The following is a 214,302-nucleotide window of genomic DNA, read 5'->3' as shown; positions in this document are numbered from 1 at the left end:
GCTTTGATCGTGACACCTGCTCAAAAAATTTTAGTGGCTTTTGCCAAAGTAATAAAATAATGTCTAAAACTTGTGGCATGGTAGCCACAAGGTGACCACCTTGCTTGCTCCTCACTCATATCTTATCTTCAACCAAGTTAGTCAACTAAGCTGTCCAAGCATGTCTTGCATTTTCCTGCCTCAAACTTTCAACACAATATTTACTGCAAATAGAAATTATTCCCCCTTATTTTGTCCCCATTGTTTTACCCATCTTCAAGATTCAAATGTGACTTTCCCTAGCAGTTTTTCCCTGATAATGTTTTTGGGTCAGAAATATCCTCTAAATCCTCTATATTCCCATATAGCCTTACTATCTTCATGTCACTTATCACATACTGTCTAGTTTTATACTTACTGGTGTGCATGTCTCCTTTATTAGACAAGGTCTTTGAAAACATCGGTCAAGTCTTAATCAGCATTTATATATACCACACAGTGTGCAGCCTAATTTCTTGGCATGAGAGCATTTACTGTTGAACTGATTTGTTGAACTGTCACGTTTTCCACTATGGAGGAAACTCACTTAGAGCTTTAGATCACATTTTATACTCCTTTGTCCTAAAGTTTATAGTACAGTGACATAGATAGATAGATGATAGATAGATAGATAGATAGATAGATAGATAGATAGATAGATAGATAGATAGATAGATGCATACATGCCTCCTAACTTAATTGCTTTACAGTGGAAGTTCAGAGGAAGGATACATTATTCATTCCCTACTTGGGGGATGGGGAAGGTGGGAGAGTCCAAGAAGGTTTTTGAAGGAAATGGTTTGAAGCAAGTTTTAGGGAATGGATACAACTTGTTAAGTGCGTTGAGAGGGACAACATCATGAGAAAGACACAGAGGTGGGAAATGGAAGCTCTCCTAGGACGCTGGTGTCAAAGTGGGTCCACAGTCTAGGAACAGTTCATAAATATCTCTAGGGCTCTCCTGCATACCCTTCGCCCAGCTTCCCTCAATGGTGACATCTCAAATTGTTGCATAATATCAAAACCAGGAAATTGACACGTTAACTATACTACAGATCTTACTTGGTTTTGACCATGTTTTTTTAACCTGCATTAATTTGCACATGTGCACATGTGTGTGTTTGTAGTTCTGTGCAGTTTCATTTCATGTATAGACTTATATACCATCACCACAGTCAAGATACAGAACTATTCCATCACCAGTCTCACTATTTTTTATCCTTCCTATATAGCAGTGTTTCTCAACCTTGACACTATTGACAGTTGAAGCCAGATAATTTTATTTGGGGGAGGGAGGAGGAGCCTCTCCTGTGCATTATAGGATGTTTAGCAGAATATCTGCCTCTACTCATTAGAAGCCAGTAGCAATCCCACTCTACCCCTGTCATGACAATCAAAAATGTCCCTTGACACTGTCCAATGTCCTGTGGGAGGCAAAATTGTTCCTGTTTTAGAACCAGTAGTGTACAGAGCACTGGTGGGATCATCCCTACCACCTGCACCTTTCCTCTTATTTCTTCTCACACAAAGAGAGGTAGCAAATGTTATCAAGTGTCAAATATTTCACTACAAAGTCTCTTTAATTCTGAGTCTGTTATATAATACTCAAGATAAACTTCACTGTGGGCCGGGTGCGGTGGCTCACGCCTGTAATCCTAGCACTCTGGGAGGCTGAGGCGGGCGGATTGCTCAAGGTCAGGAGTTCAAAACCAGCCTGAGCGAGACCCCGTCTCTACCATAAAAATAGAAAGAAATTAATTGGCCAACTAATATATATATATATATATCTCAGCCGGGCATGGTGGCTCGTGCCTGTAGTCCCAGCTACTCGGGAGGCTGAGGCAGGAGGATTGCTTGAGCCCAGGAGTTTGAGGTTGCTGTGAGCTAGGCTGACGCCATGGCACTCACTCTAGCCTAGGCAAGAAAGCGAGACTCTGTCTCAAAAAAAAAAACCACAAAAACAAACAAAAAAAAAAACTTCACTGTGGATTTTCCTCAGTGGATGGTAAGTATTACTATGATTCCATTATAAACTTGGGTTTAATCTCAGTTGTTGCATTTCACTTACTCATCTCTTGTCAAGAATCTGGAATTTACTAAGGCCTTATGAAAATGCCAGAAAATATTCAAAGACTATTCTCTTTGGACCTTTCTTACAAATGGCATACTGCTGATAACCTTAGACACAGTCCCTAAGACAAGCATTGAATATCTTGCAGAAGTAGTAAAACTGGTTCTCCTGAAAACATATGATTACAAGGGTAAATATTTTGATAAGTAGACTCAGGCTTGGTCTTACTTTGCGTAAAATCCCAAACCTAATGATTTCAGTGGACAAATTTATTAAAAACAGACACATTTGGAATGTGTTTTCTGGCCTTAGGAGGTTTCCTTATGTGAAAGAAGAGCCTGCCATCACGTTGTAAGAACTAAGCAAATGAGCAGTGGGGAAATTTTAGGTGCTCTCTGAGGGCAGCGAGAAGTAGGTTACAGATTTTCAAAATCTATGCATGAAGCAAATCATCTAGGAGTTCCAGAGGATAATAATGCTTCTAGGGAAAAAAATAAGGCTTTTGTATCATTTTGGGGGTATTGAAGAGTTTTATAACACTCAAGAAAGCAACTTATTGAGGTATTTTACATGAGAAGCTGAGGAGTGTTTTACAGAAATATATTGTCTTCCCATCATTGTATTTCATCCAAATAATTCTTACAATCTTGGCTCCCAAAATGAGTTGAAAGGTCAGGGAGAACAACACTGTGGGTTATCTGAGTTGTTCTACAATCTGTCAAGAACTGTGAAGGATCTGAGATTTTTCCCTACTTACAAGCTAATGATTTCATTAATGCTAGCAGAGAACTAGCATAGAGCCTAACCCTAACCCTAACCCTAATTAGAGACTCCTACATCGGGAACAAAGGACTTTGTTATAGCAACATCAGTGGCAAGTGTATCAGCATTTTCTTGTATCATTTACCGAAGCCCTGATTTCTACAGGGTGATGCAGATAGGGCTAGGTGTACACGGGTTGCATTATAGGAGGGGAAACCCAAACATGGGGAACCCAAATCTTTTACAGTGGGCAATAAGCATGCCTTCCCTTTGTTCTGTAGGGAGATAACTGTATCTTCTAAGACTATTCACTATACAAATGTCCTTGAAAAAATAGTCTAGAACAAAGGCAGTATGTTAGTTTCCTATTGATGCTGTAACAAATTACCACAAATTTAGCAGCTTAAAACAACGCAGATTTATCATCTTACAGTTCTGGAGGTCAGAAGTCCAAAATGTATTTAAAGTGCTAAACTGTGCTCCTTCTGGAAGCTGTAAGGCAGAATATTTTTCTTGCTTTTTGCAGTTTCTAGAGACTGCCACATTGCTTGGCTTGTGGCCACATCACTCCGCCTCTACTTCCATTGTCACAACTCCTCTGACTCTCTCCCTCCCTCTTTCCTTTTTTTTTTTTTGAGACAGAGTCTCGCTTTGTCGCCCAGGCTAGAGTGAGTGCCGTGGTGTCAGCCTCGCTCACAGCAACCTCAAACTCCTGGGCTCAAGCAATCCTTCTGCCTCAGCCTCCCAAGTAGCTGGGACTACAGGCGTGCGCCACCATGCCTGGCTAATTTTTTCCATATATATTAGTTGGCCAATTAATTTCTTTCTATTTATAGTAGAGACGGGGTCTCGCTCTTGCTCAGGCTGGTTTCGAACTCCTGACCTGGAGCAATCCTCCCGCCTCGGCCTCCCAGAGAGCTAGGATTACAGGCGTGAGCCACCGTGCCCGGCCTCTCCCTCTTTCCTTTATAAAGACCCTTATGACGATGTTGGGTCTACCCAGGTAATCCAGAATAGTCTCCCTATGTCAAGATCCTTAACTTAATCACATCCTACAGAGTCACTTGTGCATGTTAGGTTCTATGAATTGAAATGTGGACATCTTTGAAGGTCCATTGTTCTGCCCTCTACAGGCAGTCAGTGCCTGTGTTCACAAGAGGTGAGAGAGCCATAAAGAATTGTCTTCCAGTAATATCCACCCCTTGTTTCTATACTCTTGACTGCTGGAAAACTTTCCCAGGAGTATGCCACTCTGTTGGTCGCTGATTAATCTGACTACCTGAAGCTGGGACCAAATCCATTCAATTTGTTGCATACAGCACTAATAAGGATACTGTAAACAAGACTCCAAGGAGCAGGATAAGGCCAACCTACAGCATTAATAACCGTGCTTCCCAGGGTTCCAGACCCAATCAGCTGAAGAAATCCCACGAACAATCAGGATCTACTTCGGCTGCCTCCCGGATATTATTTCTGTATTGATTTTTCTAGTTGGCCCAAGGTATTAATGCAAGTACAGCAAGATGCATTAGTATTTGCACATACTTTGCCATGGTCTGCAAGGAAGAAATCTGGGACAATTACATCAATCATAACAACCCTAAGCAGTGAGTTGAGGCTGATTTGAATGCCTTCCAGAGACAATGTGATGCCAGTGATCATTTCAGCTAAGTTTTGTTTCACTTCTTCAGATTGGATGGTTTGCATTGTAAGAACTAACACAGGGTACACACAAATAGCAAATCACTTATCCCTCTGAGAAACTCCTCCAACTAATCTAGAGTGGCCTTGTTTTTTTTTTTTTTTTTGAGACAGAGTCTCGCTTTGTTGTCCAGGCTAGAGTGAGTGCTGTGGCGTCAGCCTAGCTCACAACAACCTCAAACTCCTGGGCTCAAGCGATCCTTCTGCCTCAGCCTCCCGAGTAGCTGGGACTACAGGCATGTGCCACTATGCCCGGCTAATTTTTTATATATATATATATCAGTTGGCCAATTAATTTCTTTCTATTTATAGTAGAGACGGGGTCTTGCTCTTGCTCAGGCTGGTTTTGAACTCCTGACCTTGAGCAATCCGCCCGCCTCGGCCTCCCAAGAGCTAGGATTACAGGCGTGAGCCACCGCGCCCGGCCTAGAGTGGCCTTGTTTTGAAGAGTTCTCCCAGCTATCTGAAGACTATGTGATCTACTGATGGTGTTTCCTTAAACACTGGAAGCTCTCTTATGACCACCTCTAAGGTGTAAGTCACCCTACCATGTTTTTAAGAGAAGGTAAGTTACTGCCTGACTTCCACATAAGAAATTCAGTCCTTGGAATGTACATGGTACACCTGGAAAGAAAATGTTTATAATTATTGGAGCCCCTGAAATGTAGTGTGTGTCAGTCAGGAAGCACAGATAGACAGTGCCTCCATTGTGGCCTTCCAGATGGTTGGTAGGCCTTAGAGTTCCTAGTTCATTTTGAATAATTGAGTGCAGTTTTTATTTATGGAGGGACTTCCTGAGGACAGTCACTCCAGACTGTTCATGCCACCAGCCAAGTGGCATTCATCTGCCCTACAGAACGGCTAGCAAAGCTTACAGGCATGGGAGTGGGAAAGATATCCTGAGGTGTTGACATGTTTTGCATGAGAGGTGCAGGAGCTGGGCCATCTCCTGCTGTCTTCAATAGGCTTCTTATTACGGTTAAAGAGAATGGCGTTTTGTGGTCAGAGCTTTCTGGCAGGGTACGGCAGACCCGGCAGGAGAGCCTCACCAGAGTATTTTCCTTCAGGAGGAAAGATATAGGGATACAGGAATAGCTCTGAAAGATAGAAGATCCCTTTCCTGTGCCTCCCAAGGTCTAAGATGTTCCTTCTCCTAGCGCTGGAGTGGTTTAATCTACCTCCACCACCACCAAAAAAAAAAACTGTGTGTCTCAGTCCTATAACTTCACCTTTTTTGCAATCGTCTCCTACTTACACCCAGACCTTTTGTCCAGAAGGATAAGGTGCAAAAAAGACAAGGGCATTTTTCTAAAATTTATAGAAATCCATTATGTCCCCCATTTTGGTCCACATGGGCCACTACTGGGGGACCCAGGAGCAATGTTCCCCACCAGGTGGTCATTATCCTTATGATCTGGGACCATGTTAACCCACAAAAGCCATGTATATGAACCAGAATTAAGCTTAAATCCCTTCGGTCCCCTTTTGGCTGGGCTGCCACCCAGAGGGTGTACAAATCAAGCCAGCCTGCTATTGCCATTAGGGAAAAGAAAGAAACATCATGCCCAGGAGTTCCCAGGGTAGAAGTCTGAGTTCTCAAAATAGGTTTATATAAGCCCTTCATCTCAACCCTTTTGTCCTTATTATCTAGGAAGTGGCCAAGAAGAGATGATCCCTGGGGACAGCCGTATTCAGTGACCAAAATACCTAGTTACCACCTCAGTGTTTGGACTAGGAAGAGATGAGGGAGATAAAGTGAGAGATCTTTTTCTGTTGATTTTTCATTATTCCAGTGCTTTACAATACTGGGTGCCTGTGGATATTAGGGAGCATGGAAGGTCCTTGATCACTATTGAGTGGCTTTTGAAATAAAAGGTACACAATTATCAGACTGCAGATGGTCAAGAAAGTCAAAAGCGTGACACATTAGTTTCAAGGGCCACAATGGTGTGGCTGGGGTCTGCTCATTGGAGTAGACCAATAATATCACAGGGCGAAAAGTGTCAACAGCAATCAGGTACCACCAACTGAGAGGGGGTCAAAAGTACAGTGTAATCAATATGCCAGGAGTGTGGTCTCAGTCACTGGGAGACGAGGTGTCAGCTTTTGTCAGGAGTCACAAGTTTGCTATGCAATGGTAGCCTTAACATCAGATACATAAATTGCCCTGCCCTGTCTATGATGATGGGTGCGTACCGTGTCTAGTACAATGATTTACATGGGCAGCAAAGGTGTCAGTCGGGGCAGCACAAGCTTGATCAGCAGCTTAATTCCAATCAGCCTCATCAGAGAATGGGCCCTTACCATGGACATCTACTGGAGAGACCCACGAGGTTGGATCAGCAGCTGTGGTTTGTTTCCACGGTTCACAGCCCCAAAGAGGAGTGTTTTCAATCTGCCAGTCTTAAGGTTTCCAAGTGCAGATCAAAAAGTTAAGCCAGTGGCAGCAGCCCAAGAGTCAGTACAAATATAACAAGGTTCATCAGGAGAACTATGGTCAGAGATAAGAGATTGGCCTTGAATTCTGCCTACTGAGTGTAGCAGCTACATCCATTTTTGGTTCTGCATAGTTAACACTAAGGCCAAACAGCCACAGCAGCTCAGAGAACGCCCATCAGGTTTCAGCTTAGCCAAACCACCAGTGAATCAGGCCAGGCATTTAGGGGAAATTGTGGATTCAGGGTCTCATTGAGTCAGTGGCTTTGCTTTAGGCAGAAAAGGCAGAAGGAAGGAAGGGAAAGGGGAGTATAAAGTTTATCCCAGCAGGAGAGCTGCCACTTTTTCATAGAAAGACAAGATCCTTCTAGGACCAAAACAATGGCATTCTGGAATATACCATTTCCATTTGACAAGCAAAGTTTATCAAGCTCTTTCCACTTTGTTAGTAATTCTGTCTAAGTTCATGCACCCCAAAATGGGAATTTCAGGCTGAGAGTCATAAGGCGTTTATAGGTCAAACACTCTGTTTCAACAAGAGCCCAGTACCAAGCAAACAGCTGCTTGTCAAAATGTGTGTATATGGTAGCCATGACAGGGAGGTATGAACCCAAAACTCTGGGTAGGGGGGTGCCTCTAGCTGGAGGCTACCTCTGCTTGTCAGAGACTTCAATCAGCAAAATCATCAGTCTGGTACACTTTGTAGCTCAGAGGGGTCGTTAGGACCATGGAGCCTTCCTCAAAGGCACTATTCCATGCAGCTTTTGTCAGTCAGGAGACTCTCCTATGGCACTTACAGGATGAGGAAACACAAGTATAGAACACATCAATTCCTGCTATACATTCAGATATAAAAGCAACAATACACTCATTGGTCCAGAAAACCCCACCCACAAGGTCATGTTAGTGCTTCTTGCCCAGGTGAACCTACCCAAACTCCATTAGCTGAGTCCAGGCGCTACTGCCTTCCACGGGGCTGGGTAAAACAGTGACTTGGGCATCTGTATGCCGCAGAGCCAGATTTGAGTTCCTCCTCTCCCCAAATTCCCCAGCAAACTTGACAGGTGTGTAGGCCTTTGGTCCTTCTTGATGACTAGGAAGCCCCTAATCATCTATTCCTTCAAACAGGTTGGAATAGAGAAGGCAGGAGGGACCAAGAGGCCTGGGAGAGAGTGACCACATGCAGGGACCAAGGTGCATTTGCTTTGTTTTAAGCAGTGCAGTGGCTGACCACAGAGTGACCAAACAAACTTCCAATGATTTCAGTCCACCCAGAGCCCTATGAGGTTGCAATGTCATAATTTGCTCAGACTATTTCAGCCTTAACAACTGTGGCCCATTAGCAAAATAATATCTCCTAAGTTCAACATAAGTGCTAGAGGGAGTTTTTCATGATGGCAGGGATGATTGCAAGAAGTTATCTAGATTTCTTTGAGTCTGTTTCTCATTCTTCAGTGGATTATCTCATCAGCATTGTAAACTTAATTTGGTACAGTAAGAGCCTTAAAACTAATATAAATGCTGCACTTATTGTTTTCCACAGGAGTTGGCCTGTGTCAGGAAAATCTCTCCAATAGGGCCAAAGCTCCTTATCGCAGTCTGGTGTCTACAAAAAAAACAACCAAAAAACTCTAAGATCTTTTACTGTCATCTTCTGATGGATCTAAGTTTAGCATAATAGACTAAAGGAAGGACTAAGCCACAGAAGAGCCTAGCTGATGCCATTCTTAACAAGCATTACACCACCACTTCCTATGTCCCAACTAAACCAGCCAAAGTTCTGAAAATTTGCCTGCTTTATTCCCGTAGTGGTTGCATATTTCCCTTTCATGTTCAGTGTAGGTGCATGTCTCTTCATTGTCTGAAAGAAGGCAAAACTTAGCCCTGGTTACAATGGAGTGAACCTGAAGCTGACTACCCGATTGACAAAGAAGTTCTCCCACCCAGAGGACAGTCAGCAATAATCAGGACACCGGTTGGGTATTTGTCATTGAACTCATTTCCTAGTAATTGGCCTGCAACCAGCTTTCCAATTCTTCCCCATTAACGGGCAAGAAAATGGAGAACTATGTGTAGTCTGATTGAACATACAATTTAATCAACAGGTTCTCTTGGACTTCCCAATGATTCCCATGGATTTCCCTAAAATCCTATTAACCAGGCTACAAGACCCTTATCCTTCCTCTTCCAAAAAGACATTTCTCTTTCAGCAACCCATCCTTGGCTTCAAAACTGTCAAGAACTGAGAAGGGTCTGAGATTTTACCCTACATGAAAGCTAACAAGCTAGTCTGCTGCAGTTTTATGGATGTGGATAGAAGACACAAGAATCCTACATCAGTGACTTATAGTCACAGAAATAGTAGGAGGCAGAGTATCAGCATTTTCACATACCAGTTCCTGAAGGCCTAGTTCCCAGAGTGCAATGCAAAGAGGTGTGTTGTACAGGTATCATCTGTAATGCACTGAGTTGCATTACAATAGAGGAACTCTGAGCTTACGGAACCCAAATCTTTTATAATAAGCAGTAACCAACCTGAGCGAGAGTGAGACCCTGTCTCTACTAAAAGAAATAGAAAGAAACTAGCTGGACAACTAAAAACATATAGAAAAAATTAGCCGGGCATGGTGGCGCATGCCTGTAGTCCCAGCTACTTGGGAGGCTGAGGCAGAAGGATTGCTTGAGCCCAGGAGTTTGAGCTTGCCGTGAGCTAGGCTAATGCCATGACACTCAAGTCAGGGTAACAGAGTAAAACTCTGTCTCAAAAAAAAAAAAAAAAAGAAAAGAAAAGCAGTAAATCTGCATGCCCTTTGCTCCTAAGAGAAACTATCTAGTGAAATAATATAATAGTAATAACGGTAAATATTTTAAGCTTTGCATGCCATACAATCTCTGTTGCAGTCACTCTGCTGTTGTAGCACTAAAGCAGCCATAGACAATATGTAATGAATCCATGTGGCAATGAGTGTTACAATAAAGCTTCACTTATGGATACTGAAATTTCAGTTTCATATACTTTTCATGTGTCGTGAAATATTCTTCTCTTGTTTTTCAACCATTTTTAACTCAACCTTTAAAAATGTAAAAACTGTTACTAAAACACATTAGGAAAATAGGCAGCAGTCCAGATTTAACCCATGCTTCCCTAAGGAATAAGATTCTCATAAATTAGCATGAATTCAATTAAGAGATAGCAAAACATTTATTTTTACCTATTTATGTATTTATTTTGTTTCAGAATATCATAGGTACACAAAAGTTTTGGTTACATAAAGTGTTTTGTACCATTTGAGTCAAAGTTATAAGTGTGCCCATCCCCCAGATAGTGTGCACTGTACTTGTTAGGTGTGAATTTGCCCATCCACACCTACCCTCTCCCACCTGCTTGGTTTCCAATGAATGTTATTTCCATATGTGCACATAAGTGTGGATCGATTAGTACCAATTTAATGGTGAGTATATCTGGTGTTTGTTTTTCCATTCTTGTGATACTTCCCTTAGAAGAATGTTTCCAGCTCCTTCCAGGTTAAACAAGAGGTTTGCCCTTTTTATGGCTGAGTAGTTACTTCATGGTATACAGATGACACATTTTATTAATCCACTCATGTATTGATGGGCACTTGGGTTGCTTCCACATATTTATTTTTTGTAAGTACCTGTTCCCCATGTTGGGAGAACTCATGGTTATAGAAAGAAGAAATAAGTACTAAGGTTTACAAAAATGCTAATTGTAGAATCTTCCTAATAGTCTTCAATTAAATTTAGAAGGAAATGTGCAACCATTTACAAAATAACCTCTTAGCTTTTGTAGAAAATTAAACACCATAATTCAATTGTGTATAACCTAGGTATAATCCCTGAAGAGTATGGTGTATTAATACACATATTGAATGTCTTAATCCATTTTGTGTTGCTATAACAATACCTGAGGTTGGGTAATTTTTTTTATCTTATTTTTTAATTTTTATTTATTTATTTATTTTTGAGACAGAGTCTCACTCTGTTGCCTGGGCTAGAGTGCCATGGCATCAGCTTACCTTAAACTCAGCAACCTTAAACTCCTAGGGCTCAAGCGATCCTTCTGCCTCAGCCTCCCAAGTAGCTGGGACTACAGGCATGCACCACCATGCCCGGCTAATGTTTTTCTATGTATTTTTAGTTGGCCAATTAATTTCTTTCTATCTTTTTATTAGAGGCGGTGTCTCGCCCTTGCTTAGGCTGGTCTCGAACTCCTGACCTCAAGCGATCCTCCCACCTCGGCCTCCCAGAGTGCTAGGATTACAGACGTGAGCCACCACACCCGGCCCTGCGTAATTTTTAAAGCAAAAAGGTTTATTTAGCTCACAGTTCTTCAGGCTGGGAAGTTTTTGGACATGCATAGAGTGGCAAAAAACTTGAGTCACTGGATGCATGTATTCCCAGCTAAGGTCAAACAGGGTGATTGTTTTGCCTTCTTGTTTCAGCTCTGATACTGTAAACATCTGCAGTCTACTTAGTGCTATGTTTTAAAAAAAACATTTTTCACTTTTTGTGGAGATGTCATTGTTTAAAATAGCCCCCAAGCATAATGCTGAGGTGCTTTCTAGTGTTCTTAAGCACAAGAAGGCTGTGGTGTGCATTATGGAGAAATTACATGTGTTAGATAAGCTTTGCTAACTGCTGTTGGCCATGAGTTCAATGTTAATGAATCAACAATGTATATTAAATAAGGTGTCCTTAAACAGAAGCATACATAAAAGAAGGTTATGTATTGATTAGTTGATTAAAAATGTTGTGACCAGAGACTTGCTGGACCCTAACCCTGTGTTTCCTTTCTGAATGATGGTTTAGAATTTGCTAATCCGGTGTTCATAGAGACATTATATAGAGAATAACTACCGCGAATAACAAGATTCTACTGTATGTATGTGTGTTAAGGGTCATGGGAGCCAAGTTTCTTACTGTCTGAAAAGGAATTTAGAAATACTGTAAGGGAGAAAATTAGCATGACCTTTATAATACTGGATTGGAATCAGTTGAACTCATGGTTTTCAATAGATAGATATAGCTATAGATGGAAATGTGTGTATCTGTGATTGTGTGTGTGTGTGTGTGTGTGTGTGTGTGTGTGTGTTCTTAGCTCTGTCCACTGAAAGGTCTGGGAGCAGCAGTATCCCAATAGCAATAAGCATACCTAGCACATGGATCTGGGCTTTTAAATACCTTTCTCTTGTAATAAGAACCAGGGCTCCCTGGAATATGCCCAATTCATAGAGCTGCAGTAGGAAAAGTACATCTTTTGTTTTGTGCCAGAAAGCAAAAAAATGCTAAAGAATGATGGGACTTGTCAAAAGGATACCAAAGACATTTTAAAGAGGCTCCCAATAACCAAACTGAGGACAATTTGAACAATAGAATAATAGATTACAACCAACTGAGTAAAATGGGAAACTGTGAGTCCATAAAGATATAAATGAATGAATAAATTGAAAATTTGGTAAAGAATGGTATTTTACATAGTTTTAAAGCACCTCCCGACAAAAAAAAGTTATTAATTACGAAGGAAGAAAAGAATATGCTGGGCAAGCCTGGCAGATACCACCTTAATCAAGCCATCAAAGTCAACATCACCATGAATGGGACAAATCTGCATCATGCATCACCTAATGGGATGCAATGAAAGGAACACAGCACCACTATTGTGATTTTCTAGCCTAAAATGCATAATTTCAATGTAATCATGAGGAAACATTGGACAAACACCAATTGAGAGACATTTTATTAACTAAATGGCCTATGTTTTCCAAAAATGTCAAATTATGAAAGTCAAGGAAAACTGAGAAACTGTTCCAGATAGAAAACAACAAAGGAGACATGACGACCAACAGTAACATCTGATTCCGAGGTGGATGCTTTTGCTAAGAAGGACATTATTGGGTCAATTTGAGAAACCAGAATGGGGACTAAGGCTTAGCTGGTAGTAATGTAACAATGCTAATTTCCTGATTTTGATGACTGTATTGTGCTTATGTAAGAGGATGGCTTTGTTTGTATGGCATACACATAAAGTATATCAGGTTGACGACTTTTAAATTAAACTTTTAAATTATCTTGGGGGGGGAAACTTGTATTTATAAATTTTCTGTAAGTTTGCAATTGTTTCACATTTAAAAAAAAAAATCATGAAAACTTAACAATAGGAAGTAGTGACCACTAGATGATGAGTGAGTTTGGTGACAATACTGTGCCAGAGTAACTTTATTTACAACTTTTTTTTTTTTTTTTTTGTACAACAATATCCCATGGCATATTTACAACTTTTAATAGAATTATTGGGCTGATAATTGGGCACTTGGAGTAAACACAGGAACTCTGATTTCAACAAGATATTTGAAAAAAAAAAACTTCAAACAATATCTTTCTAAATAAAATGGAAAAATATGCACTGAAAAATAGAAAAGTTAGGTAGATTCAAAGCTGGTTGAATATTTGTACCAAATAAGCTGATTTTTTTTGGTAATGTCAGCTTGGGAGAAAGTCTCGAGCAGCTCATCACAGGACTTTGAACTTGCACTTTGTCTTCTGTCCACTATTTTTGTCAACATGAAAGACATGAGTCATCTTGATCAAATGTATAGAGATACGTACAACTACTGTGTATCCATAAAAATTAAAAACTATACAAAGGATAACACTTAGAAGACTAGCTAATATAGTGATGAAAGAACCAAAAATTCTGTAATGATAGGCCAAAGTGAATTCAGAAATATTGAATACAAATATGTACAAAACGTTTCGCTTAGGTATACAAACTAAACAGATATATTTTCAAAACCTGGTTTAGTAGTAGTTCAAGTGCAAAAAAGATCTGTAGGTTTCAGTAGACTACAAACTTAAGAGACCCAGCTGCTGAAAACTAATTTAAGCTTAGGCTGCATTAAAATAAGGCAGTTGTCCAAGAGAGTTTTTTGTACTATGAACTATTCAGGCCAAATTAAAAGGACTAAATTCTGGAAGCCACTTATTAAGAGGAATAATGACAAACCAGAGTGTACCCAGAGGAAAGTGGTTTCAATGAAAGATCTATAAACCACATGAAAGACATCTAAATATAAATTGTTATTTTTTCAGTGCTTACTATCTTCTAGGTCCTATGCTAAATATTTTGCTTCCATTATCTGATTTTATCTCCTTACAAGGGCCCTGTGAGGGCTTAGTTTACATGCCTAATTTACAGATAAGAACACTGAGGCTTAGAGAAGTTAGGTGTCTTTTGCCAACTTATAGGACTAGTAAATAGTGCACCTAGGCTGTAAGCCCAGATCTGTTCTGATTTTAAAGCCTATGTTCTTCCCAGATGTAAAACCATCCTCATATAGCCATCTAATCTTTGACAAAGAAGACAAAAACATAAACTGGGGAAAAGAATCCTTATTCAATAAATGGTGCTGGGAAAACTAGATAGCCACATGTAGAAGACTGAAGCAGGATCCACACCTCTCACAAAAATCAACTCACGCTGGGTAACAGACTTAAACCTAAGGTATGAAATTATTAGAATTCTAGAGGAAAACGTTGGAAATACTCTTCTGGACATTGGCCTAGGCAAAGAATTTATGAAGAAGACCCCCAAAGCAATCACAGCAACAACAAAAATACATAAGTGGGACCTGATCAAATTAAAAAGCTTCTGCACAGCCAAAGAAACTGTCAAGAGAGCAAACAGACAACCTACAGAATGGGAGAAAATTTTTGCATTCTACACATCCGATAAAGGGCTGATAACTAGAATCTATTCAGAACTCAGGAAAATCAGCAAGAAAAAATCCAACAACTGTATCAAAAAGTGGGCAAAGGACATGAACAGAAACTTTTCAAAAGAAGACTAATGGCCAACAAACGTATGAAAAAATGCTCAACATCTCTAATCATCAGGGAAATGCAAATCAAAACTGCAATAAAATATCACCTATCTCCAGTGAGAATGGCCTTTATCAAAAAATCTCAAAATGGCCGGGCATGGTGGCTCACGCCTATAATCCTAGCACTCTAGGAGGCTGAGGAGGGTGTATCACTCAAGGTCAGGAGTTGGAAACCAGCCTGAGCAAGAGCGAGACCCTGTCCCTACTAAAAATAGAAAGAAATTAATTGGCCAACTAAAAATATATATGGAAAAAATTAGCCAGGCATGGGGGCACATGTCTGTAGTCCCAGCTACTTAGGAGGCTGAGGCAGAAGGATGCTTGAGCCCAGGAATTTGAGGTTGCTACAAGCTAGGCTGATGCCATGGTACTCTAGCCTAGGCAACAGAGTGAGACTCTGTCTCAAAAAAAAAAAAAAAAAAAAAATCCCAAAACAATAAATGTTGGCATGAATGTGGAGAGAGAGGAACACTCCTACATTGCTGGTGGGACTGCAAACTAGTGCAACCTCTCTGTTGAAAGCAATATGGAGATACCTTAAAGCAATACAAGTAGGCCGGGCATGGTGGCTCACGCCTGTAATCCTAGCACTTTGGGAGGCCGAGGCGGGCGGATTGCTCAAGGTCAGGAGTTCGAAACCAGCCTGAGCGAGACCCCGTCTCTACCAAAAATAGAAATAAATTAATTGACCAACTAAAAATATATATACAAAAAATTAGCCGGGCATGGTGGTGCATGCCTGTAGTCCCAGCTACTCGGGAGGCTGAGGCAGTAGGATCGCTGAGCCCCGGAGACTGAGGTTGCTGTGAGCCAGGCTGAGGCCACGGCACTCACTCTAGCCTGGGCAACAAAGTGAGACTCTGTCTCAAAACAAAAAAAAAAAGCAATACAAGTAGATTTACCATTTGATCCAGCAATCCCATTACTGGGCATTTACCTAAAAGAACAAATGACACTCTATAAAGAAGACACCTGCACTCGAATGTTTATAGCAGCACAATTCACAATTGCAAAGTTGTGGAAACAACCCAAGTGCCCATCAATATATGAGTGGATTAATAAAATGTGGTATATGTTTACCATGGAGTACTATTCAGCTATAAGAAACAATGATGATATAGCACCTCTTGTATTTTCCTAGATAGAGCTAGAACCCATTCTACTAAGTGAAGTATCTCAAGAATGGAAAAATAAGCACCACATGCACTCACCACCAAATTGGTATTAACTGATCAACACCTAAGTGGACATATAGGAATAACATTTATCGGGTGTTGGGAAGATGGGAGGGGGCGGGTATATACATACATAATGAGTGAGATGCACACCATCTGGGGGATGGTCACACTTGAAGCTCTGACTCAAGGGGTGGGAGTGGGGGCATGGGCAATATACGTAACCTTAACATTTCTACCCCCATAATATGCTGGAAAAAAAGAACACAGAAGATGGGTGGGTTGATGAAGACTTGTAATAGGTAGACTCATTATACAGTTGTACAAAGTGATGTTTTTAGTTTTAAAAAATGATGTTTTTTATAAAGATGGCTTTATCAATAAATGTTTAAACAAAGAAATAAATAAATAAAGCCTGTGTTCTTAACAACCCTACTACACTGCCTTGAAAAAGCAGGGAAACTTCAGTTTGGACCAAAAAATGTCTCAGTGTGAACATGAAAGTTATTTTCAAATTTATTATAAGCAATTATATGATTCCTGAGCACAGAATTAAGACCACTGCATGGAAATTAAAAGGAGCCAGATTCAGTACATCCTAAAGGAAGAGTCTTTAATAATTAGAGGGGTGAGCATGGTGCTGCTCGCATCTGTAATCCCAGTACTTTGGGAAGCCCAAACAGGAGGATTGTTTGAGGCCAGGAGTTCATCACCAGCCTGGGCAACATAGTGAGATCCCATCTCTACAAAAAAAATGTTTTTAAAAATTAGCCAGACATGGTGGCACATGCCTGTAGCCATTAGAAAGGCTGAGGTGGGAGGATCAATTAAAGCCAGGAATTTGAGGTTGCACTGATTTCATGCCACTGCAATCCAGCCTGGGAGACAGAATGAGACTCTGTGTCTAAAACATAATAATAATCATCATCATGATAATAATTAGAAGTACTCAACAATTGACTAAATTGACTTGTGAATGTTTATGTGAAAGCCAAATGAAAATCTGGTATTACAGATGTTACATACAGAAGGATTCTTGCATTGGCTGAGCCTAGTAATCTTCAATATATTTCCCATTTTAAAATTTTGTGGAGGAAAAAACAGCCAAAATTTTTCAGCACAAATATTGTTTTCAACTTCCAAAGAGGCTGAGTTATGCCCTATGGAACTATGAATTTTTTTAAAAAACAGTATAAAAATGCATCTAAGGGAACAATGTAATTAGAACACTATTCTATAATAAATATAGGCTGAATTTGGTAATTAAATGAAAACTTTGCAGGATAGGTATATTGGGTCTAGTCCTATTTTTGTAGGACATTAGGCTCTATGAACTATCTTACACAAAAACTAGCCTTTTTTTTTTTTGAGAATGTTGTATCTTTACGTTTGCTGCCATTCAAGCCAATACAATAGGAGAAAGGGAGAGAGACAGAGAGGGAGGGGAGGAGAGGAAGGCGAGAGAGACAGAGAGCACATGCAAAACCACCAGCTTGCAAAAGGAGTTGCTTTTCTTCAGGGTAGAAATTGAATCTATTAGGTTCAGTGTACTAATCACACATAAGACAAGAAATAGATCATATCACACAAAAGTAAAAGATAATGAATATAGCTTTCACTTAAATGCAGAAGTTATTTTTGTCTTGTTTGAAGTTGGACCATTAAATCTACTTTACCACTTTACACTTCAACACTATGTTTATCCCAAGTGTTCCAAAGGGCCAGGTGTGGTGGCTCACACCTGTAATCCTAGCACTCTGGGAGGCCGAGGTGGGCGGATTGCTCAAGGTCAGGAGTTCGAAACCAAGTGCTCCAAAGGACAAATGACAATCTTTATGAATCATAAAATCAGTATTTTGAACCTAAGTCTTAGAATGGAGAGTCTGAGGCAAAAGACAACTGAATGACTATCATCAGGTAAACGGTCAACTCGGCTAAAACACATAGTTTACTGAATTTCCATAAAGTTTGCCTTCTGATTAGATATCCACTTCCTAAAGCCTGCTGTATCTCACAGCTGTCTACCCCACACTTCAGAAGAGCTATTATGGAGATTTCCATCTAGTGGAAAGACCAGATAAATAATACTTCTCTCTCCCTGATTAATACAAGAGCAATAAAACTAGAGGCTTTTATAATATTAAATGGGTTGCAGGAGCCAGAACAAAGAGAAAATACATCGAATAGTGGAGACATTAGCCCCCAGATTTACGTTATTCCAAATAGGGAAACTGCTGCCTCCATGTTTTTACCTCCAAAGCACAGAGGACATTTTTATTTTTTTCCTGAATGGAGCACTTGGAAACAGAACTCAACTGCTAAGCAAACTACCTAAAAAGGAGCAGAGTATTTCAATAATTTTTCTTTTTCCTACCAGCAGCAGCATCACAAAATGGAAGCGGCTTGGCCTAAGGCATGCTGAGTTGCGTTTTTTCTTCCATTTTTTCCCCTCCTCTTCAATTTATTATTTTCTGAGTTTTACATCGGTTCTCAAACAAGAGCTGCTTTAAGTCCTAAGAAGCGCCTGTCTTGACAGAGTTGTTTGTCAAGCAGGTTAAGCTTCTCCAAAGATATGAAAACCTATGGAAAAAAGTTTAAACTTATATTCAGAACTCTTAGTCCTTAAGCAGCGGTGTTCTGAGAAATGTTTAACAGCTGGGGTGAGGATGGGGATGCTGATTTGTAGCATTTATCATTTGCCAACTTCCATGGTGTAAATACTCCACCACGGCTAATTTCAGGCTGTTAGTGTGACAGGACATTAACTGAGTTGGGAAAAGACGTATACAATCCACCCTCAGGAGCAAGTAAGAGCCATTGCTGTGGTCTTAAATTACTACCTAACATATGTAGTCATTTATATTTTTTAAAGTACATTTTTAAAACTTAAATAATGTTCAAATATTTTCTCTTTTGCTTTAGTTACTTATCAAAAGGGCAAAATTGATAATATTTTTAAAATCACAAAAATGGAAAATGGACTTTTGGTGTCTTCCAGGGCCTCAGACATATACCCATAAGTCCTTCAGAGGGGGGAAAAGTCTAATTGTTTATTCCTACAAGGATTTAAATTGTTTTTTATTTAAGGCGCTAAGATCTAGGATTCTTTTTGTTTTCTAACACAATGAAGAACTGCCTGTGGAGAGTATTAAAATGAAAGATACTTGAAAACATCCTCCTTTTTTACTAATTTTGTGACAAATAAAATATGGTACATAGAAAAAGTATATTTTATATAATTAATTTAGATATTTATATTTAGAGATAATTATATTCAAGGTCAAGAAATAGAATATTATCCGTACCCCAGAAGACTACCTGGTGTGTCTCTTCCCATCATAATCCTCTCTCAATCTCTAGAGATAACAATAAAATGACTGTCATGACAATCAGCTATTTGATTTTGTATGTTATCACCCATAAAATATCAATATGCAATTAATTTTGCCTATTTTTAAATTCTATATGTCCAAATACTATTTATATTCTTTTCTGTCATTCTTCTTTCACTTAGTATTGTTTAGGAGATCCATCCATATTGCTCTGTAACAATATAAGGTTCTGTAACAACATGAGGTTCTCCAAGGTATATATACTTATGGATGGATTGCTGGGTTATAGGGTCCATGAATCTACAGCTTTGCAAGATAATGCCAAAATATGTTCCAAAATGATTGTAGCAATGTAAGAGAATTTCCACTGACCCAAAACCTCACCAAACCCTTACTATTATCAGACTTTTAAATTTTTGCCATTTTTGTAGAAGAAATGGTTCCTCACTGTGGTTTGAATTTAAATGAAGCTAGATACATTTTCATATTTTTTTTTTTTTTTGAGACAGAGTCTCGCTTTGTTGCCTAGGCTAGAGTGAGTGCCATGGCATCAGCCTAGCTCACAGCAACCTCAAACTCCTGGGCTCAAGCAATCCTTCTGCCTCAGCCTCCTGAGTAGCTGGGACTACAGGCATGCGCCACCATGCCCGGCTAGTTTTTTCTATACATATTAGTTGGCCAATTAATTTCTTTCTATTTATAGTAGAGACGGGGTCTCGCTGTTGCTCAGGCTGGTTTTGAACTCCTGACCTCGAGCAATCCGCCTGCCTCAGCCTCCCAGAGTGCTAGGATTATAGGCGTGGCCACCGCGCCCGGCCACATTTTCATATTTTTATTGGCCATTTGGATTTCTCTTTATGTAAAGAGCATAATATTCTATTTTTTTCCATTTTTTATTCTGGTAAAATACACATAACAAAATTTACTGTTTTAATGATTTTTAAGTGTACAGTTCAGTGGCATTAAGTGTATTTATATTGTTGTACAACCATCACCACTATCACACTCCAAAACTCTTTTCATCTTGCAAAACTGAAACCCTGTACCCATTAAACAATAACTCCCTTATTCCCCCCAGCCCCAGCCCCTGGAAACAGCTATTCTATTTTCTGTCTCTATTATTTTGAGTACTCTAAGTACCTCATATAAGTGGAATCATACAGTATTTGTCTTTGTGACTGGCTTATCTCACTTAGCATAATGCCCTCACGGTTCATCATGCTCTGGCCTATGTCAGAATTTCCTTCCTTTAAGGCTGAATAATATTCCATTGCATGTATGTACTACATTTTGTTACCCATGTATCCCTTTGTGGACATTTGGGTTGCTTCCACATTTTAGCTATTGTGAATACTGCTGCTATGAACATGGTTGTACAAATCTCTTTGAGACTCTGATGTCTTTTCTTTTGAGTATATATGCAGAGGTGGAATTGCTGGATAATACAATTAATTCTATTTTTAATTTTTTGAGGCACTATAATACTGCTTTCCACAGTGGCTGTACCATTTTACATTCCCACCAGTGGTGCACAACTGTTGCAATTTCTCCACATTGTCACTAACACTTGATTGGTGTTTCCCGAATGATTAGTGATGTTGAGCATTTTTTCGTGGGCTGATTAGCCATTTGTACATCTTCTTTAGAGAAATGTCTGTTCAAGTCCTTGGCTCATTTTTGATTCAGGTTGTTTGTTTTGTTGTTGTTGAGTTCTACAGTTTTCTATATATTCTGGATATTAATCCTGTATCAGATATGTGATTTGCAAATATTTTCTCCCATTTTGTGGTTTGCCTTTTTATTCTCTTGTGCCTTGGATACACAAAATTTTTAAATTTTCAGGAAATCAAATTTGTATACATATTTTCTTTTGTTACATGTATGTACCTTTAGTGTTATATCCAAGAAATCGTTGCCAAACCCAATTTTGTGAATTTGCTCTATGTTATGTTTAGGTCAGGGATCCGTTTTGAGTTAATTTTTGTATATTGGATTTAGGTAAGAGTCCAACTTCACTCTTTTGCATGTGGATATCCAGTTTTTAAAGCACCATTTGTTGAAAAGAGTGTCTTCCTATTGAGTGGTCTTAGCACCCTAGTTGAAAATTATTTGATCATATGTATGAAGGTCGATCACTGCGATCTCTGTTGCATTCCATTGGTCTGTATGTCCATCTTTATGCCATCACCACACTGTTTTGGTTAGTATAATTTTGTATTCGTTTTTTGAATTAGGAAATATGAGTTCTCGAGTTTTTTGTTTTTTTTTTTTTTTTTGAGACAGAGTCTCGCTTTGTTGCCCAGGCTAGAGTGAGTGCCGTGGCGTCAGCCTAGCTCACAGCAACCTCAAGCTCCTGGGCTCGAGTGATCCTTCTGCCTCAGCCTCCCAGGTAGCTGGGACTACAGGCATGCGCCACCATGCCCGGCTAATTTTTTATATATATATCAGTTGGCCAATTAATTTCTTTCTATTTATAGTAGAGACGGGGTCTCGCTCTTGCTCAGGCTGGTTTTGAACTCCTGACCTTGAGCAATCCGCCCGCCTCGGCCTCCCAGAGAGCTAGGATTACAGGCGTGAGCCACAGCGCCCGGCCAGTTCTCGAGTTTTGATCTCTTGTATTTTCAGGATTTTTGTGGTTATTCTGGGTTCCTTGAGATTCCACATAAATTTTTGGATGGATTTTTTTTGATTTCTATAAAAAATTGATAGAAATCTGTAAATTTCTTTGGGTAATAGTGACATCTTCACAATATTAAGTCTTCCAATCCATGAACAAGCTATGTCTTTTCATTTATTTATGTCTTCTTTAACTTCTTACAGAAATGTTTTGTAGTTTTCATTGTACATGTCTTTCACTTCCTTGGTTAATTCCTGAGTATTTTATTATTTTGATGCTATTTTAAGTAAAATTCTTTTCTTTTTTAATTTTTAAATTTTTTAATTTCAGCATATTACGGGGGTACAAATGTTTAGATTATATATATTGCCTTTGCCCCACCCAAGTCAGAGCTTCAAACGTGTCCATCCCCCAGATGGTGAAAACCACACCCATTAGGTGTGAATATATCCCTCTTTCCCCCTCTTACCTGCCCGACACCCGATGAATGTTACTACTATATGTGCACTTAGGTGTTGCTCAGTTAAGTCCGTTAATACCAACTTGATGGTGAGTACATGTGGTGCTTGTTTTTCCATTCTTGTGTTACTTCATTTAGTAGAATGGGCTCCAGCTCTATCCAGGATAATGCAAAAGATGCTAGATCCCCATTATATTTTGTGGCTGAGTAGAACTTCATGGTATACATATACTACATTTTATTAATCCTCTCATGTATCGATGGACACTTGGGTTGTTTCCACATCTTTGTAATTATGAATTGTGCTGCCATAAACATTCTAGTGCAGATGTCTTTTTTATAGAATGTCTTTTGTTCCTTTGGGTAGATGCCCAGTAATGGAATTGCTAGATCAAATGGTAGTTCTGCTTTTAACTCTTTGAGGTATCTCCATATTGCTTTCCACAGAGGTTGTACTAGTTTGCAGTCCCAACAATAGTGTCTGAGTGTTCTCCACATCCACACCAACATTTATTGTTTTAGAACTTTTTGATAAAGGCCATTCTCACTGGAGTTAAGTGATATCTCATTGTGGTTTTGATTTGCATTTCCTTAATGATTAGAGATGTTGAGCATTTTTTCATATGTTTTTCCCTACCAGAAGCTATTAAGCAGTTTTAGCAATTTGATTATGTCTTGGTTTGATTTTTTTATATGTGCTATTTTTTTTTTTTTTTTTTTTTTTGAGACAGAGTCTTGCTTGTTGCCCAGGCTAGAGTGAGTGCCGTGGCGTCAGCCTAGCTCACAGCAACCTCAAACTCCTGGGCTCAAGCAATCCTGCTGCCTCAGCCTCCCGAGTAGCTGGGACTACAGGCATGCGCCACCATGCCCGGCTAATTTTATATATATATTAGTTGGCCAATTAATTTCTTTCTATTTATAGTAGAGACGGGGTCTCGCTCTTGCTCAGGCTGGTTTCGAACTCCTGACCTCGAGCAATCCGCCCGCCTCAGCCTCCCAGAGTGCTAGGATTACAGGCGTGAGCCACCGCGCCCGGCTTATATGTGCTATTTTTCTTAGAGTTTGTTGAAGTTCTTGGATGTGTAGATTTACAATTTTCATCAGCCATTTCTTCAATTTTTTTTTTCCATCTGTACCCTCTCATCCTCTTGGGACCCAAATTATATGTATGTTAGATTACTTGATATTGTCCCACAAATTACCCAGACTCTGTTAATTTTGTTCAGTCTTTTTCTTCTGTGCTTCACTTTGGATAGTTTCTATTTCTATGGCTTCAGTTTTAATAATCTTTTCCTCAACAGTGTCTAATCCCATTTGATATTATACTTTTCATGTCTAGAAACTCTATTTGGTTCTTTAAAAAGTATTTTTAATTTGACTCATGTTCATCTTTTCCTTTGAATACACATAGTTATCAAAGCTGTTTTAACATCTTTATTGCTAGTCCTATCATCTCTGACATTTGTTTCTAATGACTGATTTTCTTTTTAATTATACATTATTATATTTTTCCACTTTCTAAGCAAGGCCAGTAATTTTTTATGGGATGTTGGATATTGTTAACAGTGATTGTACAGATTAGTTTTGAATGTCAATTATTACATAGAAGTGAGGAGAAAACTTTTTTCATAGTCTTTTGTCCTAATATATATTTCTCATTAAACAGACTGTCAGATTTGTAGGAAATTTAAGTGACCCAATAGATGATACTAATTTTGTTCTCCTTGCTGCATGATGTTAATATTTGAAAATTAACATAATTGCTCCTGCACTTGGAATTCATTTTGCTCTTTTGATCTAGATCAACCACACCGTTCTGCTTTGAGTTGTCTTGTCTACAGCAAATTCATCACCTAATGTTCTCTCAGATAAATCTTGGCTACATTAGTAAAATGCTTCACTTTTAGGTAATAAATATCGCTTTTAAAAAGTCAGACTTGAGCTAATTGACTTTTTTTTTTTTACAAGGTACAATAGGTCTATTGCTAAAAGCAAAAAATTGGCAGTTATGAGAAGGTATTTATGACATTTAAAAATTTTTAAGTATACTTTCAAATCCATTTTTCCTTTGTATTTTAGGAATGTGGTTCTTTAGAATGAGTTCATTTTAGTCACAATGCCCCATATGAAACCAGTTCTGGCTCAAAGAAAACTCTTTAAAGTAGGCTTCCACATATAGCTGTTTACTTACAAATGTTGTAATGAATGATACTGTCTAGGAGGCTTGTTTTCTTTATCCAAAGGAAGGCTATATGAAGTTGATGCACTTGTGAGATAGTTGGCAATTTTTGTAAATAACTTATTCTTTGAATTTATTTTTTTAAAGTTTTTAAGTTTATTAATCTTCCTGTGAAAAATCCAAACGATGGCTGCAGGTAAGGTCACTGCAGAATCTTTACTCCTTCGGCTGCTATCCAATCTCCAGCTCACTTTTTGCCAGCACCAACATTGGCCTTTGCAGTCCCCCTGACTTTCTTCATTCTGTTCTTGCGTTCCTTTCACTGCTTTCTTGATGTCTTTTTCTTCTCATACAGGCCATGCCTTGCAAGTCTATGTTTGGGTTCATTTTTCTTTGCGTAATCCAAGGAATCGTAAACCATGCCAAAGCCAGTTGTTTTGCCACAACCAAAGTGAGTTCTGAATCGAAATACAGAGATGACATCTGGTGTGGTCTTGTACATTTTGGCTAGTTTTCCCCTAATTTCTGCCTTTGGTACTGTTGCCTTCCCAGGGTGAAGCTACATCGATGACCATTTGTTTCCTCTGAAGTAGTTGGTTGGTCATGAACTTCCTGGTCCGGATAGTTACTGTGTCGTTCATGATGGCGGTAGACCCTCAAGCAGCCAGGGAGGAAAAGAGCTATTCTTTAAATTTTGAAATGGTTTTCTACTACTTAGTAATGGTAATTTTCAATCACTTGCATCACTATGATATCTTAGATATTCACTGTTTGAAAATTAAATGTGCATTTTATAGTTTCAAGAGTTGTGTGAAGAATTTTTGCCTTTAGACCTTAAAAGGATTTTAGGGATTATCTAAGAAAATTTTACTGTACAGATAAAAAGGTAAAGTTTACATGTGAAATAGAACTTTTGTGGACTTAATGATACTGAAAAGTATTTTTTTCCTTCTTAAAAAATTTTTAATAGATTTAGGGGTATAAGTTGAATTCCATTACATGTACATATACTTTGTGTAGTGGTGAAGCCTAGGCTTTTAATGCACCCAGCAGCCAAATAGTGTACATACCCCACTGGCAATTTTTCATCCAACATCCCCTCCTACTCTCCCCCCTTTTGAGTCTCCAGTGATACCACTATGTGTGTCCTTGGCTTCTCACTTATAAGTGAGAATATTTGGCATTTATTTTTCTGTTTCTGTGTAACTTCACTTAGGGTAATGGTCTCCAGTTCCATCCAAATTGCTGCAAAAGACATTATTTCATCCTTTCTTATTGCTGAGTAGTACTTCATGGTATTAATATATACATACTACATTGTCTTCATCCACTCATTGGTTGATGGGCAATTAGGTTGATTTCATATCTGTGATTGTGAATTGCACTGCAATAAACATATAAATGCAGATATCTTTTTATATAAATCAGTTCTTTTCCTTTGGGTAGATACTCAGTAATGGTATTGCAGAATTGAATGCTAGATCTACTTTTGATTCTTTGAGAAATCTCCACACTGACCTCTATAGAGGTTGTACTAATGTACATTACCACCAACAGCATATAAATGTTCTCTTTTCACTACATCCATGCCAACATCTCTTGTTTTTTGACTTTTTAATAATGGTCATTCTAATTGGAGTAAGATGGTATCTAATTGTGGTTTTAATTTGCATTTTTCTGATGATTAGTGATGTTAAGCATTTCTTTATATATTTGTTGGCCTTTTGTATATCTTCTTTTAAAACATGCCTGTTTGTGTCATTTGCCCACTTTTTAATGGGATTGGTTTGGGTTTTTTCTTGCTGAATTGTTTGAGTTCCCTGTAGATTCTGGATATTAGTCCTCTTTTGGACATCATTTGTGAATATTTTCTCCCATTGTACAGGTTGTCTATTCACTTTTTTGATTATTTCTTTTGCTGTGTAGAAGCTTTTTAGTTTAATCAAGTCCCATTTATCTATTTTTGTTTTTGTTGCATTTGCTTTTGGGGTCTCAATCATAAATTCTTTGCTTAGGCCAATGTCCACGAGTTTTTCCTAGGTTTTCTTCTAGGATATATATGGTTTCAGGTCCTACATTTAAGTCTTTACTCCATCTTGACTTAATTTTTTGCATATGGTGAAAGATACGGATCCAGTTTCATTCTTGTGCATATGGCTATCCACTTTTCCCAACACCATTTATTGAATTTTGTCCTTTTCCCAGTGTATGTTTTGTCTGTTATGTCAAAGATCAGTCAGTTGTAGGTATGTGGCTTTATTTCTGGGTTCTCTATTCTATCCCATTGATTTAAGTGTCTACTTTTATGGTAGTACCATGCTGTTTTGGTTACCATATCCTTACAGTATAATTTGAAGTCAGGTAATGTGACGATTCCAGTTTTGTTCTCTTTGCTTAGGATTGCTTTGGCTATTTGGGCTCTTTTTTTGGTTACACATAAATTTTAAAATTATTCCTTCTAATTCTATGAAAAATGATGTAGGCATTTTGATAGGAATTTCATTGAACCTGTAGATTTCTACGTGCACTGTGGTCATTTTAACAATGTTGATTCTTCTGATCCATGAACATAGAATGTTTTTCCATTTGTTTGTGTCATCTGTGACTTCATTCATCAGTGATTTGCAGTAGTTATTATAGAGGTCACTCAACTTGGTTAAATATATTCCTAGGCATGTAAATTTTTTGTATTTTATTATAAATAGTATTACATTCTTGAGCTGGTGTATAGAAATGCTACTGATTTCTGTATGTGGATTTTGTTTTTTTGGTTTTTTTTTCATTTTTTTTTAATTTCAGCATATTATGGGGGTACAAATGTTAAGGTTACGTATATTGCCCATGCCCCCCCTTGCCCCTCAAGTCAGAGCTTCAAGTGTGACCATCGCCCAGACATTGCATATCTCACTCATTATGTTTGTATATACCTCCTACCATCTGCCCAACACCTGATAAATGTTATTCCTATATGTCCACTTAGGTGTTGATGAGTTATTACCAATTTGCTGGTGAGTACATGTGGTGCTTGTTTTTCCATTCTTGAGATACTTCACTTAGTAGAATGGGTTCCAGCTCTATCTAGGAAAATACAAGAGGTGCTATATCACCATTGTTTCTTAAAGCTAAATAGTACTCCATGGTAAACATATGCCACATTTTATTAATCCACTCATGTATTAATGGGCACCTGGGTTGTTTCTACACCTTTGCAATTATGAACTGTGCTGCTATAAACACTCGAGTGAAGGCATCCCATTTGTAAAGTGTCATTTGATCTTTTAGGTAGATGACCAGTAGTGGAATTGCTGGATCAAATGGCAGATCTACTTGTATTGCTTTAAGGTATCTCCATATTGCTTTCTACAGAGGCTGAACCAGTTTGCAGTCCCACCAGGAGTGTAGGAGTGTTCCTCTCTCTCTGCATCTATGGCAACATTTATTGTTTGGGGACTTTCTGATAAAAGCCATTCTTACTGGAGATAAGTGATATTTCATTGCAGTTTTGATTTGCATTTCCCTGATTATTAGAGATGTTGAGCATTTTTTCATGTGTTTGTTGGCCTTTATTCTGTCTTCTTTTGAGAAGTTTCTGTTCATGTCCTTTGCCCATTTTTTCATAGGGTTGTTTGTTTTTTCCTGGCTGATTTTCCTGAGTTCTAAATAAATTCTAGTTATCAGCCCTTTATCGGATGTGTAGCTTACGAAAAATTTCTCCCATTCTGTGGGTTGTCTGTTTGCTCTTGTGACAGTTTCTTTGGATGTGCAGAAGCTTTTTAATTTGATCAGGTCCCACTTATTTATTTTTGTTGCTGTTGTGATTGCCTCTGGGGTCTTCTTCATAAATTCTTTGCCTAGGCCAATGTCTATAAGAGTATTTCCAACATTTTCCTCTTGAATTCTAATAGTTTCACACCTAAGGTATAAGTCTGTTACTCAGCGTGAGTTGATTTTTGTGAGAGGTGAAAGGTGTAGGTCCTGTTTCAGTCTTCTGTATGTGGCTATCCAGTTTTCCCACCACCATTTATTGAATAAGGATTCTTTTCCCCAGTGTATGTTTTTGTCTGCTTTGTCAAACATTAGTTGGCTATATGAGGATGGTTTTATATCTGGGTTCTCTGTTCTGTTCTACTGGTCAATGTCCTTGTTCTTGTGCTAGTCACAAACTGTTTTAATTACTATAGCCTTGTAGTATAGTTTGAAGTCTGGTAAATTGATACCTCTTATTTTGTTTTAATTGCCTAGGATTGATTTTGCTATATGGGGTCTTCTCTGTTTCCATACAAAGCGTAAAATTATTTTTTCTATATCTGCGAAAAATGGTGATGGTATTTTAATAGGGATTGCATTGACTCTGTAGGTCACTTGGTAGTATATGGGTAGTATAGACATTTTAACAGTGTTGATTCTGCCGACCCATGAGCATGGTATATTCTTCCATCTGTTTACATCCTCTGCTATTTCTTTCTACAGTGTTAATAGTTCACCCTGTAGAGGTCTTTTACCTCCTTACTTAAATATATTCCTAGGTACTTTATTTTCTTTGTTGCCATTTTTAAGGGAATTGAGTCTTTGATTTGGTTCTCACTTGTACTGTTGTTGGTGTACATAAATGCCTCTGGTTTCTGTGTATTGATTTTGTATCCTGAGACTTTACCAAATTGGTTTACCAATTCAAGGAGTCTTACAGTTGAATCCTTGGGGTTTTCTAGGTATAATATCATGTCACCAGCAAAGATTGAGAGTTTGATATCTTCTGCTCCCATTAGGACGCCCTTAATTCCACTCTCTTGTCTGATTGCTGTAGCAAGGACTTCCAGCACTATGTTGAATAGAAGTGGAGATAGTGGGCAACCTTGTCTTGTTCCAGTTCTAAGTGGGAATGCTTTCAATTTTTCCCCATTCAGTATGATATTGGCTGTGGGTTTGTCATATATGGCTTGTATCATTTTTAGGTAAGCCACGTCTATGCCTATTTTGTTGAGTGTTCTTATCATAAAAGGGTGTTGGATTTTGGCAAATGCTTTTTCTTTGTCTATTGAGAGGATCATATGGTCTTTGTTTTTGCTTCTGTTTATATGGTGAATTACATTTATAGATATGCGTATGTTGTACCATCCCTGCATCCCTGGGATAAAGCCCACTTGGTTGTGATCGATTATTTTCTTGACAAGCACCTGGATTCGATTGGCTAGAATCTTGTTGAGAATTTTTGCTTCTATATTCATAAGGGATATTGGTCTACAGTTTTCTTTTTTTTTTTTTGTATCCTTTGCTGGTTTTGGTATCGGGGTTATTTTCACTTCATAAAATGTGTTGGGGAGGATTGCATCCTTCTCAATGTTGTGGAATAATTCCTGCAGGATAGGCACCAGTTCTTCTTTGTAGGTGTGGTAAAATTCAGGTGTGAAACCATCTGGTCCAGGACTTTTCTTTTTAGGATGGTTTTTTTAATTGCTGTTTCAATTTCAGTACTTGATATTGGTCTGTTCAGGAATTCTATTTCTTCCTGGTTGAGCCTAAGGAGGCTGTGTGTTTCTAAAAAATTGTCCATTTTCTCCACATTTTCCAGTTTGTGTGCATAGAGGTTTTTGTAGTATTCATGAATTATATCTTGTATCTCCGTGGCATCTGTTGTAATTTCTCCTTTATTGTTCCTGATGGAGTTTATTAGAGATTTTTCTTTTCTGCTTTTCATTAGTCTAGCCAATGGTGTGTCAATTTTGTTAATTTTTTCAAAGAACCAACTTTTTGTTTTATTAATCTTTCGTATAGTTTTCCTGTTGTCAATTTCATTTAGTTGTGATTTGATCTTAATGATTTCACTTCTTCTGCTGGGTTTGGGGCTAGTCTGTTCTTCTTTTTCCAGCTCTTTGAGATGATTCATTAGGTTGTCTATTTGTGATCTTTTTGACTTTGGATATAGGCATTTATGGAAATAAACTTTCCTCTCAGGGCTGCTTTAGCTGTGTCCCACAGGTTTTGGTAACTTGTGTCACCTTTGTCATTTAGTTCAAAGAATCTTTTGCTTTCTATCCTGATTTCCTCATTTATGAAGTGATCATTCAGCAGAAGGTTGTTTAGTTTCCATGACCTTGTGTAGAAATGAGAACTCCTGTTAGGATTGATTTCTACATTTATTCCATTGTGGTCTGAAAAGATATATAGTATAATTTCTATTTTTTAAAATTGTTTGAGACATGCTTTGTGTCTTAGGATATGGCCAATCTTACAGAATGACCCATGAGCTGATGAGAAGAACGTATATTCAGTGGTTTTGGGGTAGAATGTCCTGTAGATGTCAGCCAGGCCCATTTGTTCTAGAGTTCTGTTTAAGACCATTATTTCTTTGTTGATTTTCTGTTTGGAGGATCTGTCCTGTGCTGTCAGTTGGGTGTTAAAGGCTCTGACTATTATGGTGTTGTTGTTTATCCATTTGTTTAGATCCAGTAGAGTTTGCTTTATGAATCTGGGTGCACCATGGTTGGGTGCATATATATTTAGAATTGTTATGTCTTCTTGTTGAACTGTACCCTTCACCATTATATAGTGACCTTCTTTGTCTTTTGTTACTTTTGTTGATTTAAAAACTAAGTTATCTGTAATGAGAACTGCCACACTGGCTTTCTTTTGGCTTCCATTTGCTTGAAATATTGTTCTCCACCCCTTTACCTTAAGTCAAACTGGATCCTTGCAGGTTAGATGTGTTTCCTGAAGGCAACAGATACTTGGAAGGTATTTTTTTTATCCATTCTGCCAGCCTATGTCTCTTGATTGGGGAGTTCAAGCCATTCACATTTATTGAGATAACTGATAGGTGGGGCAGATTTCTGTTTATTATGTTGGGTTGAACTTTGTTTTCTCTCTTGAGCCATTGTGGTTTCTGGGCTTTGATTTTTAGCTTTGAGTAGATTCACATCCATGAGTGTTTATTGTGTTGATGCATGCGTAACACTGTTTTGAATACTTCTTGAGGGGCTGGTCTTGTCTTGGTGAATTCCCTCAGTCTTTGCTTAGCTGAGAATGTCTGATTTCTTCTTCATATACAAAACTTAGTTTTGCAGAGAATAAGATTCTAGGCTGCACATTATTCTGTTTCAGAAGAGTGAGAATTGGTCCCCAGTCTCTCCTTGTTTGTAAAGTTTCAATAGAGAAGTCTGGCGTCATTTGGATTGTCTTTCCTTTGTATATTACTTTCTTCTTTCATCTTACAGCTCGTAGAAGGGCCTCTTTAGTTGATATTTTGGTCAGTCTGATGGCTGCATGTCATGACGTCTTCCTATTTGCATTAAGTCTCCCAGGGGTCCTCTGAGCTTCTTGAACTTATAACTGGAGATTTTTACCAAGGCTTGGGAAAGTTTCCTCTATTATATCTTCAAATAGCTTGTGCAACCCATGAATGTTTTCTTATTCCCCTTCTGTTAACCCTATGACTCTCACACTAGGTTTCTTCACATAATCCCACATCTCTTACAGGCTTTGCTCTTTTCTCTTGTTTTTCTGCTCTATCTCTATAACTGATTTATTTAATTGGAAGGTGTTATCTTCAATCTGTGAGATTCTTTCTTCTGTTTGATCTACCCTGTTCTTGAGACTTTACAGTGTGTTTTGTAGTTTCCTGAATTGATTCTTCATTTCCAGGAGTTTGGTTAAACTTTTCTTCATTGTTTCAATTTCTTTAGTGAATTTTTGTTCAGGTCCTGGAATCTTTTTGTGTTTTCTTTGTGTGGGTTATCCAGTTGTTCTTGCAAGTCATTGAATTTTCTTAGGATCCATGTTTGAAATTCCTCTTCTGTCATTTTAGTGGTCTGATTTTGGTTGGCATCCATTTCTAAGGGGCTGGTGTTCCTCTTTGGGGGTGTGCTTTCTGTTTGGTTCTTCATATTTCCAGAGTTCCTTCACTGATTTCTTCCCATCTGGATCAGTTGTTGCTTCTTGCCTTTAGGTTTTCCTTTGGACATTGACACACCCTGTATAATCTGAGCCAGTAGGTGGTGTTTGTGAGTGAGATTCAACGACACCCCATATGATGAGTCAGGAGGTGCCATGAAAAGGGTATGCAGAATGTCCTCCCTTCAGTAAGTGGTGCTTGCTGGTAGGAGCAGGCTACACTGTTGTTTTTGGGTCTTATATCTAGTTCTTGTTCCACTGGAGAGGCACTCTAGTGCCTCAGGTGGTCGGTGGGGCCCTGGGACTTCTAGGTGTGTCCTTATTCTCCACCTCAGTGAGGTCTGGTCTAGGAGTGAGTCTGGGTGGAGGTGGATTGGGTAAGCCTGCCCTCAGCCACCACAAATGCTGTTAGCAGGGATCAAAGGTCTGTTCTCTACTTCTAGGAAAAACTGTTGGAGGGGCTGCAATGGCTCCACACAGTCCAAAAGTCTGCGTGTGGGGGTTGGGCCATTGGAGACCCACAGTCTGGAGCAGTTCTCACTTCTTTCCACCCTCCCCAACTCCGTGGCTACTCCTGGGCCTCTGCCAGTAGGCCAGACCTCACGCCACTGGGCCTTCCCTGGCTGTGATGCCAGCTGGGAGATTCCCTGTGCAGGATTGCTGCCTGGGCTGTGCACACAGTTCCCATTTGGGAGGTCTGAGGGTCACCCTCAAGTATGCAGATCTGCCCCTGCAGGCACACACACCTCAGTAGGCTGTTCACATATATCCCTTCTGTGCCCCAGGCAATGTGAGAACTGGGTGCATGGGATCTGGTCTGCAGGTCTGATCTCTGGGCCCTGGAGTTCAATCCCTAACCCCACTAGGGAGAGGAGTGCCAGTCCCAATTCACCCACGGGGAGCCCAAGCTGGGTTGATGTCTCTCAGGCTCAGGGTCTGCTACATTATTTGGCAATCACCGGGCCCGCAGCACCTGGGAGGGGTGGTGGATAGGGAGCTCACCCTCTGAGTTCCCCTTAGTCAGCTGTAGGGCTCCAATACGGAAGGTCCTGTTCCCTGGAGGTGCCTCCAGCTGGTGACTATATTGTCTCTCTTGGCAGCCGTACATAGGGACGGGGGAGGGGTGAATGAGGCAATATGGTGCCTGCCGCACAGCTCGGGTGTCTTGAGGTGTCTTGAGGGAGTCGGGAGCCTGGTGCCAAGTCCGCCACAGGCTTACCGCTCACTGGCAGTGGCCTTCTCTGGACTAGTGTCCACAGGTCTCTCCACCCGCTGGGGAGCCCACCAGCAGTCCGAGATGCAAGGGAGAGGAGAGTTCTGCTGGTCTCCAGGCTACTCAGGAGGTCTCTGTTTCCAGTTCTCCTCCGCAACCTCCTCCCATGGAGTCTCCCGTGGTCTCAGGTAACCCTCCTTCCAACCCTCATCTGATGTATGCTCATCTGCTTGATTTCTTTCTTCTAATTTCTCCTAGAATCTGTCTTTTGTGCAGAGACACTCTGTCTGGCAGTGTTTCTCATCCACCATCTTGCTCCACTCTCCTGTATGTGGATTTTGTATCCTGAAAGTTTACTGAATTCATTTATCAAATCTCAAGAGTTTTTTGGTGGGTCTTTAGCATTTTCTAGACACAAGATCATATCATCAGTGAACTTCCTCTTTTCCAATTCGAATGCCATGGGCCTAGTGTGGGGGTGGGTTTCAGGCTCTTGGGCAGCTGGTGTCATGTGGGTGGTGGCCGTAGCAGTGGTGGAGCCTACCTACTGGAGCCCAAGCCATCCATGTTGGTCTTACTGGTAGCTGTGATGGGTTGTGTGTGCTTGCCCCCAGTTCCACAGGGAAGGGCACTGGGTATTGTCCTAAGTGTGCTTAAGAGAGTTTGGTCTCCCCTTCACCCACCCTCTCCAGGTGGTGGCTGCAGCTGTGTCACCTAGAACTTGGCCTAAAGGTGCAGGCCAGTGTTGCACTCTCAAAATGGTGCCAGCTGTGGGCCTGGTATCAGAGAGGATGGGGAACTTTCAGGCACATGGGAAGGACAAGAAACTGTAGGGAGTATGTTTCACACAAGTCTCCGTCTCCCGGGAGCCTGTTAGGAGGGTGGTGTGTATTGTAGGTGTGTACATAGGAGAGCGTGGCTCCCCTATCCCTGCTTAAATGGGCAGAGGCTGTAGCTGTTAGCCTCAATGCAGCCTGAGGGAAAGGCACAGCTCAGCATTAAACTCTCAAAATGGCCTGCCATCAGGGAGTGTGGGGCCCTTCCCAGGCAGGAGGAGGCTGTGGGGATTGCAGTCCTCTCACATCTCAGCCTCACAGCATTCCAATTTGTGCAGGGTGGTGGGTATTGTCCTAGATATGCATCTGAAAGCCTGGTTTCCCTGTCTTTCCTCAGCTACAGCTGCAGGTGCTGCAGCTGCATCAGCCTGAACTCCAAAAAGGGGTTTTATGAAAAGGAATGACATGGTCTGATTTCCATTTTTGAAAAATTGATCTGACTGTATACAAATGGTGTGGGTGCAAGAGGACCAATTAGCAGTTCAACACAGAGATGATAGTGACTTGGATCACAAGGTTGGCAATACAGCTGGTAAGATATGAGTGAATTATAGATAATTTTGGGAAGAAAACTTGACTGGACTTGCTAAGAAATAGAATGATGGACAGGGAATGATCAATGACAGTAGATTTTTGGATTGAGCACCTGGATGGATATTAGTATCATTTATTGAGGGAGGAAAAGTTGGGAGATAAAATAAGCTTGATACATCTCTTATGTATTCACGTGAAGATGAGTAGCTGTGTATGTATCGTAGCCATATGTTTACAACTACCTGTCTTCAAGGGAGAAGCCAGGTATGAAAATATCAATTTGAGCTATATCAACATATTGGTAGTATTTAAAGCACGGTAATGGATGAACCCACCCAGGATGATGGTGTAGCGTGAGAAGAGTAGACAACCTAGACCAAAGTTATGGAGCACCATAATATTTAGTAGTCAGCGGAGGAGGATCCTGCAAGGGAATCTATAATGTAGCAAGTAGGAGGAAAATGAGGAGAGTCTAATGATGTAGAAGCTGTGATATATTAATTTCCTAGACTACCAGAACAAATTATCACAAACTTGATTACTTAAAATAACAGACATAGTTCTGGAGGTTAGAAGTCTGAAATCAAGGTGTCAGGAGGGTCATGTTCCCTCTGCAGGCTCAAGAATGTTTGTCTACTTCCTACTTTTGGTTGCTCCTGGCAATCCTTGGCTTATACCTGCATCAATCCAATCACTGCCTCTGTTGTCACATGCCCTTCTTGCCTATGTTTATATGTCCAAATCTCCCTCACCTTTCCCTTATGAAAACATCAGTCATTGGATTTAGGGCCCATCCTAATCTGGTATGACCTCACCTTAGCTTGATTACATCTCAAAGACCTTCATTCCAAATATGGCCACCACATTCACAGATATTCGGGGACTAGGACTTGAACTTATCTTTTGGAGGTGGGGGACACAATTCAACCCATTACACATAAATATTAATTTGTGATCAGCACCTATTATCACTTCTTTCTGTGCTCAAATCTGTTATTCAGGGGACACAAGCTAGGGATCACCTTCTCTAGACTCTTTCCATAAGGGTTCTGGATATAATGTAGGTTCTTCCAATGAGAGACTCAGAAGACTTGTGTGGAGACTTGGAAGGTAGAGGCTGTTTCCTCCAGTGGTGGTGGTGAATGTATGAGCTCTAGCAGATGTGAGTTTTTGTGGTGGCTGGACACTACTTTCCACTGTCTGGTCACTTTGGTGCTATGAGATAGCTATAACTTTAGCAGGGATTCCCTATAGTTTTATGGGACCTGGGGGCAGCAACATCCTGAACTGAAGGCTTAGTGGTAATCCCTTGGAATCCATTCTGATCACTGCAATGATTTTGTAAGCACTTAATGACTGCATTGTATCTCTGTTTGAAATACTAGAATGGTTTCTGTATTCTCTATTGATCTGACTGATAAGAATAGAATGATGTTTCAATAAGAAATATTATCTGTGCCAAAAGCTTCTAAGCTGCTAATAAAACCAGAAATGCCCTTGGGGTTTGTATTCTTTAATTTCAATTTCCAGCTGCTCATTGCTAGTGTGTAAAAATACAATTCCTTTTGTATCTTTATATTTATTTATTTTTATAGGCAGCATCCAATAAGATCTTGCTTTTTAAAGAATCAAATCTGACAATCTCTATCTTTTCATTGGGGTATTAAGACCATTTGCATGTAATGTGATTTCTGACATGGTTAGATTTAAATCTATAACCTTTTTCATTTTCAATTTGTCCCATCTGTTCTTTGTTCCTATTTTCTCTACCTTCTTTTAGATGAACTAAATGTTTTTATCATTCCACTTTATCACTTTTGTTGACTTTATTAGCCACATGCCTTGTTTGATTATTTTAGTGGTTGCTCTGGGGTTTATAGTATAGATCTTTCACTTATCACAGTCTACCTTCACATGACTTTGTATCAGTTCATGTATAGTACAAGAATCTTGTAACAGCATAGTTCCGCTTCTCTTCTGCTGAACTTTGTGCTGTAATCATATACTTTGCTTTCACAAATGTTATAAACCTCACATTACATTGTTCTTATTTGTAATAATTATCTTTTATAAAGATTTACTTAATAAGAAAAAAATCAAATATATTTCCCCATGCAATTTATTATCCTGTTTTTCATTCCTTCTGTAGATACATATTTCCATCTGCTATCATATTCTTTCTGTATGAAAGAATTAACATTTCTTGTGGTATATATCTTCTAGCAATGAATTCTTTTGTCTTTTGCCTATCTGAAAAATCCTTATTTTGCCTTCATTTTTAGAGAAATTTTCACTGAACATACAATGCATACAATGCTCAGTCTAAGACTATTCCCTCTCTGGGCTCCTCCCCATGACTGAGGCAAGATTTTGTGTGTAGTCTACCCAATGCCCTGTGTATTGTGTGATTTTTCAATCTGGCTTCTGGGAAGAGACACTATTCCTAATTTTGTGTACAGAGTTCCTAGATACTGTTACCTCTAATCCTGTAGGTTGATTCTTTCCTTCCCTGGCCTTATGTAGTTTCCTCATATGTATGGATTGCTGGATAATCAAGATAGAGTCCCTGCAAATATATGGAGATCTTTCTCTGCGTTCCTCTCTTTTCAGATACTCTGTCCCATGGACTTGAGATGCTTTGTTCTCTGTGGACTCTCAGATTCATCTCCTTAACAGAGAGAGTGGTAGGCTCTGCCTGGGTTTCTCCTCTCTGCAGTGTGGCCTGGAACTCCTTTCAAGGCAGTAGGCTGGGGCAAGAGTACAGCTCATCTCATTTGTCTCCTGTCTCTCAGGGATCAATGTCATTTGTTTCCTGATGTCCAGTGTTTTGAAACTGTTGTTTCATACATTTTCTCCCATTATTTGATTGTTTGGGGTGAGCAGAATTGTGTCCCTTGTGGCCTTAGAGTGCAGTTTTAATGAAGCAGTGAGCACATCGTGGTTGAGTGAATGAGAAGTGAGAACATATACATACCTTTTGAGAAGTTCTGCTAGCAAGAAGAGGAGAAATAGAGTTGCAGCTAGAGGGGAATATAGTTTAAAGAGGTTTTTGTTTTTCTTTAAATGAGAAATGCTAAAGCATGTTGATGCTTGTGAGAATGTTCTAGTTGAAAGGACCCAACTGATTGTGATGTAAGCAAAAAATAATACTTTCACATTATTTCTGAAACTTTAAAAATCAAACATATTCGTGTAAGAGTAAATTAATTTTATTGACTGATGAAAAACTAAAGTGATAAGAAGTATGGATAGTAAACAATAATCACTGAGTTCTGCTGAAATTCTATATTTCTTTTCACTTTAAGCCAAAAGAACATAAAATTATAGACTATTAGTGAGCTAGTTGCTTTTAGTTTCTTCAACAAAAACTGCATAGTTTAGCAGTTGCACAGCATTAAATATATACATTTTTGCAAAATCCTGAAAGTTTTAATTTTTGTGTTGACTTCAAAGGCTAATGTAATCACCTACACTGGTCAGATTCAGAGTTTCTTTTCCCTTTTCTGCCACCCTGTAAAGAAAAATAGAGCAAATTATTCAAGAAAAACCATTTGGGGGCTATTTTCATTTGAGGGCTAGACACTGTTATTTCTAATCCTGTAGGTTGATTCTTTTTAAGAATATATGGGACCTAAGGCATTTTTGGGTATGAGAAGGAAGCAACCTCTTTTTTGAATTTGTTATAAATTTGAGTCTACATACCACTAAATTATTTTATGTGCTTATTTCTATCAATGGTTAAAGCAGGTTCTAGAAAACAGTTATTTCTCTTTGATTTAGTCTTGGCTTAGTAAGATCACCCATATTTTATTTTCAGAGCTCATTTTGACCACCTCAGAATTAAAACAAAAACAAAGTTTTTGATCAGTACTAAAATAAATCACACACTTAACTTGCTCCATCTGATCAGCAAATTTGGTAATTCAGTTCATTACCTCTCAGATAATTCAATTTATAATTCAAGTTTTGTCTAGTGTTGTTCACAGTAGCATTAGAAATTTGATTTTGTTCATCTGTAGATTGAAAGTAGGCAGTGGCACATATAAATTTGTATTTAATTTGTTCTATATGAAAAACTATTTATGGTATTTGACTTGAGCCAAGGAAAAAGAAAGGCAGCTTAAAAGACTAGAAGAATTTTACACAAATTACTTTTAACATAATATTTTCTACTTTAAAATAATAGTTTTATAGTTCACCCCACTTTTATAGACTATGGCAATGATACCCAAACTTAGTTGATCATTAGAATCAACTAAGTAGTAACATTAAAAAAAAATTCTAACATCTAGGCTTTGTCCACACCTATTTAATTGGCTAACAATCTGTAATTCAAAAGTGTTCAAGTGATCCTGGAGATCAGCCAAGTCTGGGGACTACCTGTAGAAGTGAATTTCTTAAAGTGGTGGTTGTACCAGGGGCATATGCAGCCCCAACTCATTGATAATGAAGGTAGCTTCTCTTCATTTCTTTCATCCTTTTTCTGATTATAGTTTCCCTCTTAGGGTCAAAAACATTTCTACATCACCCTTCTAAAACAAAACAAAACAATACTCCAGTGTAAGATGCTATCATTTATTCCTGACCACTGTAATTTATTTTCCCCATTTATTAATTACAAATAGGAAAAGACAGCTTTAAATGGAGATACCTAGGAGATATCACTGTACCCAATTGATTAGATTTATGATATAATAGGACAGTTATCATTTTGTACCTTTCCCCAATATGATTCAATGGTATGTATGCCATATCATCTATGTAGTACCAAGGATTTTCCTAATTACTTTAATTATGGTACATAAAAATATCTAGAATAACCTTAACATCTAAATTGTAAATTATATGACCAATAACAAAATTATCAATATATTTGGTGAATAAATTTTTGCCTAAGAATAAAATAGTACATTTATTCTCACAATTATCTATTCCAAATGTATTTTTTTGTGATGAAAACACTTTAAAATTATAAAAGCATACCTGGTATTTGGCTAATTCTGCTTGTAATACTTTTACTTTAGATCTTTCTTGTTCTAATGCAGCATGAAGTGAAGTCACCTATAACCAAATAATCAATAAGGAAAATAGTTTGTCTTTTTGGCAAATACTTTTTTTTTTGGAGACAGGGTCTCGCTCTGTTACTTTATCTACAGTGCAGTGGCATCATCAAAGCTCACTGCAACCTCAAACTCCTGGGCTCAAGCAATTCTCTTCCCTCATCCTCCCTCACACATCACCATGCCCCACTAATTTCTCTGTTGTTTGTAGAGACAGGGTCTCTCTTTTGCTCAGGTTGGTCTCCTGGCCTCAAGCAATCCTTCTGCCTCAGCCTCCTCAAGTACTATGATTATAGGCATAAGCCATCATGCCTGGCCACAAAACTTCTAATTCTTAAGACTTACAATGATGATTTTTGACAAGTAGGTAGATGAGGAGTAGAGGAGAAACTCATAATTTCCATTAGGCATTGTACAAAGCTGTATGTTAAAGATATATAGGACAGGCTTACTGTCCTAAGAGAAAACAGAATAAAGACGCAAAGGGGACAAAATCAAGTCCAGGTACAGGATAAGTTCTATCTGTCCTTTCTGCCTCTATATTTATAGTCCATTAAAATATAACCTTATTTTCCCTTATTTTTCAGAACATATCTACTTCCCTTAGTGCAGTAAACAGAATCTTCATTTATTTGCTATTACACAGTAATGATAATAAAGTATAACTTATATCACTTTCTTGCAGTATTGATGGGCTTTATTTCTGTTTAATCATGTTTAATAATTCAAGACTAAAGAATAATTTAAGAAAACCAGTCATGTATGCTCCACAATTCCTTACCTGTATAGTTAGCTCATTCTTGATACTTTGTGATTCATCAACTTGTAGAAGTATTTCTGCTTTATCTTTCACTAATAAAAAAGGAAAAACAGCAGTATGGTCTTTATAGTTACTCAAATACTTTAACAATACTTTAGTGAACCAAGACAGCAGTACAGTGAGAACAATGATTTCCAGTCTTGGTACTTTATGAATATACTTCTTGATGTTATATAACTCTTATTTTTCACTGGTAAATTTCTTTTTAAGAGACAGAGTCTTGCCCAAGGTTGCAGTGCAGTGGTACAGTCATAGCTCACTGTAACCTCAAACTCCTGGGGGTTCAAGCAATCCTCATGCCTCTGCCTCCCAAGTAGCTAGGACTACAGGTGTGCACCACTACACCAGCTAATTTTTACAAATTTTTTGTAGAGATGGAATCTTGCTATATTGTCCAGGCTGGTCTCAAACTCCTGGCCTCAAGCAATACTCCCACCTTGGCTTCCCAAAGTGCTGGGATTACAGACATGAGCTAACATACTTGGCCTTTTTCTTTCTTTTTTTCTTCTTTTTTTTTTGGTTTTCACTGGTAAATTCCCATCATTATTATCAACATGGCAATTTTTCTTGAAAAATTTACATTTTCTATGGTGTTAAAATATTAATTGCACTGATATTATAAAAGATTAATTTTTACATCTATAGTAAATAGAACAAGGATACAAGAAAATAAAAATTTTCACATAGAAAAAAACCTTTAAAAACTTTGACTAGTCCTAAAACAAGATTTTAAAAACAATGTAGAGTGGTTTTTTTGAAAACAATTGTTTGGGTGAGCATACTATAAGTCCAAGAAATTATTATTCTCTGACTTTTCATACCAATAAAGCACTGTCAAATAAATGTAGCTTATATGATCCTAATTGATTATATAGTATCTATGGTCTCTCTGAAATATTCATTTGTCTAGTGGTTTTTCCATTCTTGGGGGAAGCAAGACACCTGTATTTTGGCCCCTATGTTTGCTAGGCTTTGGAAATCTTTGCTTAGGTGAGAACCTCCTTAACCCACAATAATGATTAATGTGTGAAAAACTAACTCTTTACTTTGAAAATAAGCTGGGAGAGACTGAAGAGTTAAAATAATATTAGCAAAGGAGGCATGTTCAAATACATGAGTACTGATATCACCACAACTCTGCCAATGTGAAAAAGTCAATTTTTTTTCATAGATTAATATGATGCTCAGTAAGATGAGACACTGTGTCAAGAATCAACTCACGGTATCCTAAGAATCAATGTGAGAACTCTCACAAATTGTATTTTCTACTCCTTCATTCCTAGGATTATATACACTCACTAAAAACTAGTAATTTTTAATATTTATGTAATACTTCAATTATAGTCAGTTCTCCTATAATGCCTTTTTTGAAAACACAAATTTAATTCAATGAGGTTGTTATATTAGGTAACAACTTGAATATTATAAAAATTTCAGTCCACTGAAGCACAATTTCATGAACAAAGAAAGCTATACCCAGGTATACATCTCAGATATCTACCAGCTACCTCAGTTCACCATGTGTTAAGAAGTACACCCATCTAGTGTTACAATTTTCCATCTTTCCACCATATAACAGTAACACACAAGCTGTAACCCTTCTGAAGCCTACCTCCCCATAAGCAACTTTAAGGTTTTCTTCAACGTAAAGTGCCATATATATGTGGTATTTATGCATTTAACCATTTTAACGTGTAAAACTGTTACTGTTTTTATTAAGTTCCCATCTTTTTTAATGTGTCACTGATAAAAGTTTTGAGTGTTATGCTCCTAACCCCATTTTCATAAGTTATGTTTAACTGTGATTTTGCAGAGGCTGGTGATTTTTAGGAATACATGTTGCATTATAACAGAGCTGACTGTACTTATATTTACATTATAAATGCTAGAATGTTACAAGTATTTTCATGTAATGATCCTATATAAAATTCTTCTGCGTGGATTACTTATAGTGTGGAGTATGAACATCGATGTTAATTCTGATAGTCATTTTTTTTTTTTTTTGAGACAGAGTCTCACTTTGTTGTCCAGGCTAGAGTGAGTGCCGTGGCGTCAGCCTAGCTCACAGCAACCTCAAACTCCTGGGCTCGAGTGATCCTTCTGCCTCAGCCTCCCGAGTAGCTGGGACTACAGGCATGTGCCACTATGCCCGGCTAATTTTTTATATATATATATCAGTTGGCCAATTAATTTCTTTCTGTTTATAGTAGAGACGGGGTCTCGCTCTTGCTCAGGCTGGTTTTGAACTCCTGACCTTGAGCAATCCGCCCGCCTCGGCCTCCCAAGAGCTAGGATTACAGGCGTGAGCCACAGCGCCCGGCCTGATAGTCATTTTTAACCTATTTTCAAGAGCAAGCTTTTATCAGTTAACTTTCTCACTTTCTACAATGGTTTGTTATAGGGAATATTATTTATGTATTTAGAATTGATACATTTAATTTCTAATGATACTCTTCACTTCTTTAATTAGAAATATATCCTCTAAAACCTTTTTTTATTGTCACAGTTTTGTTTACTAAAGGACCCACATGGAGATCAGTAAAATGTACAGGTCTAAATTAATCTCATGATGTTGACATCCAAATGTCCAAATGATGCCTTTCCCCATTATTCTTTTTTTTTTTGTTTTTTTTTTTGATACAGAGTCTCACTTTGTTGCCCAGGCTAGAGTGAGTGCCGTGGCATCAGCCTAGCTCACAACAACCTCAAACTCCTGGGCTCAAGCAATCCTTCTGCCTCAGCCTCCAGAGTAGCTGGGACTACAGGCATGTGCCACCATGCCTGGCTAATTTTTTCTATATATATTAGTTGGCCAATTAATTTCTTTCTCTTTATAGTAGAGATGGGGTCTCGCTCTTGCTCAGGCTGGTTTCAAACTCCTGATCTAGAGCAATCCGCCCACCTCGGCCTCCCAGAGTGCTAGGATTACAGGAGTGAGCCACCGTGCCAGGCCCTCATTATTCTTTAATCTCTATTTCATCATAGTTAAGTTATATAACAGTTAACTTACAAAAAATGTAAATCTGACTCTATTTCAAGACTATCCACTCTGTTCAACCAGATATGATTTTTGGTTTTTATTCATATCATTTCAATAACTGTTGTTTTGTAACATAGTTGAAATTTTGGTTGAGACAGTTCTACTGCCAGTACAGTAGATTGGTTCCATGGGGGATTGGTTCTAGGACCTCCCTAGAGGTATCCATGGGGGTATCCATGGGGGGTTGGTTCTAGAACCTCCCAAGGATATAAAAATTTGAGGTATAAAATGGCATAGTATTTGCATATAACCTATGTATGTCATATTGTATACTTTAAATTATCTCTAGATTATTTATAATACCTAATACAGGGTAAATGCTATGTAAATAGTTGTTATACTATATTATGTAGGGAATAATTCCAATAAAAATATCTGTACGTATTCATTACAGGTACAATTTTTTTTTTTTTTTTGAGACAGAGTCTTGCTTTGTTGTCCAGGCTAGAGTGAGTGCCGTGGCATCAGCCTCGCTCACAGCAACCTCAAACTCCTGGGCTCGAGCGATCCTTCTGCCTCAGCCTTCCAAGTAGCTGGGACTACAGGCATGCGCCACCATGCCCGGCTAATTTTTTTTTATATACATATCAGTTGGCCAATTAATTTCTTTCTATTTATAGTAGAGACGGGGTCTGGCTCTTGCTCAGGCTGGTTTTGAACTCCTGACCTTGAGCAATCCGCCCGCCTCGGCCTCCCAGAGAGCTAGGATTACAGGCGTGAGCCACCGCGCCCGGCCGTTTTACAGGTACAATTTTTTTTTTTTTTTTTTTTTTTTTTGAGACAGAGTCTCGCTTTCTTGCCTAGGCAAGAGTGAGTGCCGTGGCGTCAGCCTAGCTCACAGCAACCTCAAACTCCTGGGCTCAAGTGATCCTCCTGCCTCAGCCTCCCGAGTAGCTGGGACTACAGGCACAAGCCACCATGCCCGGCTGATTTTTTTTTATATATATATATATTAGTTGGCCAATTAATTTCTTTCTATTTTTATGGTAGAGACGGGGTCTCGCTCAGGTTGGTTTTGAACTCCTGACCTTGAGCAATCCGCCCGCCTCGGCCTCCCAGAGTGCTAGGATTACAGGCGTGAGCCACCGCGCCCGGCTACAGGTACAATTTTTAAAAAAATATTTTCAATCCACAATTGGTTGAATCTACAGATGCAAAACCACAGAGATGGTTGGCTGACTGTACACTCAGATCTGAAAACAACTTTTGGTATCTTGTTTTCCTATTCTTCAATGTGAGTTTTACAATTTAAGTTCTATACAGTACTCAGAAGAGCTACATTTGGGATTTCATTAGCATTTATTAATTAATAGGAAAATTGTTTCTTACATTAATTTTGTGTATTCAGAAAATTTTTTCATTTATTTATGTCTATGTTTCTTTTGTGGCCTGTAACTTTATTTCCATAAATCTCATATTAAAAATACAAATTTCCTTTTCTGTTACGAATGGAAAATTTTCATAGAACTTTCAAGGTAAGTGTTATTAAGAACACAAGTGATTTTGGGGGCTTTCATATAACATCAACTTTACTAATCTTATTATCTCTAATGATTTTTTTGGATTGATTTCCTTGGCTTCCTGCTGGTGATCTCTTGTCAAAAGTTTACAGTAGCAGCAAAAGTATAAAGAGTTCTGGGGTGGGGGAAAAAGAAAGAAGGAAAATCTAAAATGATGACAGGCTATATAATATATACATGTGTGTATATGTATATGCATATATATAAACAACTATATATATATGAATATATATAACTAAAAAGACTCCTAAGCAAATGTTATGCTTTTTTCCCCTCTAAATATAGTCCAGTAATTTATAAGAATTGAAAATTTAAGTGTTTCTCTTACCTGAATAGTCATAAACTAAGGTATAAAACTTGTAAAAATAACATTATCGGCTTATAATGATATCAATATATCTATTTATATCCATTTACATCACTTTGAATAAACCTTTTTATTTTGTTGGGTTTTTTCCCAATTATTATTTTATTGATAGATAATAATTATACATATTTATGGGGTATATGTGATATTCTGATACATGCATTACAATGTGTAATGATCAAATCAGGGTATTTAGGATAACCATCATCTTAAACATTTATCATTTCTTTGTGTTGGATATATTTCAAATGTTCTCTTATTTTGAAATATACAAATTATTGTTAACTATAGTCACCTTACTGTGCCATCAAACACTATTTTTGTTGAGTTGATAAATCATATATTTGAAAAATTATCTTCAGATATTATGAATGATAAACTTTTAATTCTAAAAACAAACAAATCACTTACTTTCCCCTTCCTGAAGCATTTTCAATAACTGTGCATTTCTTGCCTTTACTTCTTTGTACTTTGCCTAATAGTCAAAGAAGAAAAGATTTAATTTTTTAAAAAGTAAATGATGTAATTAATGATTTGCTATCAATTTATGGAGCTGTGAATTCTAGGCTCACTCAAAGACATGAACTACTTTTCAAAGAAATACAATGGAAAAAATGTAGTAAAAAACTATCTACTAAATAAATTAAATCCCGGGTACAATAACAGATATTAATATTAGAAGTGATTAAAAATTAAGAGACGGATAAAAGTACAGAAAACTCAGGATAATACTAAATTTTCCTGAAGAGTCTTCCTCTTTTTGTTCTCAAAGAAGATCCTTAAACAATTCAAAATAATTTAGATGAAAACCAAAAGAAAAATGATTCATAGTGCTAAAACCAGTACTGTCCAGCAATATACTATAACTTTCTATATCTGCCACTATCTAATATGTAGCAACGGAATACTAGAAACATGGCTAGTGTGACTGAGAAAATAAATTTTTAATTTTATTTGACCCTAATTTAAATTATGATAGACCTATAGTGGTTACTGAATTTTACAGTGCAGTTCTATACCTCCTCAGTTATGGTTTAACCAATCTCGTTATTCCACTGACTAAATAATTATTGTTATAGTAATTTTTGGCTGATGTGAATAAGCCATTTACTGAAATATCTTTCAACTCCTTTTCAATATCTTTTTCTAAATGGCTTAGCTCCTTCTCACGCTACATAAATGATACAATTATACATTTATGAACAAGAGAGATTATTTTCCCACATTAATATCCACATTCAAGCAATTTTTTGCCCACACTAGGATTCAACATGTCTTGTAACACTATCTGAATTAGAGATTTAATACATTAATACATTAGAGAAAACAATACATTTAATATATTATAGAAAATGAAAGCCTAAAGAAAACAGATCAGTATAAGAAACTTGTCAATTTTTCTCTCAACATGTACACAGACATATATAGAAGTTACCAGATTACAAACTTTTTGTAAAATAAATTTAAATACATTTTAAGTCCAATGAAGATGGCTTTTACTAAATAGTACTTTGTCCATTAAATTGATGATAAATCAACAATGTTTACTAATACTGCAGTCAATACAGTAAACTGAGGTAAGCACAATAGTGAATATAAAGGAACTGTGACTGCTGAGAAGCTTAGAAATGTACAAGGGAGACAAGTCAGATGGAAACATAAAAACATAAGGAGGAAAAATATATACACTTAACTACAATATTCACTATGAATATAGAAATATTCACTATGAATATGGAACTATACTCACTATGAAATCCCCAATCTCAGGGCTTAAATCTATGCTAATATTTCACACCAAACTCTATCTCTAGTTCAAGCCTTTTGTCCAAGGTCCATACCAGTATACACGGAGGCACCTATCAGTCAAACCTTAGGGTCTAAATTCAGCTCATAATGCAAAAATTGCAAATGAGCAAGATTACATGTGAAAATTCCTTATATTGCATATAAAAATAACATATATAGCTTTATATATATAATCTTGAATAGTAAATGGATCTACAAAAACATAAATGTATAGGATACCAGCATAACATGTAGTTTACCTAAAAAAGCACATATAAAATATACAATGTCCTTATTTTTAATTTCATGAAAAAAAGAGCATATAGAGTTGATAAAGTTAAATGCACATATGTTGTGACTCCACTGTGTCCAACTGCATCCTGAGCATATATGCCTGCATGTACCACAGCTACTTCAATCTCAACATGTCCAAAATGGCAATCTATTTGTTCCCATTCCCCAAACAAGTTACAAAATGTGCTCCTCCTTTTACATTCAATACCTATGCACTGTTTTAGCAGACTATCTTCACTCCAGGCCTCAGCTACCAAGTTTCCCTGAAAATAAGACAGGGTCTTATGTTTATTTTTCCTCAAGAAGACACCCTAGAGCTTATTTTCAGGGGATGTGTTATTTTCCCCTCAAAGCCTCAGCTTGCAGCACGCACAGGATGGCTGGGACCTGACAGGAGGAGCCGACCATGTTAGTGGGGCTGCCCACACCTTTCCAGTCACCTCTGGGATAGTAGCTGTCATGATGGGGCAGATGAGAAGGGCTGCTTGTCTTCTTTACTGCTCCGGGCCGAAATGCATGGGTTGTGCAGACACGCTGCGTAGCCACACCCATCACTAGGTTTTATTTTCGGGGTAGGGCTTATATTGCGCAAATGCTTAGAAATCCTGCTAGGGCTTATTTTATAGGTAGGTCTTATTTTCAGGGAAACACAGTACATGCGTTATCCCACAAAACAATTATCATGCCATTTTCCTTCTAAAGACCTTTACTGCCCTCTCTGTCTAAAATCCAAATGCCTTCAAATTCTAACCCCACCTAACTTCTCCAATCTTACCTTCTATGGCTTCCTGTTTCTCTAAAATGTCAGCTATAATGTACTTCCACCATTCCCATGCCTTGGTACACACTGAACTCTTTACCTGGAAAAGTCACCTTTTCTAAGGCAACTCATTCATTCCTTTTTCTGTGCTTCTGGAGCACTCTGTCAAATCTCATTTATAAATCCTACACTGTATTAAAGTTATTTACATGTTTATCTTCCCCATTAGACCATGAGTTTCTTGCTAACTTATCTTTGTATTCTCTGTGCCTAGTACAACAAAATCAAAGGAAAATATAAATGAAAAGCTAAGGGAGATTGGTGGGTGCAGTCAGAAAAGGTTTTAGTAGATATTTCTTAAAGGCATGAGTTGATGAAGGTAAGTACAAGAACTATCAGGGCTGGAACTTGATTTATATTTTTTCACTATTACATATGCACGGTCAGAAAAGTACCTGGTACATTACAGGCTCTCAATGAATAACAGTTATTATTGACTAATAATAACAATGTTATTATTAATAATAACTATTAATAATATTAATATTAGTCAAAAAAGAATGATACGTAAGATGAATAACAGATTAAAAATAGATTTTTAAAACAAAATGGGAGGTATCAATTTACCAGACTTCAAACTATACTACAAGGCTATAGTAATTAAAACTGCTTGGAACTGCCACAAGAACAGGGACATTGACCAGTGGAACAGAACAGAGAACCCAGATATAAAACCATCCTCATATAGCCAACCAATGTTCGACAAAGCAGACAAAAACATACACTGGGGAAAAGAATCCTTATTCAATAAATGGTGCTGGAAAAACTGGATAGCCACATGTAGAAGACTGAAGCAGGATTCACACCTCTCACAAAAATCAACTTATGCTGGGTAACAGACTTAAACCTACGGTATGAAACTATTAGAATTCTAGAGGAAAACGTTGGAAATATTCTTCTAGATATTAGCCCAGGCAAAGAATTTATGAAGAGGACCCCAAGGGCAAGCACAGCAACAACAAAAACAAATAAATGGGACCTGATCAAATTAAAAAGCTTCTGCACAGCCAAAGAAACTGTCACGAGAGCACACAGACAACCTACAGAATGGGAAAAATTTTTCGAAAGCTATACATATGATAAAGGGCTGATAACTAGAATCTATTTAGAACTCAGGAAAATTAGCCAGGAAAAAACAAACAACCCTATCAAAAAGTGGGCAAAGAACATGAACAGAAACTTTCCAATAGAAGACAGAATAATGGCCAACAAACACATGAAAAAATGCTCAACATCTCTAATCATCAGGGAAATACAAATCAAAACCATAATGAGATATCACCTATCTCCAGTGAGAATGGCCTTCATCCAAAGTCCTAAAATAATAAATGTTGGTGTGGATGCAGAGAGATAGGAACACTCCTACACTGTTGGTAGGGCTGCAAACTAGTGCAACCTCTGTGGAAAGCAATATGGAGATATCTCAAAGTGATACAAGTAGACCTACCATTTGATCCAGCAATCCCATTATTGGGCATCTACCCAAAAGAACAAAAGACACTCTATAAAAAAGACATCTGCACGCAAATGTTTTTGGCAGCACAATTCACAATTGCAAAGTTGTGGAAACAACCCAAGTGCCCATCAATACATGAGTGGATTAATAAAATGTGGTTATATGTTTACCATGGAGTACTATTCAGCTATAAGAAACAATGGTGATCTAGCACCTTTTGCATTATCCTGGATAGAGCTGGAACCCATTCTACTAAGTGAAGTATCTCAAGAATGGAAAAATAAGCACCACATGTACTCACCAGCAAACTGGTATTAACTAATTAATACCTAAGTGGACATACAGGAATAACATTTATTGGGCATCAGGCAGATGAGAAGGGGGAGGAGGGTATACACATATATGATGAGTGCGATGTGCACCATCTAGAAGATGGACACACTTGGAGCTCTGACTCTGAGGGGTAAGGGGGGGAAGGCAACACAGGTAACCTAAACATTTGTACCCCCATAATATGCTGAAATAAAAAAAATAGATTTTTTAAAAAAGCCTAAAGGAGGAAGAGAGTAATAAACAGACTGTGGTTAAAAATAGTTGTATACAAAATGAGCGCTGGTGAAGATGTGAAGCAAGTGGAACCCTTATTCATTGCTGGGAGGAATGTAAAATGGTGCAGCTGCTATGGAAAACAGTTTGGTAATACCTCGAAAAGTTAAACATAGAATTATCATATGATCTAGCAATTCCACTCTTTGGTATATATCCAAAAGAACTGAAAACAAGGACTCAGATACTTGTGTACCAGTGAACAAAAAATATAGTGTGTACATACAATGAAATATTATTCAGCTACAAAAAGGCATGAAATTCTGAAACATGTTACAACATGGATGAACCTTGAAAACATTACGTTAAGTGAAGGAAGCCAGGCACAAAAGGATGAATATTGTATGATTCCACCTATGTGAGGTACCTAGAAGAGGCAAATTCACAGAGATTAGAGCAGGCATGCTCAAACTACAGCTCGCTGGCCACATGCCGCCTGCGGAGGACATTTATCTGGCCCTCTGGGTGTTTTTGCCGCCGCTGCCTATCCTGCTTAGCAGCCGACTCGTCCCGGGCCCACAGTGCGCACTCTCCAATGCTCTGGGGGACAGTGAACTGGCCCCCTGTTTAAAAAGTTTGAGGACCCTTGGATTAGAGGTTATAAGGGACCAGGGAGAATGAGAATGGAAAGTTGTTCAATGTATACAGAGTTTTTGCTTGAGATAGTGAAAAAGTTTTAGAAATAGTGGTGATGGTTACACAATATTGTGAAGGTACTTAATGCCACTGAAGTGTACACTTAAAATGGTTATATTACATATATTTTATAACAAAAAATAAATTATATACTGTATGAAAACTGTATCTCAATAAAGTTGATTTTTTAAAAACAAATAAATAATCATTCAAATTGGAAATCATTACTCAAAGGATTTAAAAACCTAAACAGTAGAATGACTATTTATATCAACTGAATATTAAACACATTTACATATGAGAAAAACAGAAAATGGGCAAATTTATTGAATTATTTTCTTGTGTAAGTGGACACAAACCTCCCATTGAGTGATCACATTTTTCAGCTTCTGGATTTCAGCATCTTTCCTTTCAAGTTCCAACTTTAGCCTTTCAATTCTTCCATCCTTCAGAACCACTTCCTGAAAAGTGAAAAACGCTATTTATTTTAGGACTAAGATTTTTCTGCCGAGCTTTGTTTACAATATTCCCTTGTGAAAAGTTTAAGAGGGAAATCCTGATTTTAATTTCTCAGGCAAACTTAAGAATACATTTCCACTTTGTCTCAGTTATATAATCCTAATTATGTATAGTGCAAGCCAAAAAATATTTATAATTAATCTCAAACTACAAACATACCCTAAAACAATATCGGGGCTTTGAAAGGATATTTCATTCCTGGTAATAAACACATTAAAAGTTGTCTGTCTTGAAAATCCAAAAGAATTGAAAAATAACTTAAAAATATAAAATAATAAGTATAAAAATATAAAAACAAAAAATAGATAGTTCTCTATATTAGCAATTAAAAGCTAGGAAACATAACTAGAAAAATAATTTAATCTTAACAGCCATAAAAAATACCCAGAAGAATAAAATGAAGAAATCTTTAGAACCTATACTAAGAAAATTACAAAATTTTGAAAATGACATAGAACAAAGTATGTTTGTAGATGGGAAGGCTAAATGTTACTTTGTAAGTTCAATACAATTTCAACTGAAATTCATTGGGATTTTGTTCTTTGGAAATGAGACAGTAAAGATTTCATCTGGGAGAATACAGGATGGAGACAAATAATTTGATGAATAGGGATTTGCCTATCAAATAATTATATAGCAAAAATAATTAAAATAGTGTGGTTATGGCACTTAGGTTAACAGAGCAATGTACCAAAAAATAAAGTTCAGAAAGAGACTTGAGATATAAGAATTTACTGTAATGTAAAGGTACTGTTTTTAAAAAGTGAGAAAAGGCTGAATTATAGAATTAATAGGTTACAGGACAAATGGATAACTGGGAAAAAATCAAGTTAAGTATTTGTCATCTTGTACCATACACCAAAATAAATAAATTCAAGTTTAAAAAATTATCCCAAAGTCATATTTTAATAAGAATATACATTGGTTCTATTTATCTAAGGAATAATGTGGCAACAATAACATATTCCACAAATACTGAGCATCTAACTGTTAGGTGCTGGGCATACAATGGTTAATAGAACTGAAAAGACTCTTGCCTTCATAAGACTTGTCTGGTACAGGAGACAGATATTACATAAACAAATGCTGCAATTAGAAACCAAAGTTTAAGCTATGAAGGAAAGAAACACAATGCTATAAAGGAAAAAATGTGGATTATTTCCTTGCGGATCAGAGAAGCTCTAAGATAGTGACACTTAAGATGAACTTTGAGTGATAGGTAAGAATTGGCTAAGTAAAAAGTAGAGGTAAGAGCTTTATAGGTAGAAAGAACAGTATGTTTAAAGGCCCTGAGGCAGAAAGGGCCTGGGTAATTTAAAGAAAAAAAGAGGCCAGTGTGGTTGGACCACAGTAAGGGAGAAGATAGCACAAGATGACTTTGGAAAAACTGGTAGAGACCTAATCTCAGAGGGCTTTGTAGGCTATCAGGACAGCCTGCATATTATTCTGAGTAAAATGGAAAGCAGTGAAGGATTCTGTGCAGGACTGTTGGAATTATGTCTATGTTAGATGTATGTTTGTGAAGGAACCCTTTGCATGCTGAGGTAAGACAGATAAAAAGATCCCTTTCATTGCTACTACAAACCCAGATCAGATGAGATTATGCATTGTATTGGGATAGAAGCAAGTATAAATGAAGATAAGTGTATCTCAGAAATATCTGGAGGCAGAATCACCAGCATTTAATGAGGGTGAATGTGGCAGGTGAAGAAGATGGACACTGCAATCCAAGTTTCTAGTTCAAGGAATATGGTGGCTGAATCAAAATTAGAAATACTACAAATTAAAAGATCTCACTTCTAGGAATTAATCTCAAATAGACACATGAGAAAGGGAAGTATCTATCAGAGTTTTCACTGTAGATTTATCACAACAAAAAACTGGACATTAATTTAAATGCCAAACAATAGAATATAGGCTAAACATACTGAAAACTCTTAAGTCACCAAAAATGATGACTTAGAACTATAAAATATATTTGCATGATATCAAAATTATAATGATATGTACAAAGAAAAAATTCTGGATATGTACAAAGAATGATATGTACAAAGAAAAAATACACCAAAGTCTTAATAATAACTATCTTTGCACATGGAATTATGAAAGATTTCACTTTATTGTTTAAAACTTCTTTTTATCAAAATTATATTATATTGAGTATATTATCATGGAATAAATACTATTTTACTTTTGAAAATAAATGGAACTATACAAGTATTTTTTAAAATATAGATGAGTATGACTATCATCTTTGAACAGAAAAGACCTTCTGAAATTGACACCAAAGAGAGAAAACTGATTAAAAGATTTAATTTGATGAAAAATCTCATAAAATACTATAACAAAATCAAGAGGTAAATGAAAAACTGGGAAAACTAGTTGCAACCAATATGATAGACATATGACTAATAAACATGATAAAATGTAATTTCACTAGTAAGCAAAGTGATATTTTATCAAATTGGTACATTTTAAAAAATTTTTCTTAGTGTGGATAATTGAAGGCAATTTACTTATAAACTGAATTATTTAATGTGTAAGAATTACTTAATGCCTGGAAATGCTAACCATCTGTATTTAACTGAATAAGTGGTCCATATAACAGTTTCTTCATTACTGTTTCCATAAACCCATAGAAAAGTAGAATCATGCCAAAATACCACTACTGTAGTAGTTTTTTTCTAGGTGAATGAGATTAAGGTAATTGTTTTCCCACTACATATGCAAATTGGGGATAATGGTACCCTCAAACTTCATAGTTAATTGTTGAAAATCAAATGAGAGCATGCTTTTTAAATACTTAATACAGTGCCTAACATATATATACAAGCACTTAAATATTTATTTTTGCCATTACATTTCTTCATTTTACTTATCAGTAGTTTCCAAAATTTCTACAATAAACAGATATTACTTTTGAAAACAGAAAGTCATATTGTTGTAATGTATACTCATTTTTAATGAAGTCTTATATTTCAATAAATACATTTTTAAAATTATCTTCTAAACAGAAGATACTATACTAAAATGGGGATAAAGGATGCATAAAGATAAAGTCTATGCCCACAACGGACTTGCAACCTATTAAGTATGGTAAGAAAGATGTGCTATGTGAAATGTGCTATAAGAGAAACAAAATACTATGGGGTATCAAAAATGAAAAGATCCTATCCAGGTTTTCTGTTTCTGTGTTTGGGGCGGGGTTAGGGCAGTGAGAGAGGGCACCTTCAGGGAGAAGGTGACATCTGAAATGAATCTTGAGCAAGGCTGGAAAGGGCTCAGCATTCTGTGATAAGAGTGGTCTGCTCCAGCTAGAAAAATATTTGGAAGCATACATATAGCTAAACTTAACCTGTAGAACAATGCTTTGAAACTTATTTGACAAAGACCCATGATAGGAATGCTTTATATCATGACTTAAAATGCACGCACACATAAACGTATGTATGTACATATGTATATATGTTGTGCATGTATACACAGAAAAAAATGTCATAAAATATAAATAAGTGTCACATACTCTGATGTTTTCTCCTGTGTCATTTTTTTTTTTTTTTAGTAATCTACTAAAGTTGATTTTTTTTTTTTTTTGAGACAGAGTCTCACTTTGTTGCCCAGGCTACAGTGAGTGCCGTGGCATCAGCCCAGCTCACAGCAACCTCAATCTCCTGGGCTCAAGCGATCCTACTGCCTCAGCCTCCCGAGTAGCTGGGACTATAGGCATGCACCACCATGCCTGGCTAATTTTTTGTATATATATTTTTAGGTGGTCGATTCATTTCTTTCTATTTTTAGTAGAGACGGGGTCTTGCTCAGGCTGGTTTTGAACTCCTGACCCCGAGCAATCCACCCGCCTCGGCCTCCCAGAGTGCTAGGATTACAGACGTGAGCTACCACGCCCAGCTACTAAAGTTGATTTTAGGACCTATTAAATGGGTTAGGAAACTCAATTTGGAAAGCACAGCCAAGGAATTTAAATGACCAGGTCAGGTCAAGGACATTGTACTTAATCCAACAGACACTAAAGTGTAAGCGCACAACATGCATGGGGGAAATCATGCTTTATAAAAAGGCATCTGTTAGCAGTGTGTAAGGTAAATTAGCTGGCATTAAAGGCAAGAGGCAGAAAGATTGGTTAGATTACTGAAATAACAACAGTAAGAGAAAATGAGGTCCCAAATTAGAGAAATGTTAGTGAAAATGGAAGAGAACATAGATTTAAGAAATATTTCTCCTTCCATCTTGTGCCCTCAAAAAAAAAAAAAAAAAAAAGAAATATTTCAGGCTGGTGTGGTGGCTCACGCCTGTAATCCTAACACTCTGGGAAGCCGAGGAGGGTGGATTGCTTGAGGTCAGGAGTTCAAAACCAGCCTGAGCAAGACCCCGTCTCTACTAAAAATAGAAAGAAATTAATTGGCCAACTAAAAATATATATACAAAAAATTAGCCGGGCATGGTGGCGAATGCCTGTAGTCCCAGCTACTCGGGAGGCTAAGGCAGTAGGATCGCTTGAGCCCGGGAGATTGAGCTTGCTGTGAGCTAGGCTGATGCCACGGCATTCACTCTAGCCTGGGCAACAAAGTGAGACTCTGTATCAAAAAAAAAAAAAAAAAAGAAAGAAAGAAAGAAATATTTCAAAGATTTAAAACTCTAAAATCTTAAAAAACAGAAAAGTGAAACGGGAGGTTTAGAATCTGTGTATCTGGATAAAATGATGAAGCAAAAAACAGAGATGACAGAACTCCAACTAAATGGTTGGTCTGGAGAGTCAGATGATAAGCTTGGGTTTGGACACAGTGAGTATAAGGTATCCATTGAACAAAAGGGTGGAATATGCCACAAGGGCAATTAATAAAACTGAGCCCGGAAGGCCACAAGAGGGGATAGGATCAGGTAGTGGTTGATCTACACAATGCTAGTGAAGTTGTAGAGATATTAGTGAGCACATATCCTGCTGCTTAATGACAATATGTTGATATACATCAAGAATAACACTTATATATCTTTTGATTCAATTACTACTTAAGAACTTATTCCAAGTGATTCACCAAAAAAATTAAATACATGAAGATATTTCAATGAATATCAAACAATCAATTCTAAACAATGTTTAATAATAGGGCAATGGCCAAGCAAATTACAGCATGTTAATATGATGGAATATAATATATGGTTTACAAAAATAAATATAAAACTATACTCATAGTTACCATTATTTTAAAATACCTATATATGTGACATTTTCCTAGAAACAGACTATTCAAAAATGAAACCAAATGTAGTGCTAAGAATAGTAGACTTTAGATTGATTTATTTTTCACCTTTAAATAATTCCTGGTATATTAGTGTATGTATAATTAAAAATGATCTTAACCTTGGCAAAAAGAATGAGCTTTCTTTCTCTAAGAAAGGAACGCAATGGGGAGAGGAAAGAGGTAGATACAGAGAGAGAAGTAGAGAATTCTTAAATGGCTTTAATCTTCTTTTTCCCCCCTCTACACTCAATAACATAATAGACAAAACAATTTTATTTATGAAAAACGTCACACACACCAAAGAATTATATGTACACATATATATAGGACACACTGTGGAAAAAGAAAAATAGTCCAATATGCAGATTAAGAATTTGTGAACATTATCAACACTTTGGCAGCCCCCATATGCCTCTCCCTAATCCCTTTCCTTCCCCTCTAGAGGGTATCCACTATTACAAATTTTGTGATTCTCTCTCTGTTAAGTCTTTTACTACATGTATATGAATCTATGAATATATTAAATTTTCTATGTTTTGAAATTTATATAAATGGTATCAAACTATTATTATTTGATGACTTTTCATTAAACTTTACATTCTTGCTAGTCATCCATGTTGCTATGTGTAACTATAGCTCATTTATTTCTCCTATTGATTTGTTATTACAAACAATTTAGTTTTGAACATTTTTCTTTTTTTTTTTTTATTTATTTATTTATTTTTAGACTAGTCAAGTGCAGTAGTGAGGAGGGGGGAAAGTAGTAGAACAAGGAGTTCAATCTGTAACTGACTGTGAACAATCACGTGAGATAACTCACTACTTTCGGACCAGCCTGAACATTTTTCTTGAACATGTCTCTAGGGGTTAATTTGGGGGTAGAATTTCTAGAACATAGGCCATGCACATCATCTTCAACTTTAAAAGTTGATACCAAATTATTTTCTAAAATGGTTATTTAATCATATTCCCACTACTAGTGTTACTGCTGTTCTATACCCTTATTTAGTATAATCTTTACCATCCTTCAGTTTTTCCCAGGCACTGCAGTGAAATTAATATTACTATATAAAACTGTTCTTTGCTCAAAACCCTTCAAAAATTCTTTACTGTCTACTGACTAAATTATAAACCATACTTTAGATTTTCCACAATCTTTTCCAACCTATCTTACCAAACTTACATTCTTCTGGGAACCCTGTATTTTAATTAAACTGATTTATACTTCACTGCCTCCCTACTTTTACTTAAGGCATTCCAGTTTTTTCTTCCTTACCTCTGCATGTTCAAATCCTATTTCTTTAAATTTCCAATTCAAGTGCTATTTTCTCCTTACAAAGCCATCTCTGAACCCTATTCCTGTCAATTACTACAGCACTTTATCAGTATTTCATTTTTTTGGACTTAGTGGTTTTTGCCTGTACAAAAATAATTTTCTATTAGATGCATTCTGCGTGCAATATGCTCTCCTAAGCATTTTAACTCATAATTGCTAACTTTCCTAATAATGGTGGCAAGAAAGCCAACATAACACAGCTGATTAGCTGCAGAACTGTATTTTGTTATTAGGTTTGTTTGATTTCAAAATCTGTTCTCTTTCCACTATACCACACTAACGCTTTGGTTTTATTATATCATTAATACTAATCATTTAATTAAACATACATACTCAACTTTGCTCTACAAAGGGCTTGAGGGATCTAAGTATTAATATTTGCTGAAATATATTAATATCATTCCTTCTATCCAAAAATGATCTGAAATGGCTTAAAAAAGACTGTATAAAGGAGAAAACCATAATCAATGAAAAAGGAGGAAGTGAATATGCTAACCATAAATGTTAACAGGGATACATGGACTGTACATAAAATTTGGCAGTCAAACCAAGACAGGAAAACACTAAATTTAATTCAATACCAGAAAGGAAGAAGCTCACAAATACCTCAGGGTAGGCAAGGATTTCCCACTAATAAGTTGAAAATGGATTCATTTTCATTCATTCATATGGAATAGTGTTCCTTATAAACCAATCTTATTGCTGCATTAAGTAAAAGGTCCTTACAGCCTCTCCTGTGCCCCATATAACAAAAACAACATGGAAGGTATTTAATTTGTTGAAGGACTAAATGTATCAGTTTTCTTAGTCAACAAAAAGATAACATCCATCAAAGAGAATAAAACGATGGGAACCAGGTTCTAGAATTTGAAATAGGTATTGTAGGAATTTGTCAATGTCAGAAAGAGATAAATCAAAGGACTGTTAAGGAGAAGTGAGAATATGACAAAAGTTACATAGCACCAGTTTCCAGATAAGAACATTAACACTGTTTTAAGAAATAATTTCCAGCAATATCTGGTGACCCAGGAATTAAATTAGAATAGAGAAAGTAGACAATACTGTGAGAGCCAATCTGCATACTGGCAAGAAGAAAATAACAGAAAATTAAGGAAGTAAGGGGAGGCTGGGGACAGTGGCTCACGCCTGTAATCCTAGCACTGGGAGGCCGAGGCGGGCGGATTGCTCAAGGTCAGGAGTTCGAAACCAGCCTGAGCGAGACCCTGTCTCTACCAAAAATAGAAATAAATTGATTGACCAATTAAAAATATATATACAAAAATTAGCCGGGCATGGTGGCGCATGCCTGTAGTCCCAGCTACTCGGGAGGCTGAGGCAGTAGGATTGCTGAGCCCGGGAGATTGAGGTTGCTGTGAGCGAGGCTGACACCACGGCACTCACTCTAGCCTGGGCAACAAAGTGAGACTCTGTCTCAAAAAAAAAAAAAAAAAAAAAAAATAGAAAGAAATTAACTGGCCAACTAAAAGAAAAAATAAGCCGGGCATGGTGGCGCATGCCTGTAGTGCCAGGTACTCAGGAGGCTGACACAGAAGGATTGCTTGAGCCCAGGAGTTTAAGGTTGCTGTGAGATAGGCTGACGCCACGGCACTCTAACCGGGGCAACAAAGTGAGACTCTGCCTTAAAAAAAAAAAAAAAGAAGGGGAAAGTATTCATGGGGTCATGACTGAGATTATTTATTTACTACAAGTTTTGGGCTGGGAGAATCAATGGACTGGAGGCCAACCTAAAGTAAGGTATAGGTTCACAGTTAAGAGGAAGACAGACAGAGTAGGGATTATGGTGACAAAAATAAATGCAGACTGAGAGGTAACACACTTTCTCTATATGATGAGAATTAAGATGCGGCAGTGGGGATCTTGGGAGTAGGTCACACCTCTTCCTGCAACTAGGAGTGGAGTATAAGAAGAGAAAGCATTTTTCCCTCAAATAATATATTTTGGGTAATGCTGGTCTGTAGCAGAGGTTAGCCAATTTTTCTTCTGTGAAGGGACCAACAGTAAATATTTTAGGCTTTGTGGGTTATAGATAGTCTCTGTCACATATTCTCTTTTCTTTTTTTTAAACAGTATTTTGAAAATGTAAGTACCATTATTAGTTCATGGCCCTCACAAAAAACAGACCACCAACCAGATCTGATTTACAGGCTATAGCTTGCTCTGCTGCATAGGATAAATTCTAACTTCTTAATTTCACAGAAAAGACCTTTATAACATAAACCCAATCTATTTCTCCAGTCATGTCATCCCACACTCAACCCCAAACTTATTGCAGAATTTTTCAGTTTCCTGAATACTCCATCTAAGTCCTTTTATAACCTGGGACCCTTTTGAATTGCAGTCTTTCTCCATTTCTCCACTTATACAGTTATTCATCACTCAAAATCCAGCCCAAATGTCACTTTTCTTATATACCCATCACAATTTACCCAAGTAGCGATCTATTATCTTTACTATTCAAAACTTTTTTATTGTTCATGTCTCCCTTAAAATCTTCATTGTGCTGAATCACAATCACTTTACAGGTCTACCTCTGAGTGTCTAAAGAAAGAAAGGTCTTATCCATCTTGGTATTGTCACTCCCTCATACCAGCATAGCATACAGCATATGCTCAATAAATAGTCATCAATAACTGAACTGTTTCATACAGTATGAGTATACTTCATACGTTTTAATATAAATATCTGTTGATAATGACTAAGATGATATCCTAAAACTGTTACATATAATCATAATTGGAGTCTACTGCTTGCTTTTTCAAAAAAAAAAAGAAAAATTGCATTTAATTTCACTGTGATTTTAAAAGAATTTTCTACTTTACATGCCTGGTTGTGTTCATGAGCTGTACAATTATCTGTTCCATTATATTCTGTAAGTTGTTCTCTTCTTTTTTCTCTAATAAGAATTTTATGAACATCATCTTCCAGTCTATTGAAGAATCCTCCATCATGTGACAAAGTCTGAGAAGAACTCAATTCCTGTCAAAAATGAATTATAATTTACTATCATTCAACACAAAAGTGTATGCATTTAATAAACCTAGTCAGCCACGAGAATGATTAAAAAAATGAAAGAAAAATGATAGCTAAGACACAATCAACCACTCGACCCTTCTCTTACCTCTAGAAGATAAACAGTACAGATACATTTGCAAATATTCTTTTCTTACTTCTTTGTATTTTTTAAATTAGGTATGGCTTGATTTAAAATTTTTTATTATTGATATACTATACAATTCAGCCAAACAAGTCAATCATTTTTTAATATACTCAGAGTTGTACAACCATCACTACAATCAATCTTTTTTTTTTTTTTTTTTTTTTTTGAGACAGAGTCTCGCTTTTGTTGCCCAGGCTAGAGTGAGTGCCGTGGCGTCAGCCTAGCTCACAGCAACCTCAAACTCCTGGGCTCGAGCGATCCTTCTGCCTCAGCCTCCCTGGTAGCTGGGACTACAGGCATGTGCCACCATGCCTGGCTAATTTTTTATATATATATCAGTTGGCCAATTGATTTCTTTCTATTTATAGAAGAGACGGGGTCTCGCTCTTGCTCAGGCTGGTTTTGAACTCCTGACCTTGAGCAATCCGCCCGCCTCGGCCTCCCAAGAGCTAGGATTACAGGCGTGAGCCACAGCACCCGGCCACTACAATCAATCTTATAACATTTCCATCGCCCCAAAAAGAAACTTTATACCCATTAGCAGTCACTCTTCATTTCCTCCTAATACTTCTCCTAGCCGCAGGCAACAATAATCTATTTTCTGTCTCTATAGATTTTCCTATTTTGGACATTTCACATACATGGAATCATTCAATGTAGACTTTCATTTGGCTTCTCTGACTTAGCAAAGTATTTTCAAGGTTCATCCATGTTCTCGCATATATCAGTACTTTATTTCCTTTTATTGCCAAATAATATCCTGTTCTACATTTTCTGTCTCCATTCACTGGTTGACGGACATTGGAGTTGTTGTTACTTTCTGGCTAATATGAATAATGCTGCTGTGAACATTCATGCACAATATTTTGGATAGACATGTTTTCAATTCTCTTGTGTATATACTTAAGATTAGAACTGCTAGTAACTCTATGTTTAACCTTTTGAGGTATTGCTGGATAGTTTTCTAAAGCAGTCCATCATTTTACAATCCCATCAGCAGTGCAAGAGGGTTCCAGTTTCTCCATATTATCACCAACACTTATTATCATCTCTTTGATTATGCTACCCTAACAAGTATGAAGTGGTATTTCATTGTGGTTTTGAGTTACATTTTCCTGACAGCTAATGGTGCTGAGTATCCTTTTACATGCTTATTCGAGATTTGTTTATCTTTTTGGAGAAATGTCTACACATATCCTTTGCCATTTTTAAATTGGGTTACTTGTCTTCTTATTTTTGAGTTGTAAGAGTTCTTTATAATTCTAGGTATCTACACCTTATCTAATATCTTAGACTTGCAAATATTTTCTCTCATTCTGTGGGATATCTTTGCACATTGTTTACATTCTTTTATCACAAAAGTTTTTAATTTTGATCAATGAAGTCCAATTTATCCAAGAAACCATTGCCTACCTCAAGGTCACAGAAATTTACTCCTACATTTCCTTCTAAGAGTTTCACAGATTTAGTGTCTATATTTAGTTCTGTGATGCATTTTGAGTTAATTTTTGTGTATGATGTGAAGAAGGGATCCAAGTTCATTCTTTTACATGAGGATATCCAGCATTATTTGTAAAAAGACTATTCTTTCCCCCATTCAACTGTGGTGGAACTTTTGTTCAAAATCAGTCAACATAAATGCCATGGTTTGGTTTTAGATTCTTAATTCTATCAATCTATATGTCTTCTCTTTAAATAAACTTAATTTTTGAATAGTCTTAGATTTAGAGAAAAGTTGCAAAGACAGTACTTGGAGTTCACACATACCTCTCACTCTGTCTCCTTTGTCCTGAACATCTTACATGATTATGTATATTAGTTACAACTAAGGAATCAACACTGTTACATTACTATAACTAGACTCCATAGCTTATTCAATAGATGTCACTAATTCTTCCCTGTTCTTTCTCTGTTTCAGGATCCAATCCAGGATACCATATTAAATCTAGTTGTCATGTCTCCTTAGTTTTCTCAGTCCATTACAGTTTCTCAAATTTTGTTTTTGATGATCTTAACAATTTTGAGGAATTCTGGTCACATTAGTCAGGTATTTTATATAATGCCCCTTGCTTTGGGTTTATCTGTTATTTTCCCATGGTTAGGCGGAGGTTTTTGGTTTCATGGAGGAGGAGCACAGGAGTGTAGTCCCCATCTCATCACATCATATCAGTGGTATGTGCAATCAACGTGACTAATCCTTGATAACATCTACATTGATCACCTGGTCAGTGCTGTGTTTGCCAGCTTTCTCTATGTAAAGTTACTTTCCCTCTCTTTCCATACTTATCCATCAGAAGCAAGTCACTAAGCATAGCGCATACCCAAGAGTAGGGAGAAGAATTAAACTCCATCTCCTGGAGGGGAAATATCTACATAATTTATTTGGAATTCTTGTGTATGGGAAATTTGTCTCTTCTCTCCCACTGACTTATTCAATTGCTTATTTATATTAGTATTGACTCATAGATATGCACTTTATACTTTGGGTACCAATATTATATTAATTACTTTGTTTCTCAAATTGTGCCCACTCTGGCCATTGGGAGCTATTTCAGATTGGTTCCTATGTCCCTTTGATACATCCCCATCCTTTTGTTTTTTGAGTACTTCTTTAATTTCTGGTACGAGATGCTCCAGGCTCATCTTATATATCCTCTGTCACAACCCTAGAAGCAGCCATTTCTCTAAGGAGTCTGAGTTCCTTTTATTGGAGAATCCCAATTAGAATCACCGATCAATTTTAACATCATAAAAATAACCAGACATTCTATGATCCCCTGATGTGACATGACAGGAAATATATCACACTACCTGGAAGTACTCTTGCCTCCCTCATCTCAAGAAATTGCCTCCTTCATCTCAAGAAAATAACCTGAATCTATCAAGCTTCAAGAAAAAATTAACAGTTTATAAGAAATCCTGTAAAGCTATAACTGTGAGATCTCCAAGTAATTATGTGATCTCTCCTGAGGTGAAGCAACAGATAGCCACTGACAGTAGGGAGTAAAATGGAGAGTCCTAAAGCTGTCTAAATGCCTGGACCTGGTTAACCATAAGGCCAGCTCTTCCTCATCTTTCATGGTTTGTGTATATGAGCCAAAGAAGCATCTCTTTTTCACATATGCTGGATTGAGTTGGGCTTCTGTTATAACCAAAGAGAGCTAACAAATATAATACATATAAAGAAAGGCATGGGAACAAGAATGAGGTCAGCACATTGAGAAGAGTAGGAAACAGCCTGAATTACTTAGGTAAAACCAGACTTCAGGTGAGATTTTTAAAAGCTAGGTTGAATTTATTTGCTCTAAAATTTAACAGTCTAACTTTATTATTGCTACTCTCCTATGTTTTGGCAGTATTAACTATAAGGTTCATTTTAAAGCATATGTTTCTTTATTTTTTAAATCACACATTTATCATAATTTTAGAAATCAACAGATCCAAAATTACTTTTCGTAATATAACTAGGGCCCTAAAGTGAATAAATTATTTGTCCACGTCCATAACTAGATAAAGGTAGACATGGTGGAAGCATAGTATGATAAAAGGGAAATAGGTGACTGTGGAGGTAGACAAAACTGGGTTTGTTTCCTGGCTCCTTCCCTCACCCAGTCCTTTTTATTTTTAATAGAATTTTTTTAATAGGCAGTATATAGACATGATAGAAAATTCAAACATTTATATTGTGAAAAGTAAGCCTTTTCTCCTATCCTTGTCCTAGTATCACCCCCACCCCGCCTCTGGCAATCACTATTACAGGTTCTTGGGTACTCTTCCCAGAGAAAGTCTATTCAAGCATATTGAAGAACTGATTTTTTATACTTCAAGACATATGACTATCACTAAAATTTTTAAAACTATAAAATCATACTATTATATAAGGACTAGAATCAGGAAGGCCAGGTAAAAGTGGGACTGGAGAGAAAGGAACAGTCATACTCCTCCTAACAGTACTGGCATTTAAAAAGGCAATATATTAAAATTAAAAAACAAAACTTTACAATTAAAAAGTGGGCAAAAGGACATGAACAGAAACTTTACAAAAGACAGACTAATGGCCAACAAAAATGAAAAAATGCTCAACATCTCTAATCATCGGGGAAATACAAATGAAAACCACAATGAGACATCACTTAACTCCTATGAGAACAGCTTCTATCAAAAAATCCCAAAACAACAAATGTTGATGTGGCTGCAGAGAGACAGGAACAGTCATACACTGTTGGTGGGACTGCAAACTAGTACAGCCTCTGTGGAAAGCAATATGGAGATACCGCAAAGAGCAAAAAGCAGAACTACCATTTGATCCAGCAATCCCATTACTAGGCATCTACCCAAAAGAGCATAAGATATTCTATTATAAAGACATCTGCACTTGAATGTTTATAGCAGCACAATTCACTATTGCAAGGACATGGAAACAACCCAAGTGCCCGTCAATTCATGAGTGGATTATTAAAATTTGGTATATGTTCACAATGGAATATTACTCAATTCTAAGAAATGACAGTGAGCTAGCACCGCTTATACTATCCTGGATTAAGCTTAAGCCCATTATCCAAAGTGAGGCGACACAAGATCACAAAAATGGGCTCCACATATACTCGCCATCAAATTGGTACCTACTAACACTATGGTGCTCAAAGGGTGGTGGTGTTCACCAGAGATTCATGGGTTGGGAGGTAGACGCACATCTTAGGGATGTGGTGAGTATCGTGGAGGGGAAGGGCATACCTCTATCCCTTGCTAGAGAGAGGCAAAGATATAAAATGTAACCAAAATGTTAAAAAAAAAACATTTATCGGGTGTCATTTATCTGGTGGGAGGGGGGAGGAGGGGTGGGTACATACATACATGAGTGTGATGCGCAGTCTGGGGAATGGCCTCGCTTGAAGCTCTGACTTGAGGGGGGAGGGGGGCAAGGGCAATATACATAACCTTAACATTTGTACCCCCATAATATGCTGAAATTAAAAAAAATTGGGTTGTACAGTGATAAATGCTGAACTTATTATTTTGCTGTATTACAAATAATTCAGCATTTTGAATGTAATCAAATATTTCCAAATTTAAAAAGGGATGGAAAGCGAAAAATAAAGCCCGATCAAGAGAAGTTAAATCACTTCCCCAGGGTCAGACACTTAGTTAATATTCAAACTAAAACCAGAACCTAGGTCTCCTAACTCCTAGTTTAACAGATACTGTGGCCGGGCATGGTGGCTCACGCCTGTAATCCTAGCACTCTGGGAGGCCGAGGCGGGTGGATCGCTCAAGGTCAGGAGTTCGAAACCAGCCTGAGTGAGACCTCGCCTCTACTAACAATAAAAAGAAATTAATTGGCCAACTAAAAATATATATACAAAAAATTAGCCAGGCATGGTGGCACATGCCTGTAGTCCCAGGTAGTCGGGAGGCTGAGGCAGTAGGATCGCTTGAGCCCAGGAGATTGAGGTTGCTGTGAGCTAGGCTGACGCCATGGCACTCACTCTAGCCTGGGCACAAAGTGAGACTCTGTCTCAAAAAAAAAAAAAAAACAAAAACAAAAAACCAGACACTGTGGTTTGGGTATTATAATCTAGGTTTCTTGACCCCTCTTTTCCTCAACCATGATATTGCTTATAATCTTCTTTTGAGTAACTGGAAAAAAAAAAAAAAAAAAAGAAAATTATCATGGCTATTTCTTATACATGTGACAGATTCCCAGATTTTCACAGTCCAGAGAGGCCTAATACTGTAATGACAGAATTGGTAGTTATGCAGAAAGCTTTATCATTTTACTTTGTTAACTCCTGTCTCATTCTTCTCTGGTTGAAACATAGGACTATTCTAATCTACATGAGATATTTAAGACTATGATGCCATCAATATGCTTATAAAATTCATCTTTTCGGCCGGCCGTGGTGGCTCACGCCTGTAATCCTAGCACTCTGAGAGGCCGAGGTGGGCGGATTGCTCGAGGACAGGAGTTCAAAACCAGCCTGAGCAAGAGCGAGACTCCGTCTCTACTATAAATAGAAATAAATTAATTGGCCAACTAATACATATAGAAAAAAAATAGCTGGGCATGGTGGCACATGCCTGTAGTCCCAGCTACTCAGGAGGCTGAGGCAGCAGGATCGCTTGAGCCCAGGAGTTTGAGGTTGCTGTGAGCTAGGCTGATGCCACGGCACTCACTCTAGCCTGGGCAACAAAGCGAGACTCTGTCTGGAAAAAAAAAAAAATTCATCTTTTCATCTCATTTTAATACATTTTTAGCTAATTCAGATAGTGTTAGTGCCCAATTTGTCCAGTAAAATTTGAAGCTCAAATAAAAAGACAAAGAAAGAAGCTTACCATACCCAGAGAAGAATGAATATTACTATAATTTCCTCTTATTATAAATGTCCTGTTATTATTCTATCAGAGTGAGGCCCTAAAAGAAGAAACCAGGATCCTTTGCTCCACTGAGGAATTATGTTAATATTTGTCTCTTTGATTAAAACAAAAAAAAAGTTGGCTGGTCTGATGGTAGTAGATTTTCAGAACTTACTAACATTAGCATCACTAAAGTTATATATAATCCCTTACTGCTAAATCTTGCTGGCTAAAAATATAAATAAAAATAATAAAAAATTAAGAAAAAAAGACAGACTAATAACCAACAAACATGAAAAAATGCTCAACATCTCTAATCATCGGGGAAATAACAAATGAAAACCACAATGAGACATCACTTAACTCCAATGAGAACAGCTTCTATCAAAAAATCTCAAAACAACAAACGCTGATGTGGCTGCAGAGAGACAGGAACACTCCTACACTGTTGGTGGGACTGCAAACTAGTACAACCTCTGTGGAAAGCAATATAGAGATACCGCAAAGAGCAAAAAGCAGAACTACCATTTGATCCAGCAATCCCATTACTGGACATCTACCCAAAGGAACAAAAGACATTGTATAAAAAAGACATTTGCACTCAAATGTTTATAGCAGCACAATTCACAATTGCAAAGATGTGGAAACAACCACATCTGTGTCCATCGATACATGAGTGGATTAATAAAATGTAGTATATGTATACCATGGAGTTCTACTCAGCCACAAAACACAATGGTGATCTAGCACCTTTTGCATTATTAGCCTGGATAGAGCTGGAGCCCATTCTACTAAGTGAAATATCACAAGAATGGAAAAACAAGCACCATATGTACTCACCATCAAATTGGTATTAACTGATCAACACTTATGTATATATTTAGTAATAACATTCACTGGGTGTTGGGCAGGTAAGAGAGAGGAAGAGGGGATGGGAATATTCACACCTAATGGGTGCAGTGCGCACTGTCTGGGGGATGAACATGCTTAAAGCTCTGACTCAGGTGGAGCAAAGGCAATATACATAACCTAAACATTTGTATCCCCATAATATGCTTTAATTAATTAATTAATTAATAAGAATTAAAAAAAACTTTAGAATCAAATAATATTTCTTAAAAGGCATGCTGGAGGTTTTATAAAAGTATGCACAGGCACCTACTGTTATTAATTCTGCTTGTCTAGCATTCCCTTCATATCATCTTGACTATACTGTGGTGAAGAACACATAGGGGACTGAGGTAGCAGTGGCAGTCAACATCTCCTGGACATTTAACGAAGAAAAGCTAATTGTGTCCCATTCCCTACTCCTACAAGTGTCATTTTTACTCTAACAGTTCTAGTGTGATAGAGATTACCAAGAATTAGAACTGGGAAGAAAGCACTGAGATTAATAACACATAATCAAGATGGAAAGGAAAAGAAAAAAGGGAATGATAAAATTAACCTGAGAACAAGTTTAGCCAGCAGTTAGAGGAACGCACATGCAGTTCAGGGATCCCTCATCACCCATCAATAAAGTAAAATATCTTTGGCAAGTGAGAAGAATATTGTTCTCAACAAAGGTCAGGAACTTCAGGGTAGCCATGAAAAAAATCTCTTGGCATAAGTATTGTATTAAAGATAGAAAGAATTAAGTCAGTCATTCAGCATACAATTTAACAAGGACTACTACATTTTCAGGAGCAGAAAAGATATTTAATTTTAGAGCTCAAATAGAAAAATTTTTTTAGACTTTGTTTTTGGATTCTCTGAAAAAAATTTCTTCTAAATTCCTAGAGGCGTGGTATAGCCATTGCAACATTTAAATATTTAAGTCCCAGAAAGTGAGCGATACCTCTAATGAAAATGGAACATAACTTTGGTACTTTTAACAAGTATCAAAGGATTATGTGAATTACATATTCTTTGGGCCAATTTCTTAAAACTGGTATGTGGGAAATAAATTATAATTAGACTGCATTTACAAATATAGAACTTGTCTTAATCATTATTTTATTACATACCAAATTATTTAATAATAGGAGACAATAAGAACACAGCTCTAAAATAACAAGGAAAGACAAAACATATTATTCCACACACAAAGTTTGTTTAAATACAAATCATCTTTAATATACTAAAATAGGTAAGATCCTGTCAGTCTATATTGTTTGTTGTTCTTTTAAATCAGGAAAAAAGAAAAGCAAACATGGAACAGTTTACAGAATTATTTTTTTATTCCACTAACAGTTGTTGGTAATCTCTTAGAAATAGGGTATACCATTTGTACCTGCCTTTTCATCTGCATAAAACTAACTCCCAGATAAATCAATGTAAATTAGAATCAGCCCAAAAGTACATTTTCACTTTCAAATATGGAATTGATATTCAATCTATTTATGTGGTCATTTAAATTTTAATCTAAGAAATAGTGATAGTGGTTTGTAAATAACTTAAAAAGAATTTCAACCATCTATTTTAACAACAAATCAATTTAATGTTTGCAGGCATAGTAAAGGACTAAATTATTAATATAGTCATAGTTATTAAAATATGTTTTTTTTAAAGAAATGAACTTCACTTTCCTAACCTGGCAAGCAAATGCCAAAAACCAATAAATAAATAAATAAAAGAGGTCAGAAACCATATATATATTTTCTAAAGTGAGATCAGGAGCTGTATGACTAGGAAAAAAAATAATGGAATTACAAATAAGAATATATAATGGAAGAATAATGAAACCTTGAAATTATTATCTAAAGAAATGAAAAAATTATAACATTTATTAGTATCTTCTTCAATGTTAGAGGATTTTTTATAATACTATTGTCTTCCAATTCTAAAAGATTTGTAGAGGCTGTACTAGAGTCTTAAAAGAACACAAAAAAAGCCCTAACACCAGAAAGGCATGTAGATGCACTATCTTCTAATGGTGAATGGTAAGAGAAGTATATAGGTTACTCTTCCCGGTGGGTATATCTGTAGAATCACAGCTCACCTCAAATTTCCATAATTCCAAAATACCTTGACACATGGTCTCAGAATAGGTTTTTAATAAAGATTAAAATATAGACTTGGAGATTAAACCAATTTTCACCAAAATTTTAAGCTTGGCACACATGTGGTAACTTTTTGGCTCACACACAGAGATATACAAATTAGGATGATAAAACCAAATGATTTCATGCAAATAATTGTATTTTTATTCTAATATATTTTATATCTCTATAATTCCAGAAACACAAGTGGGTTCACTCAAGACAAACCTATGGGTTGTTCTTTAAATGACTATGACTCAAAACACACTTACTGCTAAATACTGAAGTATTATTTGTAAATCATCAGTGTTTTCTACAATACAAGATGATTATAATAAGACTTACCTCAGTCTTTTTACTAATGTGATCTGTAAATGAAAAAAAAAAAAGGTGAGACTTCCTTGAAGGGAATTAACATACAAAAAATATTTTAACATGTAAAAAAATAATTGAAAGAATTTCTAAATTAAGTTATAGAAATCATTTAAGGATTTTCTAGGACTCACACCTGATTTGCTTTTCTAGGCATAAGATGTTAAAATTCAGTACATAATTACTAATTTGATCAGCTTAGGGTCCAGGTCTTCTATCCCAGCAAATGCCACACATACCAATGATATTATGAAATTTTAAGCATATGCATTCCATATAATTTAGTTTTTCTGGTTTCACATAATTTGGGGGGTAGGGGAAGCAAATGGGGAACACAAATAGTCCAAAATCAAACCACAGGTTATTATAACTGCAAAAACTGTTCAGATTACTGCCTTTGTGTAATGATATAAAAGTAGAATAGTAATTTTTGTCCTTAAAATCTATTAGCTATTTTATTTTAAAAATATACATGACAGTAATTTGATAATACTATGGAAAAAATCCTAAAAACTGATGTATATTTATAGAATATAAAAAAGAACTCATTACAAATATATCTAGATGAAACAAATCACTGATTAAAAGCAACACAGTATTTCTGGAAAAGTATTATTGAGAGTAGAATGAGGAATGGAAGACATAAGGGAATCTATACACATACAAGGTTGAATCTAAATACAAATAGCAAGCAAGTACTCTTATTTAAAATGGAGATGATCAGGATCTCTAATATTTAACAATGCTTCTTGTGTACCACAGAAATTTTCCATTCTCAAGGACTAACAACAATAGAATAGCTTTCTTATGACAAAGAATCTAAAAGTTGGTCCAGTTCTCTAAACATCTCTTGATCAGAACATAGTAAATTCCAAAATCACCAGGTGAAGATCAAACTACCAAATCCTGGTAGGTTACAGTCATTCTTCTAGCATGTTCTACTTGGCATACAATGTGATGCCAGAGCCCAAGAAAGAACCACAACTGTGTTAATCATTACTTGCAAAAGCTGTATAGCTTCCCTTGAATGGTATCATATTGATGTGTCTTTCAATGCATCTAATAAACTTACATACTACTGAAGAAATAAAACAGATGGAAATAAATTAGGAGTTTTAAAAAGCATTCTTTTCATACTTCTGCCTATTTTTAATGAAATATATTTCTTATATGAAATATTTCTTACTAAACTTGGGAATTTTATTTTAACATGAGTGTGTTCTTTTAACTCCAAAGGTAAGTAGATTAATTACTGGCAGACTGTAGAAAAAACTTTCTTGATCCTCAAAAGAAAACAATATGCTCCTCTATACTTATTACTAATTTCGCAGACAGGTTTGTTTCTAAAAACAGTATTTAGCTTTTTTATTTTTATTTTTTGAAATTATTGCTAAGGTATCATTTATCCTCACAGAAAAATGCCCAATGTGCTAAGGCTAAAATCACATGAATCAAATAAATTGCTCTGTCAATGAACAAATAGCTGTTCATACAGTCAGCGACCACTCTGACTGGTATAGACACAGTGCTATTCAATACAAATTTCTGTGATGATCGTAAAGTTCCATAGCTCCATTAAAATGGAAGCTACTGGTCACATGTGGCTGCTGAGCATCTGAAATAAAGGAACTAGATTTTAAAATTTTAATTAATTTAGATTTAAATTGCCACACATGAACAGGGCTACCATACTGCACAGCACAGGTTAAAGATTTTTACCATTTCCTACATTAAAAATAATGTCCTTTTTGGTCTGTCTTCAAAAGTCTAGTGCAGGCATCCTCAAACTATGGCCCATGGGCCATATGTGGGTGCTTTTTGCCCATTTGTTTTTTTACTTCAAAATAAGGTATGTGCAGTGTGCATAGGAATTTGTTCATAGTTTTTTTTAAACTATAGTCTGGCCCTCCAATGGTCTGAAGGACAGTGAACTGGCCCCCTGTTTAAAAAGCTTGAGGACCCCCAGTCTAGTGGATGGTAACATTTCTTTTGTCTTCTCTGTTCGATAATAAATACAAACAGGGCCAGGCGTGGTGACTCATGCCTGTAATCTCAGCACTTTGGGAGGCCGAGGAGGGAGGATCAACTGAGGCCAGCAGTTTGAGACCAGCCTGGGCAATTCAGCAAGACCCCGTCTCTCCAAAAAATTTAAAAATTAGCCAGGCATGGTCACACACGCCTATAATCTTAGCTACTCTGGATGCTGAGGCAGGAGGATTGCTTGAGCCCAGAAGTTTGAAGCTGCAGTGAGCTATCATTGCACCACTGTGCTCTAATCTGGGCAATAGAGTGAGAATCTGTCTCTAAAAAAAAAAATAATAATAATTAATTAAATACAAATGACATTATAAAACAGTTTTCTGGCATTAAGTATTGTTTTAAAATTTTTATTTTAATTTTCTAAGATGCAATTCTAGATAACTTGAAAAGGGTGACCAATAATGGCTAAAATCTAAAGATATTATTCCTGGCCTACTTTAAGCCAAACCACTTCATGTATAAGGACAATAATATGTTTCAAGATGACTCAGAAACTACAAATGTCAATTTTTATTTTCAGTAAGTTAAAAAGGACAAACTCAGAAATACAAAGAGATAAATTCTTACTTAAGTTTTACTTAAGGAGTTTTAATGAGTGGGTTTAAATTACTTTAAAACCCCAAATGGTTTCAGGTTATTTCCAAATAGGTTGCTACAGTCTGAGTTTGTCCCCTCTAAAACTCATACTGAAATTTAACTGCCATTGTAATAGTATTAAGAAGTGGGACGTTTAAGAGGTGATTAGGCTTGAGGGCTCCACCCTCACAGGTGGGACTGGTTATAAAAGGGTGAGTTCAACTGCTCTTGCCTTCATTCTCGCCCTCTTGCCTTCACTCTCGCCATGTGATGACATATCAAGAAAAACCTCATCCAAAGCTGGCATCTTGATACTGGCCTTCCCAGCCTCCAGAACTATGAGCCAATAAATGTCTGTTCATTATAAATCATCCAGTCTCAGCTTGGTGCAGTGGCTCACACCTGTAATCCCAGAATTTTGGGAGGCCGAAGTGGAAGGGTCACTTGAGGTTAGGAGTTTAAGACCAGCTTGGACATCAACAACAAAAAATCAGCTGGGGGCGGTGGTGCATGGATAGTCCCAGGGAGGCAAAGGCATGAGGATTGCTTGAGCCCAGGAGTTTTGAGGTTGCAGTGAGCTATGATCACACCACTGCATCCCAGCCTGGGTGAAAAAGAGATCCTGTCTCAAAGGAAAAACAGAAAAGAGCCTCGTATATTATCCAGTCTCAGATATTCTGTTATAGCAGTACAAAACAGACTAAGACACAGTTTTATGCTTTTTATATTCTAAATGACACAATAACAAAACAATCTTTACTTATTTTAAAGATCAGGTATTACAACTTAAAGATAAGACTTCGAATAGTTCTTTTAGCATAACAGATATTGTACATACATTACCTTCAGATTGAAAATCTTTTAGTGATACTGTGAGAGGTTTGTCTTTTCCCTGATGATTCTTTCTTTTATCTTTTTTGTTTATAACTTTTGACTGAGTTGAAGCATTTTCAGCATTTTCATACTCCTAAAAAGAATTATCAACAACAGTTAAGTTCAGTTTACACACTGTAAAATCAATTCACCAATAAGTAACATGTTCCTTAGGGTTTTATTTTTCAAAGATAAAAGGTAAAATAAATAAAAATAATATATAAATATTATATAAATAAAATAAAATATTTATATAAATAATTTATATTATTATAATTATATAATTATATAATATAAATATATAATTTATATATTTATATGATATAAATATATAATTTATATATAATATAAATATATGTAAATATAAATAAAAATATTATATAAATAAAATTATATAAATAAAATAAAAAGTCAAAAGTTAGGCTAGCAAAATTATATAAAAGGATACCTGTTTGTTTATATACTCAATCACTTGCATCTTAAACATTAAAATAAAAACAAAAAATTACGCCTTAGTGTATATAACCCCCTCCTCCTTGCCACCTGCTTCTTCTTCCTTTTAAGAAAAAGTCAATTTCCTTTCTTACCCCACTGAAATCTGGCTTCTGCTGTTCTCTGACACTAAAAATTAAGGTCAACTTCTTATTTACCAAATCCAAAAGACATTATTTTTTCAAGTACATCTTGATTTTCTTAATACATTTCTGACTACTCCTGAGTTTCCTTTGCTGGCTTCTTTTCTCAATCTTCTTTTTAAAAATGTAGTTTCTGTTCACCATTATTCCATTCTTATCCTATTCTTATGCTTCATGCCCATTATTCTTTAATCTCAAAAGTTTAAAGTTCTACCTACACACTGATTTCCATATGTACAGACAATTCAACTGAAATGTTCAATAAGCATCTCCACACTCAATGTGTTATATCTTTCCATCCCACCACCTTGCCTTCCCCACTTAATCCTCCACCTTGTTATGCCACCACCATCTACACAACTTAGCTAGAAACCTCAGAGTACCCTTGCCTACTCTCCTACATCCTTTAATCCAAATTAATTACTAGATCTTATTGAATTTATCTCCTAAATATCTCTTAATTCTATTCTCTTTTCTCTCTGTACATTCTGTCATTCCCCCTATCTTCTTTTGCTTGGACACTGCACCAGTCTCTAATTTTAGCCCTTCAATTCATCTTCTACACTGCTTCAGCATGAGTTTCTAAAATGAAAACCCAAAATCAGTCTAAAACTTAAAAATATTCAATAGATTTTTCCCAACAGATATATAAGACCCAATCTCCTGGGGCCAGTACATAAGGTTCTTTATATCCTATCCTCTGGCCACATCTCCAGTAGTTCTAGGTCTCTAAAACACAGTTTTTCAAATATGCTGTACTCTTTCACACATACACATATACCTGCCACTCCTTCCCTGATAATGCCTACTTTCCTCTTGTCTACCATGTGAACTTCTAATACATCTAATAAGACTCTTCTTTAAGAATTCTTTCCTAAAGCACATCCCCACCAAAAGCACTGAAAAGTCTCCTATTTTATGAATTTCCGCTGCACTGAGAACGTATATCTCTCAACAATATCACTATAATTATATATGTATTTCCCTCCTCTAAACTCAAGGGCTGGGACCATGTCCTTATCTTTGTATTGTGTGCCTAACACATTTTGTCCAATCAATAAATATTCAGTGAATAAGTGATAGAACAGAATGTAAAATGCCATCTCAAACTTTAGTTATCTATTATAAAGGTCCTTAGGCTAAAGGAATTATACTTGTTTTATTTGAATATTGACTTAAAACTCAATGACTACATCAATGTAATCACATCAAACAAAAGAAGTTCCTCCATTCTCTTAGAGTCACTACTGTCTGATAAAACCAATGCGTTTGGGTAACCAGGCCTATGACGGTGTCAAGAAAACTGGCTAGGGGTATGATATTTTATCAATGCCATTTGCTCTATTCCTCCTATAAGGATACAGCTAATCCTCTAGCTTTAGACATAGATCTAACAACAATGACTATTGTATGATAATATTCTATTTGATAAATTTTATCTCCTAATTAAAGAAGACAGGAAGACCTTTTCAGTATAATCTGAAAGCCCATTTAAATTATGAAATCACAGCTACATCCATTTTTGTAATTGCCTGCTTTTGTGTCTAAGTGGACATGTAACAAATGATGATAGTCATTCTTGATTATTTGGGATAACAGGAATAGGAATATGGAAATAAAACAAGCATATATTGTGTACAATGTCCACTTTACTGGCAACTTTTATCCTTTTCCCTTGAACTGTGAAACTACAAATAAACAGCAAAATCATCTGCTGTGAATTTTCATTCCTCTCTTCCTTTCATCTTGGATGAAGGCACTACTATAAAATGGCATGGCCAAAAAGCCTTAAACATGACCACAGGCTATTTATGATCAATCACTGAGTAATCACAAGTTGAATAAATTTTATGAACCAAAAAAGAATCCCAATAAATGTTAAAAACTAAAATGTTAAATCATATGAAGATAATCAATGCTCAATTTAAATATTGAAACTAGAAACCAATACTACATTTTACTTAAATGTTCCTACAGTCATAAGCTATAGAATGCATTTCAAAACACAACCTAATATCAAAGCTGAGTGATAAATGCTGAGTTTATGAGGCCAAAATATAAGAATGGCTTTGCATTTACTTTACTTACTTATAGTGTATCTCTGGCAGAGGGTCTCTTAATGAATGCCCGTGTACTGTAGTACCCATGTTAAATTTTTTAATCTATTTACTTTCTATGTTCACTTAAAATTAAAATAAATAATCTTTTATGAATTTCATTCCCTCTCTTCCCTTCATATCTTGGGTGGAGAAACTAAACATGCCTAGCCACCAGACAAAGCTTAGTCCACATGTTTCTGCTGTCTCTCAAAACTTGAGAAGAAATCCCATATGAAAACTTCTTGAAAATATTTTGTTACAATGATAAATTTTTAGGACAAACTTTAAAAAAGAACTTGTATGTGAAGTTCATGGAGGATAGTCCTAACGTTTGATCCCTTAAACTTCTAAAATATCTAAATAAATAAATGTGTAAATACCTTTTTGTGCTCTTCATATTCTAACTTACTTAGCAACAATGCCTTCTCAAGATCTGCTTCAAACATTTCAGATGTCAGCTAAAAAAAAAAGTTTCATAATAAACAGATGGTAACATTATACCATACTAGCAAAATAACCATGACACATGACAATATGTAGAGGAAAAGAATACAAATATGTTAAAAAATACAGGTTCTCGAAAGTTACCTAAACATGTCAAACTAGAGACACCTGTATTTTGTAGAAGATAACAAAGCACAATTTCCAATTTTGAGATTTCTATTTCCGCCTTCATTGTTAATTGTCTGTTGTACATGATATAACCTTACTTTTTATTTTAAAATCTCACAAATAGACAAATATATTAGATGTAAAAGACGCCATCCACTTTAGGAAACTGGAAAATTATAATAGTGATTATTACTCAAAAATATAAGAATACTGAAAAATAACTCAATAGGTATTATTAAACATAACATACCATTTCCTGAATATAGAAAAATCCATCAGTACAGAACCTTTAAATAAGGTGATCAAATGTCCTGGTATGCTGGGTGTTACAGAATATTTATAGTACATCATTTTACTCTCAAAATGATAAACTATATGGTCGCCTTACCTTTAAGTCATCTAATAATATAAAATAGTTCTTTAATTTGTGATCTATATCTATCAGTTCCTCTTTCCACCACTCCATTTTACCTTAACTTCTTATAATCTAGCTTTCACCACCCTCCAATTGAATTACTCTCTGTAAGACTTTCTTTTCCTAATTGCCAGACAGAAGTGCTGCAGTAGTTGCACGGGACTTTGGGTTGTCTGTTACTAGGTATACGGTGAGTGTATCTGCAGCTGTATGTAAGACAGATGCAACATGATAGGAATAAACATCCTGGATTTGTACACATGCATGTGTGTCTATGTGTACTGGATAACAAAGTATAAATTTAGTAGACATTTCTTGTTTTTTGTCAGTCTGGAATCCCTTCCTTTATTCCTTTGAATAACTACACTTCATTCCAACATCCTCGGATTCCAGCAAGACAGCCAATCACATAATCCTGCATACTACCCACCACCATACTTCAAAATTCTTTAGTTTCCATTTTCCCAAGATCTTACTGTTTAGTTTTTAATTCAAATTTGTGAATCATTCAGTACCCTTCCAATAAATTATTTTTTGCCCATGTTAGTCAGAATTGTTTCGCTTAATGATAAAAAAGTCTGAACTAAACCAGAAACTAGCCCCCCCCAAAGCAGTCAGTGATCTATTTCCAATGGATACCTTAAAAACTAGAAAAAAAATGTTAATACTGGACACCAATGTCATTCCTAACCAATGTCATCCCTTTGAAGGCTTCTCATCTAATGCTATCTTGAGACAATAAAAAGGGAGGGAAAAGATTTACACAGAAAACATTAACTTGGAAAAACACAATTAGAATTTATATGGTAAATATGGGTATATAAGACTAGAAAATCTGATTAAGCCCAGAGTAAATTGTACATAATTTTTCAATGGAATAACTAAAAAGAAAAATTAAATCAATCTTCACAGAAGGAAAAAGTAACAAATTAATCTTTTAGGTTTATTATATACACTTACATAAATGGGTATTCAAAGATAACAGTAATAAGGTTAAAAAAAAAAAAGAACTGGATTTATGTTAGTGTTACAAAAAAAGGAAGTTTACATCAATTTCTCCACCTAGATTCAAAGCAACCTGAGTACAAAATGTTTCACTATAATTAAGGGATAGTATTCATCCCAGCATAGAAAAATTAACACTGAGTTTATTCCGAATAAAGGTGGTTCAATTTGCTACTAAACTTTTAATCCTTATTGCTGATATTTAATTATGGAAAAAGCATTTAAGATTTTTCCAGTATGTCACATATTCTGATATTGCAAAAATAAGTTAGTAGGCATGAGCCTAGGTTAGAAAGTTGGGAGTCTTGAAAGATATCATTATTTTCGATATTAACTCGTAGAATTTAAACATTAAGGTAGCTGATTCTAATAGCATGATAAAAACTGAATACAACAGAACTTTTAAAGTGAAAAACATAGCTCTTTCAGTATTTGATTCTAACTATAGCAGTTTAGAGCTTAAATTTACATTTTAATCATTAACACAAACTAGTATAAAAGAAAATGCAAGTAGACAAAAATAAATTTAAGGCCGGGTCCGGTGGCTCACGCCTGTAATCCTAGCACTCTGGGAGGCTGAGGCAGGCGGACTGCTAGAGGTCAGGAGTTCGAAACCAGCCTGACCAAGAGTGAGACTCCGTCTCTACTATAAATAGAAATAAATGAATTGGCTGACTAATATATAGAGAAAAAATTAGCCGGGCACCATGCCTGTAGTCCCAGCTATTCGGGAGGCTGAGGCAGGAGGATCACTTGAGCCCAGGAGTTTGAGGTTGCTGTAAGCTAAGCTGACACCAATGACACTCACTCTAGCCTGGGCAACAAAGCGAGACTCTGTCTCAAAAAAATATATAAATAAATAAATAAATTTAAGTTTTTGAAAACTAGAACAAATCAAAAATGTCACTATATGATCAACTGGCCAATAATTGAGAATCTTCTAAGGGCTGCACCCTGCCTGTGGGGCTATAAAGAAGCAGCATAAACCTGGCTTTTTCCCTCTCAAAGAATTTTACTCTGTTGAGGACATAACGCTAACACATGTGAATTACACGTAATAGAATAAGACATTAAAAGAGCTACAAAAGGTGAGAAAAAAAGATCTACAACAAATGCAATTCAGAGAAGCACACAGTAAAAAAAAAAATGAATTTAAGTTGGTACTTAAAGGACAGATATAATTTGGATAGGTAGAAAGAGAAATAAAGAATAACGGGAAGAAACAGCCATGTGAACAATGTTATGATATTAATAATAAATATATTATGGGACAACAAGGAAAGCCATCCTGACAAAAAGTGAATTTTAAATACTACAAGAGGAAGATGTTTAAAAAAATAGGCTTTGAGTGATTACAGAGATGGATAATTTAAATTCCTATTCTACCCATGCTAGCTATGACTTTGGACAAGTTATATAACTTCTGGGAATCTCAGAATATACATAAAGGAAATGGAATATCAACTTTACAAGGTAGTTTTAAGGATTTAAAATTGTAATACATGTGAAGTACCTAGCACAGAGCCTGCCTAGCACAACAGCAGTACAAAGTAAATTCAAATCCTCCCCCCCCCCCCCCCCCCCGTGTTACAGTAGGAAATAGGATTACTTTAGGTAGGGTAGAATGAGGTTCCAGACACTCCCTAAAAATTAGGGATTTAGGGTAGATAATAACAGAGGAATGCTGATAAAATATTTTTAAGACATAAACTGCAATATTATAAGAATGAGAATCTAGAATTAATGTGTCTGACTAAACCACTATAATCTCAGACAGCATACAGGCACTTGGACCAAAAAGTAGCAGTACTTAAAATAAAGAAGAGACTGAACAAGTTTTGGAACACTAACTGAATAATTAAGTATGAAAGACAAATTAATCAAAGATAAATTTTTGACCCTAGCTAACAGAGAGAATGGTAGCTCAAGACTAACACATCAAGAAAGAGAAAGAAAATATGATTGAAATTTCTCTAAACATATCTTAATTCTCCACAATAAGATTGCCATAAATATAGTGATCAATCTAATTAATCAGTACACAGGTAAAACTAGAACAGAATATGAGACAGAGAGAGAGAGAGAGAGAGAGATACTGGGTCTACAAGATAGGCTCCAGGCAATAACATGTAAATAAAACCATAATTAAAAAAAAAAAAACCTTATATTTAGGGTTGCAAATTGAAAGTTCCTTGTCATTTTCTTTGTATTTATGGGAAGAGGAAGAAAGGAAGAAAAAGAGGAAATAGTAGGCACTAAAATGCCTACAGAATTGAAAAAGATACTTACATGTGCCCAAGATGAAGTACTTCAGATCCCCTTCCTCTTGGCCTCCTTCATTGCCTCCTATTCCCCATCTAGTAGTAAAACATTTTTTTTCTATTTAAACCTATAGCTCAACGGTTTATGACCAAAGAGTATGAAGAACCAATGAAAACCTGGAGGATAGTAAATATTTTGGTACTAAGATTTTTAAAAATTAATTTGTAAGTCTAAGTACTATAACAATTTTACCCATTTAAATCCAAACAAGACAAATTCCAAAATGAAGAGTTACCCTTCACTTCTCATAGGCAACATGGGAACGAAATTATTATAAAACATAGAATATCATTCCAAACATCTAACACTCGAAGCCAACTGATCAGCCATAACAGCAGTAGTGCATTGTGGTCCTTTAACTCAGTGATTTTCAAAGTGTAGACCACATATCTTTTACTAATTCGGAAGGCAGAATTATTTTCCTGGAAATTTTATAATAGTCTTAATGAACATTATGATTTTAAAGGTTGTCAGCATTCTACAAAAACTACATATATCTGTTCATGCTAATTATTACATTCAGTTCTTCTCAACTAATGTATTTTTAAGTCTTTTGGGTGCTATTCATACTTATTAAGTTTGTATTTTTATCATATACTTTATCATATCCCAAGTAATAAAAATCATTCAACGATTCACTAAAGGATTAAAAGTAGTAATAAAAGTAGAACAGCAGCCGGGCCCGGTGGCTCACGCCTGTAATCCTAGCACTCTGGGAGGCTGAGGCGGGTGGATTGCTCAAGGTCAGGAGTTCGAAACCAGCCTGAGCGAGACCCCATCTCTACCAAAAATAGAAAGAAATTAATTGACCAACTAAAAATATATATACAAAAAATTAGCCAGGCATGGTGGCACATGCCTGTAGTCCCAGCTACTCGGGAGGCTGAGGCAGTAGGATTGCTGAGCCCAGGAGTTTGAGGTTGCTGTGAGCGAGGCTGATGCCATGGCACTCACTCTAGCCTGGGCAACAAAGTGAGACTCTGTCTCAAAAAAAAAAAAAAAAAAAAAGTAGAACAGCAAATAATGCAATGTATAAAAACACCATAAATTCTAAAATTAACAGAACTCCAATAAAATGAATATGAAATATATTAATAAACCTGTATATATGTTATGACAAAAGTGATGCCACATAAGCAGAAAAGGAAAATCATAAACAGAAAATAAAGACAATGAATATTTAAAATTTTCATTTATTGAGTCATCAACCTATTTGCTCCTCGCCACCTGCTATGAAACCTGGTTGTACCAGAGACCTGAAGACATCACAATTTTTGTTTCAAACAAAGCCCAGTGACCTGTATGACTCTTTCCAGAACAAGTACTAAAGTAATGCTTTCCAGAACAAAAGTGATGAATTTTGTTGCTAAAGAGTCAAAAACCCGGAGAACTTATTTGAATTTGTACTCCTTAATAGGAAACCAGTACAAGTCAAACTATTGCCAAGGGACTTATATATCAGCCACAAAGTTAATAACAAATATCACATTCACAAACAAAAGAAACCAGAACAAGCTATTGGCAAAACACTTTTACCAAATGAACTGGAAGATACCATGTGAGAGAGCAATTGCTATTGTGCATGTGCTAACAGATATATTTCACTTTAGAGTTGGAAACAAATGGTGATATGTGGAAGCTGAATCACTATAATAATAAGAAGAAATACACAATAAAATTTGGTCTATTTATCACTGAAAACTCATAAGAAGAGATTTTCCTATTCAGTTAATTATTTTTGAGCCATGAGGTAGACTTATTAAAAAGGTACACTAGAATCAATAATATCAGTGCATCATGAATAAGACAGATTATACCTGAATAATATCTACACAGAGATTTAATCACAGGCAACAGCTGTTAGTGAACAATATGTCTCCTGATCTTGATTCAGTATTAAACGAAAAAGCAAAAATTATGAATACAATCATATCAAAACCTTGGCCTATACATCTTCTTAAAAACAGCTTTACTGAGATATGATAGGACAGCCTTGCTAATAAACTATATAACGGAAAAAATAAACAGAAAAAAATACTACCTAACAGAAAAAAAAGACAAAACTCAGCACATAATTGCCCCTTTGAAGGGAGTAATTATAGAACAGCTCCTTGTTTGATTAACCACCTGTGGCCTGTAAGCATTTGTTTTCACAGCACTTGAAAAGAACAGAGAAGACAGAAGGAGTGTGATGCTTCCCCAGTTCCCACCAGACCACATTCCAAGGACCCTGCTAAGCCAGCCTCCCAGAGAAGAGAAAAATCAAGGAAAAACAGATGCAGCCATTTCACATCTGTTTTCTGCTATCAGCTGGCAACAATCACTTTTTTCCCCTTTATCCCCTAATAAAAATCCCAAACCCCTTATCCTCCCTGCCAGCACTTCTCCTTTCTTTCTCATGTGCTGAGTCCTTCCCTCCCTTTGGAAAGTTAAACTCTTTCTTTAAAACCATTCTAATCTTTGTGTCGAGAATTCTTTCTCCTCCTGCCTCAACCTCCTAGGGTAGCTGGGAGGTAGCTGGTACAGGTACATGCTACTGTGCTTGGCTAATTTTCTCCATTTCTAGTAGAGACAGAGTCTTGCTTTTGCTGGTCTAGAACTCCTGGGCTCAAATGATTCTCCTGCCTCGGCCTTACAGAGTGCTAGGATTACAGGTGTGAGCCACTGTGCTCAGCCCACATATCGTTTTTTAAATCCCATAACACATTAAAACCAACCCATTTCAAATGTGAAACATATATATCTTTGATATATATATCTTTTGATATATATATCCATGCAAAGAAATAGGTAGGCAATATAAGACTACTCTTCCACAATGAAGTATGCTGGGATCTATAAAAGTTTTTGAAACGAAAAATGAGATAAAAACACTTCTTTAAACACAATAATAATGTAGGGAAGTTATTTGTTACGATTTCCGGTAGCTTTGGCAACGTATCTCAGCAAAATACATAGCATCTTGAATAGCTTGAATCAATCTTTGCAGAGTCAATATATCATAATTTTTAATGTTAAAGAAAATATTAGAATTAAGATCAAACTATGGTTCAAACAATTTGTCCCAACTGGTCTTTGTCTTTTGCTAAATCCGACTATTAATATGTATATTTATTCATAGAACAACGTATTTTTTATACCTTATTTCGCTTTCCTTTCTATCTTTTGTTATATGGACCAATTCTTTGGGTTTTTTCTTCAACTGATTCAAACTTCATAGAATGAAAAGTGCTATGTATAAGTGGTTCTCTTTAAATTTTAAAAATCACACTGGGAACCATGTATTTTGTTATCAATACAAAAAATCTGAAATGTCTATTGATTTCTTTACCTATTTCTTTCCTATTTTTTTGTATTCATAAGCAGGGGTTTCATTTCACACAAATACTCTAAATAGACTATGTTATTTTTAACCACTTTGGTACCAGCGTCAACTATAATTGACAGCCACAGATGAACGCGCACAGCGACTTTAGCCGACAGTCATGATACGACTTTTCTAATTTTTCATTTATCAAAATAAAATTGTGAACATTTAAAAATAACATAATGAAAACATATATGTATATGTTACCTATTCTGATTTACATTACAAGTAAAGCTGCCTGTAAAGTAAAACAAGCTTTCAGTGCTTTAAAGCTTTCCTCGTCACACAAGAGCAAAACGGATTCATCATCAATGCACAGCACAAACCATCAGGTGGACTATGAGTGCCAGCTGTGGGCAAGGTTACCCGGCAGGTGAGCGTGGTACCGAAGTGGTTAATAACCACATTTACAACCACTTCTTAGAGTTAATTCTTTTATTGAGCTAGATTAAACATTCACCACTGGTGCTTTCCAATTGTTGAGTTCTTTATTTAGATTAACTTAACTGTCAGGAGCACAACTCATAAAAATTACAGAAAGGGTAATGGTGGTATACTTTCTCAGTTACTGTAGGTCTGAGAGTATATATCTTGTGCATTCACACAAATGACATCTTGGCTAGAGGCAGAATTCTTGGTCCTAACATTTCAGTTCTGGCATTAAAATAGCCTTATTTGTCATCCTTTGTAGGCAATCTGTTTACTTCTATGCATACATTTATGGCATTATTTCTTTATTCTGAATTCTTAACATTAAAAACTAATTTTTAAAAGACTTAAAGCTCATTTCAGTTCTTTCAACCTTAGATTCAAGTGTTAAGCCTAGAGAAATTTTTATCAACATAATCTTTAAAAAAAATTTTAATAGACAATAATTGTACATATTTATGGGATACATAGTGATACTGTAATACATATAATGTACAGTGATCAGATCAGGGTAATTAGCATAACCATTACCTCAAATATTTATCATTTCTTCAAGTTGGGAACATTCGATAATCTCCTTCTAGCTACTTGAAACTAGATATTAGGTCATTAAATATGAAATGTCCGATTTTGAATCAAAAGTGTCGTTTGTTTGTTTGTTTAGTTTTTGAGACAGAGTCTCACTCTGTTGCCCTGGCTAGAATTAGAGTGCCATAGCGTCAGCCTATCTCACAGCAACCTCAAACTCCTGGCTCAAGCAATCCTACTGCCTAAGCTCCCAAGTAGCTGAGACTACAGACCTGCGCCACCATGCCCAGCTAATTTTTTCTATATATTTTTAGTTGTACAGCTAATTTCTTTCTATTTTTAGTAGAGATGGGGCCATCTTAACAGTAACTTACTTATGTCTGCAGTGAAGAAGCCTGGACAGTGAGTGTTAATGAAATCATGAAAGGTGTTTTCCACAGCTGTTGAGAACTGAATATTTTTTCTTGGAAGAAGTGGTCCAACACCTGGTAGAAGTGGTAGTCAGTTGGTGCAAGGTGTAGTGAAGAGTGGATGCTAGAAAGTTTCCCAAGTCCAGTTTCTGTAGTTTGAACAGAGTTGTTTTTTGCAACATGTGGTCTTGCAAAAGGTCTTGCAATCCTGTGGTAGAGACAGGATTGGCCTGTCTCTACCAACCAATCTTGGCTACTTAATTGCAAGCATCCTCATCATTTCGTCCAGTTGGTTGCAGTAGGCATCTGCTGTAATCAAGTGACCAGGTTTCATGAAGCTGTAGTGGACCACCAGACAGATACCATTAGCTTTTTTTGAGGAATATTAAGTTTTGGATTGTTTCAGCACTTCATCTTTATCCAACCATGTACCAAACACTTGTGATTGTCACAAAGAATCCATTTTTCATCACACATTAACAATATAGTATAGAAATGGTTTACCTTTATGTCGTGACAGCAAAGAAAGGCAAGCTTTGAGATGATTTATCTTCTGATGCTCATTTAATTCATGTGGTACCCATCTTTCTTCTTTACCTTGCCCATTTGTTTCAAATGGTCCAATATTGTTTGAATAGTAATGCCAAACCTTGCTGCTAATTCATGCATGAGTTGAAATAGATTCACTCCCACTATAGCTTTCAGCTCATCATTATCCACCTTGGTATCAGGTCACCCACATGGCACATTTTCATTTGCAAGATTAAAATCACCAGAATGGAACTTCGTAAACCATCAACATACTGTTCATTAGCCACATACATCCCAAACGCTTCATTGATATTTCAAGCTGTGTTGCATTCATTCCACAACGGAACTCATATTCAAAAATATCACAAATTTTTGACCTATTCATGGTTGCACAAAATTACCTTAAAAAAAAATGTGAAAGACAATCACAAGCCAAAACAGCATTTGAAAGAATGTGGACGTACCTTCACAATAAGAAAAAAAAACAAACAAACAAGAAGTGTCAAAGTGAAATGTCAGAGATATCAACTGTCAAACTTAGTACTTGAGGAAATTGGACATTCCATACTTAATAACCTAATATTATCATTAACTATAGTCATCCTACATTGCTACAGAACAGCAGTCCCCAACCTTTTTGGCACAAGGGACAAGTTTCAGAAAATTTTTCCATGGACTGGGGCAGGAGGGGATGGTTTCAGGATGATTCCAACAAATTACATTTATTGTGTACTTTATTTCTATTATTATTACCCTGGAATATATAATGAAATAATTATACAATTCACCATAATGCAGAATCAGTGGGAGCCCTGAGCTTGTTTTCCTGAAACCAGATGGTCCCATCTGGGGTTGATGAGAGACAGTGACACCTGAAGTGTGTTGATTATATCCATTCTACTCCATAATCTCGTTTTAGTTGCTGTCACTGCAGAAAACCCTGCTTCACAAAGATAAAATGTTGGAAATAGAAGCAGGCTTTTTAGTACTTTTGTGGCAATCTCAGGATATTCTGCTTTGACTTTAATCCAGAACATAGAGAGATCTGAAGTTGTCTTAAACATACTTTTAAGGCCACCATCATTTGTGATCTCAAGGAGTTGATCCTCTTCTAGCACAAAGTCAATTCACCTGGCTTCTTCACGAATGGGTTGAAGATCCATTCCTTTCCAGTTTGGGTGTCTTTTGTGGCTGGCAAGTAATGCTCAAACTCTTCTGAAAGCTGAGATAGGTGATCATGAACCAGCTAGGAGAAAGAAGGCCCTGGCTCAGTCTCTTTCAAAATCTCTGCTAATGTTTGAAATATGTCAAAAATCCCAATGTTCACTCATCACCCCCATAATTCCAGTTTGGCTTTGAGTGCAGTCACTATATCTGCAGATTGAACACAGTTGTCATTCTCCCCTGAAGTGACAGATTAAGTTAGTCGAGCAGGCTGAATATGTCACACAAGTAAGTTTTGCGACTCATTCCGTGTCATTGAAATGTGCTGCCAGTGGTGACTGTTTTTCTAAAAGAAATCTCTGGAGTGGCTCTTGTAACTCAAAAACTCTGGCCAGTGATCTACCTTTAGAGAGCCATTTCACTTCTGTGTACGAGAAGACATCTGTGCTATGTGTCCATCTCCTCACAGTGCTGTGAAACAGACGTGAGTATGGACTTTAATGTGGTTGATAATTATTTTTTTTTGAGACACAGTCTTGCTTTGTTGCCCAGGTTAGAGTGAGTGCTGTGGCGTCAGCCTCACTCACAGCAACCTCAATCTCCTGGGCTCAAGCAATCCTACTGCCTCAGCCTCCCGAGTAGCTGGGATTACAGGCATGTGCCACCATGCCCGGCTAATTTTTTCTATATATATTAGTTGGCCAATTAATTGCTTTCTATTTATAGTAGAGACGGGGTCTCGCTCTTGCTCAGGCTGGTTTCGAACTCCTGACCTCGAGCAATCCGCCCGCCTTGGCCTCCCAGAGTGCTAGGATTACAGGCGTGGGCCAGTGGTTGATAATTTTAATCACATTCAACAAACTGCTGTTTAATTCAGGTGACATCTTTTGGCTATCTAGCATTTCTCTATGGATGACACAGTGTGGAGACTCACTTTGAGAAGCATCCTCTTTGACCCAAGTAGTAAAACCAGAAAGCTGTCCAGTCACTGACAGCCACTCCATCTGTGCATATACTGACACAAAAGGACCAATTCAGTTTTCCTGATATGTAAGCATTCAAAGATTTTAGTAGTTCTGCAACTGTGCTATTGGTTGGCAACAAAAGTGCACATAACATCCTCATGCACATCCTCCTGAAAAATGTATTGTGCAAAAACAAGCATTGTTGCCTTGTTGTCAACATCAGTAGATTCATCAACCTAGATTATATACCATGGTGACTCATTAATCCTCTCTAACAATTGTGCCTCAATATTCTCAATTTCATCAATTCATCTAGTTATGGTGCTAGCTGAAAGAGGAATGAACACCTTTTGAACTGCAGCCTCCATAAAAGTTCACAGCAAATGTCCTTAGCAGCAGGTAGGATCGACTCTTCACCAATAGTAATGGGCTTCTTAGCTTTAGCAATTCAGTTAGCCACTAAGAATGATACTCTGAGTGCAGACACGTTTGATGACGTGGTGGCCTTCAATAACTGCTTCTGTTCTTTGTGTTCACGTTTTTAGTTTTGAAAAACTCCAAAGGCTTGCCTTTTTTTTTTTTTTTTTTTGAGACAGAGTCTCACTTTGTTGCCCAGGCTAGAGTGAGTGCCATGGCATCAGCCTAGCTTACAGCAACCTCAAACTCCTGGGCTCAAGCAATCCTACTGCCTCAGCCTCCCAAGTAGCTGGGACTACCAGCATGCACCACCATGTCCAGCTAATTTTTTCTATATACATTCGTTGGCCAATTAATTTCTTTCTATTTATAATAGAGACGGGGTCTTGTTCTTGCTCAGGCTGGTTTCGAACTCCTCACCTCGAGCAATCTGCCCGCCTCGTCCTCCCAGAGTGCTAGGATTACAGGCAAGAGCCACCACGCCTGGCCTCAAAGGCTTGTCTTTTAATGCAGGGTGCTTGATCTCCATGTGGTGAAGCAGTCTTTACCGTTTCATGGCTTTGTTGGTTAGCTGGTCACCACACATTATTCAAAGTGGGCTTGGAGAATGTGAATCACCTGTTGCAAAGAATCCATAATTTAAGTAGGACTTGGTATTTTCTTTTAAATGCAACTTTCATTTTGTTGGCAGTCTTAGGGTCTCATGTTCTCTCATCGCTGGGTCTTTCCACCTTTTCATAGAAGCTCTCCAGTAATGTTTGTTTTTTTACTCATTTTTGCTTGGGGTTAGCGTGTAGGCTTACCAAAACCATGACAGAAACAGTGCACAGTGTGAGAAAGAGGTGGATGGAAGTGGTAACAAAATAATGGGCAGGCCATGTATGGACTAAAATAAATGTTGGATTCTGATTTAAAGCCTGCCACCAGATGCAGCGTATCACTTGCCACTCTCTGATAGGGTTTTGATATGAGTCTGCAAGCAATTGATTTATTATGGTCTCTGTGCAGTCAAACCTCTCTGCTAATGATAATCTGTAGATGCCGCCAGTCCCCAGCACTACCAGCACCTCTTCAGTTCCAGCTCAGATCATCAGGCATTAGATTCTCATAAGGAGCACGCAACCTAGATCCCTTGTATGTGTAGTTTACAGTAGGGTTCGTGCTCCTATGAGAATCTAATGCCACTGCTGATCCGTCAGGAGGTGGAGCTTACGCACTGATGTGAGTGATGGGGAGCAGCTGTAAATACAGATAAAGTGCTTGCTAGCTTACCCAGTGCTCACCTCCTGCTGTGCAGCCCAGTTCCTAACGGCTACGGACCAGTACCGGTCCGCAGCCTGGGGGCTGGGGACTGTAGCTTTAGAACACTAAAACTTATTCCTCCTACCTAGCTATAATTTTGTATCCCTTAACACAATCTTTAATACCTCCTTCTGTTCTATGCGTTTCAGGGACACTACTTATGTCTCTACTGGATTTCAGTTCAGTGTTCCAATCTATCATGTCAATTTTATCAGCAAAATTTATCAAAGTTTCCTTCACACAACTGACCCATTTTCCTCAGTATATACTCTATTATTTGGTCCTTCTAATGAAGTTTTTATTCTGCTTTAATCTTATTTTCTAAATTTTGTAATTTACCCATCTCCCTTCCAATTTCTCTCAGCCACTTTTTCATTTCAGTCCATTAACTTTTCTCACCTTATTATATAACACTACTATCATCCCCTTGACTTTTACAAAATGATCTAGCACCTTGACTTTTATTAAAGCAAAAAATAAGTGCTATCTAAAATTAACTTCTGTTCCCTATAACAAATCTTTTTCAAAGTGCTTTTACTCTGGATACTAAGTACAATGTTATTTTCCTTTTAGCTTTTCTTCAGCTGACATGAGATCCACAGTTTGCTCATAAGTGGGTGGAATGGCTGCTTCTCTACTGTCCATCTGGTTGCTGTTTAATTCCAGCTTCAGATTTTATGCTGAGGCCTCACCAATATAAATTTACATTATCATTATGGTGATTTAGGAGTAGGAAACTTTACCTTAGCATAATTTCTTTTGAAATTATTTGAATAATGTGGGTGCTTATTTAAAATAAGCACCCACATAACAGGTAAGATTTCCATGCCCAGCTTTCAGTCTGGCTCAGTCCTCCATACCTGCACTTTCTCATAGTGCTGTTTCCCTAGTAGGACAGAGAGAGCAACCCTATACTATATGCTTTCTGCCTAGTACAGTCATTGTCCCTCAAAATGTGTCTACTTTTCAAACCTATTACTCTTCAAAGTAAAATGGATTTCCAGTGGTATACTGTCCATTGGTTCCAAGACTTGACCTTAACTCCTCATCATCTCACAGTATAATTATCTCAGATCTACTTTACTTCCATGCCCTTGATTATCTTCTTCCAAGTGAGACTTTCAAATAAGGGACCAAGTCTTCCTAAGCGACCTATCAATAGTATACCCAGCAGAAATTCCTCAAAGTTCCTGGGCCTTGAATGGCACCCTTAAATAGGGTCAGGGCCAAGTCAACTATTTCTTTCTCATAATTACCTGGTTTTGATAGCAATTAATAGGAGCAGAAAGAAAGGCAATCAGATTCCTGTGTCCAAGTCTTCATATTGCATGAAATTTGCTTTGGTGCAAATTCGAGTTTTCCTTCATTTGTTTCCCAGTGCCCTTTGGGCCACTGGGAGAAATTCTCTTTGGTGAAGACACTGGTAATTATTGTCTAATAAATAGATCACATTTATACTTGTAAACAAGAATCTGTGATAAGGAATATTGTACAAGGAAGAAAAGAATCAAATAACCCCTACAAGTAGTACAAGATGATTTATCCAGCACACCAAAGCCTAGAAATGTCTTTGAACAGCATTATTGCATGGCTCCAGAGTAATAATTGACACCCATAATGATAAGCCTAAGGCACTACAGAATCCTAAAGAAAATATTATAATTAACATAGTTTATGTGAAGAGCATAGGTTAGTACAGTCTACTTCTTTTAAAACTGGTAATCCAAGAATGACAGGAACAGCTACTCTAATAGACCTAACATCTGCTAGAATGATACTCATTCTCAATAGATTAAATGACAATAGATAAGCAAATAAATAACTCTTCGTTCGTTTCCTACACATACAGCATCTTCTATAGTATATTCCAGCCTTAGTATGTTATTTTCCTGGACACCACATAAAAAAGAAATTTATTGGTCTTAAAAAGTTGTCTATTTGACTATTATTGATATTTAATACAGGCACAGAAAAACAAATTATGTAAATAGGTTAAAGAAACAAATAAATGCCATAAATTATTTTATATCAAAGTTTAAAAGGAAAAGTTTCCCCTCAAAATCTACCTTTTTAAAGCCAAACTGTCACTGGGTAGTTTTAAAAAGAGAACTCTGGCCCTACAAATGTGATTTTTTTTTCCTACTTGAAATAATTTAATAAGATTCCTCTACCTTCCCTATCTCTCTTTCATCTGTAAAAAGGCACATGATTTTAAAAACCACAAAATAAGTGCTCTAAATTGCCAATACTAACAAACAATAAATGTACCAATTCTGTTTTTCTGTAGATCAAAGACAGAACTTTTTCTTAAAAACAGCAAACACATGTGAATTAATGCAATCAAATTTGCTCCTCAGAACAGTGGTGACATGGATTCAGATGCACTGCCATCTGAAAAATCCATAAATTCACTGAAAAACAAAGCAAAATAATTTTATTTACTTAGCTGTACCTGCTCATCTCTTTGTCTCCACTCTTGCCAATTTTCTTCTCGTGAATCCTTCTGTACTGGGTTTGACAATGAAAGCTCATGTTGAGCGTTACAAATGGCATGGGAGGATTTCTGGGGAATTTTCTTAAAAGCGAGATTCCTGAGCTATAAAACAAACAAAAAATATATTAAATGTATTTCAACAATAAAAAAAAAATCAATGATATTTTTATACTTATACTCCAAACACTTACCATGCTAACTCACACAACTTAAAGTCACTATTTGTGTTTTTGTATGTAATCATTGTAGAATGTTAATTTTGCCAGCATTTGAGATGATGCTGATAGATCTACAGATGAAATGATTAAGTGAAAATGTGTTGTACTCTAGTATACCACCATTTTAATGATTCCTCTTTACTAAAGAGAAGTTTATAGGAGTAGAGTAGAAAAGTGACATAAGTATGCTCTTAAAATATAAAACTGTACAATTCAAAAAACTTGAATGACTTCCTTATTTTAAATTTTTTGAAATAAACACACAAGATTCCACAGCCAGAAAAAAAGTATTTTAAAAATGTTCATTATATTTGACTTTAAATACATACAAACTTACATCCATTCATCCAAGTAATATTTGCTGAGTACCTGTGAACCAAGTACTGTGGATACATGGGTAAACAAAATAATACCTGTCCTCACGATGCTTATAGGTTATTGGGAAAGCAGACAACACAAATATGATTGTCACCTCATTTGCTTCACTCTGCTGCTGTTCCTTCTTTTTTCTTCTTTTCTCTCTTTTTTTCTCATTTGTAGTTGATTTGCTTCCCAAAGTTTGAGACTTTCCAGTATTCCGACCTTTGCCTTTTCCAGGCTCAGAATCAGAACCACTGCCACTATCCACTTGTAACAGGGCAAAACGAGAAGCAGTAGTGGGAACAGAACTAAGTACTGCTGAAGCCATTGTAAAATTTTTTTCTTTTAAAATATTTCTGTCAAGAATAATTCCTGTGGAAAGGGAGAAAACAAAGCAGACAGGTAAATGTACTTAGTAAAATTTGTTCTAGATTCCAGAACAATCATATATATATACATTTCTCCTGAGACCAAATTTAGTAAATCATAACCAGTCCTACTGGCAATACTTTTTGACTTAAGTAAAAAACATAAAATTGTACAATAGAAAAATTATATATTGAAATTTCACAGGTAACTATTATAAGAATACCACCAATACAATGTATGTGTTCATCTTCCCAAAAATGGTTTTCAAAACTTCATAATTTTCCTCTCTCCTTTCAATACTTCTGTAATATACACAGATTTATGGAGAACATTTTGTTTTTTGAGACAGAGTCTCACTCTGTTGCCTGGGCTAGAGTGCCATGGTGTCAGCCTAGCTCACAGTAACCTTAAACTCCTGTACTCATGCAATCCTCCTGCCTCAGCCTCCCGAGTAGCTGGGACTACAGGCATGTGCCACCATTCCCGGCTAATTTTATTTTATATTTATTTATTTAGAAATATAATTTATTTCTATTTCTATTTATTTCTGTTTTTTAGTAGAGACCGGGTCTCACTCTTGCTCAGGCTGGTCTTGAACTCCTGAGCTCAAACGATTCTCCCGATCCTCCGGCCTCCCAGAGTGCTAGGATTACAGGTGTGAGCTATCACATCCCACCTATGGAGAACTTCTTAAATCAATATGGTTTACAGTGGAAAAGCAGGAATATCATTTTTCACTGTAGACCAAAAGAGACCCTTAATCCAATCACGGTTACACCAAACTTCTAATACAAGAAAAAAAGCATATTCTTATTAGAATATTCTTAAAGAATATTCTTATTATATGCTACCTTAAGCTTGATTCTAGAGATATGATTTAGAACTGACAGCAAAATAAAGAGCTTAAATTCCCTCAACCAAAAGAAACTTTTTCAAAATCACCTTCCATATTATCTCTTTTTTAATTTTTTTTTTTTTTTTTTTTTTGAGACAGAGTCTCACTTTGTTGCCCAGGCTAGAGTGAATGCTGTGGCAGCAGCCTAGCTCATAGCAACTTCAAACTCCTGGACTCAAGCAATGCTGCTGCCTCAGCCTCCTGAATAGCTGGGACTATAGGCATGCGCCACCATGCCCAGCTAGTTTTTTCTATATATATTAGTTGGCCAATTAATTTCTTTCTATTTATAGTAGAGATAGGGGTCTTGTTCTCACTCAGGCTGGTTTCGAACTCCTGACCTCGAGCAATCTGCCCGCCTCGGCCTTCCAGAGTGCTAGGATATATAGGTATGAGCCACTGTGCCCGGCCCACATTATCTCTTAGGTCACTAGTTTCTGTGCATCCTACCACTCCAAGCATAGGTGTGTGGTTTTATTTAGTGTTCTGTCAGCTTTTCAACAATCTTTTAGACTTAGAAGGGATCTTAGAGGTCCTCTAATTTCTAACCCAAATCTTTTAGTTTTACAGATAATGTTACTGGAGTTTAGATTGGTTAAATGACTTCCCTAAGGTCATTCTGCAAGTTAGTGCCATAGTCAGGACCTGAACCCAAATTTGCTGAACCCTGCTTTGTCCAAGTCCAAAGAAAAGAGCCCTATAGCTTCTAGAAGTCTAAGTACTCTTCCAATTTAAAAAAGACGCAGATTTTCTTAATAGATTGTGGAACTCAGAAATGTGTTTTTATTTTGAAATGTATCATGTACACAAAAACTGAATAGTTGGTTTTAAAAAAAAGAATACTGTAAGTACTCAGCACCAAGACTAAAAGAATGTTACCTGACCACTATGCCTCTCTCCAAAAGCATTCCCCTGCTATCTCCATCCAGAGATAAGTATTATTCTGATTTTTTTTTTTTTTTTTTTGAGACAGAGTCTCACTCTGTTGCCCAGGCTAGAGTGAGTGCCGTGGCGTCAGCCTAGCTCACAGCAACCTCAAACTCCTGGGCTCAGCTATCCTCCTGCCTCAGCCTCCCGAGTAGCTGGGACTACAGGCATGTGCCACCATGCCCGGCTAATTTTTTGTATATATATTTTTAGTTGGTCAATTAATTTATTTCTATTTTTGGTAGAGATGGGGTCTCACTCAGGCTGGTTTCGAACTCGTGACCTTGAGCAATCCGCCCGCCTCGGCCTCCCAAAGTGCTAGGATTACAGGCGTGAGCCACCACGCCCGGCTTATTCTGATTTTTGTGTGACTTATTCCTTTCCTTTTCTTTTTATCAAATGTGTCTTGAGTCACAGTGCTCATATCTGAACTAGCCACTGTCATTTCCACAATATCCTATTGGTTACACATATATTAATATTTCTCACTGTATCACAATATCACACAGGTTCATGTGAGGACTATGCAAAGGTGACTACTAGGAGGTGAGGACCACTGAGGTCCATTTTGAAAGATTACCACACACTATAGTTTGTATGTTTACAGGAGGGAACAAACATGAGAAGCATGTATTCAATCTTCAATCTTAAGAATCCAGAAAAATATTTAGAAATACTTCAATTTTTTGTTTACACAATGAAGAAAAATCATAAGAATGTTTGAAGATGTCATCTGGTAGTCATTAAATAAAAGTATTTTTATTACCACATTAATACCCATTGTTCCTATGCCCATAAATAAGCAAATCAAGATAAAAATCACAATATACATAGATAACATAACTGATAAATTATGATACTTTTAGGTTTAAATCTATCCTGGAAGCATGAAAATTAAGGCTTCATAATTTCCCTTCATTATTACAAGGAAGAAAAGATTACAAAATGAAAAAGAAACTCCAGACTCAAAAATATTATGGAAAACATTAGTTTCCCTTCAACTTCAACAGGTGTTTTAAAAATAATCCTACATAAAGTTTTAGTTTCTTGAGTACTTCAGGTACAGTATTCCTATACAGGTGTTCAGCAGCTATCACTACATTTAGTTTTAACTTTTGGAACTATAAATTGAAAGTGGTAGCTCTATAACTGTTCACATATATTCACTGCCCCCCTTTGAAGGAGAATTATACTATCTATCTATCCCCTGTTGAATGCAGACATGACCACATGACTTAATTTAGCCAGTGAAATGTTAATCTTTAAAGAGCTTTAAAAGTCAGCACATGGTTCAACATGTTTTCTTTTCTCTGCTTCTGTGATTGTGTAAGCACATGTTGAGATGGAGTCTCCATCAGCCAGGTCTAATAGAGTCTAAAACTACAATGAACCTGTGACGTACATGTAGCTTGAGCAAGAAGGCAATTTTGCTGCTTTAAGTTCCTGGGATTTTCAGGTTGTTACTGCAGCATACCCTAGCCTTATCAAGACACAGCTTACACAAAAAAATTTCTTTTCCATTCTAGGGCTATCAAAACTGTAAATTTTGTATTTGGATTATATATGAGTTAAATGTTTATTTTAAAACACTCTCCAAAGCTCATAGAAATTTTCTTTCGGCAGCATAAGGCAGAGCTTCTGTACCTGGTATCCTCAGATAAAGTTTCCCTCAGGCCTTGGGGCAGCCAGGAAAATCCTGGAAAAGTAAGAGCCTCTGGGCTACTCACCTCCAGATGCAAGCAACCTTATCTGGTGCTCATCAGTGGACAGTTCCTGTACATGCTGCTCTGCGATTTCGTCAAATGTGACAAGGAGAGTGCTCCACCCTCTGGTAATCTACTTTATCAGACAGCTGCAGAAAGCACTGCTGCCCATTGTGGTAGACAGGCCCGTGGAACTGATGGAAGAGCTTATGATCCAGGTGCCCACATAGCAAGGCACACAGTACAAAGAGAGGAGGGAAGGAGTTGGGGAGCACAGAATCTCCTAGTGAGCAAAGTTTCAAGCAATAGCTTTATATCTCTATATTAATATTTTCCCCCATTTGCCAATGCCATGTGTTTTTAGCACCGTAAAAATCTAGCTGCTCAGTGATTGCTCAAACAATGCATACGCTTTCTGCCAATTAGATCTTTGTCATTATCTCAAAACACTTGAAGTTAGAAAATATAATTGAATTTGAAATCCTTTCATTTTTACCCCAAGAAAATTCATAATCCATTTTTGGCAAAAAATAGTTTTTAGATTCTTTAAAAATAATTTCAACTGTTGTAAGTTACCGAAGGCTTAGGAAACAAAAATGGTTTGTTTTTATTATCTACTACTCATACAAACAAAATTTTAACAGGGACTCAATTCTAAGAAAGCATCATTTAAAAGCCTAGATCAGGCCGGGCGTGGTGGCTCACACCTGTAATCCTAGCACTCTGGGAGGCCAAGGTGGGTGGATCGTTTGAGCTCAAGAGTTCAAGACCAGCCTGAGCAAGAGTGAGACCTCATCTCTTCTAAAAACAGAAAGAAATTAATTGGCCAACTAAAAATATATAGAAAAAATTAGCCAGGCATGGTGGTACATGCCTAGATCAGAAATTGTATGTTGTTTCATGGATAAGTCTGATATTTAAAAGCTTATGTTCTCCTAACCTTATAAACCTGGCCAAAACAAACAAACAAAAGCTTTTGTTCATGGAAGCAAGCACAATTCTCTCATTGAAAACCTGAAAAGATTTTGAAGTTTTATACAAATTCAACATTTAATATCTTTCCTAATACTTTATATTCAGCTTTGCTTATTCTAGTCAGACACTATAAAGAAAATGTAACACATTTTCCATCCAGTTCTATACAGAAACTTGTAGATCTCCTTCCAGTTTTAGGATAATGAGATGCCTGTGGTCCTTTCCTAATGCAACAAATGGCAGAAAGCCCCAGGCATGAGTGCTGACCTGGAGCCAGAATGTCTGTGAGCCCCTAGGCAACTTACTTGACCTCTGTTTCTTCTGTGAAACAGGAATGAGAATATCTAGCTCCCTCCGTTAGTTGTAAAGACTAAATAGGTTAACATATGTAAAGTGTTTAGAACTGTAGCCAATACAGCATAAGCATTCAAATAGAGTCACAAGGGTCACTTAACGATGCAGATACTTTCTGAGAAATGTGTCATTAAGTGATTTTGTCATTGTGCAAACATCACAGAGTATACTTCACAAACCTTGATGGTACTGCCTACGATACACCTAGGTACATGGTATAGCCTATTTGCTCCTAGGCTACAACCAGTACAGCATCTTACAGTACTGAATATTGTAGGCAACTGTAATACAATGGCAAATATTTATGTATCAAAACACAGAGAAAGTACAGTACGATTTTATAATTCTATGGGACCACAGTCACGTATATGGTCCATGGTTAACCAAAATGTTGTGCAGCGTGTGACTGTGTAAGCACCTACTGGTGTTCTTACTATTATCATTAGACTGAAATGTGCCTGGAGGTCCTATGAGGCATAGGAGAATTGGCACAGCTATTTAAAAATTTGACTAAGCGCATCTGCAAAATGCGCATCTGACTCCACTGCAAAAAGTGTTTTGAAATTTAAATCAACATCTGGCCCTTCTAGAAGCTTAAGTCTTTAATCTTTGAAATAAAATAAAAGTTTTCAGGCACTGAGCAGTAGTTCAGTGGTCAGCCACCAAAATGAATTAATGACCTAAAGATTACACCTAACATACTGCAGAAGGAAAACACCAATCTACCAGAAACCCAAAAATCACAGTTGCAACTCTGTCTTAAACAATGGGCATAACACAAGTCTTAAACACAATAGACAATAAATGTTTCTTAAATGTGTGAAAAGAAATAACAAAAGATATACAAAGCAAAAAAAAAAAAGTATTAAAATAAATACTGTTATCTGAGAAAAGAACCCATGATAAACATTCCAAAAACAAAATTATTTTTTTGGAGATCCTTTTGTAGCTCATAAGCCTGATGACTGGGTTTTCATGCTCATGTGTGAGATGTGCCTCCTTTAAATATTGTTATGGCATTGGCTCTTTACCAGTCTCATGAAAAAAATAATAATAAATTATTTCTCTGGGAAGGCAGCTATCTATATCACCTCAGCAACCCATGTGTTAACATACTTAAACTTATGAAAGGGTAGGATGGAAAGGGGGAAAGCTCACCTATAATAGTTCCTTGTTGATCAGGGGTAAGAGTGCCAAAAAAAAAAAAAAAAAAAAAAAGAAAAGATAGTGGCAGCCACTTGCATTATACTTTAGTATAATATTATACTTTAGTATAATGATAGTAAATATTAAAGGCAAAATAACAACTACTTAGTCTGCAGCTAAGGGGATAGGAGGTAAGACAATTGGAAGGGCTCAATCATCATCTGTGCTACATGCTGGACTTTTAAAAATAAATAGTCAATACATCAACATTATCATCTACCTCAACAGCCATGAAAGAAATCCACATACCACATCGAAAGATACACTGATAGCACAGCAAGACAATGTATCCAAAAAAAAAAAAAGTACACTAACTCAAAAGATACTTAAAAAGAAGAAGAAGAAAAACAAAAAGGCATACTAACCAGTACTTCAGAAATAGAGGAAGGGAAAATATACACTTTAAATAAAAGAGGGGAATAAAACATTAATATAAAAAAAATCTCCAATTTGTAAATATGCATATTATTTATATATACCAAAGAGAAGAGAAAAATTCATGGGATTACTCATCATGCTTCTTTTCCTTTCTATAGTTTTCACTATTTCCCCAAATGTTCTTTTTTTTTTTGAGACTGAGTCTCACTCTGTTGCCCAGGCTAAAGTGCCATGGTGTCAGCCTAGCTCACAGCAACCTCAAACTCCTGGGCTCAAGCAATCCTCCTGCCTCAGCCTCCCAAGTAGCTGGGATAACTGGCATGTGCCACCATGCCCGGTTTATTTTTTCTATATATTTTTAGTTGGCCAATTAATTTCTTTCTATCTTTAGTAGAGACTGGGTGGTCTCACTCTTACTCAGGCTGGTTTCAAGCTCCTGACCTTAAACGATCCTCCCGCCTCGGCCTCCCAGAGTGCTAGGATTATAGGTGTTGAGTCATCGCGCCCGGCCTCCCCAAATGTTCTAAATGACCATATTACTTCTATAAAAAAAATCTCATCTTGAAAAGGGAAAATGAACATCTGGTCATCTATACACAAATTGAAAAAAAGTTAAGGACAATGTAATCAATGCAATATTGATTTTTCTGCCCTGTGTCAAAATTTAGAAAGGGAGCTACAGGCCAGAGTGAACAATGAGACGTCTTTGGCTATTTATTTCAGTGAAGCAAAAGTCAAATGACAGAGAGCAACTGTCAAAAACTTATTATGTTGGATGATTTTTAAAAAGTATTACCTTCATTAACTAATTTTTCAGAATTTATAAAAATATAATCATGTCATATAGTCCAGGAATATCTTTGTAACTTCTTTTTTAACCTTGATGAGAAAAAAGGGATAAACAGGCAGACCATGAAAACATCAGGCTTTTTAAAGATACTATTTCAGGTCATGGCTAGGGTTAATATTCCTTCAGTCTTGTGTCCTAAACTTCTGCATCTCCCCCTACAATCATATCTAAGAGAGATTAAGATAAATAGATTCAGGCCCAGTGGTGGCTCATGCCTGTAATCCTAGCACTCTGGGAGGCCGAGGCAGGTGGATTGCTCAAGGTCAGGAGTTCAAAACCAGCCTGAGCAAGAGCAAGACTCCATCTCTACTATAAATAGAAAGAAATTAATGGCTAACTAAATATATATATATACATACAAAAATTAGCTGGGCATGGTGGTGCATGTTTGTAGTCCCAGTTACTAGGGAGGCTGAGGCAGTAGGATCGCTTAAGCCCAGGAGTTTGAGGTTGCGTGAGCTAAGCTGAAATCACGGCACTCTAGCCTGGGCAACAGAAGTGAGACTATCTCCAAAAAAAAAAAGATAAATAGATTCAAATATAGGTCTTCTCCCTTCCCTCTCTATTTCTGTTTTCTCTTTCAATAACACTTCATCTTTAAAATTCAAACACATTCTCAGATATTTATATATACTTAAATGATATAATTAAGGCATACAATGGTGGCTCATGCTGTATATAAACATTTATATATTACTAAAATACTACACAAATCAAGTGTTTGGTTCAGAAATCTATTGATTGTATTTTATTTTCCCCCCTCTTCCTTTTGAGTCTTTTAAAAATAATTTCAAGGATAATTTTAGTTATTTCAAGGATAAGTTTAGTTGAAGGAAGACAAAAGATATTCACAAGATAATTTTAAAAAGAAACATTTCAGGTCAAAATGCAAAAGAAACACAAGTTCACAATTATAAACACACGGGCAGCGCATCATCTATAAATATATCTTCTATTATTCCATTATCCTCTATAATTTAATGACTACCATTAGTAAAAAACAATTCTTCTGTTCTTAAGATGGCAGCATGTCAAAAGTATAACCAAGTCCCCATTTTGTAATATATATATACTTCATACCCAAAAAGTCAATTATTTGATTAAATATTATAACATATGTTAGGGGTTTCTATAGCAACTCTCCTTCAGATTTTGTTTGTACTTCAGGAAAAACCAACTACTTAGAGTTTCTTGAACACACAATTAGTTTACTTGTTCATATTGTTATCTATGCTGTTCCCTTTGCCTACAATGCCCTCCATCTCTTCCACTCAAAATTTCCATTCACTCCTCAAAATCCTGCTCAGGTGCTAGCATCTCTATGAATCATTCTCTGAACTGCCCCTGAAGTTAATCATTCCTTCCTCTGTAATATTTCTGTATTTTAGTTACTTCTATTATTGAATTGACTCCAATAAATTATCTCTTTATTGTTGCACCTAGCCCCTATAATCTTGATGTTCCTGAAAGACATGGCCTTCTTCTTTCTATCCCTAATAACCACCACGGAACCTGGTAATAGAAGATAAATTTATTGAACTTAAGTGTTTTTGTCATGTTTACATTCCCAAAGTACACAGCTATCTAAGCATTGAAAAATGTGCTCTAGAAATAAAAAAGGAAAAATACCAAATGCACTATAGCTAATCCCTACTCCCATAATACAAATGTGGATTAATGATTATTAGTGGTTCAAATTGTTTCATCAGGGTAAGTCCATTCTACCAACTAATCATCACAACTAACTGTGTCTAGGAAGCATATTTGTGTAGAAAGCTTATTTGGTTTTGAAGCATTGATTTAAAAGAATTGGGATACATCAGGTACTAAAGTAAACTGCTTCTAAAAATGAATAGCCTAAACTACAAGAAGAAGAATTTCTAAAAGGCTGGTACTCTTGGGCTCTACGAAGGCTCAGAGGACCACTGCCATTATGACTTCATTCCTCTAGACTATGATATCACTAGCGTCAGGAAAGATGATAGCAGCAGCCATCTCTCAGCCCAGGGGACCACAATTAGGGCACTTCTAAACTGACACATACACACAAAATCCTTAATCAAGAACAACCAAATATACCCCTTTCTGTAAGATGACAGTCATCTTCTATTAACACAATCAACCAGGTGGTCTGATCAGAAAAGAAATTAAGGGCTGGGCATGGTGGCTTACGCCTCTCATCATAGCACTATGGGAGGCTGAGGTGGGAGCATCGCTTGAGGTCAGTAGTTCAAGAGCAGCCTCAGCAAAAGCGAGACCCTGTCTCTTCTAAAAATAAAAAAATAAAAAAAGTTAGCTGGACAACTAAAAATAGAAAAAATTAGCTGGGTGTGGTGGTGCACACCTGTAGTCCCAGCTACTCAGGAGGCTGAGGCAGGAGATCACTTCGGCCCAGGAGTTTGAGGTTGCTGTGAACTGGGCTGATGCCATGGCACTCTAGACCCAGCAACAGAGTGAGACTCAAAAAGAAAAAAAAAGGAAAGAAAGAAAGAAAAGAAATTAATATGATATAGATGTCAATTAGTGTGGCCTTGCAGAAATAAAAAAATAAATTGAGCATAAAATGAAATAGCACTGAGTATCACTGATTTAACAACTGATGAAATAAAAAAGTGTATTACTTTACATCTGTTCTTCAAATAACATAACTATACAGTATTTGGTTTTAAGAAACCAAAGTATTTCACTTTGGTTTCTTAAAAATTAAGATTCATAATCAGCAAGTGCCAAGTGCATACTAAAACTCTGCTCACAACACACTTATTGCTAACAATGTAAACTTAATCGGTATGCCTCAAATTCCATTTTTTCCTCATAGTTAAGTACTGCCTCCCCTCTCCAATCTGCAGCTACTAATTTCTGTAGGCTGAGAACTCTAAGCAAAAAGTACAAGTACTGAGAACCTAAGGGATTTTCCCATGAATAAAACACATGTATTTCCATTTGCCCACAATGTTCTTTTAGTCAACTTTAAGTTCTTACTTTTCCTCCACAGAGTTGAAGCCACTGGACTGGTATCTTACAGATAAGTTTATTTTATCCATTTATGACAATTAAAATTATCTTTCATTAATGAGGATTTGACTACTACCAACTATAATGTTATAAGCTTGTTGAGAAAAAAAATCTAGATTTCTATAAAGATTTTTAATGTTTTAACTTGCCAAAAAGTTTCTCAAGTATCTTTATAGCTACAAGTCAAATTTATTAAACTGATGATTCCAGTTACAATCACAAGCATGTTCACCACATAAACAGACAACGCTAAACGGTGAAGAAAACATGTCACTGACTTTTCAGTATAAGAAGGGCATTCTTTCATTAGAGCCGATCATGAAAGCATTAGCACCTACTCTGAAAAATCTGGCTAAGGTAAAGAATGGGAAAAGGAAGATGGAGAGAAAAGACTATCAGACAAATTTAAAAAAACTAATTTTGTCATCACTATTCAATATTTATTAGGCACCCTAATGCTAGAGATCTGACAAAAATTCTGAAAGGCGGTTCCAAACAACAGGAAAAAAAAATATAACAAAATCCTGTTCGTTTACTTTTCAATAGCTGGCGGGGAGGAGGAGGAGGAGCACTATATTCAAAAAGTAATTCACCATACCTCATTCATGAATGAAAACCAAATTTCACCCATAGGCTGTTAACCGATGCTCCAAAACTTACTCGCGAAGTACACAGAGAAAGAAATAAGGCTGGGCAAGACCTAACTCTGGCAGAGAAGCGGCTTCAAAACCTGAAAGGGAGAGAAAACAACAAGTCAGGTCGTCGCTCCAGAAATTTCCGAGCGCCCGGCTCGTCAGGAGGGAGCGCGGATGCCAGCGGCGGGAGGGGACAGTGGCACCTGTCACTCGAGCGGTCCCCGGGGGTCTGGGGGCTCCGCCACAGCCCGAACGCCCGGCCCTGAGGTCGAGTGCGGGTCTCCCCTCGCCGCGCCGGAGCCCAGCGCCGAGCGTCGGGCCGCGGCCCGTCCCTGGGAGCGGCCCTCCCGCACGCTCTGCCCGGCGCTCCGGTCAGCGGGCCCGGTCGCCTCAGGCCGAGTGGCCACCATCCGAGCCAGGGGCGAAGGGGGAAGCGCTGTCGAGCCGCCGCAACCACCACAGGGGCGCCGGAGGGGACCCCACGAGGCGGGCCCGCCTCCGCGTACTCACCGGGCCTCCCCGGCCGCCGGCTCGGCCCTCCTCTCCCGCCTCCCCCGCCGCCGCCGCCGCCTCTCCCGCGGCTCCTGGGGCGGCCGCACTGGGCGTTGGGACTGGACTGGGTCAAGTGCCGGGAGGGGCGGGGTCGGGCTCGCGCCCCGCGGGGGTCGCGCGTTGACCCGCGGGCCGGGCACTAACGGGTCCCGGGGCGCCGGGCCGGCTGGGCGGACCGCGGCGGTGAGCGCGGCTGCAGGCTGCGGTGAGGGGCGGGGAGAGCGCGGCTGCGAGCGAGCGAGCGAGCGAGCGGGCGGGCGGAGGTGGGAGGGAAGCCCGGCGGAGGGGGCGGCGTGAGAGCCGCGGGGCGGGGGCGGGGCCTGCCGCACCAGCCGCCGCGCGGGGGGTTTGTTTATTTTCTCGGTTGGTCGCGGCGCTGGCGCGGAGTAGAGGTTCACCGGTGACGTGAGCGCCCGGAGTTGGGGGAAAGCACCAGAACCACCTGCTGGAGAAGGGGAGCTACGGGGGCCGGGCAGGGTCCAAACGTCTCACGTAGGCGGCGGCGCCGCGGTCTGCGGGGTCACACAGAAGGGCTCTCCCGGAGCGGTGCAAGACGGGAGGCCTCCCGAGAGAATAGGAGTCCAGGCCACTGCCCCGCAGCTGGGCGGAATCACCTGCGGCGTGGAGAGCTGTTAGAGGGCCCTGGGTGCAAAAAGGCGGTGGGACCTGGTAGCCTTGGTTCCCAGCAACACAGGGCTCACCTCCAGGCAAGCGAATGAAGTAGGGGGGGTCCTGCAAGTCAATAGCCCAGCAGCATTGGCATCATGAAGTTTGTTAAAAAATCAGTATCTCAGATCCTACCCCAGACCTGCTGAACCAGCATCTTGAATTTAACAAGAACTCCAAGATATTTGTACCACAGCAAAGTTGTGAGAAGCGCTAATCTAGATGAGAGAAGCTAGCAAAGAAAGGGGGAAGATAAAGTGGAAGGAGAGCCAGGGTAGTGGAATCATCAAAGCAAGGTAAATTGGAGTTTCACAAACAGGGAAGGAAGGAGTGTTGATCGATAATATCCCAAATCATGGAGGTTGAAAAGCACAAGGAGAGATAGTACGTTTGCAGTTTGTGATTAGGTCGTATGGTCATTATGACCACGTTCTAATTGAACAGAAACTTCTACTTTCTGGTCAGGGAGAGCCTAGTGACCCCATCCCCCCAGTTCCCACATATATGGGAGATATTGGAATAAGTGGGTAGATTTCACAGTGGGAGAAAGTAGAAATTCTCTTCTAGTTGCTTCTGTTTTCTCAGTGAAATAAGGAGATCATTTTGGCACACTGCTAATTGTCCATCTCAATTTAGTCTCCTCTTCTCCCTGAACACACAGACTACTTTTCTCTCTTCAAGTTAGATATGGTCAAGTATTAAGTTATTGACAATAAATGTGAGTGGAAATAGTCTGCCACTGCCAGGCCAGGGCTTTTGAGTGTACTCATGCCACCACCATGCATTTTCCTTTTTGCCAGTTGCACCCTGGACATGGTGAATCTGTTTTGATTATGCAGATGCTGACTTCAAGCCTCTAAGGTTGACAGAGATACAAGAAAGAACGTGCCTGGATGAAAGAGAGCTGCCTATCTACAGCCATACCACCCTGAACGCACCTGATCTCATCCGTCTGATCTTGAGAGCTAGCTGTCCACTGACCTGGAACATCCAATGATGTGAGCAAGATATGAATTTCTGTTGAGTTGGAGCCATAACATTTTGGAGTCTATTTGTTGTAGCAGTGTAGCCTACTCTAGTTAACATATTCATTAACTGAAAGTAGAGAAGAGGAGGGAAGAAGGGGGGTGAAATAGGAATCTATAAGTCTATGAGGGATAGTGAAGTTTCCAGACACAACTAAGGGCCCCCCCTTTGAATAAGTGGTCATGAATTTATACTGAGACCAGTCAATAGGTTGTGCAGTTTTCTCTAGCCACATTCAGTTGTTCATATGTAGGCACTGAGTAGCTGGCTTTGGCAGTCACCAGGACTGAGATTTGGTTAGGTAAACATAATGGGGAGAGAAGGGTAAAGTAGTTGAGGGTAGAAGCAAAGGAGGCATTATAACTTCAGACATTGTTAAGAAGTATGAAAGGAATGGTGAAAAGAGGGTAGGGTGACTAAATTGGTGTTTCTGATCAGGTTGAAGAATTGAAGTTTATTATATGGAATGATATGAAAAGATAAGAGACAGGTTGGAGAGTGGGAAGTTTGAAATTAAAATTAGAGGGGTATGATCAATAATATCCAAAAGCTGTAGTTATTGGTAAATATCAGCGTGTAGGGAATGATCATGAGAATGGATAACTGAGGTAGCAGTGAATACCAGACCCTTTGAAGAAAGTAGATCAAGGAATTGAGAGGCAGTAAGGGTTTTGAAAGGAACATCACACAGTTATATCTATTACACAAGCACACACACACGCACACACACACACTCCATAAAGAACTGCCACAGGAGTGACTCATAATAGTGTTGGAGTAGTGAGTAGTCTGAGAGAGAGTGATAGTAACCCTGGTACTAAAATATTTAAACAATGAGGGTTGAATTCTTTGAATTAGGGTGCTCAAGGCCATCAGTGGTTTAATATGTTAAATTCTTGCCAATATCATATTTCATTCAAACAGGCACTTTTTTTTTATGTTGCTAAAGTGGGGTTTCTAATTGCTTCTCTGTGACCTCTCAAATTATGATGGCAACTGCTTTCTTTTACAGGAAATGCCCATCTGTCTGTATTATATACCCAATACATGCCAAGCTTCCCAGTTTAGATGACTATGCTTTAAAATTTGGCATAGACTATTCTGTTTTACCTCCAACATGTATCTCAAATAGATATGTCTACAGTGATGCTAGCTTTGCCACATCAAATAATACACAGTAAATGTTAAAAATCTACATTAAAAACCTCACTTATAGCTTAACAATAAATAGGGGTTGACTACAGACCTGACAGATTGAAAATAACAAGATTACTTGTAGCTTGGAAAATGAAGTACATGTTATATATTAATAGCATAGGGGCTCTGGAGTCAAGACTGCCAGGGGTTGAATTAAGAGGTTATTGCAAAGATACGTCATATATACTCAGCCTGGGCAACATAGCGAGACCCCATCTCTACAAAGAAATTTTAAAAATTAGCTGGGTGTGGTAGCACACAGCTGTAGTCCTAGCTACTTTGGAGGCTGAGGCAAGAGGATCAATTGAACCCAGGAGTTTAAGGCTGCAGTGAGCTGTGATGACACCACTGCACTCCAGCCTAGGTGACAGAGTGAGACCCTGTCTCTTAAAAAAAAATAAGATATGTCATATATATATATATATATGTATGTGTGTGTGTATGTGTATACATACACATACACAGAAGCATTTTAAAATATAAGCATTCAATTAAAGTTAGGTATAATTATTCAATTATTGTACTTACATCTAATTCTTACAGAATTGCCTTTAACTATACTTGAACTTTTACTACTTACAAAATGTTATTATATCTGTACATGTTAAGATTTAACAGCAAGGAGACCTCTGGGCAAACCTGGTACAGCGAACACACGTTTATCTCCACTTACTCCAGTAAAATGACATTAAAATGACAGTGAAAGAATGAAAAAGATATAAACCTATAAAGACAAAGCAAACAGGAAAAGAGATCCCTGCTGAAGAAGGATGCCAACAAAACTTAGGAATGTGGAAAGCAGATGGGTGAGCAGTAACTGACTTACCAAAGCTGAGAAAGTTAATACCTAAGCTTTTAGGAGGAAGCAGAGCCAGCCAGAAGTGAACCTATTCAAGTCACAGCACCTTGGAGAGGCTTGAAAACTAGAGCTGCCATGCCTCAGAGAGCAGAAGTAAAGTGAGGCTGAAAAGGGGGATTTGTTGTCAAAGTTTTTTTAAAGAGCAGTGAGACCCTTCCTCACCCATATTCCCTACTCCATCCATGCTGCCCAAATTCAGCAGAAGACAGATGGTTTATGTTCTGGAGGGGTTGACTCATAGCTCCTCTAGACACCAGGGAGAGCCGAGGACAGGGATGACTGACTACACAGAAAAGCAGAATTAAGTGAAGTTGTACATACTGAATTATAAGACAGGTCCTCCAACCCAGCCTCATTCTCAAATTCAGATTCTAGAATGCTGGGATCCTATCAGGAGATTAGAAGCTTCCTTTGAGGGGAAAACCAGCTGATCCAAGAGAAAAGGCCTCCAAATGAAGTTTGGGGTCCCACAATGAAGAATGTGGCTTGTTGCTGGTCTCTTACAGTGAAGCCCAACAGTCAACATACCTACAGAGGCTCTAATCAACTTTTTATCACCTCATTCTTTATTTTTAAAATTTTTGTAGAGACAGGGTATTGCTATGTTTCCCAGGCTGGCCTCGAACTCCTAGGCTCAAGTGATCCTCCTACCTCAGCCTCCCAAGTAGCTGGGACTATAGGAGTGAATCACCACACCCAGCTATCAACTCATTCTTAAATGTGGGTGAATAGTTGAGGATCTCCATGTATTTGAAAAATCTACCTTACATGAAAGACAAAGCCTAAAATGACCAAACAGAAAAAAGAAAAGAACTTGGAGGAAATAAAACCAATGCAGGGAGCAGGAAAAGATGTCAAAATAAAAAAACTCTCAAAAATTTTAACTCCCATACTCTCTTCTCAGGAAACTACTTGAGGGAGATACTCCACCCAAGTAAGAGTGTAAATCAAGATAAAAAACATGGACTCTGGTAAATAGGAGCTCCAACAAAGGAGAAAACAGAGAATTCCCTAGGTGAAGGTGAAGGGAGGTTCCAGGATGACAGCTGGGTAGCCAGACTGGAAAGCAGCCAGTCCATTCTGATGTGAGGATGGCGGGCTCCATAAGGAATGTCTCCAAGAAAAAATAATGGAAATGATGGAAATGGAATCTGATGTGTTTGAACCTTATGAACAAAATTTCACAACTCTAGTGAAACATAGAGAGATGTAATAGTGACAAGTATAGAGAAAAGTAAGCAACCTAAGAAAGAAGGAATTATACTCTCCAGGGAAAAACAAAATATTCATGGCAGACTGTTTGATTGTTTAAGAATATTTGTTGTCCCTCTCTGGAGAAGGATGATACTTCCTCACCCTGTTGATGTCAGACTTGGCATCGTGAATTACCCTGACCAATGAAATCAGGTCAGATGTGAATATGTCACTTCTAGGCAGAAGCTTTAAGAACCTACTCATAGTTCCCATGTCTCTGCCCCTGCCACAGATTGGCACTGTTTAGATAGAGGTTGCTCTGGCCATCTGAGTCCGGAGTGAAGACGTCGTAGAGCAGGAGTGCAGCAGACCTGCCACTGGACATACATGAATAAGAAGTAAATCTTTATTTTTGTAAGCCAATACAACAAGAAAGGGGTTTGGGGGCTTCTGCAGTCATTTCTTAACATGGCATAATTAACTTCTCCTGACTGATATAACATGAAGTGCTATGGACAATATTTATATAATGATCATTAAAATATATACCATAAATAATTGAACAATGTGCTATAAAAATACTTGGAAATTAATACATGGTATAAAATGGCTAAAAATGAAAACTGAAATGGCAGTAATATGCTACTTAGAAATGTGAAATTAAATAGCAGAGCAGTAACTCCTCTGGGAACTGAGTGATGACAGGTGGTGCAGGGCCTTCTGGTATTATTATGAGTCTTGTATTTATTTGACTCTTAAACCATATACATAATCACTTTGAAAAAATAAAAATTACATTTCTTTGAAAAAGAAAAATGAATGGTGAGAGGGGGGTTTTAGTAGTATTTTTAATTCAGCCAATTTAATAGACTTTAATCATACCACTTTAATGTTAAAATTGTAAGAACTAATTCTTGATTAATACTTTAAAAATATATTTTTCAAGAAGATTGAATTGAAAAACAGCTAAATTTTTTCATTCTACCTTCACACTGTCCACTGCACAACAGAAATATGAATGTTGCTTTCCTAGTATTTTTTGACTCAGCTACCTCCTTCCCTTTCCCTTACATGTGATGTTATTTATAGTGTACTATTTATATGACATTAAATATCACTAACTTGAATTTGAAAAATGACCTATATGAATATGTAATTATTTTATGAAGTTATTTTATACTTGCAAAAATAATTGTTTTTAAAAATAGTCTCAGACATTAGACCCTACAGTATTTTCCTTAGGAGGCTGGCAGTGATTAAAATGGATTTGTTATGTATAGATAAGATACATAGCTATCACCTATAATTTGTAAATAATTAATTGTACTTAATGGGGTTTTAACTCTTTTCTGGTATTTTTTTACATCATTTACTATCTCTGAAGGAAAAGGATTCGGGGAAGCAAAAGTAAACCAGTCTAATTGCTATGTAAATTGTAAGGAATAAAGGCAACAGTCTCTCCATAGCCTTCGGATTTGTTAGTGTGGCGTGATCTGAGCCTGGCCCACCCTCCTGTGCTCATCTCCAGCATCCTTTATATCCAGCGCTAATCCATTCAGTCATTCAGCAGACACTTATTCCAAGCCTCCAATGTACTAGGCCTGTTATTACTAAACTGCTTGCAGATCCCTGAGTATATGATGTCATCTCATACTTCTTGGCCTTGTGATGGGGGTGGGTCTCCTGATCTGAAATACTGTAACTCATATTCCTGTACCTTCCCCAAGGCCAACTTGTCCATTAAGACATAAGGGGCATGGGAAGCCTTACCTTACCCCTAAAAGTTAGGTGCCTTTCCTCCATACTCCCATAGGACCCTCTATATTTTTAACAGAGCCATTATATTCTTCTTTTCATTATGAGGCCCATAAAAGCAGAAACCTGGTCTGTTTTACTCACTGGTGTGTCACTACAGTACCAGGCTCATTGTTGCATTCAAATAATTCTTGTCTGTCATTACTCAACAGGTTGTATGCTCCTTGGTGGATAGGTTTGTGGTTTATTAAACTTTGTTTCTTTTAGCATTTAGTACTTAGTGTAAGACCTAGAACATAGAATTTTGCTGAATAAATTAACTTTGTCAGCATTACCATTAATCTTTAAAATACATAGCATTGCAGAGTATACAGAAAGTATCCTGATACAGAGAGACATGGTATGCTGAGGATTTGTTCCTTTGTGTTTTACTTAAATAGGAAAAGTATGAAAGATCTGAAAAAAAAATATGTAGGAAATAAGAAAAATACATATGTATAAAATTATATGAAAAATACATAGGCCACAAATGCCAAATGACCTATAGTGCTCTATGCTGTCACCACACTTAACCTACAAATAAAATAGAAATAATTCTTATAGAAATAGTCTCAAAATAACCAGCTAAAATTATATCATCATCAACAACAAATCACTTGGGGCTTCTGCTCATTAAATTGGTTTGTATAAATAAGCACTACCTAAGTTCTCAATTTATGACATGGTGTGTCTATAACCCAAATTTACTATCCATTAAAAATAAATTGTGATCAATATACAAATATCAGTTATATTTCTATACACTAGCAATGAACAATCTGAAAGTGAAATTAAGAAAACTTTCACTTATAATAGCATCAAAAAGAATAAAATATTTAGGAATAAATAAATTTAACCAAAGTGTAAGACATGTACACTGAAAACTACAAAACATGGTTTAAAAAAATGGAAAGACAGCCCATGTTCATGAATTGGAAAACTTAATATTGTTAAGACAGCAATACTCCCCAAATTGACCTACAGAGTCAATACAATTCCTATCAAAATTCCAACTGGCTTTTTTCTTCCCACATAAATAGACAACTGATCTTAAAATTCAAATGGAAATTCAAATAACCAAAACAACATTGAAAAAGAAGAACAAAGTTCATGGATTCACACTTCCTGACTTCAAAATTTACTGCAAAGCTATAGTAATTAAGACAATGTGGTATTGGCACAGGATAGACATATAGACCAATGGAATAAAATTAAGAGTATAGAAATAAATTCATACATCTATGGTCAGTTGGATTTCAACAAATGTGTAAAGATAATTCAATGAAGAAAGAATAGTTTTTTCAACAAATGGTGCTGGAACAACTGGATATCTGCATGCTCAAGAACGAAGTTGGACTCCTACCTCATATCATATATGAAAATTAATTCAAAATGGATCAAAAACCCAAATGTAAGATTTAAAACCATAAAACACAGAAAAAAAGATGGGTATAATTCTACATGATCTTGGATTAGAGTGAGCGGGTAGAGAACCTGCAGCCTTGGGGCCACATTTGGCATTCTGGACCCTTTAGTGCAGCCTTTTGACTGAATCCAAACTTCACAGAACAAATCCTTTTAAAGAGATTATATGACATTGAAGGGATTTGTTCTGTAAAATTTGGATTTGGTCAAGGAGCCACACTTGGGGATCTGGAGGTACACATGTGGCCTTGAGACCAAAGTTTCCCTACCCTCCTAGGACAATTAAAGCACAAACCAAAGAAAACAAATACATTGGATTTCATCAAAAGTAAAAACGTTCACAATGCAGAGAACACCATCAAGAAAGTGAATCACGCCTGTAATCCTAGCACTTTGGGAGGCTGAGGCGGGCGGATTGCTCAAGGTCAGGAGTTCGAAACCAGCCTGAGCGAGACCCTGTCTCTACCAAAAATAGAAATAAATTGACCAACTAAAAATATATATACAAAAAAAAATTAGCCGGGCATGGTGGCGCATGCCTGTAGTCCCAGCTACTCGGGAGGCTGAGGCAGGAGGATCACTGAGCCCAGGAGATTGAGGTTGCTGTGAGCCAGGCTGACGCCACGGCACTTACTCTAGCCTGGGCAACAAAGTGAGACACTGTCTCAAAAAAAAAAAAAAAAGAAAAAAGAAAGTGAAAAGACAACCTAGAGTATGGGAGAAAATATTTGCAAATCATATATCTGATAAGGGACTTGTATCTAGAATACATAAAGAACTCTTACAACTCAACAATGAAAAGACAAATAATTTAAAATGAGCAAAGGATCTTAAAAGACATTTCTCCAAAGAAGGTACACAAACAGCCAATAAACACATAAAAAGATCCTCAATATCATTAATTATGGAACTGTAACTCAAAACCACATGAGATGTCATTTCACATCCACTAGGATGGCTATAATCAAAAAAGACAAACAACCAGGCATTAGTGACTCATGTCTGTAATCCTAGCACTTTGGGAGGCTGAGAAGGAGGATTGCTTGAGGCCAGGAGTTTGAGACCAGTCGGAACAAGAGCAAAACCTTGTCTCTATAAAAAATGGAAAAAAAGTAGCCTGGCGTGGTGGCACACGCCTGCAGTCCCAGCTAGGAGGCTGAGGCAGGAGGATCACTTGAGCCTAAGAGTTTGAGGTTGCAGTGAGCTATGATGATGCCACTGAACTCTAGCCCAAGTGACAGAGATCCTGTCTCAAAAAAAAAAAAAAAGATAGGCAATAACAAGTGTTGGCAAGGATGTGGAACTAGAACCCCCATACACTGCTATTGGGAATATAAAATAGTGCAGCTGCTGTGGAAAACAGTTTGGCAGTCCCTCTAAAAGTTACACACAGAATTACCATATGACCCAACAATCCCACTCCTAGGTATATAACCAAGAGAATGGAAAATATACAATCACACAAAAAAACTTGTATACAAATGTTCATAACATTCTTCTACAGCATGGTTATTCATAATAGCCAAAAAGTAGTACTAATCCAGATTTCTATCAACTCATGAACAAAGTGTGGTATATCCATAGAATGGAATATTATTCAGTCATAAAAAGGAATGAATAATGTTACATGCTACATAATGTTTGAAAACATTATGCTAAGAAGCCAGACACAAAAGGCTATATATTGTATGATATAATTTATATGAAATGTCAAGACTAGGCAACCCATAGAGACAGAAAGTAGATTGATTCGTGGTTGCCAGGGGATGGGAGTAAGGGGAAATTGGGACTGATTGCTAGTAGGAACATAATTTCATTTCAGGGTGATGAAAATATTCTGGAATTAGTATGATTGTATAACATAGTGAATATACTAAAAACTACCTCATTGTACACTTTAAGATGGTAAATTTTTATGTAAATTATATCTTGATTTTAAAATTTAAAAAATGAAATGTGATCCTAAACTTGTAATAAATCATAAGCAATTGTATATATCAAAGCAGTTGATCTAGAGCAGTATCCTGTTTGTAAAGGGACAAAATTAAATCAGTGTTCTTCCCTTCCCATCAAAACTGGTTCATTGTGATTTCTGTATTCAGATACAATTTATGATTCTTAGCTCTTTTGAGCATGCATACATTAGGTCAATTGAAAAGCAATTTTTTCATCAGTGAATTTACATCTAGTTTTTACAACTTTATGTATATGTGAGCTCAGAAACACATTTCTATCAAAAAAGCACCCCTAATTCTCTATTTCCTTACCCTGCTTTATTTTCTCCATAGTACTTATCACTGGACTATAAATTCCTTGAGGGATAGGGCTTTTAGTTCTCAGCTCTGTCTGCAAAAAGAAAAGGTTGACAGAAAACATAAAGCAGAAAAATACTTATAAATTAAAAACTCTGTAGAAATTTATATTTATTGTCTATAGAAGATGTCTGTGGATACTATTTCATGTTTTCAGAAAATAAAATTTGAGCTACTAACTCACCCTTTGGAAGAGGCACAGACTCCTGTGTAAGAACTAAACCCAGGATACCAGCCCTGGTCCTGAAGGATGTTTTGGTTTGCTGTGACCTAGCCAGCTAAACTCACATAATCAGGTCCTTACATCTAGCTTTCTTTCTCATGGGAGATACTGAATTTTGTAATAAACCTTAGAAAGAGGACCTCAGTACTACTGAAGGTAGCTCTTTCATGAAAAGTGTACATTGGTATTCTTCCTTTCTGATTTATTTGTTCACAATCCACTAGAATACTTCTGTTTGTAGGTTCCATCACCTTTAAATTCTTGGTCTTCTCTTTGATTACTTGGCTGCTCAGGTCATGAGTGCTTCTAGAGAAAAAATATTCCTTACCATTGGCAGATATTTGCCAACTAAGGGGAGTGAGCTCCTCTCTGAATGCATAAGAAGAAGAGGCCACCATGGTAATGTCAAATTTAATTCTAATATACTTTTTGCATATAGTAGGGGTAAGAGTATCTATCAAATGCCAAATGAACACTGACTTATGCTGTTAATTTGATCACATACCTAGTTTCTTATTTTATAGTTTCCTTGGGGAGAAAGAGAGTTTAAAATATCTTTGTGATTACTAAGTGGAAACTATTCTTCTCTAGATGCAGTTCAATAATTCACAAATGTATTACTAAAGAAGTAACAACTAGTCAAAAACTGGTGGTCAGAAACCCAGCAAAGGGTGGGAGATGGGGAAAAGAGAAAAAAAACAGTAAGAAAAACCATATCCTTTTATTCATAAATCAAAGAAATAGCCATGAAGCACTTCTTAGGCCTATAAAAATAGATTAAGCATTGTCTCTGAAATATTTTGTGAGAATAGCATTCATATGAACTTCCCAGACAATGCTGTTATTTCTACAGTTGATAACACACAACTAAAAGTCTGAGTATCAATCTGTTTAGAAAATGTCTTATGATACTTCATGACTATTTGTTACTTCTTTAGTAATACATTTGTGAATAAGGAACCACGTGTGTGCCAAAAGAGACCAAAAACTTATCCTATTTTGACAGTAAACTCTATGGAAAACCTACTTATAATTTTATCTTAAACATATATGATGCTTCAGTTTCAATTTGCTTTATTTTTTTGTTTTTTAGCAATAAAGTATTTTTAATTAAAGTACATACATTTTTAGACATATTGCTATTGCACACCTAATAGACCAAAGTATAGTGTAAACATAACTTTTAAATGTGCTGAGAAACCAAAAAATTCATGTGACTTGCTTTATTGAGATACTTGCTCTGTTGCAGTTGTCTAGAACTGAACATGCAATATCTCTGAGATATGCCTAAATGTGGTTTGTCATTGACCAAAACATCGTTATGCAGCACATAATTATAATTACACATTCTTTCTCTAAGTCATTTCTTTCCTTTCACATCATACTATGTGCAGTTAAAAAGAACCATGTAGGCTGGGCACAGTGGCTCACACTTATAATCCTAGCACTCTGGGAAGCCAAGCCAGGCAGATTGTTTGAGCTTAGAAGTTCAAGATCAGCCTGAGCAAGAGCAAGACCCCCGTCTCAACTAAAAATAGAAAACAAAAAAAATTAGCCAGGCATGGTATCACATGCCTGTAGTCCCAGCTACTGGGGGGGAGGGGGGCTGAGGCAGAAGGATCGCTTAAGCCCAGGAGTTTGAAGTTGCATTCTAACCGGGACAACAGAGCGAGACTCTGTTTTAAAAAATAAAAATAGGCCGGGCGCGGTGGCTCACGCCTGTAATCCTAGCTCTTGGGAGGCCGAGGCGGGCGGATTGCTCAAGGTCAGGAGTTCAAAACCAGCCTGAGCAAGAGCGAGACCCCGTCTCTACTATAAATAGAAAGAAATTAATTGGCCAAATGATATATATATAAAAAATTAGCCGGGCATGGTGGCGCATGCCTGTAGTCCCAGCTACCCGGGAGGCTGAGGCAGAAGGATCGCTCGAGCCCAGGAGTTTGAGGTTGCTGTGAGCTCTGACGCCACGGCACTCACTCTAGCCTGGACAACAAAGCGAGACTCTGTCTCAAAAAAAAAAAATAAAAAATAAAAAAAATAAAAATAAAAATAAAAAAAATAAAGTAGCCATGTAGCTCCTTCAATATTTTGCTTAGAAATTTCTTCAGCCAGATATCCTAGTTCATCACTCTTAAATTTTAATTTCCATAAAGCCCTCAGGCATGGATACAATTCAGCCATGCTATTTGCAGTCAAATAATAAGGATGGCCTTTACTTCAGTTTCCAATTCCTTGTTCCTCAATTCCATGTGAGACCTCATCAGAATGCTCGTTACCATCCATATTTCTATCAATATTCTGATCATGACCACTTAAATAATCCCTAGGAAAATATAGGCTTTCCCTAGTTTTGGGGTCTCTTCTGAGCCCTCACCAGAATTGCCCTTAATGCTTTATTCACAGAAAGCTTTCATGTATTTATTTGATAAAGCAACAGACTATTTACCATGTAGTAAAAATAGCAGTTTTCGTCCCAGTTTATTAGATAATTACTTTGTAAAATAAGATTTTGATTTTAAATGCAAGGGCAGGAGTCCTCAAACTTTTTAAACAGGGGGCCAGTTCATCGTCCCTCAGACTGTTGGAGGGCCGGACTATAGTTTAAAAAAAACTATGAACAAATTCCTATGCACAATGCACATATCTTATTTTGAAGAAAAAAAACAAACAGGCAGGCCGGGCGTGGTGGCTCACGCCTGTAATCCTAGCACTTTGGGAGGCCAAGGCGGGCGGATTGCTCAAGGTCAGGAGTTCGAAACCAGCCTGAGCGAGACACCCCCCCCCCCCCCCCCGTCTCTACCAAAAATAGAAATAAATTAATTGACCAACTAAAAATATATATACAAAAAATTAGCTGGGCATGGTGGCGCATGCCTGTAGTCCCAGCTACTGGGGAGGCTGAGGCAGTAGGATTGCTGAGCCCCGGAGATTGAGGTTGCTGTGAGCCAGGCTGACGCCACGGCACTCACTCTAGCCTGGGCAACAAAGTGAGACTCTGTCTCAAAAAAAAAAAAAAACCCAAAAAAAACAAACAGGCAAAAACACTCGTATGTGGCCCGTGGGCCATAGTTTGAGGACACCTGCGCAAGGGAGTGGTTCATAAATACCATTTAAAAAAAAAAAAAAGAAAGAAAAGGCTGTTTGATGTTTTAGAAAATATAATTTAATGTAAACTCCATTAATAACTTGGGTCATTCTAGTCATGTCTTACAGCTGGTGACACCTGGAAGCTAGCCATGAAAATGTCCAGTGAAATAGATGGGCTTAGGCTCAGGCCTGGAAAGGAACAATTCAGATGCTGCCCAACCCCTGTCTCCAGGTGATGGGAATTTCAAAAGGAGATTGGTTTCTCAGTATAAAATACCTTGCCCTGTTCCCATTCTTCCATCTAGAAAAAAACACTCATGCTGGAAAGTAATAAAAACAAAACTTTACAATTTTAATACTTATAAATTATCAAAATTATGAATAAGTTGAATTCAGATAACTCCTTACTCCTTTTCACTGCTACAGGGTAGGATAATGAAATGCAACTGCAAGACACAAAAATGAGTAATAGTAATTCAGCCTCTCATGGCAGTCCAATAGCTACTGGTTTGTAATCATGAATGGAATTCTTTTAACTACACATTTTTCAGTAGAAAACTTCAAGGATATTTTAGCAGAGAGAAAAATTAAGCAAAATGGTTGAGATAGTATTGTTTTATAACGCTAAATCCTGTCACTTTTTCCTTCAATCAAATGTTTACATTTTGGCATACCTTTCATGGTTCTTCTGTGGTAAAAATTACCTAAGTCCTAAATTCTTTCTTAGGTTTATGTTGTTAGGCAGTTGGAATTTATCCAAAACTACTGTTTCTTGTAATTCTCTACTGGATGGCTCTACAATTTCTATTCGGATTCTATCTAGGATGGCTTCTTTTCATATAATCCTAAATGAAAAGTAATCATAGGAAAAGGAACCAGCATAAAAACTGAGGTGTCTATTTTCAAATGGCAAAGTCAGTATTAACTAGGAGTATTCTTTAGGGTTTAGAGTTAGCCAAAGGTTGAAGTTAAATTTCAGTCCTTTTGCCAGAGAAATAAAATATATTCTCTCAAAATACTTTTGAAAATTCTTTGCTGGCATGGAATGCTTGCAAATAAACCTTTTTCTTTCCTGTCCCCTCCACCCCACCCCCTGCCCTAGTCATCTGTCTTCTCAGAACTACTGGAATCCTGGATCATTGTGGAGAGTGAAAGGTTAGTAAGCACATGCCTGTTAATTTGTTGTTGGTAATTGGGGGTCAAGGTCCAAGAAGTAGTTCTTTTAAAAATAAGACACCTCATATTAGATAAAATAAATTCTAATAATATTTACTGCTATGGACTTGAAAAATTATACCTTGCTTTGTATATAATAAGCTTGAAAACACAATACAGTATATGAATATAGTTTATAAATTATTCCTTTTGTTCTAATTTAATTACATAATTATTAATTAATAAATGGAGTTTTACATTTCCAAGAATCATGAGTATAAATTTTTAAAAATATTTATATACTTTTCTATTCTTCTCTGTTTTGGATGGTTTGTTCCTTGGGCATGTAGGGATCTTGCAAATTATTAAAACAGTCTGTGAGATTGTTATATTTTTCTTTTCTAGTACTGCAGAGATCATTCAATAGAATTGTGGGTTATAATTAACCAGCAGAACATAATACTGTCTAATGTAATATATTTGAGTTCAATCAAATTACACTGCTAGCATTTCAAATGTAGCAATTCTGATGACTCACTGTGGAAATTCCTAGAAGAAAAAAATATAAAAAGGGACAAATGAGAACTGTGCAAAATATCAAAAGACAACATTATAACATCAAATTTTTCTGAGATTTCATTTTACAATTTCCCTCATTCTAATTGCCTCCATGTTGGAGTCTTGTTCAGGTCAACATGAAGGCCATTATAAAAATCAAACACCATTCCAGAATTTAGTGTCTTGTATGCCGTGTATTCCAAGAGCAAGAATTAGGAACAGTCATTCCTGGTGTAGGCAATAAGGGGTACATTGTTTGTAGTGAATTTAAAAACAGTAAAAACCGTGAAAAGTCAGTCTACTTTTATCAGCAGTAATGACAGTGATAAAATATTCCTCCTTATTGGGCAGAGGCTCCCACTACCTTGCCCTTGGTACACTACTGCCCATATAAGCTCAAAAGTACTATATACCCAGTACATTTGAGATGTTTATTGCAGAGGGATCTCATTTTCACCTTTATTTTCAAGTTTTAAAAAATATAAATGTAGAAAAGTATGTTATCAGTATTAATGAAGGGAGCCTACAACCTGTTACAACTTTAAATGTAAGATATAAATAATGAATATGTTTAAAAATTCCAATGAAGTTGAGACCAAAAAGTGGACATGACTGACTTTCTACTTGAACTTTCAGACATTGATACCCCTCTATTTTAAAGTGATAAGTATATACGTAAGGCAATAACTGAAAGATTAAAACATGTCTTATTTGCATTTAATGTATGAGAGTCTGTGTTGATCACAGAAATAAACTCCCACTAAGGATATGACTCCATAATAATTCATTCTAAAACTTAGTATGAGACTTTTATTTTTTTCCATAGAAGGCACCTATTCTCAAATAAGCATTCATCACTTTATTGGCCTACACTAATATAAACAAGGCAATGCTAATGGCAATATAGTTCACATTACTGAAGCTCATATATATTTTTGCTGAGTCCTTCAACCCTAAGTTCATGAAGATATGAAGAATTGAGGAACCAAGAAATTACACTGAGGAAAGAAAACAAACATTAAAGCACAAAAGCACCTTCATCAATGTTCTCACACCTATGGTTCCCATAACTATAGAATTTTCCATCTCTGTTATCTGTATACTACTCTGGAGTTAGGAAGGGAACTAGTATTTTATGGAGGCAAATATTTTTCCTTTCAAATGCTGTGTTACAGGTAGAGAGAAAAGGAACATAAAGAACAAAAAGAAAACCACATTTCATATAAATGCAAAAAGGCAAACACAATAATAAAATGTTTAGATTAAGGGAAGCATGTGAAAAAGATAGTAAAATCTATTATTAGTATATGGTAAAAAATAATTTTACTTGCCTTGCGAAGGTTCCTTATTCTTTCCTTTGTGAGAGCACTGACTAGAGTAATCAGAGATTGACTTCCAGAATATATTATTCAGGACATTATTTATATGTGTGTTTATATATGTGCATGAAATCTATCGTAGCATATAAAGGATCTCTATGTTTAAAAGGAAGGAAAAAAATCATACCTTTGTTATTTAGAAATCAACTCACATTTGCATTATCAAACCTAATCATTGTTGGTCTGATATAAATTTTCTTGCTTTTTTTAGTGAGTTGGCTTTTAGGAAATGTGTTTCTATTTCCATAGGTTAAACAAGTATCTGTTAATTTCTTGAACAAGCAGGATTCTAGTATCAGAATACATTCTTATATGAATTATTTCTAATTGAGGCACAGCATATTAATCTTATAAGAAATTTAGAGTTAGGACCTTAATTAATAAACATATATTTATTAATTCATATATAATTGTGCTTTGTTGAAGGCACTGGCCTTTTGTGCGCACACACACACATATATATGCATAAATGCATGTCATATAAACCAAAGGCAAAAAAGGAAGACTAGCTGAAAACCAGAACTGACTTCAAATAGTCCTTGGTAAAAATAAAATTTCCAAGTTAGTTGTTTGAAACTTAGAAAACAGTGTCCTGTTGGGCTAATATAAATTGTTCCATTCCCAGATAAGTCCACAGAAATCTATGTAACCCATAATTTAAATGAATTTTAGTACTATGCTTAAGAGATTTAAAAAACTGTTTACCTATTTAGAAGTTTGTTTTATTTTGATTTTCATTCCCTATAGGAGCTGGTTTTTAGCAATGAGACAAAGGAACCCTATTCCCTAAGTGTTAGCAACTAGAAAAAGGAAGCCTTAAGTCTTTGAGCATGGGGTGACAGTTGGGTCTTAGGTGAGATGTTCAAGGTCAACAGCTACAGAGGAAAGGCCAAAAGAAGAAGGTCTGTGGCAGCATCAGAAGGAAAAAATGAGTTCAGCAAGGAAGTAGGTGACTTTAATTAAGGAGGCATCCATAGTGAGGGTAGTTTTGCTACTGCCCAACCCAAACATTAATTAGTTTAAGAAACTTAACTTTGGTTTATAAGTGAAAGTTTAGAAAAGTAACAAAAATAACAATATAAGAAACAAAATAATATCTCAGGTTATTATAATGGGATGTTTTCCTGTGATAAAAAATATTGTGAAAAAAGCACAAACTATTATTTAGTGGGCAAATTATTTAGTTATTAATTCCAAACTAAATTGTACATTATATAATATATATATAAACCAAATATATATATATATATATATGTATATATGTGTGTGTGTGTGTGTGTGTGTGTGTGTATATATATATGCCAAAAAAACTTGAAGGGAAATTTTAGCAAAATTTCATTTCCATATTTACAGACCCAATGCCATTTGGCCTGCCTGTTTAGAAAACCTGACTAAACAGGTCATAGAGAAAAATCTCAGACTTAAGCCCATCAGATTATTAGCTAAAGATCCTTTGGCCAGACTTCAGACATACTCCATGTGACCAGATATATCACAACCAGTGTTCTTTTCCTTGAAATGTTACAATGCTTTAGTGTTAGTTTATCATTGTTTCCCTGTTCCATGGAATTGCATCCATTCTCCCAACTTTAGTAGCATGAGAGATACAGTGAGTGCACAGGGCAGAAGAGATGAAAACTTATATTGCGTAGTACTACCAAACTAACAATATAACATTATAAGTAAAAAACAATTTCAGAAACAGAGCAGAGACCATGTTTAAAAAGTTAAGACTGACCACTCAATTTCTGTGGGCTGTCAATCAACCTCAGTCCATAAATCTGATAGGTTGTCTTAGCCCACAGACTATATTTTGGCACATATACATATACATGTGTATATATGTATACATATATACATATATGTATACATATATGTATATACATATACATCAGACTCTCCCTCTGACACCAGCAATATTTAGCCAAATCTTTTAAAAATAGCAATATAGTTGTATTTGAGAATAACAATAATATGCTTATATTGTAATTATAACATACTTTTATAATATAATATACTTTTATATTATATAATAATATACACTTGATGGATATTTTAGTTTATCAGTTTTGTTCTTCAATTATGCCTAGAAAAAATTCTAAGCATATTTATAAGTAAAAATATTTAAATATTACCAAATATTAGAAAACATGTATTTGTTTGATTATGGAAATATAAATTAAAACTCCCCAAATATACTATACGAGATATACACATCTATAGTGTATAAAGATTAGGAATTCCTTCCTCCCCTTCTTCCTTTATCCTGAGGAAGAGATAGTCAGCTTGAGCTTTAATTTTTAACAAGTTAGAAAAAGGAATCTTTTTACATATCTACTAAATTAAAATTTCTATTGTTCAACACCTAAGTTTTTAAGTCACTTGGTTTCCTAGATACTTCAATGGAATCAGCAGACATTGATCCAACCCCAACTCCAAGACTAGAGCGTCGTAATGATAGTTCCAAGGCAGAAATTTGACGTAATTCTTTGCGACACAATTTTACAGGTGTAACACCATGAAGTTGTCCCACATTTCCCACAGGTTGAATTTGGGATGACAGTTGATAGTGAGATTTTGTAAACTGATTTTCATCTGTTACTGTTTTATCCTCATTGCTTAACAAGTGCCCACTGGGGGGTGCTAAAGAGCTATAAATTGGAAGTAATTCTTGGAGATCTTCCCCAAGCTTCTGAGGATTGGATTGTGTTCTTAAACTGCTTGCTGAACTGTCTATTTCTATTTCTCTTCCACTTAATTTCATACTTTCAGTTCTGGATGCCCATTTTAAGTCTTCTGAAATCATGCCTGCTTCTTCTGGGTTTAGGACTCCATCTTTAGCATCATGATCTAAAAATATTCACAAAACCAAAAAATTAGACATTATTTCCTCAAAACTAGGTATTTTTATCCTAATATCCTAACACAGCTACATTATTATAATGTGATATACATATATACATTATGTCCTTAACCTTTTTATTAAATCACTCCTTTTAGATGAACAGATGTATGAATGTGAATTATTCTTATTTCTTTTTTTTTTTTTTTTTTTTTTGGTCAATATCTGAGCAGTGTATATTCTTATTTCTTATTCTTATTTAGACACCTTGCATGTGAATAACTCAGAACTTTAATTCATGAAACAAAGTTGAGAAATAGTCTTCTAGGGATTCTGGCACTCCCTGGAAATATAGAAGTGGCTCTGGGTCTCTCTGTTGCCTTTCTATGACTGCCTTCTGTTGGGCTTGCCACTAGTGAATTCCAAATTCTGGCCAAGTGAAGCAGCACTAGATAATATTAGCTCTGCTCCATATCTCCAGGGAAACCTCTGGGACTTGGCATTGTATGTGTGAAAATCTGGTCCTGGTTGGCACTTCCAGTGTAACAGGGTTCTGCTGTCCAAATGTACTCTGGGATGTATGCCACAACTTCCACCATCAAAATGAAGATGATAGAATACTCCTTCAAATCAAAGAATACCTAATATCAAACACAAAGACTTGCTTAAGAAAAATCTATATAGGTACTAGACCTAATATGATGAAAAATGCCAACTTTAACATATGTTGATACATGCTTAATATACTTTTAGTCTTGTGAAGATAAGGTTTAAAAACAGAGGTTGCACATTAGCAAATCCCAAACCAAAATCTAGCTCACAGACATGTTTTACTTGGCCTACAGTGTTCATAATACTTGACCCAAAATCTAAAAATTGGGAAATTTCATATACAAATACAGATTTCCAGCTTTTCTAGAGAGGTTAGAAAAGCTAACAATTTCCGAATAGCAACATCTGGAATAGAGTTGCCATTGCCAGTTTAGATGACTGCTGCAGTCCCCACCACACACCTTGGCTTCCCCAGCTCCTGTAGGCATTCTAGTTTAAAACCCTTAGTTTAAAACATAACTGACGTTCTAGTTTTTAAGATTCTTTCCAAAAAAGAAACCTGAACTAGCAAATGACAAGAGATCCTCACATGGAACTAAAACAGATACAAAGCTGACCACAGACAATGGCTCCCAAACTTTGTTGTATATTAGTCACTGGGAAGCTTTTAAAAATCCTGCCTCCCGGGTCAGTGTCTGGGGAAGGCAGCAGGCATATTATTTTGTAAAGATCATATATGAAGAAGCAGAAATGAGTTCACTGTCAAGCCTCACTCCAAATCCCACTTGGATTCTTTTCACAATAGGAAGTTTCCCTCTTCCAGAATTTTACAATCGAGGGAATTGTAGGAATTGTAGGGAAAGATTAATTTGTCCAAGATCACACAAGTAAAAGTAGTTAGGATTCCAACCCAGATTTTTATACATATAGTTTGACAGTGATTTAAACTGATGTAAGGATAGTTTTAAATAAAAGGAGAGAGACTGTATATTCATATAAACTGATATTATCCTTATAAAATGTTAGAAAACAGATGCATTATAACAGAGGTATGACCACCAAGTGAATCAAAACACTTCAGTCAAAAGATTAATTTTTCTGCTATTTGAAAATACCAAAAATATTTTTTTGGTAGGAAGACAATGAAAAATTACTGTCAAAACTCAATGAACTGAAGACAAAGACAGTTTTATATTAACTAGGACATTGATTATTAAGCATATAAGACATTTCAGGGAATTTAAGAATTTGATATATTTATTATATTTTATAATTCAAACAAACCTCATTTAATGTCATTATATTAGAGTAGCATTACGAGAAAGGATATAATATAAACTATATATCCCCAATATGATAGTAACTGTATTTTTTTTTTAAGTATGGGAAGCTATGAAAAGAATTATACTATAATGTAGGTAGGATTATAGATAACAATTTCTGCTTTTTGTTTCCTGTATTTTCAAAAGTTTTGTAATGACTGCATACTACTTTTTATTTTTATTCTTTCTTCATTTATTTATTTATTTTTGAGACAGTGTCTCGCTCTGGTACCCAGGCTAGAGTACAATGGCCTTATCATAGCTCACTGCAACTCCAAACTCCTGGGCTCAAGTGATCCTCCAGCCTCACCTTCCTGAGTAGCTGGGAATACAGGGTCGCACCACCACACCCAGCTAATTTTTCTATATTTTGTAGAGACAGGGTCTACGTTCTTGCTAAGGCTGGTCTTGAACTCTTGACCTCAAGCAATCCTCCCACCTTGACCTCCCAAAGTGCTTGGATTATAGGCGTGAGCCCCTACGCCTGGCCAAAAGGTTTTTTTTTTTTTTTTAAAGCTAAAATGGTCTTATGTTGATGGTTCTCTGTTTCTTACTTAATACCTGTTTACTTTTTAATTTTTTACAAGTAGTGTTTCAAGTAAAAGTTATAGCTATGTATTGCAGGCAGTATTTCAAGTAAATGTTTGAGTTGTATCAGTAAGCACATCTACATTATTACACTGAGAATAAGAAAATTTGGTGTTCTGGGCTGGATTTCTACATATTTTTGTGTCATAGCTCTGTCTTAAAACAACTTCTATCCAAGAATACTAAACCAGGAGTCAGAAGATGAGGGACCTTAGCCCATGTTTTAGTTACTATTTTGTTTCTGAGTCAGTTGGCCTAAGCATTAATTCCCTCATCTAAAATTAGAGTTAGCAGATACCAGTTACCCTAAGTTTGAGGGTTAAATGGAATTATTTGTGAAAATGTCTGTAAGTGATAAATATCATAAGGTAGCATTAGAACTACTTTTCTAAATAATACTGAGTTTTAAATTTTAAAACTATGTTAACTCTGCTTCTATCATATATTTAGCATATATCATTTCATTGCTCTTACATATAATTTTTTACTGGTCTTTTTATATCTTATGTGGTGGTTTTCTTTACAGGTACAAAATAGGTGTGTTCCTAAAACGTTTTTTTAAATGTTTTTAAATTTTGGAATATTATAGAATTTTAATTTCTTTTTTAATTTTTTTCTAAAAGGTTTTAATGTTAGCTTTTCATAAATCATACTTAATTAGAAGAATATTCTCTCCTAAATAAGCTAATTTGTTAATAAAATGTAGAGTATATTATTTTAGAAATATTGATTCTATTTGGCTATCTTTTAAAAGGTATAATATGAAAAGACCTGATTTATCTTAGAAATATATACTTTTTTTTTCTTTTGAGACAGAGTCTCACTCTGTCATTTGAGCAAGTGTGTCATCATAGCTCACCGTAACCTCAAACTCCTTGGCTCAAGGGATTCTCCTTGCCTCAGCCTTCTGAAAAGCTGGGACTACAGGCATGCGCCATTTTTTGTAGAGACAGGGTCTCCCTCTTGCTCAGACTAGTCTGGAATTCCTGGCCTCAAACAATCCTCCCATCTTGGCCTCCCAGAGGGCTGGGATTACAGGTATGAGCCAATGTACCCTGCCAGAAATACATACTTTTACCTTTACTTTTATTATTATTATCTATTATACATCTTTTTTTGTGACAATTGAAGGCTTAATTTAATATAAAATAGGGAAACAGCTATCTTAGATAACAGCTATCTTAGATTATAGCTGTTATTTTAAGGATTAAATGATTAAGGACTACAAAAGCCCCTGGCATGTGGCAAGCAATCAATAAATGATTGTTTCCTACCGCATACACATTTGTTCATTCATTCATTCACTTCTCGTGTAGTTCTATATATAGACAACTCTACAGAGACAAAATTATAGGAATTAAGTGTTTAATCCTAAATAACAAAATCAATTGTAAAAGGCTACACTACAAATCTGGACTTTACCAAATGCTGGAGAAACAGTGTTAGCATGACAAATAACACTGAAAGTCTTACATTCTGATGGTGTTAGTTGCCAACGAACCGCTTCCCCTACAAGTTCCTTGAGTTTCTTCTTAAGATGTCTGCTAGTTTTCTTGTAGAAATAAAGATCCTTTTCCAACTGTTGGATTTTATCTTCATATGTTTTAAAAGTTTCCATAATGCCTTCTCCAGCTTGCTCTATAAAACAAAAATTTACATTTAAAATCAGTTTTAAATAAATGATTCAAAACTATGTTTTAACATAGCCCCCAGACTATATTTAAAAGATCAGAAGAATGTTACATATATCTATTACCTAAATGGATTTGTTTGCAGCTGCAATTTGGATTCTTCTGCCTGTAAAATATTTCAAAGTAGAATTGAACCCTTAGCCACCTTCTCTACCTTACCCCCTACTAACCACCATATTTTCATGATTCATAAGAATTTTTTTTGAAATAGGGTCTTGCTCTGTTGCGTGGGAGAGAGTACCATGGCGTCAGCCTAGCTCACAGTAACCTCAAACTCCTGGGCTCAACAGATCCTCCTGCTTCAGCCTCCCAAAGTGCTAGGATTATAGGCGTGAGCTACCATGCCCAGCTTCCACAAGCATTTTCTTCTTCTTTTTTTGCAGTAGCTACCAACTAGACTTATCCATAGAAGAGCAAAAGGTGATTTCTATAAAAAGTTCACGTTTGGAACTCTGTCCATCAGCTGCATTTAAATCTTATTTAAGGTTTATGTCAGGAACTATGGTTGTATGGAAAATCATAAGGCTAGGGTTTATATGCCCAAAAAATATAAAGCCAAATAACCCACAAAAACAAAAACCTGTTAAAAGAGGCTAGAAAGATTAAATTGCAAAGGAAAACACCACAGAAAAAGAAGGAAAATAGCCAGCATAAGTAAAGTTCTAGTTTATACCACAACATAACTTAAAGCTTCTAATTAATATTTATGAATGTCTAACACTATCCCCATTGGGTTATATTCTAGAATCAGTAAAATCAAGTGTTACTGTCCTTTAGAAAATAAAGACTTTCAGCCCTACTTTTTCCTGTTGGCATATTTATAAAATGGTCCTTCTGGTTTGTATTTTTCTTTTGTTATAATTGGCTGTTTTGTAAAATTTTATTTAAGTATATTTGTATATTTTAAATTAACCCATCATCTTGTTTTTTAAAAATACTTAAAATTAATGACATCATAAATCAGAGGGAAAAAAAGAATATCATGGCTCCTTCTCCAGAATCTCCTACTGCAAATATTGTCTGTGTGTTTTTTACCTGCTACTCATTGCAAGAACTGTCATGATTTACTTGTTCCAGCGCTCATAAAGTATTGTTTTTATAACCTGCTCATGGATTTTAATAATGCTTTTATAAAATTTAATGATATTCAGATATTAATTTAAAGATGTAATTCCACAGTGAGTGTATTAAGTCACATTTAATTTAATTGGTACATTTTATTTTTTCTTCTCAATTAAAGAACACTATTTAAGCCAAAAAAAAAAAATCAGAATCCCCATAATGGGTATAATTTTTGTGTCACATATTCAGCTGAAATTAGACAATTCATAAATTGTTAACATTGTAGTTACAACTTTGTGATAAAAACTTGTATAGGTATAGAAATCCATGATTTTTAAAAATGTTCTGATTTAGCTATAGCATGAGCTTCTGTGGTATAATCCCAATCACTCTAAAAATACATAAAAATTCTATTAAATATCACTTTTTGAGACTTAAGAGAACTAAACTAAGGTAAGAAGAACATGTTTAAATGCAATATTGTGTCAAGGAAATCCTGTCATTAGGCAATTAACCAGTTACAGAATTAACTTAGAGACAAATTGCCTCAGCACTCAAATTCATATATTTTCCAATTTTCTGCTTATGCCAATCCCTTTTGACAAATTTTCAGCTATGGATTCATGAGAATCAAGACTAAGCAGACTGGATTGCAGCAGTAACAGTATCACCTGGCAGTGATTTTGTTGCTGTATCAGCTATTTGTGTACTGGCCATATGCCCAGGTAATACTGGCCCAATTGCTTTGATAGCTCTTTCTACATGGAAGTTGATGGTTGAACTATTGCTTACTAATAAAAGTAGGTGCCTATTAATAGTAGACTAATTTGGACCTAAGATACAACTTTATAAATTGAAAATTTTAACAAGAAATAGAACTAGGAATATGACAGATCCTACCACTACCATTTTTGTGAGTGAAAAATAATTTAAATATCATAGTATTATATCCCATGGAAATAGAAAATTTTCAACTGTAAACCAAAAATCCAGAAGTAATCCATATTTCTATATAAAAACTAGACCAACAAAAAACTAACAGGATTGTAGCAGTTCTTATGTGTGTGCTGGGGGCAAGCAGAAGGGGATAACACTTCAAGCATGAATAGCCCTACAATGAAGTCAACTATTCTAAAACATAGTAACCAAAACATGTAAAGCCCACACACTTGTTTATAGTAGTAACTATTTAAACATGTTGGGATTTTAAGTAATCAAATTCTATCCTATCTTCTTTCCTCAATATTCCATTCATATATCACCTTTACGTAACTGACGAAGAGAGTCAGTTACCTTTGAAATGATATAACAGCAACTGCATCTTTTGCTCATGTTCCTTTTGCTGGAGGGTCAGTCTCCGGTCACACTGCAATTTCAGATGTTCCAGTGCAGATTCCAACTCACGAACCATATTATCCCGTTCCAGAACCTTCATTTTCATTTCTTCATTATGTAACTGTTGTTTCCGTTCAGCTTCTCGCAAATTAACCACCTAGAAAATATATTTTTGACCTTTTAAGTGTGTCTTAGCCTAATATAATGGACTCATCTACTTTTCTTAGGCACATAAAGATGAACTTCCTTAGTCTCCATAGTATAAGTGATTCTTGCCAAGATATTGGGTCCTATTAGGTAAATGCTTTGTAACATATCCACAAAATAACCTAGCAGCCTTTTGAATTTGGGGGCATTCTGAATTGGTAACACTTTCATTTTCAATATAATGTTGCTCTAATAATTACCCTTCCATAATTTCTTAGATGTGATCTCTGAAGTTTACATTTTATAATTCTCTTTTTCTCTAGACGAAGTGGACAGTGAGAAGCTAAAGACTCTTGTATAACATCTAGATAATTCCCAGTTTTAACTCCAAAATGGACATTATAAGTAAGTGCCAGAATTTTTTAACTATAAACAGAGTTCAGTTTCAGGTCAAGCATTTTGTCTCCTGGGTTATTCTCTGCTGATATGAAGTAAAAATACTTCAGACAATGTCTATATCACAGAACTTGTTAATAATCTAATGATCTTCTCTCCAGAAAAAAATACTCATTAATACAAAGGGTCCAGGATCAGAAAATCCACTGACCTTGGCAGAGGTACCTTGGGTTAAGAACTCTTGCTTTAAAAGTACCACAAAAGAGTTATCTATATCGAAGCCTTTGATAATCCTATTTTTCTGCCCTTCAAACACATAGTGATAGGACTACTCTCATCAGTAATATTAATACTAGCTTACTACTGAGAGTGATTATACAAGAGGAAGCCGTGTATAACATTTTCATTCATTTTTCATCTTTATTTCACAGAATTAGAACTTTATTTTAAAACTTCAGTGTTTTATTTTTCCTTCATTGTCTGATATTCCCATACATTGAATATACTTTTCAGGGAAAAAAGTTATCTAGTTGTGTAACACTTCATAATATATATTCTAAGTGGAAAAGACATTAGAGAGAAGATGGATGTAGTTCTCAATGCTATGAAACATCTCTGGATCAGTAAATGGTCAAATTTGTATAAAATATTTTAATAAATTTAAGCAAATGCAGGTTAATAAAATCTATTAGTATCTCTGCTACTAATGTACCACTTCATCTCCATTTCAACTCACACATTATGAGAAAGTACAGGTTCTACTACCCTACATCAGTGAAGAAAAGGGTAATCAAAACCTGGAGGGCCCTTGATTTTTCATGAATATTATGAAAAAGCATCCAAATCTAAAAAACATTCAAGAAATAATGAGCAAGGAATATAACTTAAATTCTTTGGTATCTAAAACTATTTCCAAAAGGCTTTCTTTTAAAAGGCCCTCAAACTTTGCAAACTCACAAAGTTAGCCCTATAGATTTGGATAATCACAAAGCTTTGAGATGATAGCATTCAGTACTATAAAGAGAACTCATGCTTAAATTTGTAGTTGCATCATCAAATCTTTAAGCCTTTTAATTTCTTTAAAAATTTAAAATAAACACGGGATACATAAGCATCTTGACCCCTCTTTATAAGAAAAATATTCTGTCCCTCAAAAACAAACCTTATTGAAGTATCTGAAAAGAATAGCTCTAATCTCAACCGGACTCAGGCAAGTTAGTTTTTCCAAGACATCTGCTTCACTACGAGAGAGGTTTTGGAATGATGTTCTAAGCGAGTTCTGGCGACTCTGGATACTTTCATTCTTGTATTCAATTGCAGCTTCCAAAGCTTCAATCCCTTCTTCAAGTTGGAAAAGAACATGTTCTTCCTGGATATAATACAATAGAAATCACTCATTTTAAATGAAATAATACATTTGGACTTTGGCTTATACTTACATCTTAGTATGCTATTTGAGTCTAATAGACATTACTATTCTTTTACTAAATTTTAAGAATATGTTTGTTTGCTATGCTATGTAATGCACTATGTGTGCTCATATGTATATACAACATGTAATCATTGAGTCCTCAAATATACCTTGAGGAATAAAATGGAAGTCAGTAGTTTAGATGAGTTCTGAAATGTTCCAAGGTCATACAACAAATGCTTATCACCTCATCCAGTGAATACACTTGAACAAAGCCTCAGCCCACAAGATTAGTAGTATTGTCATTTATCTCCCTCCACAACTCCAAAGTGTATATTATGTGTCAGCATTTCCACTAGTGAGATCTAGAGACCCACTCCTTTCCTTTCAATGATCTATCAAAACAATACATTGCTAGGAAGGAAAGAAGAGATACATTTAGAATAAGTTATTAAGAACTAATAATCAGAGAAGTCTCTGAGGGAAAAAAACAGTATGGCATAAAAAAATGAGGAGTTAAGGATGTGAAACATTTCATAAGATTCCTATGAAATGTTATTAAAGGGAAAATATAGATATTAAAAATAGTAGCAGCATATTTTTCATATATCAGAGATTTCCTTTGTGGGGAAAAAATCTACTAAATCTTCGTCAGAGAACTTACCAGTTCTTTTACTTTCCTTTTTTTTTTTTTTTTTTAAAGAGACAAGGCCTTGCTCTGTTGCCCAGGCTGGATTCAAACTCCTGGGCTCAAGCAATCCGCCTGCCTCAGCCTTCCAAGTAGCTCAAGTGGCACTACAGGACCACTCCATCATGCCTGGCTATCCCAGTTCTTTGAACTATCCAAATATATGTTATTTTGGAGATGCAAATCTCTGGTAAGAAATTATTTCAGATTGGTGAGATTTGGATATATGTTTCTGTATACCTATACCTGTTATGGAAGTCATCTATACTTAAGTTCCTTGAAGGTATATTGTCTTGTTCATACTCATATCCTTATTGCCTAGCAAGTACCTATCACATAGTTTAAACTCAGTAAGTATCTGTTGAATAAGTTAAGGAAGGAAGAGGAGAAAAAAATATTTTCATGTGTCTGTGGTTATATGACCCAAATTATTTCTCCCCACTCCTCCCCTTAGCATCCCAAAGAAAAGAATATGAATATTTCTGATATAGCTAAAGAATAGAGTGACTTCTGGAACCTATTCCAGTGGAAGGCTGAATAATACTCATTTTTAAAAATCATTTTATAAAATCTTCTGAAAGAGTCATTTAGGAAGAAAAATGTCCAACAGCCATTCTATTTCTCTGTGCAATCACTAACCATCAGGAAAATTTGATGATTTGATAACTGTTCTATAAGGAATAATTTATTTACCTTAAGGAAAAAAAATCTTTAAATACTGAAAGGTACTTAGGAGAATGAATAAAAGGAGCTATAAATAAAAGTGAATTATCTGAAAAAAAAAAAAAAAAAAAAAAAGAATTATCTGGCCAGGTGTAGCTCATGCCCTGTAATCCCAGCACTTTGGGAGACCAAGGAGGGAGGACTGCTTGAGGCTAGGAGTTTAAGACCAGCCTGGGCAACATAGTGAAAGATGTTGTCTCTATCAAAAAAATTTAAAAATTAGCTGGGCATGGTGGCATGTGCCTGTAGTCCCAGCTACTTGGGAAGCTAAGGGAAAAGAATCACTTGAACCCATGAGTCGGAGGCTGCAGTGAGCTATGACCGCACAACTGCATTTCAGCCTAGGTGACAGAGTGAGACCTTGTTTCTTTAAAAAAAAAAAAAAAGCATCCAAAGAATATAAAATAAGTCCTCACTTAAAGTCATCAGTAGGTTCTTGGAACTGACTTTAAGTCAAATGACATATAGCAGGTCCTCCAATAATGTCATTTCTTTCAGCATTGTTTTGTTATAACATTGATGAGAAAGAAAAATATTGGTTTCCTTTATGTCGTTTCACTTAAAGTTGCAATTTCCAAGAACCTACTGATGACAGTAAGTTAGGACTTAACTTTATTTGACTTTTAATCTCATACTGTGATTATATTTTACCAAAAACAAATGTAAAAAGAGTTTGCCCTTATATATGGCTGAGAACAATTTAGCACAAATTTAGTTTCTATAGTTTTGGATCTAAGTTAAGGAAGTACCAAGATGATATAAGGTAGAATGACTATAGAACATTGAGGGTAGGCTGCTCCAGTGAGCCTGTAGCATATAAATGTTTGTGGTTCCCTCTAACAATAGGTGTAGGTTGACAAGATAAGTGGCAATGGGAGACGGTTCAGAGATGAAAAATTTGCTACAACACAAGCCACAAATTATCAAGAGTTGACTGTGCTTTTTTACAGAGCTCTCCTTTTCAGACTTTAATGTGAACCCAGTAGCTTGTTAAAATTCGGATTCTGATTCAGCAGGTCTGGGTAGGACCTGAGATCTGCATTTCTAACAAGCTTCCAGGTGATGCTGTTGCTGCTGGTCCAGAGACTACACTGTAGCAAGGACCTAAAGCATTGGTGGCCCCCACACTTTTTTGATCACACATTTCTACCAGTAAAAAACAAAATAAAAATAAAAACTTTCAAACAAGCACTTCATATGTGTGTATTTTTCTATAAATTATATGAATGTTATAATTATAAAATGTGGAATTGAAAGTTTAAAAGATTAAATAAACATAATCGTTCTTCCTATCCCCCGCTTACTAAGCAACTACTCTGTATTACTAGAAAGCTAGAGTTCAAGTATTCTTTTATTTTTTTAATTTTAGTTTCTGGATTTTATGGAAAAAAGAGGAGGTGATTTGTCTATAGTAAATTGTTGGGTAATTACTCTATTAGTATAGAAATCTAAAATCTTTCTATCACTTCTCATAAAGTAATACAATCAGGAAAAATGTTTTAATTTACTGTGGAAAGAGAAAATAATCCTAAGAAAGTTTAAAGAGAGCAAACTATTCCACCTAGATTTTATTGATATCTTGTGTCACATCAGAATCTCATGTTCTTGATCATCTGCTACTGGCAAATCTATATGGGAATATTAATCTTGGATTTAAAATAGTGAAGAACCAATGATGTAGAAGGAGGGTGCATAGAAGCTCACGGCTAAATGGAACCCCACCAATTGTAGAGAGCTCAGCATTCCTTCAAACCAATCCAGAGTGGCTGCTAAATAGGTATTATAAAAGGTACTATATTTTTACAAGTCTGTAAATAATGTTTTTAGTTACAGAATTCCACATGAAACAGAAACCTAAATGTTTCTTGATAATAACAGAACTCTACCCTCCTGCACACAGAATTTGTTCATTCCCATCTCTGTGCCTTATTTAAGGATGTTTTATCTAAATGGCCTTTTTCCTTATATCTGCTAGTACATATCATGTTTTTCATAATCCAGCTCAAGATTCCAATCCCCTGAGGCTGCCTTGATGAATCTTCTCCCAAATAATCATGGCATTGCTTTGCATAAATAATATAAGAGGTATAGCTTTAATACATTATCCATAATTTGCTTTTTTATATTCCTCAGGGTTTAGAGTTTTCTTGTATTTCTCTCTTTTCCCAGATAAGAGTATGAATTTCTCAAGGGAAGCATAATACTTTCTACTTTTTTTGTTTCTTCCATAGGGCCTACTAATAGTTCTGGGCAGGCAAAATCCCTTAAATACTTACGTTTTGCTGTGTCTTAGGCTCTTATACCTTCAAATCTACAAGCTTGGGGCTCCAACTTAACACCTTGGAAAGACAGCCTGATTCTTCAACCCTCTGCACAGCCATCCAAGTTAAGTTATAAAACAGGGCAGTAAAGGCTTAAAATGCTTCTTCAGCTGCCACTTAGCCCCTAATCGAATTAGTTTTTAATTCCTTTCATCAATTCAATGAGCAATAATCTAATTTCATGCTATCCTTTCTCCTGTTTCTTAACTAACCCCCTTAATTTCCTCCCAATTACTCCAATCTAAAACACTACAAGATTCAGCTAGGTATGTGATTCCCAGGTACTCACCTTTTCTCAGCAATTTTCCCTTGCTTTGATAAGGATATCAACAATAAATATTTACAGAGAAACTTCAGGGTCATTAGGTCATCTTTGTCTAATAAAGTAAGGTATAGGTACCACTGCTGGCTGAATTAAAATTTTGAAAAAATACAAAGTCTTGGGCAATTTGATAGCCAATAAATGAATCATCTATTACATAGTTTAAAAAAAATAAATGCGAGAGGAGCCATAGGTTCCCCTAAATGAAAACAATTATATAACTAAAAGGTATTTTACTGTAATTTGGATTTTGTGTATCTATTTGGCTGGACAAAGTGTGGAATATACTCCCCAACATTGAGCCTTTCTGAACCGTGGAAAGGTATCCATTGTATGTAATGAGTTACCTAGTGTCACTCACGAAGGATGTATAGAGAAAAGTTAGGTGCCCTCCTTGGAAAAATTGAGAAAAGAGTCCCTGAAATCATTTTCTGTGTTCTGTGATTTCAGATGAAAAACTCCAGCTGAGAAGGTGGCCATACTCAAGGAAAGTATAATATTAGTTTCCTAATGCCTGTCAGTGCCAGGAAGGGGCCACGTCCATGGATCACTATGTGAGGACATCTCAGTCTCTCTAGTCAAGCATGGTTTATGGTGCCAAACAGGTGCCAGGTGAACTCATTACATCTGACAAAGTCTCAGGGAAACCAAATTTACCAGATTTATCACTTTTATGATTATGTGAAAGAGACTGAGGAAATCACTCAAGTGATCCATCATACAGCACCTCCAGTTCCAAAGAATACTGACTTACTTCAGGTGATAACACTCTACCATTTTTAAGTTTTTCATCCACACTGTTTCTTTGTCTCTGGAGCTGATCCTTTTCTTTCTGGAGGGCTTCAACTTGTTCTGAAATCTTTATTTGCTCCTCAGCTGTGCTGCCCTGGAGCTGCACACTCTTTTCGGATAGCTCTTGGTCCAACAAGTTCAGGCGAGTTGATATTTTCAAACTATCTGTACTTAAGGCCTAAAAAGACACAACCAACCAGACACCTCAAAAATAATTACTAGAAATCCAGACTGCATAAAAATTAGGAAAAACATATAGAAAATTACTAAATGAATATGTTTTTAGCATATTTAATATTATTGTTTTCACCCATGTATTTTTTTTTGAAGGGGATATTCATTTTCTAAAATGTTAAGTTAAATGCCTTTTTTTTTTTTTTTTTTTTTTTTTTTGAGACAGAGTCTCACTTTGTTGTCCAGGCTAGAGTGAGTGCCGTGGCGTCAGCCTAGCTCACAGCAACCTCAAACTCCTGGGCTCAAGCGATCCTCCTGCCTCAGCCTCCCGAGTAGCTGGGACTACAGGCATGCGCCACCATGCCCGGCTAATTTTTTATATATATATATCAGTTGGCCAATTAATTTCTTTCTATTTATAGTAGAGACGGGGTCTCGCTCTTGCTCAGGCTGGTTTTGAACTCCTGACCTTGAGCAATCCGCCCGCCTCGGCCTCCCAAGAGCTAGGATTACAGGCGTGAGCCACAGCGCCCGGCCTAAATGCCTTTTTAAAAAAAAAAAAAAAAAAAAATGTACATTTGAACTATGAGTTTACTGCCAAGAATTGCTTTGGCTAGGTTTTGAGAGGTAGTATTTTCCTTTTATATTATTTTCCAAATTGAGCTTTTCTTTCTTGGCCTGTTATATTGTAGAATTATGTTATAATCTCTTAGGGGTTGAGATTTGGTTTGTTTTAAACATATGATTGGTCGGTTTAAACATATAATTTGTTTTTACTCTTATTTCATTCTGGTCAGAAAATATGGCCAGATTTATAGAGGTGTTCATTATGGCCTAATTTAAGATAATTTGTAAAATATTTTTTCATCATGGTAATTATATGTATATATGCCATTAAGGTGTATGTGTATATATACACACTATCATAAGGTTTATAATTTTAAAAAAGCAGTCCCTCCCCCCAAACTTAACTACTACCCAGAAATAGCTACCTTTGACATTTTTAGTTGTTTCTTCTAGAGTTTATGTCCATGTTTCTAAATGACATTATCAATCTTAAATATTGTATATTGACTGTGTATCATGGGAGATAAGTATTTAGCACTCTTATACTTCTTCTCTACTTCCCCATTCTTCCAATATAAGTTAAAACTATTACAGTTTATAGTTAAATCAAAATTCACTTACATTATTATGAATTTGTGACTATTATTCATATGCTGATCTAGTATAAAATGATCATACTTCCATTTGACACAATTTTTGTACCTTAATTTTTTCCTTAGTCTTTTGTTTTACCAGTATTTTTTATATCTTATAACTAATTCTTCTCCAATAGAACTATAAAATTCCTCTCAATACTTTTTTACTTGAACAAACTTATCAGGAAATCTTTTCAATCCATTCTTTTCTGGAAACATTTTGCAGGGAACATTCATCCTCCTGCTCCAAACTGGACTAGTTGTCCTGGGACTTCCCTTTGGTATTTCCCAGGAATATTTCTATATTGGATTACATTTTCAGAATCCTGAGTCTTCCTTTTTCATAATTTTTGTGGAGCATATTCTCCAGCAGCTTCCTGAGACAGGCTTGATAGGAGATAATTTTTTTACTTGAAAATATCATCATTTTAGCTTCACATTTGATTGAGAGTTTAGTTTGGCTTAGAAGAGAATTATTGAGTAGAAATCATTTTCCTCATGAGTCTGAAGATTGTTTCAGGTCTTTTAACTTCTAATGAAGAAAGTCCGTAAGTCCAATGCCATTTTGATTCTTGATATTTACAAGTGACTAGTCTTTTCTCTCTAGAAGCTTTCAGAATCTTCATTTTTCTTCAGTCAGTGTGCTCAAACCTTCACAATGACATGCCTTGGGCACTCATTTGGCTGGGCCTTTGATGGGCTATTTCAATCTAGACTTTCACATCATCAGTATAGGGAAAATTTTTTTATATTATGTCTTTGATAATCTCCTCTCTTCTGTTTTCTCTGTTTTATCTTTTTGGAATTCCCATTACTTGGATGTTGGGCTTCCTTGATTTATGTGCCAATTAAAAAATTTTTTCCTTCTGTTTTCCATTATCTTTTTACTTACTTTCTGGGATATTTCCTCAACTTTATCCTCTCTTTTAATTTCCAAGAGTTCTCTCATTTTTTTGAATAACTTATAATTCTTATTATATGGATAGAGTATCATCTTTTACCACATTGAGGATATTAAGGCTTTTTTAAAGTTTTTTCAACTTCTTGCTCTATCTTTAATTTTTCTGGGTTTGTTTTTTCCTTTTGTCTTTAATGTTGGTGGCATTCCTGAAATGCTCATCACATTTAAGAGTCAGGTATTGAAAAGATATGATGTGTGATGGTAACATATATATGGGATCCAGCCACTTAGTGGGTGCTCCTAAATTTAAATGTTTTTAGGTCTTTTTTCAGGGACTATATTTGAGAAAATCTGCCATTCTCCTGCTGGGAAATATAAATCTGGCTGCCAGCATTCTGAAATGCAGGTAGAGATTAGGAAATGGATTTCTCAGAATTCATATGGAGACTTGCATTCATTCCCTATTTGGAGTATTTTGACTTATCCTGACCCTTTGCTGTGCCTGGTTCAATCTTCAGAAAATAAATCATCTTGTCCCAGAGTGAGAAAAGAACAATTTCCTGACTATGCCCTAGTTTCATTCTATGCCTCGCTCCTGCCTTCTGAAAATCTTGATTCCTTCATTTCTGAGTCTTTTGATGTCCTATGTGAATTATCTCTCTCTAATGCTGTAGTCTTTTTGATGTGGATCATATCTCTCTAATGCTATTATTTAAAAAAAAAAACAGGGAAGAGGCTAAAGCCAAAGCCTTGGCTCTCATTTGTGTCTTTCTAGGCATTTGGATTACAGCTTCTTCTGTTCTGCTAAGTCAATAACTTCTCATCTATTTGCTTTCTATCTTACGAACATTTTAGGGGGGTGGTAATCTTTTGTCCTCTCTTATCTCCTCTACTCTCTTTATCCCTTTATGAGTTTATACCTTTTTAAAAAATAATAGCTTTAATGAGATAATTCACATACCATAAAATTCACCTAAAGTATATGATTCAATGGTTTTTAATATATTCATAGAGTTATGCAACCATCACAAATCAATTATAGAACATTTTATCACCGCCAAAAAGAAACCCCATACCCATCAATAGTCATTCCGTTTCCTCCCCAATCCCTCACCCGCCACTACTCTTTTTTCTATCTCTGGACAGAAATAGAATTGACTATTCTGGATACTTGATATAAATGGTATTATACAAAAGTGGTTTTTTGTGTCTGGCTTATTTCACTTAATATGTGTTTTTAAGGTTCACCCATGTTGTAGCATGCATCATTACTTCATTCCTTTCTGTTGTCAAATAATATACTATTGTATGGATGGATCACAGTTTGTTTATACATTCATCAGTTGATGAACATTTGTGTTGTTTTCATTTTTTAGCTATTATGAATAATGTTGCTATTCATGTTCAAGTTTTTTGGTGAACATATGCTTTCATTTCTCTTGGATATATACCTAAGAGTGGAACTGCTGGGTCACATGGTATCTCTATGTTTAACCTTTCAAAGAACCGCAAGATGGGTTAGCTAAAGCAACAGCACAATTTTACAGTCCCACCAGCAGTATATGAAGGTTCCAATTTCTCCACCTCCTCATCAACACTTATTATCTGTTTTTCTCATTACAGCTATCCTAGAAGGTGTGAAGTGGTGTCTCATTTAAGTTTTAATTTGCATTTCCCTGATAGCTAATAATGTCATACAATCTTTTTGCATGCTTATTGGCCACCTGTACATCATCTCTGGAGAAATGTCTATTCAGATCCTTTGCCCATTTTTTAGTTGGATTGTCTTTTTACTGTTGAGTTGTAAGAATTCTTTATATATTCTAGATGCAAGACCTTTATCAGATATATGATTTGTAAATATATTTGTGAGTTGTCTTTTTACTTTCTTGATGCTGTCTTTTGTATCATTAAAACATTAATGTTTGGCTGGGCGTGGTGACTCACGCCTGTAATCCTAGCACTCTGGGAGGCCGAGGTGGGCGGATTGCTCGAGGTTAGGACTTCAAAACCAGCCTGAGCAAGAACAAGACCCCGTCTCTACTATAAATAGAAATAAATTAATTGGCCAACTAATATATATAGAAAAAATTAGCTGGGCACGGTGGCGCATGCCTGTAGTCCCAGCTACTCAGGAGGCTGAGGCAGGAGGATTGCTTGAGCCCAGGAGTTTGAGGTTGCTGTGAGCTAGGCTGACGCCACAGCACTCACTCTAGCCTGGGCAACAAAGCTCAAAAAAAAAAATAAATAAATGAATAAATAAACCATTAATGTTTTAATTTTGATAAAGTCCAGTTTATCTACTATTTTTTTTGTTGTTGCTTGTAGTTTAGGTGTAATATCCAAGAAACCATCGCTTAACTGAAAGGATGAAAGTCACAAGATTTATGTCTATGTGTTCTTCTAAGAGTTTTACAGTTTTAGCTCTTACATGTAGGTCTATGGTCCATTTTGAGTTAAATTTGTGTATGATATGAATATATTCCTTTGCTGTCATTTTAGTGGAGTAATATGAATGTTTTTAGTCCATCTGAAATGCATATAATCAAGTCTTATAAATCTCAAACACTGGAGAAGATGTAATCTTTGTTGTGCCTTTCGTTCAGAAAAAAGAACCCATCAGGATATCTCAAGTTTCTCTTCTGTTTCATTAAAATAATTTTCTAAGAATCAAATTTACTTTGCTCTATTGTGATTTTCATTTATTTGTACTTCCTACTTATCTCAGTATGTTCTTACTTCCTAAATATTACATCTTATTGAGAATAGAAAACAGCTGTTTTTATTTATTTTTCTGTAACCTGAAGTAAACTTACTTCAGGGAACAGATTATCCTCATTCTTTTTTATTTTTCCTCTTCTCTTGTGATACAGAACATATTATAAAGGTCCAGGTAATTTTCTTCTGTTTACTCAAGATTTTGTTAATTTCCTTTGCTGTCATTTATATGTTGTGAGGGACAGCTTTTACAACTTGACCCTGACAGCCAGTCTTAGCAAGTTGCCTGATATTGCACAGCTGGAGGGGCCACTTCTAACCCTGTGTCCCATGGCCTGGTGCTAAGAGCTATTTCAACATAGACTGGGAAACGGAGGACAGAGCAAAGGTAAGTACTGGTCCTCAGTCCCATCTACCTGTTATATTGATGTAGAGAGGTTAAGAACACACTATAATCAACTTGGGTCCTACTGGTCTAGATGCTGACTGAAAGGCAAGTCTAATAGAGGAGGAGGTTACAGATCCTCTGTCTGTTCTATGACTCTATGGGTAGACTGACCCTGGGCCCAAGGCCAGCTAGAGGTGAAGGTGACAGATACAAAGTCCTCTCCAACTCTAGGGCAACTTAGCCTCATTTTTAGATGTTGTTGTTGAAAATATGTGTATACAGGTCCAAAAAAAATTATTCCTGATTCTTCTACTCCCTACACAATCATTCTTTTTCAAAAACTGAAATCAAGGCAAATTCCTTCATAAAATCACTTCTTTGGCTCATAAAATCCAAGTCCCCCAGGAAAAAAATTTTGTAAAGGTTCCCAAGTCTTTATAATTTGAAAAATAAACAAATCCTTATTACACAAAATCTTCTTTTATTAGGAACCCTACAAACCCCTAACTTTGGGTGGTAGTAACAATTAGATAAACTTCAAGTTTATTTTTCCAAATTACCAATGTTTACTATAAAGCGTATGATGGTACAATTTATTTAAAATATCCACTAAAGTTAATGATAGAAGTTGCCCAGGGCTGGGAAGAGGGGAAATGAAGAGTTATTACTTAATCATTACAGAGTTTCTGTTTGAGGTAATAAAAACATTTTGGAAATAGTTGTGATGGCTATACAACCTTGTGAATGTAATGAATGCCACTGAACCATATAATTAAAAATAATTGAAATGATAAATTTTAAATGTTCTGGATAGTTTACCACAATAAAAAATACCAAAAAAAAATTACTAATAAATCATACTTGGCTGAACACTGAACATTTTACTTTGAAATTCCAATAGGTTTTAGTGATGGTCATTTGATAAGCAGTAATAAGCAAAATATACTGAAAACAAGAAGAGTTTTCTTTTGGTTTCTAACTTTACAATGGTATGATTTACATTTTCGAGAGAAAAATCCTAGTTTACATGGCTTACAACCAGAATCAAATAGCATATTAAATAGAATACCTGACTAGATCTCAACTTCTTATTTTCCAGGTGGCTCTTCTCCTGTAACAGGGCCTCCTTCTTAGAAACTATGGCCTCCCGTTTCTTTAAGTCTTCTTCCAGCTCCTCTAATTCTTGGCGTTGGTTCAGAACTTTCTCTACTTCTTCATCTAACCATTTCTTTTGCTCGTCCAACTTCTACATTAAAATTTCAAAGAAATGTTATTTGTTTTTCCTTCTGCCGTAAAAATTATGTGTTAACAATATAATTTCAGATTGGCTGAAACCTCTTAAAAGAACACTTAAAAATTGTCACTGAGAGTAACTCATGTTCCTGTCTGAAACCCTAAAGAAGTGGTTCTAGTCAAGCGGTTGCTGTGTTGTTTTTCATAAGGAATTAAAATTTATTCCCCAAATATGTTAAAGAGTCTGAGGGTTTTTTTAGCATGACAAAGTAGGGAATGACAATTTTCTATGTCTACGTTAAGAGCATCTTTTTCTACACTGTAGAGGTGCATACTTCCATCACAGCACTTACACTGGTGGATGCTTTCCTAGTCTGTCTCCCCAACTTGAGCTCCTTGTTTGACTACAGGGAATATACTTTTTATCTCTTTATCCACAATTCCTGGTACATTGCCTGGCCCACAGTTGGTGTTCAATAAAATATTAAATGAAGAGGGAATGAATGCCTGATTCAATCAATTAATCAATGAAGTGAATAAATGAAAATACATAGTGGAAGATATAGATGGTGCAACATAGAAGGAAACCAATATGCATTGTAGCTTGTCAATATCAAATAACTATTTTAAAAAATAAACAGAGGCCGGGCGTGGTGGCTCACGCCTGTCATCCTAGCACTCTGGGAGGCCCAGGCGGGAGGATTGCTCGAGGTCAGGAGTTCGAAACCAGTCTGAGCAAGAGTGAGACTCCGTCTCTACTATACATAGAAACAAATTAATTGGCCAACTAATATATATAGAAAAAAAAATTAGCCGGGCATGGTGGTGCATGCCTGTAGTCCCAGCTACTCGGGAGGCTGAGGCAGAAGGATTGCTTGAGTCCAGGAGTTTGAGGTTGCTGTGAGCGAGGCTGACGCCACAGCACTCACTCTAGCCTGGGCAACAAAGCGAGACTCTGTCTCAAAAAAAATAAATAAATAAAAATAAACAGAGCCAGAAAGATCTCCAATACAAACATCTTAGGATGCTCTTGAATTAAGGATGCCCAGAAACACATACACACATAAGTATTAATGGAATACGACTGTCCAAGAAGAATTCTACCAATGAAGCAATGCCACCAAAACAATAAATAAATTTAAAAAACCAATATAATACTATTTTCCAGTCCTTCATGAACCTTATATAAAAGGTTCCTAGAAATCTATATTAATACAATGAAACAGAATATGCATAAGAGAGAGAGCGCAAAACAGCCAAGGAAAAGAAGATGAAGAGCTATTCAGTCCCTCTAGACCTAGATAGTATGATTCTGTAGGCATTACCACATCCAAATAACACGGAAGCCTAAAATAGTAGCTCTACAATTATTAGGAACAGGAAGACCAATAGGAGACCCTATGAAGTCTAGCAGGTAACTTAAACATACTCTACAAACATTCCTCAACTGTGAGTGGGGTCTGAAAGGTGAATTAGAAATCTTTTGTAAGCCTCGTTGCAAAAAGATAAAAATCCAAAAAATTATGATTTCTGATAACATTTCTTGGTGGAAAGAGTGAGAGTAGGAATACATCCATGTCCTAAATGTCACTATTAAAGTATAATATACAAAATTTAGGGGCTGAGCACAGTAGCTCACACCTGTAATCCCAGCACTTTGGGAGGCTGAGGTGGGAGCTTGAGGCCAGGAGTTCAAGACCAGCCTGGGCAACAGAGGGAGACCCCATCTCTACAAAAAATAAGAAAATTAGCCAGGTATGGTGGCATACACTTGTACTTGGCAGGCTGAGGCAGGAGGATCACCTAAGCCCAGGAGTTTGAGGCTGCAGTGAGCTATGATCACGCCACTGCACTCCACCCTGGGCAGCAGAGTGAAACCCTGTGTCAAAAAAAAAAATTAGGAAGACAGAATAAATGTTTCCAAATTAAGGTAGATGTACTTAAATGAGTGTAATTACAGTTTTAAGTACAGTATTTTTCTTACATAAAATTTAAAATTTCATACCTGAGAAACAAGAGTAGAAAAAAAATTTTTAGGCTGGGCGAGGTGGCTCATGCCTGTAATCCTAGCACTCTGGGAGGCCGAGGCGGGCGGATTGCTCGAGGTCAGGAGTTCGAAACTAGCCTGAGCAAGAGCGAGACCCTGTCTCTACCATGAAATTAGAAAGAAATTAATTGGCCAACTAATATATATATAGAGAGAAAAAATTAGCCGGGCATGGTGGTGCATGCCTGTAGTCCCAGCTACTTGGGAGGCTGAGGCAGTAGGACTGCTTGAGCCCAGGAGTTTGAGGTTGCTGTGAGCTAGGCTGACGTGACGGCACTCACTCTAGCCTGGGCAACAAAGCGAGACTCTGTCTCAAAAAAAAAAAAAAAAATTTTTTTAAATTTCAATTTCTTTGAACTTTGAAATTAGTTTATGGATTGTAAACTTTTATTCTTAAAATGTGGCACTAAAATAGCTTTTTAAAGCAGCAGTCTCCAAACATTTTGACACCAGGAACCATTTTCATGGAAGAGAGACCAGGGGTGGAAGGTAGGGGGATGGTTTGGGGATGATTCAAGCACATTACATTTATTGTATACTTTGTTTCTATTATTATTATATTGTAATATATAATGAAATAATTATACAACTCATCAAGGTTGGGGACCCCAGATTATACATATACATATACAGTTTGGTTCTGTTTGAATGTTGAGTTCTGATTTTTAGAAATATAACTGTCTTCATGAGAATAAACCAATCTTTACATGGGAATAAATATAATCTAGTGAACATGGATTTCATATTTATATTCTATAATATTCAAGTAAACTCATTTCTACTGAAATAAGAATATAGCACATTTCTGTATGAGAAAGTAATTTTTAATAATAAAAGTTTGAAAAGAAACACTAGAAATTTTGCACTCAAGTGGCAAAAAGTCTAGTGTTTGAAGGTTTTATTCAGAGTCCACCCCTTTTTACCTCTATTTAGGCAATCATTAAATTGAAGAGAAACCAGGAAGCACTAAATAGAATCAACAGACCTGGAGTGGGTCTATACTTCCCAACAAATCTTTTCTCCTTTTCCAGTTAAATGCATCAAGGTCCTCAGCTTTCAGTTTTAGACCTTCTTCCTGTTCTGATTTTAACTGTAGTTCCTGTACAAAAAGAAATTGAAAACACTTTATTGCTTTCTCTACCTAGCCATCATTATATATGCACATAATCATTTTTTTAACATTAAAAAAAATGTTTTTTAAACATTTTTTAACATTTACATTTAACATTAACATTTGCCTCTTAAGGACAAAAAGCATAAAAAAAATGAGTAAATGAAGATTGGGGCTATTTGAGAAGAAAATAATGTGTTTTGTTTTGTTTTTTATTTAATTGACAAATAATAATTTTACGTATTCATGGGGTACATAGTCATGGTTTGATGCATATAATGTATAGTGATTAGATCAGGGTAATTAGCATATCAAGAAGAAAATGTTACATCTTGCTGAGGCAATAAAATCAAACTGAAAAAATCAGGGTTTTCACTCGAATGTTTATAGCAGCACAATTCATAATTGCAAGGCTGTGGAAACAGCCCAAGTGCCCATCAATCAAAGAATGGATTAATAAAATGTGGTATATGTACACCATGGAGTACTATTCAGCTCTAAGAAACAATGGTGATATAGCACACCTTATATTTTCCTGGTTAGAGCTGGAACCCATACTACTAAGTGAAGTATCCCAAGAATGGAAAAACAAGCACCAGATATATTCTCCAGCAAACTGGTATTAACTGAGTAGCACCTAAGTAGACACATAGGTGCTACAGTAATAGGGTATTGGGCAGGTGGGAGGGGGGAGGGGGGCGGGTATATACATACATAGTGAGTGAGATGTGCACCATCTGGGGGATGGTCATGATGGAGACTCAGACTTTTGGGGGGAGGGGGGGAATGGGCATTTATTGAAACCTTAAAATCTGTACCCCCATAATATGCCAAAATAAAAAAAAAAAAAAAAAAAAAAAAAAAAATCAGGGTTTTTTACTAACAAACTGCATTTTTTTTCATTCTTTATGAGTGTTATAAATTAGCATAACAGGGATAAGCGTATGAAATGTGCTTTTTTCTTCTGCCTTTCTGAGTTCACTACCTTCACAGCTAGTCCACCCAAGACACCCATTTGCCATGGGTATATTAAAATTTATTACAGTAGAAATGCAAAAAGAAAAGAAATATTCAGTTTATAGTGTTCAAAAATGAGATTTTGTAGCATGAAAGTAGCCTTGTAAGACAGATCACGGTTCTGTGCAGTATTTTCCAAATTCGTTTCATTTCCATCTACATCTTTTTTTTTTTTTTTGAGACAGAGTTTCACTCTTTTGCTTGGGATAGAGTGAATGCCATGGCGTCAGCCTAGCTCACAGCAACCTCAAACTCCTAGGCTCAAGCAATCCTACTGCCTCAGCCTCCCGAGTAGCTGGGACTACAGCGCCACATTGCCCAGCTAATTTTTTTTCTATATATTTTTAGTTGTCCAGCTAATTTCTATTTTTTTTTTTTAGTAGAGATGGGGTCTCACTCTTGCTCAGGCTGGTCTCGAACTCCTGAGCACAAAGGATAGGCCGCCTCGGCCTCCCAGAGTGCTAGGATTACAGGCATGAGCCACGGCACCTGGCCTTCCATCTACATCTTAAGGATCAAGAGGCCCAACGCTCACAGTATTTTCTTGGGCTTTACAGAAAATGATGCTGTCCACCAGAAAAGGAACCAAGAAGGAGGCCATAAGTCAAAGTGGGCCAGTCTTCATACTATTTGTAACTGGTCCATGAGGGACAAATACAAAATTGAAAGTAAGTGTTTAGATACTTTTATAGCAGTTTGACAGATTTTTTATCTCTTGACTTTAATAATTTAAAAAATGGACTTTTACTGGCATATTTTCATTTTTATTTCATTTTTCTACTAATGTATATTTTACAAAAGTATTAGTCTGTGACAAATTCATAATAAAATGAAAACTGTACCTTCTTCACAGGTAATTTCAGAAGTAATGATAGAAAGGAAGTGATAGAAAAAGCCTAGCACTCTCCAGCCCTGGGAATAGCAGAAAGAAAAAAAGAGACAGTAAGGAAGACTTGTATCCCAATTGTCCCTTTGACTTTTGGCCCAGAAAGGGGGTAACGAGTAAAGGTATCAGTGAGGGCAGAGAGGTTCCTAGCCTACTCAGGAGAGAGAACACAGACTACAATACAGAGGCTCCACACCCACATGGGATGGACCAGCATTGCCAAAAGAGCAGAGAGATACAATTAGGAAAGGGTCACTAAGTGGACTCCTTGGTCTCAGGTAACATGAATCCTGAGTTAAGAGCCAATATGGGTAAATCATTGTGGAGAAATGGCCCCAAAGCTAGCAGTAAAAACAAACCCCTGGCTGGCAAGCTAGATGGAAGACCTAGTGGCCTCAACAGGGATTTATGACAGTGGGAGATGAGACAAAGTAGAAGCAGTCCCATGTGCTAAACCAGAAGCATGACCAGACTATGAGTTATACCAGCCAGGGGCTTCACCATCAGGACCAGCAGGTTAGGCAGGCTAAGGTGGACAGGGAGAGTAGATTCCAGCGAGTCATCCCTCAACTCTATGAGATATAATAAAAGAAAGCTATACACCCAACCACCACATATACTGGATGCCATCTTAGGGAGAGAAGCATATGGAAGAAGAAGCTAAAAGACTGAGCATTCTTATTCAAAAGAATGAGAATGCTTGAGAAATATTTAAAGGAATGTTTACATTTTCAGAATAAGATTTGAACAGATAGGACATTTGGTTAGTTCCACCATATTTCCAGCAATTATCATGACATGGATGGTAGGGGAAGGGAGCACTCACAAAGAAGACAGGTCTGTTATAGACTAAAGATATTTTCTATGCCCATCTGAGTTGTATTATGAGTGAATTGGGACCCTATTATATTTACTACCTATTCATTCTTCATGATTCCCTAGCTCTAGTTCATAGTTATACTTTAACCCCTGTCATAGCCCTAGCAACTTCAGGATGCTGAAATAAATCTATTGTAAATAAAGCTACCTTATACTTGGAGTTGACTCTCTTCTATTCCTATTTGTTCACATATACTTTAAAAGTATACTGCATCTCAAGACATTGGTACATGAAGAAGAAAAAAAAACCAGATAAATTAGTTAAAAATTTTTTAAATAAATAAAAAATTTAAAAAAATAAAAAATAATAAAAGTATACTGCAATAGATCTAATTCCCTCTTCCACATATTGCTCCAGACATTGTTGCTTTTTTTCTTAAATTGTCATCCTTGTTATAATATTAAAATAACTGTGTACCAGACACTGTGCTAGGATTTTTACATCTATTTATCCCATTTAATTCTCACAATAATCCTATGAGACAGCAACTACTATAAACTCCATTTTACAGATGAGGAAATAGGTGCTTAAAGACATAAAAAGCCCAATATCACACCACCACTCACATTTTCAGGGATTTCCATATTTTTTCTTTGAAAATTCTCCATGGAAACTCAGCTAAGAACTACTGCTCTGAGGAGAACCTATATAGAAGTGATAGTATTCTCTGGAAATGGCTTAGTCAAGTAGAAAATGGACAAACAGGAGTGTCAGAAAGTTACAGATGGCAAGAAACAGATGATGGCAAGATTTCCTTTAGGACTGTAAGCAGGTTTTTGTTTTTGCATGAAGTAATGGAAATATCTTTGGAGCAGTCTATTCCTTTTTCTGGAATACCTGTTACTCTCCATAAATGGCTCATTTCCCTAGAATTCGAAATGTGGCTAGATGAAATACAAGTGCCCTAGATCAGAATGTAAAATGTTTAAGTTACAGGCAGAGTTGCATTTCAGCAGACTATATACTTTTTGAACAAGAGTTATTTTCCCTTAGCAGGGACTTGGTGCTCTATGTTGCTGGTTTAAGCCAAAGGCTATTAGAGATGAAGAGCTAAAACCCAAAGACCACAAGACAGGCCTGATTCTTACATTAGAGGAAGAGAAAGAAACTAGATTATTGGCAGCAGAAATGAAAACTGGACAGATTATGATGTGTGGAAGATATAGTAGTTCCTTGGATATATGAGTGACAAGCAGCAAGAGTTAATGATGACTCCTAAATTTCTAGCTTACCCAACTGAATGGATTGACATGTCATGTAAGGTGCACTGGAAAACTACATTTTCTCCCTCATGAAGGAAGCAGGGAAAAAGAGTAGTGGGGAGATAAGCAAGGAAGATTATGAATTAATCTATAAGACAACCTAGTGAAGATGTTGATGGTTGGACACATGAATCTGCAGCTCAAAGGACAGAGTAAGGGATTAAGGATTAAATTTGGGAGTGTTAAGAGTTTAATTGCAGCCATGTAAAAAGATAAGGTCCCCTAGGACAGAGTACAGAAGACCAGATTTAAAAGGACTGGTAGAGTAGGATGAATGAGCAAAGACAGAACAATCAATCACAAAGGAGGAAAAAACAAGTATAATGTCACAAAGGCAAAGGGGAAAATATTTCAAGATGGAGGAAGGAGTGAACTGTGCTAGATGCACAGTGTTAAAGGACTTTAACGACAGCTTTTAAGTGAGTGGTAGAGCAAGAAGCCAGCAGGGAGAGGATAAGAGAATGAATGGATGCAGAAGGAATAGAAACAAATGAAGGCAACTTTTCCAAGAAGTTGAGTTACAAAGGGAGATGAGAGAGGGAGTAGTTGGAAGTGGAAAAATGCTTGAAAGAAGATAATTTTAGGGTGTAAAAACCTAATGTTTAAAGACAGAATCCAAGAAAAAAAGAAAAGTTGAAAATATAGAAGGAAAAAAGGATTAAATAAGGTATATACATGTTTAGTATAGTATTATCTGAATATAAATTCTCAATAAATGTTAACTATTACTATAATAATTCCCATTATTATTAAGAATAAGTAACTCAAGGGAATTAAGAAAGCAATTCCATTTACAATGGCATCTAAAAGAAAAAATATCTGGGAACAAATTTAACCAAGGAGGTATAAAACTAGAACAATGAAAATTAAAAGACATTGCTGAAAACAAATGAAAGACCTAAACAAATAGAAAGACATCCCATGATCATGGACAGGAAGACTTAATACTGTCAAGATGTCAATACTATTCAGAGCAATCTAGAAAATCAATGCAATCCCTGTCAAAATCCAATGGCCAATGGCCTTGTTTACAGAAATGGAAACGCTCATCCTCAATTCACATGGAATTGTGGGGACCTCGAATAGCAAACACAATCTTGAAAAAAAAGAGCAAAGTTCAAGGACTTATTTCATGATTTGAAAGCTAACTACAAAGCTACAGTAATCAAAATAGTGTGGTGCTAGCATGCAGATAGACATACATAGACCAATGGAATAGAACTGAGAATTTAAAACCATATATCCATAGCTAATTTTTTTGAATAAAAATTGTACATATGTAAAGTACACAAGATGCTGTTTTGATATACATATACATAGTGAAGTAATTACTACAGTCAAGTTAATTAACATATCTATCTCCTCACATAGTTACCATTTTGTTTTTCATGGTGAGGACACTTGAAATCCACTCTCTTAGCAAATTTCCAGCATACGATACAGCATTATCAACTATAGTCATCATGCTGTACATTAGATCTCTAGACTTATTTATCCTACATAACTGCAACTTTATATCCTTTGACCAACATCTCCCCATTTGCCCCATCAGCATCTCTCCAGTTCCCCCTCCAACTGATTTTTGGCAAGGGTGCCAAGTCCACTCAATGAGGAAAGAATAGTCTCTTCAACAGACAGTACTGGGACAACTGGACTTCCACATGCAAAAGGATAAAGTTGGAGCCCTACTTCATACTACATATAAAAACTGACCCCAGGCCGGGCGCTGTGGCTCACGCCTGTAATCCTAGCTCTTGGGAGGCCGAGGCGGGCGGATTGCTAAAGGTCAGGAGTTCAAAACCAGCCTGAGCAAGAGCGAGACCCCGTCTCTACTATAAATAGAAAGAAATTAATTGGCCAACTGATATATATAGAAAAAATTAGCCGGGCATGGTGGCGCATGCCTGTAGTCCCAGCTACCCGGGAGGCTGAGGCAGAAGGATCACTCGAGCCCAGGAGTTTGAGGTTGCTGTGAGCTAGGCTGACGCCACGGCACTCACTCTAGCCTGGGCAACAAAGAGAGACTCTGTCTCAAAAAAAAAAACAAAACAAAAAAAAAACTGACCCCAAATGAATCAATGACCTAAATATAAAACCAAAACCCATAAAACTCTTAGAAGAAAACCCAGGGGCAAATCTTTATGACTTTGGATTTGGCAATGGGTTCTTAGATATGATAGCAAAAGCACAAGCAACAACAAAAACAGATAAATTGGACTTCATCAAAATTAAAAATTTTGTGGACTTTGTGGATCAAAGGATATTATCAAACATGTATCTAATAGCATTTAATGTCTAGAATACATACAGAACTCCTACGACTCAACAACAAAGACAAACAACCAAATTAAAATGTGACAAAGAACTTGAATAAAACATTTCTCCAAGGAAGATATAAAAATGGCCAATAAGATGCTGAAATTTAAAAAAAAATGGACAAAAAGGCCAATAAGCACATGAAAAGATGCTCAAGATCATTAATTATTAGGGAAATGCAAATCAAAGCCATAATGAGATATCACTTCACACCTTCTTGGATGGCTATAATTAAAAAAGAAAGAGAAAATAACAAGAAGTGAAGATGTGAAGAAATTAGGAAAGTTCATACATTGCTGGTGGGAACACAAAATGGTGTTGCCACTGTGGAAAATGGTTTCTCAAAAAGCTAAACATAGAGTTACCATATAACCCAGAAATTCTACTCCTAGATGTATACCCAAAGGAATTGAAAGCAGAGACTCCAATAGTTATTTACATATTAATATATCATCACAGCATTATTCACAATAGCCAAATCATGGAAATAACCCAAGTATCCATTGTTGGATAAATTGATAAACATATTGTGGCATATCCATATAATGGAATATTATTTGGCAATGAAAGGGAATGAAGTTCTGATACATGCTACAACATGGATGAACCCTGAAAACATTATACTAAGTGAAATAAGCCAGATACAGAAAGGCAAATATTGTATGATTCTACTTATATGAAGTATCTAGAATAAGCAAATCCATAGAGACAGAAAATAGATTAGTAATTACCAGGGACTGGAGAAGAGGAGAATGTGGAGTTACTGCTTAATAGTTACAGAGTTGGGGTGATGAAAAAATTGTGAAAAGACATAGTGGGCATGTTTGCGCAATGTTGTGAATTTAATTAATGCTGCTGAATTATACACTCAAAAATAGTTAAAATTTTATATTACATATATTTACCACAACTTATAAAAACTAATGATGTAACCAAACCCACTGAATTGTATACTTTAAATAGGTGAATTATATGGTATATGAATTATGGTATATGATTTATATCCCAATAAAGCTGTTTTAAAAAAAAGAATGAGTAACTTGTCTTATATGCTCCTTAAGTTCCTATCACTAAATTTTATGATTTTTTTTAAAGTCAGAACATAGGTTATATCCAATGTTAAAAATCTAGGAAACCTGGGTGCTATAAATAATGGGGGAAGCTATGCATGGGGTATATGGTATATTGCTGTACCTTCTTTTCAATTTTGCTGTGAATCTAAAATTACTTTAAAAAAATAAAATCTTAATTTAAAAAAATCTAGGAAATCTTTAATTATGTTCCAGGATTTAAGTTCAGCTTAACATTTCAACAGAACAGAACCTGGCATACAGTGCTAGATAAGAGTTTGTTCTTATGATCATCATCATCATCTTTTTTCAAAAAAGTCCTTTGAGACAAGTATGATTAAGGTCACTTTAGATAAGAATAAAGACTCAGAGAGGGTAAATGAGTCTCTCAATAAATCTCTCAGCCAGGAACTGAGAAAGCTGGGATGTGAGTCCATGCTAGCCTGGCCTGGCCCCAGAGCCCAGGCTGACACCACTAGTCCTCACCCAATCTATTCTATAGAACTGCTGTGCATTCAGGTCTGATCACTCTTCTACTCACTATGAGTGTCATGGTACAATTTTTTTTTTTTTTTTTGAGACAGAGTCTCACTCTGTTGCCCGGGCTAGAGTGCCGTGGCATCAGCCTAGCTCACAGCAACCTCAAACTTCTGGGCTCAGGCGATCCTCCTGCCTCAGCCTCCCAAGTAGCTGGGACTACAGGCATGTGCCACCATGCCCGGCTAATTTTTTCTATATATTTTTAAGTTGGCCAATTAATTTCTTTCTATTTTTAGTAGAGACAGGGTCTCGCTCTTGCTTAGGCTGGTTTTGTACTCCTGACCTTGAGTGATCCTCCTGCCTCGGCCTCCCAGAGTGCTAGGATTTTACAGGCACGAGCCACCATGCCCGGCCGTACAATTTTATCTGGTACTTTTTTCCACGTAGCCACATGGACAATGCACATCAAAACACTTTGAAAATGGGAAATCATATTCAAATGATAGATATTATTTTAAAAGTTGGTTTTATAAGTTTATGTTTTTGATAGCCTCAACTAAAGTTAAGATCCTACTAAGATAAATTTTATCACTGTACCTTCTTTTGTGAAGTCAAAGCCTTCAAGACAGTACTCAGAATTCAATAAATAGGTTTTACTATGTAGATGAACAAAGCTTTTAAGTGAGTAAGGACAGCAGTGAAGGGCAGGTCAAGAATAGATACTTCAGAAGCCAAATGAACCTTAGCTTCGTTAGCTCTGGGCCTTTTAACATGTCATATTATACTTAGCAGGAATGTATGACAATATTACTTTGATTTTTTGTTGATCCCGCTTAATTTCTGCATCCAGTTGCTTCTTTTTTTCATTTTCTTCTCGAAATTGTTTTTGCAGCTGTACCTTTTGATATTTCATGTGATCTACATTCTGCTCTAGTTCATTAGCATGTTTCTCATTTTGGACTGACAGTGATGCCAATTTCTTACTATCTTGTTGCTTCTTCTGTAAGACCTGAGATCATATGGAATATTTCAGAATGAAAAACTGAGTATGTCACATTCATCAACTAAACTTAATCTTTTCATTCAATGGTTAGGGCAGGCACTTCCCCTAGCTTTTCATTTATTTTTGACAGGTTCACAAACAATTGTTTACTATTCTACATTCTAATTTTACAATTAGGAAACTATAATATTTCATCAGCTATATAATTATATAAAGAATGATGAGACTTCCTGATGCTGAAAAGCAAACAAAATGTACTCTGCTTTTTATTAATGAGCATTTTAATTAAAAAATATTATGTATATGGTAAAAGTTAAAATCTTTTTAAAACTGAATTTATATTTTAAAAGATTCACTCTTATCCCTAATCTACCTGGTCCTGCTCCCCAATACAAAATTACCAATTTCCTAAATATTCTTTCAGAAATAATTTATACATATGCATGCAAATAGCTTCACATATATTCTATACAGACTACTCTCCCCCTCCCTTTTTTCTACTTATCTTGGAGGCCTTTTCCTATAGATTTGTTCTACGTGACTGCATAATATTCCACTATGCTCTTGTTTTTATATCCACCTGTAGCCTAAATCATTGATTCCTGAGTTAAGATGATCAAAACTGATACTATTTCCCCTGAGAGTGACCAACCATTATAATTACTATTTTAACATTTATCTTAAGTAAAACTTCTCCTCATCTACCTAAAATTACCTATAGCTAGCATTAAAAATTAGCTAACATTTTCAAGGTGTTTTACTACTAATATAAATTACTAAAGTGTTACAATTTAATGCTGATCAAACAAACAAACATACATTAGACTTGTATTGCATGTTTTGCATTACATTAAATACCTCCCAGGTGACATAAAGAAGGTAAGAGGAGGTCATTCATAAATTATGCAGACCACAATTATTTCCTTTAATTTGGCAATAAAGTGTTAATATAACATGTTTTATTTTAATTAAACTAAGCATTACACAGGCAGTGCATCTTAGAACAGTGTTTCTCAAAGTATGGTCTTTGGACCAGTACTAGTTCACAGACTGTTGTCAGTTTGTACTGCTAAGCACACTACTAGATTCAGTTGACATTTTCATCCAAGACTTTTTTGATGGAGGGGGCTGTCTACTGATTGATCTTTATCTTATCACAGACCAAGAATGAACAATCTGAAGATGGACTACTTTTGAGTACCACTGGCTTACAGGCCACGGGCCTTTGTTTGCGGTTTCCCATTCCTGAATTTGGACATTGGCTTTGCCACTTACCACTGACAGTAATTGCAATACTGGATCAAAAATGATAATACAAGCATTTTCATATCTTTTCATATAATATTGGAAATATCAGTGTACATCCTGATAATTTTATTTAAAAATGAGATATGGCTGCCATTGTTTTTTGTACTTATTCTACAGATACACAAAAGTGCACCTTTCTTAGCATTAACCTATTAATGCAGCATATAACTCTCCATATATATCAAGAGACAGAAAAATACAGATTTTAGATTTTTTAATTTAAAAAAATTTTTAAGTTTTAGATATTGAAATAACTGTATTGTACCAATAAAAATGCTAGTACTTCAATAATTTAAAACAACATGATATGTTTGGTATTGTCACCCTATGTGACTCTGAATGTGTTATTTTACCTTTCTAAACCTTGGTTTCCTCATTTGTAAAATAGGGTAAATGCCCACTTTGAAGGATTAAATAATGATTAAATAATACATATAAAACATATGGTATGTATATGGCACTTTGTAGATACTCAGTAAGTAGTAACTATCATCTTCCTCAACATCCTTATCATCCTCATCCCCATCAGTAGTGCATGGATACAGTCAAAGGCACAGAAATTTCTAAAACTACCTATCTTGTTTCCATCTTCTGCTATATCATCAGATGTTTCTTTTTTTTTTTTTTTTTTGAAACAGAGTCTCACTTTGTTGCCTGAGCTAGAGTGCCGTGGCGTCAGCCTAGCTCACAGCAACCTCAAACTCCTGGGCTCAAGCGATCCTTCTGCCTCAGCCTCCCAAGTAGCTGGGACTACAGGCATGCACCACCATGCCCGGCTAATTGTTTCTATATATATATTAGTTGTCCAATTAATTTCTTTCTATTTTCAGTAGAGACAGAGTATTGCTCTTGCTCAAGCTGGTCTCGAACTCCTGAGTTCAAATGATCCTCCTGCCTCAGCCTCCCAGAGTGCTAGGATTACAGGCATGAGCCACCGTGCCTGGCCCCAGATGTTTCTTTTGAGGTTAAGTTCTATACCTTTTCTTTCCTTTCCTTATTGGTACTGTTAGCAGAAAAGGATATGCAGCAGAAAACACGGAGAACATGGAAAACATGGAAAGACATGATAATTAACAAACTCTATTAATAATCCTTAATCCTTTAATCTCAGCCATTTTAGTTGTGTGAGATGTAGGAAATGTAAAAATAACCCTTCCTAAATCCATAAACAAGGCTCAAACTACAGATGCACATGATAAATAAATATAATAACTTCCTTACAAAAACAATAGTTTTGGTTAATTAATACTGAGTATAAAAATTACAATCAAAACTAAAGCTAGGATATAAACCTATTCAATTATAATTAAAATTTTACAATAAACACAAAGAAAACACCTTAATTGTTGTATTCTAGTAATGGTTTGTTAAAATGAGTATTTGTTAGACATCCCAGCCTTAAAGGGTCAAGAAGTAAAAAAATATTGATCCTAAGCCACTTGGAGGTAAATTCCAAAGGGGAACTGAGTATTCTGAAGGAAAATGGAAGGTGTGACATAATCACCATGTTCTCCTTTAAGCATTTCAACTATTCAAGTCATATTAATATTATTTTAACTTGGTGTTGACTAGAGAGTCTACTTAGGTAGCAATTTTTAGTGGAAATATCCAGATATTTGAGGTGGCATTCAAAACCCTAGGAGGGACATTTTTGGCCTGTTCACCTCTGCATCTGCACCTAGAATAGGACCTGGCACACTGGATGTGTAAAGTAAACATTTATCTGTTGAAAGAAAATAATGGTGGTACAGGTCCCTCCCCAAAAATGCTCTGAATAGGTTAACAACTCAATTCTATCTATAATGAAAACAATATGAATATGTTTCTATAATATGGAAGCAAGAGATCATGAGGTGAAAAGAACCAAAAAAGGCACTCCAGAAAGTTCATTATGATCAGACTGACAAAGCACTGTGACTATCCCCAAAGAATCTGGAAATGGCTTCATTACACAAAAATTACTCTGTAATGAAATATTTCTCATAGAATAGAATTTTTAACCATAGCTATTTATGAAGTTATAGCTAAATCCAGCCGTTAGGAAATTAAGGATGAATTGTAGTAGTCAATATTATTAACCTTTCTTAACCTAATCAATCAGTCATGGTTTGATAAAACTGTCTGAAATAGTTCCCATTTGCTGAGTGTCTACAAAGTGCTATATCTGTACCAGATGTTTTATATGTATCATTTAACCATTATTTAATCCTTTGTCCTTCAGAAAAGGACAATATATCTGTGGTGACCTTTATTTCTTACCATGTGGTCTCTGATATGAAGATTAAAATAATATACTTCTTGAATGAAGAAATATACTACCCAGATTGTAAAATATATAAACCGACCAGCACACTGGAAAAGACAAGTTGTCATCCAGTTTCTCCTGCTGGGCTGATAAAAACAGAACCTCACTTTTCTTTCCTAACTCAGTACAAGAAGCCTCAAAAGCAGGAAAGCTTAAATAAGTTTTCTCAATTACATTTTAAAAATTACCTGGACTCTCAACTTTGCAGCATCCATCTTTTTACGGAACTCTTTCTGTAATTTTACCTTCAAAGCAACATCAGAAAGACCTTTGTTTTCCAGCTCCTGTAGCTGCTTTTGTGTTTCAGTTAGTTCCACTTTCGCCTGTTCTGCATCATGCTCTAGTTTTGTTACTTTCAGAGAATACTGTTTGCTTATAGACTTGGCATCGTTACCTTAACCATAATAATAGTAAGAACAATTATAAATTATGTAAAAACATTAAAACATCAAAAACATAATAGTGCTCTACTCTAAATAAAAATCCAGCTGGGCAGTATTATCCTTCAAGGCACAGCATTGAAAGTGCCCCAACCCACACCCCTCCACCAATCAAACACAGATTGCCACAAGGCTTCTTAATGATTAGTTACTTAATGATTATTCTCATCTGCTGCCATTCAGTCTTCTCACTAATTCATCTTTTGTGTTTTAGCGTGACATTTCTGAGCTGAATTTGCAGTTGAGCTTTGTTGGCATCAAATTCAATTAAGAAGAATATTTGGAGTAAGAGGAAATTTTTGCCCTCTTAGTACACTTCAGCTTCCTGTACCTATAATCTATCTCCCTGAATTCTTTTTTGAAAAATTATGAAAAATTTTGAACATAACAAAAGAAATAATAAAATCAACCCTCATCACCCAGATTTGAGAGTTATCAAGACTTTTTCACAGCTGCTTCAAATATGCCTTATTTTAGCTGGGTGTGATGGCTCACATCTGTAATCTCAGCACTTTGGGAGGCCAAGGCGGAAGGATTGCTTGAGCCCAGGAGTTCAAAACCAGCCTGGGCAACACAGTGGGATCCCCATCTCTACAAAAAATTTAAAAATTAGACAGGTATAGTGGCAAGTACCTATAGTCCCAGTTACTCAGGAGACTGAGGTGGGAAGATTGCTTGAGCCCATGGGTTTGAGGCTGCAGTGAACTATGACTGCATCACTGCACTCCAGCCTGGACAACAGAGTGAGACCCAGTGTCTTAAAAAAAGCCTTCTTTTTTTTTACTGTGCTTAAATGTTATAAAGCAATCCCAGATGTCATATCATCTCACCTATACATACTTCAATAAGCATCTATACAAAACAGGGACATTACGAAAAGGCCATTAATACACTTAACAATAGTAATACATACCAGTCCATATTCAGCCTTCCTTAATTGTCTCAAAATATCTTTTACAATTAGTTTATTTTAATCAGGATCCAAACAAAGTCCAGAATACATCTGATTGTTTTACCTCTTAAGTATCTTTTCATTTAGAGCTGACCTTCCTCTTTTTCATTACATTGAACTTATTAAAGATGATTTTTTTTTTTGAGACAGAGTCTCGCTCTCTTGCCCGGGCTAGAGTGCCGTGGCATCAGCCTAGCTCATAGCAACCTCAAATTCCTGGGCTCAAGCAATCCACCTGCCTCAGCCTCCCCAGGTAGCTGGGACCACAGGCACACGCCACCATGCCCAGCTAATTTTTTCTATTTTTAGTTGGCAAATTAATTTCTTCCTATTTTTAGTAGAGACGGGGTCTTGCTCTTGCTCAGGCTGGTCTCGAACTCCTGAGCTCAAACTATCCTCCCGCCTGGGCCTCCCAGAGTGCTAGGATTACAGGCATGAGCCACCATGCCCGGCCTAAAGATGAATTCTTTTTAAATGTTTTTCTTAGAATATTTACAACATAGAAAAAAAATAGAATATAGATATTTCTATATATTTTTTCATTCTACACCCAGCAACTGATCCTAAAAACTTGGTTTTGATTTGCTTTGAGTAGGCAACTGTCTCTGAACTAGACTAACAAATTTGTGGCAGTAAGAAATAGTCTAGAGCTCTAGGGAGGAATAATCACCAGGGACCATTTATAATACTGTTATGCAGTTTACTATATTGTTATACAGAAAATCTTGTAATTTTTAAATAAAACTTTAAAAATGTAATTATTTTTCATAGAGTTGGGGAAAAGAAATGCTAGTGGCTCTTATTCCTTCAATCTTTACTAAATTTCAAAGTAGTCAAAACCAATACTTTGAGCATACTGAGGAGAAAGAAACCAAAAAGCCTGAGATGCCCCTTCTAAAACAAGCCTAATCTAGCTGAAGATGAGGACAGGATGTGGTAGATACTCCCAATGTGCCAGGATTTGAGACATAGGAGTCAAAAGCAAAAAATCTGGCTCAGCTAAGAGAACAGCTCTCAGAACAAATCCTTACATCTTTAGGGAAATAAAAAATCTACATCTAAAATATAAAGCTTATAATTAATGCTAAAAATAAGCTAAGGAAATGAAGACTCATAATTTGAAATAAATATTAAAATGAGCTAGAAAAAAATCTCAGACATATTCCTAAATGCCAAGTACAAAGCTTCTTTAAAAATGGCAAAAAAAAAAAAAGATGTTAAGTGATGTAGAGTTTCAGTACAATACAGTTTACACTGGCTAGAACAACTCATAGATGAAATCCCAACATTACAAAGTTTTTTTGATAACTAACCTTTATATACTGGCTGTAACACATACCTTGTTATATCAAATCCAAGCTATAGGAGATAGTTCTGAGCTTCAAAAACTAAATGTTACCACATCAGAAGCAATATTAGTAGCTTTTTTCCCCCACATAAGCTGGTTCAGAGGATACTATTACCTGTTTTTATTAATTCTTTAATCAGATCTTCCTTCATCTTGATGTTAATTGTAAGTTCTCTCATTTTTTGTTTAGCTTCAGTAAGTATACGTTCTGAATTCCTTAATTTTTGCAAATTCAACTCTTGACTCTCCTGGAGACATTCAATCTTTAAATCTTTAAAATAAAAGAAACAAAACTGAGAAATAAAACTATCTGCTCTTTCATCACAATAGATATATTAAGATAAAAAAAAAAAAGAAAAAAAACTATCTGCTCATAGATAGTCAACAGAAGTTAAGAAAGAAAAGCAGTTTAGAGGTAGGAGAGAAAGGGACAAAAGGGGAAGGAAAAAGAGAAAAAAATACTCAGCAATTGGGACTTGAGCTTTTTAGCTTACAATAAGTTTTCTTTCCTTAGAAATTAAAAATATATATATCTTACATATATACATATATGCACTTTAGTCATAGGCCATGGATTTGGACACATAGTTTTTCGTTGCCTTAAACCTGAGATTTGAGATAAGTGTAAAATCTCTAGGTGGGCAGAGTGGTATATTTTTTTCCTATTAATTTCTACTTTTATTATAATTCAAGAATGCATTCTATACCATGTTACTCAGAGTGTAGTCTAGCACTGTTTGTTACTCTCCTGAACCAGAATGTAAATCAACTATGTCACTAATCTTTAGGTTACGTTACAGTTTTTTCACAATACTTTATTAATGAAGGAACCAGTGTACTCATTTACATTCTGGCCTAAGTTTCTTCCCTGGGTACAGACCAGTAACAAATGGCCCAAGGGTGGCTACTTGAGTAGTATTTATCTTTACTATTTCCACGTTTTTGTTTTTGTTTTTTTAATGCCACATTTTGAAATTTTGGAGTTCAAGACCAGCCTAAGCAAGAATGAGACCCCATGCCTACTAAAAATAGAAAGAAATTAGCTGAACAACTAAAAATATATATAAAAAAAAAATTAGCCAGGCATGGTGGCACATGCCTGTAGTCCCAGCTACTTGGGAGGCTGAGGCAGAAGGATCACTTGAGTCCAGGAGTTTGAGGTTGCTGTGAGCTAGCCTGCGCCATGGCACTCTAGCCCAGGCAACAGAGTAAGAACTCTGTCTCAAAAAAAAGAAAAGAAAAGAAAAAGAAATTTAGTTTATATATTTTTGGTAAATATTATATACATAGGCTCTTAAAAAGATGCTTTATATTTTCCTAGTGTAGCACTTATCATGTTATTTATATTCTCTATACCTTTACTTTTTGTGGATTGATTGGCCAAGAGAGATGAGTTAAAATCTCCTACTATACTATAGTTTTTGGAATATAAATGTTTTGATGCTATTATTTGATGCATAAAAATTCTCATCAATCGTGTACTAAAACATTACAAGCACCTAGTAAATTAACTGGGCTCTAATATCAAATACATCACTAACATTAGGCATGAGTGCCAATGAAGCAGATAAATTACACACCTAGTAAGTTACTTATGATGTGTTTTAAAGTAATCAAGAGTATTCCACAGAGGTTGAACTAGTAAAAAAAAAAAAAAAAAAAAAAATAAAGTAATCAAGAGTATAAAAGCATATTAATTCAGGGTGGTATATAAAAATCCCTATTCTGAGAGAGTTAGCCTATATCTCTAATCAGAATTGTTGGTAGAAAATCTTTTTTATTAAAGAGTAAAAAGATTGAAAAATTAGAGGTAGAACAGAGAACATAAAGGAAATTCTACCAACCAGGAAAGCATTCCTACCAAGCTCTGGTCTTTGAGAATTCCTAGATGTTTCTTAAATTATCAACTGAAGAAAAAGATAAGAGTCCTATAACCATTAGGACTAAGTCAACTGAGAAAGCCCATATACCTTCATTCCCTAAACTTGACTTTTGTGTTTCATCCTGAGTATCATTCAATTCAACAAGAGAACAAACAGAGCCTGGCTTCTGAGTCCATGAGTGACTTCTACATCTAAAAAAAAATCAGAATCATAATTAACTTGTTTGTTAACATTTGTTAATGTGCCCTCAAATTAGTTTCCCGAAAAAGTGACAGTAACATTAAAAAATTATTAATTATATTTAAAAAACAGAATTTTACTAATATGTATCAAAATAAAAGGATACCCCCATATCTTCTTTCTGGTTGTCTAAAAAAAGAAAAGGAAAAAAAAATGATGCCCCCACGTTGATATAGTGAAAATTTATGTTTGTTGCCACCATAGCAGCAGAATCAGGAAATTGAAAAGGTTCCTTTTGAAAATTAGAATCTAATTACTATAAAAGCTCTAAAAGCAAAATTATTTTTCAATTTTAAGACTGATGACTTGCGGCCAGGCGAGGTGGCTCACATCTGTAATCCTAGCACTCTGGGAGGCCGAGGCGGGAGGATAGCTTGAGGTCAGGAGTTTGAGACCAGCCTGAGCAAGAGTGAGAGACCCTGTCTTTACTTAAAAAAAAAAAGAAAGAAATTAATTGGCCAACTAAAAATATATAGAAAAAAATCAGCCAGGCATGGTGGCTCACGCCTGTAATCCCAGCTACTTGGGAGGCTGAGGCAGAAGGATTGCTTGAGCCCAGGAGTTTGAGGTTGCTGTGAGCGAGGCTGACGCCGTAGCACTCTAGCCCCAACAATAGAGCAAGACTCTGTCTCAAAAAAAAAAAGACTGAAGACTTGTGTTCAAACATTAGTTTCATAACACATTAGCTGACAGTACAATAGCAAAAACTACTTTTATTTTAATGGAAAAGATACACCTTAACAAAAAAACCCTACAACTTCTATATTTATTGCATCATTAATAATGTTTGTTAAATCAGGCTATATTTAACATACCTAATGCCAGATTTCTCTTGGTCTTCTGATTCTTCATCATCACTGTTATCAGAAAATTGGCAGTGGAGGACTTTATCTTGTTCTTCTATGTGACCCAACAGCATCTGACTTCGTGTTCGAAATCCAGCAAATACTCGATCCAGAGAATACAGTGGTGGACTTGTGTAGATCTTGCGAGTAATTCCCCCACCCAACAACAACACAGTAATTTTTAAAATGTCTATTTTTATCTTATCTATTTTTATCTGTAAATGTTTTTAAGAGGTTATTAGATAGGTACTCTTAAAATAGCCAATGACTGAAAATATTCCCCCCTCAAAAAAAATCAAAATTAATTTCACAATACTATTATGCCTCATGAACACGTACTTCTTTCAGAATTTATACAGTTCCTTCTCTTCTAGAAAGCTCTTCTATCTTCAATTATGGCTTCATGAAAAATAGTATTAAAAAATGAAACCAAGGAAAGACTGGAAAACATCCCAGTTCTTAAACACAGCCCAGGCACTCCCCAACAAATGTGCCCACGTCCCAATCCTCCCAGTTCAGAACACTTGGAGAATTGTGGTGCTGCTAAAGGTCTGCATCCCCCTCCAATCCAAATCCCACCACAGGAAGAAATCCATTCCCTATGCCAGGGCAAAATGGTCCCAATTTTGATGTCAGAATATACTTACTTATACTTTCCATGTGATAGTTAGGTATAGCTATATTTATTTATATATTTATATGTCATGGGCTAAACAAAATTATATGGGCTAGCCCGGGAATTTTCTATATTATAACATGCTTCTATTGCAAATGCACTTTAAATTCTCAAAAAATGACCTTGGAAAACAATAACAATAAATTAGAAATTGCCTTTATACTTTTGATTTATTCTAGTTTCTATTACCAAATAAGGTAAATAATAAAATCTTAGAAGAGATATTCAGTTCATCAATATAAATCATGATAAGCTATTGAAAGTATAACACATAGGCTGGGCGTGGTGGCTCACGCCTGGAATTCTAGCACTCTGGGAAGCCGAGGCAGGAGGATCACTCAAGGTCAGGAGTTCGAGACCAGCCTGAGCAAGAGCGAGACTCCGTCTCTACTAAAAATAGAAATAAATTAATTGGCCAACTAAAAATATATAGAAAAAATTATCTGGGCATGGTGGCGCATGTCTGTAGTCCCAGCTGCTCAGGAGGCTGGGGCAGGAGGATCACTTGGGGCCAAGGAGTTTGAGGTTGCTGTGAGCTAAGCTGATGCTACGGCACTCTAACCCAGGCAAGAGAGTGAGATTCTGTCTCAAAAAAAAGTATAACATGTAGTGAGATATATATGTCATCACATAGTGTTCAAGATTAAATCACTTGACAGTAGATTCCTTACATATCCCCTTCCCAGAAAAGCCTTCCTGGTACTGAAGATTCTCTTATATCTGATTTTTGTGCCTCTACGGTTAGCTACCTAATTAGACTATTTGTACATGAGTATCTCGGTGGATGGGGGTAAAATTTTCTAGGTGGCCTCCCAATTCTGGGGTACAGAGAGCAAGGGAGGGTAATTCTTTATAGAAGAACCAAATCAGGAAGTATTTATCTAACAAGTACAATGTACTTAGCATGGCAATTTTGCCCCATAACTGGCAGGCATCAAGGTTTCTCTGTCAGGGTTTGGGAATTATTTTAGTAACAAATAATATTTTTTGTTCAAAGTCAACTTTGTTCTCTGGGATTGTACTTTCCTTTTAAAATTTCTTTTTATAAGGAAAACTAAATGGGCCAGGTGTGGTGGCTCACGCCTGTAATCCTAGCACTCTGGGAGGCTGAGGCGAGAGGATCGCTCAAGGTCAGGAGCTCGAGACCAGCCTGAGCAAGAGCGAGACCCCGTCTCTACTAAAAATAGAAAGAAATTAATAGGCTGACTAAAAATATATAGAAAAAAATTAGCCGGGCATGGTGGCGCATGTCTGTAATCCCAGCTACTCGGGAGGCTGAGGCAGGAGGATTGCTTGAGCCCAGGAGTTTGAGGTTGCTGTGAGCTAGGCTGATGCCACGGCACTCTAGCCCAGGCAACAAAGCAAGATTCAGTCTAAAAAAAAAAAAAAATGGCTAACTAAGGAATATTCGTCTAAAAGCCAATTTTTAAATTCTAACCACTTTTTCCTAGAATTACATAGCCCCAAGGCTGGAAAGAACTTACCTGGAAAAGTTACCTAGTTCAATCCTCATCTTATGTCTGACTCTTCTGCAATACTGTAAATTATCATCTAGCCTCTGCTTAAACACATTCATTGTGGTGGCCCTAACAAACCCTGGGTCCTCTCATGCCACTGCAGTTCTCATTAATAAGTTCTCCTTTATATTCTCTTAGTGCTTCCTCTCATTGGTCCTAACTCTAAAAAATATATATATATAACAGTAATGATAAGTCTTCAAATATTTGGAAACAGTCATCATGTCCCCTCTGAAAAAGAACAAATTTAGGGTCACTTCAGATTTTTTCTGTAAAATTTGGATTCAGCCAAAAGGCCACACACTTAAGGATCTAGAAGGTCACAGGTTCCCCACCGCTGAAAAGTTTGATTTCATTTCTTATATGCTTGCTTAAATTTAACACAGATCAGAAGGAAAGAGTAAAATAATTATTTTATTATTATTTTTATTTAAAAAAATTTTTTTAGAGACGGAGTCTTGCTATGTTGCCCAGGCTGGAATGCAGTGGCTGTTTACAGGCATAAACATAGTGTAATAAGCCCTCCTGGGCTCAAGCAATCCTCCTGACCTCATCCTCCCAAATAGCTGGGACTACAGGCACATGCCACTGTACTTGGCTTAGGTCTCATTTATTAATTTGTTTACCCCCCTAAATTTATTTAACATATTACCCTCATTCTTATAGATAAGGAACCTGGGGCTCACTTGGAGGTCTAGTCATATACCCAGGGCTACACAACAGAGCTGTTAATGCAAAATCCATGAGGCTGCTCATATACTATTTGCCTCTCATAATTCTATCCCTCTGACTATAACTACCACATAGCTCTCACTTAAAAAAATCATTTCCCTTCATAAAATTAGTATATAGAAAACAACATTCATTAATCAACTGATTAAGTCTTTTCCATAATAGAGATTCCTTGATAATTCTTAAGAGAAATCTGTAGGTGCATATATTTTCCACCCACACACAAACTGAACTTCATATTGATCTTTATACTGTCTTGATTATGAAAACTTGGTAAGACTGAATAATAATAAATGTTATTTTGAAAATAATCAGACTGACCAGATAAGTCTAAATAAATACCCTTCAACCTCATCTCAACTTTGTATAAAGGAAGAAAAAAATTCATGAAGATATCAAATTTAGTCATGTCTGAAAATATGCAGCAAAGGATAGCTTTTTCTCTTTGATAAAGTGTAGACATTATTTTTATCCAACTATTCCTTCTAAATATAACTATGTATTATCTTTATTAATTTCTTATTAAAAAGAAGCATGCTTAAAAGAAAACATATGCACAAAAGCCCATGAAAGCAAACAGAAAAAACTGCTGAGACTGTATAAATACACAGTGATATTATATTACATATAATTTTTTTTAAATCTCAAAATAAGAAAAAGATTAATGTATGGACTTTACCTTCTTGGAGTCTTGTCTTGATGGAATATAAATATAATGCCCCAAACGAGTATCAAATGGTACAGTATATGGTCTCTTTTCAGGGATCCTGGCATCTGGCCCATCTCCACAATTTTCCTTAGCTGAAGAAGTCATTGACAGGTTAAGTTTTGTTAGTTCTTCACTCAGTTGTTCCACAAGAAGCTGTTGTTCTATTATTTTTTCATTCTTTATAGAAGAAAGATGAGAATTTTAAAAATAAAGAACCTCAGTACATGTGTATATTATGATTAAAAATGAATTTTACATTGATCAAAATCACAACAAAATCACAAGTCAAACCTCATTTATCCAGAGACTAATCTGATGTTCACAAGTAACTAAGATTCTTCTGAGTGGTAAAACTTTTTGAACAGTAAGCAGCAACAAACACAACCCCAAAAATCAGATACTCAAAGATAATGCCCCATTCACTGTGACTAGTTGCTTGCCAGCTTGAAGTACCTTGGTTAGCTATCTTTATAAAAGCATAGACTTTCTGAGTGAAGTGCAAGAAGTAACAAGAGACATGAAAGTTGAAAAAGTGGAGTAAAAATTGCAGACAACAGAGGCTGCAGCAGAGGAAGCAGAAAGTGTTAACAGGTGCGGGCAAGTGAAAGCCTTACTCAGTGAAAAAGGAAGCCAAATGCACAAAGAGATAGAAGATACCCAACTGACAGTCCTGAAGTAAAAAGGAGTTGGAAATCAATGGCAGAAGAAATTGTATGTCAGGGCTGTGTGTGTCTGTGTGTGTATGTGTGTGTGTGTGTGTGTGTGTGTGTACGTAGTTTTGTTTTTAAATATATTCTCTAAAGAAGTTTTTTTTTTTTGAGACAAGGTCTCACTCTGTCACCCAGGCTGTAGTGCAATGGCATCATCATAGCTCACTGCAACCTCAAATTCCTGGGCTAAGCCATCCTCCTGCCTCAGCCTCCTTAAGTGCTAGAATTATAGGCATGAGCCATTGCTACCAACCCTCTAAAGAAAATTTTTAAAGTGTATCCAATCCAGAAAGCTCTAATGTCAATCCCTGTTTTACAAGCATAAATTTATGTAAATAAATTATCATATATCTTAATACTTCCCATGTACTACAACATTTAAATAGGGAGAAAAAATCCTGAAGTCATTGTGTTAATACTGAGCAATAAAAATGCAACCTTGTTTTAAAGTCATGTATTCAGATAATTAAAATATATAACACCAATGGCATATAAGTTGAAAAGTATTATATGGAGTCCTTATATTGGGAAAAGGCTTACAGTATCAATTAATATTAAACTTGATACTGTAAGCCTTTTCTATTAAGTCAAAGGTGCATGGTATACACTCTAGGATAATAACTTTAAAAAAGTAAAAGTATAACTTCTAAGTTAATGGCAAAAACAACAGAAAAATACAAAATAGCCAAATTGATCCAAAAGATGGTAAAAAGGCAGAGGAAAAGGAACATAGAGCAGGAAGGATAAGTAAAAACTACAATGGTGGATGTTAACTAAAATAATAGCAATTATGTTAAATTTGGAAATGAACTAAATAATCCAATTAAAAGACAACGACTATAGGAAAGGATTATAAAATCTTATTATATGCTGCTTACAAGAAACACACTGAAAATAGACACAAAAAGATTAAAAATAAGATAGAAAAAGAGACACCATGTAAATATTAATCAAAAGAAAGCTGATGTAGCTATAATAATATCAAGGTAGACATTAAGGTAAAAACCATTAGAAGAGACAAAAAGAGGTAAAAAATTATTAAAAGGCCAAGTCACTAGGATGATGTAACAATTTTACATCTATATCCACTTAAAAATACAGCTTCAATATATATAATGCAAAAATTATCAGCACTTCGTGGAGAAGAAAAATCCAAAATCATAGTGGGAGACTTTAACATCACTCTCTATATTATTGATATAACAAAAAGACCCAAAAAGGTGTACAAAAATATAGATTTGGGCTGGGTGTAGTGGCTCACACCTGTAATCCCAACACTTTGGGAGGCCTAACCAGGAAGATCGCTTGAGCCCAGCAGTTCAGACCAGCCTTGCTGACAGTGAGACCCATCTCTACAAAAAATAGAAAAATTAGCCAGGCGTGATGGTGTGTGCCTACAGTCCCAGCTACTTGGGAGACTGAGGCAGGAGGATTGCTTCAGCCCACAAGTTTGAAGCTGCAGTAAGCTATGAACACAATAGTACACTCTACTCCAGGAACAGTGTAAGATCCTGTCTTAGAAAAAAAAAATGTAGATTTGAATAGCAGTATTAACAGCACCCAATTGACATTATGTATGAGACCAGTATCACCCTGATACCAAAACCAGACAAAGACACAACAGAAAAAGAAAACTACAGACCAATATCCCTGATGAACACAGACATAAAAATCTTCAACAAAATACCAGCAAATTGAATCCAACAGCACATCAAAAAGATAATAACACCATGATCAACTGGCTTTTATACCAGGATGCAAGGATGGTTCAACATATGCAAATCAATAACTGTGATACATGACATAAGCATAATTCAGGACAAAAAGCATATGATCATCTCAATAGATGCAGAAAAAGCATTTGATAAAATTCAGCATCCCTTCATAAAAATCCTCAATGAACAAGGCATACAAGAAACATGCCTCAAAATAATAAAGATCATGTACAATGAACTCTCAGCCAACATCAAACGTTTTAATTGTAAAACGTTTAAAGTATTCCCCCTAAGACCTGGAATAAGACAAGGATGCCCACTTTCACCACTCTTATACAACACACTACTAGAAGTCCTCACCAGATCAATCAGGCAAGACAAAAAATACAAGGCTATCCAAATTGGAAAAGAGGAAGTCAAATTATCCTTGTTCACTGATGATATGATCTTAAATCCAGAAAACCCTAAAGACTCCACCAAAAACTCTTAGACTTGACAAATGAATTCAGTAAAGTCCCAAGATACAGAATCAACATACAGAAATCAGTAGTATTTCTATACACCAATAACAATCTATCCAAGAAACAAAACAAGAAGGCAATCCCATCTACAATAGCTATGAAAAAAATAAAAACTAGGAATATATTTAACCAAGGAGGTGAAAGATCACTGATGAAAGGCCAGGCACAGCTGCTCACGCCTATAATCCTGGCACTCTGGGAGGCTGAGGCAGGATGATCATTTAAGCTCAGGAGTTCGAGACCAGCCTGAGCAAGAGCAATACCCAGTCTCTACTGAAAATAGAAAGAAATTAGCTGGACAACTAAAAATACATAGAAAAAATTAGCTGGGCATGGTGAACCATGCCGGTAGTCCCAGCTACTCAGGAGGCTGAGGCAGAAGGATTGCTTGAGCCCAGAAGTTTTAGATCACTGTGAGCTAGGCTGACGCCATGGCCCTCTAGCCCGGGCAACAGAGTGAGACTCTGTCTCAAAAACAAAACAAAACAAAACAAAACAAAACAAAACAAAATCATGGATGAAAGAAAAGTATCAATGATACAAACAAATAGGAAAATATCTCATGCTTATGGATTGAAAGAATTAACATTTGCCCAAAGCAATCTACAGATTCAATGTGATCCCTATCAAAATACTAACATTTTTCTCAGAATTAGAAAAAACAATTCTAAAGTTTGTATGGAACCAGAAAGGATCCCAAAATAGTCAAAGAAATCTTGAGCAAACACAAACAAAACAAAAAACCAAAGCTGAAGGTATCATATTACCTGACTTCGAATTATATCACAAGGCTATAATAATCAAAACAAATTGTTACTGGTATAAAAATAGACATACAGATCAATGGAACAGAATAGAGAACCCAGAAATAAAGCCACATACTTACAGCCAACTGATCTTTGACAAAGTTGACAAGAACATACATTGGTGGGTACAATGACAATGTGCATTGTTCCTATGATGAATGTAATGAAAGCTCTGACTTCACCACAGTGCAATATATCAATATAGTAAAATGCACTTGTACACTATGAATATACACAAATTAAAAATAAATTAACATGACTGGGCATGGTAGCTCAAACCTGCAATCCTAGCACTCTGGGAGGCCCAGACACGTGGATCGTTGGAGCTCAGGAGTTCAAGACAAGCCTGAGCAAGAGCGAGACCCCATTTCTACTAAAAATAGAAGGAAATTAGCCGGGCATGGTGGTGCATGCCTGTAGTTCCAGCTACTTGGGAGGCTGAGGCAGAAGGATTGCTTGAGCCTAGGAGTTTGAGGTTGCTGATGCCATGGCACTCTAGCCTGGGCAACAGAGTGAGACTCTGTCTCAAAAAATAAATAAAATAAAATAAATAAATAAAATTAAAAACTAAAGCAAAAAAATTAACAAAATTAAAAAATTTTTTTAAATGAAAAAAACTGGCCTTATGCTGAGCCAAAAAGCAAACTTCAATACATTCAAAGGACTACAATCAGACACAGTATGGTCATCCGACCACAGTGCAATTAAGCTAAAAGTTAATAAAATAAAAAGAAATCACTCATATATTATAAATAAAATAATTCTATAACCTATAGGTTAAAAAATAAGTCACAATAAAAATTAAGAAATATTTAGTCTAAATATGGAATGCAGGTGTAGATAAGCTTAATAGTACATGTGTAACTTTAAATATGTACATTATCAAAGAGGAGAAACTAAAAATCAATGAACCAAGAATCTATCTAAAGAAGTCAGAAAGATAGCAGAAGATTAACTCTCCCAAGAAAGCAGAAATATTAAATAATCAAGGGCAGAAATTAATGAAATCCTGAACATACTATAGTCAAAGATCAACAAAGTTAAAAATTGTCTCTTTGAAGAAACTAATAAAATTCATAATTTTATTAGGGAAGCTGATTAAGATAAAAAGTGAAAGAAGGTATAAATAACCAGGAATGAAAAGGGAATATATGAATATACATCTAAAGATATTAAAGAGATCCCAGAAAATAAAGGAAGATAAAAAAAAAAATAAATACAAAATTAAAGGATTGTAAAGAAGAAATAAAACTGTCATTATTTGCAGATGAATTATAAATTCAATTTATAAATGAAATCATAAATGAAAATCCAAAAGAATTTACAGATAAAACACTGGATTTAAAAAGTAAGTTTAGGCCGGGCGCTGTGGCTCACGCCTGTAATCCTAGCTCTTGGGAGGCTGAGGCGGGCGGATTGCTCAAGGTCAGGAGTTCAAAACCAGCCTGAGCAAGAGCGAGACCCCGTCTCTACTATAAATAGAAAGAAATTAATTGGCCAACTGATATATATATAAAAAAATTAGCCGGGCATGGTGGCGCATGCCTGTAGTCCCAGCTACTCGGGAGGCTGAGGCAGGAGGATCACTCGAGCCCAGGAGTTTGAGGTTGCTGTGAGCTAGGCTGACGCCACGGCACTCACTCTAGCCTGGGCAACAAAGCGAGACTCTGTCTCAAAAAAAAAAAAAAAAAAGTAAGTTTAGTGAGGTTGCTGGATATGTAAGATATTAATATACAAAAATCAATGCAGTTCCACATACAAACAAATAATTAAGAAATAAGGAAAATAAAATTTTTAAAAGATTCCATTTATAGTCACATAAAAAATTCAAGTACCTGGGAATAACTCTAACAAAATATGTGTAATATTTATATATATATATATATATACACACACACAAAAAAAAGAGAAAAAGCCATTTTTAAGAGAAACCAAAGGAAACCTAAGCAAATGGAGGAATATACCATGTTCATGGATTAGAAGAGTCATAATCAAAAGATGTTAATTCTTTCCAAACAGATCTATAGAGTTAATACAATTCCAAACAAAATCACAAGTTTTTTTGTAGCCCTTGACAAGCTAACTGTAAAATTTATATGCGATGTGGAAAGGGTAGATGTTGATCAATGTGTACAAAGTTTCAACTATACTGGAGGAGTAAGTTTCAGTAATCTATTGCACAGCCTGGTGATCACTGTTAATAATGATGTATTGTATATTTCAAAATTGCTAAAAGAATAGATTTTTAACATTCTCACCACCAAAAAAATAAGTTGTTGAGGTGATGGATATGTTAACTACTAGCTTGATGGAATCTTTCTATAATGTATACACAGATCAAAACTCCACACTGTACCTGATAAATATATACAGTAATTATTTGACAATTAAAAAGAAATAAATGAAAATATCATTTAAGTGAAAGAGGACTGACACAAAGGCCATGTAGTATGATTCCAATTACAGAAAATGTTTACAATAGGTAAATCCATAGAGATAGAAAATAAAAGTGGTGGTTTTCTCAGGGGTTAAGAAATAGAGGGAATGAAGAATAACTGCTAATGGGTATAAGATTTCTTTTTTGGGTGATAAAAGTATTATAAAATTAGACAGTGGTGATAGTTATACAACTCTGTAACTATACTAAAAATCACTGAATTATACATGCTAAAGGGTTAAATTTTCTGGTATGTGAATTATATCACAACGCTATTGTTTAAAAAACAAAGAAAAAGAAAAGAAAATGTACATGGAACAAACAAGACATTCTGGGAGGGGAGAAGGTAGGAGAAGAGAGTGGAAAGCCTTGCTCTATAGAATACCTAGACTTGGCTGGGCGTGGTAGCTCACGCCTATAATCCTAGCACTCTGGGAGGCCGAGGCAGGTGGATCACTCAACGTCAGTAGTTTGAAACCAGCCTGAGAAGAGCAAGACCCAGTCTCTACTAAAAATAGAAAGAAAATTAATCGGCCAACTAAAATATATAGAAAAAATTAGCTGGGCATGGTGGCGCATGCCTGTAGTACCAGCTACTCAGGAGGCTGAGTCAGAAGGATCGCTTGAGCCCAGGAGTTAGAGGTTGCTGTGAGCTAGGCTGACGCCATGGCACTCTAGCCCGGGCAACAGAGTGAGACTCTGTCTCAAAAAAAAAGAAAAAAAAAGAATACCTAGACTTACTATGAACCTACAGTAAGTAAGAAATGTGATATTGGCTCAAGGATAGATAAATAAACCAGTAAGATATAACAGAATGCCCAGAAATAGACAACAGATTCATGTACAAATGGATCTTGATTTATGATAAAGACAACACTCAAAACAGGGATGAAAGGATGGTTCTTCAGAACTCTTTAACTGAAATACACTTTTCTAAACATTCCCATTTATCATGTAAAGTGCTAGTCGGTTTAGTTAGATACTATTTCAACTAAATCTACAGAGCTATGTACAATAAGAAACCCCTGACCAGCCATAGTGGCTCATGCCTGTAATCTGAGTACTTTGGGAAGCCAAGGCAGATGGATCATTTGGGGCCAATAGTTCTAGGCACTTTCTCTACAGGAAAAAATGTTTTTAATCAACCAGGTGTGGTGGCGCATGCCTGTACACTAGCTACTCAGGAGGCTCAGGCAGCGAATCACTTGAGCCCAAGAGTTAATGGTTTCAGTGGGCAATGGTCAGGCCACTGTACTCCAGCCTGGGTGACAGAACAAGTCCTGTCTCTACAAAAAATAAAAGAAATCCTACCTGCAATCTATTCACTTTTTGCGCTTCCTTCAAAGATACCATATGTCCTTTGTTTTCCTGTACCATCATTTGCACTTGATTTTTCAGTTCCTTTACCTCCAGTTCCTTCTGATTAAATACTACTTCATCAGCAGCGAGAGCACACTAGGAGGGAAAGAAGGCAGAAGTGATAATCACTACAGAATACCCAAGAGAACCCACATGATACCAAAAAATGGTGCTCCGACGATAGCTTGATGATGTCTCATAAAATTTTCTTATTCTTTTCCTTTTCAGTTGTTTCAGATTTCTTTCTAAGAAAAGCAGAAACAGTTGAGAGCATCTATCATTGCTGTAACATAGGAATTAATTACCATGAAGACAGGAAGATTTTCTTGACTTTTATTTCCTGCATATGAAAACCAGTTATTTAGGTTCTCGAGTACACTCTATAAGATTTTTACAAGTTTGCTAAAATTGCTATGAGATTTAATGTGGGTTTTTAAAAACCAAAGCAGTCACATTTTCCAAATTGACATATAAGATATAAGAATACATTTGGGCATTTAAATAAAGTATATTTACAGATTTTGTATACTTACACTATGAAGAGATATATTTTGAAGATGTCTAAAAATAGAGTTAAATAGTTTTACTTTTTAATTTCTGAAGAATTGTGCCTGGTTTTTAGTAAACTTTAGATATGTAAATAATAATTATAAAATAATTTTAAATTAAATAAACAAAGAAAATTATCATTTGTCAAGGGCCTACTTCATTCCACCTACTGTTTTGGTATTTTAAAAGTCTCAACGAAGAGACATGACTCCCTTTTCATGAAGAAACTGAGGCACAGTAATATTAAAACCTCTTCACAAGAAGATACAACAGATAAACCAAACTCCTGAGATTTGACCCTAGGGACTATCTGGATCCAAAGCCTGTGTTCTTTTCACAGAGCTACAGGGAAAGCCGAGAATGAGTATATGATTTACAAAAAGTGTTCACTTTACAAATGAAATTTAATTCATAAAGCCAGGTGGCATGAGAGCAGATAGGCCCCAGCAATGGGAACCCATGGACTGAGGCCAGCCTTGATTTCTTTCACCGTTTCATGGTGGGGTTTTGGGTAAGTCCATTCTTTTCTCTGCTTGGGATCCTTAAATCACTAAAAGAGAAAGCATGAAATTTCAGCTTGAGATAAAATTCAAAATTTCCTATGTCCATTGCCTTGAAAATATTCATATTATCTTTCTCGGGATAAAATTAGTTGCTGATCAGGAGAATTAACTGCTTTTCTTAAATCTGAAAAACAAACATTTATTTTTAAATTAAAATTAAAAACTACCAAATGAGGAGGGTGATGATGATCCTGATGGTCCTTATAATACTATATGGTTATAAAACCTATGTGACTTCTCTCTTCTATAATTAATTCTCATCAGCTAATATCCTCTTTCTATAGGCAACTAATCGAGAAGGTTAAAACATAATTGCTAGGCCGGGCGCTGTGGCTCACGCCTGTAATCCTAGCTCTTGGGAGGCCGAGGCAGGCGGATTGCTCAAGGTCAGGAGTTCAAAACCAGCCTGAGCAAGAGCGAGACCCCGTCTCTACTATAAATAGAAAGAAATTAATTGGCCAACTGATATATATATAAAAAAAAAATTAGCCGGGCATGGTGGCGCATGCCTGTAGTCCCAGCTACTCGGGAGGCTGAGGCAGAAGGATCACTCAAGCCCAGGAGTTTGAGGTTGCTGTGAGCTAGGCTGACGCCACGGCACTCACTCTAGCCTGGACAACAAAGTGAGACTCTGTCTCAAAAAAAAAAAAAAAAAACATAATTGCTCTCTCAGTTCTGCATATTTATATACAGGGCTGAGAAAAGAGAATATCCTTGCTCCTCTTCGCTCAGACCTGCTAGTCCCCTAGCCTAGCAATCTCCCTAAGCAGCTGAGTTTACAGAGCTGCCTTCACAATAACACCTGAGTGTGAGCTACTGTGTTCAATCCCTTAGCTGCCACTGGGTACAAACAGGCAAGTGAAAAATAAATGAGAGGTATGAATAGTAATAAGCTAACATTTATTGAGCCTTACTACAGGTTAGGCATCCCTCTCATTGTTTTATGGGAACTAATGCTTTAATATTCACAACAACTCTATGAGGTTGGTATTATTGTTTCCATTTTACAGATGTTGAAATGGAAGCACAAAGAGGTCAAGTATTTGTACAAGGTAATAAGCAAAGGAGGCAGGATTCAAACCTAGGGAGTTTGGTATGCATGTCCTTAACTACTATGTTATTTTGTCTGTGACAGAGAACAGAAAAGGAAGTTTAAAAAACAATTCTTTAAAGAGACACACAAGGTGAGGAATAACAGCAATCATTTCTCCATTTGCTATCCAGTGGTACACAAAGATTACTAGTCTTGCAAGATTCCAAACAAAAAAGGGAATCCATATTTTAAAACTGGGTGACACCAGGCCAGATGTGGTGGCTCACACCTGTAATCCTAGCACTTTGGGAGGCCAAGGCAGGAGGATGGCTTAAGGCCAGGAGTTTGAGACCAGCTTGAGAAAGAGACCCCCATCTCTACAAAAAATAGAGTAACTACTAGCTGGGTGTGGTGGCATATGCCTGTAGTCCCAGCTACTCTGAAGGCTAAGGCAGGAGGACTGCTTGAGCCCAGGAACTTGATGTTGCAGTGACCTATGATGACGCCACTGCACTCTAGCCTGAGCAACAGAGTGAGGCCGTGTCTCAGAAAATGAAAAAATAAAAAAATAAATTTAAATTGGGGAACACCAAATGTTATGTCTCTCACTTTGAGATTCATAATATTCATTAGCACTTTCAAAGTTCTGAGAAGTCTTGCCATTAAAAAACCTGTGTGCTTTTTGCAATCTATCGGTCCCCAAAATAATCTCATCATGGTACCCTTTTTCAGCAAGACTGTTAATATCTCTGGGAAAGGCCAGGTGCGGTGGCTCACGCCTGTAATCCCAACACTCTGGGAGATAGAAGAGGGCGGATCCTTTGAGCTCAGGAGTTTGAGACCAGCCTGAGCAAGAGGGAGACCCCGTCTCTACTAAAAATAGAAAGATAATTGGCCAATTAAAAATATATAGAAAAAATTAGCTGGGCATGGTGGCGCATGCCTGTAGTCCCAGCTACCTGGGAAGCTGAGGCAGGAGGATCGCTTGAGCCCAAGAGATTGAAGTTGTTGTGAGTGAGGCTGAAGCCCCAGCACTCTAGTGGGGGCAACAAGAGTGAGACTCTGTCTCCAAATATATATATATATATATATATATATATATATATCTGGGAAGTCATAATCTAGAGTACATAATCTAGAACAAATTTAAATTTAGTTTCCAACAAATGGAGAGGGGAAGTTACTACCCACCCTGCCCACAAGCAGGGCTTCCAATTTCAGCCACCTTAGAAGCATGAAGGAAAAGTGCTTCCTATTACCAACTCCTACATGCTTTCAATTTAAGCTTCCAATTACCTGAACTTCCTGTTCCACCTCTTTCTTATACTAATGAGTTAGTGCCTGCTTTACCTAGGCAGTTACTACCTTTCAAAAAAACACTCCCCCAAAAACCCAAAACGCTAAAGAGACTTAAAAGGTATTACCTTAAATGCTTATATTTAAATATTAAAGCCACTGTAATAAAGTAGCAGTTATCATGGTGTTCCACAGAAACCCTTTTGGCATGTCCCTTAGAGGCCTTCAGGGGTGTCCATGAAGTCAAAACTATTTTCATAATAATACTAAAACAATATTTGCCTTTTTACCATGTTGACATTTGCACTGATGATGCCAAAGCAATGGTGGGTAAAACTGCTGGCTCCTCAACATAAACAAAGGAAGTAGCACCAAACTGTACTAGTAGTCATTCACTGTCAGACACTCACAGTATAAACAATTGCCAGTTTCACTTAAGAATGTCTCAGTGAGGCCGGGCGCTGTGGCTCACGCCTGTAATCCTAGCTCTTGGGAGGCCGAGGCGGGCGGATTGCTCGAGGTCAGGAGTTCAAAACCAGCCTGAGCGAGACCCCGTCTCTACTATAAATAGAAAGAAATTAATTGGCCAACTGATATATATATATAAAAAAAAAAAAAAAATTAGCCGGGCATGGTGGCGCATGCCTGTAGTCCCAGCTACCCGGGAGGCTGAGGCAGAAGGATCGCTCGAGCCCAGGAGTTTGAGGTTGCTGTGAGCTAGGCTGACGCCACGGCACTCACTCTAGCCTGGGCAACAAAGTGAGACTCTGTCTCAAAAAAAAAAAAAAGAATGTCTCAGTGAGACCAAGCATGGTGGCTCACACCTGTAATCCTAGCACTTTGAGAGGCAGGGGTGGGAGGATTACTTGAGGCCAGGAGTTCAAGACCATCCTAAGCAACAACATGAGACCCCATCTCTACAAAAAATTTTAAAATTATCCAGGTGTGGTGGTACACACCTATGGTCCCTGCTACCCAGAAGGCTGAGACAGGAGGATCACCTGAGCCCAGGAATTTGAGGTTTCAGTGAGCTATGATGACACCATTGCACTCTAGCCTGGGTAACAGAGCAAGACCCTGTTTCAAAAGAAAAAAAAAAGTAATCCTAGCACTCTGGGAGGCTGAGGCGGGCGGATTGCTCAAGGTCAAGTGTTCAAAACCAGCCTGAGCCAGAGCGAGACCCCGTCTCTACTATAAACAGAAGGAAATTAATTGGCCAACTAATATATATAGAAAAAAAAAATTAGCCGGGCATGGTGGCGCATGCCTGTAGTCCCAGCTACTCGAGAGGCTGAGGCAGGAGGATTGCTTGAGCCCAGGAGATTGAGGTTGCTGTGAGCTAGGCTGACGCCATGGCACTCACTCTAGCCTGGACAACAAAGTGAGACTCTGTCTCAAAAAAAAAAAAAAAAAGTTTTGGCGAAGCAATAAACATTACTGACTCTCAACCCAGAGTATGTGTTTCCATGTGACAAAATGGGAAGTATTCATAAAGTATTTCTCTGGCATAATGAAAGGTAAAAGTTATCTGTTGGAAAAAGTACTTGTACAACTGAGTTGCAAGCTCAACTAGCTACTTATTTCATGGAGTACTATTTTTCTTCTAAAGAACAACAGAGAGACCATGGTTTTTCAGACTTGGATATGTGGCAAACATTTTTTTTGAAAATGAGGGCCCATGATTTCAAGGAAAACAAAAAATAGTATTTGTTGTGAATGATAAACTTTGGGTTTTACACAAAAATTAGACTTTTGGCAAACATTTCTACCACTGTAAGCTTGACAGCTTCCAATACTTAAAGGAAGTTGCTGGTGAGATCACTAATGATATTAATGAATGTGATTTTTTGATATTGTATAATGAAATGTGTCACCATTTGAAAGATGTGCACCCTTAGTCCACAAATATTTTTCAAATGATCAAATGCATAATGATTCAAAATCACATGTGGATAAAATATCCATTCAAAGTATGAGATAGAGACTGGTAGATTTCAATATGTAGATCTTAATGTAAGCCGGGCGCGGTGGCTCACGCCTGTAATCCTAGCACTCTGGGAGGCTGAGGCGGGCGGATTGCTCGAGGTCAGGAGTTCGAAACCAGCCTGAGCAAGAGCGAGATCCCGTCTCTACTATAAATAGAAAGAAATTAATTGGCCAACTAATATATATATAAAATTAGCCGGGCATGGTGGCGCATGCCTGTAGTCCCAGCTACTCGGGAGGCTGAGGCAGCAGGATTGCTTGAGCCCAGGAGTTTGAGGTTGCTGTGAGCTAGGCTGACGCCATGGCACTCACTCTAGCCTGGGCAACAAGGGAGACTCTGTCTCAAAAAAAAAAAAAAAAAAAAAAAAAGATCTTAATGTAACAAAATAGTTTCAAATCCTAGAGGTTGAGGATTGTTAGAGGCCAGGAGTTCCAGACCAGCCTGGGCAACATAGTGAGACCTCATGTCTTAAAAAAAAAAAAAAGAAAAGAAAAAAGAAAAAGAAAAAGAAAAAGAAAGAAAAGAAAAGAAAAGAAAAGAAAAGAAAAGAAAAGAAAAGAAAAGAAAAGAAAAGAAAAGAAAAGAAAAGAAAAGAAAAGAAAAGAAAAGAAAAGAAAAGAAAAGAAGGAAGAAAGAAATTTCCACTTGTTGAGTTTTGGTGTAGCAGCAAAGAATAGTATATACAACTATGTGACAAAGTTATTAAAATATACCTCCCTTCCAACTGCAAATCTATGAAGCTGAATTTTCTTCACAAATTTCAACTAAAACAACATATGGTTATAAATTGAATGATGAAGCAGATATGAAAATCCAACTGTCTTCTATTAAAGCAGACATTAAAGAGGTTTGCAAAAATGTAAAACAATTCTACTCTTAAAATTTGTTTTACGTTAGAGAATAGTTATTTTTCATGGGAAAAACAGTTCTTTATATTAACATGTAATCAGGCCATAATTGTTAGTTTTTAATGAATTAATAAATAGCTTAAATTTTTTCAGTTTTAATTCTAATATTGTAAATATCAATAGATATAACCCACATAAATAAAACCTCTTTGGGGAAAGCTTGATTTTAAAAGTATAAAGAAGTCCTGTTCCCTTAGTTTATTAAAAAAAAGAAAAACTAAAAAAATAAGGCCAAGTGTGGTGGCTCATGCCTGCATTCCCAGTACTCTGGGAAGCCAAAGCAGGAGGACCACTTGAGGCCAGGAGGTCAAGACCAGCCTGAGCAACATAGCAAGACAAAAAATCAAAAAAATTAGCCAGGTGTGATGGTAAGCACCTGTAGTTCTAGTTAGTTGGGTGGCTGAGGCAAGAGGATCAATTGAGCCCAGGAGTTTGAGGCTGAAGTGAGTTATGATGGTGCCTCTGCATGCCAGCCTGGGTGACAGAGCAAGACTCTGTCTCTAAAAAAAAATAATAAAATTTTAAAAATAAATAAATAAGTCCTGGGATCAAAAAGTTTGAGAACTGTTGTAATAGAGGGCAATATAAATAGCTTCTTTATAATACTTCATATAAAAAGGTTTTACAGAAAGCCATGTTTTTAATTACATGTTTTCCTATTTTAAAAAACAGACTCACAAAATTCAAAACCATGTTACTTAAGGAACAACAGTCCTTAGATAAATAGGACCACCCATTTGCTTACTAGATTGCAAACTCCCAGCAAGCAAAACTACAGCGTGTCCTGTTCTCAACTATTTCCACAATCTTCATGAAATAAATGTTTTCTGAATGAAAAGTGGGGAAATGTAATTCTAAACTCAATATATGTATATACAATATGTATACATGTACATACCTACGTTGATTAAATATCAACAAATATGTTGATTTGTTTCTCAAGAAATGAAGTGATTTTTTCTTTTAAGAACCACTGACCAGGGTAGGGGGGAAGAACCACTGACCAGTAGAGGAAGAAAAACTTAGTAAAGTATAACTTAATTTTGTTTCTGAAAATGTGTTTCTTTTCATCCTCTAAATTGACAACCAGTTCCACAAGATTCTATTTAATAAATATAACAAATAAATTAAAATACATGTTAACTAAAGGAGAAAGACAGATTAGCCAAGAAAGGTATAACTGTGAGGATATATAACGAAGGATAGTGAGGGTAGAAAGAAATAGAGTAAGGGAAAGAAAGGCAAACGAGATTCTACATATAATTCTTTTAAAAACCTGAAATGCCAAAATGACTTAGAATTTACTTGTCCAAATAAATTTAGTCTTTAAACAAGATACTCATAAAAGTGATGTCTAAATGTATTAAATTCTCACATGTACCCCAAAAATGTATATAACATGTTTCAACAACAACAAAAAAATTAACACAAAAAAGTGACATCTAAGTACCTGGCATTTTTTAAGCTCTCTTTTCAGTTGGAGAACTGTAATATGCTGTGGTCCTTCTTCCAGGTTTCCAATGGCTCGGTTTTCTCGAACTGAGGTGAAGACATCCTTCCTGATCTCCTGGGTCATGTTAAACCACTCCTGCAGCTTGTGTTCCTGCTTTTGGTTTAGTCTGACAGCATCTTTTAAGTCCGCCAAGAAGGTAAAGGCTTCTTCTATACAACTTTGGTAACCCAGACATTCTCCCTGTAGCTGAGCTACTTGTTCTTCAAGAGAATGGATTTTATTTTTATCAGGAGTCCCCTCTCGATGGATCTGGCTAGTTTGGCTGACACTAGTCCGCTGGCTTTGCAAAGCTTCTCGAAGCAACTTAATCTCAAATTCCATTTCATCCATACGGTCTGAATCAGGGCTGAAGTTTACAGTGGGTTTGTTTCTAATGTTCCGTGCTCTGTTGGCATATTTGAGAGAATTCAAGGACTCATCAAAATCTGAGGAGGATGGGCTGACACATGTGATCATGACAGTCTTAGCACTGCCTCCCAGGGAATCTTTCAGAAGCCGGGTAATTTTAGCATCCCTGTATGGAATATGTGAACTCTTCCTGCGTGGGTCTCCAAGAGCACTAATTACGTTGCCTAAAGCCAGCAACCCACTGTTGATTTGAATGGATTCTTTGAACCGTTCACCAGTATTCCCCGTTTTGGTTACTCTTTCTGATCCAGCCAAATCCACAAAGTGGAACTTTGAGACAATATGCCGACGGGAATACCAAGATCCATCTTCAGGTGCCTTTGTATTTTTCTCAACTTGACAAATGCTGATTGTAAAAATTGCATGTGATCTGCTGGAATGCTCATTCATTTGAGTGGTACCTGTATGTCTGGCTGCATTACCCATCTCCAGAAGACTCATCACTTCATCTGCACTCTCTACATGACATTCCTTGGCCCCAACAATCACTTAAAATGCAATAACAAGTTTATAAACAAGGCTTTCATCAAAATTCAGTATAGTTACATTAATCACACAACAGTTATCATTTGCTAAAAAGCTTGGCCAAGATAGTCCCTTTAAATAAAATCAACAGCATTTCAAACAAAAAGAGTAACATCAGTAACATCATTAAATAATTTTAGATAATCTCCCAAAGGAACTATTTTGACAGCACTCATTGTGATCTTAAGACTCTAAAGCATATAATTTTTTGAAAAAACAATCTAGCTTCTTTGAAGTCACATATCACGCTCAATTCTTTGAAATATGACTGACAAGGCCAGACACAGTGACTCATGCCTGTAATCTTAGCACTTTGGGAGGCTGATGTGGGAGGACTGCTTGAGCCCAGGACTTTGAGACCAGCCTGAGCAACATAGTAAAACCCCGTCTCTACAAAAATTAAAAAAAAAAAAAAATTAGCTGGGTGTTTTGGTACACCTGTAGTCCCAGCTACTTGGGAAGCTGAGGCAGGAGGCTTACTTGAGCCCAGGAGATTGAGGTTGCAGTGAGCTATGATGACACTGCACTCCAGCCCAGGAAAAAGAGTAAGACCCTGTCTCAAAAAATGAATGAATGAATGAATAAATAAATAAAATTACTGACAAAAGAAAAACTCTTTATTCCAGCATTTTGATTTGTAAAGTCTAACAGATTAATTAAAAGATAATAGATTAAACATAATTCAAAAGAGTTAATCATTAGTAGATTAAAAGAATTAATTAGAAATAATTAAATTAGGTTTTTTTGTTGTTTTTTTGAGACAGAGTCTAACTCTGTTGCTCGGGCTAGAGTGTCATTGTGTCAGCCTAGTTCACAGCAACCTCAAACTCCTGGGCTCAAGAGATCCTCCTGCCTCAGCCTCCTGAGTGGCTGGGACTACAGGCATGCGCCACCATGCCCAGCTAACTTTTTCTATATATTTTTAGTTGTCCAGCTAATTTCTTTCTATTTTTTAGTAGAGATGGGGGTCTTGTTCTTGCTGAGGCTGGTTTCGAACTCCTTACCTTGAGCAATCCACCCACCTCGGCCTCCCAGAGTGCTAGGATTTTCAGTTGTTTTAATAGTAAAGCCATCCTTAGCTTTTAAGTTTTTTGATATGTGGAGTCATAATCAATGATGAGTCAAAAATTCAATACAAATAAAGTTCGTTATTCATTTCAAAAACAGATATGGCCTACATAATAACAAAGTGCAAGGTAACAGATGAGATGACAACACGAAAAAGGAAAGTTTCTATTTCAACAGTAGAGTAAGAACAAAACATAACCTAATAAGCTTACTAACTGCATTATTTGTTTATATTCAAAAATATTTCAAAGAGAAGTAGGTGGATTTGGGCTTTGAATCAGAGCAGTGAAGGTCCTGATCTCGAATTAGTGCCATGTTGCTTCTTCACTAAGATCCTGTCATGTCGCTATTTATTCAAAAAATAATCATTTCATTGACATTATTTCTATCATGACACTTTTTTAACAACCTAACTCACTGAAAGTACCTTCCCACAAACAAGGAGTAATATGATACCGTGTTTCCCCAAAAATAAGCCCTCCCCATAAAATAAGCACTAGCAGGATTTGTAAGCATTTGCGCAATATAAGCACTTCCTGAAAATAAGACCTAGCGATGGGCGTGGTTACGCAGCGTATCTGCACAACCCATGCATTTCGTCCCTAAACGGTAAAGTAGCCCTTCTCATCTGCCCCATTGTGACAGCTACTATCCCACAGGTGACCAGAAAGGTGTGGGTAGCCCCACCAACAAGGTTAGCTCCCCTTGTCAGGTCCCAGCCATCCTGTGTGTGCTACAAGTTGAGGCTTTTAGGGAAAAAGAACACATCCCCTGAAAATAAACCGTAGGGTGTCTTCTTGAGGAAAAATAAATATAAGACCCTGTCTTATTTTCAGGGAAACACGGTATCAGAATTTATAGAATATGCAATATAACTATAAATCATATTAAAACTTTTATAAAATTTTTCTAATGTTAGGCTGTGAGTACTATGCTTCTCAAACCCAAATCACATGATAGCTTTATGAAAAAATAGTGACATGGGGCCAGATGTCTGTAATCCCAGCACTTTGGGAGGCTGAAGTGGGAAGATCACTTGAGGCCAGGAGTTCGAGACCAGCCTAGGCAACACAGCGAGACTGTCTCTATAAAAAAATTTTAGGCCGGGCGAGGTGGTTAATGCCTGTAATTCTAGCACTCTGGGAGGCTGAGGTGGGTGGATCATTGGAGCTCAGGAGTTCAAGACCAGCCTGAGCAAGAGCGAGACCCCATCTCTACTAAAAATACAAAGAAATTAGCTGGACAAGTAAAAATATACAGAAAAAATTAGCCGGGCATGGTGGTACATGACTATAGTCCCAGCTACTCAGGAGGCTGAGGCAGAAGAATTGCTTGAGCCCAGGAGTTTGAGGTTGCTGTGAGCTAGGGTGATGCCATGGTAGTCTAGCCCAGGCAACAGAGTGAGGCTCTGTCTCCAAAAAAAATTTTTTTTTAAATTAGATGGGCATGGAGGCATGTGCCCGGTGGAAATAATGTCAGCTACTTGGGAGGCTGAGGCAAGAGGATCGCTCCAGCTAGGAGTTTGAGGTTGCAGTGAGCTATGATCACGACACTGCATTCCAGCCTGGGTGACAGAGCAAGATGGTTCTTCTAAAAAAAAGAAAAGAAATTACACATAAACAGAAAAAGAAATCTGGAAGGAAACACACCAAAAAGAGAAGATACTATTTCTAGGTTCTGAGATAATCTTTAACTTTCTTCCTTATACTTTACTGTTTTCAAAATATTCTATGATGAACATATTAGCTTTCAAATCAGAAAAGCAGACATTATTCCTTAAAATATCTGCATTTTGACCTTCCCATTTTCAAACAAATGCATATTAGTTAATGAGATTAACAAGTTACTATCACCAAAAGTCAGAACTTTAGGAGCACAAAGAACATGTAAATGTCAACATGGAAAAGCAAAAACATAAACTCTAACTTAAAATTAAAAAAGGTGTGCTGGGACAAAAATCAAAGAGGAACAAAGTTCCTAAAGGAAAAGCCATCCCCAGTCATGGGATAGATCTAGGAGGAAAAAAAGATACAAAAACAAATTTAGCCTGTATCACAGTTTTACTTGAGGTCAGGCCACAGAGGGACAATTTATAAGAAATCAATATCTTGAATTACAAATAAATAATTTCATCTTACCAATCTATCTGAACTACTTTTTCATCTGAGTTATTTAAATAAGATTGATAATCAATAACCCACTCAATTTAAAAGTAAATTAAATTCATTTTGCTTCTATATCTGTCTTTAAAGATTCCTAAAATATATACAGAAACTGATATAAACTGAAGGCAATCAACTTAGTGGGCTACCTGTGTTTCCTTTTTCATCTTCTCGGATGTGAAGATCCTTCATAGATGTCTCCAATTCTAAAAGATCTCTTAGTTCTTCCTTGTATACTTCTATATAAGATACTTTTATATTAAAGTCAATGCTAGGATGTTCAGAGATGGTTTGAAATATTTCTTGGATAGCTCGAGGAATGATACCCTTTTGACCTTCCACAACTGAAGCTGAAAATTTAGAAAAAAAATGAATATCTAGAAATTAAATTTTAAGTAAAGCTACAACCCAAAATTTACAGTTAATACATTATTTTCTTACATTTCTATAAAATATTTTTGAATCACAACTACAGAATTCATAGGTAAAAGTTTTCACATGCATCCCCTTAGGATTTGTTCATGCATTTATTCAACAAATATTTATTTAGTACCTATTATATGCCAGGCACTGTTCTAGGATTCTGGGAACCATCAGTGAACAAAACGGGGAGAAGAAATCTCTGTCCTTATACAAAAGACAGACAATACAAAAAAAAAAAAAACACAACCAACTGATAACTGAATTATATGGTATATTAAAAGGTACTAAATGTACCTGGAGGAAAAAATAGGCCAGGGTAAAGGGACTGAAAGTATGACTGTGCATAGGGTGGGAAGTACTCACAACTTTAAATAGGCATAGGTGGGCATCACTTAGAAGCTGACATTTGAGCAAAGATTTAAAAGAGGTGGTGGAGGGGCCCCATGGATAGCTGAAAAAAGTATCCCAGACAGAGGAAACAGCCACCGTGAAGGCACTAAATTCATGCCTACGAGGCCATAAACAAGGAGGCCATAAACAAGGAGGCCAGCATGGCTGTTGCAGAGGGAGCAAAGGCAGAGTGACAGGAGATGAGGTCAGAGAGGTGGCAGAAGCCAGTTCATGGAGTTCCTTACAAACCACTGTACACTTTGGGTTTTAATCTGAGTGAGATGAGAGCCACTGGAATAGAGCAGTAACTTACTATTGCTTGAGATTTTTAAAAGACCACTCTTGCTGCTGTATTTTACAAAGGTAGAAAGAAGGAGACCATTGAGGAGGCTATTGCAGTAATGTGGGAGTCAAGTGGTAGACAAAATGGTGGCTCCCACCAGGATGGTAGCCAGATTCTGGATTTATGCTGAAGGGAGAGCTATTAAGATATCCTGACAGATTGGATATGGGATGTGAGACAAAGCGATTGAGTCAAGGATGACTCTAAGGTTTTGTCTTGAGCCACTGGAACTGCCATCAACTTATATGGGAAGGATGGGTACTGAGTTGGCTTGAGGGGAAAATGTCAGAAGTTCAATTTTTAACCTACTAAGCTTGAGATGTCTATTAAGCATTCCTTAGGTTGAATAGGCAGTTGAAAATTGGAAGTCAGCTACATATATATAGTATTTAATGTCATGAGAGTGGGTGAGATCACCAAGAAAGTATAGAGGCAGAAGAGAAGAGCACCAAAAGTCTAAACCCTAGGGCACTTCATTTATTGGTTCACTTATAAGGAACCATCAGTTATGTAGAAGGAAAACCAAAAATGTGGTGGTCTAGACACCAAGTGCAGAATGTACATCAAGTCTGCTGATAGGTGTAATTGGTTGAAAAAATGAAAAAAAAAGTCTGCTGATAGGTCCAGTAAGATGAGATATGAGAACTGACCATTGGATTTAGCAAAGTAAAGGTCATTTATCTTAACAAGTACAGTTTTAATGGTAGTGGAGGTGAAAGTCTACATAGAGTGGATTTAAGAAAGAATGGGAGGAGGAGAACTGGACACAAGTCACAGATAATATCTTCAAGGTTCCATTGCAAAGGAAAGCAGAGGAGTGAGATGGTAGATGGCTGGGAAAGTGGGTAAAGAAAGGGTTATTAATTGTTGTTTTTTGTTTTTTATAGAGATGGGGTCTTGCTATGTTGCCGAGGCTGGTTTCAAACTTCTGGCCTCAAGTGATCCTCTAGCTTTGACCTCCCAAAGTGCTGGGATTACAGGCATGAGCCACTGTGCCTGGTCTATTAATTGTTTTAAGAACAGCAAAAGCAGGCCAGGCGTGGTGGCTCACGCCTGTAATCCTAGCACTTTGGGAGGCCGAGGCGGGCGGATTGCTCAAGGTCAGGAGTTCGAAACCAGCCTGAGCGAGACCCCGACTCTACCAAAAATAGAAAGAAATTAATTGACCAACTAAAAATATATATACAAAAAAATTAGCCGGGCATGGTGGCGCATGCCTGTAGTCCCAGCTACTCGGGAGGCTGAGGCAGTAGGATCGCTGAGCCCCGGAGATTGAGGTTGCTGTGAGCCAGGCTGACGCCACGGCATTCACTCTAGCCTGGGCAACAAAGTGAGACTCTGTCTCAAAAAAAAAAAAAAGAACAGCAAAAGCAGATATATCAAGCATTCTCTCAACTTTTAATATTACTAACACCAAAATACTTCTAAAATTATCATTGCAATTGATGATAAATTATATTCACAATAATCTAATCACTATAATTATTCACTGTTTAAAATACCATGTGGGCAAAGATTTAAAATTTTATAATGCCTAGTTTTCTCAAAGATGTGAACAAACTGGGTCCTTTAATATACTGTGAGAATGTAAAATGGTATAGCCTTTTTGGAGAAACATTAATATCAATAGTATCAAAAATTTAAACATGATCAGCCTTTAATTCAGATATGGTCCTAAAGAAATACATATGCACATACCCAAAGATGTTATATAAGGATCAGTAAAGATTGATTATAATCGTGAAAAAATTCCAAACCACCTAATAAATCCATTAGTAGGAGAATGTATAGTTAACAATGGCATAACATGTACCCACCATTAAACAGATATCTAAGTGATCTATGAAGTAAAAAAAGCAATTGCATAGCAAATCTCATCTGGGTAAAAGAAAAAATATATATCTATGCAATTAATATTTTTGAAAAAGTATACAAAAAACTTAATGGTGGTTACCTCTGGGCAGTTAAAATAGGGAAAGAAAAGAAAGAAAAACTTTTACTTTTTATGTTAATTGTAATATTTGAATTTTTACCATTAGAAATAATTTTTAAATATATAGTTTAAAAATAAACTAATAAATACACTGTAGAAAACTGGAAGAAGCATAAAACAAAGAAGCTTACAATCAAATGACAAGACAACCCAATAAACGAAATGATGTTTACATAAGTTTAAAGCAAAAATAAAAGATTTTATAAGAAAATATATTTAAAAAGTTCCATGAATGAGATAGGTATAAGTGGTACCAGTGAAGTCCAAAGCAGGTAGGTGTAGTAGAAATGTCCACTTTAATATAAAAAGACAAAACTCTATTGGGTGGTATTTTTATTCCATAAATAGGCCATACTATTTAAATATTTTACCTTTCCAAATTTACTAATTCACTGTTCATTAAATACTAGATCCAGGAAGGTGGCCCTTAGCTCATAAAAAAATCTTTCAACACAAAGGGGTAACTGCCCCTGCCCAGTGGGGACACTGTAATAAAAACGTTGGTGCTTTTAGACAACGTATAATTTCTGAAACAGAAAAAGCTGTAAAAAAAACCAGGAAATTCACCCCAGGTAAGACCAATCTATTTCACAATCCTTTGCACTAAAATATCTTTCTCTTTAGTTCATTTATCATGGTCTGCGTGGAATCCTAATCACTACAGTGCAAATTCATTTATGTTAGCAAGATCCTTTTTCTAAAAAAAATCCTTGTATCATATTTCTTCGCACCAAGCCAAGAGCATCTGTTCTGAGATTTCTGGGTAGGGTGGGAAAGGTGCAAGGAGCTTGAGGGTAGAAAGGGGTAAGAAAGGGCACAGAAGAAAGTCAGAGTCTGGAGGCAACAGAGGACGTGTGTAGAAGAGATGCAGAAAGGCCAGGAATGAGGAAGGGGACACCTCCACACCTCATCTCCTCCAACACTATCTAAGCCAGCTTCCACAACCACAACACAGACCAGTACAATAAAATCATGAGTGAACATCTATTTATGCCCTACTTTGTTTCAAAAAGGACTTTAAAGAAGCTTTATAAAAATGTGTATGAGGGGACTCACACAGATGCTTTTACATCAATGTTCACAGCAGCATTATTTACAAGAGCCGAAAGGGGGAAACAAACCAAATATCCAACAATGGAAGAATGGATGAATAAACGTGGTATATACATACAATGGAACGTTATTCAGTCATAAAAAGGAATGAAGTTCTGATAGATGCTACAAGATACTAAGTGACAGACGCCAGATATAGAAAGATAAATATTGTATGCTTCTACTTTTATGAAATATCTAGAATAGGCAAATTTGAAGAGATAGAAAGTAAATTAAGGGTTACCAAGGGATGTGGGAGTGGGGAGAGTTACTGCTAAACAAGTACAGAATTTCTGTTTGGGGTGATGAAAAATTTTGGCAATAGTGGTAATGACTACATTAACACTGAATGTATTTGATGCCACAGAACTATACACTTAAAAGTAGTTAAAATGGTAAATTTTATGTTATATATATTTATATATATATATTTTTTATCACAGTTTAGAAATTACTAAAGGCTGGGTGTAGTGACTCACACCTATAGCCCCTGCTGCTTGGGAGGCTGAGGTAGGAGGATCACTTGAGCCCAGGAGTTCAAGACTGCAGTGAGCTATGATCACACCACTGCATTCTACCTGGAGTTGATAGAGTAAGGCCCTGTCTCAAAGAAAAACTGAAAATAAAAAATAAAATTAAAAAACAGTAAAAAAAAAAAAAAAAAAAAACAAGTGTATTTGCTGGCTTTGGGTTTACTGAAAAATAAAAATAAAAAAAATAAAAAAAAATAAAAAAAAAAACAAGTGTATAAAATACAACTTAAAATAAGTGGAAGGTAAAATTGAAACTTAAAGTTTCTGCAGGCTGGTTTAGAAATCTGCCCACCATTTTTGGCATGGTTTCATGGAAAATATATTCGAAGCAACAAAAAGTTGGCTTACAAATGAACCTTAAAAACAACTTGCGTCCAATCTTCCAGTTGAAGATAACCAAAGTTTAGATTTAGGGCAATAAACATCTGAAAATCTAAATCTCTATTAACTTTGATGGCTGTCTTTCACCTAATTTAAGATGCAAGACTACCATCATGTGGCAAGTAAAGGAAACTGTAGGTTTTATCCAATACATACAGAGAGAAAGGGAAAATACTTTTTAAGAGCTTCTAGAAACTAGCCAATAGGAAATGTCTAAACCCTTACAAACTACAGTATAGATAAGCAATCTAAATTAGCCAGAATATGCAATTGACCAGAAATGGCTCATTTATTCCTTACATCACTGGATAACAAAGTACAATAAATCAAAAGACTTACCAAAAAGCTGAATTTCAAATATTTATAATAAAGCTTCAATATGTATTTTGGTAATCTAAATATCACATTTGCAATATTAGTCTTATATTCCTAAAATAGACTATTTCAGAGAGAAAATTTTTAAAACCTCAACAGCCATCATTTAGCTGTTATCTGGTATTTAAAGAGTACACAAAAGGTTTTGGAAAAGGTTATGCCTTATAAAGGTCAGTAAATCCAAGGTTCTGGAAAGCAGGAAAATGAATATTAGCTTAAATAACCATCATATTAAAAAATAAGAGATTTTCATTCTGCCATAGTGCCTGGCATGATACCCTAGACACTGCAGATGCTCAATAAATATATATTGGGGGAAAAAAAACAATAAATAATTTGCATGGTCAATAATCAAACAGCAGGCCAGGTGGGGTAGTTCACACCTGTAATCCTAGCACTTTGGGAGGCTGAGGCGGGAGGATTGCTTGAGCGGAGGAGTTCAAGACCAGTCTGGGCAATAGCCAGACCCCCATCTCTACAAATAATAGAAAAATTAGCAAGGCATGGTGGTACACGCCTGTAGTCCCAGCTACTCTAGAGGCTGAGACAAGAGGATCACTGGAGCCCAGGAGTTGGCAGTTACATCGAGCTATGATGACACCACTGCACTCTAGCTCAGACCCAGAACTGGTGTCCTACATAGACAATCTGAGAAATACAAAATGCTTGCTAATTTCACTAATATACCAAGAAATGAATATTACTTTAAACAAGAAAGTATAATTTTTCACCTATCAGATGGAAAAAATTGAATTTATATGTTACTAAGTGACAAGGCTATCAGCAAATGGCTTTCATACTTTGGTGGTGGGCATTTAAACAAATACAGCCTTTTTGGACGGTAATTTGTCACACTGATCTAATCTACGTTTTAAATGTGCCTACTCTTTGACTCAACAAATCTGTCTCTAGGAATCTATTCTATAGAAATACTAATACATGTAAAATTAAATGTACAAAGATATACACTGCAACTTTTTTATAACACTAAAAATCAGAAACAAGGCCAGGCCCAGTGGCTCACACCTGTAATCCTAGCACTCTGGGAGGCTGAGGTGGGAGGACTGCTTGAGCTCATGACCAGCCTGAGCAAGAATGAGACCCCGTCTTTACTAAAAATAGAAAAATGAGCCAGGCATCATGGCGAGAGCCTGTAGTCTCAGCTACTTGGGAGGCTGAGGCAGGAGGAGTTTGAAGTTGCAGTGAGCTATGATGGTGCCACTGCACTTTACCCAGGGCAACAGAGGGAGACTCTGTCTCAAAAAAAAAAAAAAAAAAAATCAGAAAAAACCTAAACATTAATACTGGAATGGATGAACTACGATTCATTCACCACACTATGTAAATTATACAGTCAAAAATGAGATGAATTTCTATGACCCAAATGGGAAGAAGTGAAATGGTATTTTATACTATTAAATGTAAAAAAAAAAAAAGTTACAGAACCACAGGTATAATATCTCATTAAACAAACAAAACAAACAAAAAACCCCCAAAAACTACATGTGTGAGTAATATGGCTACTGTGTATTATACTGGTATTTCTTGGGGCCAGATGAGCTTTTCACTTGTTTAATTTAATTTCTTATGTACCACCTGCAACCCTTTCTATAATATACATTAATTTTTAAAAAACTAGAAAGAAAATACCAAAACTGTTCTTAATGGTGGTCTATTTCTTCTGGTATAGAGATTTTAAGAGCAGTTAAACTATTTTATAACAGGCTGGGCACAGTGGCTCACGCCTGTAATCCTAGCACTCTGGAAGGCCAAGGTGGGTGGATCATTTGAGTTCAAGAGTTCGAGACCAGCCTGAGCAAGAATGAGACCCTGTCTCTACTAAAAAATAGAAGGAAATTAGCTAGACAACTAAAAATATATAGAAAAAATTATCTGGGCATGGTGGCACATGCCTGTAGTCCTAGCTTCTCGGGAGGTTAGGCAGGAGGATCACTTGAGCCCAGTAGTTTGAGGTTGCTATGAGCTAGGCTGACGCCACAGCACTCTACCCCAGGCGACAGAGTGAGACCCTGTCTCACAAATATATATATATATATATATGAACAGATAACTTTAATAACTTTTTCCCTTATAGAATTAAAATAGTATTCATGGCTTCTTAATTAAAAACCAGTAGCGCTATAATTACACCAACCTCTGAACATTTTATAATTCCTATTGGCATAAAGCACACACTAGGTCAGTGAGATTATAAGACATTTGCCAATCAAAAAAAAAAGGCTACAAGAAAAACCACAGCTTATATAGAAAAACTGAATTCTTTTTATTGTGAGATCCTAAAATAATCTAGTATCTGTAATCTCCTAATCCTGTAGAACAGAGATTTGTAAAAATTGGGGGTAGTGGGCTCTTTAGGCCTTTCCATTTAATCTTTGCAATAAGGACTTCCTCAAACTATACAGTCACCTTCTGAGGCTCCCCCACATCCATGCAAGTAATGCGAGAAGTTTCTAAAAGTCACATATTTTACATTTGAGAAGTAGAAAAATGAAAAAACACTGAAAGCCATTACATATATAAAGAATACTAACTAAAATTTTAGACAATGATGCCTGTGTGCAATATTCAAAAGTTTGCTTTTAGTAGAAAAATACCAATACAGTCAACAGTCTCAACAGAGGACTTGGCTTTCAAACCCACTTCACCACTAGCCACCTAACTGGACAATCTCTTCGTCTCTCCAGGCCTAGGATCCTCGCTTATCAATGAAGAGAAATGATTTCCAAGGTTCCCTCCAGTTCTATAGGAAAGCCTATGATTCCATCTTTTCCAAGCCTTCTTACTCTGTATGATTCCATTAATATGAAGTCCTTGAACAGGCAAAAATAATTTATGGTGGAAAAAAATCAGAACCGTGATTGCCTCCAAGGGTGGGTTGATTGGGATTGTTTCTATCTTTTCCAAGATGGAATTACCAGCAGCAGAAATTATATCCTAATATATTCAGTATCTGGCTAGAAAGTGAAAAAAAATAAAAGACATTTTAAACACATAATAAATTTCTCCTACTACTCCTAAGTCCTGGTTTCAGGACTCTTAATATTTATAACTGACTTGTTAAAGGATGCAAAATCTAATGTTAACTCATTTGTCTCTATTACAATTATGTTCAAAATAACAAGGGTTGAACACACTTAATTAAACTTCTTTCTTTATGCAAATATTATGTAATCATAAATTAGATTTCTTTACGAAACATCAATATTTAAGAACAAATCTTTCAAAGATATTATGATCATATTTGATTATATTATTCATTCTTTTATTATTCAACCAATATCCTAAGCACCTGTGTCAGGTACTGTCCTATTTTAGCTTCTTTCTAGTGTTTGACAAAAAGTCAGAGAGTAATCTTACCAACATGGCCTCCTCCAATGGTGTATGTCTTCCCAGATCCAGTTTGTCCATAGGCAAAAACAGTTGCATTATAGCCCGCAATGAGTGACAACACTAGGGGCTTTATACACATATTATAAACTTCATCTTGAGTTGAATTTTTGCCAAAAACAAAATCAAAAGTAAAGACTCTATCTCTCCCAATGATAATTTGCTGGGTGTTTGGAATAACTCTCACACAAACTTGATGATTATGAAGAACTTCTTTGCAGAGCAGAGGTCTAATTCTTACGGCAACTTTTATTGGTATTTCTTCCATGGCAGCTTAGATTTTACTAAATAGATTTTCTACTTAATGTTCAGAACGTAAGTGTGAGAAATATCCATTTTACATAAGATCTGGACTTCTGCATAATGAAATAAAAAACAAATTTTAATTATTGACTCCTCTTATCCAATAAACTAACCATCTCTAAAACAAAGTCAATTAGAACAGGTTTTGTTCCAATATAAAAGTTACAAAGAGTAAATCTGTCTCATAAAGTACATCATTTCAGCATCACCTTTCTTTCCAAAAAAAAAAAAAAGAGAAAAAAAATAAAGTACATCATTAATTTATAGATGAAATTATATGATGTCTTGGGCTTGCTTCAAAATAATCTAGGGGGTGGAAGCCATGAGTTGGTAAATGATGAAGCTAAGTGATAAATACATGGGATTTCATTGTGCCTTTATTTCTACAGTGGTAATGTTTTCCAGTTCATTAATCTAAACACTGAACAATTAGGGAGTTAGAAAATTAAGGCAAAGAAATAACTGAGGAATTATACACCTGTTAAAAGCAAACATTAGGCCAGGCACAGAGGCTCAAGCCTATAATCCTAGCACTTTGGGAGGCCAAGGCAGGAAGATCACTTGATCAAGAACAGTCTGGGCAACCCTGCAAGACCCTGTATCCACAAAAAATATTTTTAAAAATTAGCCAGGCATGATGATATGTGCCTGTAGTCCTAGCTACTCAGGAGGCTGAGGTAGGAGGATCACTTGGGCCCAGGAGTTCAATGTTGCAGTGAACCATGACTGTGACACTTCCCTCCAGCCTGAGCGACACAGTGAGACCTTGTCTCTAAAAAAAGAAAAGACAGATCATAATAAGTTTTTACAAGAGTGCAGAGAAACTGGAACTCTCATACACTGCTGGTGGGAATGTAAAATGGTACAGCCACTTTGAAAAACAGATTGGCAGTTCCTCAACAAGTTAAACACAGAGTTATCATTTGACCCTGCAATTCCACTTCCAGGAGAAATGAAACACGTGTTTGCATAAAAATGTGTACACAAATGTTCACGGTCTTGGTAGGATAAAGCTTACACTACACAAAAGCTAAAAAAGGTAACAAATGAGTAATCTATGATAATGCTTATGTGCATATGATGAAAAGTAATCAGTCTGAGGTTGACGCTAGGCTTTTTGGAGATGCTGAGTCCTGAAAACTATCATTAAGTAACAGCAAACTACTGTGTGTTTTTTTGTTTGTTTGTTTTGAGACAGAGTCTCACTTTGTTGCCCAGGCTAGAGTGAGTGCCGTGGCACAGCAACCTCAAACTCCTGGGCTCAAGCAATCTTCCTGCCTCAGCCTCCCAAGTAGCTGGGACTACAGGCATGCACCACCATGCCCGGCTAATTTTTTCTATATATATTAGTTGCCCAATTAATTTCTTTCTATTTATAGTAGAGACGGGGTCTCGCTCTTGCTCAGGCTGGTTTCGAACTCCTGGCCTCGAGCAATCCGCCCGCCTCGACCTCCCAGAGTGCTAAGATTACAGGCGTGAGCCACCGCACCCAGCCAAACTACTGTTATTTCATAGCAGAAATAATATTTTAAGCACTACTTGCTATGGAAATATTGATATATTAACATTTAATATTCACTAGCCTTTAAACACCCTGCAGCAGAACTTTGCATTTATAATTCTGTGCCTGGATAGTCAGAAGAGGATCACAACAAAAAACATTTACTCTACTAAAAGCCCACTGAGAGTAAAAAAATACCAGGTCTCTTGGGCTGTAAAAATCCCAAGACAGAGGCAACAAACTACTATTAATGGCCAAAACAAAGGGATACACCAAACCTTGGCAGTTGTAATCATTCTAATGCAATATTGCATTTAAAAAATACATGCTCATGTGTACGGTAAATCCTTTCTTGGATCCTAAAGGACTCTACAATCAATTGATACCAGTAACTTTTCAAAACTGTAGGGATGCTAAGTTGATTCTTCCAAATGTCTCTGAACACCTACATTTGAAGTTATCATACAGATTAACTTATTTTTTTATGCCATCACATTAAAGCAAAAGTCATGGGCTATGTTAAGCCAAACTAACTGCTTCCAGTGAATGTGCTAATAAAAAAGGTCAAATGTAATTGGGATATTTTTACTTTTTTGGTTTTTATAATGGTAATATCTATAAACAATTTAGATATAAAGGTAATTGAAACTCATCTATTCTAACCATTAAAAAATAATATGTTGGGGTCAATAAAAGAAAAAATTTTTCAAAGAAATAATAATGGTCCATAAATACGTGGCTTGTTAAACAATCAATATACAAGTTTTTTTAACAAAAAATCGATAGCACTTAAACTTCTTGAGATTCTGATCAATTATAGTCCCTTCAGATTCTGATCAATTGTAGTCGTCAGAAACATGCACGTCACCAAATGCGAAAAACGGTGAAATCTGATTGGCTGGTAATATTTAGGCATACTTAATGAGTTTCTGAAATCTGAGCAAAAGCAAGGTCAGTATTATTTAATCCCTAACGCCATGTCATTGATCAGGAATAGGTGTCTCCAAATACCGTTGCCATCCTGTACCCCGGCTTCTTAGAAAGTAGTGGTTGTCTTAAACTTGTGCTTTGTTAATAATTAATATTTACATTAAAAAAACTTCCCAGAAGATGGATAGTGAATCGCACAAAGATTTCGGAAAAGGCCCCAAATGTGTAAAAGGTAAGGGAGTCAAGAAGGGGAAACAACAAAGATTTTAAAAGTTGGAGGGGGTTGTGTTACTTAAAAGGTGTTTCAAAAAATAATCTGGGCTCCCTTTCTGTTTCTCCATTACCCCCGCCTATGAGGGAGGGGGCTTTCGGACTCGCACAGCACCTGAGAGCACCAAAGTTTCACCCTCTACGCTGGGAAAAGGAGGCCCGCGACCAGACGAACGTCCCCCCTCAGGGACGGGGCCTCCCCGCGCCTCCTCCACCCGCAGTGGGAAGCATAGACACGAGAGACGTACACGGGACCCCCTCGGAGGGGCTCGGTCCCGCGTTCCGTCGCATCCCAGGTCCCCGGACCCTTCTACCTCAGGAAGGGGCGCCTGCCCCCGGCCGCTCGCCTGGCTCCCAGCGCCGACCCTGGGCCCCAGAGGGCGCCCTCCTCGGCCTCGCCGACGCCCCAACCGCTCCCCTAACCCACCCCGCGGCAACCCTGACCCCTGGCCGACGCCGCCTCCTCCCAACGGCGGGCCCGGGGCACGGGCGCACGGGAGCCGCGGGCCGGAGGGCGCCCCAGTTCCCCGCCCCCGCCCGGCCCGGCCCGGCCCGCGGCGCACTGACCGGCTCGGGAAAGCCCCGGTCTCTGGCGGCGAGCGCAGGACTCCTCGGTTTCGCTCTGCCGCGCCGCCGCCGCCGCCCGCGCCTTTTGTTGTTGCCGGTTCTCCCGGCAACCGGCGAAGGCCGCAGCCCGACGTACCCCGTCCGCCCGGCCCCGCCCCCGAGCCAGGCCACGCCCCCGAGCCCGGGCGTCGCGAAGGGCCGGTCTGGGAGCTTACCTACTGACACTGGTAGTGTCCCACCAACCGGATGGGACGGGTCTGGGAGGGCTGAGCGCACGCAGCTTTCCACAGGCTCGTAATGAATGTGAGAGCGATTTCACACTGCATTTCAGTATCCTAGCTACCAATTCAGTTTATTTTTATTGAGGTAAAATCTGTGTAACATAAAATGAGCCATTTCAAAGTTCACAATTCAGTAGGTGTAGTACATCACAAAATGTGCAACCATCACCTGTGTGTGTGTCTGGTTCCAGAACATTTTCATCAGCTCCTCACCCAAGAAAATCCCTGGAACCAGTTAGCAGGTTCCCCTTTTCCTTCAGCCCCTGCCAACCCCTAATCTACTTTCTAATTCTATGGATTTACCTATTCTGGCCATTTGGTATTAATGGAATCATATAGTATATAACATTTTGTGTCTGGCTTCTTAACAGTATTTTCAAGGTTAACTCATGTTGTAGCATCTATAAGCACTTTTTATTCCTTTTTAGGCCTGAATAATCCTCCCCTGTATAGATATACCACTTTTTTTTTAATCCATTCATCAATTGATGACACCTGGATTGTTTCCCCTCTTTTTGGCTAATACAAATAATGCTGCTAACATTCATGTACAAGTATTTGTTTGAATATCTGTTTTCTTTTAGGTACAGAACTAAGCGTGGAATTGCTAAATCATACTACAATTCTATCTTTAACTTTTCCAACTTAGTTTTAAATGCCTTAGAGCCTCCTGGTTTTAGTAGCACAATCTGAACATCTTCAAAAAGACTTCCTTCTCTCGTGAAACTTAGCAGTGAAGTTGGGGAGAGGGAGTTCCATAGTTAACTAAATTATTTTGAATTTTAAAAATTCAAAGATGTGAATTCATTATGTTGCATTTTTAGAACTCTTTAAAAAAAATAAAAACCTCCCCAAGAAACCATGTTGCATGTCCTGACTGTGAATTGATAGGTAAGACTAGCCTGCTGACAAAGCCTCAGTAAATAATAGCATGTAACAATTTAGGTTAGAGAATACACAGAAGGTTTAGCAGAAGTTCTCAAGAAGCCACACAGTCTGGGCATAGTGCTTCATGCCTGTAATCCCAGAACTTTGGGAGGCCAAGGCCGAGAATCACTTAAACCCAGGAGTTTGCAGCTATAGTGAGCTATGATTGAGCCACTGCACTACAGCCTGGGAGACAGAGCAAGACCCTGTTAAAAAAATAAAGGCAACACAATTGCAGAGAGGAGGTCAGCAAATGCCTCACAGCATTGGAATGGGACATTTTCCCTTGTTCCAAAATTGGTGTCTTGAGTCCAAAGTTAAAGAAGAGTTACTTAAGTTCCCCACATTGTAAAGTGAATGCCCATCATTGCCACCCCATCCTCCCTAGGATTTATAGCAGAACAAAGCTAATTCCATTTCAACTAAGCTAATTCCATTTCAACTTAAATCCTCTTTTTAAAGTTTTCATAAACGGACCTTGGTAAGGGAAGAGTCAAGGGGTCTCAGGCCTTATGGTGTGGAGAGTAGAGATGGGAAGTAAGAGGTGTCCCTCCTAAGTCAAAGGAGGCTCTAAGAGTGGCCCTCAGACTAAGAGTTGGAAGAGGAAACTGGCTTTCTGGTTGGGAAAGACTAGGAGAAGTGGGCTGATCTGCTTCTGTTCTTAGGAATAGAGAGAAGTGATTGAATGGCAGCTCAGAGAGAGAGCGCTAGAGTGGAGGAGCAGATGTGCCCACTGTTCAGCAGGGTGAGATTTATAGTCCAAGAGGATCCTTTGAAAAGTACCAGAGCATGGCCTGGCGCAGTGGCTCACGCCTGTAATCCTAGCACTCTGGGAGGCCGAGGCAGGTTTGAGCTCAGGAGTTCGAGACCAGCCTGAGCAAGAGAGAGACCCCGTCTCTACTAAAAAAGTAGAAATTAGTTAGACAACTAAAATATATATATATATATATATATATATATATATATATACACACACACACACACACACACATACATAAAGATTAGCTGGGCATGGTGGCGGATGCCTGTAGTCCCAGCTACTTGGGAGGCTGAGGTACGATGATTGCTTGAGCCCGGGAGTTGCTGTGAGCTAGGTTAATGCCATGGCACTCTAGCCCAAGCAACAGAGTGAGACTCTGTCTCAAAAAAAAAAGAAAAGAAGAAAGGAAAGTACTAGAGCTTGCGCCCCATGAAGATTGCCTTAAAGGTTGTCTTCTGAGGAGGAGATCCCAGCAGCAAGAGGCAGTAGGAGGAGCTGGGCTTGGGACTAGAGGAAGAAATTGAGCCAACTCTGAAGCACTCCAATAAGTCCCATGGGAGACCAGCTTTGGGATGCTTGGCCTGCAGAGAACGCCCATGGCCAGTCCGTTTCAGCAGAGAAATAGCAACCAACATAAGATTATGGCTGGACCCAATAAAGTAAAGAAACACTTGCCCTTTGCCCCTACAACTTCCTCTCTACCTACATTCTCAGAAAAGCTAGGTCCAGAAAAGAAAGGGAATATTAAGGAAACAATAGATCGTGAAACAAAAATTTAGTGGAGGCTGGACGAGGTGGCACATGCCTGTAATCCTAGCACTCTGGGAGGCTGCAGCGGGAGGATCGCTTGAGGTCAGGAGTTCGAAACCAGCCTGAGCAAGAGCAAGACTCCATCTCCACTAAAAAATAGAAAGAAATTAGCTGAACAACTAAAAATAGAAAAATTAACTGGGCATGGTGGCACAGGCCTATAGACCCAGCTACTCAGGAGGCTGAGGCAGGAGAATCCTTTAAGCCCAGGAGTTTGAGGTTGCTGTGAGCTGGGCTGATGCCACGGCACTTTAGCCCGAGCAACAGAGTGAGACTTTGTCTCAAAAGAAAAAAAACATTAGTGAAATGGTACTTACCCTTACTAAGTGTGATGTTCTATGATATCTTCCATTTTATTCTATTCTATTTCAATGTTTCTTAAATGTAGATTACAACCCTTTAAACTGATTTCATGACCCACTAATGGATTGCAATCCACAGTTTGAAATAATCTGGTCTAAGTTGACATTCTAGCTGGATAAGAGATGACCTGTCATCTACTAAACAGCATTATATACCTACTGTCTTAGTTATCTATTGCTGAGCAACAAATTACCCCAAAACTTAGTGGCTTAAAACAACACACATTTCTTATCTTATAGCTTCTGTGGGTCAGGAATCTGGGTATTGCTTAGCTGGATCTTCTGCTTCAGGGCTCTCATAAGGTTGCAGTCAAGGTGTCAGCAAGGGCCATGATCATCTCAGGGTCAGCTGGGGCAGGATCTGCTTCCAACCTCACATAGTGCTTGGTGATAGGGTTGTGGGACTGAGGGACTCGTATCCTTGTTGGCTGTTGGCCAGAAGCTGCCCTTGTTACCAAGCAATGGTCTCACTACCTGATACACATAGAAGCCAATACTATGGCACCAGGGTTTTTTTTGGGTTTTTTTTTTGAGACAGAGTCTCGCTTTGTTGCCCAGGCTAGAGTGAGTGCCGTGGCATCAGCCTAGCTCACAGCAACCTCAAACTCCTGGGCCCAAGCGATCCTCCTGCCTCAGCCTCCCGAGTAGCTGGGACTACAGGCATCTGCCACCATGCCCGGCTAATTTTTTCTATATATTTTTAGTTGGCCAATTGATTTCTTTTTATTTATAGTGGAGACGGGGTCTCGCTCTTGCGTGGCACCAGGTTTTGAGAAAATAAAAGTTTTATTACAAGTCAACCAGCAAGGAGACAGCAGGCCAGTTCAAATCTGTCTCCTCGATCTAGTGTTTAGGGCAAGTTTTATGGGTGAGGGAGGATAGGTTTGTATGTGGAAGTGCTGGCAGGGCAAGTTTTGATTGGAAGGACTTCAAACAGGACTATTTATGGTTAAGGCATAGGGAGGGGTCTTATCACCGGACATTCCTAGACAATGGACACATCACTTACTTTTTTTTTTTTTTTTTTGAGACAGAGTCTTGCTTTGTTGCCCAGGCTAGAGTGAGTGCTGTGACGTCAGCCTAGCTCACAGCAACCTCAAACTCCTGAGCTCAAGCAATCCTCCTGCCTCAGCCTCCTGAATAGCTGGGACTACAGGCATGCGTCCCCATGCCCGGCTAATTTTTTCTATATATATTAGTTGGCCAATTAATTTCTTTCTATTTATAGTAGAGATAGGGTTCTCACTCTTGCTCAGGCTGGTTTTGAACTCCTGACCTCGAGCAAAAATCTGCCTGCCTCGGCCTCCCAGACACATCACTTTTGAAAGTCTTCTGTTTAGACGTGTGTTTGGGATGTTAAACACACACACACACACACACACACACACACATAGCCAAAAGTGTTCTAGTTATGTCCCAATGTTTTAGTTCCGTGGGGATGGGAGTGTGAAACTTTAGTCCCCGGTGTTATTTGAGTTTGAGAGTTTTTTTTTTTCTGTGAATGCTCTAGCTTCATAACTTGCACTGTCTTAGCTCTGTGCCTATAAAATAACTGTACATTCTGTTATAAACAGAGTATGGCCAGATAAGACAGGTCCAGCAGTTATACCCTCAGTTCATTGACAGGCGGCCCTCTCTGTCAAATTAAGCTTATAACACATTTTTTATAATTGTCATAGTTAATATTGAAATGGAACAGTTTGACACAATTTCTGATGATAATGTAGAATACTTAATAGCTCCTCTTTCATCACTACCTCAATCTCAAGGCCCCAAAATTCTCAGTTTTTGTTAACATAGGTTAATATAGACTTATCCAAATACTTATTGCCAAAATATTGCTTTTCCTATTTATCCTTTTAAGAATTTAACACTATACTCCATTTCATAAAGAAATTTACAACAATTATTTAAATTTATGTATAAATGATTTTAGTGTTCACTACAGTCTTTTGGCATGAGGTTGATTTAATAAACTCAGTTTTCCTTCATCTCTAAAAAAACCAAAAATTAAGCTTGTAAGATGAGTCAGGGAAAGAAAGTAGCAAGACAGAAGTCAGAGTTATTTATAACTTAATTGTGGGCAGGATAGCCCATCACCTTTGCCATATTCTGTGCATTCAAAGCAAGTCACCAACCAGGCACAGTGGCTTACGCCTGTAATCCAAGCACTCTGGGAGGCCAAGGCAGGAGGATCACTCAAGGTAATCAGTTAGAGACCAGCCTGAGCAAGAGCGAGACCCCATCTCTACTAAAAATAGAAAGAAATTAGCTGGACAACTAAAAATATATAGAAAAAATTAGCCAGCCATGGTGGTGCATGCCTGTAGTCCCAGCTACTCGGGAGGCTGAGGCAGCAGGATTGCTTGAGCCTAGGAGTTTGAGGTTGCTGTGAGCTAGGCTGACGCCGTGGCACTCTAGCCTGGGCAACAGAGTCAGACTATGTCTCAAAAAAAAAAAAAAAAAAAAAAAGCAAGTCACTAAATTAACTGTATTCCCTATTTTAGTTATCACATTCTGCTAGTTTAACATCTGAATATTTCCTCATTCTTTTTCTTCTACTCCCTTTATTTTAGTCTCTAGTTCAAGGTCTCGCAATCACTCACCTAAACTACTGCAACAGCCTACCAACTAATCCACCTGTGTTCAATCTGTCTCTCACAAAGCCATCCTCCACACCTTCTGTAGTGATCTCTCTAAGACATAAATCTGACCATGTCTGTCCTCTGCCTAAAGCTTTTCTGTAATGGCATGGAGAACATTACTCAGAAGCTGGAATGAGAAATCCATATACAGAGAGACACAGTTTTGCAGAGAAGATGTATTGCTACCCTACTCTCAGGTGGAAAATAAGCCTCCTGAGTTTGATTTGGTTGGTATTCAGTATTCAGAGAAGAAGGGGGTGGTGTTCATATGAGACCAAGAGAAGAATTATTTGACTGCTCTTGAGAAGAATGAGGAAGATGGGGGAAGGGGATGGTGTTAGGTAGGAGAGGCTGAAGCACAGAGGAGGCAGAAAATAACTGATAAGGGAATTCCAGGAACATTGGAAGTAGTTAATGGTAATCTTTAGATTTATGCTGTGAAGTGTGCAGTTGGAACCCCTTCCTCTCTTCCTACCCTGAAAAATCTTCAATAATGTCTACATTGCTGACACATTTGTGACAGAGGATTGTTTGTAGATATGCCAATCCCCAAGTCCAGTCTGGTGCTAGACAAAACCAGAGATTGACCAGGTGGGCCTAAAAGACAAAGGATTAGAAGAAAGCTGAAGTCTGGCTTGCATGTCAGTGTTTTTTACTTCATTAATAAACCAAGCAAATGATTTTCACCTAGTTGGCAACAACTTTTCATAATATAGTATCACCAAGCACTCACCCAGACAGATATGTTTATATATAATGTCTCTCCTTGTCATCTCTCCTAAGAAAATAGGGATTATGATCAAGAGTCATGCTACAAGGGTGTTCATTATGGTGTTTGTTTTGTTTTGTTTTTGAGACGGAGTCTCACTCTCTTGCCCGAGCTAGAGTGCTGTGGCATCAGCCTAGCTCACAGCAACCTCAAACTCCTGGGCTCAAGTGATCCTACTGCCTTACCTCCCAAGTAGCTGGGACTACAGGCATTCGCCACCATGCCTGGCTAATTTTTTCTGTATATTTTAGTTGCCCAATTAATTTCTTTCTATTTTTATTAGAGACAGGGTCTTGCTCTTGCTCAGGCTGGTTTCGAACTCCTGACCTTGAGCAATCCTCCTGCCTTGGCCTCCCAGAGTGCTAGGATTACAGGCATCAGCCACCACGCCCAGCCCATTATGGTGTTTTTTATAATAGCAATAACCTAGAACTTACATATATATTTTGTGAAAGGAAACAGATAAATTAAGAATGGTACATTTATAAAAGAAAAAGTATACAGTTATTGAAACTCATGATTACAAAAATTTGGTATAGAAAAATGGTTACAAGTTAAGAATACAAAATAGTATCTAGTTTTCTCACCTGAAATCTGAGATAAAAATGGTCCCTACCTCATAAATTATAAGTTTTTAAAAGAGGTAAAATGCACATAAAATTTACATTCTTAATCATTGTTAAGTGTACAGTTCAGTAGTGCTAAGTATGTCCATATTGTTGTGAAACCAATCTCCAGAATTTTCATCTTGCAAAACTGAAACTCTTTACCTATTAAACAATAACTCATCATTTCCCCCTTTCCCCAGCCCCTAGCAATCACCATTCTACTTTGTCTGTATGAATTTGACTACTCTCAGTAGTTTATATAAGTAGACTCATACAGTATTTGTCTTTTTGTGACTAGCATATTTCATATAGTATGATGTCCTGAAGGTGTATCCATGTTATAACATGTATCAAAATTCCCTTCCTTTCTAAGGCTGATTGATTAAAATTCCATTGTATTATGTGTCACATTTTGTTTATCCATTCATCAATCAATGGTCACTTGGTCACTCTACCTTTTGGCTGTTGTGAATAATGATGCTCTGAACATGAGTGTATAATTACCTCTTTGAGATCCTTCTTTCAATTTTGGGGACTATTGTTATGGGCTGAATGTTGTACAAATGTTGAAACCCTAACCTCCAATGTAACAGTACTTGGAGTTGGGGTCTTTGGGAGATAATTAGGTTTATATCAGGTCATGATGAAGGTGGGATCCCCATGATGGAGTTAGTGTCCCGGTAAGAAGAGGAAGAAAGATCAGAGCTCCCTCTTTCTGCCATGTGAGCAAACAGCGAGAAGCTGGCTGTCTGCAAGCCAGAAACCCTTCTCTAGGAACCAAATCTGCCTGTACCTTGCTCTTGGATTTTTCAGCCTCCAGAACTGTGAGAAATAAATATCTGTTATTTAAGCCATGTAATCTATAGTATTTTGTTATAGCAGCCCAAGCTAACCAAGACAGATTTATACCATAAGTAAAATTGCTAGATCATATTGTATTTTTAATTTTTTGAGGAACCACTATACTGTTTTCCATAGTGCTGCACCATTTTACGTGCCTACCAACAGTGCACAAGGGTTCCAATTTCTCTATGTTGTTACCAGTCCTCACCTTTTCTCCCCATTTATTTGTTAAAGGAACTGTTTTATTCTATGGAATTTCCCACACTCTAGATTTGGCTGATCATATCTTTGTATTTTCATTTAACTTGTTCCTCTATTTCCTACATGTCCTGTAAACTAGCACTTAGATCTAGATTCTTGATTAGATTAAGGTTCGATTCTTCTGGCAAGAATAACTTGTAGATGGGACTGTGTTCTTCCTGTTGCAATACACGAGGAGGCATGTAATGTCTGCATATCCTACTTTTAGTGAGGTTAAGATTATTAGTGAGTTTAGGTGTTTTTCAGCCAAATCCATCCATTAAAGAGGTCCTCATCAACATTTGCCTAATGGCTTTAACAGCCATTGATATCATTTTCCAGATCTATTATTTCATTAGAGAGTACAAAATGGTAATATTTTAATTCTAATAGTCCTTTTGCATTCATTAGCTAGTATTGTTCTATGAAGAAGAGCTTTCCCTCTATCAGGTTATCCTGAAATGAAATTACTGCTGGAATGACAGAATAAATGATTTTTTCCTTTTTATTTATCAATTTTGAGATCAATAAATTGGTCCCTGCCAATCTTCAAAATCGAACAATAGGATTTTTTTCTTGGAGTGTGTGTGGGGGGTTGATTATGAACATATAGACTTTTATATTTTTTACTTGCTTTCCAAATACTGTTTTCAGTTATCAGAGTATTTCTAGGCTTCTCATTAAATACCATTGTGGACTGCATGCGGTTGCTCACACCTGTAATCTCAGTTTTCTGAGAGGCTAAGATGAAAGGATTGCTTGATCCCAGGAGTTCAAGACCAGCCTTGGGCAATATAGTGAGACCCCCATCTCTACAAAAAATTTAAAAATTACCCAGGCATGGTGGCATGCACCTGTAGTCCCAGCTTCTCAGGAGGCTGAGGCAGGAGCATCATTTAAGCCCAGGAGTTTGAGGTTACAATGAGCTATGATCATGTCACTGCATTCCAGCCTAGGTAATAGAGTGAGACCCTGTCTTTAAAAAAAAATTAAAAATTAAAAAATAAATACTATTGAAACCTATTTATTTTCACTTTAACTTAGGCTTCGTCAAAGTTATTGAGCCTTAATAATTGCATTCCACCCCTGCAACCAAATACTGATTAATATTTTATACCAACTGACCCTTATTCTGTCCTAAGAATGGTGAAAAAAGGGAAGGAGTTACTAGGTTTGCCCCACCTCCAGACAGGAAGTTGGATTAGCACTTTCCTTGGACCAACTCAGAAGGTGGCCTTCCCTTTCCCTAGCTCTTCTTCAACAGTTTCTTGCCTGAACTGATTCCACCTGCTGAAGAATGCTGAACATAAAAAGGTGTCAAAGACAAGGCTGTTTGGGCTGCCTACTATCCCTTTCTTTTAACAGACCATTTTTTCTTCAAGAACTAACCCTGCTCCACCTGGTAGGCTAACCATTCACCTGCACCTTGCTCCTTGGCCATGGCAGGGGACCTGGGACCCAAGGCAGACTCCTCAGCCAAGCCCCAGAGTTTTACTTAGGCTATCGGCAAAGATTTGGACTCTATTTCCCGGAACCACGAGCTATTAGAGTCATCTCTTTCAATGGAGCAAAAACAAATACAAGGTATGGTCTTTGTGCATTTTAATCCCATGGACCATAAGTAGTCCTATGAGCACGGCTAAGGCCAGCTCTACGCTTGGACTTATTTTGTTGATTCTTACAATTCCTTTTTCATTAAGCTGGTTTCAGTCTGGTTTCTTTCACTTAAATCTAAAATATCCTTAACCCAAAGGGAGAAACCAAAACATAAAGGAAATGAAATATAGTGTATGGAAAACAGAGAAACTTAACTGAAGGGCACAATAATGTATTTCTCCAAACCTCCAACTGTTTAGTCGGTGAATTTTATACCTGCAAGGAAACTTACAAGTTGCAGTCATGTACCACATAACGATGTTTCAGTCAACCATGAACCACACATATGATGATGGTCCCGTAAGATTATAATAGCACTTTTCTAGCCTCCTTGGCAGTTGTGGTCATGTGACTAAGTTCTAGTTAGCGAGATAACAACAAAAATGGAATGCGGTATATTCGGGAGCCTTGTCAATCCTTCTTTTTCTTTTCAGATACAAGGTCTTATAATACTATGTTGCCCAGGCTGAACTCACAAGTGATCCTCCCACCTCCGCCTCCCAACTATCTGCAACTACAGGCAACCCTTTTTTTCTATTCTTCAACTCACTTCTTCAGTATTGCTGCCTAAATTAGAATGCAGACATCCTGAATCATGAGTCCAACCTATGCTCAGTGGCACAAGAGAAAGACAGCTGGGTTTGGCGATGCCATGGGGCACCATGAAGCCTAGACTGCCTTCCCTGTCTTTTATTTACATGGCAGGGAAGTAAACATGGGGGAAGCAGGAAGCCCAGAGCTGGCTGAGGCTGGAGGAGGAAGGGGAGAGGAGGGAGAGGAAGAGGTGGTAGGAGAGGAAACAGCAGATGAGGGGATAGGAGGAGAAGAGGGAAACAAAAAGGAGGGAAGAAGGAACAAGAAGGAGGAAGGCAGAGAAAGAAAGGGGAGGAGGAGAAGAGGAAAAGGGGAAGGGAGGAGAGAGAGAGGTGCAGGAAGAGTGGCAGGAGCAGAGACCCAAGATTAAATTGGAAACTATTAGTTATGATGCTTTCTGGTAGGAAAGCTACAGAAAATTAATTTAAGATGATGGAAATAATAAGGTAATGTGTTTATCATCTCAGGTATGAAATCCACGGATAGGAATAGGATGGGCTTGAGCACGGTAGGTTTAGCAGGGCTCTAGCTCCACAAAATGGCTACCATAGCTTCATGTTTAGACAGAGCATTGATCAAAGGAAGGAGAACCTTCTTTATCTCTTTTTTAAAAGTGAAGAATACTTTTCCAGAAGCTTCCTAGCAGACTTTCCCTCCAGTCTCACTGGCCAGAACTAGATAATATACTGATTGCCAAAGCAATCACTGGCAAGGAAAATAAGATTACCATTAATAATAAACCATTGGTCTCACTCCCCGCCCGGGTCCCATTTCCCCACTCCCTTTCCACTCCTAAAAAATAAAAAATAAAAAATAATAAACCATTCATACTGTACAAGAT

At 36.9% G+C, this 214,302-nt stretch overlaps 2 protein-coding genes, 1 long non-coding RNA gene, 1 other non-coding gene and 1 pseudogene across 6 annotated transcripts; 2 read left to right on the top strand and 3 right to left on the bottom strand.

Annotated features, from left to right (window-relative positions):
- Positions 1-24,790: 24,790 nt before the first annotated feature.
- LOC105879499 (small ribosomal subunit protein eS24 pseudogene) lies at positions 24,791-25,330 on the bottom strand (annotated as a pseudogene).
- Positions 25,331-38,315: 12,985 nt separating this feature from the next.
- GKAP1 (G kinase anchoring protein 1) lies at positions 38,316-106,445 on the bottom strand. Its single transcript, XM_076008585.1, has 13 exons — positions 106,146-106,445; positions 105,599-105,730; positions 94,441-94,700; positions 93,709-93,852; positions 78,170-78,247; positions 75,026-75,149; positions 71,540-71,562; positions 61,483-61,639; positions 51,889-51,986; positions 46,341-46,404; positions 40,964-41,034; positions 40,106-40,183; positions 38,316-38,633 (listed from the first exon to the last, which is right to left on the bottom strand). The coding sequence occupies exons 3-13, from the start codon at positions 94,654-94,656 to the stop codon at positions 38,586-38,588; spliced, it is 1,101 nt and encodes a 366-aa protein (XP_075864700.1). The 5' UTR covers positions 94,657-94,700; positions 105,599-105,730; positions 106,146-106,445; the 3' UTR covers positions 38,316-38,585.
- Positions 100,489-100,592, top strand: LOC142874751 (small nucleolar RNA U13). Its single transcript, XR_012922384.1, has one exon. It is a non-coding gene; the product is annotated as a small nucleolar RNA U13 (small nucleolar RNA).
- A 1,210-nt stretch (positions 106,446-107,655) lies between the features above and the next one.
- LOC105879513 (uncharacterized) lies at positions 107,656-145,820 on the top strand. Of its 2 annotated transcripts, none has more exons than XR_012922075.1 (4): positions 107,656-107,851; positions 121,073-121,125; positions 132,925-133,006; positions 134,318-134,576. It is a non-coding gene; the product is annotated as an uncharacterized LOC105879513 (long non-coding RNA). The 2 variants fall into 2 exon arrangements; XR_012922074.1 differs by lacking the exon at positions 134,318-134,576 and adding an exon at positions 145,737-145,820 and having other exon boundaries at positions 107,658-107,851.
- On the bottom strand, positions 124,534-203,102 carry KIF27 (kinesin family member 27). 2 transcript variants are annotated; one of them, XM_012779819.2, is made up of 18 exons: positions 202,967-203,102; positions 199,366-199,751; positions 190,607-190,807; positions 186,232-187,190; positions 178,398-178,541; positions 170,868-171,074; positions 167,234-167,403; positions 166,266-166,369; positions 164,411-164,566; positions 161,744-161,949; positions 157,751-157,948; positions 148,903-149,016; positions 145,707-145,883; positions 139,217-139,432; positions 134,160-134,366; positions 132,413-132,611; positions 129,840-130,004; positions 124,534-125,912 (listed from the first exon to the last, which is right to left on the bottom strand). In XM_012779819.2, the coding sequence occupies exons 2-18, from the start codon at positions 199,661-199,663 to the stop codon at positions 125,428-125,430; spliced, it is 4,206 nt and encodes a 1,401-aa protein (XP_012635273.1). In that variant the 5' UTR covers positions 199,664-199,751; positions 202,967-203,102; the 3' UTR covers positions 124,534-125,427. The 2 variants fall into 2 exon arrangements, with proteins under 2 accessions (XP_012635273.1, XP_075864698.1); XM_076008583.1 differs by lacking the exon at positions 202,967-203,102 and adding an exon at positions 202,714-202,805.
- Between the last annotated feature and the right edge of the window lie 11,200 nt (positions 203,103-214,302).

The sequence above is a fragment of the Microcebus murinus genome, chromosome 12 (assembly GCF_040939455.1).
Source record: "Microcebus murinus isolate Inina chromosome 12, M.murinus_Inina_mat1.0, whole genome shotgun sequence".
Taxonomy (NCBI): Eukaryota; Metazoa; Chordata; class Mammalia; order Primates; family Cheirogaleidae; genus Microcebus; species Microcebus murinus.
This window is presented reverse-complemented; position numbering and strand designations above follow the sequence as displayed.

Excerpts from the sequence above, each read along its gene's own strand:
- GKAP1 (XM_076008585.1), bottom strand. The coding sequence starts at position 94,656 with ATGGCTTCAGCAGTACTTAGTTCTGTTCCCACTACTGCTTCTCGTTTT. Across the intron at positions 93,853-94,440 it reads AGCAGAGTGAAGCAAATGAG|CTCAGGAATCTCGCTTTTAA; the intron begins GTGACAATCATA and ends TTTGTTTTATAG. Across the intron at positions 41,035-46,340 it reads AATGCTTCAGGAAGGGGAAA|TGAAAGATAAAGCAGAAATA; the intron begins GTAAGTGATTTG and ends CTTTTTTATTAG.
- KIF27 (XM_012779819.2), bottom strand. The coding sequence starts at position 199,663 with ATGGAAGAAATACCAATAAAAGTTGCCGTAAGAATTAGACCTCTGCTC. Across the intron at positions 164,567-166,265 it reads GTCAAGTTTAGGGAATGAAG|ATTTAAAGATTGAATGTCTC; the intron begins GTATATGGGCTT and ends TTTATTTTAAAG. Across the intron at positions 149,017-157,750 it reads GGGATCAACAAAAAATCAAA|GAACTACAGTTAAAATCAGA; the intron begins GTAATATTGTCA and ends CTTTTTGTACAG.